The sequence below is a fragment of the Trichosurus vulpecula genome, chromosome 7 (assembly GCF_011100635.1).
Source record: "Trichosurus vulpecula isolate mTriVul1 chromosome 7, mTriVul1.pri, whole genome shotgun sequence".
Taxonomy (NCBI): Eukaryota; Metazoa; Chordata; class Mammalia; order Diprotodontia; family Phalangeridae; genus Trichosurus; species Trichosurus vulpecula.
In genome coordinates this window covers 32,855,040-33,108,537 of record NC_050579.1, presented here as the reverse complement: position 1 = coordinate 33,108,537, position 253,498 = coordinate 32,855,040, and the positions used below count along the sequence as shown (strand labels likewise).

The following is a 253,498-nucleotide window of genomic DNA, read 5'->3' as shown; positions in this document are numbered from 1 at the left end:
AAGATGGGGGCGGGGTGGGGAGGTTCTAAAAGATTCAAAATTGCTTGAATGGACAGATTCACAGAGTGAAGTCATGAACTGTTTGACATTAACTTGCAAAGAGATTTCCAGTGGAATATCACAGGAACCTGGGTTTGGTTCTGTGCCTTTAAAAATGTTTTTTTTTCATCGTTGACTTAGATAAAGGTATTTGCAGACTCTGAAGGTTTGGGATGTAACCAGGAGCAGTGTCATGGAGTGGAAATTGGACTGAATTTGGAGTCAGAGGACCTGGGTTCAAATCTCCCACTTACTACTTTGTGACCTTGGCCAATCCCCTTAACCTCTCTATACCTCAGTTTCCTCATCTGTAAAATGAGAGAGTTGGTCTAGATCAGGGCTTCTTAAACTTTTTGCTCTCTTGACCCCTTCAGTGCTTCTTAAACTGTGGGCCGAGACCAGTTTCGACCCACAGTTTAAGAAGCGCTGGTCTAGTTGACCACTAAGGTCTCTTGTAAGTCTAAATTTATAATGATGTTCTCTCTAATTTCCATGTGTCTCCATGTTTTAGGTTCTATTTACATACATGGCAGTTTTTTTTAAAGCAGTTGTCGATTTATTGTTTTTAAGTCAGTTTCTCAAATTAATTCAGCTACAGAGTACTTTGAGGCTTATATTTGAACCAACACATCCAGGCTCAGCTGAAGGGTGGGGGTGGGGCAAAAGGTAGAAGGGAAGAGGCTGTTGTGATGAAAGACCCTCTGGGATTAAGAGGGGGGGTTGGAAAATCTTGAGCAAAGGAGAGGATATTAATTCTATTTGTATGCATATGAATGGCTGCACATAATAAGCATTTTTGAATTATATATGATTTCATAGTAAATATTTCAGAAGAAAATATTGTTAGTACCACAATTTCCTTGTGGAACTATTATCCACATACATAGCTGGAGGTATCTGGGGCATGTGTACATTTTGTCTCCTCAGGCTTTTCTCAGCTTGTAGATAATTTCCCTGACCTGTTACTGTTGGAAAGCCAAATCCAACCCAATTATATCGCCCCACCCCAAATCCCCAAAAGCAGACAAAACCAGATTCGACCAGAATGAGGAAGAAGAAGGACATTACTTTGGAGAGGCTATAAGCTCTTTGAGGGTAGGGTCTGTTTCTTCACCATCGTCATCATTCTATACAACGTAACAATAACTAGTATTTATGTAGCATTTTAATGTTTACAAAATGTTATCTCATTTGATTCTCCCAACAACCCTTATAAGTAGGTGTATCATTATCCCCATTTTACAGATGAGAACTGTATGTCCTAGCACAATGCTTGACATGTAGTAGGTGCTTACAAAAATGCTTGTTTAAATGGTCATGGAAATGACAAATATTGGTAGCTTCATTTCCAAGCTTCTCTTTCTTTTTCACTATGTGTATGGAAATACTCATTTTACTGGGTGTTTGTTAAACTCAGATTTAAAAGAAATGGAAATAGAAACAACAAGAAACAGTACACTGTATAATTTATAATGGCCAAGCTTGATCCCAAAGAAGGAATGAGAAAATGTACCTCCCTTCCTCCCTCTCTCTTTGCAGACATGGGGGATTACAGGAGTGGAACATTGCACATGCTCTCATACTTCGTTGATTTCAAAGCTAATTTTGCAGAACTGCTTTTTTTCCTTAAATTTTATTGCAAGGGATGGCTCTCTGAGAAAGGAGGGATATATTCAGAAATGAATGCGATATTAAAACAAAAGAGATATTCAACACCAATTTTTAAAAATAAACACTTGAGTGAGATAATGATAAGATGATATCCAGCTTTAAGGAAGTAATTATCTGGGTGTATAACGTTGCACGTGATGTTAATTTTTCAATATATTGATAAGTTTTGCTAAATATTTGTAAAATGTTATAAGGAATAGGCTTTCTGGGAGGGGAAAAGGGGACTGATACAGGGAGAAATCTAGGTAATATATGAACAAAAGCTATTAATAAGAATCCATTTTGAAAAATCAAATGCTACAGGTCATGGGTGGGGGAGATCCCAGCTTCCCGGATCAGTGTCCTTTCTTCCCAGGTGGGGCTCTTTCTGCCCACCTTTACCTAAGCACACTTTCATACTTTTGGCCTCTCACCTGCCAAGGCAGGTGAGGGTGGGAGGTTCTGGGTGTGTGGTCCCCAGCTGCCTTTCCTTGTTTCCAGTCCAGGTCTTACCCTGGAATACAGCCCTTGGAATTTCCTTGCTATAAGCCTGCCCCGGAGGCCTTTTTGTTGGTGGAGCAGTAAGCACAGGATCTCAGAGTTGGGAAGGATCTCAGGGCCCATAAGGAAATAAGTCCCTCTTCTAGCAGAAAAGTAACCATCCCTAGTCTTCACTCGAGCACCTCCATTCCTAAGCCCATTTCATTTTTAGATAGTTCTGATTGTTGGCAAATGTTTCCTTCTATCAAATCTAGATTCGCCTCTTGGAAATTTCCAGCCTTGCTCCTGGTTCTTCTGCAAGGCCAAGCAGAAAAAGCGGAATCCATTTTTCATGTGACAACCCTTTCCATAAGTGTAATCTACCTTATACAGAGCATGTGCAGGTATACCCTGTTGGATTCTGGCCATTTATTACTCATTGGTGAAGGGTATAGATTATAGGGTCCCCCGACTGATTGACAATGCAACAGGTGTGCAAAATCAAGCAGGATCAAAGAGGGAAGCACCTGGTTCCATTTGGCTCCGGAGGACAGACCTGGGAACAAAATTAGGCGTCTTAATAACGAGGGGCCGTCCCAAGTGGAATGAGCTGCTCGGGACCGTTACTAGCCTTCGAGCAACGGCTGGATCCCTCATTTAAGGGATATGTTTGGGAGAAGGGATTTTTGTTCCAGGATGGATTGGACCGGAAGGCCTCTGGGGTCTCTTCCAACTCTGAGCTTGGATGAAGGCAGCGCTTCTACCCCAGGAAGGTATCCGCCCAGGAAGGTATCCCTTAATAAAGATGAGAAAAATGAGCCTGGCCCGGGGTTGGAGCCCTCGCCAGCCTCTCGTGGCCTCCGGGTCTCTGCGGAGCTGGGGATATCGGGCGTATCCCGGCCTCCAGGTGAAGCAGGTCAGGAGAGGCTTGACTGAGGAGGACGCTGTTACCAGCTGCTGCCGCCAGAGGGCACTCGGAGAGCGCTCAAGGCGGTCAGTGCGGCTGGGCTCGCCGCACGTCCAGGTGAGCTCAGGGAAGGCGGGGAAGTCCTACTTGGCCTCTTCCCCTCCCAGCCCAGGCGTGTTCCCTATGCGGATCGCACCGGACGCGGTGGGGTGTGGGAGAGAGGCGAAGCCGGGGAGCAGGAGTGGAGCCGGGGTCGGGGGTTGGGGGCCTGTTAAGGACGGTGTGTGGGTTCGCGGGGTCAAGGGTGCCTTAGAGTTGGAGCGCAGCCCTCGAGCGCTTTCCGGACCGAGCCGTGGACGCTGCGGGAATCCGGGTGCAGGAGCCGAACTTCCTGGCCCCGTCCCACTCTGCTCAGCCCAGCCCGCAGCGGTCATGGAGGCTCCCCAGAACCGGCCGCTCCCCGGAGGGGCAGGGGTTCTGCAGGGCTGCCCTCGGAAGGAGCTCAGCGGGCTTACTAGCCGCTCCTGGATAGGGCTAGGGGGACGGGGAGAGGGTGGTGGTCCGGAGAGGGCGGGGCCCGCAGACACCCGGGGCTGGGGCCGAGCCCCTTGGACAGCTGCGGACACCAGGCGGCGCTGCCTGCGCGAGTGACCGAGTGCGCGCGTGGGAGTGTGTGTCCGTGCCCGTCACTAAGGCTGTGGATACACTGTGTCCTTTCCAAGCGATATTTAGTAACCGTCTGCCTTGGTGTAGGGTTGCAGGAGGAAGAGGTGCCCCGCCCAGGCCTCCCACCCCCCCCCCCCAACCCGTGACACCTGGGAAGCTTACTAGAATGGGTGACGCTGGGCAGGTCCCTTCCACCTTCGAGCCTCAGTTTCCTTCTCTGCAAAATGATAAATCACCTTCCCACTACGAGTCTGTTTCGTTCTCTATAAAATGTAGGCTTTGCCTCTCTGGATCACCAGGTGGTACGTTTAGAACTGGACTGGGCAGGGGCCAGCTGGTCCAACCCCCTCATTTTATAGAGGAGGAACCTGAGGCTCGGAGACGGGCAGGGGCTTAATCCGGGGCCCTTACAGCAGGTGCCCGGGAGAGAACTATAGTGGGAGCCGAGCACTGGAGAGGGGGAAATGGGCGCTTGCTTAATTCCCTTGAGCACAAGGGATCTGGCTGGTGAGCCGGGTTTCCATCAAGGCCTTGACCGTGGAGCTCAGCTTTTCCTGCCGCAGAGGCAGGTACAATCAAAGGCCTTGGGAGACCGACACCCACGTGGACTCAGACCCTCGGGAGGTGTCGGGCACCCTCTTTGTAGCTGCCGTAGGGCCCTGTTGGCTAACACCGGGGCACCGGCGGGCTCCTGCTGGGCCAGCAGGCGGAAGCAGGGAGTGAGTCACTCGGTGGTGCTCGAGTTAGCTCTTCCCGAGGACCTGGGGATTGTTCTGGAGTGAGCTGGGGGTGAGGTGGGGTGGTGGTGGTGACTAACTGCACTTCTCTCTTCTCTCCTCCATCTCTGTCTCTCCTCTGCCTTTCTCCCGTTTCTTTGTCTCTTCTCTGTCTCTTGTGCCTGTCTCTTCTTTCTTTGTCTCTCTCAGTGTCTCTCTCCTCTGTCTTTCTTCATCTCTATCTCCTGTGTCTATCTCTATCTCTTGTTTCTGTATCTGTCTCTCTCCTGTTTCTTTGTCTCTCCTCTCTGTCTCTTCTGTCTGTCTCCTCTTTCTTTCTCTCTGTGTCTTTGTCTCTCTGTTACTCTGTCTCTTGTGTCTGTGTCCATATCTCTATCTCTCTCTCCTCTATCTCCTTTCTTTGTCTCTGTCTCTATCTCTTGTGTCTGTATCTCTGCCTCAGTCTTTCTTGTATCTGTGTCTCTCTTTTCTGTCTCTGCCTCTGCCTCTAATAGGAATGGTAGGTCTAGAACCCAAGGAAAGATTACCATTAGCTCTAAGCTAACGGTAATTTCAATGCAGTCAGCTCTCAGAAAATTTCACACCCATCATTTCATCTGCATCATGACCCTGTGAGAAAGGCAGGGTGGGTATTAGAACCATACAGTTATCAAGTCCCTTCCTTCCCCTCCCCCCATTTTTTTTTTTAACAAAGGAGAAAACTGAAGCCTAGAAAGGTTCGTAGTAGCTTAGATTTAGAGCTGGAAGTCATCCCATGTGACCTTACGCTAGTCTGCCTAACCTCTTGGCTCTTTCTGTTCTTCATATCTAGCCCACTTCATATCTCCCACTTCTGGGCCTTTGCCCTGGCTGTCCCTCATGCCTGGAATGCCCTTCCTCTCCGTGTCTGTCTCCCACAATCCCTGGTTTCTTTCCAGGCTCATCTCAAACGCCATCTGTGCATAAGACCTTTTCTGATCCCCCCACCTACTAGTACCCCCACCCCCATTACTTTGTATATATTTGTATATAATGATACGTGTCCATGTTATTTCCCCTAGCTACACCGTAACCTCTCGAGGACAGGGTCTGTTTTTACTTTTAAGTCTTTATATCTCTAACATGGAAATACAGTGTCTGACACATGGTAAGGAGTTAGTAATTGTTTGTTGATTAATTAGCTTTAGTTTCCTTCTCTGTAAAATGAGCAGTTGGGCTAGGTGGCCTCTGGGGTCCCTCTGAGCTTGGGATCTCTAAAGCAAGACACCTTCCCCCACATTGTTTTGCAGAGTGGGGAACTGAGGCCCAGAGTCCAGACATGACTTGACCAAAGTCACACAAGTGGCAGAGTTGGCTTTGAACTCGGAACCACTGGCTACAATTATAGCATTTCACTGAAATCTGCTCCCTATCCCAGTTTACAGACAGAGAAACTAAGGCACACAGGCAGAGTGAGAATTTGGGTCTTCAGACTTCCATTATCTGATTCTCAAAGGATCTGTTTTTCAAATTTATGCCCTCTTCTTCCACCGCTTTCTCTTCTCTTCTGAGTTCCTCCTTTTTAGATTTTCAGACATTCAAGTCTCCCTTATCTTGATCCTCCAGAGAGGAATAAAACAAACAAGCAGAACTACCTGGAGCCTGCTGCCTTTGCTTGCAACTGACCAATCTCCTTCCTTTCATTGTTTTGATTTCTTTCTCTGCTGCCTCTGTTTCCTCCCCACTCACCCTGTCACATTCTCACTTCTGCTAGAACTTCCTCCCTTGGAGTCACCAGGGACCACATCTTCTGTCCTGTAATCAGTTAGCTTCCTTCAAGGCCCAGCCGAATGCCAAGGCCCCATCGTTCCCTTCCTGCCCCCTCATCACCTTGCTAGTTAGCGCTTGAAACTAATTGGTATAACTTTGCATTTATTTATCTGGGCACTTTTGTCTTTGTAGCCTTGGGCCTGGCACAAGGACCTGCCCATACTAGGCCTTAAAAATGTTCATTTAATGGAATTGCATTGATTTAAAATTAAGAAGTCAGAGAACCTGGTTTCAAATCCTGCCTGTGATGCTTACTCTTGGTGTAAGTTACTGCACTATGCTGGCCTTCAGTATCCTCATATGGAAAACAGGTTGGGACTAGATGACCTCTCTAAATGGAGGATCCTCCGAATCTTGGCCCTTTCTGCCACATTTGGCGGTGTTGACTGCATTGCCGCGCTTTTCTTTTCTTTGGTCATGTTGAACATTTCTGAATCTGTTTCTCTCTGTCTCTTCCTCTCTCTCTGTCTCTTCCTCTCTCTCTCTCTCTCTCTCTCTCTCTCTCTCTCTCTCTCCCTCCCTCTCCCTCCCTCCCCTCTCCCCCATCTCTCTCTATCTCTCTGTCTCTGTCTCTCTTTCTCTCTTTCTCTCTTTCTCTGTCTCTCTGTGTCCCTCTGTCTCTTTGTCTCTTTCTCTCTGTGTCTCTGTCTCTCTCTCTTCATCTCTGTTTCTCTCTGACTCTCTGTGTCCCTCTGTCTCTGTCTGTCTCTCTCAACTTATACATAAGCCAAATTCTGATGTTATCAAAGGAAAACCTTGGGTGGGGGACTGAGTCAAAGAGATTTCATTGAGAAGCCTACAAAATTGGATTTAGTTTGCATAAACACAGAACTTTGGTTTGAGGCCACTTGTTATATACAGAGGTTACATACCCAACTGAAGACCCAAGAGAGCAAGTAATTAGTCTAAGGTCACACAGGTAGAAAATAATAGATATTTGAAGCCATATCTTCTGACTTTAGATGTAGATTTTTCTAGTTCGAAGGAAGAGAAATTGTCAGGGATGGTTTAGCTGGAAGCAGGAGGATAGATAGGATGAGACCTCAAGGTCTCTTTGATACTAAAACTCAATATTTGACCTTCAACCTAATAGGTGGTTTCTATTCTTTAAAACACACACACACACACACACACACATAAAACACATTTTATTGACATTTTTACTCTGCCTAAATTTCCCTCTGTGTCCTTCTCCTCTTCATTCCCAGAGATCCATCTCATAGAATAAATAATTTTTAAAAGAAAAAAAAGAGGAAAAAAAGAAAAAAAGCAAAAACAATACATCAAGAAAATTTGACAACATATGCAGTGTCCCATTCCCATGGCCTGCTCCCCACCACAAACTCTGCAAAAATGGGGATAGCTTTTTTCTCTTCTCTCCCCTTTGGGGCCAAGCTTATTTTTTGTAATTTTGCAACATTTATTTTCAATTGTTTGTATTGGTTATTCTTTCCATCTACCTGGATGTGGCTGCTAAACGCATCTGCTTGCTTCTCTCAGCATCAGTTCGTGGAAGTCTTTCAGTGCTTCTCTGCCTTCATCATCCTCATTTTTTCTTACAGCACAATAATATTCCATTGTGCACATGTGCTGTACACAAGGCCTATTCTCTTAATTACACGGTGTGTTTCCTTTATTTAAAAAATCTTTAAAATGGTTTTCTGCAGGAAAAGGAAAGCTTGGTTACCCTGCCAAACTAAGTTTCTAGAGGAGATGCCCTTCTCCCTTTTCCACAGGTCACCTTCAATATGAAAATGAGGCCCTGCTGCAGAATATTGTTGTCATGGCAACTGGGAGTTGGAGTAGGCTTCTACCCAGGGGTACATGGAGTGGGGGGGCCTTCCCATCCCTCTGGCTTTCTCTCCTATTACAGTGACATTTTAAAACAGAGCTTTTCAGGCAGCGATTTCTGCATTTAGGTGGGAATGTCAGAGCTCATGTTCACTTGACTAAACCTTCGATCACACTGTGAGTGATGGCCTGCCCTCCACCCCTAGCATTGAAGCTGTAGCCAGTGGGTGATGAAGCGATAGCCCCAACCCCCAAGAGAAACCAGGGAAAGTCACCAAAGAGGAAGGTGGGTTCTTAAGGCAAGCTGAAGCCTTTGGGGGGCAAGGATGAAGACTGTGGGCTAAACCTGGTGTGTTTGGGAGCCATGAACAGCTCCCAGCTTAACTTAACAGTGCTAGAGGAGCCTCCTTCCTCTTCTAATGCAGTCACTGTGACAGCCCAGGAGGGACTGGATGGGCCTGAGGGAGCCTTCAACTGTCTTCCCCATGGATGCTGAGCCCAGACTGTGTTGGGGCTAGGACCATCAGGCTTTTGAGCTGAAAGAAGCCTTAGGAATTATCTAATCTTTTTGTTTTACAGAAGGGGAAACTGAGGCCTGGAACAGAGAAGTGAGTTTGTAAATTGTTGTTTAATCATATCCGACTCTCCATGACCCCTTTGAGACTTCCTTGGTAGACTCCAGCTCATTTTACAGATGAGAAAACTGAGGCAAATAGGGTGAAGTGACTTGCCCAGGGTCACATAGTAAGTAAGTGTCTGAGGCTGGATTTGAACTTGGATCTTTCTGACTCCAGGCCTGGCACTCTATCCACCGGACTACCTAGCTGCCCCTGACTTTCTAGATAGTAAGGGTCAAAATTGGGATTTGAACTCAGGTCTTCAGACTCCAAATCCAGGTGTGTGTGTGTGTGTGTGTGTGTGTGTGTGTGTGTGTGTGTGTGTGTGAGCGCGCGTGTGTGCGTATGTGAGATCTACCTTTCCTATGTTACTCTCCATTTCTCCTCCTCTGGTGATGGGTATTATGGATATTATGGGGTTTAAAACCATAGGATTATAGATTGAGATTAATGGAACTTCAGATTCCAGGGGTTCTTAACCTAGGTTCTGTAAACTTAGTTTTTTGAAAAAATATTTTGAAAACTGCATTTCAATATAATTGGTTTCCTTTATAACCCTATGCATTTTATTTTATGCATTTAAAAATGTGATTCTGAGAAAACATCCAAAGATGCCTCTCACCAGACTGACCAAAGGATCCCCCCAGTCAAATCCAGCTAGGTGGCTCAGTGGATAGAGCACCCATCTTGGAGTCTGGAAGGCCGAAGTTCAAATCCAGCCTCAAACAGCTTACTAGCCGTGGGACCCTGGGCAAGTCATTTTACTTTTTTGTCTGCCTCAGTTTTCCATCTGCAAAATGATGTAGCACCTAGGTTGTGGATCAAGTGAGTTAATATGTGGTAAAGGGCTTTGTAAATCTGAAAGCATTACATAAATACTTCCTTTTATATAACTTATAAGCATTACATAAATTATTTGGAAAGGTTAAATTAATGAGGTGAGGTTTTTAATTTGTTTTTTGTTTTACTCTTTGAAAGATTGAGCCGCATTTTCTGCTTTTGAGAACATACACTGTATTTTGGTAGGAGGGAGAGGGGCAGCCACCTACTTGCTTCTGCTTGCAGTAACTCCTCCTCCCCACAAACTAGGCATCTCTGGGGGTAGGGTGATCAAGGGTTCTTAATTTTGCTGGCCTCCTGCAGAAATGAGCATATATTCTGGCTTCTGTACCAGTTCCATGGGAGGTTTCCCGGTCCCAACAAGTCAGGGGTCCCCTGCTACACAGAAACAAGTAACAGGAATCTCATCCTTCGAGGAAGAGCTAATTCCATTCTTGGCTCCTTGATCCCTGTCATTCCCCCCTGTATGTGTGGGGGTAGGGGAGATGGGGTGAACAGGAAACAGATATTGCAGGAAAGGCTTCCTGGGGGTGGGTCCCTGGTCCTCGTCCAAGGGCAAGGGGAATGATTGAAGAAGGGAGCCCATATTTACAAGGTGGACTTCGAATCATTGCAGTTCCTTCTCTGGCTCTCCAAGTCAGGCCCTCTGGCCCTTGTGCTGGCCTGATGGCATAGCTAGTGCCAATGTGGGGGCCCCCAACACAGACCTTGCCTGTTCCATGGTTCAGACCCTCTTGCTAAGTTGAGACTTCTGCTGACACGTGGATGGGGTGACAGTAGAGTAGCACTGAATGAAAGGCAAGTCACCAACATTTCATACCCCATTATGAGCATCTAAAAATACCATCAAGCCTTACATAACTCCATAATTGTATACTTGAATCCTTATATAAAGGCATTTAATGTAAGTCAGATGGAGCAAAGAGATCTGGGCTTCCACTGTGACCAACATGTGAATTATCAGAAAGCTAACAGATAACTTTGGTCCCAGTGGAGGTAGTTTGAGCCCATCAGCCATGCCCAACCCTGCTTTTTCCAAGTTGGGGACTGGAAAGAGCCCTGGATATGGAATGAGAGGACCTGGGTTCAAATCCTGCCTCTGCTACTTACTACTTGTTAGACTTCAAGCAAATCATCTTACTTCTCTGTCCCTCAGTTTCCCTATCTTGTAAAATGAGGGGGTTGATGCTGTGCTCTACGAGCAAAGCAGAATTGAAGTAGCTCAAAAGAAATGCAAGATGTGCAAATTTAGAGAATCCACCCCAGATGGTCACATGGACTCTTTGTGCCCAATCTGTGATAGAGCATTCCACGCTCTATTGGTCTGATCAGCCACAGTTGAACGCACTGTAACTTGACTCTAGCATGGGGATGTCGTTTTGGTCCTCTTCCAAAGGACAACAACCAACCAACCATGAGCCTATAATTTGAATATAAAAGAATATGTACACCTTTGTATAGTCAGCAGTGATAATGCCTAATATGAAATTTGCATATCAAACAGTATTGATAATTCATTTCCATGTCTGCTTTAACACACAATTTGAATAAGAAAGTGTTAATTCCTAATTTGCACATAAAACATCTCCTCTGAAGTGAATATTTGTACATCAAGCACTTTCTATAACTGCCACAAAGCCATATTGATGGCTAATACAAAGCAATATTGGTACTTAATTTGCATATGTGTAGATACAGCTACAGGGCAGTTATGGGGCAGTGAGGTGGGGTGTGCTGGGCCTGGAGTTTGGAAGACTCTTCTTCATGAATTCAAATCTAGCCTCAGATTTACTCAGATTTATAAACTAGATTTCCTAGCTGTGTGACCTTGGGCAAGTCACCCAGCCCTGCTTGCCTCAGTTTTCTCATCTGTCAAATGAGCTGGGGAAGGAAATGGCAGACCACTCCAGCATCTACCAAGAAAAGCCTAAATGGGGTTAGGAAAAGTTGGATACAACAAAAATGTACGGCCCTATTAATGGCTCATTTGTTCCTATTTGGGCTGTCCCAGTCACTCAGTTGGATGGTTAACAGGGGTTTTTAAAACTTCCCTTAGATCTCACACTTAGGTGTTTTTTCCCTTGTTCAGTTTCCATCACAGTCTGTGCACTTACATATCTAACTCCTAGAAGCCTGGAATCTTAGGAAGCAAAGAGGCCACATAGCTTAATTGCCCACCCTTCGAGGTTGAGAGGCTAAATGATCTGGATACATTGAATTTCCGTGTGGAAACTGACAACCGTGGATTTAGAGAACCTAGAATGGTGTAATAACAATGTTGCTTGCAGCTGCTGTGGGGGTGTAAGACAAATAACACTAGCACACAGAAGGGCTGCTAGCACAGGCTCTTTGATCTGCTTTTCTAAAGGAAAGCAACTTTAAAGGGGTCAACAATCTTACTTTAATCAAGCATATATATATATATATATTATATATATATGTGTATATATTATGTGTGTGTGTGTATAATTCACTTAGTTCAGAGGAAGAGTCAGCACCCTGAACTTCAGAGCAAAATACAAACAGAAATTATATGAACAGAGCAAATAACAAATCAACAGATAGGGCTTCTGTCTGACCAAGAGCAATACATACATAGTTACCAGAGAGAGAAGCACCAACATCTGGGCTTTTCAAAGGGGAGGAGGCTTTCTTCTTAATGGCTACCCAAGGTCTCATCTGGCTGTATCACATGATCACTCTTCCCATGAGTGAACCCCAAAGCAAAATGCTAACCTCCGAGTATACATATATTATCTCTCTCTCTCTCTCTCTCTCTCTCTCTCTCTCTCTCTCTCTCTCTCTCTCTCTCTTTCTCTCTCTCTCTATCCTTCTTCAGAGTCAGAGGGCATCACAACACTTGTGACTCAGGCTCATGTGACTTAGGCTTCCATGTAACTTAAGCAGCTCACATGGGCCTATTAATGGATGGGAAGATCTTCAAATTAAGCAAAGATTTAATAATACAAATGGTGAGGGAGCTTAAATCTGATTATCATAGATAATCATAGAATAGGAGGCAGTATGGTACAATGGAAAGGATGTTGACCCTAGAGGAGGAGGAGGAATTGGGTTCAAATTCCACCATTGATGAATATCAACAGTGTGATCTTGGCCAAGTCAATTAACTTCCCCAAGCCTCAGTTTCCTCATTTGTAAAATGGGTCAGGACAAGAATACTTGTGAGGACTCAGTCAGATAACTTAGAAGGCCAAACACAAGATCAGTGAGAAGTCTTTTTTGGTCACCCTTAATTTAGTACCTTCCCCCTCTTGATTATTTCCTGTTTATCCCGTCTATATCTTGTTTGTACATAGTTGTTCAAATGTCGGAAGTGACCGAACAACAATAACCGGTTTCCCTGACTTGGAGATTCTATCCACTCTGCCAGATGTTCCCTCATGTCTTTACCTAATTTGTAATAAATCTATTTATGTTAAAGAAAAAAAATTTAAAAAATCAAATAAAAATGGCTCAAGAAGGGTAATCCCAGGCAGCCAATAACACAAACAGGATTTCTTCGGCCTGCCCCACAGCAGGTTTGCTTTCCTAATTACAGTTTGCATTGGCTGATATTTGCAGGAGCATACATCCCCTGAGTGTACACCAGCTGGGCAGCTGATCCCTCCCAGGACAGAGCTCCCTGCTCCCCCTGCTTCCTGTGATAAGGCCAAGCATACTTGGTTCAGGTGGGCTGCCTTGAAGAGATCGTATGTTCCTGTAGTTAGACACTAGAGGAAAACTGAGCTATATGGCTTTTAAAATCATTTCTTTTTTTTCTCAATTACATGTAAAAACAATTTTTAACATTTGTTTTCCAAAATTTTGAGTTCCACATTCTCTCCCTCTTCCCCTCCCCCTGCTTGAGAAGGATAACAATTGCTATAGATTATACAGTCATATAAAACATTTTTTCATATTAGCCATGTTGTAAAAGAAAACAGACAAAAACCCCCAAGAAAAATAAAGTAAAAATAGAAAGCTTTGATCTTCCTTCAGACTCTCTGGAGGTGAATAGCTAAAAGACGGTTTGGACGTGATCCTCCTGAAGAGGTCTGAGGGGCCTCCTAAAGCGTGGTGGCCCAAGGGATAGTGATGGGATGAGGGGCTGTGCTCTAAAGTAAAGATGAGCCCTGACCCCTTTTGGAATCCAAAGCCTTTCCCCGATGCCCTTCCAGATTTACTGCCTGTTATTGCTCTTCACAGCTCTATAGCCTAGCCCAAAGGGCTGTCTTACGGTTCACTCAAGGTATTCCATCTGCCATTTTGGTGCCTTTGAGCATGCTCTCCCCCATACCGGGAATGCATTCCTTCCTCACTTGCAGCTTCTTTCCAAGACTCAGCGCAAGGCGTCAACAGTGGCCTGCCCTTGAACTACCTGATCATTTTCCTTTGATTTGAAAGGCAGTATGGCCCAATGGCCAGAGAGCTAGCCTCAAAGCTAGACAGTCTTGGGCTCAAGTCCTACACCTCTCAGAGCTCTAGGCAATTCTCTAAATGGGTGGGGAGGAGTTGGGGGAGGTTCTCTGTGGTACTTGTATTTAAAAGTATTTTGGTAACTTTGTTTCAATGTAACTGGTTTCCTTTGTAATCCTATGTATTTTATTCTACGCATTTAAAAACATTTCTCTGAGAAGGAGTTCATAGGTTTCACTGAACTGCCAAAGGGGTCTAGGACACCAAAATGGTTAAGAAGCCCTGCCTTAAGGCTATGCATCTCAGAAAAAGTGCTGACCTGTGGAGGCAGAGAGAGCTTCCTCATCAAGAATTTCCAATTAGCAGCAGCAGCAGCAACACTGCTTTACAAATATCTTGCATTATTTTTAATACCACCCTTGGAGATAGGTGCTATATGTAAAACAGCTATATTGCCGTTTTACAGATGAGGAAACTGAGGCAGACATCTTGCCTAGGGTCACACAGCTAGTCTGAGGCTCAGTTTGAAAGAAGTCTTCTTGACTTCAGACCTATGACTCTTATTGACCACACCACCTAGTTGCCTAGTACATAGTAGGTGCTTAATAAATGTTTGTTTATTGATTGATACTGTACAGGGAAATTCAGGTTCAGATATGGGTTGGACTAGATGGCTTCTGAGGATCTTTATGATCTAGATTCTGTGATCAGAAAACTTCAAAATTCTTTTCTAGCTGTAACTAATTAAGCAATTATTAAGTGCCTGCTCCTTGTACTATGTGCCATATGTTGTGGGCACAAAGAGGAAAATGAGATAGTCCCTGCCTTCAAGGAGGTCCATACACACATATAGATATACACATAGATGTTTATAAGTGCATATGTATACATATATACATGTATAATACATCTACATATTTATAATCACATGTGTATACGCGTATATGTATGTATATGTGTATGTGGAGGTGTGTGTAGATATGTATATGGATATATGCATGTCTAGGTATATATACAAATGCACATGTATGTATATGTATATGGAACAGTATATTGGTATAAGGATATACATATGTACATGTGTATGTGTATGTGCATATATGTGTGCAGATGTATGTGTATGTGTGCATATGGATATACCCATGTGTGCATATACATATAGTATGTGTACATGAAAGTATGTGGATATGTATGTCTATATGAATATATGTATGTATATACACATACATATGTATATACATGCATGCATGTATATGGAGGTGTATGTATGTATGTGTATATACATACATACGAAAAATGCAAACACACACCCACACACCAACAGTGGGGTATAATATAGTGTGTGAGAAGCAGTAAGTAGACCAGTACAACAGCTGAATCATAGAGTAAATGGAGGCAAGGGTTTTATACCAATGCTGGAAAGGTAAGAAGAGGCCAGAGCAAATGCCAGACAGAGGGATTTATATTGGATCCTAGAGGTGATAGGGAGTCAGTGGCCTTTATTGAGCAGGAGACTTGGTTAGACGTAGACTTTAGGAAATTCATGCAGCTAGTAAATGTCTGAGGTGGGATTCCAAACCAGGCCTTATTGACTCCAGATCCAACCCTCTATCCACTATCTGAGCAGTTGTGATGCCAATCAGTGATTAAAGATCTTTCCCACCCATTCAATAGGCCTCAGGTGGGGCTAGTTAAGGGAGGCTTGATTAGGGGCAGGCAGGCCCACATTCTTTACTTAATAAGTGCTAAGCCCCAGGCCTACACTCTTTAGCTGATTGGGTGTAAAGCCCTCAGACCCTGAGAACTGCGGGGACAGAGAACACAGGCAAGCAGACAGTTGGGATTGGTGAGTGTTGGTGGGAAGGTTACAGGATAACTTGGTTCTTTGCTGTCATACTGTGTTATAATTTCCTTGTTACATTGAGGTGGATTTACTGGCTTTGGATTACAACTGTTGCTATGTTGGGTTGGAGTTATTGGTCTTGGGGTTTGATCCTCCGGTGTCTAAATAAATGTCATACTTCCTCTGCCTTCTACCTAGATAATCTCTTATACTTTGCAATGCTGAACTATAGAGGGATATTCATGGTCATTGTCGAAATCATGAACCTTGCCTTACTGATACAGCAGTTCTCAAACTCTTTGGTCTTACATTCTTAAAAAATTATTTAGGACCCTTTTATACTCTTATAAATTATTGAGGACAAAGGAGCTATTGATTATGTGGGTTATATCTATTGATACTTATATTAGAAATTAAAACTGATCAATTTAAAAAATATTAATTTTAAAATAATAAACCTTTCATGTTAACATAAATAATGTTTTTATGAAAAAACTATATTTTCCAAAACAAAAACATTTGATGAGAGCAGTAGTATTGTTTTTAATCTTTTTGCAAATCTCTTTAATATTAAACTTAATAAAAGGCAGCTGATTCTCCTGTCACCTTCTACATTCAGTCTGTTGTAATATGCTGTTTTGATTGAAGTATATGAAGAAAATCTGGCCTTGCACAGCAGATAAGTAATTGAAAAAGGGAGGAGTGTTTTAATGAGTAAATAATGTCTTAGTATTATCATGAAAATAGTTTTGACCCTGCAAATCCCCTTGAAAGGATGTCAGGGACCCCCAGGGATACTGGGCCACACTGAGAACTCCTGAACTTTAGGTAGGAAGCAAAGTAGAGATTTGAACACAACTTTCTTTTCCTTCCTCCCCCTCTCTCCCTCTTCCCCTCTCCCCCTCTCCCCTTCTCCCCTTCTTCTTTCTTTTTTGGATGTAGCTTTCAGAAGGTGCTGTGTGTTTGTGAGGTAAGAGATGTAAGTAGGAGTTCTTGGTCTTCTTTTTCTGGGGCTTGTACATATCCCAGGACCAAACACTTGAGTGATAAGGAGGGATGAGAATTGAGGTTGCTTCTGTCAGATCCTTCTACTTGCCCAAGCTGTTTCAAAGCAACAAATCAGAGATTTGAATTTATTACTGTCAAGGGAATCCCCAAACAGTGGCTTCTCTCAGTTGTGTATATGTGGATTGCCACCGAGTTTATGAAATATTTCAGGGTTTTCTCCACCTCCACTCTCATCTTCCAATTTTACTAGTTAAATTTTTTTTCTTCTTTTTCTTGATTTTTTTTTTACATCATCTTCCTTGCTGACTACATTCCCAGCCCCTGCCCAGTGGGCCATATAATGTAATAAATATTAAAAATGAAAGACGAAAACAATTCAGCAAAACATCCTGTACGTTAACTGTTTTTGACAATGTGTGCAATATTCCATAGCCGGATGGAACATGGGCCGTAGCGCCATGGGAGGGTATATTTTTCTCAACTCTTCTCTGAGCCAAGCTTGGTCATTCTATTTCTACAGCATTCAATTTCATCTTCCTCCCTTTCTGCTAACATTGTTGTAGCATTGGGTATATCGTTCTCCTGGTTTTGTTTCTCTTACTTCCAAACAATTCATACATGTCTTCCCGTGCCTTGTGGAATTCTTCAGAGCCTTCATACAGTAAAATTCCATTGCATCCACGTCCCACAACTTGGTCAGCCATGCCCCAATTGATGGGCACCTGTTCTGTTTCCAGTTCTTTCCTATCTCCAGAAGTGCTTCTAGAGGAATATTTTGGTGTCTGCAAGTTCCAAGTTTCAAAACAATTTCCCCTTGGTTCCCAGTTGGCAGTTAGTCCACAGCCTTGGGAACTGGCTATTGAATTGAGCAGGTGAAATCTAAGAGGGAGTTTATCCTCTTTTCCTGGCATTAATTCCCTGGTACCAGGTTTATCTCTCTTTCTTGGTGGTGTCAAGTAGGGAGGGATTAGGTGAGAAGGTTGTTTGGAGTGATGATCAGAAAAACAAGGGATTGGGGCTGAAATTGTTAACATCCATTCCTTGGAGGGCTTTCACTTATTACTGCTTAGCATCCAAATTCTTCTGGTATAAGTGGTGCCTCATTAAAAAGTTTGTTAAAAGCGTGTGCAGCTGGGCTAGCAGCAGTAGCATGGAATTAATTCTTTACTCTCTTCTGGGTTTCTTTTTTAATGTCATAGCATCATAGGGATTAATGATGCAAAATGACCCAATTTAAGTCGGGCTTGGGATTGTCACCCGGCTTGTCTTGGTTAATGTTAATGTCAGGGCTTGGGAGAGTGTATTTGATCAAGGGGAGGACGCCATCCTCAGAGTTCTCCAGGAAAAGGTCATGGATGAATTTGAAATCATCTCCATGTAAAAATGGTAAAAAGCCCAGGTCAGCTCTGTCTTTGCACAGACTCTGGATTGCCTCTACACGCCATTATTTTTGCTTATGTTTCTGCTGCAGCTTTCTCTGATGGCCTTCCCCCTACCATTTATCCAGTTGAGCTTACGCTGATTGGGACTGGCTGTTTCATAGGAGTTTTCATGGAGATGCACGGGGGTGGGACCCACTCAGACACAAAAACCCATTTCAGCCATTTCCAAAGCCATTAGGGCCATTAGTTCTGACCGAAGCTAAGCAGACGCAAATGATTTCCCTAGTGGGAATAAGTTCTACTCCTTTCCATGTTCATAGGAAAGCGTTCGTGGGGAGGAGGACTTTGGCTTGCTTTGGTTGGCCCCAGTGTGGGGAGCTAGCTGGGTTGGGTGGAAGCTGCAAAGATGCAAATTTGTTGTTTTTAGTCATGTACAACTCTCTGTGACCCCATTTGGGGTTTTCTCAGCAAAGATACTGGAGTGGTTTGCCCTTTCCTTCTCCTGCTCATTTGACAGATGCGGAAACTGAGACAAACAGGGCTAAGTCACTTGCCTAGTGCCATACAGCTAGTAAGCATCTGAGGCTGGATTGGAACTCATGAAGATGAGTCTTGCCGATTCCCAGCCCAGTGCTCTAGCCACTGCACCGCCTAGCTGCCCCTTCTAATAATTAGATCTATTCAAAAGTGGAATGAGGAACTTCAGGCAGGACCAAATTCCTTCTAATCAGAGTGCTTTCACGCAAAAAAAGTAGATGAGCACTTGTCTGCAAAGGAAACAAGGTGGGTTTTCAGAGGCTGGTTGGATGCCCTGGCCTCAGAGAGCCTTTCTAGCTTAGAGATTGTGTGTGTTTTCTGGGCTACATGTCTCCTGACTCCCATCTAGTGAATTTTATGTATTCTGCTCATCTCAAGAAGAAAGCCAAGTTTGCTTTAAAAAAAAAAAAAGCTAAGTTGGGGGAAAGAGAAAGGTTTAAAGAAAGGAAAAGAGGTGGAGTAGATGGGACGATGATAACCAAGAGCAGAGAGAGAAGGTAGAGCTGTTCTATGCCTACTCTGTTTCTGTTTTCTCTGTCAAAGAGAATGGCCTTTGTACTGGAAAGGACAGAATAAAGGGGGCCAAGAGGGAACTGATAAAAGAGTACCTAATTACCCTTGATGGATGAATGAATGAAAAAGCATTCATTAAGCACTTATTGTATACCATATTATATATGTATATATTCTATATCACTGGCCCTGACTCTGAGTTAAGGTCATCTGGTCCAGAGGGACTATGCCTTCTGCTGCTGAAAGTACTGCCAGGTGTGATTGTGAAGCCATCAATGATATTTGAGTGATCCTAGAGACTGAGAGAGACACCAAAGTCCTAAAGAAGGGCAAATGTCTCAATTTGCAAAAAAAGGGAAGAGAGGAGTCTGCAAACTATAGGCTGGTGAACTTGACTTTGATTCATGGAGGAATTCTAGAATATATTATTGAAGCGATGGTGAGTGAACACCCACAAAGGGGAGCAAGACTCACAAAGAACCAACCTGGTTTCATGCCCAGCTGACTTTATTTCCTATTTTGACACTTATTAAACTAACAGATTAGGGAAAGCTATAGATAGAGTTAACCTGGATTCTAGCAAAGACTTTGATAAAGTTAAGTCATGCTGTTCTTTCTGAAATGATGAAGAGATGTAGGCTAGATGATAGTTGGATTGGATTCATAATTGGTTGATTGGCCGGACCCATGGAGTGATCATTAGTGATTACTGCCCTCCAGTCAATCCTTCACTTGGCTGGCAAATCGATCTTACTAAACATCAGGTCTGACCACGTCACCCCTGTTGGAGAATTCTCTGGACCAAGAAGATTGGGACCTGATGGGAGAAGTATATCCATCCCTAGGGGGCTGATGTCTGTGGGTCAAAGATAGGAGGCCAAGCTGAAAGCAAAGTAATTCACTAGCTGAATAGTAGCTTTGGTTTCCTAGAATAGGGTAGAGATTTGGTTTTTATAAACTGTTCAAGCCTGCTTAGGGTACATAACCAATTAGTATCATTCTGCAGCAACTTAGTTAAGCATTTCACAGACGAAGAGGGATAGAGAAAAAGGAGGATCAGCCAAGGGAGAAAGGGGGGTATTTTTGGAATGCAAGTGGCAGGATTTATTATTGGGGTAAGAAAACTTTCCCTGTTCGTGAGCAGGAGACGAGGGATGTGACCAAATACCTTTACGATTAAAAAGAAGTCCTTTTAGACTAAACTGCAGGTCTCTTATCCAAAGACAAAAAGTAGTAGTTATAACAGTGGATGAGACCATCCACTTTAACACGTCTTTGTGTAGTTTATTTTTTTTTCCTTCAATAAGGGTTAGGGACTTTCTACTATTAGGTCACCAGGTATTTGCGGATTAGTCCATCAAGAAGTTACAACAACAACAACAAAATAATTGTGGTTCCTATCCCCCCCCCATATACAACCATTCACATTTTCATTAACTCCAGTGACTCTTTATTAGCATGAGGATCAAATATAAAATCCTCTGTTTTGCTTTTAAAGCCCTTCAGAACCTGACCCATTCCTACCTTTCCAGTCTTCTCATACCTTGCTCCTTTCCACATATGCCTTGATCCAGTGGCACTGACTTTCTTGCTCTTCCTCTGACATGACACCCCCTCTCCCAACTCCAGGTATTTTTGTTGGCTCTCCCCACCCATGCCTTCAACTCTCCCCCACTTCAGGTCTGCCTCCTGGCTTTCTTAGCTTTTTTTGAGTCTCACCTAATATCCTGTCTTCTATAGGAAGCTTTTCCTATCCTCCTTAATTCTAGAGCCTTTCCCCCCCTGCGATTACCATCCCCCTCCCCATTTATCTTGTTTATATCTTGTTTGTACATAGTGTTTGTTTGTTGTCTCCCCCAGTGAACCATGAGCTTTTTGAGAGCAGGGACTGTCTTTTGCCTTTCTTTGTATCCCCAGTGCTTAGCATGGTACCTGGAGTATAGAAAGTGTTTAATCGTCATGGTTTAGTCTTTGTGACCCTATGGACCACAAGTCCATGGGGTTTTCTTGGCAAGGATATTAGAGTGGTTTGCCATTTCCTTCTCCGGTGGATTAAGAGTTAAGTGACTTGCCCAGGGTCACACAGCTAGTCTGAGGTCAGATTTGAATTCAGGTCTTCCTGACTCCAGGCCCAGAGCTCTGTCCACTTAGCCACCTAGTTGCCTCCTCCTCGATAAATACTTTTTGACTGTCTAATGAGTCATTGTCATTTGGGAAAGTCTTTATTGGAATGGCCTAGGAATCCGTGCTTGGCCCTTTACTGTTTATATTTTTAAAAAGCCAGGAACTTGGATAAAGGCATAGAGGGCATGTGTACCAAATCAGCAGATGACATTAACCTGGGGGGAATAGCTCACACACCAGATCTTGACGGCTAGAACCCTGGACCAAATCTAATTGGACGAAATGAATAGGGATAAATGTAAAGTCTCATCTTGGATTAAAAAAAATTGACGTCATCAGTCTGGGGACTGAATGTGGAAAGGCTTTGTGAAAACCAAGCCAAAATGGTTAATGTGATCTTGGGCTGTCTTGAGAGATGGGGCTTCTGGAAATAAAGGTCAGAGATCCATTTGTTCTCTGCCCTGGTCAGCCCACACCTGGCACACGCTGTTAGGGTCCAGGCCCCATGGAGGGCTCTGTTGAGTTGGAGCACAGCCAGGGTGGAGAAGGGCCTCAAGTTCATGCCATATGGGGATTGGTGGAAGGAACGGGGCATGGTCAGCCTAGAGAAGCTTGCTAGCTGTCTGCCAATATTTGAAGGGCTGTCACATGGAAGAGGGATGGGACTTTTTTTTTTTTTTTGGTATGGTCCCTGGGTTAGAATTTACATATTTCTTATTTATTTGTTTGGGGGTAGGATTGGGAGAAATGAGCAAAAGTTTCAAAGAGGAATATTTAGGCTTGATGTCAGGAGAAACTTCCTGTTCCAAAGAATAGTGGGCTGCTTGGGACAGGGAGGCAGGGAGAGAATGAGTATTTATGGAGTGCCTACTATGTGCCAAGCTCTTTACAAATGTTATCTTTCCTAAGCCCTCTTGATTCTAGTATCGTCTCTCTGTTAATTATTTCCGATTTATATTGTATATATCTTGATTTGTATATATTTGTTTGCATGTTTTCTCCTCCATTAGATTGTAAGCATCTTGAGGGCGGGAACTGCCTTTTGCCTCTTTTTGTATCCCTACTGTGCTTAGCACAGTGCCCGGCATGTAATAGATGCTTAATAAAAAAAAATGTTTATCAACCAGTTGATTCTCATTTGATCCTCCCAACAACCCTGGGAGGTGGGGGTTATTATTATCCTCATTTTACAGTTGAGGAACCTGAGGCAGAGGTTAAGCCATTTGCTGAGAGTCGCATAGCTAGTGAGTATCTGAGGCTAGATTTGAACTCGGGTCTTCCTGATTCTAGGCTCAGAACTCTATTCACTGCCTGGAGAGGTAATGGATTCCCTCTCCTTGGGGATCTTCCTTCAAGCCAAGAGGCTGGATGACCACTTGTGGATATGTTGTAGAATAATGGCATCACACTCAAGTAGAAATGGCAGACCTCTAAGCCTGTGAGTTGCACTTTGACTTAGAAAATCACAAATGACTGTTATCTATGTTTTATTGTATTTTCATTTATTTCATTAAATTACATTTTAATCTGGAGATATAGAAAATCACAAATGACCATTGTCTATGTCTTATTGCAATTTTATTTATTTTGTTAAATATTTCCCAATTACATATTAATCTGGAGATATGGAAATCAATAACACTTCCTTCAAGATTTCCTAATTCCCTTCTTGTTAGTGCCCCCCCTTGCTATATATTTATTTTATTTATGTTGTGTATTTATGGATCTGGGAAGATGTTGTATGCTCTGGTAGAAACATGTAAACTAGAGGGTAGAGATGGTTTCATTTTGTCTTTGTATCTCTAGTACCTAGCACAGTATAGTCTAGCACATAGTAGGTGATTTAAAATGCTAATTGATTGAATGAATGAACTACAAAAGCCTTATTGACAGAACTGTACAACAAACTGACCATTGTCACATTACACCAGGAGTTCCTAACCTGGGCCTGGGACCCTGAAGGCTGTCATGGATAGATTTGAATGGGTCTATTAACTTGGATGGGAAAAATATTACATTGTAATATAATTAGTTTCCATTGTAATCTCATGCATTTTATCTCATTTAAAAACATGATTTGGAGAAGGGATCCATTGACTTCCCAGACTGCCCAAGGGTGCTGACTAAGACACAGACTAAAAGGCTAAGCTTGATGGGATCACAGTATGCCAGGGTTGGAAGAGACCTGAGAGGTCATAGGAGCCAAGAGCAAGCCCTAGAAGGACCTCAGAGGCCTCTTGTCCAACCCCTTCATTTCACAGTGTTGGAAACTGACTAACCCAAGGTCACATAGTGAGTTAGAATCCTCTTTGGGAATGCTGGCCGTGATTAATGCAGCTCAGTAGGAAACTCAGGGTGAAGAAAAAGAGGTTTTAGGGTTTTTTGTTGGTGTTCTTTTAAAAAAATAATACTTTATTTTTTCTAATTACATGAAAAAACAATTTTTAATATTTACTTTTTGGTTTTTTTAATTTTTAATGTAAATAGTATTTTATTTTTCCAATTACATGTAAATATAGCTTTCAACATTACTTTTTTTAAATAAAATTTTGAGTTCCAAATTCTTCTCCCTTCCTCCCTTCCCTCCTCCCTCCCCAAGATAGCCAGCAATCTGTTATAGGTTATATGTGTGCAATCACGCAAAACATATTTACATGTCAGTCATTAACATTGATTTTTAAAAAATCTTTAGTTGCAAATTCTCTCCCTCTCCCCTCCCTGATGCATTAAGCAATTTGATATGTTATACATGTGCAATCATGGAAAACATATTTCCACATTAGTCATGTTGTGAAAGAAAACACAGACAAAGAAAAAAAAGCCAAGAAAAAAATGAAGAAAGTGGAAAAAAAGTACTTTTTGATCGTCATTCAGATTCCATCAATTCTTTCTCTGGAGGTGGATAACATTTTTCATCATGAGTACTTTGTAATTGTCTTGGATCATTGTATTGCTGAGAATAGATAAGTCATTCCCAGTTGATTATCACCCAATATAGCTGTTAATGTGTACCTGTGTTCTTGGTTCTGCTTACTTCACTTTGCATCAGTTTACATGAGTCTTTCCAGGTTTTTCTGAAATCATCCTTCTCATCAGAGAAAAAGATGAATCAAGTGTTGACTGTCTTTACAAAATTAAATTTGGTCAGCCAATTCCCTTCTTGAGAACTGAGTGAATGAGATAATCAAAGGGAACGGCTAAAATCCCACTATAGATGGGCCTCACCCTTTCTAAGCAGACCTGTCGAGGCAATGTGATTCAGTGGAGATGACTGGATTTAGAAACAGAGGACCTGAGTTCAAATCCTGGCCTTGCTGTTTACCACTATCTTGTGTGACCTTAAGGATAACTGCTCCCCAACTTCAGGCCTCAGTTTGCCCATCTATAAAATGAGGGAGTTGGCCTGCATGACCTTTAAACTTGATTATTGATTCTAGCCTTATATCCATTTATAAAACGGTTTAATCCCAGGGTAATGATTTCTATTGCAAAAGAATCCTTCACATAACTAGAAAATTCAATAAAAGATTCCCTTGCCCTAGGAAACATCCTTCTGTGCATTTGAAAAATCTAGCTCTGGTTCAGTGTTATAGCTGGGAGGCTCCTTGGAGACCATCTAAAACAGGAGCTCTTAACCTGGGGTCCATGGAAAGATTTCAGGGCATCTGTGAATTTAGATGGAAAAAATATGACATCTTGATTTTCAGCAACCTCTAACTGAAATTTCACATTCCCTTTAATGGTCTTAAAAGTGTATTCTGAGAAGAGGTCCATAGGCTTCCCCAGACTGCCTAAAGAGTACAGGACCCAGAAAAGGGTAAGACTGAACTGGGATCTTAGCATTTCAGAACTGGAAGAGATTGTCTTAACATCCCTCTTTTTATAGAAGAGTTAACTTGGCTTGATGACTGGGTGTCTCCAGGGCACCCAGATAGTGGAAGAGATGGGGCTAGAACCCATGTTTCTCTGCCCCTAATCCATGATTGGCTTTGTAGAGAAAAAAAATTCCCATTTATACCAATATTTTTTTAGGAACACATTTGTCATGCGAGATGAGGTCATGGCAGGCAGGCAGGCATCTTCCTAGACTTTCTAGACCAGAAGGATGTAGTTCATGGTTAGGCTGTCCTGAGACAGGGTGGCTTAGTGGTTAGAGAGCCAGCCTTTTGGTCTTTCCCTCCTGTCTCTGACACTTAATAGCCATGTGGCTCTGGGAATGCCTCTCAATACCCTAGGCAACCCTCAGAGACTACAGGTTGCAGAGAAGATGCCAGTCAGCACTGGTAGAAGGAATTTCCTGACCTGGGAGTTCCTACAGCCATGAAATCCTGGGTCCAGTCCATCTTATTTTGATATTTTTGGAGATCTGGGATCCTCCCAGGATACAGGCCCCACCCACTCTTACTTGCCCATCACACCTGTGCTCTCTTGTGAATACACTGCAGGGATTCCATTCAATATGATCAGGGCTTTCCTCTCATACTGTTGACTTGGTGTGGATGCCAGTACCATGGACAGAGCCCCAACTCTGGAGTCAGTGGATCAATTAATGAATCAATAAACATTATTAAGAGCCTACTATGTGCCAGGCACTGTGCTTAGCACTAGGGATATGACAAGAGGCAAAAAAAAAAAAAAATACAGTCCCTGCCTTCAAGGACTTTACAATATAATGGGAGAGGCAACATGCAAATAGATATATGCAAAACAAGTTGCCTACAGGAGAAAGAGGAAATAATCTACAGAGGGAAGTCATTGGAATTGAGAGGAGTTGGAGAAGCGTCCTATGGAAGGTGGGGTCTTAGTTGGAACTTAAAGAAAGCCAGGGAGGTCAGTAGTTGGAACAGAGCTGAGAGATGGGGGGGTCTTGTTTATGGAACAGCTGGGAGGCCAGTGTCACTGGAAGCTTACATGGAGGAGGGTAAGGTATAAGAAGACTGGAAAGGTGGGAGCAGGCTGGGTTACGAAGGGCTTTGAATGCCAGAGCATTTGGTAATTGATCCCACTGGCTATAATAGGGAGCCACTGGATTTGAGCAAATAATGAGGTGACGTGGTTAGATCTGCTCTTTAGGAAAATCACTTTGACAGCTGATAGATTGGAGTGGAGAAAGAGACTGGACACAGGCTGACCCCCCAGCAGCTATCACAATAGTCCAGACATGAGGTGATGAGGGCCTGCACCAGGGCAGTGTCAGAGGAGAGAAGGGGGTGTATTTGAGAGATGCTGCAAAGCTTCAAATCCTCTTTCTGATGCTAAGTTCCTGTGTGACCTCAGGTGAATTGTGCCTTGTTCTGGGGCCTCAATTTTTCCGTCTGTAAAATGGGAAGGCTTGGACTCGTGGGGCCTCTGAGGTCCTTTCCAGCTCTAGATCTAGGAGCCTATGAACTCTTTGTTTTCCCTGGGTGACTGGCCTCTTTTTTTCCCTGTCCAATGACATCCTTCTGGCTGTTTTGCCTGCACAGGTCTTTATTTTAGGTAGAATGAAGCTTGCTCACAGTCACCTTGTAGCTAGCTCTCCATTGCCCTTCAAGTGACCTCCAGCTCCAGTTCTACAGAGACTAAGGCATTCCATGACTTACAGCCAGACAGAGCCACTGGAATATTTTTTGTGGGTCTTAAAAATTAGTCACCCCCTCGACAAAGATCAAGAATCAGTGTTTGTTCGAGCAGATTCCAGACCCCGAGCAACCATATGACCAGTAGTGTTTCTCTCTCTTTTCACTATTTTTTGAAAATACATTTTTATTGACATATATATATGTTTTAATGTATGTATACACATGTGTGGAGAGAGTAAGTGAGAAAGAGGAAGAGAAAGAAGAGAGAGAGCCAGAGGAGAGACAGACAGACAGGCATGTGGCATAGTAGACAGAGAATAGGCCTCAAAACCAGGACAGGCTTAAGTTCTCCTTCTAATACCGACTGGATGTGTGATTCAGGGCAAAGCACTTAACCTCTCAGTTTTCTGGGCAGCTCTCTAAGACTACCAGTTGAAGGGAAGGGGCTAACTTACTATAGTAGAGGGACTTTCTTTGCCTGGGAGTTCCCAGTACCAAGGAAATCACAGGACCAATACTCATTGGTTTTTGCACTTCCTATGTTTTTTCAATGTTCCCTCTCTTTCCCATGCCCCTCCTATCTCTTATTACAAAGAATTAAAAAGAAGAGAAAAGTTCAACAAAACCAATCCACATATCAAAAAAGATTTGATAAAATAGACAGTATTCTCTATCCATAGTTCCTTGCCTCTGTAAGGAAGCTGGGATTGTATCTTCTCATAGCTCTTCTTTGGGGTCTCGATCAATGGAGAGAATTTCGTAACATTCAATTTTTGATTGTTGTATTCTTAATGTCATTTCCATTTCTATTGTCATGGCTACTGTGGGTATTATTCCCCTGAGTGTGCCTACTTTACTTTGCATCAGTCCATAGAAATCTTCCTTTGCTTCTCTATATCCATCAGATTCATTATTTCTTACAGCCTAGTCATATTCCCTCAAGGGGCCACACTTGAGGACCTAAAGTGTCACATGTGGCCTCCAGGCCCCAGGTTCCCCACCCTGATCTAGATCTGACACTTCCTACCTCCATGACCTCTGAAGTTATCTGTACTAAGTGGGCTCTACATTTCTGCTCTGATGATAACAACTAGCATTTGGAGGTTTAAAAGTGCTTCACATACACATGCCCCTTCACCTTGACCATAACCCTATGAGGTAGCAGCCTATTCCCACAGTGCCCAGCCCAGTGTTTTATACACAGTAGGCCACCTAATAAACACTTATTAATTGGTTCACAGGAAGCATGCACACACACACTCCTCTTTCATGCTATGGCACTTACTGATCAGTTGAGCTGTTGGGGGTGGCTGACCAATGGGTCCCCCCAGTTTGAACTGATGGGCGCCCTTTTGGATTTGGAGGTTGACACTGAAGAGGGCTTAGAGGTATGTCTGTGGGCCAGCAGAATATTGCTGCCTTCTCTGATTGGATCTTAGGTTCATCCCTCGTCCAATATATTTTCCTTTTTGCCTTTGCTGCTGGGATACCTCAAGGTGGATGCAAATCCCATCATAGTTCAGCCACACCCCTCATAAAGTCAGCCCAGGCAAGGCTGTTTTGCAATAATGATGCTCATGCCTTACAATCGGCCTCCTCCGCAGCCTCTTAGCACTGTGCTGCCTGGGTCTACTGCTCCTTGCATTTACAGGGGAGTGGATTCCCTGCCTGTCAGGACCCATGACAGGCTGGGGCTAGGAGAGCAGTTCTCTGGGCTGGACAGATGTCCTCTCATTTGGGGGAACGGGAGGGGTTACAGGCAAGTAGTGTCCACACAGGTGAGGAACACAGTGGTCCAAGCAAGCGGAGATTAGGCTCCAGAAATGGGCTAGATGCCACATCAGTGTCTGAGTCTGGAGACTCGTCTGAGGGGCTTAGCAAGAGGCAGACCCAGGGCTGATCACTGCAGGGGTTCAATCCCCAGGGGAGCCACCTGCTGTTGAGTCTACGAGCTCTCTCAGTTGGCTAGAATCAGCTCTTCTATGAGCACTGGGGAGCCCCCCACCCCGCCCATACTAGTGTTTGGTTCCTGTCCAGTCATTCCTCCCCTCCAGCATCCTCAGAATTGATCTCAGCTGAAGGACTCTTGCTTCACTGCCAGTCACTCCAGCCCGCCCTCGCTCTCCATGGCAACAGCTGACTCCTAAGTGGTGAGGGACAGCTGGAGACCAGCCTCACCCTGCCCATCCCCCTGCTCCAGCTCTGCTCAGAACCAGGCCTCCTGACGTCCTCCGGCCTCCCAGCTGCAAGGCATTAAGTCAGCATCCCTTCTGGCTACCGGAAGGCAAGGGTCAGATCAATCTTCTTAATGTCAACGCTGTGTCCCATTTTTCTGGACAGCCGTGAGCCAGGGAACCTCTTCTACTGTGAGACAGAAGCAAACAAACAAACCAATAATTTGGAAGGGGAGATAAACAGGGGACCCACCTATCCTCAGACCTGGTAACTAGAGGGAGCCTTGGGGGGGGGGTTGGCGGGGTAGCATGTTCCATTCTCTCCATGGAGGGGAATGAAGGCAGTTCTAAGCATTGATTGGTGAACCTCTTGCTCCTTGGATCCTGTGGAGGCAAAAGTCACTCAAGGAATTGTCCAGTTGGTGATTTGTACACACTCAGAGAGCAAGTCTGGCTTCCATAGGGCTGGGCTTCAAATTCACGTGCGCCCAGGCAGCCTTTCAGTCTGAGAAACAAAATGCAGGCTGTCCAGCTTGGCCCCTCACCTATGTAAAAGCAGAAGGACCTTGCCCTAAGACTGATTCAGGATTTCACTGTCATTCTCTTTAACCAGATAAATGATTCGCATGACCTAAGCGGGGCAGAGCCAGTACCAGGCCCCAGAACAGGGAAAGGGTAGAGACACAGCATTGTGCGGTGGGAAGAGCATTGAGTTCGGGGTCAGAGGACCCAGGTTCACATCTCGCCTCTGTCCCTTATTACCTGTGTGACCTTGGGCACTTAAATTTCCCTGGGCTTGTTTCCCCATTTGTTTAATGAAGGAATTGGTTTCCATGATCTCTGATGTGTCTTTCAGATCTGTATCTATGATCCTATGAGCTCAAGAGAAATGAAATGAGATGTGTTTTCTTGTCTTCCTAGAGTCAGCTCATCAAAGGGGTGGGGGAGGGGCTCACCTGGGTGCTGGGGGCTTTGCTCATCAGGGCAGCCCCAGACCATTGAAGGCCCCCTCTTTCCACTGTGCCACACGGGCACCCCCTTCAAGGTGTGACTGAGCCAGGACCAGCTCTGGGTATAGCGTTCCTGGGTAACCCACCATTGTAGCCTCCTTCGGTTTCTTCAACAGATCCCACGCCTGCCACCTGTGTTTACCCATTTCACTTCAATGAATGTTTTCCTTGTTGGGGAAAATCTCATTGAAAGGGAGCCGGTGTTGGCCCCTTGTTTTCACCTGCCATGAATAGAAAGCTCTGAGTGAGAAGGGGGGTGGACCTCATGGGCTCCGCTGCTTTTGGCGGGGGTGTTAGGGAGAGGGAGGGGTGCGGAGTTGGGGAGGTTGGGACTGGGAGGAGGGGCTGGCAAGGTGTTTGTGGGAAGATGCATCTTGAGGCCAGGTGTATGGGAGGAAGAGCCCTGGCTTTGGAGTCAACGAGCCTGGGTTCAAATGCTGCCTCTATCATCTAGGTGACGTGGAGCAAATTACTTCATTTTTCTGGGTCTGACTTTCCTCATGTGGAAACTGAGGGGGTTGGATCAGATGGCGTCCGAAGGCCCTTCCTGTTCTAGATTCATGACCCTGTTTATTTTCTTAAAATAAAGAGGGAGGGGCTGAAAAGGGGAAAAGGAGAGAGATGACCTTGATGTGATGAATCCGAAAGTTGGCCCTGACTGGATGGGACTTCCACTTAGAGAAGGGGCTGTATCTCAGTCACAGAAAGAACTCCAGAGTCAGAGTCCTGAGTTTGAATCCTGGCTCCATGATTTATCTATTTCCTCTATTCAAAGTTTTATTTCCCTCCTGTTTCATTTTCATCCCAGCGCAGTATCCAGCCAGTAGTAAGCTCCTAAGAAGTGCTTGTTGATTGGTTGGTAAAAAGAGAAAGTGAATCAGACAGCTTTAAGGTCTCTTTAAGGTCATCCATTCTGCCCTTCTGGGATGCTAAGATAACACTCCCCATCAGCTAGAGCTAATTCTCAAAACGTACCGGTACGTTGCCAAGAGCCATCCAGACCTTTTAGCCTGTTATCTTCCATTACCACCAGTATGGGGCACCACCATGTGTCTGCTAGATGGCTCAGTCTGATGAGTGAGGGTTAGCTGTGGTTGAGGAATAGGTCTTTCCTCTCAACGAGGAACTGGTTGGCTGGAATAGGGAGCTAAATCCATGACCTTAACCTATTTGGTGCCGTGCTCTCTCCCAAACCTGCCAGCCCCAACATGGCCCCGAGACATCTGATTGTCTGTTGAGCATATGCTGATGCCACTTGTCTACTTTTTTTGGGGGGAGGCATATGGAGGCAATCAGGGTTAAGTGACTTGCCAAGGGTCACACAGCTAGTGAGTGTCTGAAGTTGGATTTGAACTCAGGTCCTCCTGACTCCAGACCTGGTACTATGGTGCCACCTAGCTGCCCCTCACCAGTCTACTCTGAATTCTTGTGCTATTAATTTCTCCTACCTACATTGCTTCAATCTTGTATTGTTTACTGTTTCTTGGGTGCTAGCCTTGTCTTCTTTTTATTCTCCAGGCAAGAGGACCTCTTTGCTCTTCCCCAAACTCATCTCTCTTCTCCATGCCTTTGCACAGGCAGTGTCCCCGTGCCTGGAATGTACTCCATCCTTAGTTCTGCCTTTTAGACCCTTGAACTTCCTTAAGGCTGAGCTCTTCTTTAGAACCTTTTCTGACATCCCAGTTGGTTGTTACTGACTTCTCTCTTCCAATGACCTCATAACTGACTTGTCTATTTACTGTTTATACCCTGGCACTAAATAGGTACTTAATCAATTCAAGTCTATGGGTTGTTGTATTCCCCTTAGTAGAACAGAAGCACCTTAAAGGCAGGGACTCTCGTTTCTTTTGTTTTTATCTCCCCAGTACATAGCACAGAGCTTCCTTTGCCCATAGTAGGTGCTTAATAAATACTCACTGGATGGAGTGGGATTGATTCCAGGCTCTTTTGGGATAGACATCAGATTTTCCTGCCTCAGATACTATCTTTGTGACCCTGGGCTTAACCTCTCTGTGCCTCAGTTTCCTCATCTGTAAAACAAGGGAGTCATGCTCAGCTTCTCAGGTTCTTCCAGCCAGGAGTGTGTTGGTAAATATTTAATAACTGACTCTCTGAAAAAAATAGATTTTCTGCATCAAATTGCTTACCATTTAAGAGGATGGGGGAAGGGAGGGAGAGGAGAAGAAAGGAGAGGAGAGGGAGAAAAAGTAGAACTCAAAATTTTATTTAAAAAAGAATGTTAAAAATTATCTATACATGTAATTGGAAAAAATAAAATGCTATTTTAAAAATTAAAAGTGTTTTATTAAAAAAGAAAAATAGGTTTGTGTGATACACCTTTAAGTTTAATCTGCATTATTAACATTTTCTCCAACACTTTCTTTTTAAAAATTATTTTTAATTTTTAAACATTCAAAAGCATTTTGAGTTCCATATTCTCACTCCTTCCCCCACCCATTGAGATCTTCATTATTTAAGTCTAGGCAATCACCCAAAACAATAAATGGAACCCTGATTTGTAGCTTCCGTTGTTTTTGAGGAGGAAATTCTCACACTGAAAATTTAGCAATTATTTCTCAGTTCGAGCTGACTCCAGCACATCCCTGTTTCCGGCTCTAGCCTGTGCGCCCAGGATCCGATTATATTGGTACATCCCCTTAGTGCTTAGATCAGTGCTGACCACATACTCTGGATACAGTAAGTGCTTGTTTGATTGAGTACATGAGAAATCTTGGAGGGAAATGTCCCGTTGCTAACGGGCAAGATGGACAAGGGAAGAAAGACCAGGGCCCTGCAGGGCCTTCCTAGACAGCTCACAGCATCCCTAGAGAATATTGATTCATTCATCTGTGTGTTGAAAAACCTTCATTGTGCTCTTTGAGGGAGAGAGAAGGCAATTGAGCCCATTTGTCCATCCTCTGTACTTTCCTCATGGACTGGAGTAATTGATCCATTGGTAAATTTGGTCTAGTGGAGGAGTACGAGACTTGGAGTGGACTTCCAAGCTTTATGTCAAACAGTGGGGTCTCCTGGCAACCAGAAAAGAGCCAAGTTGAGAGAGAGGATGCACGTCGGAAAAACAAAACAGAAAAAAGTTCCTAAGGGGAACCTTTTAAAATTTGATATGCCAATCACATGTGGCAGAAGTTCATGGTTTCATGTACAATATTCTTTTTTGATCTTCTTTATCTGTTGAAAGGTTTATTTTTGTTGTTGAGTTTATTACTTAAAAAAAAGAGAGACCCAGGGTCCAGAACTGGGGTGGTGATAGCTATAAGGTACTTAGCCCTGGTCAACCACATCTAAGGAGTTGTGCTGGTGTAAAGAGGGTGCCCCCAGTTCAGAGGGTATGTTTGTTCTTCTATTATTGATATATCTTCTCATTAAATATTCCTTTGTAAAAGCAAATTGATATTAATTACTTATCTAGTATATGGAGGAGATATCAATTAGCAAATGATATTGGGGCAGTAATCACTGGTGGTTGATATTGGGGAGAAGTCAGATCAAGTCAACAAGCATTTGTTAAGTGTTTACTGTGTTCCAGGCATTGTGTTAAGGCTGGGAATATAAATACAGATGAAAAAAGGTCAGTCCCTGCTCTCAAGGAACTTACATTCTAATGGGGGAAGACAACATATAAGAGGGAATTGAAAAGAGCCAGCTTGATTGTTAAATTGTCAGTGTTGGCAAGGCTATAAACTAGGGCTTGATTTATTGTTTTGTTATTGTCTAGATTTAAGAAAGTGATGGAGAAATGTTAATCATGAAGGTTAAATTTTGAAGTATGCTGTGGGTTCATCCTCTCCTCCCTTCCCCAAGCCAGTTGTTAAACATTGACCAGCACACCCTTGGAGGAATGTATCCTTGTAGGAGCATGGTGGCCAAGTCTAGAGAATCAAGGATGGTGGGTCTGGGCCATCCTTCAAAATGAAAGTAATGGAAGGAACCCACCAGTGAGAGAAGGGGGCCACAGGAGCAGAAGGAGAAAGAAGCTTAAGTATGGCAAGGAAGCTTAAGGCAGCAAAAAATCTGGGGAATACAAGGCATTTGAGCTGATAAAGCACCATAACCCCATAGATTTACCACTAGAAACCTGAAAGGGAGATATGTAGCTGCCCCCTGGGGAACCTGACTTGCCAGTGCCAGTGGTAGTTGGGCTAAAGGCCTGGGAGTTTTTATTGTTCATCCTTTGTTTTCAAAGAGGACCAAGGATATCAGGGGTGAAGTCTTGACTTGTGCATGAATTAGATTCAAGTGAGGCAGAGTTGTGCAAAGTCATCAGTTGCACACTCTCTGCAGTCATTGAAGTTCAATGGCAGGACAAAAGTCAGGATGACTGTCTGGATAACCTCAATGTCTGACCAAGCTCTAAGCACTCCACAGTGCCTGCTTTGGCTACTTTCATGGCCACTGGAACAAATTGCTCTTGCCCGCCCATTCTTGGGGGAGTGGGATCTTTACATGCTTTGGGTAGACATCCCCCTAACTACTGTTTGGTTACTGTCAACCTGGTTTAGCCCCTTCTGCTGAGATGGTTTTACCAGGCTGTGGCTTCTTCTCATGCTCCAGCTTCTTGGAGCTTCAGGTGAGAATATATGACCATAGTTAGTTCTGGGCAGCACACCTTACAAAGGATGTCAATAAGCTAAGAGGCTAGGCTGGAGAGCTGGTGTCAGAGTCAGAAAGAGCTGAGTGAAGTCCAACCTCTGACACAGAGAGGCTGTGTGACCTTGGGTAAGCCACTTCATCTCTCATTTCTCAGGCAGCTCTCTAAGTTGCCCATCTGCATTGGTAGAGGGGATTTCTTTGCAGGGAGCTCTCTACAAAATCACGCGTCTAGTAAAAGCAGATGGATAAGCTAGAAAGAGTCTAGAAGAGAACATCAAGAATGGCGAACGGCTTCATGTGAGTACCATTTGGAAGAAGTTGGATTGTCCTCTCATAGGTGAAGGGCTGCCCTGTGGGAGGAAAAGGGATTGGATTTGTTCTCCTTGGGTCCAAGGGGCAGAACAAGGGATAAAATGGGGGCAACAGGGGACGGTCCAGAGTGGCAGCTTTCAGCTTGATGGCAGGCACTTTTTAACCCTTAGAGCTGTTCCCAAGGAAGGTGGCCTGCCTCAGGAGATATGGGGCCTCCTCAGAGGCTAGAAGGCAAATTTGTTTGAATTCCTTGGGGACAGGGACCTTTGTTTCCTTCTGTTTTGCTTATGTCTTTGTAACCTCCATGCTTAGCACACAGTAGACTTTTAATAAATACTCATTGAATTGACTTCGGTCCTTTCTGATGCTGAACTTCAATGATTCAGGAGACCTAGGTTTGAATCCCAGTTCTTACATTCATTAGACTATCTGACCTTGAGCTAGTTACTTGGGCTCAGAGATCGATAACTGGGGGATCCAGGAAGCCACCTGGACATTTGACAATTGAGGAAACCAAGGCCCAGGCTGTGACTTACCCAAGGTCATACCGGTAGTAATTGGGGAGCCAGGTCCCCTGACTCCAGAGACAGTGCCCTCTCCACTGTTTCACACTTAACCTTTTTAAAGCCTCAGTTTTCTTATCTGTCAAATGGAGATAATCATTCTGGCATTATCTGCTTCCCGAGGAAAGTATTTTACAAACCCTAAGGGCTGTGGGAATATGATATGTTATCTTTGCTCATTCTTCACAGCTTTGTATCTGATGGGGTTCTGCTAGGAACTGCCAAAACTTTCTGATCTCCTTTTGTTCTTACATACGATTTGGTTGAATTCTATGGGCATTGGTAAAATGACTGATTTTTGCAACTGAATGAATGAAATGAATGAAAAAGCATTTTTCTAGGGCTTATGTGCCCAGCACTGTGCTAGGTACTGGGAGTACAAATAAAAAAAGTGAGACAGCCTCTCCTTTCGAGGACCCACACTCTAATACCAGGAGACAACACATAAAAGAAAGCAATTGAATAAAAGCATTAGGGGCGTAAGCTCGTCTTTTGCAAGAAGCCTTCCTCAAGCCCTCCTCATTCCAGTGCTTTCTCTCTGTGAATTATTTCCTATTGATCCTGTACATACTTTGTGTGTTGTCTCCTTATGATCCTGTAAGCTCCTTAAGGGCAGAGATTATCTGTTGCCTCTTTTTGTATCCTGAGCACAGTGCATGGCACATTAGATGCTTAATAATGTTTGTTGATTGATTCGTTGCTTCTGCCCCAGTAGCAGAAGGGACATAGCAGTGGGGATGCTATGTTCTTCATCCAGTCTTCCCATGGTTTTGATTTCTTTGCTAGGTCTCTACATTTTGTGGGCTTTTTATTGCATGTAGTTTGGAATTGATTGTTTTTGCTTTTGTCGGTATTCCCTTATTGTTCCACGGCCCCAGAAGGTTATGGATGTCCTAAAGATGAAAAAGCAAGCGCTGGAATTGTAGGTACCCTACCACAGAGGACAGAGAGATGGCTTTGCAGTCTGAGAACCCTGGTTCAAATCCTCTCTGCCACGCTAGCTGTATGACTTTGGCCAGGTCACTCCCAGCCTCAGTTTCTCGCTTTGTAAAATGAGGCAGCTTCTGAGGTCCCTTCCTAGTTCTGTGACTTCCCTCTAGACCCCGCCCCGCCCAGCAGCAATTGGGGGAGAGTCACCTGCCAGGTCCCACTGGCCCGACACATTTTCATGATTCCTGGGAGGAACTTGGGCTGGCAGGGCGGCCAGTGATTGGTGAGAAGCCAGGTGATGTCACGGGGGCGGGGCAGACGTGGAGATGGGCTAGTTCCCTGCTCTCTTTGGCCCGCGTCCCACCCCCCAGGAGAAGCCTTGCCCTGGCCCTCGCCCCTGCGACCCCCCCGGGGCTGCCCCTGCGCCCTGTCTCCCCGTGCCCTAAGGCCTCCGGGCTGCAGCGGTCCTCGAGCATGCACCTGGGAGCGAGCTGCCCTTCAGCTCCCCGGAGAGAAATCCAGGCCTTTGTTTGGCTCCAGCTGCCCAGTTCCCTGCTGCCTGCCACATGTTTACTCAAGGGCTGAGTAATTGAAATTGTCTAGAGCACCTCGTGTTGCCCCTGACGACACAATCAGGAGAAAGGGTTCCGGCTGCGGGAGGCAGGGGAGGGCTCTGCGGCCCCGCTCCCACATCCTCCCAGGGCCCCTCCACAGGTAGATGCTTGCCCCTCCCCTGGATACCTGGTAGGTATAGCCAAGTCTCTGTCTCCCCCGGGGCCGCCTTCCTCGTGCCTGGTTTGGGGAAGGGGGGCGGGAGTGGGTGTCAGCAATAACTCACAATCGAACAGGTGCTTTTCCAGAGAATTATTTTTTCCTTCCCAGAAGAGGGTGGCCTTGGGTGTCCATTTGTGCCTGCCAGGGGAGGAGAGCGAGCTGCTGGCTGAGAGTTTATTTAGAGACTGTTTTTTCCTGGTTCTCCAGGCTCCTAGTCTGGCTCCAGGCACCGACGGGGGAAACGTGCAGGAGGAGCTGGGAGTGAGTTCTGACTTTTCCATCGAATTTGCGTAGGGAGATGATGGTCACTTTGGCGGCCCCGGGAGAGACTGGCAGCCACCTGTCGCTAGTTACTGATTTGGGGCAGGGGAGGGGGATCAGGAGAAGGGCTGGGCCAGCCAGTCGTGCCTCGGGGGGGGGGGGGGGAAGCAACAGGCAGCCACCACCGACCAAAATGTGAGATTCCTTCATCTCTGGGGAAATGAGAGGGGAGGAAATCCTATCCAAGCGGCCAGTTGCTACAGCCCCTGCAGATGGCCACTTCCTCCCCAACCAGCAAACCTAGCATCATGGCCAGCCCACGGGTCTGTCTGGCCAGCTCCCAGCCAGCTCGCCTGAGGATCTGGGGCTGCCAGGTGCAAGGCACAGGCACATTGAGTTAGCTGGAGAGCTAAGGGTGGGCCCGATGCCCAGCTTCTGGAATGGTAGCGGGTAGTTGGAGTCGGACTGAGGGAACAAGTGGAAAGAGAGCTGCTTTGGGAGTCAGAGGACCTTGATTTGAATCCCAGTCCTGCCATTTACTAGGTGTGTGTGACCTTGGCCAAGTCATTTTACTTTATCCCTCTGGGTCTCAGTTTCCTCATCTGTAAAGTGTGTGTGTGTGTGTGTGTGTGTGTTGGATTAGATGGTCTTGAACTTCTTTTTCGCTCTAAGGCTTTGATTTAAGAGTGGAAGTAGTATCTGGGTCTTGAATTCTAGGAAGGTCAGCCGGGGAGCATTCAGAAGAAGGTGACTAAGATTTTAAAAGGTCTAGAGATGATGTCATATTGAATTGACTGAAGGAAGTGGGATGTTAAATCTGCGGAAGAGAAGACTCAGAGGGACATAACTGCAAGTGTCTGCAGGGCTGTTCTGTAGGAGAGAGATGAGCTTTGTTCTGCTTGGCCCCAGAGGGCAGAGCAGGGAGCATTGGGTGGAAGGTGTACCAGGGTAATTCAGGCTCCTGATGTCCCTAAGGAGAGTTGGCTCCCTCTGGAGGTAGTGGGGCTTCTCCCTTACTGGCCCTCTTCTTCAGCCTGAGGCTGGATGACTGCTAGGGAGGTGGAGCTGGAAGGGACCTTAATGGTCATTATTTCCAACTTCCTTGTTTTATAGATGAGGGAACTGAGGCACAGAATGGTTAAGTGACTTGCCTTGGGTCACATAGCTGGTGTCTAGGGCAGAGTCTGAACTTTCTGTTTCCAAGTACAGCAGTCTATCCTTTATGCTTATACGATTTAACTTCCAATAACATTGTAAAGTTGCATATTGTAGAGGTGTTAATTTGTCACGATGGCCGCTGAGATCCTCCCAGCTCTGACATTCTGTGATCTTTTCGGGTCCCTCGAAGGGAAAGAATGTTAGAAGGTGCCTTTAGTCCTGTGGACCAAGCACTTGCCTGTTGGTTTGAGAGTAGGGTTGGCATCGGGGACTGGACAATACAGCCCTGGTCTAAATCCATGCCAACTACCCAATAACTTGGCTCCTGGCGATGCCCCCCAGTCGATCCTTAGGTATCCTTAGTTACAATCGCCTGGGCTGATACACTTATGTAGAGGAAATGCTCTGGGTGGAGCAGATTCGAGAAAGGAAGCCCTCTTTGTGTCTGAAAGCACAGTGTTCTCTTTAGGAGAAGGAAATAGGGAGATGAGATTCTTTCTCTCTGGGGTTTGGCCCCAGTATAAATCTGCTCTGGCTGCATCTGATAAATGGACCTTGGCAATTAATTCAGCAAGAACTGCCAAGCTCTTACAATTTAACGCTCCCCTCCCATTTCCCTCCTCCTCTTCCTTGTCCTCCTTCCCCCATATATTCAGAGTGTGGGCTAGGGAAAAGAGTGCTGGAGGAGGTTCTGGCCCCAGTTTTCTTGACCAAACAAGTTTAAGACTGCATTAAGATTTTGAGGTTACACCTGTTTTTTCCAAGTGCTGACTAGCATAAGGCACAACATTGGGTACTTTGGAGCCCTAAAGTTCTGGATCCAGATCTAGAAGGAAACTTAGGCATCATCTCATCCTGTTCCTTCATTTTACAGAGGAGGAAACTGAGGCATTAGGGAAGTCAGGTGACTTGCCCAAGGCCACACAGGTAGTGGGTGGGATTTGGACCCAGGACTTCTTACTCCAAAGCAGGGATGTGTCATGGACCCCTTTGGCAATCTGGTGAAGCCTATGGATCTCTCCTCAGAAGATAATACACAAATTACATTTAAATACACAATATTTGTAGGATTACAAAGGAAGCCAATTGTATTGAAACAAAGGTGTCAATTTTTTTTCCTATCCAAGTTCATGGATCCCCTGACATCCCAGGTAAAGAGCCCCTGCTCTTTCTACTGGCCCATACATCCTCCCACAAAAGACAAAATAAAAATGATCTCTTCCATCAAAGAACTTATTTTCTGCTGGGAGAATATGACATATCTACAAATGCAAGTGTGTGTGTGATTTCCTCAGTGTAGGCAACTCCAGGAATGAAAGGCCCCTCTACTGATTCAGGGTGGTCACTTATATGTAGGTTACATACAGTCTAAGAGTGTTGCTTGTGGGCATTGAGAGGTTAAGTGTCCTGGCCAGGGTCCCAGAGAGGCTCCACCTGCACCCAGGTCCTTCTGACTTCCTGACTCACTATCTACTGGGGGTCACATCAGCCTATTTCCAAATGTTTACTAAGTTGAGTCTCATTGACTCTGTCCCAGGCCACGAAATGAGTTACTGAATACTGTTGACAGTAGTTGGCATTCATATGGCAGTCATAGGTTAGCAAGGGCTTTCCATGTATTGTTGGATTTTGTTGTCACCAGGCGATTTCCTGTGCAAGTGTTTGTGGACCGTCTGTAGCAATGTACTGGTAAATGTTTAACAACTTGACTTGGGTGGGGGGCAGAGCAGGGAGCATTGGGTGGAAGGTGTACTAGGGTAATGCATAAACTTTTAAGTTTAATCTGCATTAATAACGGTTTTTCCCATCACCTTCTTAAGTCTAGACAACCAAAAACCAGTAAGTCAAGCCATGATTTGTATGTAACACTTGTCAGTTTCTAAGGTACAAATGCTTACACTGAAAATTTAACAACTGTCTCTAGTGGGCCCATTTGAGCTCGCTCCAGGACAGGTGTGGCTGTATTGGAGTGCTTTCCCCCACCCAAATGAGCATGGCCATTTACTGTTTTTGTCTGGGGGGTGGGGGATGGATAGGACTGGAGAGAACCATTTTTGACGATGGTCTTTCTCCAGGGTGCATTTTAAGTCTTGCTCTTCTCCATGGGCATAAGTTTATCAGAGGTTGCTAGAGGTGGAGGACAATAATCTAGTTCAGCCTCTGCATTTTACAGAAGGGGAGACTGAGGCTTAGAGTGTCTTGCCTAGAATTGCACGACTGATGGGTGGGAGAGCTGGGATTTGAATTCAGGTCATCAGACTCCATATATAGTGCTTCATTGAGTCACCCTCAAGGAAGGAGGAAAAGAAAGAGGGGCAACAGAGAAGAGTGAGGGAAATGGTGCTGTGGGTGTCTCAGTAGGGGGTGGTTCAGGACAGAAGGAGCACGGAAGGCCCAGGTTCAAATGTGACCTCAGGCACAGCTTTTACAACCACCACCAGCACTTATTAATCACCTGCAGCATACTGTGTACTACATTAGACATTTTTTTTGAGGAAGTACTTTTTATTTCCCTAAAGCAAGAATTCTTAATCAGCCAACCAGTAAGCACTTATTAAGCACCTACTTTGTGCCAGGCACCGTTCTAAATGCGGAGTCTGTGGAAGGATCAGTAGATAGATTTCAAGGGGATCCTTGAACTTGGATAGGGAAAAAAATTACATCTTTATTTTCACTAACCTCCAACAGAAACTTAGCATTTCCTTCAATTATTTAAAACATGATTCTGAGAAAGGATCTATGGGCTTTACCAGACCCTGCCAGAGGGATCTGGGACACAGAGAAAGGGGAAGACCTGTTGCCTTGGCATCTCCCCCAGGGCTCAAAGCATATGGGAGAGGATTCCTTCTATACCATCTCTTTGGGCAGAGTTGGCAGGGAAAGACAGTGGGAAGTATTTGACCCAAGTAGGTGTTAGGAGACTAGTGCTCTTGTGGCACCCTTTCTTTGGACATGGGTGAAAAGCACTTTCAGATTTGAGGGTTGTGTTTTGGTTGTCAAAGATGACAAGGCTCAGCCCAAAGGAATGAATCCCAAAGGGTGGAATTTCAGACGTTAGTGTGGAGAGAGATTTTTCTTTTTTTCTTTTCAATGTGCTGGGCCCTTTTTGGTGTCCCTCAGATGAAACCAAGAAGCAGTTAGCTCCCTGTTGGACCTATGCCCTACCACAAGGTCTTGGTGAACACTTAACTAAACAGTGATTCCTTTCCAGCTCTATCCCTCCCAGCACATCTGTTGCCGGTCACCTGACAACCCTCCAGTGTGACTTTGTCAACTGTAGCCGAGGCCAAGCAGCATTTATGAGCACTCCCATGGAGAACGTCGAGGGGGAGGGGAAGGTTTGTTTGTTAGACAGAAGGCACTGTTTATTTCCTTTGGTATTAAGAAAAACCTCCATCACCTGCCTGTAACCGGGCAAGTAGAAAGAAATGAATGTATTTACATAATATTTATTACTGTTGCTCCGAAACCTTTGACTGGCAGGAAAAGGAGACCCACAATTCTCCTGTCAGTGTCCTCAACCTGCTGCCCTGCCTCGAGATGGTGGAGAGCCGAGGGAAGAATGTATCTCATTTTACAGTTAGGGAAACTGAGGCCCAGAGAGGTTCATTCACTCAATCAACCACTACGCATTTATTAAGCATCTAGTACGTGTCAGGCACTGTGCTAGGCACCAGGGTTACAGAGACAAAAATGAAGAGTCTCTGCCCTCAGGGAACTTTTATGCTTATGGGGAGACAACATGTACATGTATGTGTGTGTGTGTTTACATATGTTAAATATTTTAAACATGTACATGTAGATATTTTATATAAATACATATATGTAGGATACATATACAATAGATACAAAGTAACCTGAGAGAAGGATATATATAAAATATGTGTATATATATATATAAAACATGTACACACACATACATATACATATATGTGTATATATGTGTATATATGTGTATATATATATATATATATATATATATATATATATATATATATATATATATATATATATATATATATAAAACATGTACACACACATACAAAATAAATACAAGGTAACCTGAGAGAGAGGAATAGGTGGTGGTTGGAGGGATTGGGTAAAGGCCACCTGCAGAAAAGCGATCATTGAGCTGAATTTGGAAGGAAAACAGGGATTTTAAGAGGTGAAGGTATGGAGAGATAGTGTTCCAGGAGTGGGGTACAGTGAGTGCAAAAGCACAGAGATGGGAGATGAAGAGCAGCAAGGAGGCTGGTATGTCCTGACCATGGAGTTCTTGGAGAAGGTAATAAGATGACTGGAGTGCCATGCAGCTTCTTAACAGCAGAACTGTGGTTACTGAGGGTCCAAAGAGACAGATGAACTTAAGACTATTTAGTTTAAATGCATTCTCATAGGACTATCAATTTGTGTTTAAGTCCTTATTTTTATTTTCCATTTGGAGGTTGAGTGACTTGTCCAGAATCGCACAGCTAGTATAACTTGATCGACCGAGTTGTTGGTCTAATGTGGTTGTGAACTTGGTGACTTTTGAGGTCAACTCCCTTTCAAGTCCTATTCCATTGAATGAGGGGAAGGGTGTCAGTCTTTGCCAATTGTAAAGGCATTCTTAATGATGAGGGTCCTTAATCTTCCCTCATGTTTTATAGAATCTCTGCGTGGATTCAAAAAACCTGATGACTGCCTTGAAGGAGGAGGGCAGAGAAGGGGGGATAGAGAGAGAGGAAGAGAGTAGGAGTAGGAGAGAGACAGAGAGAGTATGTGGGAAACACAGACAGGGACAGAGAAATGGAGAGAGAGAGCACTTACTATGTGCCAGGCATTAGGCTAAGAATGGGGGCATCTATCAGCAAACAAGACAATCCTTGGCCTCAAGGGCCTTACATTCTAATGATGGAAGATGACACAGAAAGGGGAATGCTACCTGCAAACATGGTGTGAAGTGATGAGAAGGCAGAGGAGAAGCGGACCTATGGATATCTTTTAGTGTAGTCACACTGTGTCTAGGACTAGATTCTAAGAACGATGAGGGCAGGAACTGTTTGCTTCTGATGGCTCTGCGTCCTGGGTGCCTTGCATTTAATAGCTGCTTAAGGGAATGTTTGTAGAAAGTGATTGAAGAAGGGAAGAGGGAAAGGAGAGAGAGTATAAAACCTTATCTATCATGCTTTGCATTACAAAGTGTCATGTGTCTGTAATCCCATTTCATCCTCATGACAACTCTTTTCAGTAGACAGCCAGAGCCACAGTTAGGAACTGAACTTAGAGCAAATGCCCTTGAAGAGATCAAGGGACAGTCTTCTGTGGTCAGAGAGGGAGTGATCAGGACCCCAGAGTCCAGCCTCACACCTCAGTGGTCTGGAGGACAATCCCAGACCTCCTATGGAAGAAAGCTGAGTGGGGTGGGGAGATAAAGAGGCAACCAGCCAAAGGTGTTGGCCCTGCACGTTGTAGACTGAGCTCAGGGAGAGGCAAATTACTATATTTAATGATTATAATATACTAGCTAACATTTACGTAATGCTTTAATATTTGCAAAATGATACACATATTATCTTATTTGGTACAAAAATTCCTTTCTGCTCTCATCACCCCAATTGTGGTCCATGAAAATCATTCCTAGGATGAAGACCCAAGGGAGCTTTGTTCACCTTCCCTGTCCCCCTCCTGTTACTGCCTTAAATTGAATAGTAATAGATAACTTTAAAAAGAAGCAATCTATACAGAATAGAAATGTATGATTTCACATACAAACCTTTTTCTATTCTTCGCATGCGAAAACGTTCATGTTTGCTGGTGTGAGTCAAGTTTATATTTAAAAAGAAAGAAAATTGAGGCCGACTGGGAAGTTAGTGCTTTTCCCTACATATATTGCCTTAGGTGCTTTCAAGTTGTTTCAAATAGGTTTGCTTCATCAGGAGACTGTAAGCACCTTGAAGGCAGGGACAGCCTTGTCTTTTGCATCCCCTGACCTGTTAGATGCACAGCAGGTATTCATTAAATCCAAATTGCTTGCTGTGTTGGTGGCTCTTCTCCTCCTCCTTTGCCCCTCCAATTTTCTTCCCCTTCAGTTTCTCTCCTTCCCCTTCCCTTCCCTCCTCCCCCTCTCTCCCATCTTATCTCCCCTCTCCTCCTTTCTTCCCCTCCTTGTCTCCCACATCCCCCTCCCCTCCTCTCCTCCCTGTCTCCTATCTCCTCCCCCTCTCCTTCCTTCTCCCCTCTATTCTTCTACTCTTCCCACAAGATGTGACAGAGGATGTGCTCCCTTCTTTGAGTGGGCCTTTCTGAAAGCCCCAGGCCTGAGCTGGCAGCCCTGTTTGTATCTTTCTGTAATTTGCTTATCCTGTGCATCCTTCTCAGTATCCCACCACCTGCCAAAAAGGCTTCAGTCTTCCCCAACACACAAGGACCCCCTCCCCGCCCCACCCCCCCCCACTCTTCCCTGCTCACTGCTGTGCCGTGTCCTTGGCTGGCTCTGAAGCCTATTAGCAATTCAAATGGACCCAGAGCTGTTGCTGGCTGATTCCTCCCTGGGACACCTGGATGGAATTCAGATGTGGTTTCCCTCCTCTCTCTCTCTCTCAAACACACACACATACACATCCCTCCACCTCCCAACCAGCTGGGAAATCCCTGCTTGTTAGGAAGCCAAAGTGTCTGCCATACAGATCAGGTGAGTGTGTGGGTGTGTGTGGGGATGGGAAGAGGAGGGGGGAGATCCAGAGAGAAGATGGCAGCTGGTGCTGGGGCTCTGTATTTAACCTTGGAATCATATTAGAGGAGCGGGCTGCCGTCTGTTTGTGTTTCCACTAATGTGTGAGGACAGCTGGCCTACAGATAGAAGGGAAATCAGCTGCTGGGGGGCTTGATCAGCTAACTCTGCCTAAGTGGACAGCTGGGGCCAGGCTTATACCTGGGTAAAGGCCCCTCCCCGCCTTCTGTGAGGGATGAGAGAATGGACTGGGGTGGGGCCTGAGAAGAAGAATTTCTGCCCTGATAATTCTTGTAAAAAAGTTTTATTGATGCTTTAAAAAAAACCAAACCAAACATTGCTGTCTCTTGCTAATAACCTTCCTCAGCCTGCCAGCAGAACTCTCCCTAGCAACCAAGACTTCTAGTGAAACAAAGCGAATGGATACATTGACCAGATCTGACAGTGTATGCCTCATTCTGCACCCATAGTCTCTCAGCTCTCTCCTAGAGGAAGGACACAGAGTCACGATCATTTATCCTCTCTAATCACTATTTGTCATCGCATTGATTTGAATTCTGTGTTGTTTTCCCTTAGGTTACCATAATCACTGTGTATCTGATCTCTAGGTTCTTCTTCCTTCTCTCTGTATCAGTTCCTGCAAATCTTCCTGTTTCCCTCTGTTTTCTGCGATCATTGTCCCAGAACAGAAAGATTCCATTCCATTCACACACTCTACTTTACTCAGTTGTATCAGTGGGAGTGCCCCCTTCCCCTGCCCCTTTGATTACAGGTCTTTGCTTTTTCAAAGTGTTTCTCTAAAAATTTAGGAGCATGGGATCTTTCTCTCTGTATTTGCCCTTCTTGAGGAAGATGCTGAGTAATTGTGTCTCTCACTGGTCAAAAGGGCATAGATGATTAAGTCATTTTTCTAATCTGCCAGTTAAACAACAAGCATTTATTAAGTGCCTACTTTATACCAGGACCATATGAGGTGTTGGGGAGAGCTCCATATTGTTTTTCCATATGTCCAGTGCCATCCAACTCATGGTCCCCAGTTGTAGATGGCTGACATTTCGTATTTTTATTAATGCTCAAATGGGCTCCCAATACTCTAGTCTGTCTGTAAGTTTGTCTATGTAGGCTCTCCCTCCAATGATACATGTTGTAACCCAACCTACCCATCCTGTTTGACTCTTGTCCGTATCACCAGGTTAATCTTTCACAAGCCTGCAAGTGCTGGGCCTTCCTCCTTCTCTTCACTCCTCTGACCTGATATTTCCTCACCTATAAAATAATAATAGTAAATCTCATTGTATGGCACTTTGAGGTTTGCAGAGGGTTTCTGCAAAGCAACTGTGAGATAAATAGTGCTGGTATTATCCTAATTTTAGAGATGAGGAATTAGAACTTTGAGAAGTTAAATGCTTTAGATAGAGAAAGCATTTACTACGTACTCTATATGGTGCTAGGTCTGGGGATACAAAAGACAAGCAGAAAGAAAGACAGTTTCTGCCCTCAGGGAGCCTCACATCTAATGGGGAAAGAGTGAAGGAAAGGGAGCTGAAAAGGGAGGTGAGGAGGCACCCGAGGTGGTGGAGAAGTCCTCTGGGGAATCCTGGACTGAGCCTGGCTTGGAGTGGGTGTGACTGGTCTTAATGCTTCTTCTAATGGGTCGCCTAGGAGCACACAGCCACTTGAATATTTGAGGAAGGGATTGAACCTAATTCTTGCTCCATGCTCTTTCTCCTGAGATGAGGAGGTTGGATTAGACTTTTTTTAAATCAATTACATAATTATAGGGTGAGCTGAGGAGGAAAGGATGTGACTATAGAAAAAGAAAGACCTGGGGTATTAGTGGACTCAGGCTCAAAAAGATCAAACCAAGGATTCCAGCTGTGGAAGCCACAAGAGCTTATTCAACCCTAAGCTAGTATTGTGTACCAATATCACGTCTAGAGAAGAGAGCTCACGATGATGTTCTGGTCGGACCACCTTTGGAGTGTTGTATCACATTGTAGGCACTTCATTTTAGGAGGGACTTTGACAACGTGGAACAAATCCGTCTGCCTAAAGTGTGGGTTTGACTCTGTCACTTCTCTGCTTAAGAATTTTCAATGGCTTCCTATTGCCTTTAGGATAAAATACAAATCGGACATTTAAAACCCTTCACAGTGTGACTCTAACCGATCTCTTCGGATTTATTCCACATTTGTTGCCCTCATTCACTCTCCATTCTAGCCAGACTAGTCTACTTGCTGCTCCCCAAATTCAGCATTACATCTCCTTTTTAAGGTACTTTCTCCTCATCTCTTCTAGAAATCTTAGCGTCCTTTAAGGTTCAACCTCGATACTTCTTCTTCCGGGAAGCCTTTCCCGATTCCACTAGGCATTAGTATTCTCTTTCTCCTCAAATGACATATTTGTTTTTCTGTCTAAATTTTGGTCCGTTCCTCCCTCTAGAATCTAAAGTCCATGAGGGTAGCAACTGTTTTTCCTTTTGTTTTTGTGACTTTATTATGTAGACTATCACCTTGTTTTGAACTGAATTCACTTCATTGGAGCTGACTTTCACAGAAGGGTGACCAGAATGGAGAGGGAATTGGAAAGGAGGACCCATTGGGGGAACTTGGGATGTTTGTTTTGGAAGAGAGAGGACTTAGCTGGGGCCATGTTTACTGTCTTCAGATATGTGAATTAGCATGTTCACAAAGGATTCAACAGGTGTGAAGATGGGAGTGTGTATCAGGAGGACCGAGTTTATAATCTCAAAGAGGATCATAAACATGTCTGAAAGGTTCGGAACCGCCGGATATAAGAAACTCTCAAAGTAGAAGGCAGAAGAATCAAAACATTTATTTAGGCTCCACAGTAACCAACCCATGAACCAGAAGCCCCATTTTGATATGTTGATCAAAATCTTCCAGGCCCAATAAGTACGCCTTGCAAGAGTAACCAGGAGGCTACAGAGAAGCATGATTGCGTAAAGCAAAATCATGCTTCCCCCTCGATGGTAATAAGATTACCCACTGGCCTGAAGTCTTTGTTCAGCTTCCTCCCGTAGATCAGCTCTGCTACTGGCAGCTCCTGCCTCAGCTGTGTCTGTGTCTGTAACTGAAGCTGCAACTGAAACTGACGATGTAACGGTCGCTGTAACTGACGTAACTGTCGCTGGCTCCAACCGGAAAAGGAAAGAGAGGAATCTTCAAGCTGTCCTCTCCCCTCTTATAGGGTTTTTGACATCATCAAGCTCCGCCCAAATGACCAGGGCCGATTGGTTCCTGAGTTGGCCCCTCCCCCTAGCATAGACATTAACACCTCCCCTCAGCCAGCCCCATGACTCATCACACAGGAAGTTCTGGTCCTGCCCCGGAAGAGCAAGCCCCAGCGTCCAGGGAAGCTCAATGAGGTAAGCTGAGTCATTCAAAGAAAACAAAGGCCATTCTGGTTACAGAGTGGTGGCAGGAGGTGGAAGTTTTAGGGAGGCATATTTCAGTTCAAAATAGGGAAACACTCCCTAGCAGGGGGATAGTTAGTGAGTCCTCTATCACTGGACATGTGAAGTGGAGTCTGGTAAAGGACATTATAGGTGCAATTCATGATGGGGATGAGGATTGGACTCATTTCCATCTCAAAGGCTTCGCATCATTTCTTTGTCCAGTTTTCCCCTCTTTGCCAGATGGAGAAAAAAGTCCTGCCCCCAATCAGGGTATGCTCTGAAGCTTGACAGGCTATTTTTTGGGTACCGGACTCTGATTTCATCAGTGAAGAAAGCCACTTACACTCTTGGTGCCAGGCATGTAGTATTCACTTAATAAATGCTTGTTGACTGATTGGTTAGAGATTGTCGGCTTCCCTCTGTTGCACGTTTTGCAGAAAATCAGAGCTGCACTGTGAGTATGGCTGGTTTGGAGTTTTGAATTTGCTCTATTGAAGTCAGTCAGTCAATCAACAAGCATTTGTTAAACACCTACTATGTGCCAGGCACTTTGCTAAGCACTGAGGATACAAAGAAAGGCAAAAACCCCCAAACAACGACACCCCCCAAAAACAAAAAAAAAACAATCCAGGAGCTCACAATGGAGGAGGCAACATGCACACAATCATGTGTGTACAAACAAGCTAAAGATGGATAAATTGGAGATAATCAATACGGGGAAGGTACTTAGCATTAAGTTTGGGAAAGGCTTCCTGTAAAAAGTGGGATTTTAGCTGAGGTTTGAAGGAAGCCAGGGAAGCCAAGAGATGGAAATGAAGAGGGAGACCATTCCAGGCGTGGAGGACAGCCAGGGAGAATGCAGAGTTGGGAGATAGAATGTCTTCTTCGATTTTTAAAAAAAAAATTATTTTATTTTTAATTTGTAGAATAAAATAAGCATTTCCATAAATAGTGTGATGAAAATAATAATCGCACACAAAACTACAAATGCATTGGGTACACCTTGCTGTTCCTTTAATAAGGAGTGTCTTGTTTGAGGAACAGTGAGGGAGGCCAGTGACACTGGATTCCTTAGTGTGTGTGTGTGTGTGTGTCTGTGTGTGTGTGTCGGGGGTAGTGGTGGGTGGGTAAGGTGTAAGAAGACTGGAAAGTTTCTCAGGAATAACTGGGATCAGAGTCAGCCTAGATGTGGTGACATTATAGCTGGAAGTTGGTTTCCTGTGTAGATAATACCCACATGGGATACCAACCTACTCTTTGGGTTAGTGCTTGAAGTGACTGGGTAAGGGAAGAAAGGAGTGTGGCATGAGGCTGGGTTCATTTGGAAGTTCTGCTCCTGGGTTCCAAATAATAGCTGTGTAACCCTGGACAAATGAGCTAAACTCTCCCAGCCTCAGGTTCCTCATCTGTAAAACGAGGGGGTTATATTCACTGACCTCCAAGATCCCTTCTAGTACCAATGACCAGACCAAGGTCAAGTTTTAAGAAGCTGAGCCTGGTGGTGGGCTCATCTCTTCTCTCTCTCCCCCAGCTCAAGTACTTGGACCAGGAAGGGCTTCTATGTGGCGCCTCAGGCTTTTTGGATGCTGGCAGACCATCAGGGTTTCCCAGCTGCTGTTTCCATTCCCCTGATGGAAGGGGGAGGAATAGAGGATATTGTGATTTCGCCTTATCTCCCTGTTCTCATCATGTTTTCCTTGTCTTAGTAACTGAGCGGATGCTGGTTCCCGTTGCCAGGGGCTCCCTAGGACAGCAGTGTTGACTGTGCAGTCTGAGGATTTATAGTCTGGGTCTGCCTTGGACGATGGGGCAGCCTGAGAACCCAGGGTAGATTGAATCTGAGTCTCATGGGGCAGAGGGGTAAGTTCTCTGAGGGTGGGGGTGAATATCTTTGGTTGTTTCTGTGTTTTGCCCCCTGCATTCTTCCTTCCAACCCTGTACCTCCTCTCAGACTTTGACAAATAAACAGGACTTTACCCACTGTGGTCTCCTATGTAATCCAGCCTGGTAGAGTGAGATGATCCAAAACCTCTCAGCCAGAATGTCAGCATGTATGACTTTGGGCAAGTCTGTCTAGGTCTCAGTCTTCTTGTAAAATGAGAGATGGGGAAGTGGGCTGGGGTTGGGTCAGGGATGGGGGTGGGGGCGGATGTTGGACTAAATGATTTCTGAAATCTCTTCTAGCTTTAAATATATAATCCTGTAATCTGAGATAAGGATGGCTAGGTGTCGCCATAGTGCACAGAGCACCAGGCCTGTAGTCAGGAAAACTCATCTTCCTGAGTTCAAATCTGGCCTCAGACACTTCCTAGCTGTGTGACCCTGGGCAAGTCACTTAACCCTATTGGCCTCAGTTTCCTCATCTGTAAAAATGAGTTGGAGAAGGAAATGGCAAAACCACTTCAGTATCTTAGCCAAGAAAGCCCCAAATGGGGTCACAAAGAGTTGGGCACGACTGAAATAACTCAACAATGGTCTACGATCAATGACCTTAGGTCCAGGTGTCCTTGCTCCCCTGGCTGCATTCTCATAAAATTATACATTCATTGATTTAGAGCTGGCAGTGTCCTTAGTTTTCATCTAGGCCCTCTTCCTCATGTGGAGGCAGCTAAGGGGAGGTGAGCAGGAGCTCGAGTCAGAAAGACCTGAATTCACACGCAGCCTCAGACATTCCCTAGCTCCCCGGGCAAGTCACTGACCCCCTCTTAGGTTCAGGTTCCTCTCTTTCCAAAAGGAGATAATAAGGACGCTTCCCTGACAGGGTTGTTGCCACAGTTACTGAGTTATCGTGTAGATAAAATGAGATGTTTGTAAAAGTGCACCCTATCAATGCTAGCTGTTATTGTTAAGTCAAGTCAGCAAACATTTGCTAAGTACCTACTATGTGCCAGGTGCTGCTAAGCTCTGGGGATTTAAAGAAAGGCAAAAGGTAGTCCCTATCCTCAAGGATTGTATATTTTAATAGAGAGAGACCAACATGCAAACAACTGTGTCCAGACAAGACCCAGCCAGGACTGAGGGGTGGCCTTGGAGGGAAAGCACTGAGATGAAGGACTGGAGAAGGCTTCTCACAGGAGGTTAGGCCTTAGAGGGGAAGCCAGGAAGTAGAGATGAGGAGAGAGGATTCTGGGTATGAGGGACAGCCAGTGACAATGGTCCCAGATGGGGAGATGGAGTCTTGCGTGAGGAACAGCAAAGAGGTTGGTGTCACCAATGCGTATATCAGTCATAAGGAGACTGGAGAGGTAGGAAGGGGGCAGGTTATAAAGAGCTTTAAAAGCCAAATAGAGATTTCATACTTGATCCTGGAGGTAATTGAGAGCTATGGGGGTGACGTGGTCTGGCTTTGTGCTTTAGCATGATCAGCTTGACTGCTGAGTGGGGGATGGTCTGGGTGGTGATGATAATGAGAACTCATGAAGGAGACTAAGGCCTGGAGAGGCCAGTGACTTGCCCAAGGTCATAGGGTCATAGGTATAGAGCTGGGAGAGACCTTAGAGACCCTTAAACCCAGCTCTAAATCTATAATGCTAAAGTTGGTAATAAAGCATTTCTACCTTGCCCTTCCCCCCAATCCTTCAAGGTTTTAAAATACTTTTATTTTGCTTTTTTAAAAAAATGAGTTTATTTATTTTTAGTTTTCTGCATTCACTTCCATAAGTTTTCAGTTTTCTCCCCCTCCCTCCTCAAGACAGCATGCAATCCAATATAGGCGCTACATATACATTACCATTAAACATATTTTCACATTAGTCATGTTGTATAGAAGAATTAGAATGAATAGGAGGAACCACGAGAAAGAAGAACATAAAACAAAACAAGAAAATATTGTGCTTTGCTCTGCATTCAGACTCCATGGTTCTTTCTCTGGATGTGGATAGCATTTTCCATCATGAGTCTTTTGGAATTACCTTAGGTCCTTGGCATTGCTGAGAAGGGCTGAGGCTATCAGCCAGTCATCGCACACTGTGGCCGTTACTGTAATACTTTTTTTTTTCACTCTGGGTTTGCACCGGTAGTTTTTGGGGAGTATAATCGTAAAGGTGGAAGGAGGCGGTAGAGGTCACCCAGGACAGCCCCCTTATTTTACAGTTGAGAAAACCAAGGCCTAGGTAAGCTGAAGGACTTGACTGAGCTCTATACAACAAGTAAGTGCTAGAGCTGGAATTTGAATCCAGGTCCTCCAATGCCCAATCCACCATCTTCTCTTCCTCCTGACCTTTGACCCTTCTGTTATGGGCCATCTGCTGCTCTCTCTCAGGAGAGAGTGAGTCAGAGAACTGAACTTGCTTCTGGTCAGTCACTCTGGGAAGAGGTTTGGGTTGGAGAGGAGAGGAGTGAGAAGTGTTGGTTAAATCAGCAGTTTGGGGATAATCTGAGGGTTTCATCTGCCTATTAATCATCTGCCTGGATGCAGGGACAGTTTTCCCGAGTATGTCATTTAATAGCTATGGCCCTGGAGGCTCAGGGTAAGGCATCCGCTGGAGACGGCTGCTGAGAAAACCTGGGGATTGGACTCTGGTTTGCATGTGGTCACTGCCCCAGCCCAGCCATCTTCCCACGGAGCCATTAGCTTTCATGTACATTCAGCCCTTAAAAAACCCATGTGGTTGTCATTTCATGTTCCGAGTTTCCACTCAGGGGCCCTCCTGTGTCCTACTGCTCTCCCTGCATTAAATCAGTGCCTGCTGTCTCTGATGAAAATGACACAGCCAGCCCACAGTCAGAGGTGCTCTGGGCTTGTTTTTTCTCCCAAGAGTAGAAAGTACTTTACCTGATGTTCAAGGCCCCTCCATCGTCTTTCTTCCCAGATTTGTCTCATGTTTCTCCCCTTATCTCCCAGCTGAAGTGGACCACTCATTCTTCCCCATTATTGTCCTCCTCAGTGCTATCTTTGTACCTTTATTCAGGCCATGCCCCAGTACTGGGAATGGACAGACTTCCACCTTCCCCCTCCTCTCTCTTTCTCCAAAGGCCGTGGTCAGGTAGCACTTTTTCTCTGAAGCCTTCTTTCTCCCCAGCTCCCTCTAAACCTTCCTCTGTAAAAGTGATCTCTTCTTCCTTGAGTTTAGATTTGCATCTCCTATGTTGTTGTTCTCGGTTCTTTCTTATTTTCATTGTTTGGAAATGGGAAAGTCCAATGGTCATGGGTTTACATTCTCCTGGGAGGGATAAAGTTGCCTATTTATTTCTTCAGATCAGTCTTTATCTTATTTCTTCTTTGTATCCCCATAGTAATCAAAATGGGTGCTTGATAAGTATTTGTTGAATTGATTTGAAGAGAGAGACGCACTGGTGGTGCTCTGCATGTTTGGGACCAATAAATAACCCACTGGCTGGGGTCAGGGGCGAGATCTCTGGCCAGGTGACTAACACTTTACTCAGTGAGAAGATAACTGGTCAACTCAATCCAATAAGCATTTACTGGGGAGCTGGTGGATAGAGTGCCAGGCCTGGAATCCGGAAGATTCATCTTTGTGAGTCCAACTCTAGCCTCAGTTACTAGCTGTGTGACCCTGGGAAAGTCACTTAACCTTGTTGGCCTCAGTTTCCTCATCTGTAAAATAAGCTGGAGAAGGAAACGGCAAACCTCTTCAGTATCTTTGCCAGGAAAACCCCCAAATGGGGTCATGAAGAGTCAGACATGACTGAAAGTACCTGAACAACAACAACTAAGGCCACATAGCTAGTATGTGTCAGAGGTAGGGTTGGAACCCAGGTCTTCAGACTGCAAAGCCCATGACCCCTGTATCAAACTGTGTCTCAAATCAAATAGCTTAGTTTAACAAAAAAGGCTCACAAAATCAGTGGGGATAAGACTCATCCCATCTTCTATGACTTCCCCCCCCCCCCCCCGCCACCCGATCTGCTTTGCCCAACATCTCAGCCCACTGGTGGAATAGGTCACCTGTGAAATCGACTTTATAATCATTCAAGAAAGTAAAGTGAAGGTCAAAAGACAAGAGAGAACAGCACTGATGAGGAGAAATCACTAACCCCTTTTCCTTTCTTAGTCCCCAGTGGGCAGTGAGAGTAGGTATATGCCTTTATGCATGTGAACAGAATGGGATAAGCTGGGCATCCTCTGGTGGGCGGCGGACAGCAATGCCCATTCATGGCTCACGGATCTCTGGGAGGACAGAATGCTTTGTTGTTGTTTGCTTACGCTGGATCTGAAACTGCTTTAAAGGTCTAAAGTTTCAGAAGGAAAACTAAGGTGGGTGTTGTATTGGCATTATTAATATTAAACCTATGCCAAGGTGGTCACTGTATTGGGTCTTTTTGCTGAATTGTTTTATTATAAAAGAAGGTTCAGTTGGAGGGGGGATGGTGTTTCCTCTCCCCCAGTAGATTGTGATGTAAAATAGAAGGATCAATAAAACATTAAAGGAAAGGCCTGTTAAAGACCTTAGCTTGAAAAGGCCAAGATCCCCATTGCATCCTGGGCCATCTCTAGTCCTCTTGATCCATATCTGACCGCTGCACCCAGATGGCTCCAGAGGAGGGAGTGAGGCTGGTGACTTTGCATAGCCCTTCCTTACTTAAATCCAGTTCACTTGCATGTCATGGCATCACTTCCCTGATGTCATGGTCTTCTTCGAGAACGAAGGACAAACAGCAGCAGTAACAAAGGAAGGAAAGAAAGAAAGCAGAGAGGCGGGGGGAGGGAGGGAGGAAAGGAAATAAAGAAACCAATGACAGCCTTGAGAGAGCAACTTCAATAAAGTGGCAAGGGTGTGAACTCCTAAGCCAATTGTTAATTTTTCAGCAAGCTGGTTGTTAAATATTTACCAGCACACTCCTAAGAGGTAGAGTTCAAAAAATGATCCAAAAGGGTTTAGGGGTGAGTGGGAGGGGGAGACAAGTAAAGATGGTTCTTTGAGAGTGAATTTTACCCATGAAAGGAAGGAGAGATATAAAACAATAGCTTGAGGGATCAAGGGAAGGCTTTATAAGTGTAGTGCTTCCTCCCAGTCCAGTTCTCCAACTCTTCCTTGCATTGGCAGGTTGTGTTCTCAGAAGGTTATTGATTAGTGAAAGTGCTTTTCTCCCTTCATTGAACCCTCATGAAGTTCCCTTAGGTGTAGCTCTCTGCCAAGCTGCCTGCATTTGTAGGGTCTATAGATACTATTTCTCTCTCTCATAAGGGGCCATGGTCCCCAAAGCTGCTGCCGGTCTTGTCTGACTGTTTTATGCATCTGTCTTCAGGTGCTTCCTCTGTCATCATCTCCTGCTATGGACACCACTGTTAGATTGTGTAACATATCAAAGTCCACAAGGTCATAATCTTGTCAATGGTGGAGGAATAGAGTAGAGAGAAGCTCCTCCTCTCAGCCTTCTGGGCAATTCCTTTTCAGGGTCCTTCACCACTCAGCTGACTGGCTCAGAAAAAGTTTTCTGTTTTTAATCAATGTATGTCTGAGTCTGCCAATTGCAAGATATTTCTTTTGTGATGTCATCTGTCTTTATTCAATGATCAAAGCACTTTGTGGATGAAATAAATTGAAATGACTAAAGAATTGTTCACATTTAGTTTATACTTTTGACTGAATGATTTAATGGAGCTGTCTGAGCCTTCTGTGATTACATTAATTACTTGAGAATAGGGAGACCAGAACATTTTTGTAGGTAGTGGGAGAAGGAACCAGCAGATAGGGAGAGATTGAGGATGAGAGACAGAGAGAATGATTAATGGGACAGTCTCCTGAAGGAGATGGGAAGAAAGCCTGGGGATTGGCCTTGGCAAGGAGGGGGACCTCTCTCTTCCTTAGAGACTGGAGCAAAGGAGGACAGGACAGGATGAGAGTAAAGGAGAGAGATAAAGGAACTCATGATGGATGGCCTTGATTTTCTCAGTAAAATAGGAAGCCAAGACATCTGTTGAGAGAAGGAATGGACTGGAGTGCTCCAGGGAGAGAGGAGAAGATTTGGAAGAGCTGTGATGTGGCAGCTGCTCAGTCAAAGATGAACCCAAAGGTTGTTCTGAAGCATTAAGGGGCCTGATTAAATTTGTGGTGGCCTCAGTCAGTGTTTGCCAGTTTTATCCAGCAGCTCAGGTGTAGGAGCTGGAAAGGTGGATGATGGTGGGGTGCCAAAGGCTTGAGGCCATGGTGAGAAGAAAGAAGGGCCAGAGTGGTGTGATGGACTGAGAGGACATGGAGGCTTAGAGGCACCTGGTGAGGGTGGAGAATGGGTTCAAGAAGCGTGGAAGAGATAAAACAAGTGGAAGGACGAGAGGTTGGCACCAGAGAGAACTTAGAAGTTCAGTGTCTTGGAGATGGACCGTGTGTGTGTGTGTGTGTGTGTGTGTGTGTGTGTGTGATCATTTCTAAAGAACATAGACTGGAGGGGGAGGTGAGAGGAGTGCAGGCTGGTATAGGATCATAGATCGAGAGCTGAAGAAGCCTCAGAAGTCATCTGGTCCAAACCCTCATCTTACAGATGAGAAAACAGGCCCAGCGGTGGGCAAAGGTCAAACAACAGCGTCAATGTTGGCATCTATCTGAACTCTGACTCTGGAATCAGTGCCCTTGTGGGGAGTGTAGATGGCAGCTCTGCGGAGACACTTTATGCCGTGCCTTACTGCCTGAGGATGGGAGTGGTCTTTTCTGGGATCATAGGGCTTCTTTAGAGATGGTCTAGTCCTGAAGTGTTCAACTCCAGGCTGCCTCTGGCAAAACTCCAAAAGTGTTATCAGAACCAGATTAAAGTGTAATTGGGAAATATTTAACAAAATAAATAAAAATACAATGCAACACAGATAATGTAATTAAGTGGTTTTCTAAGTCATTGTGCAGCTGCAGGGATCTGTTGCTATTTGAGTTTTGGCGAAGTGATAAGCATCAGAGGGATTTGGGTTCAAATCCTAGAATCTTGTAATGAAAACTAGAAGGATCCATAGGGTCATCTGGGCCAAACTCTCATTTCACAGATGAGGAACCTGTCATATTGGTAATAAATGGCGAGCTGAGATTTGAACTCGGATCCCAGGACTCCAAATTCAGCCTTCTTTTCCCACTGCCTTTCTCTTGATAATAATGGGGAAGTCAGGGAGTCTGAAGGAGAACAGCTATGGGAGATAAGGCTGGAAAGGTCAGTTGGGCCCACATTGTGGCGGCAGCAAGGAGAGTCCTCCAGTCTTAGCAGTGAAATGGCCAGACCGTAGGCAGCAGGAGGAGCAGATGAAGCTGAGGATGTGCAAAGTCGGAGCCTCCGGCAGCTTCTGAATGGGACAGGTGGCTGTATTTTGTCAGCCAGAACATTTGGCAAAGACAGGCAAAGTTCCTGGCATCCCCTGCAGTGGCTGCTCCTGGCCTTCCCTTCTCTCTCCCCACCCCACCTCTCCACCATCTGTCCAGGGGCTGTTCCTAGTTTCCCGAGAACAGCTGTAACTTTTCTAAAGTCAGGCTCATCAAAGCAGACTTGGGTGCTCCCTGGAATCCGAGGTCAGCTCTCTGGGGCCATTCTGGGGCCTGGCTTCAGCCTAACTGGAGGGGCTCAGTATCCTCAAACCTCCCCCTGACCAGACCAGTCCACATCTGTCTGACTTTCCATTGTGGGGTTTTCCTGCTCCTCTTCTTCCAAATGTCGCACAATGACACAGTTGCCTTCCCATTCCTCTCCCCCTTCCCTCAGGCCTTCTCCATTTGTTTCTTCTCTTCATTGTGGAAATGTCAGGAGAGTAGTGGGTGTATTGCCAAAAATCATCTTCTTTGGGGCCCAGTCCTTTCCCTTCTGGTGATTGCCTTGGTGACTCATCTTTGCCAAGTAGCATTTGGAGTTATCAGAGACTAAATTAGCTTTTTTGAATTGGTTTAGCACCTTGACTCTGCCATTTAAACAACCTCTTTAGGTCTCAGTTTCCTTAACTGTAAAATGAAAGGGGTGGACTAGATGACTTTCAGGTCCTTGACCTGAGTTCAGATCCTGATTCTTCTTCTTCTTCCTATTCCTCCTCCTCCTCCTCTTCCTCTTCCTCCTCCTCCTCCTCCTCCTCTTCCTCTTCCTTCTCTTCTTCCTCTTCCTTCTCTTCCTCCTCTTCTTCCTCTTCCTTCTCTTCCTCCTCTTCTTCCACCTCTTCTTCCTCCTCCTCTTCTTCCCTCTCCTCCTCGGGCAACTCACTTTCTTCATCTGTAAATAGTGGACCTAGAGTAGATGATGCCCAAGATCCCTTCCAGCACCAGCTCTGTGATGGGATCAGTGTGTGGGGATGGGGGCACAGTTATGTTTTGGTTTTTGTTCTCAGGGATAAAGGGGCACAAGGGTCACTCACATGGTGATCTCAGAGGCCCAGCTACTATGAGATGTGAGGATCTGAGGAGTGAGGCTCCCACCAGAAGGAATTCAGGTAGGAGGCGTGGGCTCAGTCCCCAGTTCTGCCCCAAGGACTGCAAGATCCTAGGTGGATGAGATATTTTATCCTTTGGGTTCTTAGTTTCCTTTTCTTTAGAATGAGGAGTCTGATTCCTCTCCCCTCTCAGCAGAGAGAGGTAGGAGACTGAGAGGGAAGAGTGTTGCATACATTGTCAAATGAGGTCATCGTATCAGCTAATTTTACTGAACAATTTTCTTTGTCACAAGGGAAGGTTCAATTCCAGCACGGGAGGGGGTGCCATTCATTGGCATCACATGGGCACACATCCCAAAATGACATCAATATAAGAATAGAAGTATCAATAAAACTTATTTTGAAAAATAAATAAGGATAAAGTGAGCTATTTGGCCTAGATAGCATTTGAGGGAGGTGGTGTGGTACAAGCAAGGAATGTGGAATCAGAGGATCTGAGTTCGAATCTCTGCTCTTGACTGATCTTCATCCCAGCTTCTTCAAAGAGATGACATCTGTCCATTTCCCGTCTGAATTCCGTGATCTTGGGATTCTACTGTCTCAGCGCTCAGCTCCAGGGATACAAACATAAAATAAAACTGTTCCTGCCCTCACGGAGTTTACAGTCTTTTATGGTGAAGCAACTTGTATATAGGAAGTTAAATATAAAATATATTCTAAGTAATATGGAAGGAGAAAGATGGTAAAACAGGATTTTTTAACCTTTTTATACTCTGGACCCCTTTGGCAGACAATCCGGTGAAACCTGTAGACCTCTTCTCAGAATAATGTTTTAAAATGAATAAAATAAAATACATAGGATTACAAAGGAACCCAGTTCTATTGAAATGCAGTTATTAAAACATTAAAAAACCGAGTTTACCAATTGTAGGCTAAGAACTTTTGCTTTGCTGGTATTCAGCAGCATCCAAGGGGGAGCAGAGAGGGAAAATGGTGGGTAATCCAAGGTCAGAATTTACAAAAGAATGAGTGGAGATGGGCCAAGGGACCAAGAGATTCCAGCATGGAGGACAGCATGGAGATGAGCTGATTAACTACAGCTAGGTCTCATCATTGCGAATAATGAATCCTTTGAAGAGGTCACTTGTATTTAGAATTCACACTATTGGAGATTATAATTATAAAAACATGGTCACTGGTTTTGGTCCAGTGGAAATAGTGTGGATTTTAATAATAGGACCACTTTGGGAGATTCCTTATGGGCATTCATTGGGACCTCACTGTAGAAGTCAAGATTATCAGTGGAGGAAAGTGAGCCCAGAATAGGGTAGTGGACTGGGAAAACAGGGGTAGAGGTGGAGTGACCCCAAGGTTGGCATGAGGGCAGAATCCAAGAGTCTCAGAACTTCAGAGATAGAAGAGACTTTGTTGGTCATTTAGTCTAACCCATACTTGAAAGGAATTGATGTGCCTGTCTGAAGACCTCCAAGGATGGGGAGCTCACCCCCTTATTCATAGCCCATTCTACTTGCAAACGGCTCTAATTGTTAAGCAGACTTTCCCGACATCAGGCCTAACTCTGTTTCTTGGTAACTTCTACTCATGGCTCCTGTGCCAAGCAGAACATGACTAATCCCTTCTCTACATGACAGCCTTCAGATACTTGAACAGAGTAATCATATCTCCCCTGGGTTTTCTCTAGGCTAAACATCTCCAGCTCCTTCAAATGATCTCCTATAATATAGACTCAAGGTCTTTAACCATCATGGTGGCCCTCCTCTGGATACTCTCCATCTTCTCAATGCCCTTCTTTAGTCTGGCGTCCAGTTCAGAGCACCAATTTGTCTGACCAGGGCAGAGCATGTTCTTGGCTGCTTTACCTTTGAATGAAGCCCAAGGTCACCTTAGCTTTTTGGCTGCCATATGCAGATATTTTTTCAGACAAATTACTATCTAACCAAGTCTCTTCCAATCTTGCACTTGAGAATCTGACTTTTTGAACCCCAGTGTAAGACTTTACATTTATCTCTATGCATTTCATCTTATTATATTCAACTCAGTGTTCTAGCCTGGGAAAATCTTTTTGCATTCTGACTCTGTCACCCAGTGTTAGCTCTCCCTCCCAGCCATTGTGTCATCTGCAATTTGCTAAGCACACCAGAGATGTCTTTATCTAAGCTCGCTGGTAAAAAATGAAAAGCATCCCAGAACTGAGCACAGATCCCTGAGGATGTTCCACTGGAGGACACCTGTCAAGTTGACATTGAACTATTGATGACTCTTCTTTTGAGTCCTATCCTTCAACCAGTTGTGAAAGGATCAGAGCATAACATTATGTAGCCCGCATCTCCTCTTTCTTTTCCACAATACTTTATCAAATGCTTTGTGAAAGGGAGGCTTACTGTTTCTATAGAGTTCCCTTCTACTACCAATCACAACATAAGCCAATGTTCTTGATGAAGCCGTGATGATGTATTGGGATCAGTGCTCCCTTTTTCTAATGGTTCATCAGCCATCTCTTTAATGGTTCATTCTAGAATTTCCCCAGGAACTGAAGTCAGCTCACTGGCCTACAAATTACACACTGTTCTCTTCCCCTCCCTCCTCTTTTTAGAATGTCTTCATTTCTATTTTTTGAATTTAATTTTCAGTTCCAAATTCTCTCCCTCCCACCCATTGAGAAGGCAAGAAAAGCAAAATCCATTAGAAATATGCAGTAGTGCAAAAGAAATTCCTCACCTGGGGAGAGGGGAAAACCCTGTAGCAATGGTGCTGCAAATCCTCTCCTTGTTCAGAGCTCCTGGGTCCTTCAGAGTTGTTTTCGTCTCTGTAATTGTGGTTGTGGCATAAATCGCCCTCCTGATTTTGCTTACTTTGTTCTGTAGCTGTTTTTATAATAGACACTTTATGATATGTTTTATACAGGTTTATTGACCACTCAGTGCGGGCACTTTGGGGGGGTATGGCCCCTTCCAGCCCAACTCAACTTTGTAAGTACCTCCAACAAGTACCCAAAGACACCCCACTGCTACTTCCTCCCTTGCCTTTATCCTTAAATAGCCCCTTTCCCCTTCTGAGCACGCCTAATTAACTTTGAAAAATGTGTTTTATTGATTTGTGTTTATGTCAGCTTCATTTCTAAATGTACGTTTCCTTCTGCCTAGAGAACTAACCCCTATAAGAGAGAATTAAAAAAAGAAAGAGGGGGAAAAACTGCTCAGCAAAAACAACCAATTCATCAGCCTTATATGGCGGTGTGCTCAACATTCCACATCCCTAGTTCCTTGCTTCTGCAAAGAAGGGAGATTCATTCTCTCAACTCTCCTCTGAGATTAAGCTTGGCCATTAATCATAGCTAGACAGCATTCAATTTGGTGTTTTGTTCTTTCTTACATTGCTGCATTTATTATAAGTTGTTTTCCTGCTTTCAGTGACTTTCTTCACCCTGGATCAGTTCGTATGTTTTTCAGACTTCTCTGAATTCTTACTCATCCTTTCTCATGACATGGTAATAATGTTTTATGTTAATGTGAGACAATTTGTTTAGTCATTGCTTAATCAGTAGACATCTACTTATTTTTCAGTTGTTTGCTACCACAAAATGCTTCTAGAAATATTTGGTAATTATGAGACCTTTTCTTCTATCTTTGACCTTCTTGGTATACATTTGGGATCTGTGAGTCAGACATATGGACATTTTAGTCACTTTTTAAGCATAATACCAAATAATTTTCCAGAGTGTTTGAACCACTTCACAGCTCCACCAACAGGGTATTGTTGTTCCTGACTTGCCACAGCCTCTCCAACATTGGCTACTCCCATCTTTTGTCATTTTTGACAATTTTAAGAGGAGGAGGTGACAGTGTAGAGTTGTTTTGATTTCAGTTGATCGATCAATAAACATTTATTGAGTGTCTACTATGTGTCAGGTATATAGTGGTATTAATTGTTGGATATGCATGTAATTAATTGGATTTCCCCAGTATGCGTCTCCTTCTCTCCCTCTCATCCTCTCTCCCTCTGTCTTTCTCTCTATCTCTCTCTCTCCCCTTTCTTCCCTCTCTCTAAGAGTCCAGACCCTCTTTGCAGCATTTGTTCAGTTGGCTCCCCTCCCTTCTCTCTTCTCCCCTATGCCCCAGACAGCATTTAGTCAGATCCAGTTGTCTGTACTGTGACTGTAAAGGTTAATTCCTCTGCCAAAGAGTGGTTTCCAGCCTGTCTGTCTCTGTGATCCTTCAGCTTATGTTTTTCCTGCAAAACAGAAAGTTCTCTGACAATTAAGATTTGTTTCTTATCCAGTTCTTTTATTCGATCCGTTTAGAATCCCTTTGTGACACACAGCTGTAAGGTCTTAATCCTATCTTGATAAAAAAAAAATCCCAATGACCAATGCATCCTCATTTCCAAACTCAACTTTAGTAATTTAATAATTTAAATATTGTGATAATAACTGAATATAGAACCTTAAGGTTTGCGAAGTGAATTACCAACATTATTCCCATTTGATCCGTGCAGCAATCCTGTGAGGTAGGCATTATGAGAGGTATTAACCCCATTTTTCAGAGGAAGTAATCTGTCAACTAGCACATCTTGTTTCATCTCTGCATCTCCAGTCTCCAGCACATAATTAGTGCTTAATAGATGTTCATTGATTCAGTCAACAAACATTTATTAAGCACCTTGCTATATTGCAGGCACTAGAGACACCAAGATTAAAAATTAGACAGTCTCTCCCCTCAAGGAGTTTACATTCTCAGGGAAACTGTAACATGTTTACAGATAAGTAAGAAGAGGATATATGCAAAATGAATACACTGTTATTGTGACGGGGGGAGCAGGAGTCAGGAAAGGCCGCTGGGAGGAGGTACCAGTCTTGTATATGGATTAACCTTCTCTAACTTCAAAATAAATGTAGCTTTCCATGGAACAAATGCTTTGCAAGAAAATGTTAATTGAAATGTGTTATTGGAGGCTCTCTCTTAATTAGATGGCTAAATGTTTTTCTGACCTCAGTCAACTTTAACATGCATGTCACCCAAACTGACAATCACTGGATGAGCAATATGGTCTGAATGCCCACAACTGGTAGGTGAGTTTCCTCTTTTAGAAAGCACTTTCCCTCAAGACACCGTACAAGAAGCTCGCCCCATAGCCATTGAGGCAGGGCACAGCCAAAACGTGCGTATATCGCTCCATATGCCCCAAGTGGATGATTACCCATGGACAGATGCAAGTTTTAATTTAATGACAGGATGTATTTGTGGAATGGCAGTTGCAGGCTTTTGCTCAAGCACGGGCTGGGAGATTTATAAATCACTGGAAAGGATAATCTCCATCCAAAGTTAGTCGACAAGCATTTACTGTGTACCAGGAGGCTAAGATAGATTAAGTGACTTGCCCATGGTCATACAGCTAATAATTATCAGAGGTGAGATTTGAACCCAGGTCTCTCCTAATTCCAAGTCTGGAATTATTATTATTATATGAACCCATGAAGGTCTATTATTTACAGCTTTTAAAAAATCACATTTAAGCTGTCAGCACCAGCACTAACCTGGCTCTTTGTCCCCATTTGAACTCCCTTCTGTGTATTTTAAAGTGGTTTTTTATTGACACTCTTTTCTATTTTTCATTGCTGTCTCTACCCACCCACTGCTTCCCTCCTACCCCAATAAAACCCTCCCTTGTAATAAGTCAAGCAAGACAAATTCCCACCTTGGCCATCTGGCAGGCTTTCCCTTACATTCGGGTTGCCTCGTGCCAAATGGAAGGGCTTCATGCCCTGGGAGGCTGAGGTCCTAATCCTGTTCTAACTGACCCTGCCACTAATGACAGGTGACCTCCGGGAAGGGGGTGCCCTTAACTTCTTTGTTTGCACCCTGTCCCTCTGCCCTCACCCTGCGCTAATGGTGGGAGTTAAGGAGATAAGCTCACCGGTTATGTGAGGCCCGGGATCAACAGGATTCTGGCCAGAGGTCCATTTGTGTATGCAGAATGGGTCAGAGGAAGAATGAATGGGAGAACTGATGTTCACATTGGGGTTTCCTTGCTGCTCCTCCTGTCCTTCAGGCATCTTAGGAAGTGGCCAAGATGGAGAAAAAAGGCTTTGTCAGTCAAGTCAAGAAGTATTTAGGAAGCGCTCTCTATGTTCACAGGCACTAGGTTAGAGAACAGTTTGCTGGCAACTTGCTGCTGAGATGTGGCTGACCGAATGGGGTGCGTCCTGTGGCACACCAGGCATTTGGCGTCCGCCTCATGATAGAGATGAAGGTTGGGCAATTTGAACTGCACTCTCTCCCTCCTCTCCCACATCATGCCCATCCGTTGCCCACGCAGTCTGGGCTTAATTGTTTTTCCAGATTATGACTTTCTCTCTGCTGATGGATTTTCATCTCAGGGTTTCTGGGCCCTGAGGAACAGCCCATGGCCTGCCCATTGTTGATGATAAATAGGTCCCCTCTTGGAAGTAATAGATGGGAGGGAAAGGGGAGAATATATGATGTTCCCCTGTATGCCACGGAATGCCTAGCCCCAAAAACAGAGGGGAGAGATAGCTCTTGTCTGTGGGCACGTCTGTGTCTGGATCCGCCACCCAGACTCTGCTTAACTCTTACTACCACAGAATGAGTGACCCATATGACTGGAAACTGAGGCTCTTTTTTTCCTTTGCATTATGAGGGAAGCCTGGTCCAGACCTCAGGCTAGGACCTCTGTTGCTTATAGAGTTAACAGCAGCTGCCTCCCTTGGGAGAAACATTTGATCTGGTTCCATGACAGTTTGCTTTATCATCGGCTTTTCCAGGAATAGATTACACGAGTATCCTTCTCTTTCCCTGTCTTCCACCCCCACCCCCACTTAACTTCCTCCCAGTGGGTCCTAGGCTGTAAACATCAGGTCTGAGCTAGCAGGGCAAGTAGGTGTCAGATCAGGGCCAGACAGGCAGTGAGTATGAACACATATGATCTCCCCCTCTCCAGCTTTCTCTTGGCACGTATCTGAACTTTCCTCTTGCCTTGTATCATATTTACATGGGTATTTTCTCCTGGCTTCTCTGCTAACATATGTTGACGTGCTGATATATCCCCAGGCCCTTAGCATAGTGCCAGGCACATCGTGATACATTAATTGATTAATAAATCAGTCCACAAACATTTATTGGGTCCCTACTGTGTGGTTCGAATGGGGGATACAAAAGCAAGGAATGAAACCATCCCTTGGTAAATGGTCCTTGAATTGCGGCTGAAGCTCCAGAGGTTAGCGTTGCAATGGGTTTTGTTCCTGAGGAGGCCAATTAGCTTCTCTGACTCATGGCCCTCTCTGATCATCCTGAAAGCGTGCCCCACTGGGGCAGCTAGGTGGCGCGGTGAGTAGAGCACTGGCCCTGGAGTCAGAAGGACCTGAGTTCAAATCTGGCCTCAGACACTTGACATACTTACTAGCTGTGTGACCTTGGGCAAGTCACTTAACCCCAATTGCCCTGCCTTCCCCCCTACAAAAAAAATTTTTAAAAAGTATGTGCCACTGGCCCCAGAGGGGTCATAAATTTAGAGCTGAGAGGGACTTTAGACATTTAGGCCCTGCCTCCTCATTTTACAGATGTGGATACTGGGCCATAAGGGTTAAGTGACTTGCTCAAGGTCACATGGGTGGTGAGTGACAGAGCCAGGATAGGAACCTAGTGCCTTGACTCTAAATCTCTTGCTTTGCCCTCAAGCCACGCTTCGTTCCACCAAAGAGCATACTCCCTGGCTTGGCTGCAACAAACATACGTTGTTTTACCTGAGTACTACAAATATAAGAGTAATTTACAATTCCCACTGACTGGAGACATACAATAACTCTACCCTCTTTTTAATGCCTAGGCATGTTCCCCACCCCTGGAGGTGACTTCCAAAAGTAATGTCTGATCAGTGAGAACTCAACTCAAACACACAAAACTAGTCTCTTCTAAACATCATTTCCCTTCCCCACAAAACCCAACCTCAAGTTTTCCTTCGTTCGTTTGTTCCTTCCTTCCTTCTTTCTTCCTTTCTTTCTTTCCTTCCTTCCTTCTTTCTTCCTTCTTCCCTTCCTCTTTCTTTCTTTTCCTTCCTTCTTCCCTTCCTTTCTCTTTCCCTCCCTCCCTCCCTTCCTCCCTCTCTCCTTTCCTTCCTTCGTTCCTTCCTTTCTTCCTTCCGTGGCACCCCAAGGCAGCTTTCCACTTTAGGACAGCTCTAATTATTTGAAAGCTTTTCTGTCATCTGCCATTACAGCCTGTCCCATTTTCCCTGGCTCTGCCCTCTGGACACAAGCAGAACAGTTCTAATGCTGTTACTACATGGCTACTACATGGTATCCAAATATTGGAAGATTGGTGTCCCTCCTCTTGCCTCTTTCCAGAGGTAAGGGCCCACAGATGTGGAACATTGGCTGTAACATCAGATTTTTTTTTCAATATGTTGATTTGGTTTTGCTGAATTTTTTCTCTTATTCCTCTTTTTAAAAAAATTGTCATAAGGAATGGCTTTCTTGAGGGAGAGTGGGAGGTATATAGGGGGAAATGTACATGATGCAAAAGCAAAAGATACCGTACATATATATATATATATATATACATATATATATATGTATACACATGTATATATATGAATATGAAATAGATGTGTTTCCCCCATAAGCCTTTTCTCCTCGGAGTTAAATGTCCCCATTCCCTTCAGCTGATTTGATTATGGTACAGTTTTGAAGTCCTTCCCCATCCTCCTCACCCTTACTTGGGACACTCTCCTTTATCAGTGTTCTTCATGATATGTGGTATCCAGAAGTCTTCAGAGTGTTCTAGATGCCTCTGATCAGGGCAAAGTGTACCAGGATTACCATAGCTCTCATTCTGGATACCTTGTATCTCTTTTAAAAGTTTTTTTATTTGATAACTTTTTATGAATTTCTTTTGTTTTTATATGAACTACATTTCCAAATGTGTCTCTCCACCCTTCCCCTCCTAGAGAGCCATCCCTTGTAATACAGAATTTTAAAAAAAGCCTCTCAGAAAAGCTAATATATATGTACATATATATGTATATATATATAATATTTCTTACTTTATTATGTTCCACACAGGGGGTGGGGAAATCGTGGCCTCAAGGCCACATGTGGCCCTCTAGGCCCTCAAGTGCAGCTCTTTGATTGAATCTTGGAGGACCTAGAGGGTTCCTCATCCTTGATCCACACCCTTTGTCTCCTGCCTCTACTAAGATGGGGGAAAGGTGTCTCCTTGTATCTCTTCTTTGAAGTCAAGCTTGGCCGTTGTAATTTAAATAATAGTGCAATTTCAAAGCTTTCCCTTTTGATTGTCTTTACTGTTTACTTTTAGCCACTGTGCGTATTGATCTACTGGTTCTTCCTTCATGTTGCATCAGTTCATATAAGTCTTCCCATGCTTGTCTGTATCCTTTATGCTCATCATTTCTAACAGCACAGTCATATTCCCTTGTATTCACCCACCATAGCATGGTGTTTCCCAATTGATGGACATCTGTTTTGTTTACTGTTCTTTGCTATAATGAAAAGTGCCTCACTTACTAACCATTGTATTGGGTCAGTACCAACCATTCCTAGAATCTTTTTCCTCATTTGCAAAGTGAGCTGTACTGCTCTTGGTCTCAATATTAGAGTGTAAGCTCCTTGTAACCAGGGGCATTGTTACATCCTTTGTATTTGTGTCTCTGGCAGCTAGCACAGTGCCTGGCTCATACTAGGTATTTCATAATGACTTTTTCACTCATTCATTCTTAGAATGTTAGCTCCTTGAGGGTAGGGACCATATCATTTTGGCCTCTGTGACCCTAGTGCCTAGCAGTTGTAACCACTTAATTAATGCTTATTGCTGGATTGAGTTGCAGTGTGAAGCGATTGAGTTGTAGCCCATCCCCAGCCCTGGGGCAGAGAATTGGCAAAGTTCAGGAGCCAGCTTTCATCTTTCTAGGGTGGTGGATGATCAGAAGTGTCAATCTTGGCAGGAAGGATAGCTGGTCCTCAGAGCAGATAGTGGAGAACTATCAGAATCAGAACCAGGCTGTATTTGTATTTGATGCTCAAGCCAAAATGGCATCCTGGTCACTTCAACAATTCTAGTATGGGGAGCCGGTAAGTGATTCTGTCCCCTTGAGGAGCAAGAGCCCATGATGCCTCCTTTTGACTGATCAGGTAAAAGAAAACTGAAGACAGGCCACTCTCCTCCCTTTCAAATCTCACCTCAGACAATAGCTGTCTGACCTTGCTTAAGTCACATAACCTCCGTGTACCTCAGTTTTCTCATCTGTAAAATGAGGGGGTTGGACTTGATGGCCTTTAAGCTTCCTTCTAGTAGCTTAGATTAGAATGATATTTGTAAAGCTCTTAGTACATAGTACTAGTACTTAATACACAGTACATAGTACAAACAGCCTGGCACATAGTAAGTGCTTAATAAATGCTCATTCTCTTCCCTTGCCTTTGAGTCACAGTGTCTATTTTTCCCCACCTCCCAGTTTTTAGCAGCTGACTGTGTGCTTTACCGTAGTGCTTAGCTTCTGCTCATATGCTTCCTGGCCTGAGTCAGACCTCCACCCCTTTGCTCAGGGCCATTAGAAAGTAAAATTTCAGCATCCCCCTTGGAAAGGAGGGAGACAACATGACGCAGGCTTTGGAGGCACTGTCCACTTATTACCTGTGTGACTCTGGGCAAGTCAGTGAACAAATAAGGAGGTTGGATTAGATGAATTCTTTAGGCTCTGAACCTCTGTGACTGTTCTGTAGACCTTCCCACTTCCCTTTGGCATTCTAGAAACCTCTTCCCCCAAAACTAGTACAGTCATCCCTTCCACATTGCAACTTTCCCCATTGAGGTTTCAATATATTGTGGGTCAGTATAAGAAATTAAATGGGAATTTTGGGGTAATTTTATGGAAGCTGCAGAAAAAGTTTAGACACTCCGAAATGCATAAAATATATGTATAATAATATATAATGTCAACATATTTCATCTTTTATTACCATAATAATTCAGACTTTTCTGGTACAAAGGGAGGGCCAACAACTTTTATGTGGGTTTTCCACATTTTTGCTCCTAACCCCTTGATGTGGAAGGGATAACTGTACGTCTTCTCCCTTGGGAAACTGATGAATTCCCAACAAGCCGAGCTAATGGCGACTTGATACAATCAACACTGGGCTCTAACTCTTTCTAGCTGTGGAACCATAAGCATGACCCTTAACCTATCTGAGCCTCATTTTACTGTAAAGTGAGAGTAAGGAGACCTGTGGTACCCACCTCGCTGGGCTGTTGTGAGGCCCAGACGAGAGAATGTCAATAAAGTGCTTTGTATAAATGTCAGCTATCGTTAGCATTCTCTGTCTCCCCTCATGGAATCCTTGGTCAATAAATGGTTGTTAAATGAATGAATAGATGGGGTGAGGAATAAATTAATTTCATGAAGCAAATGAGATAATGATATATAGTGCTTCATAAATGCTAATGTGTTATGTAAATGTCAGCTATTTAAAATATTTATATTTTTTATTTTATTTTAATAATTTATCTTTAAATTTTTATTTATTTGTAGTTGTCAAGTATTTCCTTTTTAAAAAAAGATCCTAAAGAAAGGACTGTTTAAAACAAAGGAATGAATCTGTAATGGTAGAGTTCTGGGTATCAGCGAGGGGAGATATCAGGGGACATGGGGCATTTCCAGTATCCTTCAAGCCATGTCACATGGGCAGCTGCTTATCACACACACAGGTGGCCTTATCAGAACTGGAAGTGTCCAGATGTCCAATGCCTCCAGCACGCTGTTCCTCACTTCTGGTTATTGGCTCACTCACAACCTATTCAGTGACCTTGTCTCTTGCTCTCTCCCCCCCCCCCCATCCTCCATTCTCTTTCAGATGTGACAACCAGCTCCTTTCTCAGTCCCCTCAAACCATGGCTGACACCATCTTTGGCAGTGGGAAGGACCAGTGGGTATGCCCCAATGATCGACAGCTTGCCCTCCGAGCCAAGTGAGTGCCCCCAGTTTTTGCTTTCCTGGTTTTCCTGGCTTTTCCCTTCTCCTCCTGACACTCCTTTGTCAGGATCTCTGCCACCCTGATCCCTTCCTCAGTGAGATGGCAATGATAATAATAATTTTGGGTCCCTACTCAGAGGTGTGCTTGAGCCAGATCAAAATGCCTCTTTGGGGAGAGTTGATTGTTAAATTTCCATTGTGAACATTTACATCTCAGAAATAAGCCAATGCTACAAAGTCAGGGCTTGATTTATTGTTTTGTGATTGTCTAGGCTTAAGAAAGTGACAGAGAAAATGTTAGCAACACAGTTTAAACTTAAAAGTGTGTTCTGTGTTTAAAGCTGGTTGTTAAACATTAACTAGCACACCCCTGCCCATACCTATGATTTTATTGGTGTTGGGAGCTCTGTCTATAATATAAATCAGCACCTGCTCTGAGATTTATCATCTTAGGAAGGTGCCTGAGATATAGAGAAGTTAAGAGACTTGCCCAGGCCCATAGGCAAGCCAAGAGGCTTGTCCCATAGCCATCATATGTTGGAAGTGGGACTGGAGCCCAAGAGGTTAGGGGTCATAGTAGGTCGAATCCTGAACTTTGAGTTAGAACTGAGCTGAAATCTTTCCCTGACACTTACTAGCTGTGAAACTCTGGGCCAGTCACTAATTTCAGCCTTAGTTTCCTCCTTTGTAAAAATGGTGCCTGCCTGACATGGTTATTGTGAAGATAATATGTCTAGATTATTTTGCAAGTATTAAGCTTGGGTTGGTTTTCAGTTTTGTCTGACCCTTCATGACCACATTTGAGGTTTTCTTGGCAAAGATGCTGAAGTGGTTTGCCATTTGCTTCTTGAGTTCATTTTACAGATGAGGAAACTGAGGCAAACAGGGTTAAGTAACTTGCTCAGGGTCACGCAGCTAGGAAGTGTCTGGGGCTGGATTTGAACTCAGGAAGGTGAGTCTTCCTGATTATAGGCCTGGTGCTCAGTGCACTATGATGCCCCTAGCTGCCATAAATGTATTAAAGTGGTATATAAATGTTAGCTATTATTTCTGACTCAGAGGTCAATGCCCTGTGTCACGGCAGACTTTCTAATAATAACCAATTTTACCAAGTTTTAAGGCTTACGAACTACATACATTATTTTATTTGAGACTCATAATGATATGAGGTAGAGATAGGTACCTTTTGACACGTGAGGAAACTGAGGCTTTGACTTGTAAACAGCTACGTGGCTGGTACGTTTCAGAGGCAGTATTTGGACCCAGGTCTGCCTGATTCCACATTCAGCACTCTCACCCGCTGGGGACCTAGACCAAAACAAAAACAACCAAGTGTGCCACGGGGTTCTAAAACAGAGAGAGAACACAGGGAATTCTTAATTAGACACTGTCCCCATGCCAGGGCCAGGCAGCAGGGGACCGGGGCAGGGGTTGGGGGAGGGGGGCACGGAGCAGAATCATCAGTTGTCAGGAGCAGAAGTCATAGCAAGTGGAGAGAGGAAAGAGAGGCAGCATTTGGGCACATCTCTGCCACCGATTCAGCACGTTGGCCACCCAGCACCCCCCTAGGATTGCTTCCTCAATGAAATCCCTTTGGCTTCCACCCCCAAGCCCTGCCCCCTGCAGGACTGCAGAGGAGGATGGAGTCCTGGGTGAGCCTGGGCTGGCTCAGTTCCTCTCCTCTCTGCTCTGCTCTCTCTTCCCATTGTTTTGTTCTCTCCCTTTTCTCTCTTTGTTCTCTCCTTTTCCTTGCCTCCTTTGTCTTTTTCTCTTCTCCCCCCCCCATTCTCTCTCTCTCTTTTCTCTTTCCTCCTTCCTCCTTCCCTCTAACCTCTCTTTTGTATTAGTTTCTCTCTCTCTCCCCTCTCCTTCTTCATTTGCTCTTTCCTCCTATCCTTCTCCTCTCTCTTCCCTTCCCCCTTTCTTCTCCCCCCTTTCTCCACTCCCTCCTCTCTCGCTTCCTTTTTACTGCACCCCAAGGACTAGTTCTATCTGACTTGTAGCTGAAACAGATATGGCTCATCTCCCCTGTCCCAATGTGAGCGCCTTGGGAGGAGCATTTAGCTTTGCATTCGTTCTTTCATTTGTTCATTCTCCCTTTTCCTTCCCCCTTCTCTCTTGCCCCTTCCCCCCTCTCTCCCTCCCTCCCTTCCTCTCTCTGTCTCTGTCTCTCTCTGTCTCCCTCTCCCTACCCCCCTCTCTCTCCCCTCTCTCTCTCTCCCTCCTCTCTCTTCCCCTCTGTTTAGATGGAGAGCTGGTGAAAGATCAGCCCCTCTGCTTTGGGAGAAGTAACCTTGGCCTTCTCTCCTAATCTCAAGCTGAGCTCTCAGAAGCTGGAGCAGCTCCCTCCCTCCTTCCTTCCCTCCCTCCCTCCCTCTCTCTCTCTCTCTCTCTCTCTGTCTCTGTCTCTCTTCTCTCTCTCACTCTCTCCCCCCCCCTCTCTCTCCCTACCCTCCTCTCTCTTCCCTGTCTCCCTCCCTCCCTCCTCTCTCTTCCTCTCTTTAGAGGGAGAGCTGGTGAAAGATCAGCCCCTTTGCTCTGGGAGAAGTAACCTTGGCCTTCTCTCCTAATCTTGAGCTGAGCTCTCAGAAGCTGGAGCAGCTCCCTCTCTGTCTCTGTCTCTCTCTGTCTCTCTCTCCATCTGTCTCTCTGTCTCTCTCTCCGTCTCTCTCTCTCTCCCCGTCTCTCTCTCTCCATCTCCCTCTCTCTCTCTCTCTGTCCCTCTCCCCCCCTCTCTCCCTCTTTCTCTACCCTCCTCTCTCTCCCCTCTCTTCCTCCCTCCCTCTTCCTCTCTGTTTAGATGGAGAGCTGGTGAAAGATCAGCCCCTTTGCTCTGGGAGAAGTTTCCTTGGCCTTCTCTCCTAATGTCAAGCTGAGCTTTCAGAAGCTGGGGCAGCTCCCTCTCTCCTCTCCCCTTCTCTCCGCCCCCACCTCCATTCTCACTCTCTGCAGCAGTGAAGAAAAGCCGGTCACACCTTTTAGAGCTGCAAATGTCTTTTCATCTTTCTCTCCTGGGGCTGGATGCCTGGTAGGGATGGAAAGTGGTCTCAGGCCACTAGCGCCTGGCACTTCTATGCCCTCCTCCTCCCTTCACAATATACCTACTCCAGCCAGCCCCCCCCCCCAGCCCTGTTCACCTCTGACCCCCAGCACAGCACTTATGGCCTCAGTTTACCTTGTCCAGGGACATAGATTCAAGGATCCCTCAGTTCTGTTCAGTTCAGTATCTATTTATGGAACCTTCCCTCTTGGCCAGGCACTGTGCTAGGGCTGGGGGTACACAGACAAAAATGAGACAGCCCCTCCCCTGACAGTGCTTATGTTCTACATGGTTGGGTTGGTTGGCTAAATTCCTTTTAATTCAACAAGCATTTGTTAAGTGCCTGCTATGTGCTAGGCCATGGGGCTGCCAAGACAGAAGAAAGACAGTCCTAGCCCTCCAAGGTTGGAGGTAACAGAGAGGATTGTTTGTATTTAACCCTGCCCTGTGCACAAGGCACAGTGCTCAGCCCTGGGGATGCCAAGAGAATAGGGAAACGATGTCTGCCCTCAAGTAGGGCAAGAGGGAACTATTGTAGAGGTCATCTAGTGCAACCCCATCCTTTTCCAGATGAGGGCACTGAGGCCCAGAGAGGTCTAATTGTTTGCCCGAGGCCACACAGAAAGCATGGGCACAGGCAGTACATTTCATCCAGGTGTATACCTAAGGCAGGGGTGGGGAACCTGTGGCCTCGAGGCCATATGTGGCCCCCTAGGTCCTCAAGTGCATCCCTCTGACTGAATCCAAAGAAATTTGTTCTGTGAAGTTTGGATTCAGGCAGAGTGATGCACTTCAGGACCTAAAGGGCCGCATGTAGCCCTGAGGCCGCAGGTTCCCCACCCTTGACCTAAGGAATTGCATTTTTTAAAAAGGTGAACATTTATCGACTACTCAATCAGAAAAGATGTTCTTATTCATCAAATTTAAGAAATGACTACTTGAACATAAGCCTAATATAGCAGTCCATACTTTAAAACTAAAAGAATATATCTTGTAGTTAAATGAAAATGTGAAAGCGTTTTTCTGGGGAGGGGAGCATTTGGCACCAAGGGTATAAAGGGAAATATTTAATTGGCATTATTAACGTTTTATCCTTTACTTTCTTAAGACCAGACAGCCAACGAAAGAATAAGTCAAGCCCAGATTTGTGTTGCTTGCCAGTTTCAGAAGTGTAAATGGTCACATTGAAAATTTAGCAATCTGTTCTTGAACATATCCCAGCTTGGCACACCCTTTCCATATACCTGGAACATGTAGGTGGATGGGGTATTCGGGAGGGCCAGCACCTCTGGTGTGAAGACTGCTGAGCCCTTTTCAGGGCTGCTCATCCCCCTTTGGTGTCCACCTGCCAGCCAGCTCTAACCTGTGGCTCCAAGGAGCTGTAGCAGGGGCCACGCCTCTGTTTTGGCAGAGGAGCTAAACCAGATTGAGGGTAACCCAAGGGCCTCAAAGCCGTTGGGGAGTTGGGGAGATATCTACCCCAAACATATGGAGACTTCCTTTGGCAGAATGGGTGGATGAGGACAATTTATCCTGAGGGTCATTGGAGCTTGGTCAGGCATCAAAGACGACAGGGTCATCCCCTGGACCATCTCCAGCCATGTTGACTTTTGTCCTGCCCCTGGAAGAGGGATCTAGGCTGACAACTCTGCACAACTCTGCCTCCCTTAAATCCAATTCATGGTGATGTCATCAGTCCTCTTTGAAAACAAAAGACAAACAACAACAACCTGTAACAGACAGATAGTGGCAGAGGCTAGAATTTGCACCTAGATCCTCTGACTTGTCATGTGTGTGCTTCAGGCACACTCAGATGGAGCAGCGGTTAGCTTGACTTGGAGTCAAGAAGACCTGCGCCATGTGACCCTGAGCCACTTATTCCGTCTTAGCCTCACTTTTCTCATCTGTGAAATGGGGATAGTAATAATAGTACCTCTCCCACAGGATTTTAAATTTAATTGAGAATCAAATTTAATTTTTAATTTATTTATATAAATTTATATAAATTAATTTAAATTTTAATTAGAGGATCAAATGAGTTAACCTATGTAAAGCCTTCACAAACCTTAAAGGATACTATGCTCTCATGCCCTGATCATTGTGTTTGGTCTCATAATTAGAGTCAGGATAAAGAAATCAACTGATCAACAAGTATTTATTAGATGCCTACTGTATGCCAGGCCCTGGGAATGCAATTCAGTCAGTAAGCATTTACCCAGAGACTGACACGAAACAGGCCCTGCCTTCAAGGAACTTACATTCTGTTGGAGGAATCGATGTGCATGCGTGTGTGCGTGTGTGTTTGTGTGTATGTATCTGCACACACACATATAAACATATGTACATGTATATTATAGATATATGGAATTGATGTATGTGTATATATTATATGGATATATACACATGCACACATATATTGTGTATATATATGTGTGTACATACATATATAATGTGTACATATACATATGTACACATACATATAGATTATAGATATATGGAATCGATGCATGTATGTGTATATATTATATATGTATATAGACACATCACACATATATATGCGTGTGCACATACATATATAATGTGTACATATACATATGTACACATACATATAGATTATAGATATATGGAATCGATGCATGTATGTGTATATATTATATATGTTTATAGACACATGCACGCATATATATGCGTACATATACATATACGTATATACACACATATGTAAAATATATAGATGCAAGGTGATGGAGGGCACCGCCAGCTGGGGGATCAGATAGGCCCTCCCATAGGAGGTGGCACTTGAGATTTAAGGGAAGGTAGGAATTCTCAGAGGTAGAGATGAGGAGAGAGGCTACCCCAGGCATGAGGGACAGCTCAGAGATGGCAGATTGAGTGTTTTCTGCAGTAGCAAAGGAGCCAGTTTGCACTATAGAGCGCATGAAAGCGAAATAATGTGTAATGGGGGGCCAGGCAGAGGAGTTTCTGCTAACGCACCAGTGAGCCAGGGGCATTCATTGCGCAGTGGAGGGCCGTGGTTAGGTCTGTGCTGTAGGAGAATCCCTGTGTGCAGGTTGGATGGGAGAGGAGAGACGAGAGACGAGAGGCGGGAGGCAGGGAGGCCAGTAAGGAAGGAGGCTATTGCAGTAGTCTAGGTAAGAGGTGATGAAGGCCAGAACTAGTGAGGAGAGAGAAGAGGACTAATGCCAAGAGATGTTGTAGAAGGAGAAACAAGATCCAGCAATGGGTTGGCTCTGTGGCATGGGGGAAAGTGAGGACCCATAGCCACCACCCTCGGTCTGTCTCTGTCACCTCTCACCTGTGCTATCTTAATGTCCTCCCAGCCGGCCTCCCTACTTCCAGCCTCTCTGCTTCTCCAAATCGTCATGCCCACAGCTAAAACAACCTTCTGGGAGCACGGTTCTGTCCATGTGACTTAAGGAACTCTGGTGGCTCGCTGTTACTTCTGGGTTAAAATGATCCTTTTGTTTGCTATGTATAAAGCCCTTCAAAATCTGATTCTGTACTGTGTTTCCAGACTGGTTATACGTTATTCTGCATCATATGTTTCAGGAAAAGTAGCCTAGTTACTGATCTCTCATCTCCCAGCCTTTTCACAGACACTCCCCCATACCTGGAATGTTCTCCCTCCTTGCCTCTGCCTCTTGAGCCCCCTAGGCTCCTTCTTCAACTCAAGTACCACCTCTTACATAAGGCTTTTCCTGATTCCTCCTCGCCTTCTCCCCCCTCTCCAGTTATAAGTGCTACCGTAGGCAAAATTCTTTTGTGTTTATTTTGTTTCTATATTGTATTTGTGTCTATTTTGTATATTTGTGTTTATTTTGTATCTGTATTGTATGTTGTATCTATATTGTATTTGTCTATGTACATGTTGTCCCCTACCTTAACCCTTCCACTTATAAGCCCCAAGCAAGAACTGCTTCCCTTTTGTCTTGTATCCCCACTGCCTAGCATACCACCTGGCACAGAGCAGACAAGTAGAATGTACCTGGGACAGCTTTTCCTTAAACAAATAAATAAATAATAAACTTAAATCAAAGCTGGCTGAATTGAATTGGAACGATGCCTCTCTCAGGCCGGGGCTGCCCAGATTGTTTCTATGACAGCATTGAGAAGAACCTCGATGCTGACCTACCACCGACTTGCAATCCCTTGTTAGGACATCCTGAAATCTACCCTCCCCCCCTTCCTCCCTACTCCTCTGCCTCTAGCTCTGCTTGGCCCTTTAGGTTTGCAAAGTGCTCTGTACATTTGGAGCTCACTTTATCCTCACTGACTTTTTTGTTATAAAGAAGTGTTTGCATATTATACATATTTATAATCCTCTCACTCACCTTCCAGACAGATGGAAAGAAAACCACCAAGTCTCATCTTCCTTTTCCATAAGCATGAGCTCCCTTCCGTTTGCCTCTTTCCCCTTCTCCTGTTTCTGCAGCTCTTTTCCCTCTGAACCTCTAGAGACCTCCCCTTGAGGTGTCTGGGTTCTTAGCCGATTTGTATTGTAAGGTCTCACTTTTGTTAATGTTAAAGGTAGCTTCGAACTTGCCTGAGGTCGCATAGCAAGCTGTTGGTATGGCCCATGCTAGAATTCACCTGATGTTTTAATGGAAAAGAGCCAGATTTGGCTTTGATCCTTGCCTTGGTGATTCACTTCAACTCTCTGGGTCTTGGTTTCCTCATCACTAAAACAGGAGCCGGGACTAGATGCCCTATAATCACACTAGAAGTAGGGTTCTGGGGGCTGCTTTTTAGGAAGGACTTTGATTAGCTAGAGAGCAATCAGAGGAAGGCAGTCAGGATGGCGAATGGCCCAGAGGTCTCTTTAAGTATCTGAACGGTGTCATTGGGTTTCAATTTGGTCTGCATGGCTTTAGAGGGAAGCATTAGGATCAGGGTGTGGAAGTATAGAATATAGGCAAGTATAGAATTGATGTCAGGAAAAAAAAACTTCCTAACCATTAATTAGAGCTTTTGAAAGTGTAATAGGCTGCCTTGGGAGGCAGTAAGATCCTTGTCACTGAAAGTTTTCAAGCAGATGAATGGCTCCCTGTTGGAGGTTCTTATTCAGGTGCAGTGACCCCAGTTGTAGATGACCTTTGAGGCCCCTTCTAACTGAGATTCCTTGATTCTTTGATTTATTGGGGGTACTGGAAGGATTTGGAGGAAAAGAACCCGAGTCTGAATCTTGTCTCTGCTCTAAAGTATCTGTGTGACCTTGGGTAAATAATTTTATCTCCCTAGGCTCTTTGGAGTAGATCACAGGATCGTCCCAGATTCAGCACAGGGAGGGATTTTCGTGTTCCTTGAGTCCCAGACCCTCATTTTACACAGGATGACAAGGAGACCCAGAGAGCTTACATGACAGCTAGTGTCTGAGGCAGGATTCATACCTGGGTCTTTGACTCAGAGTCTCGACTCTATATTACACCGTCTCTCTTCAATGATCCCTAAGGTTCCCTCACACCCTGTGGGTTAGTTATGCTCCCAGGACCTCTCAGTTCCTGGTCCTCTTTCCCCTCCCCCATTGCTACGTTCTGTTGCTAGAAGTTGCCTTGACAAACATCTCAATCTAACCCTTGTTTGTTCTGAAGCCGGGGAACAGCCATGTAGGGAGCCATAGAAAGGTGGATCCAAGATGGCAGGCATTATGGTCCTTTCTCCTTTGTCCTCCCCAGACTGCAGAGTGGATGGTCAGTGCATACGTACCAGACAGACAAACAGAGGAAGAGTCAGAGTCTCAGTGCTGCTGAAGTGGAGGCCATCTTGGAGGTGATCCAGAGGGCTGAGAAGCTGGACATTCTGGAGCAGCAGAGAATTGGGTAAAAGCAGTGGGCATCTGGGCTGGGGTTGGGGCTGAGGGTGGGTCTCCTAGCTGGGGTATGAAGGGGATTGATCTAGATTGAGAGCCAGTGGACCTGAGCTTTGACACTGTCTAGTCCTGGTACTTTGAGGAAGGCCTTTACCTCTCCAGCTTGGGTGGCATAGTGGTTGGAGCATTAGTGTTGGCGTCTGGAAGAGTCAGCCAGATCAAATACTGCTTCAAACACTTTCCTGGCTGTGAGATCCAGGACAAGTCACTTACTGCCTGGACTCTTAATAGCCTATGCATTGTTCTGCCTGCCACAAGTCTCTCCCCATTCCAGTCCTTCACTCAGTTGTTGTCCCAAAGTGCAGCTCTTGACCATGTTACTTTCCTACCCAATAAACTCCAGGGGCCCCATTGCCTCTGGGATCAAATAGAACATACTCTGTTGGGTGTTCAAAGCCATTCGTAACCTGCTCCCTCCCCTACCTTTCCAGTCTTTTTATACCTTAGATCCCCTTCCCCCGACATAGTCTGCAGTCCAGTGACGCTGGCTTTATTGCTGTTCCCTGATCAAGACCCTCCATCTCCCAACTCTGGGGATTTTCATTGTTTATCTCTATGTCTGGAATGCCCCAAGAGTTAAGACTTGAGCCCAGGTCCTCCAGGCTTTGAGGCTTGCTCATTTGCCACTCTGCTAGGCTGCCCCTCACCTGAAAGGAATGAATGGCAAATGGTGGAATTTTAGAGAGGAAGTAGAGTAACTTTAGGGGAGAAGCAGGGGCCTTCTTGGTTCTCCTTAGTTTTCCAGGGTAACCAGGCTTCCAGGTAAAGACCATTTTGGTCTCACTGCCTATCTCTTCCCCTCCACTCAATTCTTCCTCAGTGCTGTCACTGGGGCTGCCTTTCTGGGGGACCCTCCCTTTGAAGGCAAATTTGGGCCACAAGCCCAGAGTGCAGGGACCTGTGTTTTTTTGGCAGTGGGGAAGTGGTGTGGTCGGTGAACTTCTGCAGAGATCCCATCCCTCCTGTTTCTTTAACCCCTCTTTGTGCTGCAGGAAGCTGGTCGAGCGGCTGGAGAACATGAGGAAGAACGTGATGGGGAATGGTCTCTCCCAGTGCTTCCTGTGTGGGGAGCCCCTGGGCCTCCTGGGCAGCTCCTCGGTCTTCTGCCAGGACTGTAAGAAGGTATGGCTTCCTGGGCTTATCTCCTTGGTCTGTGAGACACATATTCCATGTTGACTGCTGGTGCATGCAAGATGGCAAGCATCCTCTCCCACCTCCCCAGACCCTCATTGCCCTCTGTGGAGAAAGGGCTGGCTCCTGTGGGCTGTATCCTGGATAGATCTGATTATAGAAACAGGCAGCTTGGCAACCTGGTAGATAGAGTAGCTCATGGAGTTGGGAAGACCTGAATTCAAATCCTGTCCCAGATGCTTATTAGGTGTGAGACTTTGGGCAAGCCACTGAACCTTTCCAACTCTCAGTTTCCTCATCTGTAAATAGAGAGATGATAGCAGCACCTATCTCCCTGGGTGGTGAGAATCTAATTAAATAATATGTTCGAAAGCACTTTACAGCCTTTGAGTCACTATATAAATGTTAGCTGTTATATTGATGTTTTCTCTCCCATTAGAATATAAGCTCCTTGAGGGCAGGAACAATTCCACCTTTGTCTTTATAGCTCTAGTGCTTCGGTACAGTGTTGTGCACATAGTAGGTGCTTAAAAATACTTGGTTATTGTTTGACGTATTTGGTTATGAGGGTGACTGGAGGACCCCTGACAGTTATCGACGTTCCCTTGGTTGGTCCTTACCTTCTAGGTAAGGCCTGGGGATTAGCCTGTCATGAGTGGATCAGTTCTAGAGGGTTTTGGGCTGTGTCACTGTGATTCTCCCATGGTGTTCTTTGACCACAGCAGTGCCTGCCCCAACAGGAGTACCATGGAATGCCCATGCTCCTGTTTCTGGGACAGAGTGATGGCTCTCTGGCTGTAGTGATCTAGAACATTAGAAAGATTGAGAAGTCAACGTGGCTGAAGAGGAGAGCCCATATGCCAGTGGACTAGTTCATTGGCAGTGTGGAGTGCTGTACAGGTGTTTGGGGTCTTCATGGGAGAAGGAAGCTATCCTGGAAATAAAACGCTCAGTCCCTATCCCAAGGGGGTTTATAGCCCAGTTGGGAAGCTGGAATATATACTCCACACAAACATGTGCACAAACTATAAGAGAGTGAGTTAACAAGCATTTATTAAGTGCTTACTGTGTGCCAGGCACTGTGCCAAGCACTGGGGATGCAAAGAAAGGCAAACCTCCCCAAAACAAATACAGCCACAAACACTGTTCTCAACATTCTAATGGAGAAGACAATATGTAAATATCCCAGGCAGGAGTTTCTAACCTCCAGGAAGCCTTCCCTGATTGATCCCACCCTGGCCACTCTTTCCTTCTATGCTCCCTCTACATCAATGGTGCTTTATTGGCATCATAATCATTGCATCTCATTTGTGCTTGGTTCAGTAAGTTCTAAACAGCTCCTTCCATCTTGATCCTTGCCATGCTCTCTAATACACACCTTCAATGACCTGCGTGCAGTATAGGTACATATTAGAGCGGGGGTCCCTTCTGGGAACCCCACACTCCATCTCTCTTCTGCCATGCCTGTCCCCTGTGTCTGGAATGCTCTGCCCCTTAACCGCTGCTTCTCAGTTTCCCTGGTTTGCTTCAAGATCCAGCTCAAATTCCACCTTCTACAAGGTGCTCCTTCTGGATTCCACTGGCTGCTAATTCCTCTGGCTGTTGTCTTCCCTTTTCAGTTTTCCTTCATCTGTTCTGTATAAAACTCATATGTACCCAAGGCACAGATTCTTAACCTTTTTGTGTGTGATGGACACCATCTGCCCCCTTGGAAGTCTTGTTTTTAAAATGCATAAAGTTAAAGTATTACAAAAGAAATGAGATATCTGTAAAGCACTTAACAGTGTCTGGAACATAATAAACGCTGTATATGTATTAACTATTATTATTGTTATGGTTAATATTATTACGTAAAAGAAGACTTGGGTTCAAGTGTGGCCTCAGACACATCCTGGCTGTATGACCCTGGATAAGTCACTTAACTCCTCACCACTCTAGACAACTCTCTGAGACTGTAAGTTGTGGAGAAGGTGTTAATTTGCACTGTTAGAAGGAGTTTCTACAAAATTTATACAATATTAATGAAAAACAGGGGTATCTATGTGGCACAGTGGATAGAGCACTGGCCTTGGAATCTGGAGGACCTGAGTTCGAATCTGACCTCAGACACTTGACATATAATAGCTGTGTGAGCCTGGGCAAGTCACTTAACCCTGATTGCCTCACCGAAAAGAAAAGAAAAGAAAAAGAATAACAGAGCTTGTTCCTCTATGGCAGCTCTAGAAAGATGAACAGCTCCTCATTAGAAAGAAGGAAGATTTATTGGAGCACATGATAAGCGAGTGAAAAATCTCTGGAAATGTTTTTGGAACAAACAGGCCTCACTTGAAATAACAATAAGGCCACCTATAAGGTATCTGCCCCTAGAATTGCTGAATGGAAGGTGAAATGCTTTCTACCTGGACAGAATCTATGAGACTCTGAGGTCCCAGAGCGGAGTCAAAAGACCTTCCATGGGCGACAGCCGCAGGAGCTCCGCTAACAATATGGCTTCCCCCAGATAGCTGAGTCAGGTGGGTTTGTTTATAGAAATGGAAGGGTTTATGAGAATGATTCAGGATCAGGTCATGGCCACCAGAGATTACAGCACTGTTGTCCCTAAAGAGCATGTCTGTTATCAACTTGATAAAATGGTGTGGATGTTCTTTAATAGCAGGTTGCAAAAATTGGACATTGAGTCTTTTAGCATGCTTTCCTTCCAAGAAAGACCCACTTAAGCGGCTAGTCATACAACAGAAACTCGCTGTCCTTTATAAACTAACATGACAAATGCCTGACAAATACAAACATGAGTTTATCAGCATGCTAACCTTATCAGCATTACCCGACAAACACAAGATGACAAATACAAACCTCCCAAACATCCTTGACGATTCTGTGAATAAGCCATTCTGGAAGTGAAGCATAGACAGACCTGCTGCCCACAACCACCCTGACCTTGTTCCATAAAAATGCTTTACAAATATCATCGCGTTTGATCCTCATAATAACCTAGGGAGGTAGATGTTATTATTATTTCTGTTTTCCAGATGGGGAAATTGAGGCAAACAGAGGTGAAGTCACTTAGCCACCTGCCTTAGTTTCTTCATCTGTAAAATGGGGATAATACTAGCACCTATCTCCCAGGGTGGTTGTGAGGATGAAATGTTTGTAAAAACCTTTGCTCAAATATAAAATTATCTATAAAATAATAATCATTTCTAACCCCAGGGTTGTTTTGAGGATGAAAGGAAATATTTGCAAAGCACTTTAGAAACCTTCAAATTCTTCATCAGTGCTACCGATAATATTTTTGAAAAGATGGGAAGAGTGAACTGATGACAAAAAGGAGGAAATCGTAGCTGAGGACCAATGGTTGAGCGGAGCAAAGGGCTCAGGAGTGCTTAAACTTAGGCTGTTTCGAGAACTTTCTCTCACGTAGTTGTACAGTCTTGACCATAGGAGCAGAGAATCCCAAGGAGGAGAGAATCCTATTTCTTTCCCCATTCCTACTGTGCTCCCTTGGTGGGGAGGGGAGAAAAGGGGAAGAAAGCATGTTTCTCGTCTTCCTTTCCCTTTTCTTTGATTAATTTGAGTGGTTTTTTGTTGTTGTTGTCAGAGAGGGGTCTTTCATTCTGAGATCTGCAGTGAGAGGCGGGTGGGTGTGGGTCCTCGGCAGGTGAGGAGGGGTAGATGTGGCTGCCCCCTTGAGGAGGATGGCCGAGGCAACTGCATCGTCTGCATGGAAGGAGTTCCAACTCAGATGCTGTGGGGATGAGGTCTGTGGGATGTAAGTGCTCACATTTTCTTTTTTTGCTAAGTTTATTTATTTTTAGTTTTCAATCATAAGTTTTAAATTTTCTCCCCCTCCTTCCCCTGCCACCTCCCCAAGATGGCATGCAATTTAATATAGGCTCTACATATACATTCCTATTAAACATATTTTCTCATTAGTTATCTTGTATAGAAGAATTAAAATGAATGGGAGGAACCATGAGAAAGAAAAAACAAAACAAAAAGAGAGAGCAAACAGTGTGCTTTGATCTGCATTCAGACACCATATTTCTTTCTCTAGATGTGGATGGAATTTTCCATCATGAGTCTTTCGGAATTGCTTTAGGCCCTTGCATTGCTGAGAAGGGCTAAGTCTATCAAAGTCAGTCATCGCACACTGTGTAGGTGCCCGCGTTTGCACTCAGGTTCCCCAAACCCTCTGTACCTACCTGCCCTGTGGTATACCAATGCCCATTGCACCTCTGTTTCAGACAGTTCCATTCAGACTGCCCACAGAGGGGACATGGAGCAGGGAGAGAGGGGCTTCTCCAGAGGGCAGAGGGGAATGAAGGACCTGTGTAGTTCCTGTGATTCTGGTACTTGTAAAGGAAGAGGGGTGGAGTCCTCAGAGGACAAAGTTGTGGGCTGGATCCCCAGCATCTCGCACTGAGTCTGCAAATAAAATTTAATGTCCCTAAGGTCTAGGACTGTGGCTTCCTTTTTTGTTTGTCAGTCAGCAAATACTTATTAAGCACCTACTACACACCAGGCACTTTGCTAAGTGCTGGGGATACAAAAAAAAAGGCAAAAGACAGTCCTTCCCCTTGCAGAGCTCACAACCTAATGGGAGAGACAACAAGCAAATAAATATGTACAAACAAGATATTTTTAGGATAAATAGGAAATAATTACGAAGGCACTAGAATTAAGACAAGTTGGGAAAGGCTTCCTGTAGGAGATGGGATGTTAGTTGGGACTTAAAGGAAGCCAGGGAAGCTGGTAAATGACAGGGACTCAACAATTGCTTGTTACATGAATGAATGAATGAACGTATGCATGAATGAATGAAAGCAGCAAGGCTTTATGGAACCTCTCTGTGCGTAGAGAGCTTGGCGCTAGGTGTTTTTTGAGTTGAGCTAATGGCGAGAGTTCATAGTGGATCATTTTACTCAGAACTTATTTTTAGGGGGGAATAGAGAGGAGGAAGGGCAGCCAGACCTGATTTGGTTGGTACAGAGAATTCCTCGTTAGGAGATGCCATCCCCCACTGCAGATCAGCACCATCCCTATGTCTTCTAGTATAAGAGAGTTGCCTAGCTCACTGAGAAGTGACTTGCCTGGCATCACACAGACTATGTGCCCTGGGCAGGACTGGAACTCGGGTCTCTCTGACTCGGAGGCCACCTCCCTTTCCACTCCACCAAAGGCCTTTATGGTTGTTCAAGTATGACACATAGTAGTGGCAGCTGGGGCAGCTAAAGCAGCCAGATGCAGCCAAAGACCTGAGTTCAAATGCTGCCTTAGCCATTTACTAGCTGTATGACCCTGGGGAAGTCACTTCTTTCCACCTCAGATCTCACCTCTGTAAAATCAGGGATTGTATTCAGTAGTCTCTTGAGGCCCTTGCAGTTCTAAATCGATGCTCCTAAGGTATCATGGTGGGTATAGGCCCTTCTTTCTTCAAAATTTTCCCCCAACTCTCCCTGGACCCTTAAGGAATGTACCAAAGGGACATTAGCATGTGTGAGAAGGAGGCAGAGTGGTGATCCACTAGGGGGAGCTTGGGAAGCACAGATGTGTGGCATGGTGTCCAGGGGAGGGGGTGGTATTAACCAGAGCTCCAATGCAAGGCCTTGGTTGGAGGGAGAAGACTGTTCTCAGCCATCATTAGTTCACAAGTCTTCAATGGAATCAGCCTCACCTTTCAGCCATGCTCAAAGCCCACTCTGTATGAGCCCTTTGGTGCCTGGTCTGTGTGGGCCTCGTTATTTCTGGACTGCAGCAGAGAGGGAGGGGATAGGCTGGTTAATTGGGTAGCCTCGGTGTGCTAATTGTTCAGGAGTTGAATCAGCCAGCTTTCATCCTGATTTGGAGCCCAGATTGGTGGGAGATCTGATGGCTGAGCCACTTGCCTGGGGTTGACTCATGGCATAGAGAGAGAATTGGATTCCCTCAAAAGGAATGCATTCCATTCTGTGGTCCCGTCTGTCTGGGAGGATGCTGTGCTTAAGTGATTCCAGATGCATGGAGGGCTAGTGGAGAAGCGCAGAGCATCTGGGAGGAGAGGTGATGGTTTTTCTGGGGGCCGCAGCTTGCTCTCCAAGTCCACAGGATTTTGGGACACGGTCTGTCTATAACTTTGCCCTGAAAGAGGAGCTATCACTCATGAAGACTCCCCAAAGGCCTGCCCACAGGGGACTTTCCCTGACACGCCCCCGGGCCACATGCCCAGCTCCCCATCCAGTGTCTAACCTGCTTCCTGAAGGTCATTAGAGAGGCAGCCTGTTGTAGTCGATTGAGACTCCTGGTCAGAGGGATATGGGTTCAGATTTTGATTCTGATACTTATTAGCTGTGTCCCTGGTCAAGTTATCAAACCTCTCTGAGATGACTTTTCCAGGCTTAAGATAGAGAGAGACATCTCTCCCCTTCAGGTAGTATGCATTTTCATTTCCCTAGCACTGGGCCTGGCACATGCTCACAGTAGATGCTTAATGCTTGCTGTTGTTCAGTCATTTCAGTCCTGCCTAACTCTTCATGACTCCATTTGAGATTTTCTTGGCAAAGATACAGGAGTGGTCTGCCATTTCCTTCTCCATCTCATTTTACAGGTGAGGAAACTGATGCAAACAGGGTTAAGTGACTTGTCCAGGGTCACACAGCTAGCTAGTATGTGTCTGAGTCTGGATTTGAACTCAGATCATCAATGCTTGTTCATTGATTGTAAAATGTAGATAATAAAAACTGTAGATGGTTGTGGAACTGGGAAGAGCTAATATGTGCAAATCCCTTTGCAAATCCTCAGAAATTTCAGCAGATTTATTATAACAGAGGCAATGTGCTATAGGAGGTAGCAACTGACTGTGGAATCTGGGAGACCAGGGTTCAAGTCCAGCCTTGGATACTTACTGGCTAAGTGACCTTGGACAAGTGACTCTGCCTCTGTTTCCCCATGTGTAAAATAAGAAGGTTGTCCTCTAAGGTCCCTTTGAGCTTTGAATCTGTGATCCTGTGATCCAGAGAAGTGTGGGAACTTCTCCCTGGTCCAGCAGATCCCTTAGTTTCTAAGTCTAAAGGGTGAGTTTTACATTTGCATGGCTTGACAGACTTCCCTTGCCATACTGAAATCCCAAGCCTGGACCATTCTTATTAACTTGGTCATCCATCTCCCCTTTCCGCCAGAGGAAATTTGTGTTGACGGGAGATGCCGAGGCATAGGGAGCCCAGCCTGGCAACCGGCCTTCAGTGGGCTGTGTAACTTTGAGCCAAAGCCTAGAATTTCTCTTTCGTCCCAGGGCCATGACCGGGTCTGGTCTAGGTTAGAGGGGACCCCCCCCCACCCCGCAGAGGGAAGGGTAAAGGCTGGGCAGAAAGGCTGTCACTGTTGAGCCTCCGGTGCTGGAAGATTTTTGTCTGGTCTGGATAGAGGGGCTAAATTTAAGGTCTGCACCTGTGAGCTCGTAGTGTAGGAACCCTTCTGGGTGAGGAAGCTCCCTCCATTGATACAGGTCTGTACTTTGTCTGCAGTTTATAGTCTCAGAGAGTTGCCTGGACCCAGAGAGGTTAAAAAATAATATTAGCAAGGATTACAAAGCACTTTACATATATGATCTCAATTGATCCTTGCAACTCTGGGAGGTAGGTACTGGTATCCCTGTTTTACAAATGGGGAAACTGAGGCTGAATTGGAGGTTAAGTGACTTGCCCAGGTCCTACAACTAGTATGTATCTGAGACCAGATTTGAACCCAGGTCTTCCTGATCTTCAGTCCTGTGCTCTATCCACTACACCACATAGCTTCCAATCCAGCCCAAGTTGAGTGACTTATTCAAGTTCACACAACCAGTTCACACAATCAGAGGCAGGGAGGGCTTTCTTCTTTCTGTTATCCCTGGCATGGAGGTCAATTCTCTCTCCTTTATGGTAGATAGAGAGACAAGAATTCTATCAGCTTTTGAGATCCAGAACATTTCAGGAGTGCTTTGTGTGATGGAGACCAGACAGTGCTTTGCAAACTGTCTTCCTAGAAGCCCTGGGCATCCTGCTCCACTTTTCTTCCCAGAAGACTTTTCTCTAGGAGTATACAGAGCTCATTATAGATCTCAGATAAGAACTGTTTTTCCAATAACAGCACCAGGGCCTGGCCTCAGGCAAAATTAAACCAAGTGGTTTATTGGGGGGATTGGAAGCAGACAGAGCAGGGGCCTGGACCTGGGCCTGGGCCAGGACCAGGACCAAAAAGCTTCTTTCTATCCTCCTGAGTCCCCCTCCCCCAACTTTCAGATTCCTTTTCCCTATCCAGCAGCTCCCAGAGGACTTAATATCTTCCCTGAATTGTCAAAGGGCTGCATTTGAGGACTTAGAGGGCCACAGGTTCCCCACCCCTGTGACCTAGAGTATCTGGCCTTTAAAAGAAGGTGATTTATATCACAAAGACATAGTAGTGGTAGAATTTGGGGGATGTTGGGAGATAGTCCCAGAATCCCACATCGCAGGCCGTCAGCAGTGCCAAGCACCTGGGGCATAGATACAGGGAACAATCTGCTCTTTCATGAAGGGCACTTTCCCTATGCTGGGATCATTGAGTTAGGAGTGTAATGGATCTCAGGGGTCATCAGCTCCAACCCCCTCCCCTCTCATTTTATTCAGTCGTTCAGTAATTTTTCAGTCATGTCTGACTCTTCATGGCCCCCTCTGGGATTTTCTTGGCAGAGATCCTGGAGTGGTTTGCCATTTCCTTCTCCAGCTCATTTGACAGATAAGGAAACCGAGGCAAACAAGATTAAATGACTTGTCCAGAGTCATACAGCTAATAAGTGTCTGAGGCTAGATTTGAGTTTAGGTCTTCCCAACTCCCAAGCCTGACGTGGAAGGTGACTAATAAATGTTTGTTGAACTTGACTTGAATGAGGGGAGAAAAACAGCATCGGCCTAAAGGAACTTGCCCTCCTTCGACAACTTTCAGTACCCACTCCAAAAATAGAATGAGGCAGGTTTTTTTTTTCTATCTTGATTTAGTGGCTGGTGGCTGCAGGAGCACTCAGGTCCTCCCTTGACCCGGCTCGCTAATCCCTTGCTGCTCAGTGAGATAAAAGCAGCAGGGTCCTGGGCTAATAACTCTTTATCTGAGCCGTGCCTGAATCTGCTCCCTTCCTGGGCCTAATTCGTATGTGCCCAGTGCCCTGATTTGTTCTTTATTATGAAGCAGATTTTATTTCCTAAATTCTCGGAAAAAAAAAAAACAAAACACCGTTAGTCATCTGCTTTGCGGGGCCCTGTCTGGTGGTGGCTGTGGGAGCCGTTTTTCTCGGCTGAGTACAATACAATATCGGGTGGCTTCCTTGGGCATCCTGCATCCTTCCCTTTGGGGTGCCTGCTGCCATGAACATTGGTGGGGAAGGCAGCTTTTCATAAAGCAGCCTCTCAGTCTCCTGCACCTTTGTATCATCTTCCTCCAGATGAGGGAAGCAGAGGATGCACCCTTAATGAAGAGGCTCCATGGAGGCCCACAGCTTTGGGCTTTCTAGAAATCCAGCCTTATCAAGCAATCTGCCCATCAACTAACCAAAAAGCATTTATCAAAAAAGCCTACTATGTGCTAGTTACTGGGAATATAAATGTAGGTGAGACATATCATGGGTGAGGGATTGGGAACGAGTAGATTTTTAAAAACCCAACATTTTCTAAGCACTTACTGTATACCATACACTGTACTTAGAACTGGAGAGACACAAAGGGGGATGGTCTTGCCTTCAAAGAACTTACATTTTAATAGAGGAAATACCAAGATAAGGGAGTAGCAGCTAGGGTGGGAAATCCCAGTGATCGTGGAACCCTTAATATAAAGTCAACTCTCAAGTGTCTGCACTGAAAGTGGTGCCAGGTCAGATGGAAATTGTAATAGCTGATATTTATATAGCACATTTATATAGGGTAGCTGGGTGGCACCATGGATAGAGCACCTGGCCTGGTGAAAGGAACACCTGAATTCAAATGTGCACTCTGACACTTACTAGCTGGGTGACCCCAGGCAAGTCACTTCACCCTGTTTGCCTCAGTTTCTGAATCTGTAAAATGAGATGGAGAAGGAAATGGCAAACCACTCCAGTATCTTTGCCAAGAAAACCCCAAATCAGGACACGAAGAGTCAGACCTGATTGAACAAAAACAACAAGATGTAGCATGTAATAGATTCTTATAAATATTTTTAAAACATTAGAGGCAATGTGGTGAAGTGTATAGAGAGCAGGCCTCAGGGTGAAGAAGGCTTGGTTTCAGATGCTTCTTCTGACCCATGCCTACTGACTGTTTGACCTGGGCCAAGTCATTTACCTCTGAGGGTGCTAGGGCCCTGTTTGTGACTTCATAGATAAAGGGAATTTCCTCATCTGAGAGACTCCTATACCAATAAAATCCCACTTCTAGGCCTTATCCTTTTGACAGATTGGGGAAATTGAAAGGAATTCAACCTCCAGTTGAGATGGCACCATATAGTTTTTTTTCATTTTAAAGCTTTTACAAAGGGACATTTTCTCTGAAATATAGGAAGAGCAAAAATACATACATCCCACCTCCCCCCAAGCCTGGAGACCCACTCTTCCCTCTGCCACCTTGGTCCTCAGGGATGGTGGACTTAAACTTAGCCCACCACCCCACCAAGTTTGTTTCCAAATGAGGCATGGCTCAGTGGCGGAGGACACTTAAGAGGATCATGGAAGTGTTTTCACCCAGAACATTTTGGTTTCTCATTTGAAGGGTGAGGGAGGGACTTCCAGTTGACTCTAGGTTCCTAATACCTATGGGGGAAACTCAACGTTTTGTGTTAGCTCAGATGGACCAGGCCTTGCCTCCCGGATGGAAAGGTAGCTTTTATTTTACTTTTTTAAAAATTGTTTTTGGGTTAGGAAAGGCCTTTTTGCTAGCACCAAGACAGGTGACAACTGATGAGAATTTTGTAAAATGATATTTGTTAAGTAACTTAACACTATGTATTTGGAAGTTTGGAAGAATGTAAATTTCTGTATTTGTGAAATGGTTCTGATATATGTTTTCCTAATATTCCTTAGGGCAAGGTAGTGGGGAAAGCATTCAGAAAGAGCAATGGTGACTCCCCAAAAGTCACTAGAGAGCTAACCAGAGTTTGGGGCTATGGACTTTGCCAAAAGCACTCCGGTTGATTTTCTAGGGACAGCAAACGTTTAGGTGGGGAGAGAGGAAAGAGAGAATTTGAATGGTAATCTATCCCACTCCAATTGATCACAGAAGGTCCAGACATCTTGACTGAATAAATCAATCAGAAGTAAACTAGTTTCAAATGAGTCTCTAATCAATTTGAAAGGCTCATGTGGGACTTGGAGTTATTGGCTAAAGATAGATGAAGCTGCATAGGAAATATCTTATGGTTGATTAAAGAAGATTAGGCTACGTATGAAAGCATCAAGCTAGTTTGGAGCCAGTCAGTTCAGTGAGGGAAGACTAAATTTGGGAGCTAAGGATTCCATTTCCCTGAGAGAGAATTGCTCTTAAGGAAGGAGAGTCAGTCTCTCTCTCTCTCTCTCTCTCTCTCTCTCTCTCTCTCTCTCTCTCTCTCTCCTTCTCCCTCCCTCCCTCTCTTCCCCTCTTCCCACTTTCTTCCCCCTCTCTCCTCCTCCTCCCTTCCTCTCTCTCTCCCTCTCTCCCCCTTCCTCTTTCCCCCCTCCCCCTACTCTCTGTTGACAGTGTTTTGCTGGAGAGATTGGACTATTAAGAGGCAACCCATGCAGCTGAGAGTAGAAACATGCTGAGCGTTAACATTAGGTGTCCTGGGAAAGGACATCAGGGTATTCAGAGATATAATTAACAAGGTTATGACCTTGTGAACTTTGAAAAGTCAGAAGACCTACAAGTCCAGTCTGAGTCAATAGCAATGTCTGCCATAGCCAATTACAGTGACTGACGGCAATGTCTACACCGGGAGTTAAGAAACACCCAAGGATAAACTAGACAAGTTCAAGACTCTATAAGGGAACTGAGCCTCTGAGCCCAGTGGGGTGTTACACCTAAGAAGAGCTTCAGGAGAAATACACAACAGGAGAAAAAGACTTCTAGTAACTAGGAACCCCTTTACTACATGGTTTACCATACATTTGCTTTACTGCCATTTTACTACCCTTCCCAAACATTGTATATATGAGGGAAGAATGTACCCCCAGTTTGGGAGATTGTTTCTATAAGAACTCTCCTCGTTTAGCAAATACCTTTCCTAAAAAGTGATTTAAAACATGTTTTACCCACCCATCATCAGCCAGACTTACTTTGTAAATACCTTTGCTAAAAGGATATTTACAAAGTAAGTCTGGCTGATGATCAATGGGGAAAACACACTGGTAGGGGCTCAGGAATGATAGTACTAGAAATCAGAACCCTGAAGTAGTAGTAATAATTCTTCTCTGACCTGTCATTACTAATGGGAATTGGAGAAGTAGCCCCCAAAGGGTTGCTATAATATAGGGCCTCATTCTGGGATAATTTGGGGACCCTTCACATTTGTGAGGAGCTACCAGAGAGATTCTCTATCTGGGCCTCTTCTTGTGCTAGATGTGCTAAAATAAGATTTCTGGGGTTTTTAATTGTTTCCCTCCCTCTTTCTTGTTTCAGTCTGCAATTGGACAGTTCATTGCTTCCTTTAAAAGTCAGACCATTTCCTCTGAGATGACCTTTGCTGGTTTGAATGCTTAAACACTAATACCCGTCATATTACTGAATCCTTTACAAGTATGGAGGCATATATTAGACGTATGAATTTTGTATCCCTAAAATACCGATGCCAGCAGTTTGCCTAGAGCGCACTACGATCACTGTGATAGCTGGCAAACATTGAATGCTTTTTCCTTTTTGCTTTTAAGCAGACCTGGATGGCTTACCTTACTGTGATATGAGCTCAGACAGCACGTCTGAAATCTTTACAGAGGAATATTGGGCTATCCGAATAGATATACCTGCTGGCCTAGAAATCCTAAGTGACCAATGCCCAGGTGCTTAATCCCTTTTGGGAAACCCTCTTTCCTGTAAGTTCCATTTTTATATGGCCTCCTCCTGCCCCATATCTGTTTCAGAATAGGAAAAAGTAGAAGACTTGGAATTAGGAAGACCCGCATTGGAACCCTGTCTCAGGAACTCACTGGCACGTCATTGAAATTCCTGGTATTTCCTCATCTATATACGCTGATGATATAATAATGATAGTAATACCTGCCTCACAGAATTGTTTTGAGGTTCAAATGAGATAATGTATACAAAGTGCTATGTAAATGCTAGCTGTTATTATCATTCGAGTCTCGGTTTAGTCATAGTTGGTGACCCTGGGCAAGTCACTTAACCTCTCCCAGCCACCTCAGTTTCTTCATCTGTAAAAAGGAGATAATCATAGTAGGGTCATTCTGAGGATCAAATGAGATAGTTACAAAGCTATATAAACTTTAGCAATTATAATCCTACGTGTTTGGGAGGAAGCAGAGATATAGATAGAGAGACAGAGAGATCTCTCTAGAAGGAAGCTAAGGCTCATAGGCTTGCCTAGAGTCACATAGGGAATTAGTAAGAAAGCTGGGACTAGAATCAGCAAAGGAGACTCAGGAGAAAGTGATGTTCTAAAGGGACAGAGAGGAGAGAGCATCCAGGAGGAGGAGAAGGTGGTCAGCAATGTCAGATGTACCTCAAAATCAGAACGTTGTGTCACGTGAACCGGGCACCACCAAAGGTGCTTCCTAAAGACCCCCTGGTCTTCCTCCCTCTGGGCAAGCTTCCAGACCAGCCATGAGCCCTTCTGCCTTGGTGGCTATTTTTCTCTGCAGGGTCAGCCCAGGGCATCGATGACAAAGGCCCGGCAGCAGGAAGCATCATTGGCAAATCTGTTTAGCTGATGTTCCCAGGCCCGTCATTTTGTGCCGTCTCTTGTATGCCGTGTTGTGGTAAATAACAGATAATAACATTCTCGGTCCTCTCCTGCCACACATTGTGGAACATATGGCTCCCCACTCTTCCTGGCAGGGCCTCCGGTGCCCAGCAAGCTGCTGTACTCTCAAGTCCTGGTGTTTCTGTGTCTTTCTTCAGTATCACCTTAAAAAAATCCCCCTCCCCCCAGGCTGCTGTCAGCATGCCTCCTTTCAGATTTCAGGCATGGTGGTGACATTGGTTGGGAATGTGGCCTTGAGCACTGACCCTGGAGTCAGAGGACCTGGCTCCAAAAACCTCCTTGTGTGAGCCTGAGCCAACCCATTCCCCTCCACGAGACTGTACAGTGAAGGGTGCTGTACGAGATGCCTCTGAGGTCCCTTCCAGCTTGAAACCTGGTATCTGCTGATCCCTCATCCCATTTGGAAAATAATCCATGGAAAGATCACCAGCCCTATAGTCAGAGACCAGAGATTCAAATCCCACCTGTCATTTGCTGGCTGTGGGACCTCTCTGAGCCTCACTGTCCTTATCTGTACAATGGGCTAGATGGCTTCAGAGGGCCTTTCCAGCTCCAAATCTGTGGGCCTGTGGTCTCTAATCCTATGAACCTGCCCTTCTGAATGGGGAGGATGGAGGGAGAGAAGGCCCATTTACCTCTGCCTCATCTAAACCTTACCTTCCTTCAAAGCAAAGCCCCCGGGTCCTCTCCTGTGCAAGGCATTTTTCCATTTCTTCCTTCTCTGATGTTAGTTCTTCCTCTCCTTCTCTTCCACCAAAGTCTTGGTGTAGTTTTAAGCTTTAACACCTTAGGGAATCTGGGAAGCCGGGAGGCGGGGATGGAGGGAAATTCTGCTGGTAGAGGGGATGACCACTCCTCCTCTGCCTCCTGGCTTCCCTTGCTTCAGTCTGATCTCACCTAGAACCATAGCTTCTTTATAAAGTCCCACCTTCTGCAAGAAGTCTTTCTTGACCCCCCCTCCTTAACGTTATGCCTTCTCTCTGCTTATTACTTCCATTTTATCCTGACTGTATCTTATTTGTATATAGCTGTTTGCTTGCTGTCTCCTCTCATTAGAATGGAAGTTCCCTGAGGGCAGGACCCCTATTTTTGCCTTCTTTTGTATCCCCAGAGCTTAGCGTAGTGCCTGGCACATAGTAATCATTTTATAAATGCTTGCTGACTGTTGACACGTTGACCATCGGATGAATTGTTCAAAGTGACCTGGTTATTTTTCCTTTGGACTGATGGGAAGAGAACTTCATTGGCAGTGAAGGGACCTGTCACTTGCAGCTTTGGGGGGGGGGGCAGGGAAGTGGGGGCAACCCTGAATGGCCCCGGAGCTGTACCTGCAGCTCAGGAGAGAGAATCTAGATTGGATAACTGCCAGACCTCCACAGAGAAGGTTGATGGGAGGTCATGGCTCCTGCCAAGGCTTAATGAGAGCAGAGAATGCTAATGGGGCCCAGGAGGACCAGAGATGGAGGGAGGGCGTGAGCCGGCTTTGTTTAACATTCTTCTCTACTTTCCTTCTGTTCTGGTGTTAAGTGAGTAGCTCAGGATGAAGATGTGTTAGCTGTGGTAAGACTAGCCTCCAGAGCCAGGCATTAGGACAACATCTCTGAACTAAATCTCTGGCTGTGGAGATGGGCAGCACTGAGCCCTCTCTCTCTCTCTCTCTCTCTCTCTCTCTCTCTCTCTCTCTCTCTCTCTCTCTCTCTTTCTCTCTCTCTCTCTCCCCCATTCTTTCTCATAGTCCTTAGAATGTCTATCAGACCACAGGCCATAGCAGCACCCAGAGATAACCAGCTGCTGAATCAGAGTGTTTGACACCTCTGGTCTAGACTTAGAAAGTTACAGAGAAAAATGTTAATAGTGCAGGTTGAGTGTAAATATGCATCGTGCAGTGAGCTGCTTGTTAAACATTTACCTGTGAGCTGCTTGTTAAACATCTATCAGCACATCCTTCCCTTTCTGGTCCCTTCTAGCTCTATCTTCATTACTCTATGATCTGGGGCTGGGTTTCTTAGATTAGGCATTGTGGCAAATGCCAGTCTGTGAAGTAACTTTGTTATCTTAGACATATCACTTAATTTTTTTTAATTGAAGAGAAGATGTTGACTCAAAAGCAACAAAACCAAAACCCATTAGCTTTCCCTCCCAGCTTTATGTCATCTACACATTTGATGAGCATCTAATCTACTCCTTTATCTAAGTCATTAATAAAAATGTTCAACACACAGTTTCTCTGGAGATCCATTCTATTGTTGTTTTGTTGTTTTAATTAAGAAAAAAATCTGTCATGTTGCCATTTAACTGTTCAAAAAACTACCTTCTGAGTCTGGCCGTCTGACTAGTTCAGAATCTGTCTCATTGGGTTTTCATTTAGCACACATCTCACCATTCTCTCCACAAGAAGCAATCGAGATCTTAATATCAAAAGCTTTGCTCAAATCTAGACAAGCTGTATCCCCAACATGAGCTTCACCTACTAGTTTAGAAGTCCTATCAAAAGGGAAAATGAGGTTAGTCTGACATGACCTGTGCTTGATGAAGCCATGATGATTCTTAGTTATTGCTGCTTCCGTTTCTAGAAGTTCTCCAACCATATCTTTAATAATTTGTTGTAGAATTTTCTCTGTCTCTGTCTGCCTCTCAAATTGGGACAATTTCTTCTTATTTGATATTGTGGCATCTCTCTAGGGGCATGCTAGTAAACATTTAACAATTGGCTCTCTGGTGGTGGTAGGTTTGTATACAGGACACATTTTCAAGTTTAATCTGTTTCATTAACATTTCCTCCATTCTCTTAAGTGTAGACAATCAACAAAACAAAAAATTTCCATGATGTGAATGCTCCCTCTGAAAATTGTACAATTAATTCTCCAGAGCCAGTCTGAGCTGGCACCAGGACACTTCTGCACCTCTTCCATTTCCCATGATCCTTCAGATATCACTGACATGACTTAGTAACTACATCCTTTTAGTACCTGAGGATGATGATGATGATGATGACGACGACGACGACTAGTATTTATTTATATGGCACCTACTGTGTGCCAGGCATTGTGCTAAGTGTTTTACAATTATTGTCTCATTTGATCTTCACAACAACCCTAGGAGGTAGGTTTATGTAGTTCACCTGGGTCAGATGACTTGAATTCACCAAGGGCAACAAAGTGATTTCTTCCTATCTCCTTACTTACCTTGCAACTGGGTGCAAAATGCAGTATTTATTGAGCGCCTAGCATTAATAGAATGTAAGCTTCTTGAGGACAGGCTCTCTCTCTCTCATTTTCACCCTCTCCCTTCCTTCTTTCCTTCCTTGCCCTTCCTTCCATCTTCCTTCCTTGCCCTTCCTTCCTTTCCCTTCATTCCTTCCTTCCTCCCTTCCTTTTTTACTTGCCTAGTCATTCTCCTGCCTCAGAAGAGCCTGGCTGAGCGTTAGGAACTGACCAGAGCTGAATGATGAATGAGGTGGTGGTGTCTCTATTGATCGAGTGCCTGGGAGACATGCCCCTCCAAACACACTAGTTATAGCTCATCTTCTTCAGGAATCCCCCCCCCCCTCCCCCCCGTCCATTACCCTTGGCCAGCCAAATCACTCAAGTTTTTTTTCAGCACTTCTGCACATTTGGAATTGAGACCACTTTTTACCCCTGGCTTTGTACATGTCTGAAAAAGTACATCTAATCATTTTCATGCCTGTGTGCCCTGTCTCCCCAATTAGATTTTGTGCCTGGAGATGCAAAACTCAGCAAAGCCTCAGACATCGTAGCTGTTCAATAAACATTTGTTAAATCCGATTAACACTCTTCTAGATAAAAGCGATCTCTCTCTCTCCCTAATTTGTCTGAACATCTTGGCACCTAAAGCATTCTGCCTGTGACCCCATTATTTGTGTACTTATATCTTATCTCACTCCCCTTCCACCCACATTAAAGTGTAACCTCCTTGAGAGCAGGGTCCATGTCTAATTTTAGCTTTGTATCTGGAGAACCCAGCACATAAAATAGGTGGTTAATAAGTGGCTGGCACACAATAGGCATTTTAAAAAAATTTGCTTCCTGAATAAGCATTCATTCAATCATTGGACAAGTATTTATTAAAAGCCCACCATGTGCCAGGCACTGTGGTGGGTGCCGAGGATTCAGAGACAAAAATGGAGTGTTCCCTGCCTCAAGTAGCTTATATTCTGCTTGAGGTGAGAAATGTATCTGGTGGAAGAAGAGGACTTTGGTCTGGGGCTAGACAGCGATAGAACTCGAGTAGAGCAGATTATCATGTCCCTTCCTGTAGCCATGGCAGTATTGATTGGTTTATTATGCCCTGAGCAAGAGGTGGAAAATGGAGGGGGGTCATGCTGTGGCACCCTAGGGGCATCTTTAGCTCTCATTTGCAGGTTATTTCCCCCCACCCCCGCCAGATATACCTTCCTCCGGTTCAAGACACACACTACTAAAGCTATAGCTTGGGAGCCCCCACTCAGGTGTTTTGTCTTTAACTCTTAGCCAGAAGATACAATTAGTTCAAAGCAAAGACATTTAATGACAGCATAGTTTTAAAAATTACATTAGAACATCCTCCACCCTCCTTATAAACTTAAGGATAACTTTCCCACAAACATATACACTCCCATTAGATAGTGAGCCCAAGTATCCTGGTAGATGGTTTGGACCAACCCATTGGTCCTGGTCCAGGATCAGCTAAATAGAGGATTGAAATGAGGATTGACTCAGTTGTCAAACCAGGTCACTTTTGCCCTGAGCGAATCTCAAAGTCGAGCGGACTAACTCCCTCTTCTCACCGCTCTCCCTACTCTCCCAGGTCCAGGATGGTCTCTGATCCTAGTGGGGAGAGTCAGGCAGCAGTAGGGCACATGCCAAGATGCCCAGGTTGGCCAGACCCTGCTGTTTTGATCCCTTCATTCATTGAATTTGAATAAATGAGAGAATGGAATTGCCTTGCTATCCTCAACCCTTGCTTGTTATCCCCAGGTAGATTATCAGTCTCGTTGTTTATCTTGTTAAATGTTCCTTTCTGTTTCTTGTTGACATTAGCACATGATCTGACCTCTTTGTTGATTCCAACATCTCCTTTTATTCTCCCAGATAGCCTATATCCCCGCAGGATCTAGAAGGGTAGACATTTTTGTTTTTAAAGCAAAGAGCTTCATTCCTTTCCCAGGCTACTCCAGATGGATGTCAGCCAGGAATATTGCCTTGCCTAAGCAAGTGTTAGGCCCTAGTCTGAGAGGTGATACTATTGGTTGGCAGAAGGGGAGGACAAGCAAAGTGGAGAACTTTCCATCTCTCTTAAGTCAATGTAGCTTCATCCTTTAAAAAAAATTTGAAGTTGATGGATCATGCAAAAGTCATTGGAACTAGAAGAGACTTTTGAGAAAAAGTCCAGTCCCCTCCTTTTATTTTAATTTTCTTAAATAATGAAAATCCATCCATTTTCCTTCCACTTCTCCCACCTCCCTCCCATTGAAGAAGAAAGAAAAACAAGACCCTTATAACAAATGTGTGTAGACAAGCAAAAAAAATTGGCTGTGTCTTCAAAAAATATATCTTATTCTCCTTGGTTCATCAGAGAAGTGATGAGGCTCATAGACATGATGAGATGACAGAGAACTGTCAGGAGGTGGGTAGCCTGTTTCATCATTATTCCTCTGGAATTGTGGCTAGTCATTGTGATAATCAGAATTCCTAAGCCTGTCAAAGTGGTCTTTACAATATTATTGTTGTCATATAAATTATTCTCCTGGTTCTGCTCACTTTATGTTACATCAGTTCATATAAATCTTCCTATATTTCTCTGAAACCATCTTTATTTCTTATAGTACAACAGTATTCCCTAATACTTATAAGCCATAACTTGTTCAGCCATTCCCTAGTTGACAGTTTCCAATTCTTTGCCATGACAAAAAGAACTGCTATAAATATTTTCGTACATATGTATCCTTTTCTTCTTTCTTTGATGCCTTTGTGGTTTGGGATCAGATGAGATAGTATCTGTGAAGCTCTTAGCACAGCGCCTGTCTCTATATAAATGCTAGTATAGTTGCGGTAGTGGTGTCTCTGGGTCAGAGGGCATGCACAGTTTAACTTTTGGAGTGTAGTTCCAAAATGCTTTCCAGAATGACCAGACTAGTTTTCAGCTCCATCAATAGTATATGAGTGTACCTGTTTGCCCACAGCCCCTCCAGCATTAGCCATTTTTCCTTTTTTTTTTTTTGGTCAGCTTTGCCAATCCCTTATTTTACAAAGAAGACCCAGAGACGGAAGTGACTTAATAAAAGTCATGTAGTTAGTAACAGAGTCTGAATTCAAACCCAAGCCTTCTGACTCCAAATCCAGTACTCTTTTCACTATGCCACACTGCCTTCAAAAGGCTACGAATTCCCATAACATCAGGCATTCACTTTTTAGTGTAAAACTGCCTTCCAAAGCCAGATAGAAATAATTTTTATTGCACTATAGATGATAGGTTTAGAATCGAAGACGTTGAAAGACCCCAAGTTCTAGCCCCCTTCGTTTGTAAATGAGGAAACTGAGGCCCAGGGAGGAGTGGCTTACCCAAAGGCACACAGCCAGAAAATGGCCCAACAGAGATTTAAACACAGATTCTTTACCTCCAAAAACAGCTAGGTGGCGCCATAGTGCATGGAGTGCCAGGCCTGGAGTGAGGAAGACTCATCTTCCTGAGTTCAAATCTGGCCTCAGACACTTACTAGCTGTGTGACCCAGGGCAAGTCACTTCACCCTGTTTGCCTCAGTTTTCTCACCTATAAAATGAGCTAGAGAAGGAAATGGCAAACCACTAAAGTATCTTTGCCAAGAAAACCCCATATGGGGATTAGAGAGGCAGACCTGACCGAAAACGACCGAACAACCGTTTACCTCCAAATCTAGGAATATCTTCCTCTGCGCTTTGTGCTCCTCTCCCTTGATGTACCTAACTGAGAACTGCCCGCCCCCTGATATGGCGGTGGCATCTGAGTGCTGATTGTGTGAAGGCTAAGAAAAGGGGTTCTGGGACCCAAGCAGAAAATCTTGGGTGTTCCCTTTAAATGGCGAAGCCACTTAAGCTGGAGAGTGCGCAGGGCAAGGGGATGCTTAGCATGCAGCTCGTTCTCCATGCCTGGGATCCGCCTGGGCAGGAGGGGCTGCTGAAGGGAGCAGCTTGGTCCCTGGGGAGTCCGCCTACTGCTCTGCTGAACTGGGGGAAGAGGAGAAATCTTGTTCTTGATAACATTTCCAGCCGATCAATAAACCCCAGAACAGAGCAGCCGTGATGGGGGCAGGAGGCAGGACTCTCCGTTTCCCCAGGAGGAGATCTGGCTGGGAGAATGGGCAGGAGATTCTCACCCCGCTCCTTGCCCTCCCACATGGCCTGGAATTTTCCTCAAATCTTCTGTTTTTTAACCTTGATCACAGAACAGTAGAGAGGGGCCTGACCTCCCCTCTCTGAGACTGAGCTCCCTTCTGTTTGAGTGGTTTAGTATTTGAAGGTATTTGAAGACATGGACACTGTGTACTGGGAGCTTCAGACATGTGGAGCCCTGACCTCTGTCCCCCAAGAGCTTGTTTTGTGTGCTAATGAATGGGGGTGGGGGGAGGGTTAGTCTTGATTCCTTTTCCTTTGTGTTTCAAAAAGTAACATTTTTTTCCTTGGAAACTGAAAGAATCAGGGAGGAGGGAGGGAGGAAGGGAAAAAGGAAGGAAGGAGGGAAGGAAGGAAGGAGGGAAGGAAGGGAGGGAGGGAGGAAGAAGGGAAGGGAAAAGGAGAAAGAAAGGGAGGGAGGAAGACTAAGGAATTTCTAGGACGTTATCCCCTCCTATAATCAGTCTATTTGAGGGGTCATTGGATTTAGAGCTGGGAGTGACCCCAGAGGCCATGACCAACTCCTTTATATTCCAGAAGGAGGAAGGTAGGACCTAAAGAGGGTAAAGGACTTGTCCAAGATCAAACGTAGGAAGTGGTAGAGGCAGGATTTGAACCCAAGTCCTTGGACTCCAAATCCAGGGTCTCTCCCCAATAGAAGCCCTGGAAGCCCCAGGGTCATAGTTCTTGGACTAGCCTGGATCCTTCAGAACTGTGTTCAGTTCTGGGTGACACATTTTAGGAAGGATGTATGAGGTGGTGAACATCCAGAATCCAGCTAGTTCAACCCTCTCATTTTACAAAAGAGGAAACCAAGTCAGTCAGAGATTAAGTGAATTACCCAGTCTCACACAAGTGTCATTGGCTAGATTTGAAACCAGGTCTTCTTGACTCCCAGCCCCATGTGGTCTTCCCCACCCCAAGTTTCTTTTGCAGAGGAGTTATCATGTACCTGCTTCAGCACCCTGGCCAGAGCTCTCCAGACTTAGATGGTGAACGCTCAGTGGGTAAATGGATACAACATGAAAATCCTTCCAGGCCAGGTCCAGGTGCCCTACACATTCTCCAGCCCTGTGGTTTCTTTTTATTTTCAGTATACCTCGCTAGTTGCAGTTTGGGAGCTGGAGAAGGCTGACCTTGACTTCCCAGGGGGCTTCTGTCCTGCCTCAGCCACATACGGATGAAATGGGTGCCAGACCAGCTTTCTGCCCTTTGACTTCCCGGGTTAACGGGCCCCTTCATTCCAGTCTGATCACTGCAGGGCCTGATTCTAACCCCTGTCCCCAACTCCTTCGTGTGCATATCTTTTAAACACAGTTTACGTATTGAACTTTCTTGATTGGAACCTGGAGTAAAGCCTAAAGCTATAAGGGGAAAAAATCACTATTTTTTTTTATTGATCTGAGATTTAATAGAGAGCGGTACTTAGGTATTATATGAGCTGTAGCAAATGATCCTTTAGTTGGCCAGCGCTTCGCTTCTCTCGGATAGCCGCCCACTGACACTCTGGAAGAAGAAAGTGGACGCCAGGGAGGAGTAGCTGGTCTCTGAGGAGGTGGGGGATGTCATCTTGGCTCTTCTTGTCCCTACCGCCTGCCTTAGTTGGTTGGCAAACATTTAAGTGTCTTTTATATGCCAGGCACTGTGACAGCCAGAGAAAGCACTGGACCTCAAGGCAGGAAGATCCGAGTTCAAATCTGTCCTCAGACACTAATTAGTTTAGTGGCCCTGGGGAAGTCACTTAACCTCCATCTGCCTCAGTGTCCTGATCTCTAAAATGGGGATTATCATAATTCCTACTTCCCAGGGTAATTGTGAGTCAGGATCAAGTGAATTAATATTTGTGAAGCCCTTTACAAACCTTGAAGTACTTAAAGCTCTTGTTATAATTACTAGTGTTACCAGTGGGGGAGAGCACCATGAAAATAGCTATGTGTCTATGGAGTGGAGGGGAGAGAGACTCTTAGAACTTCAGAAGCCTACTCTCATTTTACAGACGAGAACACTGAGGCCTGTGAATTCATAGGTATGGACATTCCCTTCAAAGATGCAGATCGCCACCCCTGTTGTGACTTAGCAGGTTGTCCTTGAAAGTTTTCATGACTGAATAATTTGTCTTCTGGTGGCCCATCTACTGATGAGTCTTCCTGAGCTCCTATAGACTGGCACCTGGATGACAGACAGACAGACAGAAGCACATACATCACTGGGCCCATGCGCTAAGACAGGATTTGGATACTAGACTGTGTTGTTGGAACTGGGTCCTCTGGGTCATAAGGAGTCGTGGATGGTTTGTGAATGGGGGAGTGATAAAGCTTGCGATGGTGTGGAGGATTTAGTCTGTGCTCTAAGCAGCTCCTGAAATCCTGACGTTTCTGCTCACCACCGGAAGCCTTCAGCAAGTCAGCCTTCCTGCGCTTCACCTTCTTCATTTAGAAAATGAAGGTGTTGGACTCAGTGTCCTCTAAAATCCCTTCAAGGAAGGAAGGAAGGGAGGAAGGAGAGGAGAAAGGAGGGAGGGAGGAAGGAGGGGAGAAAGGAAGGAAGGAGGGAGGGAGGAAGGAGGGGAGGAAGGAGGGAGGGAGGAAGGAGGGGAGAAAGGAAGAAAGGAGGGAGGGAGGAAGGAGTGAGGGAGAAAGGATGGAAGGAGGGAGGGAGGAAGGAGGGAGGGAGGAAGGAGGGGAGAAAGGATGGAAGGAGGGAGGGAGGAAGGAGGGGAGGAAGGAACGAAGGGAGGAGGGGAGGGAGGAAGGGAGGGAGGAGGGGAGGAAGGATGGAAGGAAGAAAAGAGGGAGGGCGGAAGGGAGGGGAGGAAGGAAGGAAGGGAGGAGGGGAGGAAGGAGGAAAGGGTGGGAAGAAGGAGGGGAGGAAGGAAGGAGGGAGGGAGGAAGGATGGAAGGAAGGAAAGAGGGAGGGAGGAAGGAGGGGAGGAAGGATGGAAGGAAGGAAAGAGAGAGGGAGGAAGGAGGGGAGGAAGGATGGAAGGAAGGAAAGAGGGAGGGAGGAAGGAGAGGAGGAAGGATGGAAGGAAGGAAAGAGGAATGGAGGAAGGAGGGAGGGAGGGAGGAAGGAAGGGAGGAGGGGAGGAAGGAGGGGAGGGAGGATGGAAGGAAGGAAAGAGGGAGGGAGGAAGGACGGGAGGAAGGATGGAAGGAAGGAAAGAGGGAGGGAGGAAGGAAGGAAGGAGGGAGGGAGGAAGGAAAGGAGGAGGGGAGGAAGGAGGGGAGGGAGGAAGGACACAAACATTTATTAAGCATACTCACTGTATGCTGGTCAGTGGGCTAAATGCTTTACAAATATTTCATTCGATCCCCACATGCTTTTATTATCCTCATTTTATAGTTAAGGAAACTGAGGCAGTCAGAGGTTAAGTGACTTGCCCAGGGTCATACAGCTAGTAAGCATCTGAAGCTGGATTTGAACTCAGGTCTTTCTGACTGAATCCAGTGTTCCACCTAGCTGCCTCTAAATCTGTGAACCTCCACATATTCCAGAAACTTTTGTCTCTGTAGTTTAGTGCGTTAAAAAAAAAAGTCATGAAAACGGTACTGAAGTAAGAGTAAGGAGACCCAGGGTCTAGTTCCCGTTCACCCACTGACTTGCTGTGCAGCCTTGATCAAGTCACTTCCCCTCTACAGGCCTCAGTTTCCCTAGATGTAAAATGAGATCAGACTAGTCTCTTCCATCCCAGACATTCTTCTTTTCTTGGATCATCTTCTGTGGTTACAACAACAAAGAGAAGAGAATAGAGGGAGGAGAGAGACAGACTTATTACCTTGGGGTGGGGCTTTGGGATTCTGTTCTCATACTGCCTCTGGAAGGAGGAGGGAGAGCAGAGGGTCAGCTGGGCAGGCTGTACTGTCTGATTCCCAGCCTGCATTGGTGGGACTTGGTGGGGATGGGGAACTGGCTCACAGGGTCAGGCACCACTGATGCGGACTTCTCTCTTCTGTGGCATCGTACGCAGCTACAGAAACACTGCAGAAGAGATGGGTCCGGCTCCCTGCCCCCAGCATGGGCTCAGTGCTTTGTTCTTAGAACAGAATCAGATACTAAATTCTTAGAACAAATCAGATACTAAACAGATAATAACAGCTACTGGAACCAGTTTTATCCAGAAGAAAAGCGTGGCCTCTGCATTTGGTCTATCAGGAATGGGGGAAACTGCGGCCTTGAGGCCACATGTGACCCTCTAGGTCCTCGGGTGCGGCCCTTTGACTGAATCCAAATTTCACAGAACAAATCCCCTTAATAAAAGGATTTGTTCTGTAAAACTTGGACTCAGTCAAAAGGCCACACCCGAGGACCTAGAGGGCCACATGCAGCCTCGAGGCCACAGGTTCCTCACCCCTGGATTCATCCCAACTGATATACTCAGCCATAGATGAGATGAGATCTTATCAGTCTCTTGCTAGGCTCCTTCTCCTGTCTCCACTTCCTTGCCAATACCTGCTCTTCCCATGAAAGAGGATCAGATGCTCCCAGTGGGCAGGGGTACATATATCTGCAGCCCTAGAGAGGAGGTCGGGAGTAGGGTAGGGGAAGCTATGCTGAGTGTACAGCTCTAGGAAGGAAAACATATAGGGTAGCTGAGAGAACATTGGATGTAGATTTGGGAGGCCCAAGTTTGAATTCTGCCCCCTGGATTTATGTGGTCATGGATATGCCTCCATTTTCCCATATGCAGAATGGGGCTAGTCATACCCTCCAGGGATGTTGTAAAGCTCAAAGGAAGGAAGGTACAAGAAGCGCTTTGCAGGTGTTTAAGAGTTCTTAGCCTCAGCTGTTGTTATTAGTAATAAGTGAATTTTTTGAGATTTGGGGGGTTGTTTTGTTGGTTTATTTGTTTGCCTGTTTATTCATTTATTTATTTTTGGTCTGAACTTAAGATTTCATCCATGTAAGGCTGTCCCAGGGAGAAAATTTTCTCTACCAATATTGTATTAGAGTGTCACCTGGGGCACTGATGGGTTAAGTCACTTGCCCAGGGTCCCACAGCCAAGATGGGTCAGAGGGAGGGCTAGATCCCAAGACCTTTAGACTTTAGGGCAGGCTTGTGGTCCATTTCCCAGGCTTCTTCTTAATTATCAATCTAACAGACTGTAGTAGACAAACAGCGGGAACACTTCAGCTGCACTGCATTGACTTTAATGTACGCATTTTCTTGTGTTATGGCTGCCTTCTCAGGCAGAAGGAAAAGGCAGTTTGTGGTTCTCCACACACACCTTTGTGGAGCATCCTCTGCGCCCCTCTTGGCCAACACCTTGCCCCAGGTCCCTGTGTTCATGAGACAGTGTCTAATCCCAAGCCCTGCACCCCACCCCAACACTGAGTAACTGGGCTCTGCCTTCCCTCCCGAAGTCCCCAGAACCTGGAGGCTGCAGTCAGGCCCTCCCTTCTGCTCTTGGAATCTGGGTCGGTGCCATTTCACTCTTGGGGGCAGCTCCAAGTGCCTGTCACCCGCTCACAGGTTAAGTGACTGATTCACGTGGCCCCGGGGAACCAGGATCGCAGTAACAAATGGTTTCCTCTCTTCCCTTGGATCCAGCAGCTCAGTGCACTGCAGACCAATGAACCTGTAGGATGTTCCCTAGGGCATGGGGTGGGAGTGGGGGGCTTTTTTCTCTCTCTCTTTCTTTTTTTTTTGGTAAAAAATCAGCATGAAATTAAACCACTTTACTGAATGGGAAAGGAGCCTAGTAGACATCGCAAGCTAACTGTACCTCCTACTCCCAGCCTGATCATGGTTCATACTCAGGCTAGGGTTACCAAGTAAGCCCTAGCCTGAGAGGCAGAAGTCCTGGGTTCAAATCTCAGCTTCCCCACATGTTCTATACATGGAACCTTAGCCTTTCTGTAAAATGGGCATTATAATACTTGTCCTGCCTAAGGAGGGGCATCAAGTAGGGAGAGAGAGAGAGCCCTGGATTTGGATCTAGGCTCTGTTACCTTTGTAGCAGAGTGAAAAAGGCAAGTCCCTGGTTTTGACGAGTTACTTTGCTGGAGGCAAAGCCTTGGAGTGGAAAGAGTGCTTCTGCTCTTTGTGCGTGCGTGCGTGCGTGCGTGCGTGCGTGCGTGTGTGTGTGTGTGTGTGTGTGTGTGTGTGGAGTCGGAGGACCTGGGTTCAAATCCCAGCCCTGCCACTTAGTACTTGTGTGACCTTGGCCAATGGGTTTTGACTCTCTGGGCCTCTGTTTTATCATCTGTAAAATGGGGAGTTGCGGGGGGGGAGGGAGGGAAGAAAATCTGGAACTCAAAATTATGTAGAACCGAGTGTTGTAAACTAAAAATTAAAAAAAAAAATAAATTTTAAAAATTAAAAAAAGATGGGGAGGGGTGTCAGACTGGACGACTTTGGGCCCTTAAAATCCTTTGCAGTCTGGCTCCAGAGCACCTTTCCAGGCTTATTATATATCAAACTTCTTCACAAACTCTACTTTCCAGCCAAACTGATCTGTTTACTGTTGTCTGTACATGACATTCCATCTCCCTCCTCCAGGCCTTTGCATAGCCTGACCCCTGTGCCTGGAAAGCACTCCTTCCTCCTCTCTGCCTCTTAGAACCCCTAGCTTTCTTGAAAACCCAACTCAAGTACCTTTGCTATGCCAGGATTTCCCTCGTGCCCCTCCCCCCATCTGCTAGAGCCCTCCCCCTCATTTGTTATTTCCTTTGTAAATATTTTTGTATTTATTTACGCGTGTATGTGCTGTTTCTCCGGATAGAATGTAAACTCCCTGAGGGCAGGGGCTGTTTCATTTCTGAGTTGCCAGTGCCCAGTATAGGGCTTGACGCATCACCATCCTTTGGGCCCACAATTTCACTGGGGTGGGGAATGCCCAGGAAGGAAATTCCCTCTACCAGTACAGATCACCACTTTTTCTATGACTTTTAGAGTCCAGAAAGTTACCTGAGAAGGCACTGAGAGGTTGCAGACTTGAGCACTAGAAGGCGACATAGGGTCAGTGCAACCCCCTCATTTTATGGATGAGGAAGGGGAGTGACTTGCCCAGGGTCACCTAGGCAGGAAGTATCAGAGGTAAGATTTGAACTTATGTTCTTCGACTCTAGAATCAGTGCTCTTCCACTGCACCCCATTGGTCAAAGTCGCATAGTCAGTATGTGTCAGAGACAGGATTTGAACTCAGGTCTTCCTGACTCCAAGGCTACCTCTTTACCATAATGCCTGATACATAGTCTGCCCTTAATAAATACTTATTCATTGATTAAATGGTTTCCCACTCTGTCAAAAGAAGTTGATTAGACCAGAGCAGAATTATCAAATAAGACTCAAGTGGCCAAACCAAGATAAAATATAATTGGAAAATATTTAACGAAATAAATGAATAAAAATATAATACAACATAGTATTAATTTGTGGTTTTCTAAGTCAATATGAGGCCCACAGAGATCCATTTCTATTTGACTTTGACACCCCTAGCCTAGATGATCTCTTGAGGTGCCTTCTGGCTCTATATCTCATGGTTCTGGGGTTGAGATCATTGATCTGAAAATCCTTCAGTATTCAGAGACCTGTACAGCTCTACAGAATGATGGTGATCCTTGTTGGCATTATATGGTGGTATTATCATTAATAAGCAAACCAAAAATCTCCCACCCCTACCCCACAGGTTACAAAAGCAATTCTCTGATAAGAATGGGAGCCCAGAAAGTATTTACATTTCCACTATCTCCTCTCCCCCCCCCCCCACTTTCCCTCTTCTCTCTCTCTCTCTCTCTCTCTCTCTCTCTCTCTCTCTCTCTCTCTCTCCCTCTCTCCCTCTCTCCTTCTCTCCTTCTCTCCCCCATCTCCCCCTATCCCCCCCTCTCCTCCCTCTCCTCCCTCTGCTCCCTCTCTCTCTCCCTCTCTCCCTCTCCCTCCCTCCCTCCCTCTCTCTCTCCCTTTCTCTCTCTCTCTCTCTCTCTCTCTCTCTCCCTCCCTCCCTCCCTCCCTCCCTCTCTCTCTCCCTCTTCCTCCCTTCCCTCCCTCTCTCCCTCGTAGAAAGTCTGCACCAAATGTGGGATTGAGACATCCAGCAGTCAGAAGCGGACTCTGTGGTTGTGTAAGATTTGCAGTGAGCAGAGAGAGGTAGAGTATCCTGGGGGCTCTGAGGGGCAGGGGATGCCACCCTTTGCTCCTAGGCAGGGTTATATCTCTGGGAGCCCTGACTAGGTGAAGGGTGGGGTGGGTGGGATAGGGGCTGGGCTTTCCCTCAAGTATTTGACCAGGGATGGGTTGGGGGTGGGTGGGAGGATCTGCATTATTTGAGCATTTCTAAATCAGGGAGGGGAGCAGTGGGAGCCTAGGCCACTGGCATTTCTTCCCAGCAACCTTGCTCCCTGGGCACTGCTCACCACCTGGAGTGCCTTCTACCTCTAGCACAGCTGCCCATCCTTCAGTAAAAGATGCTTTCTTTATGGAAGGAGTGGGTCCATGTCATGAGGAGCAGTTGTTGAAATGGAATGGGGGATGTTTAACCTTGAGGGGTTGGTGGAGGAGTGGGGTGGGACATGAGAGCTGGCTTTAGGTATTTGAAAGGTGGGCCCAACCCCAGAGAGCAGAACCAGAAGTGGTGGTGGTGGGAGGGGGAAGGGTTTGTAGAGAGGTCAATTTAGGCTTGATATGGGGGGTGGGGGAAGATTTCCTGCCAGAGAGAGCTGTCCCAAATGGATTGGGCTGCGTCAGCAGGTGGTTGGTCCAGTATATTCTTGGAGATTATCGAGCAGACACTAGATGACCACTCGGGTATGTTAGAGTGGGGATTTCTTTTGTGTACGGGTTGGACTCAGTGGCCACAGAGGTCCCTCCTAAGTGTCCAAATCTGTGATTCTGTTTATTGACTTAAGGAGCAGAGAAATGGGATGGACAGAGGCAGCCATGACCTCAGGCCCAGTGAATGGCTCAGAGAAATTGTTCCTAGGGATGTGCCACATTGACTGAACCCTGATGTGGACCCTCTCCCTAGGTACAGAAGCATTATGTCCCAGGGAGTGGACACATGAGGCCCAGACACACATACTCAGAGCACCTCAGGGACACACATGCCTCAACTTCCCTGAAGGTGTCTCCAGAAGAAGAACAATCAAGAAAATATGTAACTGTACCCAGAGACATGCCCAAGGGCCCCTGAGGAGGCCTGGCTCCTCTCTGGCCAGCCATGCCTCCAAGCCTCACTTGGCTTCTCTCATTCTGTCAGGTGCAATTTTCTGCAGCCTGCAGACTATGGTGGCTGGTTTTTACAAGAATACACCAGCTGTGGGTGTGTTTCTACTTCTGGCTGCTTCAGCTGGTCTTGGAGAAGCTGCTAGCAGATGCCACCCTTCAGGACAGTTTCCCACAAACCATGTTCACCCCCTGCTGTTCTTTTCCTCATGTTTAGTTTGCTTCTCTGTAAAGTGGGGACAGTAGCAGCATTTACCTCCCAGGGTTGTTGTGAGGGTTCAATGAGATCGTCTTGGTAAAGCAAGCTGGAAACCGCAAAACTCTATGTGAATTCTAGCTGTTCTTATTGCTTTCTCTGTGCCCCACTATGGTTTCCTCCATTCTCCTGCCCCCATAACTCATAGGCAGGTGGCATGAGGGCTGAAACAACTAGCCTGAGGCCCCTAGGGTCGTGTTCTGGGCTCTTCAGAGCAGCAGGGTGGTGCAGTGGAGAGCGCTGAGCTTGGAGTCAGGAAAGCTTCATTTCAAATCAGGCCCAGACACTTGCTAGCTGTGTGACTCTGGCCAAGTCCCTTCACCTCAGTAAACAATGCCTTGGTTCCTTCAGCTATAAAAAAGGGGGATGATAATAGCACCCACATCCTGGGATTGTTGTGAGGATCAAATGAGAGAATATTTGTGAAGCACTCGGCATAGTGCCTGGCACATAGTAGGTGCTTAATAAATGCTTAGTTTTTTTCTTCCTTTCTTTTCTCTCTCTTTCTTTTTTTCCTTTATCCCCTCCCTTTGCTCCCTTCTTTCCTTCCCTTTCTCCTTCCTTCCTCCCTCTCTCCCTCCCTGTCTTTACTTTCTTTCTCCCTCTCTTCCTCCCTCCCTCTTTCTCTTCCTTCCTTCTTCCCTCCCTCCCTCTCTCCCTCCCTCTCCTCCCTTTCTCCCTCCTCCCCTCTCTCCCTTTATTTCTTCCTTCCTTTTTCCTCCCTCCCTTCCTTCTTCCCTCTCTTCATCCTTCTCTCCCTCCCTCTCTTTGTTCCCTTTCTCCATCCCTTTTCCTTCCTTCCTCCCTCCCTTCCCCCCTGCCTTCCCCTCTCTCTCCCTCCTTCTCTGCTTTCTTTCTCCCTCCCTCCCTCCCTTCCTTCCTCTCTCCCTCACCACCTCCCTTTCTTCCTACACCACTTAAGCCACTTGGTAGACTCCTGCACCCCAGGGGACCTGGCCTGTTGGGAAGTACAAAGTTGCCACATCCTCTTCATGGCTCTAGCTGAGAGAATAACATTAATGATGCAATTATGTGACACTTTAGAGTTTCAGAGCCCGCCCCCACACATTTTCCCTTTTTCCCCTAAACAGTCATTAGGGCAGTGCTATAAAGAGTCTGGGGGGGGGGATTTGTCCTTAGGTTCTCAGTGTCTGGTTGTTTGACTTATTATTGCTTGATTGGACTTGGTGATCTCTAAGCCCTTTTAACTCTGGTTCCTGTGAGTTAATAAACCAAACTCAGAGTTGAGTCACACAGTGAACCAGTGGTCAGAACCCAAGCCTCTCTATTTTCCCTAAAATAAAATGGCTGATATCACTTTCATTTTCCAATATACTCTCTTCTCCTCCCCAGCCCCACCCCTATTCAGAGACAAACTTGCAAAATCTCATGGCCCCGATTTGCCGATTTCCCCGAATCCACCAGCCTCATTCTGACTGCCTGTTCCCTTTAGATATCCTGACTCTGCAGCCAACCTTGGAAAAGTCTGTAAGAAAGAAAAAACATGAGAAAACGAGGGAGGAAAAGTCAGTTGGGCAAAACCAACCAAGACATGGATGAAATTTGTGGGTGTGTGCAATGTTCTCATGGTGTCCTGCTTTTGCCAATGAGAAAGGCAGGACTCTTTTTCAGCTCTTCTTCAGGACCAGGCTTGGTCGTCATCATTGGATGGCATTGGTTTTTGTTTACTTGTTTTAGATCCCAGCTTTTTTCACCTTGATTTTCTAGCCAAGTATTCTTTCCGCACTGCCATGTAACACCATATAAGGAAAAGCATCTAATAGAACTATCCACAAATGGAATAGGCTCCCTGGACAGGTGATGAGTTCACTGTTGCTGAAAGGATCCAAGCAGAAGCTGGATGACAATAAATAACAATGACCACCATTTGTATAGCACTCTTGAAGGTTCGATAAGCACTTTCACACAGGTGATGCTCACAAGAACCCCGGGAAGTAGGTGGTGTTATTTTTCTCCATTTTACAACTGAGGAAACTGAGGCATGGAGTGGTTAATGACTTGTGCAGAGTCAGACATCTAATATCTGAGTCAGGATTTGAATTCAAGTCTTGAGTCCAAATTCTGTATGACCTGGCTGCTAAGTGTACGACCACTTATCAGAGATATGGTAGGATGGACCTTTAGCCCATTAATGGTGGCACTAGATGGCCTCTGAGGTTCTTCCTGACCCTTCAGATTCTGGTGATTTTGTGACACCCTGCAAAATATAAAGAAAATAAATTATATTGCAATACAATTTTCAAAATATCTTTAAAAGCAAATTCACAGACTCTGGATTAAGAGCCCCTGTTCTAGGATAAAATATAAAACCCATAATCTGGCATTTAAAGCTCTTTCCAATGTGGCTTTCTCCTTCCATTCTATGTTCCAAGCACACTGGCATACTGTTCCTTGTAACTTTTCCATTTCCTGCCTCCTCGTCTTTGCCTTGGCTGTGCCCTATGCCTGGCTTGCACTAACTACCTCCTCCTCCTCATGATTCAGAATCTATGCCTCCACCTCCTAGAGGAACCTTTCCAGCCCCTCCCCTAGACAAATGTAACTTCTCTGGGCCTCAGTTTCCTTCCTCTATAAAAATTAAAGAATTGAACTAAATGACTTCTGAGGCACCTTTAGCTCTAGCCTTGAGGCTCTACATATATGACCTTATGATCCTGCAGTTCCTAGTGTGCACGTGATTCCATTTTGTTGTTGCTGTCCATTCATTCAGTCGTGTCCAACTCTTTGTCCGGATTCAGAGTAAGCATTTGCTGGATGATCTTTGGCCAGTGAGCCCTGCTGTCTGGGGGGGCTGAGGCTGGTGGGATGCCTCAGCTCTGCACTTCTGAGCCACTGGGAACGGAAGCTTCCACTTAAGGAAGGGTGAGCTGGCCCAGGTGGGAAAGTTCCATGCTGATCAGAGTGGGGCCTGCCCACCAATAGGCTGCGTACTTCCTGCCCGGGCAAGATAGGAAGACCCACTCTCTATTTATTTTTTATAAGACCCAGTCTTTAATGATAAATGGTGCCTCTCTATGATCAACCAGATTATTAAAAGCCATATTAAAAAGAGACTGGGTTAAAAAGAAAATAGAAAAAGAATAAAGCAATAAAAACTAAAACAAATTCAAATAAATAAATGCCCTTTGGTGAACAGATTGACCCATTGTGCAGTCTTATTAAATTCCAGGGAATCTGGGCATTTTTTTTTAACTTTTACATCTCTAGTGCTTAACTCACTGCCTTCCTCCCCGAGTAGGTGTTAAACAAAAGCCCTTGGGATTAAATTGAAATTCTTTCACTGTAGCTTTGCTTTCTCGGGTTCTCAAAGGTTTTTGCACTTCTGGAGTCCCCTTTTAAAATGCAAATGACTGGGAGAAGGATGGAAGCTTGAGCTGTTCTCCACTAACGCCTTAGTGAGATTGGTTAACTGTAGGCAGAGCGCTAGAACTGAGGATAGAGGATGCTAGGAGAGGGGCCTGAAAAGATGATTAGGACAGGCTGCCCTGCCTGCAGCCACCTGCCATGCTGTGCCCCACAGTCCATGCCATCCTTGGTGATTTAATGTAACCTATAGAATTTCATAACAATAATAATGAACATCTCTATCGTGCTGCCTGCTATGTGCCCGGCTCTGTGCTAAGCACTTTACAAATATCATCTCGTTTGATCTCTAGGAGGTGGGTGCCATTTTGTTGTGGTGGTGGTTAATGTTGTTGAGTTATTTTCAATCATGTCCAATCCTTCGAGACCCCATTTGGGGTTTTCTTGGCAAAGATACTAGAGTGGTTTGCCATTTCCTTCTCCGGCTCATTTTACAGATGAGGAAACTGAGGCAACCAGGGTTAAGTGACTTGCCTAGAATCACACAGCTAATAAGACCAGATTTGAGCCCAGGAAGAGGAATCTCCCTGACTCCAGGCCTGACACTCTTGCCACCTAGCTGCCATTATTATCCACATTTTACAGTCGAAAAAATGCAGCCAACAGAGGTCAAATGATTTGTCCGAGATCTCATAGCTAGTAAGTATCAGAGGCTAGATTTGAACTCAGGTCTTCCTGACTCCAGGTCCCATCTAGCTGCCCCCATATAATGTAAGAATATAAGTTTCTTATGGGCAGTGACTGTTAGAGATTCCCTCTATGTATGCCTGTTTTTGTGATTTATACTCTTAGAGAGCTGCCAGGGGCAGTGAGAGGTTTAGTGACTTGCCCAGGGTCACACAGTCAGTGTATGTTAGAGGTGAGGCTTGAACGCACACATTCCTGACTTAAGGCCCAATCTCTATGCTACATTAGGTTTGGACTTTGGACCTTGCATATAGTAGGCACTTAATAAATGCTTTTTTGGTTGGATTGTATTGAGTGGCTGTCTACCCATGCTGAGAAAGAACATGCCTGTTCCTTACTCAGCAGGAATACCCATCTCCCATGGTGTGCTAATGCCTGGGGGAAAAAATCCAGAAAGAAAAAAGCCAAGGGAGATTTAAAAGAAATTTTTGTAAATGCCAAGAACCCATTGGTTTGTGTCTTACCAGTGGTTTGTCCTGTGGCCTGGCTAATCTGGATTTGTAGAGGCCAGAATGAGTTTGCTTGCTAAGCTGGGCAGAGACAATGTCCCTTTTGTGCACGGGCGTTCCACTCTACTAAGCCCAACATATTGTGTGAGTCTGCCGCACATGCCTCAGTGGTGTTATGGTTGGATACGTGTTTGTGTGTATTGAAGCCAATCTATTCCTCTTGTCTACTTTCTTTTCCGTGACAGGGTAATTGGGGTTTTTTTTTAATTGCTTTTTAAAAAAATCTCATGAAAAAGTGGAGATAACTCAACAGAAGAGAACATTTTAAAATGTCAGATTCTAAGGCTACATGTGGCTGTTTCTGTGATAAAAAATTCGGAGCTGTGACCCCCAGCAACAGCCAAGTCCTTAGTGGAAGAACTCAAATTTCTGATGAAAACCCTTATGATTCGTCTGCCAAGGCCTCTGATCTCCCTTTCCTCGTGGCTCTTCAGTTCTGTCATCTCATGGAGTAATTATAAGCATTCCCCACTACCCTCCCCCCAAGCAAATGGATCTCTTGCTGCTGGAAGTCCCCAGGGTGGCCAGGTTGGTACTTGATTCATTCTTTAGGAACAGCATGAGTGAGACCCAGGCAAGCCCCCCACACCCCACTCCATCTGGGAGCTTACATTGGTGAGCTTAGGAAAGATCTGTAACTCTGAAGGAAGTGGCCCTGGGCTTGAATCCTGCCTTTGGTGCTTATTCCCTGAGCGACTTTGGGTAAGTCACTCAACTGCCTTAGCCTCAGTGTGCTCATCTGTCAGATGGGTGGGGTAGGACTAGATCACCTCTGAGATTCCTTCTGGCTTCAGGGCTAGGGTCTTATGAGCCTAATGAGGAAAGTCATTATTTAGGAGAGTCACATGTACCACAGACCAGGCCTGGGGCAAGTGGCAAGTGACCACACCAGGGGACATACCATTGAGTACAAGATGGTGACAGAGATCCAGGGGGTACTAGTGCAGGACCTCTGTTGGAGAGGCAACCATGCTTTTTAGTTTTACTAATGATTCTTGCCTTTTAAGAGTATAGTAGAAGCTAGCCTAGGAGGCAGGAAGACCCAGGTTCAAGTCTTGCCTCTGATACAAACTGACTGTGTGAACCTGGGCAATTCTCAGTGCCCCAGGGAGTTCCAAGACTAGAAATTGCAGAGAAGGTGCCAACCTGCACTGGTATGGGGAGATTCTTCTTTGAGAGCTCCTTAGACTAGTGAAATTACATATCTATTCTCATCCCTAACACATTCTTGCTAATTACTGTTGGTTTGGTTTGGTTTGGTTTTTGCTACTGAAGGACTATGAGCTATTAGGACTCTCAAATTCAGTACCCTGAGACAAAGGGCCAGTTGCCCTGCCCTAGTTACAGCTTGTTTATTCATGCAGTTTTCTCCCCACCTTTCTCCATTCATGTTTTTTAGAGGAAGAATTATGAGAACACGTGAGAAATGGTCTACTACCAGTCTCAACAACTTTCATCTGTCTCTGAGGCCTTAATCTCCATTAACTAAAAAATAAAACAAGTTAAGTTGCAAAGGCAATGAATGATTGAAAAAGCATTTATTCAGGGCTTACTCTAGAGCAGGCACTGGGCTAAGTGCCGAGGATATGAACCCAAGTAAGTAAGACAGTCCTAGCCCTCACTTACACTCTAATAGAGAAAGACAACATATAAAGAGGAGCAAGAAGTGAAGAGGGAAGGTACGAGCTCATTGGCATGGGTTGGAGGTGTCCATGGCTGGGAAGTGCACCGTGGGTTGAGAAGGGCTGGATTGGAAGAGAAGGTGGGAATGGATTGGAGATAGCCATGAAGGTTATGCAGCAAATAATGGCCAAGGAAATGGAAATCTAGAATTTTCCAGAATTTATTTCTTTCGCCAATTTTTTGAGTTCCTGACAAGTGCTGCTCAAAGCCAAAGACTGCTGTGATTGAGGCATCCTGATGGGTGGGGGGCAAAAGATTTGTGATGAAGGCTGAAGGAAGATTTGCAAGTAATTGAAAAGTGTAACAGAAAATGTATAGTTAGACTTTCCTTTCCCTTCTAAGCTTAGGCTAGGGGTTTGGGGCTTTCGTTATTTAAGATTAAGGGAGGAAGGACCAGGCAGTTGTTACAGAATCAGCTCACTCACTCCTGGTCTCTCTTCTTTTCTCATCTGCTATGTGCCAGGCACTGTGCTGGGTGCTAGGGGTACAGAGAAAGACAATCCCTGTCCTCAAGTTGCTCACAGTTTAATGGGGAGACAGCTTGCAAACAACTATGTACAACCAAGATATAGACGGGATAAATTGGAGCTGAGCACAGAGGGAAAACATTAGAGTTAAGAATCAGGAATGGCTCCCTATAGAAGGTAGGATTTTGTCTGGGTCTTGAAGGAAGCCTGGAAAGCTAAGAGGTAGAGATGAGCTAAAGAGGGAGAGCATTCCAGACAGCCAATGACATTGCCCAGAGTCAGAGATGGAGCGTCATGTGTAAGGATCAGCAAGCAGGTCAGGGTAGCTGGATGGCAGAGTTGAAGGTACATTGTGAAATTTACTAGCTCTGGGCCCCCAGTCCAGGGAAAGTAGGAGGAGTTTATATGTGTATGAGGAAAGATAGTAGGGAGGACCATCAGGAAGAGGTAAAGGTGTGAGTGCTGGCCAGCTCCTATCCTAGCAGGCTTCCTATAACTCCTCAAATGGAGTTCTTTCTTTGCCCCAGAAGGGACAAAACCAAGGACCTTTCCGAAGGGGCCAGAGGCACAAAATGGCAAACAACAGTATTTAAAAGAGTCCTCAAATTCTTGTTCTTCAGATCATTAGCCCCTTCTTTTTTAAGCTTGGAATCTTATATTTTCTTAAAGTGGTCCAGGCCAATGTGTGAGGATGATGCTTCCAACCTATCTTCAGGATTTGTTCTGTGAAGTTTGCATTCAGTCAAAGGGCTGCACTTGAGGACCTAGAGGGCCGCATGTGGCCTCGAGGCCGCAGGTTCCCCACCCTGCCCTAGTCAGTCCCACCTCTACTGAGCTAATGTAGCAGGGGGAATGTGCTACACATGCAAAGCCCTTCTCCATTGAGTGGGTGAAGGCTTTGGGATCAGCTCCTTTACTTTCTTACCTGTATGGCCATTGAAAAGTAGTGACTATTTCATCTTTGTTTTTGTATCTCCCATACCCAACAGAGGACCTGGTGTGTATACTGTAGGCACTTAAGAAGTGCTTGCTGATTCATTACTTGAGAAATCTGTGCTCTAGATGGTGGCTGAATGGTTGTAGTGCATAGAATGAACTGAACTTGGAATCAGGAAGACCCGAGTTCCAATCCTTCCTCAAATGCTCATTAGCTATACGACCCTGGACAAGTCACCTAACCTTTCTCAACCTCAGTTTCCTAATCTGTAAAATGGGACTCCTCATAGCACTTAACTTACAGAGTCATTGTAGGGTCAAATGAGAGAGTAGTAATAAGAAGAAGAATTAGCATTTTTATAGTACTTTAATGTTTGCAAAGAACTTCCACATTTTGCAAACCTTAAAGGAATGTAAAATGCCAGATGTTATTTAAAAAAATTATCCCATGGTATTATTCATGATCCTATGATTGATGGAAGTGATTGGAGTAATGGGATGGGATTAGTTCTGGAAGATTCCACAGAGAAGCTGAATCTGGGATGAGATTTCAAAGGCGTTTGGGTTTTTTTCCTCTCTGAAGGTGATTGGCCCCACAGGCCAGTCGGGGACGTGGCTAGATGGTTATTCGTAAGACAAAGACCCCAGCGTTTTTGATGATGTTGATGAAGCTCAACATGAGTCACTGGTGGGACTTGGCAGCTGAAAAGGCCGTGTAAGTTGAGGCCTCATTGACAGACTCACAGGACTTAAGAGGCGATTCTCCCTGGGGCAGACCACATCTGGAACAGTTGGGTCTGAGCCTGGGGGGGGGGGCACATCTGTGACAAATTAGAGCATAGCCAGAGGAGGGTCTTAACCAAGGATGCTGAAGAACTTAGAAAGCAATTCCTTGTGGGTAGGGATTGTTTCATTCTGTGTTAATATCTCCAGCGCCTGGCACATGATAACATGCTTAATGTGTATTGAGTGAGACAGGCTGACTTGACTCAGAAGCCAAGTTATGTGATGGAAGGTTCTGGAGGGGGGGACATTGAATCGGGGAAGATTTGGATGGGACAGGATGACCATTTTTGAGTATCTGAAGGGCTATGAAGAAAGATGTGCTTCCAGAGTGCAAAATTAGGGCTAATGGATAGAAATTAGAGAGAGGAAGACTTGCTCATTGGAAGAGTTGCCCAAAGCAAAATGTAAGCCTTGTAATGTAAGGAGTGCCTCATCAAAGGAGATATGCCTCAGCAAGGAGCTGGACTAGATGGCTTCTGAGGCACTTCAGCCCCCTTACAAACCATTGAGCTAACCAGCCTCCGACTCAACCCCACTCCTCAAGCTGAATATAAATGCATGCAAGGTATGTAGTTATACCTTAGTAGGGAGTAGGGAGCATTTGGAACAGAGTGGGACACACTTATTCCTAGTGGCATTAAGCCTGATATGTTGTTTTGAAGGAGGGAAGGTCCTCACTTTTATGGAGAGGCTAGGAAGGATATTTCAGGTGGAGAAGATGGCACAGATGAAGAGTTAGAGATGAGACCCCCAGCTAGAAGAGACAGAATGATATGACCAACATTTATTTAATGCCTCCCATGTGCAAAGCATGGTTTTCTGAGTTTTCTCATCTGTCAGATGAGAGAGTTAGACTAGATGGCCTTTGAGGTCTCTTCTAGATCTGTGATCAGATGAGTTTGAATCCCAGTTCTGGCACCTGTGTGACTTTGGACAAAGTAACCTTCCTGAGAGTCAGTTTGCTCATCTCTTGCATTAGACTGGATGACTTCTATTTAACCTATCAGTCAATAAGCTTTGTACTGTGCTAGGTAGTGGCATTGCTGGGTCAAAGTGTATGCACAGTTTTTAAAAATTTATTTTTTATTAATTTTTTTTTTAGTTTTCAACATTCACTTCCATAAGTTTTAAATTTTCTCTCCTTCCCTCCCCCTTCCCTCCCCAAGATGGCCTGCAATCTGATATGGACTCTACATATACATTCCTATTAAACATGTTTTCACATTAGTCATGTTTCGTAGAAGGATTATAATGAATGGGAGAAACCATGAGAAAGAAAAGCAAAACAAAAGAAAATAAAAAACAAAACAGTGTGATTTACTCTGCATTCCAAATCCATAGTTCTTTCTCTGGATGTGGATGGCATTTTCCATTATAAGTCATTTGAAATTGTTTTAGGTCCTTGCATTGCTGAGAAGGGCTAAGTCTATCAAAATCAGTCATCACACATTGTGGCTGTTACTGCATACAGTGTTGTCCTGGTTCTGCTCACTTCACTCAGCATCAGTTCACATAAGTCTTTCCAGGGTTTTTGGAAGTCTTTCTGTTCCCCATTTCTTATAGCACAATAGTATTCCATTACATTCATATACCACAACTTGTTCAGCCATCCCCCAATTGATGGGCATCCCCTCAATTTCCAGTTCTTGGCCATCACAAAGAGAGCTGCTATAAATATTTTTGTACACGTGGGTCCTTTTCCCATGTATGCACAGTTTTATAGCCCTTTGGACATTTGGACATTCCTCTAACTGGGGAACCCTGTACCTCCCCCATAACTGTGGGATATTCTTTTGGTACCAAAGGAAGAGGTCGAGGATCTTGACTAATTATAAGCTGTAGTTTAATCAATCATTATAAATACTTACAAAATGGGCAATCTTTAGTCTGAGGTGGCAGCCAGACAGTTCAGTGGATCCCTGCAAAAGAACCCCCCCAAATCCCCCTGATAATTGTATAAAACAGACAAAGGAGGAGCTAGAGAGTACATCACTACTGGTTGGTGGATGTTTTTGGTTTTCTGCTTAGTGATGAGGTTGGGCATTAAGCCAATGTTATGCCTGAACATGTACCGGTCACAAATGGATCACAAAATTCTTGTTATGGCTTTCGTAGGTCATAGTATCTTAAGTTATGACTCAGTGTCTAAGTTATGATTCATTATCTAAGTTGTGATTTTTAACAGGTCACCATGTCCAGACTTCCGCCTTTCACAGAGTTTAAGTTTTTATGGCTTTTCACTTATTACTGTATTTTATGGCTTTTCCCCAATTGGCACTCCACAGACATAGTTCTAAATTGTTCTCCAGAATGGTTGGATCACTTCACAACTCTACCAACAGCTCGTTAATGGACCTATTTTCCCTCATCCCATTCAGCATTTGTTATTTCTGAGAGGTGTGAGGTTGTACCTCATAGTTGTTTTAATTTGCATTTATCCAATTAATAGTGATTTAGAGTATTTTTTCATACGATTATTGATATCTTTTATTTCTTCTGAAAACTGCCTGTTCATATCTCCTGACAATTTATCAATTGAGGAATGGCTTCTATATTTACAAATTTGATTTGGTTCTCTATATATTTGAGAAATGAAGCCTTTATCAGATAAACTTCATTATCTATGATACCTTTTATCAAGAGTAGTTTTCCTGATTATCTCTTTTAATTAAGTCTATTTTTGCTTTTGCTTTGTTTGAGGTCATGATTGCTATCCCTGCCTTTTTTTACTTCAGCTGAAGCGTATTAGATCCTACGCTGGCCCCTTATTTTAACTCTTTGGGTATCTTTCTGTTTTAAGCATGTGTCTTGTAAATAATATGTGGTTGGCTTCTGATTTCTAATCCATTCTGCTGTCTGTTTCCATTTTATGGGTGAGCTTATCCCCTTCACATCTGTAATTATGATTACTGTGTATTTCCCTCCATCCCATTTTCTTATGTATATTCTTCTCTCACTCTCTTTTTATCCTGTTCCTTGAAAGTCTATTTTGCTTCTAACCACTGCCTCCCTTATTCTACCCTCCCTTTTAACATCCTTGCTACCTTTCTCCTATCTCCTTCCCTTCCAATTTCCCTATTAGGTAAGAGATATCTATGCACAACTGAGTGTGTGTGTATACATACATACATATACACAACCATCTATATGCACACACATACATACAGACATATATACATATATATTCTTCCTTCTTTGAACCAATTCTGATGAAAATGAGGTTCAAGCATTGCCTACCCCCTCTTGTAAAAATTCTTCCTTGTATGCCTATTTTATGTGAGACTATTTTCCTTCTTTTTCCCAGTGCTTTCTTCTTTCTCTCCTCTTCATTTTTTGGGGTGATCACTCCAACGTAATCAACTCACACTCATGCACCCTGTCTATGTAAACTCTTTTTAATGGTCCTAATAATGATAAAGTCCTTAGGGGTTACATAATCATCTTTCCATATAGGAATGTACACAGTTTAACCTTATTGAATCCTTTGTGATTACTCTTTTCATGTTTACCTTTTATGCTTCTTTTGTTTGAATATCAGATGTTCTATTCAGCTCTGGTCTTTTCATCAGGAATGCTTGAAAGTCCTCTATTTCATTAAATATCCATTTTCCTCCCAAAGGATTATACTCAGTTTTGCTGGATAGCTTATTCTTGGTTGTAATCCTAGGTGTTTTGCCTTCTGTCTGCTCGTTTAATGTAGAAGTGGATAAATCTTATGTGATCTTAACTGTGACTCCACAGTATCTGAGTTGTTTCTTTCTGGCTGCTTGCGATATTTTCTCATTGAGCTCTGGAATTTGGCTATAATGTTCATGGGAGCTTTTGTTTTGGGATCTCTTTCAGGGTGATCAGTGGATTCTTTCAATTTCTATTTTACCCTCTGGATCTAAGATATCAGGGCAGTTTTCCTTTATAATTTCTTGAAATATGATGTCTAGGTTCTTTTTTTTATCATGGCTTTCAGGTAGTCCAGTAATTCTTAAATTATCTCCCCTTGATCTATTTTCCAGGTCAGTTTTTTTTTTCTGATGAGCTATTTAATTTTCTTTTCTTTTTTCATTCTTTTGACTTTGTTTTATTGTTTCTTCATGTCTTATGGAGTCATTAGCTTCCACTTGCCCAATCCTAATTATTAAGGAATGATTTTTATGAGTGAACTTTTGTACTTCCTTTTCCCATTTGGCTTAGTCTGTTTTGAAGGAGTTCTTTCCTTCAATGAATTTTTGTGCCTTTTAAAAAATATTAGGCTAATTCTGTTTTTGAAGTATTGTTTTCTTCAGTATCTTTTGTCATTTTTTCAAACCAAGCTGTTAATTCTTTTTTTCATTATTTTCTTGCACTTTTTTTACACTTTTTCTCAGTTTTCCCTCTACCGTGCTTATCTCTGTAAGTCTTACAGGAATTCTTGTTGGACTTGTATTTACTTAGCATTTTTCTTTGAGGCTTTGATTGTAGCTATTTTCACATTGTGGTCTTCTTCTGAGTTTGTGTCTTGGTCTTCCCTGCTACTGTAGTAGCTTTTAATGGTGAAGATCTTGTTGTTGTTGTTTGCTCATTTTTCTAGACTATTTCTTCACTTGAAACTTTATGTTCAAGTTGTGCTCTGCTCACCTGGGCATGGAAGGGCACTGTCCCAAGCATCTCACTTTTTTGTGCTATTCTTTTCAGAGCTAGTTCTGTGAGTCTGCAAGTTTTTGGTGCTTCCAAAGTGATGTGATGCAGGGAGAGGTGTGGGCACTGTTCTCCTGGTCTATGCTCTGGTCTTTATCTTTATCCCCTCCAACTGCAAGGACTAGTGCTTCTCTCTGCCCTGGAACTGCTTATGGGTAATAGAGTTGTCAACCCATGCCAGCCTCATTCAGTGCTAGCAGAGGGTCCCCTGTAATTTTTTTCTGACAAGTTGTTGGGTCTCCTTACTATCTCTGGGCTGAAAGCTCCTGAAGCTGCCACTGCTTCCCCACTTTCTGTATGAGCTCCAGACAACCTTCTACCCTATATCACAGACCTCTCCTGCAGACCTCCTAAGTTTTCATAGACTGGAAAAATTGTCTCACCTTGACCTTTTGTTGGCTCTGCCACTCCAAAATGTGATTTGAGGCATTATTTTAAAGTTGTTTGGAGGGGAATGTTGAGAGAGTTCAGCTGGGTGGCTGCCTCTAATCCACCATTTTGGCTCTGCTCCCAGTCTGTGGACTTAAATTTTTTTTGATAACTATATTTCAAAATAATTCATTGAAATCCTATTGTCTTATTTTATATATTTAAAAATATTATTCTGAGGAGTCCATCAGCTTCACTAGACTGCCAAAAATGTCTGGGACATGATAAAAGGTGACACAGTCCTGATCTATAGGCAACAGGGAGGCACAGAAGTTTCTTGAGTAGGAGATGGATGTGGTTAGGTCTGAACATTAAAAATATCACATTGGCAGCTCTGTGGAAGACAGATTAGACAGGGGAGAAATAGGAGGCTAGGAGGCCAATTAGGAGGCCCAGTTGGGAGACCAATGAATCCAGGGGTCAGGTGATCAATGATCCCAATTAACGCCATTATTGTTAATGTTCTGCATAGTTTTGGAACTCACAAAGCTTGTGGATTGGCTGAAAGAGGTTTTTGCAGAGCAGAAAAGTATCCCATCTCCTTCCAAAAGCCCTCTTTCTAGTGGGCTTCAACCTTTCCCTGATGATTTCCCTGAAGTTGTATTCTCATGGCCTGGGTCTAGGGCCTGGAAGTTTCCTTTGGGGGAGGTGAATCTGATTTATCCAGCGACCAGAGCTGTAGAGCTTCCTTTGTTATTTATGGAAGCCTTGTGGTCAATTCCCCCAGGGCTGAGGAGCCAGGGAGGAACCTGGGGATAGCTGCTGTCCTTGGTGCTGACCCCTCATCTTCATAGCTTATAGTTCAGACTGTTGGGTACTCCTGCCCAGAAGCTTCCTCAGCCTGGTCCTCAGAGGTTTCCCTGCCTCTCTCAGCAGTCAGAAAATGGAAAGTAGATTTTTTTTAAAAAAAAGGAAAGGAAAAAGCCAGCCATCAGGAGGCCCTATTTGCCGTTCCAGATAAGCTCCCCAGCACACTCCCATTGCCCCTGCCTTTTAGGGTATCCTCTGTTCACTATGACAGCAGCTGCCATCTATTGTCCAGCTCCTCCTCTGTCCTGGTCCTACAGTCACCTTGCTGCTTGGTTAGGTTTTTTTCCTTTTCTTTCTTTTTTTTTGCTGCAAATAGATTTGCAAAAATGGAAGGGGAGGGGAATGTGGAGGGCCCTCCTGGGAGTGGGTGGCTGACACTTGGGCAGGGCGGCATTGGCGTCTTCTCTCTGCCATCTGCTGTTCTCCTGGGGCTTCTGTCACCCTGTCCCCTGGAGACCCGGACAGCCACACTTCCTCTGTGTGTTCATCGCCTCCCACGCCTCAACAGCTCTGCCAAACAGGCGCACATGCGAAGTGCTGCGTTTTGGTCTCCCGAGGGTGGCAAGAAAGTTACTGGAGCCAATTCCTGTCCCTCCCTACAGGGAAGCAACAGTGTATAGTCCTAATGCAGTGGGAAGAGTGCTATATCTGGAGTCAGAGGAACTCTGGCTCTGTTACAGGCTAGACGACCTTGGGCAAGTCACTCAACCACTCTGAGTCTCAGTTTCCCCATCTGCAAAATGAGACATTTGGTCTAAATATCCTATGAGGTCCCTTCCAGCTCTAAATCTATTATCCTATAAATTTATGGCCTGTGTGACTTTGCACAAGTCCCCTCACCTCCAGGGCCTCAGTTTTCCCATCTGTAAAATGAAAGGGATGGACTATATGGTCCATAAAGTCCCTCCCAGCTCTAAGTCTGTGAGTCAGGTATCCCTTATCACTAAAGACTGCATTTGGAAGATAACTAGGCCAGGTTTGGCACACTGTCTTCCAATGGGATGGAGTTTCTGTAAGAAGTTAACTGGTCCATGGTGGGATTTGAACCTGTGACCACAGGCTCTTTAGCTCTACTCCAACCATCCATAACAAATGATAACTCAAATGATAGACATGTTGGCACCAACTGCAACCATAGAAAGATGCACACATGGGTGCAGAGACATCCCCAAAGCGATTGGATCTATGTGGGGAGTTTTGAGAAAAAAATGAAACAGGAGCTTGGTTTCTCCTTGTGAAGCCAGCAGGCCTGAATTTGAACCCTTGCCTGTTGCTTTCAGGTATTTCCCACTTGCTTACCTTTCCTCATGAGGGAACCAAACAAGCTGGTAAATTCTCTTAGCTGAAGTTGCTCTTACTGTGTGTGCTGGCGATCCAGAAATACAATGGTGGGAGGGGGGTAGTGAATCAATTTTTCCACTTTAAGCAATCGGTATGATGCCTACCTGAAACACTCAGTTGCAGCCAGCTCCATGCTTGTCTCTGCATACAGAGACCCTTCATAGCTGTCCCCTTCAGTTTGCCCTGAAAAAGTCCCTTGTGCATCACACGCACATGCACACTCACTCCTCCTTTCCTCATAACGCTAGGGAGCCATAAGTAGATAGATGTTGGAGTAATGTGCTTAAATTTGCAGTTAGGTCTTTGTGAGTATTTGTTAGATGTCAGAAAAGGGTTTCACGTACATAGACCCAAACCCATCACCTCTGCCAAGCTGTCTAAAAGATGATAACCATAGGAACACAGGTCCACGATGTCATGAATATGGAGCAGGAAGGGAACTCCAGGGTCATTTAACCCAACTCTCTCCTTTTACAGATCAGGAAACTGAGGTCCAGATAAGTGAAATGTCTTGCTTGAAGTCTCATAAATAGGAAGTGACAAGGAGGGGGTGGGGTTTGAACTCAACTCCTCTGCCTCTCCTAAATCCTAAGAATCCTAAATTCTTTCTGCTATGCCACTGGTATCTCTGATGATTCTCAAGAACGGTGTGGGTGGCTCTCCATTTCTCCTTTACTTTATTACATAGTACTCATCACTAAACAGTTATCTTTGTAGTCGGATCTACCATAAAATTGCATGTAGAATTCACATTTGTGTGGGAGACACTGTGCCCAAGGAGAACCTTCAAAGCTATATTTGGTTCTACTGAGTCAAATGCTTTTTCAAGCAGTTATTGATACATTTTATTTTGACACAGGAGATACTTCCCAGCAAACACTGAAAGATGCCTCCAGAAAAGGCAAATGGTTAACTCTGCCTGATGGTGTGATTTTGATTATTAACACAAGTTGCTTGTCACTTTCCACTGCTGTAACTTACTAGTTGTTAACAGAAAGGACATATGTGAGGATTTAACTTTTATAGCATGGCACCAGCATTGCTCATGCTATCAAATGCCTTCAAAAACCAACAATCAATAAACACAGGATATATTCTGTCTGCCTCTCAGTCAGTTGTGTGACAGTAATGGAGGCTGTTGTAGAAAATTGCCTGTTGAAGAAACTTACCTGTTTCCTGCTCATGTTTCCATTCAAAGTACCCCCAATGTTTGGACAAACTGGTCTTGGAAAGATTTTTCTAGAGATAAGGAAGCAGAGATGTGGGTCAATAGTTGCTCATATCCTCTTGGTTACTTTTTGGAGTAAAAGTAAAATAAAACAAAACAAAAAAACCCCATGATCTTTTTCTTTCTTTTGGAAACTTTCCATAAATATTGATTTTCCTTCTTCCCCCAAAGAAATAAAAGACAGAAACAAAAGTCCTATTTATATTGAATATTCACAGCAAACAGTTTTTGAAGTAGCAAAGAAATAGTGATTATTAGTTGGGGAATAGCGAACCAAACTATGACACATGAATGTAATGGAATACTCCTGGGCATAGTGGAGAAAATGGTGGACCTGGAAGTTAGGAAGGCCTAAATTCAAATGTTGCCTCTATGGATTTTGAAATATTCTTCACAGAAGACACTCTATCTCCTGTTGTTTCTTGATGTTTCATGGAGTCAATTTCTATTTGCCCAATTCTGATTGTTAAGGAATTATTTTCTTCAGTGAGATTTTGTAACTCTTTTTCCATTTAGCCTATTTGGCTTTTTAAGTTCTTTTCTTCTGTGAATTTCTGTGCTTCTTTTACTATTAGACCAAATCTGTTTCTAAGGTGTTGTTTTCCTCAATTTTTTTGCCTTTTACCAAGCTATTAATTCTTTTTTCATAATTTTCTTCCACCACTCTCATTTCTTTTCTCAATTTTTCCTCCACTGTTCTAACCTATTTCTTTTAGTCCTACAGCGATTCTTATTGGGCATTTTGAGGCTTTGGTTGTAGCTTTTTTAAATTGTTGTCTTCTGAGTCTTTCTGCCACTGTAGTAGCTTTTTTTTGTGAAGTTCTTTTTGTTTGTCATTTCCCCAGACTATTTCTTCACTTGGAACTTTATGTTCAAGCTGGGCTCTGCTCACCTTCGGGTGGGGAGGCACTGTCTCAAGCTTTATGCTTTTTGTGCTGTTCTTTTCAGAGCTAGTTCTGGGGGAGGGGTCTGAAAGTTTTTGGTACTTCCAAGGTGGTGTGATGTGGGAAGAGGTGTGGTCACTGCTCTCCTGGTCTGTGCTCTGGTCTTTATCCAGGAAGGGCCCCTGCTCCACTGTAGCTTCAAGGACTACTTCTCCTTTTGGCCCGGGAACCAGGTCCCCTGCTCTCTTGTAACCACAATTGCTAGTGCTACTCTCTGGCTTGGAACTGCAACCAGTGCCCCTGGTTCCTTGTGAACGACCACAAGCACTCCTCTCCACCTGGGAACTGTGGCCCAGAACCTTTCCTGCTGACTTTCTAAGTTGTCTTAAGCTGGAAAAATGTCTTAACCAAACTTTTGTTGGCTCTGCTACTCCAAAATTTGATTTGAGGTGTTATTAGAAAGTTCATTTGGAGGAGATTGTTGGGAGAGTTTGACTGAGTTACTGCCACTAATCTGCTGTCTAGGCTCCATCCTTTCCAGCTTGGCACTTGGTAATCCAGACACCATATTCTGACTGAAGCTTTTTGGATACACCCACCCTCCCTCCTAAACTACTTTTTATTTAACTACTTTGGATATATTTACATTTATTCACTTTATAATTATGCAACATATTTACATGTGTATTCATCACTTCCTTTAGAATGTAAGTTCCTCGGAGTAGATATTCTTTCGCAGAATTTGCATCCCTAGCACCTAGAAAATCTGGCACATAGTAGCCTCTTAGTAAATGCTTATTGATTGATCAAAAGGAGGGAAGAATATCCTGACAGCTCTTCTTTGGGGTGGTTTGATCATCACAATTGCATAGCATTTAGTTTCAGTGTGTTGTTGTGTTTACGTTGTTGTCATCCTGGTTTGTTCTTTTTCCCTAGTTCTGCTTACTTTGCTTTGCATCAGTTCATGTAAGTCTTCCAACACCTCCCTGTATTCTTCATGTTGCTAATATCTGATAGAACAATAATATTCAATCATGTTCGTACACTGTGATTTATTTAGCCATGGATAAATCGTAGATCCAAACCTAGAACGGATTCAGAGACCATCTAGCCCAACTCCCTGATCTGACAGATGAGGAAACTAAGATTAAATGACTTGCTCAGATCACACAGGGGTTAAATGCCAAAGGTGGATCTGAACCTAGGTTCTGTTATTTCTAAGCCTGTGCTCTCACCACTACACCATGCTGATGGGTATCTATTTTATGTCCAAGTCTTTACTTCTACAAAGCATATGCCTAACTATGGGTTCTCTGGGTCAATGGAAATGGACATTTTAGTCACTTTTTAGTATAATTCTCTACTTGAGTCATTTCAATCATATTTGACTCTTTGTCTCGCCTAAATCCAGTTCACACAAAAGTCAAGACATCACCCCAAGATGTCATTGGTTCTCTTCAAAAACAAAGAATGAACAACAAAATAACAGATAATTCCCTATTGCTTTCCAGAATGATTAAACAAATTCCCAACTCATCTTTTCACAGCCCCTCCACCATCAAGTCTCACCTTTCACCATCTTTGCCAGTTTGCTGGGTCTCACATGAAACCTCCAGATTATTTCCATTTGTATTTCTCTTATTACTAGTTAACGGGTACTCTTTCATATGGTTGCTAATAATTTGTGATTCTTTTGAGAACTGTTTACTCATCATCTCCTTTGGCCACTCATCCATTTCAGAGTGGTTCTTGGTTATTTCTTTATGTTAGTCCTACATATCTTGGACATAAGGCCCTTGTTAGACATATAAGATGGAAAGTACCAGCCCCCCAAAGGATAGACAGCTTCCCTTCTCATCCTGGCCGCACTGAGTTTAGTCATTGGAAAGTTTTTGCATTCCTTGTCATCAACATTATCACCAATCCAAAGTTGCAAAGGACCTTAAAAACCATCTCAGTCTAATTCACCTTATTTTACAAATGGGGAAACTGATACTTAGTGACATGAAGTGACCTTTCCCTATAGACAGTCTGTGGCTAAGCCAGGATTGGAAACAAAATCCTCTGTCTCCAACTCCAATTCTCTTTTCATCACATCACAATGCTTGCTTTCACCCCTCCATGCCTCAATTTCCTGGGGAAAGAATATTTGCTCTAACCACTTTATAAGGCTGTTTCAAGAAAAACCTTGTCATTAGAGAAATGTGAGGAACTTCCTTGAAGAGGTGAGTCCCTATACCACCTTTGCCATGTCCTAACCTTCCCCCCTCCATGTCAGGTCTGCATGTGGGGCTTGTGCAAGACCCATAACATAGGAGCCTTTTCCTGGAATCCTTTTTAGACGCTGCAGGCTCTGTCTGTGAGCAGAGAACCCTTTGCAGGTAATTGTGCCAAAGCCTCTATCCATGAGAGAGCATCTGGCCAGGGGGTTAATGGAAGCTGAAACATTTCTTCTGGTTTCTAAACTAATCTAGCCAAGGTGTTTAAAATATCTGTCAGGAAAACGGATGGCACCCTGAGGGCATATTTTCTCTGCAGCTTCCTTTCTGTTTTTTCCTTTTGCTTCTGTGATGCTGCTAGGTTCCTGCCTTCTCAAAACTACCTGCTGGCACAAAAACTCACTTGAAATGAAGAGAGAGCTTTGTGCCTTTCTTCCAGGCTTGACAAGGAATGAGCAAACCTCTTGTTCTGCTGGCCCAAACCGCCCTGGCCTTGTCAGCTCTATGAGGGTGGTAGGGAGTGCGTGGAGGAGGGAGGAAAAGTCCAAAGAATGAAATCCTGCATAGACAAGTGCAGAATATCCTCAAAAATTATAGCACTTGGGGCACCCTCCCCCCTTTCTCACATGTGGGCCCTCCTAGATAGCTACTTCAGGTTCAAGTTACTCTATGTTCTGCAGTCACTCAAATCTTAGCTTATGAGCCCCCACTGGTGTGTTTTAGAAGATAGCATGCTTGTTGTTAAGTGTGAAATTGATACAAAATTAGGGATAGCTAATGGAATAGCACTTTATACATTATAAAACAATTTTACATGTGTCATCTAAAATTTATAGCAGTCCTATTAGGTAGGTAGAAAAAGCATTATTAACCCCACTTTATAGATGAGGAAATAAGACAGTCAGAGGGGTTGTGACTTGCTCAGGTTCATAGAGCTAGGAGATTTTAATTGTCATTGTCTTTTTTCCCTGGTAGTATCATTCAGTATTGCATTATCAGAATTTAGTTTTTTAGTGTCCCCTTACCCCCACATTTGTCTTGAGTAATATTTCCTTTTAGAACCTTAGATAATGCCTGTCATTTCTCTCAGTGTGTGCAGAATCATCTGCCCAGTATATATCTCCTTGATTACTGCAAACTCCAAGATGACATGATTACTTTCCCCCAAGGTTCTCATCACGTTTCTCTTTTTTTTGTTTGTTTGTTTTTGTTGTTTGACCAGTCAGTTTCTCTTTGTTGGTTAGAATTAAGTCCACAATAACAATTTGCTTCATCACTCTTTATCTATTGAAAGCTGAAATATCAGCTGTGAGACTCTGGAAAAGTCACTTTTAAAAAGTGCCTCAGTTTCCCCAATTGTAAAATGGGGATAATAATAGCACCTACACTTCCAAGTTGCTATGAGGATCAAATGACATAGTATTTATACTTAGCACGTTGCCTGACACATGATAGGTGCTTAATAAATGCTCGTTTCCCCTCCCTTTTAAAATGTTTGTTGGATTAGGTAGAGTTAATTAAGAGCTTATCAGATGCTCTTCTTTAGTGAAATGACACTTACAAGAATCTAGATAATTGATGTCCACCATTGCTTTGTGCTAGTTTTGTAAACAGTGTCAGGAAAGCATCATCTACATCCTCTGTCTGATCAGGTGACCTATAGAATACCCTCACAATGACATTTCTTCTGTTTAAAAAGCAACAAATATCCCAGTTCTGACACTTAAACTAGCCTTGTGACTAGGGCCAAGTCACTTAATTTCCCTCTGCCTCACTTGCTTCACTTTTAAAATGGGAAGATAAATACTTTTCATTGATCACCTCACAGGATTGTCATCAGGAAAGTGCTTTGTAAAATTTAGAGTGTTATATAGATGTGAGCTGTTATTTTCACATGACTTTTTCTTCTTTGATAATTGCTCAAATGATATGCAAAGTACTGTCACTTTCAAAATTATGGATTTCGTGTAGTGATATAGCTTCTTGGCATTTATTTCTTCCTTGCCACCTCTTCTTTCAGATGTTTCTTTTGAATAATGATTACCCGCTATTAGTGAATTTCAGTCATCATCCTTCCAAACAGTGAAACCTCATGCCTGGCCTGCTGTGATAACCTGCTAGTTGGTCTCTCTGCCTCAAGTCTATCCCGACTCCAGTCCATCCTCCATTCAACTGTCAAATTAATCTACCTAAAGCACGGATCTGACATGACTTATCGCCACCCCTCACTCAATAAGCTCCAGTGCCTCCCTGTCACCCCACGAACCAGTGCTAAAACCCTGTTTTGTGTTGCAAGTTCTTTACAGCCTGTTTCCCTTCTACCTCTCCAGTCTTCTCACACCTCTGTAACTGAGTGACACTTGGCTTCCTCATTTTTACACAAGAAACTCCATCTCCCAATTCCAGACATTTTTACTGGCTGGCCCTCATGCCTGGAATTCTCTCCCTCCTCACCGTTGCCTCTTGGTTTCCCCAACATTCTTCAAGTCCCATATAAAACCCCAACTTCTACAAAAAGCATTTCTCAAGCCCCCTTAATGCTAGTGCCTTCCCTCTGTTGATGATTTCCAATTTAAGTCTATATATAGATACCATTTGTACATTGTTGTTTGTGTGTTGTCTCTTCCATTAGATTGTAAGCTCCTTGAGGGGAAGGAATGTCTTTTGCCTTTTTATGGGATACCCCCAGTGCATGACACAGTGCCTGACTCATAATAAGTACTTGATAAATGTTGATTTATTGACAGATACCTATGAAGTTGTATTTAGTTCATTGTATTAAAATCCCAAGTTTATTGTGTTACCAATATGCTATACATTGGTATATAGATATTCTTCCCAGCTATTTGCCCCTTGTAATTTCTTGCATCCTCCTCCACTATTTTCCTTCTTATGCCCTCCCAATCGTGCCCTATTTATTCCTCCTTCCTCCTGTATTTTTGCTTTATAGCTTTCTTGATTAAAGAACCAAGTCTCTAGCCAAACACATTCCATTTTACTCCATCATTCTAATGTCTAAAGTCAGGGACCAGGAAAAAGAAATCTCATTCTTGGACACCATCTAGCCCACTCTTTTCTTCTCATATCCTCTTCCAAGTTCCTAAACAAAGTGGGCAAGAGAAATGAAACCATGCTACCTGTGTGCATCCACATGTAACTTCCAGTTTTTCCCCAGGACATCAGATTACTAATTAGACTTTCTGTTGTATAGCTATGATAGCTATACAACACAGTGACTTGTACAGAGCTAGCTCTTTGTCAATATTCATGAGATTCGTGAAGGTCTGAGGATACTGGCTTCAACTTACACTTGGACAGATCATTCTAATGAGCAACGTTGTCTGTCCGTTGGAATAGACTGCTTCAGGAAATAGTGAGTGCTTTGTCTCCCAAAGTATTATAATAGAGGCTAGAAGACAATCTGTCAAGCATGTTGTAATGAGGAGTAAGACATTGGAAGAGAGGCAGGATGGGATGACCAGTAAGGTCTCTCCAGACTCTGATTCAGTGTTTGAAAGTTATGTAACCCAAGGTTACTACCTGAGTGACAACCCTGGAGAAGTCCCTTAGTCTCCCTGGGACTCAGTCTTCTCATCTGTAAAGTGAAGGGGTTGGATTAGATGGCCTCTGAGGTCTTTCTAGGTCTAGGATCCTTTGTGTGACCTTGTATAAGTTCCCTTCTGGAGGCCTCAGTTTCCTCATCTGTAGAATGAAGGGATTGGCCTAGATTCCTCTGAGGTCTCTTTTGCCCCATAAGTGTGATTCCCTGATACTCCAGGACTTTACATATAGGCATCTAGGAGGCATGATGGACAGGGCATGGGACTTTGAGTCAGGAAGACCTCAACTGAAATTCTATCTCAGATACTTACTAGCTGTGTGACCATGGGCAGGTCACTTCACCTCTATCACCTTTGGTTTCCCCATCTGGAAAATGGGCATAATAATACCTCTTACCTACCAGGGTTGTTGTAAGGATCAAATGAAATGATATTTGTGAAGCACTTTGCAAACCTTAAAGCACAATGTAAATATTAGCTATCGTTATTATTGTTCATGGATAATACAAATTCAGGCTCCCTGAGAAGACATCGCGTTATTCAGGGGCTTTTCCATTAAAACTGTTTCCTTCCCTCTGTATTTACTACACAACAGTGGGCATCTTGTTTTTGTTTTTGTGCAACTGGAATTTAGGGTGGCTATTTAGAAAAAGTGAAATTTCTGGCTGCTTTTTGAAGTTATGTCAATCTGGGGCTCATTAGCCCATTTGGTTGGGAACTGGTCCTTTTGAGACCAATAATATATATTTGATGCCCTCGTGGGGTGGTCAGTTAGCTTTGCTTTGTGCCATGTCATAAACCTCTTAGTTTTGCCCTCTCTCCCTGGTATATAGTAGTCATCAATAAATGCTTATTGACGGAATGTTAGTTGGATGGGGGGTGGGATGGTGAACTAAATGACAATCATATAGAGTAAGCACTTTATTTGCCTGATTTCATTTGAGCTTCACCTAAGCCCTGTGAGATAGGGCCTTATGGGTATTAATATCCCAATTTTATAGATAACAAAACTAAAGTTCATATTAAAATATTATCTGTGGTCACATGGCTAATAAATGTTAAAGGTAAGATTTGAATCCAGTTCTCCTTGGCTACAACTCTAGCTCTCTAGCCATTTGAGCAGACTGTCCTAGATGTCTTCTAAGTTCCTTCCTTAGTTTAAATCCTATGATCTTGTACATATAAGTGACTAAGCCAGTATTTGAACTCAGATTCTTAGATTTCTATCTAATCTAACAAACATTTTAAAGGGGAGGGGGAACAAGCATTTATTAAGCACCTACTATTTGCCAAGCACAAATATTATTTTGCTTGATCCTCATAACACCCATGGGATGTAGGTGCTATTATTATCCCCATTTTACAGTTGGAGAAACTGAGGCAGACAGAGATTAAGCAACTTGTCCAGAGTCACACAGCCAGTAAGTATCTGAGGCAGAATTCGAACTCTTGTCTTCCTGACTCTGTCTGTTGTGCCACCTAGTGTCCTATTGTGTTTGTCACTGAGGTTACAAAGAAAAGTCAAAATCAACCTCTGTCTTCAAGGAGTTTTCATTTCCTGATTCCAAATCCAGCTTCCTCAAACAAGTAGCAGTAGAATAGACTCGTTGTTAGCCACTTGTCCATATATGTAAGGGGCACTTGTTGCTGTCCACATATATGCAATAAAGTCAAAGTTGTCGCTAGGCAGGAAGAGGACAATGACTCTACCCCCTGGGGTTAGTGGGACAGGTGACTTTCTCACCTCCTACTGATTCTTATGGAAGAAGGAGTTTTGACATTGAAAAATGGTGGGAGTGGGAATGAGGGGATGGTGTGGGGCATTGGACTTAGAACTTAAGAACTCTTGGAATTTTGTTGGAAGGACAAACTCTAAAATGGACTTCAACCACATGTATTTTAGCAATTGAGAATTAAACAAGGAACTACGAGGAATTTCTAACCCTAAGTCAGAGTGATGCCTCTAGGAGAGTCTTTGTCTTTGGTGACCAGGGAGGTAGAAGTAAAAAGACAGATTTAAGCCTGAAGGCACATTAACTCTAGTGGCTCCATCTCTATATTCCAATAGACTCAATCTGGGGTGAGGAATCTCCTTCTGTATAGGAGCTATCCATTTCTGCTAAGGCTTGGAGAAATAGGCAGACTCTCTTATTAGGAGAAAGACACTGAAGGTGATTGTTTTTCCTCCTATTCAAATGACTGGATGTGTTGGGACTTTTCCCTTTTAAAAGGGGGGGGGAACCCTCTAGGCTTTAAGCTAAAAGACCAGTGGCCAAGGCTAATCAACCCCCCACTCCTCCCTGGCCCAGGACTTTAGCTAGAAGTTGAAATCAGACTGAAACTCAATAGCTTCACGTTCAACTAAACTGGGCCTGGCAGTGGGCAGCAGTGACCACAGAAACATCAGAATAATAGCCAAACCAAAATTCCCAACAGAGACTGAGCATCTGATGGAAACTATTCATCTAGTAGATACTATACGCCATGCGAGACTAGTGGAGAACCGGCCCAGTGGAAGCAGTGTGATTACATTAAAAGAAGACTCTGGTGGCCTGGCACCATGGAAATGTGAGCTGCCCCTCCATGGATGTGCTTTGACTACCCAGGTTCTCTATATGGGTGTCTGCCCACATATCTGTCTTGGCCAAATATATTTCCTTTACGTATCTTCCAAGCATGTTATTTACATGTTCCCAATTTCCCAGATGGTATATGTTTTTGTAGGATAGTGTATGTATTTGCCCTAGCTTTATTGAAGGAAAATTTTATCAGTACTTTTCTTACCATGTTTTTTCCCCTACTAAATCCCTTTACTTTGAAATAATCATCACCTCTGACTGACTAGAAAAAGTAAACACATTGATAGGGGCTCATAAGTTATGAGTTTGACTGGATGCAGACCCACAGAACATTTCAACTTGGGCTAGCTTTGTCTAAGGACCCACTGTGAGAAATTGAGACTGCCCCTTGGTGTATTAGGAAACAAAAGTAAGTCATAGCATGTACTCAGGTCACAAGAATGTCATCTCCAGGCACGAAGGATAAATAGCTATTAACATAGAAGGCACCAAAAAGTTGTCTCCCTCTTTCCGAAGCCTAGCCTTACCCCTCTGTCACCCCCAGCTGATTATCCAGCCAGCGGTCCTTCCCCTTTCCCTTCAACAAGATCGCTACAATTACAACCTTCTCCGAGCCACTGCATTTAAGGAAATGCCAATAATTAGCGATGGTTATCACAGTAATTAAAACTCCTAGGGAACAACTTGGCCAATATCCATCTGGATCAGTCAGAGCCAAGTTGGTCCGTGAGCTGAAGCCTTAATGAAAACTTGCCTGCCTCTGGGAAGCAGGAAGCTAAAAAGGATATGAAGAGAAATTTTATACCTCTTGCCCCTTCCCCAAAGCTCTGTCCAGCTCTGGTCTGTCTTTTTCTCATTAAATGCCATTTTCAAGGCTGGCTGCTTTGCCTGCCTTATCACAATACAGCACACATGAGAAGGAGATTATGGATTTTGCAAAAATGTGCAAGGGGTTGGTGGTATTTTTTCCCCTCAAGAAATATGAACATTTTTGAAACCCTGGTTGCCAGGCGGGATGGCACTGTTGGGAGGAGCAGAATGGGGATTAATTCCCACCAAGGGCTTTTCCTGCCAAAATTTGCTGCTGTCACAGCCAGGTGTTTATTTTGGGCATCGGGCTAAGCATCTCAGGGTAGACACACCTGTTTATGTTGCATAGTGCCTAGCGGAAACCAGCCGGGGATTTCAGGTTGGAGAGACAGAGAATAGAAACATTTGTTATCATGGGGCTGACACGGGAGAGACCCACACAAGCCGCATTCAACTCCAGGGGCTTCAGAGACTAGTCTAGCTAGAACATGCCCCTGTGCCTCCCCCCAGCCTTGATCTACCATGTAGAAAGCACTTTCCAAAATACTGGATTTGAATCTATATGGGTGCATCAGGTGGATTTTGAAATATAGCCTGTCTGTCCTGGCTTCACTGGGAAGTGGAGAAGGATCATTGGCTCCTATACTCCTCAAAAGACCCCATCCCCCACAGTCCACAGGTTTGGCATAGGTAGGAGAGACAGCTACCCACACTGGATGACCCAAGAGAGGCACTACGGTGGCCTTGAAGAGTCATTGGAATCACACTGACAGATGGGATGGCAGAGAAGGGCGTTGTCTTCCGAAGGCTGCCATTAAGGTCTGCCCTCCCATTATAAGGACTCAGCAGAGTAACTAGGCACACCTTGGGCTGCAGGGAAATGAGCTTCAAGATAGATAGTCCCTGCATCTCAAATGGTTCCTCAGGCTTTCTCTTGTTCAGAGCCATAACTAGGATGGGATAACCAGGGCTTTGTCCAGGGGTACAGCAATTTAGAAAAATGATGATAGCATCTGTACTTCTTCAGTACACAGAGCCAACTGAGCTTAGTGCCTACTTAGTAGGAACAGGCAGTTAAAATTAGAAATGCCCAGATGTTTTTCCCTCAGTCCCTTCCCCGCAATGGCTACATCTCAGGTGAGCTCCTCCCCATTCTCATTCTGTCCTGTTCCCTTTCCCAGTAATGTTCCCACAGTGTTCTACTCATGGGAGCCAGTATCTATCTATCCATCTATCTGTTTAGCCATCCATCCATCTACCTACCTACCTATCCATCTATCTATCATATAACTATTCATCTATTATACATTCATCCATCCATCCATCTATCCATCCATCCATCCATCTCTGTATCTCCTTATTACATGCAGGGCAGTACTGTATCCCAGGGTCTTCCTTCCAGGAGTCTCCAAGGTCAATCCACACATACACACATCAGTTACTCACACTGATGGTGTACTTACACTTATGGTGCTATGCTTTTCTAAGATAGTCAATCAACAGCCATTTATTAAGCCCCCACTACATGCCAAATACTGTGCTAGGTTCTGGTGATACCCTGACAAAAGTGAGACTGTCCTCTTTAAGGAGTTAACTTTTTTTGGAGGAAGCACCACGCATGCATACAAAATATCTGCAAGGCAAACACAGGGTAATTTGGCATGTGTGGGGAGGCATTGACAACTGGGAAAATCAGGAAAGACCTCATGGAGGAGGCAGCCTTTGAACTGAGTTTTGAAGGAGCTGGAGATTTTGAGCAGCAGAAGCAGAGGAAGAGTGCATTCAGTGCTCTACACCCTGTGAATGAGGCAAGAGATGGAGCATATTGTGTGAGGGATAGGGAGAAAGCCAATCTGGCTGGACAATAGAGTGTATGAAGAGGGAAAAATGTGGAAGAAGTATAAAAAAGTAGACCATGCCTCAATTGTGAAAGGGAACCCTAGAGCTCATTGAGCAGAGGAAGGAGGGGATCAGACCTGTGCTTCGGGATGCCACATTAGCAGCTTGGTGGGGGATGGTGGCCAAGAGACTGAAGGCTAAGGGCCCATTGAAGAGGTTAACACAGTTGTCCCCTTGAGAGGTGATGAGTGCTGTAGCTAAGTTGGTGGCCCTAGTACTGGAGAGGAGAAGACATGCAAATGACTTAATAGGATTTATTAGGATCTTATGACCATCGATTTGGAGCTGAAAGTAACCTTTAGAGCCCAACCTCCCCAGTTTACAGATGAAGAATGTTGGGTCCAGAGAAGTGAATCAAGTTGGCCCAAAGTCACATATGTGATAAGGGCCTGGTAGGGCTGGCATTTGAACTCATGTCATCTAACTCTAAATAGGGCACTGATCTGACATCATCATGTTGGTCTGATAGAGGCCTTTTCACTAGGAATCACTAGGACATGGAATTAGAACTGGACTATCACAATAGCCTTCTAGCTGGCTTCCCATCTTCAAGTCTGCATCCAGTCCAACCTTCACTAAACCCCCATGATTTGTGGGAAGCTTAGGTCTTATTATATTGCCCCAGGCTCCTACTCATTGAGCTCTAATGACTTCCTGTTACTTTCAAGAACAAATAGAAAGTCATCTATTTAACATTTAAAGCTCTTCATGAGCCACCTTTCCATCCTTCTTCCACTTTCCTCTCCTCCATGAACTCTAACAGTCCAGCAGTGCTGGCCTGCCTGTCCCTTCCTCTGATACAACATGTCATCGCCATCATTGAGTCTTTGTATGTGCCTCCCCTCCATTCCTAGAGTGCCTAACCTCTGCCTTAGAGTTTCCCTGACTTCCTCAAGACCCAGCTGAAATCCCACCTTCCACAGGAGATCTTTTCTAGTGTCCCCAGCTGCCCATTTCTTCCCCTCTTAGGTTACATCTTCCTTCTGCTCTGTAGGTATCTTATATGTACATAGCTATTGACATGTTTTCTCTCTGATTAGAATAGAAGCTCCTTGAGGGCAGGAATTGTTTGTGCCCTTTCTTGGTGCCCCTAGTGCCTAACACATGAGTGATTGATTGCCTCTGCAGCTTACCCTTATGGTTTGTTCCTCCCACTGACTCTTCTCCGTTGGTCCACACCCATCTCCGGCAGGATGCCTCCTTTTCTTCTCTTTTGTTTCCCCCTCTATGATAGTTCAGTTTATCAGTTCATTTAATTAAAATAATGCAAACAAGGCAACATTTCCTATTTTGGGAAGGAAAGGGATGTTTCCTGTTTGGGAATGGAGGAATAGAACAAAGCCAACCCCCATCTTCTCTGGTCTCTCCATCCATCATCCACTGCCCTTCGTCCCTTAGAAGGAGATTGCCGGGGTCAAAACTCATTCCAGCAAATGCCCAGCTGGGGCTTGGGACTGTCAGCCAATCAACAAATATTGACTGAGCACCCATTGTTCGTTGACTCACCCCCATCGAGGTGCCTCATAAGCTCCACAACTTGGCACAGAAGGAAGGAATTGGTTTTATTACTGGCTGGGGAGATGAGGCATAGACACATATATCAACATTGTAGAATCGATGTGGCAAGCCCTAGGAGTTCAGAGCAGGGAGAGCTAACTGGGGCATGCGGTGGGCCCAGAAATAACCTCCTAGGGACCCTGGGACTTAGCTGGGCTTTAATGGAAGAGTAGGAGCAAAGGTAGGTTGGAGGGAGGGTACGAGGATGTGGGTCTCCTTTCTTTCCTCCTTCTGATTGTGGGAGAATTGTAGAGGAGAGGAGCTCAACTCTGCCCCTCCTACTATCCCTGGATCCGGGATTGGCTGCTTACTTTACCCTGGGTCTTTTTCATTAGACTGGAAACTCCTCAGGAGCAAGGAATAAATAAAGACCTTCTCTTTCTCTGTGTTCTCCTCCCCTCTCTTCTCTACACATTCCCCTTTTTATTCTAGCACAGTGCAGTCCACAGTATTGTACGGCTAACAGACTATGGACTTGTTAAGAATTCTTTGCTGAGCCAATTTCATTCATTTATTCATTCATTTGTTTGTTTGTTCGTGGGGCCAGTCCTATCAAGTGCTACTAAATGGGAACTGTTGTTATTAAGAGAGTCTGAATTTCTAGAAAAGGAAAGTCCCTTTATCAGTGCAGGTCAGCACTTTCTCTGTGCCTCATAGACAGTTGCCTGGATCACTGAGAGATGAAATGAAAGGTGAAGCCAGGATGGGTCATGGATGGGTCTTCCTGGCTTTAAGGTCAGCTCTCTAATCACTAGGCCATACTACCTTTTTTCATTATTTATAAACTCATTAATGTCTACTAATGTCAATCTCTTTTTATAGTGTGCCACTCCTTCTAGAGGAAGTATGGCCTGAGCTGGCCTCAGAACCAGGAAGAACTGGGTTCAAGTCCTACCTTGACACCTCCCAGGGCAAATCACTTAACCTTTCAGTGTTTTAGACTGGAGGTGTCAAACTTGCGGTCTCCAACACTCCAAAGAGCAGCTCAAGCCGGATGAAAATGTAATTGGGAAATAATTAACAAAATCAATAAAAATGCAATACAACACACATAATGTCAATATGTAGTTTTCTAAGTCAGTTGATACCTGCAGGGAACCTTATATATTGGTTAGTGGCCCTGTTTCTATTTGAGTTTGACAATACCCACTAAGACTGTAAATTGCAGAGAAGATGCCAGCCTGCTGGGAGAGGGACTTTCCTCATTCTGGACTTCTCTATAGGAATGAAATCACAAGTCTAGATGACCTTCTTCTCCCCCCTCCCCCTCACCTTCCTTCTCTTCTTCCCCTTCCCCCTCCTCCTCCCCCCCCCTCCTCCTCATATACATATACAATACACACAGCTCATCTGCCAGTAAGATGCCCAAGGGAGGAGCCAGGTGACCCTGTGACCTGGCTGTTGTATGTAGGGCATAGTTCACCTGAGCCACTTAAATCTCTAGGAGAGTTTAAATATCTTTTAAAGAAAAGAACCAGCCACACGCTGAGTTGGGGGGAAGACAGGGAGGGTTCTGGCTGATATTTCTCTCAGGAGGCCACCCAAACTCAATTAAAACCACTTAGAAAATCACAAGCTTCATGGTCAGAAAACAAAGGTGGGCAGGCCCCATCTTCCACCTGTTCCGCTGCTGTCTGAGCCTTGGCAGATCCTTGGGCCTGCTCTTTTGGAACAGGGCCTTTGGCCTTTGGGTAACTGGCTTCTGAACAGACCTCACTGGGTACTCCAGATGGCGGCCTGGGCTTGTCCAGGCTGGTTTCTGGCCAGATCCTTTCCCTGTGCCCTCTTTCTCCTTCTTCCTTATTCAGAGCTTCATCCCACTGCGGGAACGTCGCTGCAGAGCTCTAGTGCATTAGTAGGCATTGAAAGCCCATGGCCCTGATCTCATTTGCTCTCTTGCGTTCTAATTGGCGGTTAGGGCTGCAATTTTGGCCACCTAATGTTTTGGGTCCTTTCAAGGGTGCTTTCTAAATTGATTTTTCTCAGCCAGTTCTTCAAGATGAGTTTCCAAATAGCACGATTCAGCCACACTGTGAAAGCACTCACCAAGCTGTCATTCCCTCTCTAGACATACCAATCACAGGCAGATCTCAAATGAACGATAGAGTTGGAGTGGGTAACTAGGTGGCTCAGTGGCTAGAATGCCAGGCCTGGATTCAGGAAGACCTGCGTTCAAATCCTGCCTCAGACACTTCCTAGATGTGTGACCCTGGACAAGTCACTTAACCCTGTTTGCCTCAGTTTCCTCATCTGTCAAATGAACTGGAGAATGAAACGACAAACCAGTCCAGTATCTTTGTCAAGAAAACCCCAAACAGGGTCTCAAACAGTTGGACCTTACTGAAACAACTGAACAACAACAAAAGAGAGTAGTAGGAGAGGAGAGTAGTAGGTCTGGGGTGTTGTCCTGGGTCAGGATGGGGATATAGATGGCACCCAAGGGCAGTGAGAACACAAGTCTGGGCATATAGAGGAGAGCCTGCCTTTACTGAGAGTAGGAAGCCAAGGGACCAGAATCCTTGGATGCTGCCTCTGTACTCTGGCCTTCTGGGAATTTGTCTGACTTACTTGAGGACAAGGTCATCCCATTCTGCTCTGAAAGCAAATTTATGTTGAGGAGGAGGAGGAGAAGGAGAAGGAGGAGAAGTAGAAGGAGGTGTGGAGGAGGATAGTTTGGCCAGCAAAGTAAAAAAAAAGGGACGTGATTGTAGAAATATATATAAATCACAGTAATAGCCGATATTTTCTATTTGTATTTGTTTGGGGGGGGCGGGGAACTGAACCTGTGATTTCATTGTATAGGCAGTTCTGTAGAACACTGGCTAGTGCGCTGGGCCTAGAGTCAGAAAGAACCTGAGTTCAAATCCTTCCCCAGATACTTTACTAGCTACGTGAACCTAGACAAGTCACTTACCCTCCATTTGCCTCAGTTTCCTCATATGTAAAATGTGGGTGATAACAGTACCTACCTCCCAGGGATATCGCGAGGATTGAATGAGATGACATTTGTAAAGCACTTTGCAAACTTTAAATCACTTTATAAATGTCATTCAGTCATTTCCCTGTTGTGTCCAACTCTTTATGACCCCATTTGGTGTTCTCTTGGCAGAGATACTGGAGGGGTTCCTTCTCCTTTCCTTCTCCAGCTCATTTTACAGATGAGGAAACTGAGGCAAAGAGAGTGAAGTGACTTGTCCAAGATCACACAGCTAGTAAGCATCTGAGGTCAGAGTTGAACTCGGGTCTTCTCAGCTCCAGGCCTGGTGCTGTACCCACTGAGCCACCCACATGACTGCTGTATAAATGCTATTTTTATTATTATGGTGATAATGAGAGAGCCACTAATGAGGAAACTCCTTTCCCCAGTGCAGATCCACACAAGCTCTGTAACTTAGAATCAGAAAATGTAAAATCCTTGAATGAATTAATGAAGCACTTATTAAGCACTTGTGCAAAGCCCTGGGCTGAGTTCTGGGGAACACAAATAGAAATGTTAGATCCTCCCTGTTCTCAAGCCCATTCTAACCCTTGAGGGCAGGGCTTATTTTATTGCTGCCTGCCAAGCGAAATACCTGGTATCTAGTAAGTGCTTAAAAATTGAATGATCAATAAAGGACAAGAAGAAGGAGGAGAAGAGGAGAGAGATAACATGTCAGATGCGTGGAGAGGAGCCCTCTGAGCCTCCATCATGCCTGTGAGGTGACCCAGGCTGTGCCAGGGGAGCTGCTGGCTCTGGTAGACTCTGCCAACCTGGCAGGGCTTAGAAGATGCCCAAGGAAACAGACCGTGCCCGCCGTCTACAGACCAGCCTTGGGGCAGAGACTCATCTTCCCCTGCATCTGGCACGTATTTAGTCTCCTCACCTTCCTTAGTGCATCCATGGAGATGCAGAGGGACAGCGATCTGTATTAGAGGAGAGAGCACCTATTCCTATGGAATCACAGGTCCTTGGAGGATTCCATGCAATATGGTGGGTTCAGAGAAGCAGCCTGGCATCATGGCCAACCTTAGAGTTAGGAAGACCACCTCTCTGGGTCTGCCTCTGATTCATACTGGACCGGTCCCCCACCTAACCTCTCCCCATCCCAGGCAATTCTCTATCACTGTGAGTTATGTACAAGTGGCTAACCTACATTGATGGAGGGAGTTTCCACACCAGGGATTCCCTTCATTGATGAAATAACAGTATTCACTAGTGTCCGCATAGCATCATAAGATTGACAGAGCTCTTTACACACATTTTCTCATTTGATTCTCACAACATCCCTAGGAGGCAGGTGCTAGTCCCATTTTACAGATGAGGAACCTGAGGCAGACAGGGTCATATAGCTAGGATGTAGCTGGGAGAGGATTCAAACTCAGGTCTTCCCGATTCCAAGTCCAATGCTCTATTCCCTGGGCCACCCACATGCCACAGGTCTAAGCTAAAATGAAAACAGTGGGGCTTGTGGGAGAGAGGGGACCCCCTGGTATCACCCACTGCAGATGTGTCTTATCCCTAGGTCTGGAAGAGGTCCGGGGCATGGTTTTACAAAGCACTGCCAAAATACATTCTGCCACTGAAGGTACCGGGCCAAGCCAGCGAACCCCACTTCAGACTCCCCCCCATAGAGCCTCCCATGAGTGACCCAAGGAGCACCGGCACCAGTCGATCCTACACCTGGGCCCGAGGAAAAGGTAGGTTCCCCTCCCCCTCTAAAACCCTGCCTCTTCCCCCACTCCCTAGTCAACGTGCCAAAGTGCAATATAGAAAGATGGAAAGAGATTTAGAGGCCAAGGATCTGAGTTCTAATCCTCCTCTTTTAATTTCTAGCTATGTGGCCTTGAACAATCTCTTAACCTCTTGAGGAAACCTCAGTTTCCTTCTCTGTAAAATGACGTGGTTGGACTTGGGGCCTTCAAAGTCCCCTTCGGCTCCAAATAGATGATGCTCTATTTCCAAAGGTCCTTTCCAGGCCTGCGACCCCAGGATCCTATGACTGGGTTGGCCCCTCTCTGAGCAGAAAGGTGAAGCACCACCAGGGGGGAATACTGTATGCATTTGCAAACAGTCATGGTATTGGATGTTTTGTTTAACTTATTGTTATAAGGGAGAGTTCAAGAGAGGGTTGAGGGAATGGAAAAAATGGGAGGAAATTATATAGAAATAAAATAATATGATATGAATATATGCTTATTTATATGATTTATTTATATGATGTGAATGATAGTTTAAAAAATACTAAAAAATGAGGGTTAGTTGGACTCTCTGAGATTTCCTCTTGGCTTCTTCTGTCCTCCCTCCTGCTCCCCCCACCCCCAGGTCTCGATCCCTCCCTTTGCTGCCTGGTCATCTGGCATGGGGAGGCAGGCTCTAATTGCCAGCAGAAAACAGGCTAGAAGGATTGTCTGTGACAGGCAGAGAAGCCCGGCTGGGAGCCAGAGAAGGCAGCTTGGCTCCCATCACTCTAATAAGCATTGATCTGGGGAGTGGAGGTGGCGAGACCTCAGACAGCTGCCTGGGTTTCTGGAGAAATACAGCTTCCATCATTTGGGGATTTGGGGCTTTTTTCATGTTTTTCGTGAAATATAAAAAATGTGTCTCGTCAAAGAGACCCGCAGCTTTATTTTCTTTCTGCTCAATAACTCTGTCTGAGGGTTATGCCTAATTGAAGGGTCCCCTGCTGCTGACCAGTACACTGGTTTTTTGATGCTATCCCTCTCTGTGTCAGCTTATTAGTGATGCTTACTGGGACACCCTACCCCTGCGGCCTCCCTACACACCATTCATCTGTTGGATCATAAACTCAAATACAGAGAGCTGAAAGAGACCTCAGAAGCCATCTAGCCCAGCCTTCTTCATTTACAAATGAGGAAATTGAGTCCCAGCAAGGCAACATGATTTGCTTTAAGAGCTATTAATTGTCTTAGACTCAGAAATATTGGGTTCAAGTATGGATTTTGGTACTCTAGCCACGTAGCTTTTGGCAAGTCAGTTTTTTAAGCCTCATCTGTGAAGTGGATAGAATTATATTTGCATTGCTTCATGGGGTTTTTGTGAGATGCCAATGAGATGTCTGGAAAGTAATTTGTAAACTTTAAAAGGCTACGCTTAAATTTGTATTATTTGTATCAACCTCATTTTTATCACCATGTTTTGATGGAATTCACATACAAACAATTCTGGGGAAAGACCCTGTTATTGTTATGTATGCTTAATATTTGGCAGCCTGTTGTACGGGTGGATAAAATATAACTGTGTTTTATTACTTGAATAAAAGTACTGGGATGTTAGCTTCTCCTCTGTAGACTCAGTGAAAACATTTTTGGGATGAGTCAAGTAACATACAAAACAACAGAGAGGACCCGAACCTTGTCCTGTTTCCACAGGGTTGTATTTCCTTCTCTTGATCTCTATATTTTGAAAGCTTTTCATTTTGTGTAGTTGGGAGATTATGAGTGTTTGGTACAGTAATAACTATTAAAAATTTTGTTCTTAAATTTTTATAGATAAGTGTTATATACAAGCAATCGTGGGCAACAATTCTCTCTCTAAAGACACTTGTTGAATTTTCCAGGATAGTCTGAGGTTTTATGGGGAAGGAATATGCTATTTATTAGTTTATAGAGTAGTGAGCCTCCGGTGGTTGAGGTGTCCTAAAAGTCTTAGTGCTGCTTTAAACATTAATGCCTTCAGAAATATAACTACTACAAACTTATGAAAGTATCATTTGAAAATTTAAGTATTTAAATTTATTTTATCTAGTTTTATGAATTTTGAAAATAAATTTTCACTTCAACAAGATGGGGCACCTTGTCATTATGCACTGTGTGTGCAGAAGTTTCAGAATGCCATTCTTAGACTCATGGATGGTTGGTCACCTTGGTCGTTTCATCTACCTCCATTAGACTGATTCTTATAGAGGTCACATCAAAACCTCATCCTTTGGGTGAGCTGGAGGCCAGGATTACAGATGCAGCTGGGAGAGCAGCTGAGAAGCAGCTGATGGAAGTTTTTAGAAAGCTTGAAAATCACCTGGAGCAATATATAGTACAAGATAATAGTTATGTTTAATTTTAATAAGAAACATATCAACATTTTGAAATTTTAAATAATTAGCCTTTCATATTTTTGTAAGCTTGTAGAATTTATACTTCTGTTGTTAATTTTTTAATTTAAAAATTTTATTTTTAATTACAAATTGTCTCTCTCCCGCTAGACCCTCTCCCACCCATTGAGAAGGCAAACAATATAATACCCATTGTACGTATGATACACTTCTAAATTTATTAAAGCATAAATCTAGACTAAAATTTTTGGGACACCCTATAAAATTCCAGCCACCTCATTATGTCCCTCTAGGTATCTGGTAGATAATACGTTTTTGCATCCTGTGTGACATATTACATTCCACTGCATAATCTACCTTGATCAATAAATCCACACTTACTAAGGTTAATCTTTTTTTATGCTCTCTGGTGGCAGTGATCTGATCCTGGATTGCCATGATTAATGCCCTCATTTTTATAGACTAATATGCATGATTTGGTCACTTATGTTAGTGCTTCTTTGTTGCAATATTGTTGATTGAGTTTTACATGGTTGTCATCCATAGAGGGTCTTTTGATTCCAGTCTTGGACCTCAGCAACATCATAGGCTCCATACAGAGAGAAAACACTTTTTGGTTACATTCAACAGATCTGGTGATATATACCTATAGTTAAGTCTCTATTGTTTCTTAAGTAAGGTCTTTTCGATCCAAAAGCATTTCTGTGTCTTCTTAACCTGTTTTTCATGTCCTTTGAGAGCCTCTGTCAATCCATCTTTTTAGCGAGAAAATATTCAACTTTCTATAGCTTCCATGGGGTAATGAGCCTCGTTTTTCATTAACATTGTTTATTGGTTTTAGTGTGGATACCTTCTAGAGACCCATTGTCTTTTGTTTTACCAGGCCAAAAGTATACAGTAAGACTGGTATTGTGTAGGTGTTAATGATGCCAAATGTGTTTTCCCCATTAAACTTTGACTTCAGGATGCTAATCTGTCTCTTAACGCAGTCAGTTTCAGCTTCTCTTCGATAGCTTTCTACTTAGTCTGACTGACCTGGAAAAAACCAAGGAAAGTGTCATATATTGCCTTAATCCATTGGTTAATTTAACCTTCAGGTTCAAGCTCAAAGCCTTCAGTCTCTCTGGTCTTCCTTGAAACACTCTGATCGTCCAAATGACATTTTTATATCTTTGGAGAAGGTTTTTAGGAGAGGAAAGAGCTGTTTAATGTGCCTTCAGGGGAGCCTTAAAACTCAATACTATTCAAATATATTAAGTAATTAAGATGACATTTTGGTTGGATTCCCTCTTTGGTTTGAAAGCCTTTCTCAGTTCTATTTTGAGAATGATGATGGTGGATTTAGTGCTTGGCAGAAGCACAGTGTCTCTCCAAAAGATGGCACATTTTGTGTCAATTGTTCTTGACATGGTATTGGCAGCTGGTTTTAAATAGCTGATAATTTTCCACATGGATATCAGACCTTCCAAGGGAGCCATAGCTAAATTTTTCATGCCCAGGAGAAACAGTAGAAAAAGCATTCTAAAAATAAACTCAATTTGGGGGTAAGGGAGACTGAGATCCTAGGACACGCATGGAGGCCACTCTACAAAGGCTGGGGGATACTCACCTGGGATATTGCAATTCAAGTAATTACCCTTGTGAACTGGGTGCTTACATTTAGTTGTTTGTCTCAACCTGTAAGTATTTCTGTGTCACGTATTTAATTTTCTTTTGTTTACTCATATCTCCAGCCTCAGTTTCTGTATTGGAACATCTTACTCAGGCCAGCCTCTAGTCCTTTGCCATTCTGAATGAGATGGCTGGGATTAGGACCCACCTTCTGCACCAATCCTGGCTTCTAGCTCAACTGGCTCCACTCAGGCTTTGGCCTGAGCCCTTCCTCTGTCTTCCTTGCACAGTCCTGGACTAGAAGTTGGTTCCATCTGTTAATAAGGTCTTGATAGGCCCCAAGTAGCTATTGTTGATTGTGCTGGTAGCGTGTTTCCTGCAAGACCCCAAGTGCTTTGCTGCTTGGCCACTACCCTGGCCATTTCCCTGCTGTGGCTCTGGCCAGGGCCTCTTTGGAACTGTACCTTCTGCCTCCCCTGGCTTGTTTCCTCTCAGAACCTCCCCAGGTTTCTGGCAGTCTTCTTGTGTAGACTTACACCAGATAGAGAAGCATATATCTATTGCTCTTTGGTTTTCTTTATTAATTGTTCCTTCTGATGAATTTTTGGGATTTTTCTGAAGCATTTATTAAAGTAAATTCCATATTAAAACCAAATTAGGTGCTTCTTTCAATGCTGCAACATTTTAAAGTAATAATGTATATTCCTCATATCAAATTTATACAAAAATAATAAAATCAGTAGCTAAGAAGTTCAGGTCAGTACTCCCCTATATGCTGTCATGGGGCTTTCCTTAAACCAGAATAAGTTAAGTTAAATTGTTTCTATCTTACTGAAGGAATCTAAAAATATTGTCTACACATTCTAAATGTTAGCACCTTCAACCAATCAGTCAACCATCAAGCATTTGAAAAATTCCTATTACGTACCAGGCATTGTGCTTGGTGCCAGGGAAGAGCTCCTGCCCTAAAGGAGCTTATATTTTAACAAAAGAGATAACATGTACATACACAGGCATATGCGACACACACATGCGTGCGCAAACACACACACACACACACACACAGAGCAAGGGTAGCCTTCTAGGGAAAGGGTGAAGCAGGTAGGGGGATTTGGAAAATACTCATGCAGAAGGGGATACTTAGGTTGAGGCTCGAAGGAGACCAGGGATTCTAAGAGGTGGAGGTGAGGAGAGCATTCCAGGCATGGAGGACGGTATTGCAAAGGCAGACAGACAGAGAGGGAGTGTTATAAATGAAGGCCCTCAAGTAAGCTGGCATGGCAGTATGTCATTGTGTGGAGGAAAGACTGGAAAGTGGGCTGGGGGCCTGGTCCCCCTGCTCTGCTTATGGCTTCCCTCAAGGCACTGAAATTCATTCCATTGAAGTGGAGGAAAGATTGGTTGTATTGACATATATAAATAATACTAAAACTGAGTAAGGTGTGCGAGTGGTAGAGGAAGAAATCAGGACAAAGTGCCCTAGAAAACTTTCAGGAGGGAGGGACCCTTTCAGCTGGGCTAACATAGCAGGTAATATCATGAAGGAGGGGCACATGAGCTGAACTAGGATGGAAAGGAAAGAGAAGGGAAGGAGAAAGAGAAAGGAAGGAAGAGAGGAAGGAGAGGAGGGAGGGAGTGAAGAAGGAAGGAAGAAAGGAAGGAAGGAAAGAAAGAAGGAATGAAAGAAGGGAAGGAGGGAGGAGCGACAGAAGGACTTACAAAGTACTTACTCTATGCCAGGCAGTTTGGAGCCATATTGGGAAGGTCCTTGGACACCAGGCTAATTAATTTGTATATTTTCCTAGAGTCAGAAGGTGGCCCTATGGGGTAATGACATTACCAAAGTTGGGGCAAGCCTCCTGTGGAGAACATCAGAACATATGACTTGTAGTGTGTAGGCAGAGGTGTGCTGATAAATGTTTAACAAACAGTTCTCTAGGGGGAAAAATACCAAAAACATGTGCCCTCAGCTCACTTTTAAGCTTAATTTGAATTACTAATATTTTCTCCATTAATTTCTTAAGTCTAGACAACCAATAAAATAGCCCTGATTTGACTGTTACCAATTTTGGCATTCACCAACCTCTGAGGTATAAATGCTCACACTGAAAATTTAACAATTAGCTAGCTGGTTGAGCTGCTTCCAGCATACCCCTGTTTATCCCCCTATCTCCCCCTCCCCAATCAGGGAAAGACTTGAAACCCTGAACCCCCAGCGCTGAGGCCTAGTCCCATGGGGATAAGCCATCTCACCCAGGCAAAGTATTATAAGATACTGGCCTCTCTTTCCTTTCAAGATGCTAAAAATCTGGACAGCTTCACCCTATGAGATCAGAGCCCTGAGCCCCCTGAAGCAGCTGCTGCTCAACTCTGCCCAGTTCTGGGCAGGTGCCAACTAGGGGGATGGGGGGAATGAAGGAATCACCTCGCCAGAGATGGACCAGAGAGGCACAGATGGAGACTCATCTGGCCTTTTAATTATGTATAAGAAGAGGCGGGTGTACAACAGATTCAGAATTAGTTCACCATCTATTAAGGAAGGTTTACATGGTGGGAAGAGCAGAGACAGGGGAAGTTTGCATCTTATTTCCTCCAAAGCAAAGGGTTTAAAATTGAACTCAAGGTCTTTGGAACTGGAAGAGGCACTGAGAGAGAGCAGAGTGAGGCCTTCTGTGCTTCTGTCCAAGAAAAGACTCCAAAGTTGCAGGAAGAGTGACATTTCTAATTTTTGTACCTGGGAAAAGTAAAATGAATGCGGCCTCCAAAGCTTTCAGGAGCTGAGGCAGGATCCTCATATACCAGAAGGACAGAAGCGGGGGGTATAAAGTAGATTATAACAGGTTGCAGCTTACTTAGAATGCAGTTGCTACAGAACAGGGCAATATGGAGAAAATAACTCTCTAGTAACTCCCTAATTTGACTCTGTTTTGTTAACCAGGTACTGAGCTTAGTTGCTTCTATGTTGCTGAAAGACTAAAGGTACTGTCAGTACCCTCTAAATTCTGCGTTAGTCATGCCCCTGGCTGGAGGGCTCTGAAAGGTCTGGGTTGGGGACCCCAGGCTGGGATAGTGGGAGACAGAAACAGAACCTTCCCTTCCACCTGAAATATTGCTCCCATTCCTCCATAGGCCACCATTTCTTATTTTTCATCTCCCTGATGTCCTGGCTCACAACTCACCTCTTCCAGGAAGCCTTCCCAGATTAAACCTGTTTGGTATAAAGCAGTAATAAGTATAGTATGAATACCAGCATTGTCACTGGAGTCAGAGGGCCTGGGTTCATGTACTGCCTCTGATACGACCTTGGTGAACTTAGGCAAATCACTTGTCCTTTCTGGGTCTCAGTTTCCCCATCTGTATAATGAAGAGAGTTCCCTTCCAGGTCTAGAACTATGATCCCTATACAATATTTTGTTAGCCCTATGTCTTGGAGAGCAGGAACTATTCATTTCTGTCTTTGTCTCCCCAGCACCCAACATTATGCCTGGTACACAGCAGGTACTTAATAAATATTTGTGATTGATTCATCAATTAATTAATGTTACTTCAACAGATATGTGCAGGGCACCCATCGTGGGCCCAGCCTTGTACTAGGGGCTGTGGGGGATATTGTGATATCTAAACCAAACATGGTCCCCTCAAGAAATTTAAAATCTCATGGGTGAGACAAAGGTAGGACCCGTGATTTTATCAGTATAGAGAGCGCTCAGTGAAGAACTCCCTCTACCAATGCAAGTTGGCACCTTCTCTACCACTTATAGTCTTAGAAAGTTGTACTGAGAAGTTAAAAAATATGTCCACAGTTACATAGCCAGTTACAAGTATGTGTCAGAGGCAGAATACAAATCACAAAATATTATATGGTTCAGATAATTAAGTGACGTAGGCAGCATTGTCCATTAGGTGTTCACTTGAGGGGGAAGGCACTGGGCTGGTGTGGTGGAAAAATGTGTCATAGAGAGATACTTGGTTGGGTGTTGCCTACCTCCAAGAATAAGAATGTGCTCAGCTCCCTGAAGGTAGGGACTATTTTATTTTTGTCTATATCCCCAGTACTTAGCACAGAGCCTGGCAAACAGTAGGTGCTTAATAAATGTTTCTTGATTGCTTGATTGATTCCAGCTCTGGTTTCAGCCACTGAGTTTTCAGATGAGAGAAACTAGGAAAGTGATGATACTTGAAAGCTATAAGGACACCTGAGATGGGAGGCAGTTTGTGTTCTAGAATTCTAAATAATTCTAACATATACATAATATATAATAATTCTAAATAATTGGAGCCTCTAGCCTTTTTGAGCTTGTTCTAGTTCACAGATATCACTCCTATCCATACCTGTATACAGTAAGTACTTAATAATTTCTTAATTATATCTTACTATTTCTTTAATAATAAATTCCTGTGGATTTGTTGGCCCAGTCATTGTTCTGTTAATAATGTACACCAGCTGGACAACCCAGTGATCTATAGAGCTGAAGAGGAATGGAGAGGGCATTCTGGATGGGAAAATCAGTATGAACAAAGGTGTGGAGGTGGGATTGACTGAGGAAAAGTTTGTAAATGCAAGCTGGTGGGTGAGAAGGATTTATGTCATTGAACAGCCAGTGATAAGACCATATTATGGAGGATCTAGCATGCTGGGCTAAGGAGGCAGCATGAGATGATAGATAGAACACTGATTCTGGAGTCAGAGGTGCTGCGTTCAAATCTCCCTCTGACGCTACCTGTATGACCTTAGACAAGTCACTACACTTTCATTAAGTGGGTCTCAGTTTACTCCTCTGTAAAATGAGGCCTTTGGATTAGCTTTTGGACTAGGGAAAGGACCTCTGAGGTCTTTTTTCAGTCTAGGTCTCTGAGCCTAGTTTAGCCTTTACTTTGTGGACAGTGAGGAGACATTGATGGCTTCAGGGTAGGGAGGGGACAAGATGAAAGTGACGCTTTATAGAAGGATGTGAGTGTGGTTGTGAGTGTCACAGGATGGAAAGGGAGAGACAGGAATCAAGGAGATTAGCTAGAAGGCTGTAATAGGAGTTAAGTGACTTGTCCAGAGCCATACAGCTAATGAGTGTCTGAGGCCAGATTTGAATTCAGGTCTTCCTGACTCCAGGCCCGGTGCTCTATCCACTGAGCTACCACATTCTTACCACATTCTACTGGGGGAGGCAACATGTGAATATCTGGGTACATGCAAGATGTATAGTGAGTAGATGGAAGGAAATCTGAAAGGGGAAAATATTAGCAACTAGGGAGGCCCAGGGAAGGTCTCCTACAGAAGGCAGGATTTCAGATAGGTCTTAAAGGAAGCCAGGGGAAAACCTCTCTGTGAATTCCTAAGAGCACTGACTGCCCCAGAGGTGATGAGGACCCGACTGGGAGTGGGAGCAGTCAGAATGAGGAGGATGGAATAGATCCTGGCCACATTTCAAGTGAAGAAGCCACAAGGCCTTGGTGATGGGGTGAGAGGGTCGAGGGAGGGGGAGGAGTCAGTGATGAGGCTGAGGCTTCACACGGCAGAGAGGAGGAGAGTGATGAGAGTTGGCAGAAAGAAGGAAGTCTTGAGGGGGAGGTACTTTGAGGGGTTGAATAAATTTGGTTTTAGTTAAATTTGAGGTGAAATCATGTCAGAGATAGCACTTAGAGATTTGGGTCTAGAGAGATGGAGGTGGGAGAGAGAGATACACAGAGAGACAGAGACAGAGAATATAAGAGAGAAAATATGAGAGAGAGAAAGAGAATATAAGAGAGAGGAGAGAGAGAGAGAGAGAGAGAGGAGAAAGAGGAGGAGCCTGGAGCTGAGGGCTCAGTCCCCTTCACTTTTTAGATGAGGAAGCTGACTTGGCCAGGGTCACAGAGATGACTCCAGTATCAGCGTTCTTCTCCACTCTACTGCGCCAGCATCTATAGGGAGGCAGTGCAGAACCATAAGTACGGACGTGGGTTTCGATCCTGGCTTTGACCCTTGGGCAGCTCACCTAATTTCTCTGGGCCTCAGTTTCCTCATCTGTAAAACTGAAGCTGAACCAGAAGGCTCTGAGGTCCCTGACACTTGAGGGGGCAGGGAGGGACAGAAGACAGTCGCCCCAGTCCATTTGGTTTCCACCAGGCATCCCCAGGAGGAGATGGAGAGGGACAGAAGAGCAGGTGGCTCCAGGGAAGGGCAGCTTGAGTAGAAGCATCCAGAAGATGGCTTCAGGGAGGAGCATTAGGCGCCCCGCCCCCATTCCCAGTCCCCGGCCCCGCCCAGTCACAGCTCTGACCTGCAGCATCCAGGAAGCCTGTGGCCTCTCAGTTGTGGGTAGATGCTGCTCTGAAGGAATGACCCAGCCTCACAAATGCAGCCCTCGAACAGGTGGCGATTCCCCAAGGAGAGTGGGAAGGGTGAGCATCGCCAGAATGGGCCTACTGTGCACGGGGCTGCCTGCACCCCATCCACGCCCAGCTGTGCTTCTTCCTGGAGCCTGCTGGCCGCTGCCTTATTCACTCTGGCAGCTAGGGGCTCTTCAGTCCAGGCCCTGCAGGCCCAGGCAGATACTGGACTTGAGATTTTCGAATTTAGAATCCTGAGATTTAAGTCAGAATTCAAACCCAGGTCCTTGGCCTCACAATCCAGTGAAGCATCCATTATGCCTCCAGCTCCCACCTTAAAAAGCAGCATTGAGCTGGGAGGGATCTCAGTGGCCACCTAATCCACATCATACACCGAAGGAATCTCTCCTGTAATGTACTGATGAGTGATTATCTAGCCAGGAACCTGCCATTGTCCTCTACCCATGAAAATGACCCCCTGACCCACCATCTAATAGAGCATACGTGCTTCCAGATGTCATGGACCAGGGGTAGGGAACCTGCAGCCTCGAGGCCACATGTGAAGGGCTGCACTTGAGGACCTAGAGGGCTATGTGTGAAGGGCCACACTTAAGGACCTAGAGGGCCACATGTGAAGGGCCACACTTAAGGACCTAGAGGGCCACATGTGAAGGGCTGCACTTGAGGACCTAGAGGGCCACATGTGAAGGGCTACACTTGAGGGCCTGGAGGGCCACATGTGAAGGGCTACATTTGAGGGCCTGGAGGGCCACATGTGAAGGGCTGCACTTGAGGACCTAGAGGGCTATGTGTGAAGGGCCACACTTAAGGACCTAGAGGGCCACATGTGAAGGGCCACACTTAAGGACCTAGAGGGCCACATGTGAAGGGCCACACTTAAGGACCTAGAGGGCCACATGTGAAGGGCTGCACTTGAGGGCCTGGAGGGCCACATGTAGCCTTGAGGTTATAGGTTCCCCATTCCTGTGACATGGGCTATTATTTTTTTCTTCTAGAAGTCACTGATTGAAGTTGCCCACTCTCCCTCTGCCAGTTCTCCCTGATGTTGCTGATACCTTATTTCCAGACAGCTGGTGAGGGATCAGGGCAAAGCCTGCAGTCATGAAATAGGGGATGTGTGACCTTGGACAAGTCCCTTGATATCTCGGTGACGGCTTTCCTAATCTGTAAAACATGGGGGCTGGACTGGGTGACCGAAGACTAGAGGCCTCTTCCAACTCTCAAGATAGAATCCTACGGAGTTAGGAACCAAGCAGTCATAAGAGTCAGAGAAAGCGCTATTGAGGATAGTTGTTATCCACCAAGAAATTCCCATGCATTTTCTCATCCAAACTGCACGACAACCCTGGTAGGCAGGTATGGTAATCATTATTCTGTCCATGTTACAAATGAGGAAGTGAGGTGACTTGCCCAGGGTCACCCAGCTAAGGTGAGATTTGAACCCAGGGCTGTCTGATCCCAAGTTCAGCATTCTTCCCACTACTCCATGCTGCCAGCCCTGGAGGCTTGCCTTGAGAGCAGCTCCACATCTGAGAGTTCTCCAGGCTGAGAGTTCTGGGACTGAATCTTTTCAAGAAAGAAGAGATTCTGTAGGACCCTGTGGAAGAAAGAGATTCCCTGGAATAATGATGAGTATTTTTATATAAGGCTTTAAGGTTTGCAAAGCACTTTATAGACATTATTTCATTTGATCTTCACGATTCTGAGAGGCAGGTACTATCATCTCCATTTTATAGATGAAGAAACTGAGGCAGAGAGAGGTCAGCCAATTTCCCAAGGGCCACACAGCTAGTAAGTGTCTGAGGCAGAATTTGAGCTCGCCTTCCTGCCTTCCAAGGCTCTATCTACTGCACCATCTAGCTACAAGCTACACCTAAGCTACATTTGTAGAATTTTCCTGAAACAAATTCTAGGTGGAAACAAGCCAAAAAAAGGGGATATCACCTTCTTGGAAAAGCCCCTGGAGTTGGGTCCAGCCTGTGTGAGCCCAGAGACTTGGGTTACCCTGGGGCTCAGGTTGTAAGAACACATCCTTCTATTAAGGGGATTTGTTCTGTGAAGTTTGAATTCACTAGAAGGGCTGCTGCACTTAAGGACCTAGAGGGCCCCATGTGTCCTCAAGGCCACAGGTGGCCCACCCCCGGTAGGCTCACTCTTTTCTTCCCTGGGAAGCTGTTGTCCCAATGGAACCCGCAGATAATGTTGCATCATCTCATTTCAGTTCAACAACAACCTGCCATTAAAGTGTGCCAGGCACACCCACTGTGTGCTAGTAAATGCTGAGGCCACCAGACCCCACTTTGTGAAAGTCAAGTTAGAAGTAGTTCCCATCCCTTCCTCCCCCCTCCCCATGCTAGGCTGGATGTGTGCTATGCTGTTATTAGTCCTTAACCTAGGAGGGAAAAGAGATTATTGGTCTTAGTCCTTGTGTGCTTTCCAGCCTGGCTTCGTGGGGAAATGCCAAGCCATCTAGGCAAGGGGAACGTGATGGCCACCCAGGATGGCCATATCTTTTCTTGTCTCCCTGGTGGGTGGCTACTGTAGCTTTGTGGAAGAAATCAGACAAGGTAAGAATTTGTCCACTGAACTGTGCAGTTGCTTTTCTGTGAAATATAAATTATCTTTAAGCAAGGACCGTCTCAGACAATCCCTCCATGGGCATCATGCTAGACTCCACTGTGGGCTGTCCTTCCCAGGCTCCTACTCTCTGCCACCTCCACAATGTGGCGTTTGTAGGGAGCTGAGCCAGGCCTGTACATACAGCACATTCTAAAGCTAAAAAGGAGTAAGTGTGAGGGCCTTCTGTGACCCTATTCTTTCTTCTATGGAAACAGCATGGTGCAGGGGCAAATGCACCGACTCTGGAGTCAGCAAATATGGGTTCAAGTCTTATCTCTGTAACCTTGGGCACCTAACCTCTGCTAGGCCTCGTTTCCTCCCCTATAAAATGAAGAGGTTGGGTTTGATGGCCTCTGAGTCCTCCCAGCTCTAGCTCTAGGATCTTCAGTATTTGGGTGGAATGGCAATATAGCAGAAAGCATGCTGGACTTGTAAATGGTAAAGCAGCATACACGGTTGGTCTGAGCCATCGCTGATACTACTACTACTACTACTGCCCTTCTTATAGGAAATGGATGTTAATGAGGTATCAGGAGAGCATTAGACTGTCCGCCATATTTATTGAGCCTTTACTGTGCCTCTTAGTAGAATATGTAAACTCTCTAACTACAGGGACTGCCTTATTTTTGTCTCTCTATGCCCAGAACTCTATATAGCACAGGGTACATAGTAGACACTTAATATATATTTGTCTAATTGAAATTGAAATCAATCAATTCATCAATAAGCATTTATCTAGTAAGTACCTACTATGCGCCAGGCGCCAGGTTTGGCTCCGGGGATACAGAAACAAAAATAAAATTGTGCCTGCCTTCAAGGGGTCTACATCCTATCAAGGGAAATGTGTCCAGAGACAAGTAGATTCACAACAGAGACAAAATAAATACAATTTCAGAGTGGAAAGGCACTCGCCGCTAGAGAAATGAGGGTCTCATGTAGGAGGTGGTGCCTGAGCTGAGCTCTAGAGAAAGGATGGGGATTGTTTCCTTTTTGTTTTTGTATTGTTAGCAGCTAAGTGGTACAGTTCCCTCCCTCCCTTCTCCCTCCTTTCCTTTCTTCCTTCCCTCTCTTCCTTCCTTCCTTCTTTCTTCCCTCCTTCCCTACCTTTCTTCCTCCCTCCCTCTCTCCCTCCCTTTCTGTTTCAACAATCTGGCTAGCAGCTATTGTGGGGGTGAAAGACCAACACAAGCCCAAGAACAAGCATGCTACCAGCACACTGCAAAAGCCCAGGTTCTTTTGATCTGCTTTACTAAGGAAATCAACATTAAGGGGTTGACAAGCTTACTTTAATTCAGCATACAAATATCGTTCACTTAGTTCAGGGGAAAAAGCCAGCACCCTGAACTTCGGAATAAATACAAATACAAAGATACATTAGAAACAGACCAAATTACAATTCATAGTTACCAAGAAAACCAAGTCTGGACATCCGGGCAAGCTGGAGGGCTCTTAACTACAGCTGCTCGGAGTCTCCACATCAGTGTGCCACCAAGAGTGAGAGCCCTCAGCAAATGGCTCTGTCTTCTCTTCTTATACCATTTCAGATGTCATCAAACTTCATCTGAATGACCAGAACTTAGGCTACTATGATTAGCTCTGGAGTTAGCACCTCCCCTTAGGACACTGGGAGCTTCACACCCACATAGGCTTAGCGCCTAATTGGGGTTTGGGCCTGGGGCTTAGCACCAGCTTAGCACCACCAAAGACACTTAATCATTTTAAAACAGTAAGAAAGTCCCAACTTAATATTCCTTCATTCCTCCCTCCCTCTTTCCCTTTCTTCCTTCCTCCCTCCCTCTTTCCCTTTCTTCCTCTCTCTCTCTTTTTTCCTTCCTTCCTCCTTCTCTCTTTCCCTTCCTTCCTCCTTCCCTTCCTCCCTTCTTCCCTCCTTCCCTTTCTTCCTCTCTCCCTCCCTTTCTTCCTCTCTCCCTTTCTTCCTCTCTCCCTTTCTTCCTTTCTCCCTCCCTTTCTTCCCTCCCTTCCTTCCTCCCTCTCTCACTTCCTCCCTTTTTCCCTTTCTTCCTTCCCTGAACCTAATACAGCACTTAATAAATGCTTATTAAGTGATTGATTAGTCAAGCTACAGATTCTGCAAGGTGGAGGTGGGGAGAGAACACATTCCAGGGAGGTAGGAGATAGAATGTCGTGTCTGAGGGAAAGCGAAATAATTTCTCTAAGTCTATAAAGTCAGGTAAAATTAATCTGTGAGGTAAAAGAACTCCATAAAGGTAAGCTGTAACAAGATTTGTGAAGGCCTCTTTAATCCCTGAAGCTATAAAAATGCCCTTTCTAAGGTCCCTTTGAGTACTAATATTCCATGATTCTACGTTTGACTCTTCTAATGGTGGGTTTTCGTTTTCCTAGAAGGGTGTGGAGCGGGAGCTGAAAGGCTGGTGAGCAGAATCAGTTCCTCCCTCTTGGCCAGCTCCCCCATATGGGCAGCATCACTCCCTGCCAGCTTCTTCCAGGCGCAGCTTTGTCTTTAGTCTGCACCCTCAGCTCTGTTGCTTGGGGGGATGAGCATGGTTTCAGACCCTTTCCTCACCTCTCTGGGCTCTCTCCTGGCTTTCCTCCTAGCTGTCTGACAGCTCCTTCTTGGTCTCCTTTGCTTTATCTTCATCCAGGTCATGCCCACTAACTGCTCACTGTGGGAGTCCTCCTCTGGGCCCTGTCTTTGGCCCTTTTCTCTACTTCCTCTGTGTTTTTTTATTTGATGATCTCATCAGCTCCCCTGCTTTCAATGATTTCAATGATCATCTCTATGCAGACAACTCTCAGATCTACTTGTCCAGGCCTAATCTCTCTCCCGAACTCCATTCTTGTATCTCTAACTGTGGATTAGACATCTCACACTGGATGTCCCAAACTGAACACATTATCTTTTCCCCTAAAACCTTTCCTTCTTCCTAACTTCCCTCTTACTGTAGGGGACCACCAGCTTCCCATTCACCCAGGCTCACAACCTGGCTGGCATTCTTAGCTTCTCACCCCACAGAGCCAATCAGCTGTCTTGTCATTTCTACCATTGTGCCATCTCTCATAGAGGCGTCCTTCTCCCCTCTGACACTACAACACCCCACCCAGGTCAGGCCCTCATCACTCCCAACCTGGGCTATTTCAGTAGCCTGCTGGGGGAGGGGGGTTCTCTGCCTCAAGTCTCTTCCCAGTCCAATCCTTCCTCTGCTCAGCTGTCAAATTCATCTTCCTAAAGCCCAGGTCTCTCTGTCTCTCTCTCTCTGTCTCTCTGTCTCTCTCTCTCTCTCTCTCTCTCTCTCTCTCTCTCTCTCTCTCTCTCTCTGTCTCTCTCTGTCTCTCTCTCTCTTTCTCGCTTGCTCTCACTCGCTCTCTCTCTTCCCCTCCCTCCCCGTCTCCGTCAGTCTCTAATACACACACGCACGTCCCTTCATCACTTGTCCCCTTTCTGCCTTTCTAGTCGGTCTTTTTTCCCCTCATTCCCCTTCATGTACTCTGACCCAGTCACACTGTCCTCCTCAGTGTTCCTCAGACACCACACCCCATCTCCTGACTTGGAGCATTTTCCCTGGCTGCCCCTCATGCCCTGAACACTCATCCTCCCTCCTCATCTCTACTTCCCAGCTTCCCTGGCCTCCTTCAGTTCTCAGCTAAACCCCCACCTTCTGCAAGAAGCCTTTCCAAGTCCTCCTTAATCTTCGTGCCCTCCCTCTGAGATGACCCCCAATTTACCCTGTGCTTATCTTCTCCCTATGGAGTTGTCTGCGTGTTGGCTCCCCATTAGGCTGTGAGCTTCTTGAGAGCAAGAGATGTTTTGCCTTTCATTTTATCCCCAGTGCTTAGCACAGAGCCTAGCCCATAGTAGACACTTCACAAATGCTAGTTGACTGACTCATTGACCTGCTACAGGAGGACCAGAGGGAAACCAGAGGTGGCCAAGGCAACCACCTCACAGAAAGATCTTTTCTAGTCTCTTTACCACCATGTGGGCTGCTTGAAGCCCACCTGTGTCAAGGCTGTAGTCTAGACTCACTTAGACTTTCTCTCCTTTTGGAAAGTTACAAATATGGATCAATAAAATATTTTTTCTGTCTAGCTCCAGATCTCCATGCTGGGACTGTTCCCAGCAGTTAGGAAACTATCTTTCCTTGGGCACCTCACCACCCCTGCATTGAACCCCCAAGGCACACACAAATCACTCAGAGAAACCAGTTTCTTTTAGAACCAAAGCAGAAAGTAAACAAATTCTTAGAGACCAAAAATTGGGAGATGACTTCTTGTTTCTTTTGGAGAACAAGAAAGTGGAGAAAGTAGGAAAGAATGGAAGAAGAGGGACCACCCAGCCTCTGAACTGATGTCACAGAGTCCCCTTTTCCTCACTTCCTGGGCTGATATCTCTGTCTTGAGGGTCAGAGCATGGTGGCAATTTTTGTCCTGACCCACAGGCATCCATCTCCAGGGTCTGCTTTACTCCTTGGCTGAGGAGACACTGCATATGATTTTATGAAGAAGGTAAACATGAAGTAGCAAATGCTATGTGTCGGATGAACGGGAGAGACTGTCCGTTTCCTGTTGTCTACCAAACCCCACCAGTGCCCTTCCAGGAATGAGAATGGCCTCAGAAGGCCCTGCTGACTTTTATTGGCTCTCCAGAGTCTGGGTGCACAGACTCTAGCCTTGGCTGTTCTCACCAGTTATAAACCTATGAGCAGTTTGGCAGTTCAGTGCCAAGTGCCATGATGTACCCAAGTGAAACCTGTTTTGCTGATTTCCTCTCCCAAAGGGGAGGATTCCCAGTAGAGCGTGAGAATTCATACACAGGGGAAAATACCCCTAGCAGCATTGCCCTGCCACCTCCTTGTAGCAAATTCCCCACCTGATTCCTAATGGTCTACTCGTTATTAGCCATAATGGGTCTACAGGGTCCTAAGGGGATCATCGCCAGCAATGTTGATTCTAACCCCCAGGAAAGGGCTTCCTCCACTATCAACCACCACAAAAATCTGAGCTGCCTATTTTTTTTTTTTTAAATTATGGACTTGTGATTTCTTCAGTGTGGGGAGTTCCTGGGGGGAAAACTCCCTCTACCAATACAGATTGGTAACTCCTTTGGTAGCCATGAAATGCCATGAAAACTAGAGGAAGGCAGCCTAGCACATTGGGTGGAGAAATTATAGGCCTTGAATGAGAGTGGCAGAGGATGGGAAAGTGTGAATGGGTTGTGATCTGCCTTGCTGCAAAGGAGTATCACATGGATGAATGAATACAAGTATACCAAAGTATTCTTGTTAATAAGTATGTCAGCTACATCTAACCTTGGTGAGGATGCAGCCCCCGGCTCTATGGTCACACTGACTCCTTCCTTGACTCCATAATTCAGCCACATTACCTTCCCCCACAATGCTAACACCTCCTCTTTCAAAGGAGCCTTTTAAGAATTAGAGGTCTGCAACAGTGGAATGAGCTGCCTGGTGCCTCAGGAGTGGTAAGCTCCCTAAAGTATCAGGGAGAGGCTAATGGACAATGATGATTTCTAAGGGCCCTTCCAAATTTAGGCTGTTGTAATGGGAAATAACTAAAGTCCAAAGCCTAGCTCTGTGACTCATTGCCTTTTTGACCTGAGATGAGTCATCTCCCCCCCGCCCCGCCCCACCATGTGCCTCAATTTCCTTCTCTGTGAGATAAAGCAGACCAGACAAACTCTAAGGTTCCTTCCAGTCCTGACATCCTGTTACGTTATCATAGTATGAGGGAGATTTTATTGTAAGTTGGGTTGGGCTGATCAAGGCAGATGAGACTTAATCACCCAATCAGGAAGTATTTATTAAGCACCTACTCTGTGCCAGACAATGCTGGCACAAATATAATGAATGAAGCAATTCCTTCTCCTTTCTCCCATTTAGCTAAAGATAATCAGGGTCTCAGAAGCTGCCATCTTTCCTGTCCCTCAGCAGTAAGGAACGAGCAGCAGTAAAGCATTCACACTGTTGCCTGCCCCTTCACCCCTCAACCCCCTTGTAATCATGGCACACACCTTGGCAAGAGAACCAGTCAGAACTCTTCAAGAATCCTCCCACTGGCCTCTGCCTCTTTAGCAGCTTGTGCCAACCAGTGCTGTTAATAATTATCGTCTCTGCTGAGGCAGTTATTCTGTCAACTGTGTTTGCTGTTTCCCTGCTTCTTAATGCAAAATGCTATTTTAATCCATCTATCCATTCATTCTTTTTTTCCATCTTTAAAAAAATTATTGAAGGTTTTGAGTTCCAAATTCTACCCCTCCCTCCCCTCCCCCCTCCCTGAGATGGTAAGCAATCAGATATAGGTTATACATGTACAATTATGTAAAACATTTCCATATTAGTCGTTTTGTACAAGAAGACTTGAATAAAAGAAAAAATGAAAGAAAGTGAAAATAGCATTCTTCAGTCTGTATTCAGTCAATATCAGTTCTTTCTCTAGAGGTAGATAATATGCGTCATCATTAGTCCTTTGAGATCATCTTGGATCATTGTATTGCTGAGAATAACTAAGTCATTCACAGTTCTTCATTGAACAATATTGCTGTTGCTGTGTACAATGTTTTCCTGGTTCTGTTCACTTCACTTTGCATCAGTTCATATAGATCTTGACATGTTTCCTGAAACCAGCTCCTTTGTCATTTCTTATAGCATGGTGATATTCCATCACAATCATATACCACAGCCTATTTAGCCATTCCCCAATTGATGGGCATCCTTTCGATTTCCAATTCTTAACCACCACTAAAAGAGCTGCTATGAGTATGTTTGTACAAAAAGATCCTTTTCCCTTTTTTGGATGTCTTTGGGATATAGACTTATCAGTGGTATTGCTGGATCAAAGAGTATGCACAGTTTTATAGCCCTTTGGGCATAGTTCCAAATTGCTCTTCAGAATGGTTGGATAGGTTCCCTACTCCACCAATAGTGCATTAGTGTCCCAGTTTTCCCATATCCCCTACAACATCCAGCATTTTTCTTTTTTGTCATTTTAGCCACTCTGATAGGTATGAGGCATTTCTCTAATCAATTTAGAGCACTTTTCCATATGACTCTAGATAACTTTGATTTCTTTGAAAACTGCCTATTCATATCCATTGACCATTTATCAATTGGGGAATGACTTGTATTTTTATAAATTTGACTCAATTCTCTATATATTTGAGAAATGAGGCCTTTATCAGAGATACTTGTAAAATTTCCCCCCCAGTTTTCTGCTTTCCTTATAATTTTGGTTGCATTGGTTTTGTTTGTACAAAAATTGTATATGATCAAAATTATCTATTTTACTTTTCGTAATACTTTCTGTATCTTCTTTGGTCCTAAATTCTTCCCTTATCCATAAATTTGACAGATAAACTATTCCATGCTCTCTTAATTTGCTTATGGTATCACCGTTTATGTGTAAATCATGTACCTATTTTGAAAATCTTAGCTTGGTATACAGTGTGAGATTTTGGTGTATATCTAGTTTCTGCAATAATGTTTTCCAGTTTTTCCAGTAGTTTTTATTAAAAAATGAATTTTTGTTCTAAAAGCTTGGATCTTTGGGTTTATTATATACTAGGTTATTATGGTCATTTACAATAATGTAATTTGTACCTAATCCATTCCACTCTATTTCTTAGCCAGTATCATATTGTTTTGATAATTACTTCTTTATAATACAGTTTGAGATCTGTTATGCCTCAGGCACCTTCTTTCACATTTTTTTTATTGATTCCCTTGATATCCTTGAGCTTTTGTTCTTCCAGATGAATTTTATTATTTTTCTAGCTCTGTTAAATAATTTTTGATAGTTTGATTGGCACGACAACTGAATAAATAGATTAATTTAGGTAGAATTGTCATTTTTATTATATTGCCTTGGCCTACCCATAAGCAATTAATATTTTTCCAATTGTTTATGTCTGACATTTGTGTGAAAAAGTATATTATAGTTGTGTTCATATAGTTACTTGGTTTGTTTTGGCAAGTAGATTGCCATGTATTTTATATTGTCTATAGTTATTTTAAATGGAATTTCTCTTTCTATCTCTTGCTGCTGGACTTTGTTGGTAATATATAGAAATGCTGATGATTTATATGGGTTTATTTTGTATCCTGCAACTTTGCTAAAGTTGTTAATAAGTTCAGGTAGTTTTTCAGTTGGTTCTCTAGGATTTTCTAAGTATAACATCATGTCATCTGCAAAGAGTAGTAGTTTTGTTTGTTGCCTACTCTAATTTTTAATTTTTTTCCTTTTATTGCTATCGCTAACATTTTGAGTACAGTATTAAATAATAGAGGTAATAATGGGCATCCTTGCCTCACCCCAATTGTTTTGGGAAGACTCCTAGCTTCTCCCCATTACAAATAATGCTTGCCGATGGTTTTAGATAAACATTACTTATCATTTTAAGGTAAGCTCTTTTTATTCCTATGTTCTCTAGTGTTTTTAATAGGAATGGGTGCTGTATTTTGTCAAAGGCTTTTTCTGCATCTGTTGAGATAATCATATGATTTCTGTTGATTTTGTTACTGATATGGTCAATTATGCTGATAGTTTTCCAGCCCTGCATTCCTTGTATAAATCCCACCTGGTCAGAGTGTGCGATCCTTGTGATATATTTCTGTAATCTCTTTGCTAGTATTTTATTTGAAAATTTTGCATCAATATTCATTAGAAAACATTGGTCTGGAATTTTCTTTCTCTGTTTTAGCTCTTCCTGGTTTGGGTATCATCACCATGTTTTGTGTTGTGAAAGGAATTTGGTAGAACTGCTTCTTCACCTATTTTTCCAAATAGTTTATATGATATTGGGATTAATTGTTCTTTAAATGTTTGGTAGAATTCACTTGTTCCTCCTGTAACTGTGAATCCATCTGGTCTTGGGGATTTTTTAAAGAAGTTCATTGCTGGCTTGTTCAATTTCTTTTTCTAAAATTGAGTTATTTAAGCATTTTATTTTTTCTTCTGTTAATCTGGGTAATTTATAGTTTTGTATATATTCATTCATTTCATTTAGATTGTCAAATATATTGGCACATAATTGGGCAAAATAGCTCCTAACAATTGTCTTAATTTCCTCTTCATTGGTGGTGAGTCCACCTTTTTCATTTTTGATACTAGTAATCTTTCCTTTGATTTTCAGGATTTCCAATATGTTGTTTAATTGGGGATTTTTAATTTGTTGTTTTTCTAGTTTTTTTTAACTTCATGGCCAATTCATTGATCTGCTTTTTCTCTGTTTTATTGATGTAAGTGATTAGAGATATAAATTTTCCCCCCAGTACCATTTTTGCTGCATCCCATAAATTTTGGTATGTTGTCTCATTGTCACTTTCTTTGATGAAATTAATGTTAGTTTCTATGATTCGTTCTTTGACCTACTTGTTTTTTAAGATTAGATTATTACATTTCAATTACTTTTAATCTCTCTATTGTCCATTATTGAATGTAATTTTTATTGCAGTATGATCTGAAAAGGATGCATTTACTATTTCTGCTTTTCTGTATTTGGTTGTGAGGTTTTTATGTCCTAATACATGGTCAGTTTTTGTGTAGGTGTCATGTACTGCCATTCAGTTTTCTTCAGAGATCCATTGTATCTAACTTTTCCAGAATTTTATTCATCTCCTTAACTTCTTTCTTGTTTATTTTTGGTTAGATTTATCTAGGGGAGGGGAAAGTATAGTTTATTACCTGTTACCTATTACTACCTATTTTCTCCTGTAACTCATTCAAATTCTCCTTCAAAAATTTAGATGCTATACCTTTAGATACATATATGTTTTATATTGATATGACTTCATTGTCTATGGTACCTTTCAGCAAGATATTCTTCTTTTAATTCAATCTATTTTTTGCTTTTGCTTTGTCTAAAATCATTATTGCTACCCCTGTTTTTTTGCTTCAGTTGAAGCATAATGGATTCTGCTCTAGCCTCTTACGTTTATCCTGTGTATATCTCTTTGCTTCAAAAATGTTTCTTGTAAACAACATATTGTAGGATTCTGGTTTTGAATCCATTCTGCTATCCACTTCATTTTATGGGTGAGCTCATCCCCTTCACATTTATTGTTATGATAACTAACTGTGTATTCCCTCCATGCTACTTTTTCCTTGTTTATTCCTCCCTCTCTCTCTCTCTTACCCCCCACCCTTTCTCTTCTCACAAGTGTTTTACTTTTCATCACCACCTTTCCCAATATACCCTCCCTTTTATCAATCCCCCTTCTCCCTTTTGTTATCCCTCTCCCTTTTTATTTCCTTATAGGGTAAGATGGATTTCTATATCCAACTGAGTGTGTATGTTATTCCCTTTTTGAGCCAATTTTGATGAAAGCAATGTTTAAGCTTTGCCTGCTACTCCCCTCCCCAATTTGCCCACCATTGTAATAGCTCTTTCATTCTTCTTTTATGTGGGATAGTTTACCTCATTTACTCTCCTCCCACCCTTCTTCTTCCAGTACAATTTTCTTTCTTATTGAGGGTGTCATCCCAATGAAGTCACCTTATATCCTCACCCTCTGTTTACATATGCTCCTTCTTGCTTTTATAGTAATAAAGTTGTTAAGAGTTATAAATATTATCTTACCATATAGAAATATAAGCAGTTAGATTTCTTCTTATTGAATTTCTTGTTTTCTCTTTCTTGTTTCTTTTTTTACCTATGTTTCCCTTGAGTCTTGTATTTGTAGGTCAAATTTTGTATTCAGCCCTGGTATTTTAATTAGAAAGGCTTGAAAGTCCTCTATTTTGTTAAATATTCATTTTCCCCCTGAAGGATTATATTTGGTTTTGCTGGGTAGATGACTCTTGGTTGTAATCCTAATTCCTTTGCCTGCTGGTATATCATATTCCAAGCCTGCTAGTTCTTTAATGTGGAAGCAGCCAAATTCTATGTAATCCTGACTGTAGCTCCATGATAGTTGAATTGTATCTTTTTGGCTGCTTGCAGTACTTTCTCCTTGATCTGTGAGCTCTGGAATTTGGCTATGATGTTCCTGGGAATTTTTATTTTGGGATCTCTTTCTGGTGGTGATTGGTGGATTCTTTCAATTTCTATTTAGCCCTCTGGTTCTAATATATCAGGGCAGTTTTCTTTGATAATTTCTTGAAAGATATTGTCCAGGCTTCTCTTTACCATAGTTTTCAGGTAGTTCCAATAAGCCTTATATTATCTTTCAGAATCTACTTTCTAGGTCAGTTGTTTTCCAGTGAGAAATTTCACATTTTATTCTATTTTTTTCACTTTTTTGATTTTGTTTTATCATATCTTGATGTCTTATAGAGTCATTAGTTTCTACTTGTTCAATTCTAATTTTTAAGCAGTTGTTTTTTTCAGTGAGGTTTTGTACTTCCTTTTTCATTTGTCCAATTCTATTTTTAGAGTTATTTTCCTTGGTAAATTTTTGTATACCTTTTCCTGTGTTATTGATTCTTTTTTCATGATTCTCTTTCATTATTCTCATTTCCCCCCACCCCATTTTTCTTCTACTTCTCTATTTTGCTTTTTAAAATCCTTTTTAAGCTCTTCCAGGAATTCTTTTTGGCCTGAGTTCAAATTGAGTTTTTCTTCGAGGTTTCACATGTAGCCATTTTGACCCTATTGTCCTCTTCTAAGTTTATGCCTTGATCCTCCCTATCACCATAGTAACTTTCTATAGTCAGGCTTTTTTTGTTTTTTGCTCATTTTCTTTTTGTGACTTTGTGTTTTTATGTGAGAGTTGGGCTCTCTGGTCCTCCACTGTCCCAAGCTTTTTGTGCTAGGTTGCCATGGAAACAGAGTCTCTTTCCTGGTAGACCTCAGGGGCAGGGTCTTACTGTTGGCAGTCCTGGGGCTGGGTTTCACTACTGGTCAGCAGTGGGATCAAGGCATCCCTGGTGGCTTGTGCTGGGGGGTGGGGTCACTGCGGTGAGGCCTTGCTGTGCTGTGCAGACTGCTCACATGCCTAGGGGGCTGCTGACTTGCAGAAGGGCAAGGCCCCACTGGTGGATTGCCCCAGGCTTCAAGCCTCGCTTCAGGCCTCCTGCTGTGAGACTGGCTGCTGCTTCTGTTCCTGGACTTTGCTCGCCTCCCACTCTAGTGAGACAGACCTTTCTTCCAGTGCTGGTAAGCTGCTTCCATGTTCCTAGATCAATTCAGAGGTGGTTTTCTAGTTGTTTGGAGGGGAATTTGGGAGGGCTTCAGGAGGTTCCTTCCTTACTCCACCATCTTGGTGCTAGAAGTATCCAATCCATTCATTCTTAATGAGCCACTATTGTGGATCGTAAAATCTGTTGTTTTGAATTAGGATTGCTCACTGCCCAGAGCCAGCTGGAGCCCTGTTGATTCCATGGGTTCTTTTTAATTCTGTAGAAAATAGCATTTAAGAAATTTCTCTACCCTCCTGATCTCCCTCCTCCTCTTCTTCCTCCTCTTCCCCCCATCCCATGTAAGCAGAGAGGCTGCCACCATGTTTGCATCACCTCTCATCTGTGGATCATTGTGGCTTTCAGTGAGGCTGGAGATGCATGTCTTGCTAGCAAAGGCATGAGGGCTGACCAGAAAAACAGAGAGAAGAAAGAATGATGCATCTATTTCAGTGGGCAGTGTGCCACCTAGTCCATATAGTCTTGACATCTCCTGCTGGAAGGGGGTCTTCTGGCCCAAAGCCAGTTTTTATGATTCTGTGGCCTACTGTTGTTATTGTTGAGTTGTTTCAGTCATGCCTGCTTCTCCATGACCTCATTTGGGATTTTCTTGGCAGAGGTACTAGCGTAGCTTGCCATTTCCTTCTCCAGCTTATTTGACAGATGAGGAAACTGAGGCAAACAGGATTAAGTGACTTGCCAAAGGTCACCCAGCTAGTAAGTGTCTAGATTTGAACATAGGTCCTCCTGGCTCCAGGGCTGGCACTCTATCCATTGTACCACCTAGCTGCACTGTGGCCTATTGGTAGTAAGGCAATACTGCACTCAGTCCCTGGAGAAGACTGGAAGAAAAGGCAACTTTCAATCCTTAGAGTAGGATGGGGGAAATAGGACTTAGAACCCAAAGTAGGAGGGAGTAGAAAGAAGAACTGCTCAGGGAGAGGTTTAGCAGAGTCTTAGTTGCTGGAGCAGCTTGATTTATTTGGGAACATTGTCTCACAGATAAAGTTATTGTCCTCCTAACCTTTCTATTTAACACCTCTTCTATTCCTTCCTGGACCCAAATCTTGGGTATCCTTCCCACAAAGCTCCACTCTTAGTCTTTGTCCTAAGCCTACCTAAGGTGTTATTGGCCAATAAGGAAGGACTCTGCTATTCACATTCTTTCTATTTTTTAAATTTTTATTGACATCTTTTGTTTTTACATCACCTTCATTTTTAAATATATCTCTCCCTACCTCCCTTGGTATTTGCATTTTAAAAGAGGATTTCTGGAGACCCCAAATCCTTCAAAAACAAAAGAATGGATTTCTCATGGTAGCATTGATTGTCTGTGCTGATGGAGAGGCAGTGTGGATTTATTTCCTGGTGGAAACAGAAAGTAAGTTCAGTGGAACACAAGAACTGGTGCCATCTCCTTCCCCTGAGTGGTCTTTGTGGGGTGAGGACATTTACGTGGAGGTGTAGTGTGTGAGCTGGTGGCTACTACCTCCTCTTCCCCACCCTAGCATGTACCAGACAGATGGACCAATGTACAGACAGATGGATGGATAGATGGATGGATGGATAGACAGATGAATGGATGGATAGATGGAAGGATAGATGAATGAATGGACGGACGGATGAATGAATGGATGGATGGATGGATGAATGGATAGAGGGATGGATGGAAGGAGAGATGATGGATGAATAGAACAATGATGAGAACTGTAAGATCAAAGTCCATCCACAACCTGCTTTGCATAGATTTGTATTAAGCTCCTAACACTTAAAACTGCATTAAGACTTTGGAGACATCTGCATCTACTTACATATGTACTTGTCTCCCCCATTAGAATGTAAGCTCCTTGAGGGCAAGGACTATTTTATTCTTTATACATGTATCCTCCGCACCTAGAACAGCGCTTGGTACACGGAAGGTGCTTAATAAGTGCTTATTCATTGATCAACTGATATAGCATATTTAAACTGTGGACATAGCTTTTTGCTTCTTCTCCTTCCTGAAGGGGGGTGCCTGAGGAGCCTTTAGGACCACGACAGGTTAGTCATTCATAAGACCAGCTCCATTCTGGAGTCTCACACCACCTCTCCACACTTTGTGTCCCCTGTCCTGGCATTTGACCCATTAGAAACACAATTATTGTGACATTGACATCTTTAAATGTCAATAATAATAGTAGTAGTAAGAAAAGTAACAGCAGTAACTGACAGTTATTCCAGACCATGCCACTTACATCTGGCCATCATCTCTACCTGGCCTCCTTTCCTCCCCTCCCACCCCCCAAAACCCGGGACTCTACCCTTAAGACTGTCCTGGGCTCTGATAGGAGAGCTTTTGCCTTATCTTGCCCAGATCCAGGCCTCCACCTCACTTTCCAGACACCAGTTCCAAACCATGACACCACAACACAGCCAGTCCTCTTCCATTAGGCTCCTTTATGGCTTATCTTCTTCCATTCAAATATAAGCTCCTTGAGGACAGGGACTGTCTTGTTTGCTTGTATTCATATCCTCAATGCTTAGCACTTGGTAAGCACTTAATAAATATTTACTCTATCTATCCATCCATCTATTCATCTGTCCATCCATCTGTCCCTCTATCCTTCCATCTACATATATTGGTACATCTGTCTATTCGTCTGTTCCTCTGTCTGTTCATCCATCCGCCCATCCATCCCTCTTTCTATTTATCTGTGTGACCTTTAACAAATCACTTAATCCCCCTGGGCTTCAGTTTTCCCATCTGCAAAATTAGATGATTGGACTAGAATGCTCTCCAAGGTCCCTCCAAGGTCCCTCCCTGCTCTGAATCCTGTGATCCTATGATCTCATTTCCAAAGTGTCTTACATCCATAATCTCATTTGAAGCAGGCTGGAAGCTCCCCCAGGATGGGAATGGTATCTTCTGTTTCTGTTAGGACTCCCTCCCTACTGCATCTTACTGTGGTCTGCTCATTCAGTAAATAGATGTTGGCTTTCAAATTCCAGCTAACACAATCACCTCCTCTGCATAATACGATTCATTGTGGTTTCTATTACTTCCGTTCCTAATTTTTTCTCCATGCACCTGTAGCTCCTGGGAACTATAATTAAATTAATTAAAACCCTTCTGATCCCAAATGCCCAATGATCACCCAAGATACCCGATTATCACCCTTGTCTTTGAAAAGGTCTGAGACAGAAAGACAGAAAGTTTAGCTAAGAGGGAGAAGAGAAGCTGTACTTAGTCTGATGGCTTGTAGGTATCTGACAGGGGATGCTATTGGTCCTAAGGGAGAGCCAGAGGGCCAGAAGACGAAGTGAGTCTCCATGGCTCCTCCTAAGTCAAGTGCACACAGTATGACTTCATCGGGTCATGGGTACTTGAAGGGACCAGAGAGATTCTCTAGCCCACCCCCACTTTACAGAAGGGGAAACAGAGAACCGTGGGAGTTAAAGGACTAGCGGACCTGGGATTTGAACCCAGGTTCTCTGACTCCAACGCAGGCCTCTTTTTACTATTTGGTTTGAATTCCCAGGATGCCTGGCATGTGTGTCCATATTCAAATACAAAACACAAATTCAAATACAAACCACAAATTCCAAAAAAAATTGGATTATTATGATGATTATTTTAATTATCTCCTGTTTCTGGATTCGATTATGCGCTCTTTACTATTAGGAGTTTACCAGGAGTCTGAACATGTGACTGGAAACATCACAAAAAATTTAATAGAAAATCTCTTAGCATTTTCTGGGACTTGGGGCTGGTCCTGTGATTAAGGTACTGGCCTCAATACTGCCTGGGGCAGGCAGCTGGATTAAGGGACCTCAGGGTTCATCGCTATAGTTCTATGAATATTTTATCTCTGAAAAAAGTCATCTTCTTAGCGTAGAATAAAGTTGCAAGTTCTCTTTGCACCAGATGATATGGGAAAACTCAGAAGCAGATTGAATCCAAGGTCACCTTGGCTGCACAGTGTCACTGTGAGGCCCTGCAGTGAGTTCCCATTTTGTGGCACTCGCCCAGAGCAGAGCACCATGGGGTACAGAGGACATGCAGCTGCCCTTTTTGCCATGTCCCCAGCAGTGGGGCTAAGCCTCTGGCCACCTGACCCAGGAGTCTAGAGATGGACTTTGGAGTTCCATCGTCTGCCTTCTGGCCTTTCTGCAAGTTCTGGGAAGAGCTTCTTTTGCTATCTTCTTCTGCTCCCCTCTTTCGTGGGCTCCTGGCAGCCTTGCTTGGCTTGGTGCATGGATGGGGTATGTTGTGACATACCATCCCCCGCTTTCAAAGACTCAGTGAGAACAAAAGCTTCCATTGTGCCAAGTGACAGCACTTGCATGGAAAGACTTGACAGAGCCCCGAGCCTTAGATGCCCACCTCCAACATCAACCAGACGTTTAATCGCCATCTCTTGGGAGACTGACTTAGGGGAATGAGGGAGTGATTTCAAAATGGTGATTGATTCATCTTTTTGAAAAGAAAAAGAAAATTGGGTTGGGAATCATGTGCTGGCATGTGTTGGTGGGCTTCTTCTGCCTTGGGGGAGTCCAGGAGGCTGTGTGGTGCAGTGGAAAGAGTCCTGGATTTAGTCAGAAGACTTGGTTTCAAATCCTGACCTTTGTGACCTTGGCCCAGTCACTTCCTACTCTGGACCTCAGCTTCCTCAAGCAAATTAAACTAAATGACCTTGATGGTCCATTTTATCTCTAAGTCCTATGAATCTGACTTTGAATCCCACGTGGACTAATCCTTATTAGACTCACGACCTTGGGAAAGTGACCTCCCCCACTCCAGGCTTGTTTTCTCAACAATAAATTGAAGGGGCTGGACTAGGTGGTCTTGAAGTTCCCTTCTATCTCAAAATCTATGATGCCACAAATCTGATTTAGAATCCTAATTCTTCTTCATCCTAGGCTTGTGACCTTGGCCAAGTCACTTCTCTCTAGGCCTCAATTTCCTCATCTGTGAAGTGACGGGGCTGGGCTAGACGACCTGGAGGGTCCTTTCCAGCTCTAGAGCTCTAGTTCTATGTGCACGGAGCTCAGGTCTCCTGATCCCTCGGCCAGTCCAGGCGTTGAACGCTGTACACAGTCACTGACTCAGCGAGGGTGGCTGGAAGATGGGCTCCCTTCCCTCGGGGAGTGTTTGGTGTGATCAGGAGAGAGAAGCCCCTCTCCCCCCACAGAGAACTAGAGTGTGTGTAACAACTGGCAAGTGCTAAACGTGCTTCTTATGCCCAGTTCTAGGGATGCACCTGTGAGTGGATTTGACCCGAGACATCCCCCCTCTCACCCCAGCCTCCTTGTAACCCATGATGTAGAGGATCAGCCTGCAGTCGATGGCTAGGAACAGAGAAAACTGAATAAAGCTTCTTAGGCAGCTAGAAGATGCAGTGGATAGAGCGTTGGACAGCATTCAGGGAGATAGGAGTTCAAATCCTGAACTAGCCTGGTGATTTTGAACAAGTCACTTGACCTCAATCTGCCTCAGTTTTCTCATCTGTAAAATGAAGTTAATAATAGTCCCTACCACCCATAGTTGTGGGAAAGATCAAATGGCATGATATTTGTAAAGTGCTTTTCAAACCTTAAACCGCTGGTTTTATTATTATTACTTAGGGATTGTCCCCCTACCTTCTTTTTACCTTTAGGATTCTTATTCATCCTCAAACTTATTTTCTCAACATACTTTATACATCTATAGTTTATATATTTATATATAGCATATTATATCATAAATATATTTATAATATGATAACATGTTATAGCATATGTATCATATATAGTATGGCATATAATACAGTAGCAAATCATAAATATAAAATTTTATAATCACATAAATGCATTGATAATACAATATGCTGTTATATCATAAATATATTTATAATATAATATGCTATTATGCAGAGTGCTCCTAAAGTCTGGACACATAGGCTAAAATGCATATTTTCAAGAAATGAAATGAATGAAATTTTCAACAACATTTTATTTAATTGGAATATTAACAAATAACATCTTCAAAATGATTGCCATCATTTGCGATGCAAAGGTTGATGCGCTTTGCAAGATTCACGTGAACTCGATGCAATAACTCCACATCGCCATCAGTTTTAGCACATTCACTCTTTATGTGTGCAATCAAGTGTGTTGCACCTGTGATTTTCATTGAGTCCACCTTCTCCTTTAGCATACCCCAGAAAAAGAGGTCGTTGAACAACACAGTCTTTGGTGAAATGGTTCATGAGGTGTTAATGAGATTTCCAATGTGTCCAGACTTTAGGGACACCCTGTATAATAAATATATATTCATATTTTGAACATAATATACACCAAACACAAAGTACACTCACATATATATTGTAGAAGGGGGGGAAGATGATGAAACCTTAAACTGCAGCTGTCTTTTCTGTACAGCTGGTTTTTCTTTTGATAGTACCAATAAGTTTGACCTGTCACTTTCAAAGCTGGCTGGCCTGTCTGGGCTCCTTTCTCACCCTCTGCTCATCCTTTAAAACCCAACTCAGATGCCGTCTTTGCCTGCTCCAGGCAACCGGCCGTTATACCCACTTTATCTTGGATTACCTCCCATCTTGAATGTCATATGGCCCTTTGTTCTGTGTTGCTCTGATATACTTAGGGAATGTTGTGGATTATCATTCTCTGGGTTTCTGCCTTATCTGTCTACTAGATTTGAAGCTCAATGAGGGCAGAGATTACATGGTATTTTGACTTCATATCTCCTTTAGTCCCTAATATAGAGTTCTGCATATAGTAGGCATTTAATGTTTGTGGAGGGAGTGGAGGGAAGAAAGGAAGGAAGGTGAGCAGGAAAGAAGGAAGGAAGGAAAAAGGAAGGAAAGAAGGAAGGAAGGAAAAAAGGAAGGCAGGCAGGAAAGCAGGAGGGAAGGAAAGAAGGGAGAAAGGGAGGGAGGGGGAGGATATTATTTTGGAAAGAATACTAACTGAAGTCAGAGGATCTGAGTTCAAATCTCTCTAATACAACCTATAGATCTTTGCGCAAATCACATAACCTCCTGGGGCCTCACTTTTCTCATCTCTAAAATGAAAGGGTTTGACTGGATGCCATCTGAGGTCCTTTCCAGCTGGAGATCTGTGAGCCCATAAATCACAGTGATCCTAAAAGCTCATCTGTAAAATGGGCCTCAGTTACCTCATCTGTAAAATGGAAGTGTGAGGGGTGGGGTGGGGTCCAACACACAGCTGAGGTCTCCTCCAGCTCCATATGCTGCAGAAGAGACAAGGAAGGCAGGCAGACAGGCAGGATGGCTCAAGGCCTTTACCTTGCCACCTTCCCTCTCTTCTACAAAAGTGCCAGATGGAATATGTACACTTTATGCAAATTAAAATGAATTTTGAGAAATCCCTGGCCCCTTTGAGAATTTTGGTCCCCTGGGGGTGTCGCAGAACCTAGGTTGAGATTTGCTGCTCTGGAGGCAGGAGGGAGCTGGAGGGAAGAAGATGATGACTGCCACCATCTTAATTAACATATCAAAGGTGTCTTTGGCAGCAGCTCCTCAGACACTTTCCCTTTTCCCTGGTTCATACCAGCAAATGTTCATATTCCTGTTTGTGATGTGACTGGTGCCAGACCACAGCCCCTCTTGGGGGCCTTCATCAGATGCCAGTTCAGTGAAGGTGGTGGCCGTGGCCCAGAATATTGACGTGCCAGTATCAGCCCTCAGAGGCCTTGGAGAAGGATTCCCTGGCACTGGCCTGGTTGGGGGAGTTCAGCCAAGTCTCTGTTCCTCCGGGTTCTAAAGCCCGTCAGCCCATGTCCTTCCACCTTGGCCAGGGCCTTGGGTTAATCTGGGCTTTTGGCAGGAGGGTATCTTCTATTCCTAGCTTAGCTAGTAGCTAGCATTAGCATAACTAAGGTCAAATGTTCAGGGCCTGACAAGACCTCCTTAATTTTGCTCTTCTCTTCGGCTACAGACTGCGCCTCTGACATTTTGGATTATACCATCATTGGGCTCGTAGATTTAGAGCTAGAAAGGACCTAAGAAATCATGGAATCCAACCTCCTCATTTTATAGATGAAGAAATGGAGGCCAGGGAGGTGGAATGATGTGTCCATTGTCACACAGATAGTATCTGACACAGAATTTGAACCCAGATTTTCCTTCCTCCCTATCCACTATACCATGTTGCCCCGGGGAAGAGACTTGCCCATGATCACACAGGTGTTATAAATAGGAGAGCCAAGATTTGAACCCAGAACCTCTAACTCTAAATCTAACGCTGGCTTTAGTCATAGGATAGACGTTTAATTTAGAAGTGTCAATTTTTTAAAATTCACTTTTTCTACAAAGACTAAAAAGGTCACAGATGCTAGGACTCAATGGCAAGGAACCCACGGATTTAATATAAGTCATTTTGCTCAAATCTTTCCAAATGCCTGAGTATTCCCTCATGGTGGGGTGTGGGTGTGGCAGGGTCCTTATTCCTAAGTAGTCATCAGATATGTGCTGCTGGGAATGTCAGGGCCATTTGACATTAGCTAGGGGAAAAGGACTGCCTACCTGAAGGAGGAGAGCAGGGGCTTAGGAAATGTCAGTGATGAGGAGAAAAGGTATAATAATAGCGAGTTTGGTGAGCTTAAGAGGGATGTCTAGTTACCTGTTTTCAGCAAACGTATCAAGCCTCATATTAGGCAACTGAAAAATAGGGAAGTAGAGAGAAAAAAGAAGTATATAAAGCACAAGTCCTGGCCTGGAAGAGCTTACAAATGAGTTAAAAAACAAAGAAATCAACAAGACACAAATCTGATGTGGAGGAGAGAGCACTGAACTTGGAGCTAGGAAATGAGAAAGGCAGGGAGAAATATAAGAGAGAAGGAAAAAAAAAGAAAAGAAAAGAAAAAAGGGAGGGAAGAGAAAGGTAGAGTACAATGACCAAAGTGCTGATAGTGAAGTCAGAGCACCAGCAATACTACGATCCAGGACAATCCCAAAGGACTAATGATGACGCGTACTATCTGCCTCCAGAGAAAGAACCGATATTGATTGAATACAGACCGAAGCAGGCTATTTTTCACTTTCTTTCTTTCATTTTTTTCTTTGACTTGAGTGTTTTTATACAAAGTGACTAATATGGAACCTATAGCTGATTGCTTACTATCCCAGGGAGGGAGAAGGGGAGAGAAGAAGGGAGGGATAGAATTTTAAATAAAAATGTTTTCTAAAAACTTTTTCTAAATAAGAGCCAGAGCTCCTGGTTTCAAAACCTGACGGATGCTTACCACCTATGTGACCCTTGTACAAATCACTTAACCTCCCTTCCCCCTGTAAAATGAAGGGGAAGCCTCTGGGGTCCCTTCAAGATCTACAACTATTATCCTATGAATCCTTACTAGCTGTATGACTTTGGGTAAGTCTCTGAACCTCTCCAGGCATCAGTTTCCTCACCTGCAAAATGGGTGTAATGATATGTATACTGTCTCTTGCAAGGACAGAATAAAAGTTAAAGCTCTACTTCTTAATTAAAGATATTTAAAGGCAATAGAAAGCAGTTTGGTACAGTTGATAGAGTCAGAAAGATGTGGATTCTAAATCGTATCTCTGACCACATCAGTTACTCTCTCCACGCCCCCAGAGAACGCTCTTAGACTGTAAATTGCAGAGCAGGTTCCCATCTTCAGTGTTAGACAGGATTCCCCTCGCCTGAAGTTCCCTGTGCCACATCTGGTCCTGCCCCCTTGCCCACTCCCCCAACACATCAGTAAAGTCAGAGTGCTGAAGGAGAGATGCCAGTTACAGGAGAATCCAAGAGTGGTGGGGCTCCTCAGGGAAAACCTCCTGGCCAGGGTGAGCATGAATTGAGTGAGAGGGGTCAGAAATAGAATGGGAGAGGTTAAGGTTTCTTGAAACTTTCCATGAGGCTTGGGAAAAATCATCACTAGGCAGATTTTCTTTAAGAAATGAAACAAACAAATCCCTTCCCCTCCCTCCTCCAACAAACTAATTTTCCTCTGCTCTTCGAGGTAATTGCTATCCACTAGAAATGCTTGCCCGATGTCTTCAGCATGAGAGCTAATTGACAAGCCCCACCCCAGGGATGGAGACAACAACCTCCTGTACTCTGAGGCCTAATTGCCTGCTGCTCCCTCCTCCGCTGTCCCTGGTCCTTTTATTCCTCCCCCTCATCTTGTTATGTGGCTGTGGCTCGGGGCTTGCCCAGCCATCCATTCCCGAGGAGTAGCAGGGACTCATTATCTGCAGCATCTGGACTAGGTGCACATCTGGGCACAACTGTCCCCTCTTATTAAGACAAGTGAAAATGACAGCCCCTTCCCCATTGAGTGGAGTGTCCAGGCAGCCAGGCTGGGACTTGAGGAGTCTGCACTTCTGAGTCCACATGGCCATGGAACCTAAGAGTGGCTGTGGGCAAAGAGGCGGGTGCCAGAGGACAGCCTGGGTCAGGTGGTCCACCTTTCCGAAGTCTCTCAGTAATAGAAAGGATGACATGGCCCTCTCATTTTAAAAAATCCTTATTTTTTTAAATTAACAAGCATTTGTTTTCTTTCCCTCCCATCCATCCAAGCACTAACTGAAAGAAAAAAATGGAAAATAAAATATGCATAGTCAAAAACAAATCCCCACTTTGGCCATGTCCAAAAATGTGCGTCTCGTTCTTGATCTGAAATCAGTTACCTCCCTGTCAGGAGGTGGGTAATGGGCTTCATCATCAGTCCTCTAGAATTAGTGACCCTCTGTTTTACAGATGAGGACACCGAGGCTGAGAGAAGTTAAACAGGTAGTAAGTGATGGAGCCAGGATTTGAATCTGGGTCCTGCGGCTTCGAATCGCTATACTGCACTGTCTAACTGTGTGGTTCTGTCATGTGACTCCCCATGTTGTTTCAGCTTCTTCTGGTGATGTAGGTTAGGTAGATAAATCAAGGCCCTGGTGTAGAATCCTAGGGTTAGGACTCCAAGGAACCCTAGAGGCTCTCAAGTCCACTTCCTGCCTCCATTTTACAGGTGCACAGACTAAAGGCAGAATAAGCAACTTGCCTGTAGTCCCCCAGCCAGAATCCTGCCTCCAGTGCCTGCATCCTCCCCGCTGTGTCCTGCTTCCTAAAGTCATAGTCTGGCTCCCAAGCAAACCTCTAGAGATAGCACTGCTGACCCCATTCCATTTGTTGTCCCTTGCCTGGGGACCTCCTGGCTATCACGGGGTCACTTCTGGCCTCTGCTAGCTCGGGCAGTAGTGTGGATATCCTGATGTCATGCAGTAGGCATGGAGTGTGTGGCATTCAAGGCTATTTGAAGGGAGACAATGTTCTATGATCTATATTTCTCAGGTTGAGGGGAGAGAAGGGGCAAGACAGCCCCATTATGCCAGCCAAGGACAACTCCGGGGACCAGGCCACACTACAGGGGGTCAAGGGGCTCAGGTTGCTGTGGTTTCAGAATCTCCCTCCCCAACTGGGAAAGGGCACACTGTCTACCCCCAGCCTCAACCGTCTCTGAACGTATGTCCCCTGCCTTCTTGAGAGAAGGACCCCCCTCACCCCCAGCCATGAGAAAAGGACCCAAGATGGAGGGAGGAAGCCCAGAGGAGAGATCCATGGGCCAGCAGAATCATAAGAGACATCCCCTGCCTAAAGGATATGGTGCACTTCCCATAAAAGCAAAGAGACAGCTTGGTGTGGACAAAGGTTTCTTTTATTTTATTCCTGCTATAAAGGCTCAGTGATCATCTCCAAGGGAGAAATAAGAGGGAGAGGACATAGCAATGATATGACATTAACCCCCTGCCCCCTTCCCAGGCTGAGAGCCCCTCCCCCAAGCCAACCTGGCATCTCTTTCTCCTGGAGCCGGCCTGCACTCCTCCCCCAACCCCCTCCACTTCCCCTCCCTCCCAGCAAAGGGCATTCCCACCTCCCACCCCAGACTCTCCCAATATCTATGGAAGTCTTGTACCACCTGTTTATTATTTGGGAAGTAAGTGAACGATTTCTGAAGCTGGGGATTATGCCTTTATCAATTTCCCTGGTGCAGTAGAAAGTGATCTGGTTTGGGGGTTCAAATCCCTCAACACTCATGGGACATTAGGCAAACCATTTCACTTCCCTGGGCCTCAGTTTCCCCATCTGTAAAATGAGGGGGTTGAACTAGACAGCCTCTGAGGTCCCTTCCAGTTCTAGACCTGAGAGTCTATGATTCCTCCCCCAACTGAAAGATTTGAGATTTGAACTCCCATTGAAAGATGAGTGAGATTGACTTAGGTGGAAGAGGAGAAAAGGAAAAGGCATTTATTAAGCACCTACTACATGCCTAGCACATGCTAAGTGCCTTACCTACATTATCTCCTAGGAGAGGTGAAAGGTCTTGGCACAGGCAGGAATGTACATGATGTTTGGAGAACAATGGGCGGTCCAGGTGGTTTGAAGGAAGGGGTGTAAACTAGAATAGGAAGACAGACCAGAGACATATATAGAAGCCAGATTGTAGGGGGAACCTTGGATATACTGTTAAGGAATCCATGAACTTAGACCATCAAGCAAATAGGTAGTAGGGAGCTATTGAGGGGTTTTGAGTAGAGGAGCACCCAGGTCAAAGCAGTGTTGTCAATGAGGGGGGTTGGACTAGCTGACTCCTAACTAGTCCTTGTGATTCTGAATCAGTAATCCTAGCTGTGTGAAGCCGGTCAGGTCACTTCACTCCTCTGGGATTCAGTTTCCTTGTCTGTAAAATGAGGGAGTTGGACTGGTTGGGTCCCTTCCAGTTCCAGAGCTTATGAACCTCTTAAGGGCTCTTAAGGGGCAGGGCAGAGCCTTGGCAGGTCTGCATTTCATAGCTTCCTCCTCAGACTCTCCTCCCACCCCACCCCCCTGCCTGGCCAGGACTTGCTGAAATTGCCTCCTCCCAGCCTCCCACCATGGGGTTTTGAGAGGAGCCACCAGCCAGCCTAGGGAAGACGCCTTCCAGGCTGAGCAGGCATGGAAGCAGCAACAGGCTGGACTGAGCCAGCTGTGTTTCTCAGGGAGGTCCCTGTGGCACCCAGCCTGCAGCAGCCTCCTCCTTGTTGGTGGGTAAACAGAGATGGCCTCAGCTGACCCAGCCAGACTTTGGCAAGCTGCTCAGTCTGTCTTTCAAACACTGACAGCGCTGTCCAGGAAGCTTGGGCCATGGACTATTGTCACTGTGCTTTTCTCCCTGTGGCAGTGGCTGTTTCCCAGTGGGCTATCAGCAGGGAAGATGTATTGTGACCTTGTGGCCAAAGGGGCTTTGCTAAAAGCCTCCCTCTCTGGTTCTGGGGTCTTACCAGCTCCCCTCCTTGGTCTCCTCACTCTCCAGAGAATATAGGCCATCCACATGTTGCAGCAGTCATGTAATGTCAGAACCGTAATTGACTTTGAACGTTATGGATTCTATTACCAACCTTCTATATAGAGGGAAACTGAATTTCAAGGGAAGGGAAATGACTTGGCCAAGGCCAAGCAGGGAACTAGTAGCCTAGTAGGAACTGGACTCCCATGGAGAGGAAAAGTGAGAAAGAGACATTTCTCATCCTCAGGCAGTTCAGCCCCCAAAGGTCAGAGCCCAGGATAGGCAAAGGGTCACTTTCAACTTGGAAAGGTCTGAAATTTTTTTAGGATAGGCACTTCCTCCTGTGACCAGAAGACTATTTAATCCCCTAGTGGCCAATGATCTGGTGACAAGTGTCTGAATTTAACTGGCCTGGACCTCAAAAGACAGACACACAGTCCCCCACCAGGTCTGGGTTCAAAGCCTTTGTTCTTGGACGGGACTTGTCAAAGGTTATGTTCTATCAGCATATCCTTGAGGAGCCCAGGGTCTCCTCCCCACTGTGAGTCTACATTGGAATAGGGCTTTGAGAAAAGGACCCTTCCAAGAAAACTAAAACCAGAACCTACCATTCCTGAAGTCCTCTGCCATTCAGGCTAACTTGAATCCTGAACTTGGAATCAGGAAGTTGGACTTGGCTTCAAATCCCACCTTAGATACTAACTGGCATTGTGATCCTAGCCAAATCATTTCACCTCTCTGAGCCTCAGTTTCCACATCTATAAAATGGGTGTGATAAAATCTAGAGCACTTACCTCAGTAGGTGGTTGTGAGGATCAATTAAGAATGCATTTGGAAATAAATAACTGACATAAATATCAGTTATTGTTATTAGTCATTTTTATTTTCTTTCTTGTCCTCTTATGTTCAAAAGCAGATCAGATAGAAACAGTCCTGGGACAAATTACCACCCTACTATTGCTTTTCTATAGGTCCAATGTTCAGCAAACTATAGCACAGGTGGAGGAAATGATTGCTTTTTTATAATTAAATAAAAGCACTGTGAGCTTATTTCAATCAATCACCTGATAAACATTTATTAAGCACCTACTATGTATCAGGCACTGTGCTACTGGGGATACAAAAAGAGGCAAAAGACAGACCCTGCCCTCAAGGAGGCTTATAATCTAATGGGGGAGACAATGTGCAAACAAATATGTACAAAGCAAATTATGTACAAGATAAATAGGAAATAATTGGGAGAGAAGGCACTGGAAATAAGAGGGGTTGGGAAGGACTCCCAAGGCTTTATTTTCTGTAGAATCATGGAAAGCAACTTTGGGAAAAGTTCAGGAGTAGACAGGATGATGGGGATGATATGCATCTGTTCCCATGTGGTTTTGATCTCTTCCAATCAATAGGACTCTATGTTTTGAGAGCTTCTCATTACACGTAGTTTGGAGGTTGCATCTATGTTGACTTCCATTAAAAGCATCGTCCTTAAGTTACTTAACACAGATCAATGTTATGTCTGAACCACTGTAAGCAATGATTTCATTTCTGATAATGCTTCTATTCCAAGAGTCCATTTGTTAAATTTTCAAGAGTATTTGGGAATTTGCATTTCTATTCTGGGAATTTATCATCTCCTAGTTTATAAGGAATAGCAAATTCCTAGTGTATAATTCTGATCATGTCTTTCTTTTTAAGTATCTGGTAGGTATTAAGTCTTCTCAGCCTGAGGTGATAGGTTGCATGATTTCTGCTGTTTCCTTACAAAACCTGCATTAAAAATAGTTATATTAATTGTTATTATTAGCTAAGAAGTACAGGCCTCAAGAGCCCAGTCCCAGCCACATTCCATTTTCTCTGCCTCCCTCTTAACAAGTCCTTCTTCTAACCTCCCTTTTGAGACACTCATTCCCAGTCCCCACCTACTTTCTCCTCTTGTCCTTGACTCAGACTGACTTGACTATGTGCTCCCCTCCCCCACCATTGCTTTCAAATGTGGGGTTTCTCCAGTTATCCAGTCTTCTGATTGGCTGCCAAAGAGCCAGTCCTGGTCAGCTCATCAGACTGCACTTCTCAGTCAGAACCTACCTCTGTCTTCTCTATAGCATCAGCTCCGCAAAGGTAGCCAGTAAGGAGATGGAGAGCAGGCTAGAGACTTCTTGGAGTCAAAATTGAGATAACTTGCCTTCCTTCAGACTCCAGTAGCATGTTTTGTAATAGGGATGATCTAGAACATAAATAGAACCAAGAATGGTCCTGAAGACAGGAAGGAGTATCAGATCATATCTTAGGGAGAGTCAGCCAAGCATTGGATTTATCTACAGAGCTAGAACCTGGACCAGAAACTTGAGGAAGGAAGTAAAGGCAGCAAGTGACCTAGTACAAAGGACAATAAAAAATCATACACATCCAAGAGCCATCATGAGCAATGCTGGGGACCCAAATGAGCACCATAAAGCAGATAGGGAATCCTAGGACCTTCCTCATGGGAAAGATGCCCATAGGGGAGAGAGAGTGAGACCCTGAGAGAGCAAAGGGAAAGCATACCACCTGGTAGCTCCTATTTTAACCAATTAGTCTTGTTAACCAGGTGGGGTAAGTTCAGTTGTTTCTACCTGCTGAGAGGACAGGTGTTAAACTTGACACCTGAGTCAAAGTACTGGCCATCCCATCCTAGTTACATCTCTGGTTCACAAATAAGTCATATTTTTTTCCTGGCTCTGGTTTGTGCAAAACCTGAATATGGCTTATACTAATGCTCTTAGTGAGAGAATAACAGTAGAAGTGACTATAACAACTCACATTTCTACATCACTGAGAGATATTGCATGAGATATTCAGTAACCTGAGAGGCTATGGGGTATGGTAGAAAGAGTGTTGGAGAGACTTGGGTTCAAATCCTCACTCTGTTTCATTTTCCTTGTCTATAAAACGAGATGTTTGAACTAGATAGTTTCTGAGATCCTATGTTATATACAAACTCCCTGGGCCTCAGTTTCCTCATGTGTGAAATGAGGAGTTGAAGTACCGTCTGCCTCTAAATCTGAGATCCTAAGTCACTTTAACCTCCCTATTTCTTCTGTAAAATGAAAGATTTGAACTAGCTAATCTCTGAGGTCCCTTCCAGGTCACTATCTATGATCCTGAGGTATATACAACCTCCATGGGCCTTGGTTTCCCCATGTGTAAAATGAGAGTTCAGACTAGATAGGCTCTGAGGTCCATTCTAGATCTACATTTATGATCCTATCACTATGGGCTCATTTTGTGTAATTAAGTTTTGGTGTATTCTACCACTAGATAGGTCACTGGGGTTGGAGTCAGCGAGACCTGAGTTTGAATCCTGTCAGCAGTCACTTACTATCTCTATGACCCTGAGCAGGTCACTTAAACTCTCCCAACCTCGGTCATCTGTAAAATGGGGTTCATAATAGCCCCCACCTCCTAGGATTGTTGTGTGCATCGAATGAAATGGCACAGGTATAGTAAACCTGAAGGTGCCGTATCAATGCTATTTATTATCATCATTATTGTTTTCCTTTCTAAGTAATCTCATTTTAGAGGCACAGCCTCTTGTCCCAGACAGCCCATATACTCACCATTATAGAATTACTTTTCATGAATATACCTATTTTTAATGCAGGGCAGCTAGGTCACGCTTCAGTAGACAGAGCATCAGGCCTGGAGTCAGGAAGACTCATCTTCCTGAGTTCAAATCCAGCTTCAGACACTTACTAGCTGTGTGACCCTGGGCAAGTCACTTAACTCTGCCTCAATTTCCTCATCTGGAGAAAGAAATGGCAAACTGCTCCAGTATCTTTGCCCAGAAAACCCCGAATGAGGTCCTGAAAAGTCAGACACGAATGAAACAACTCAACAGCAGTAACAGTTTTTAATGCTGGAAAACTCTGCTTCCCATGATGGGGTGGAGGTATTGATTTAGGGTTCTGTAAGGCTGAATGGGTTCTGGGGAACAGATCAAAAGCACCAGTGAGTGGACAGGCATCGATGCACTGGAGCTGTCCCAGCCCTGTCCCGAGCCACCAAGTCAACGTTATGGGTGATGAAGCAGAGCCTGTCTTAGGGCCAAGGAGTTTTGAATTAGGAGTCAGGCACCCTGAGTTCTAGTCTGGGCTTGGATCATTCAGCAGCTATATGACCTTGGACAAGTCTCTTCATTTCTCTGGGCCCTGCTCAGACCCTCTCTGTAGTGCTATGCCTGTCTCTAGGTTCCATGTTTCAGGAAAGGTATTGAAAGGCCAGAGCATGTCTAACTTCTTTGGGCCTCATTTTACTCTTCTGGAAAATGAGAATATTGGATTAAATGACCCCCTTGATATAAATAGGGAAGTTGGGATACAGGATAGATCTAGATAGATCTAGAAACATGTAAGAGTCCAGTCAATAAGCATTTACCAAGTACCTACTATATGCCAGGCACTGTATATAATAGTAACCTTAAATTCATGCTGAGTTAGGGGAGGGTCATAGGGTTAGACCCGGAAGGGACCTTACAAGCAATTGAGCCAATCCCCTCATTTTACATATGAGGATAACAAGGCCCAAAGAATCCTTTGCCAAGCACTCTGTGAGGCAGGATTTGAACTGGAGTCTTCTTGACTGTAAATCCAGCACTCCCCCGTGCCACCTAGTGGTGGTTCTTTCCTAGAGTTGCCTTCTCTACCAACAGACCTGCCTCTTCCTTCTCCCCTGACTCAGCCTCTAAGCCATCCATCCCTGCAGCATCTGTGAGCTCAGTTGGACCACTAGAGACAAGGGATTGCTGGCAGGAAATCCAGTGGCTGTGTGTTTGGGGAACCAAGGAGAAAGCTAGAAATAACTCAGAAGGTCAGCGATCCTCTAACCTGGCTGCATTCAGGCTCCTACTGTGTGAGCTGTATGTGATGGTCGTGATGATGGTGATGGTGCTGAAGGGGACAGCTCCCTAGCAGGACATTGCCTACAATGCCAGTATCTACTCTTAACCTCTTCTTCTCCCCCTTGAGATGGGCAGGGGCTAATTAGGAAACATCGCTGAGTCCCTGAGGCTTTGCTTTTCTTTCTATTGCATTTTTTCTGTTTTATTTTTCAGCCTGTGAAATTTTCCACCATCTGCTTTGCTTCGGCGGCATGTTTGCTGAAAATATCTCAGCACCTCCCTAATTCCCATAATTTCGGGGGGGGGGGTGGGTTGGAAACACTGAGACATAGTGTCAACATGTTAACTGCTTCTGGAGCGCTTGAGCTCTTGTCCCTGGACTGGGCTGGCCACCTCAAGTTCAGGCAGAGCCTGGAAATGGTCTTTCCTCTGCTTTCTAGCTGCAGCTCAGGCCCAAAGAGTCTTCAGAATTGTCAAGGGTGCTTCACTGTGATGGATGAGAATCTGGGCTTAAAGGAGAATCAGAAGATGGTTAAAAGCTTGAGGAGCCCTTTGAGATCAACTAGTCCAACCTTCTTATATTTTTTTGCATTTTTTAAAGTTTTAATAGATGCCCTGGTTTCAGATGCCATTTCATTTCTGAGTTTCCCCTCCCTTGGCTAGCAAGCCTTCCCTTGCCACAAAGATGGGATTAAAACACAATTCAGCAAAGCCAGCCAAGGCTGAGGGTATGTGTGACACCTTGTACCTGCTGTCGCTTACCTCTCCACCAGAAGGAGAAGGAGCCTTTGGAGAGACCTTCCTCACAAGTATCTCCTTCTAGTCTCTCCCCTCCCCAATCCTTCCTTCACACAGCTGTCCAACCAATGCTCCTAAAACAGATGTGACCATGTCAGGCCCTTACTTATGGATCTGGACCTCAGAGGTGACCTTCATTCACCCATTTTACAACCAAGGAAACTGAGGCCCAGGGAAATAACATAATTTGCCCAAGGCCATTTGGAGTAATCATCATGGGTAGGATTTGGACTGACTCCAGAACCAAAGTTCCTTCCACTGCCTGATCATCATGCAGCTTTCAGTTTCCTAACCCCTTCTTTTTATAGTAAATGGAACTAAGATCCAGGGAGGGAAAGTACTTTGCCCAGGATCACACAGTACATGAAAGGCAGGGCTAGAACCAGACCCCAGGTTTCCTGATGCCCACACTAGGCCACTTACCCTTGCACTGCACTGGGTCTTCGCTTTACTTATCCAGGGTTAGTATTACTCCTGCAAGAGAGGCAGCTGGGTAAAGACTGATGGCAGGACTTGGAAATCCACAACCTGAGTTCTGATCCTGACTCTCTTACTTCCTAGCTATGTGACCTTGGGCAAATCTTTTCTTTTTTCTGGGTCTCAGTTTCCCTTTCTTTAAGGTGAAGGACGGTGACCTCTTAAGAGATCTAGACCTCTGAACCCCTTCTAGCTCTCAATCTGTGATATCTAAGTCCCTTCAAGTTCCAAATCCAGTGATTGTATTCTAGCCCTGTTGCCCCTGTTCTTTGTTTGAGGCAGTCAGGAGCGACATTCTTTTTAAAAAATTTTTTTTCTCTCCCTCTGAGTACTAAGACTCAGAGTTTCCATGGTGACAGTCAAGCTGATAATCCATTTAAGAGCAAACCAGGCACACAGAACTGGCCTGTCCCCAAAAAAGGGACTGTTGCTGCTTGGCCCGGGAGCTGTTTTCCTAGCCAACACCAGGAGAAAGCCCAGGCAGGAGGAAGTATGGGGTAGCGGTTAGTGCTGGGGGTTACAAACTAGTTCTGAATCCTGGGCTTCTGTTTTCAGCAGGCAGCCAGCCAGCATTGTCTGGAGTAGCACTGTTACTTCCCCCAAGTTGGTGGAGAAGATCCCCAGAGTTTCAGGCCCTTGGGCAGAGTTCTGAAGGGGGTGTGACCACCATATCTCTTCTGCCCCTGCTCACTATCTCCTCCTACCACACTCCTACCTACCATGCACTCACAGCTGGGCCATAGGGCAGGTCCATTTGGGTGACATAGGCTCCATCACAAAGCTATGGTGCCATAAGGGTGTCAAAGTACTTTTAATCAGTCAATAAGCATCAATTATGTACCTTCTATATGCATGACACAGTGCTTGGCACTGGAGGTCCAGTCAACCAACAAGCATTTATTGAGCACCATCTATCGCACCCGAGTACTATTGGACTAGAAGCCTGTAAAGACAAAAATGAAATAGCCCCTCCCCTCAAGGATCTTACATTCTATGAGGGAAATAATCTGTACACGAAGAAGCAGATACAAAATAGAAAAATGTAAGGTGGTTTGTGAGGAGGGCACTAGTGGCAGCAGGATCAGAAAGAGCTTCCCTGGGGGGGGGGGTGTTATTATCACCCCCATTTTACAAATGAAGAAACTGAGACCCAGGGAAGGGAAAGGACTTACTCAGTGTCACACAACTAAAATCACAGAACCAGAGTGTTGGAGTCAAAAGTGATGTTCGAGACCATCTAGTTCACCCTCATTTTACAGATTAGGAAATAGAGGCTCAGGAATGGTGATTTGTAGAGCTAGGGTCATGGCATTATAGGTTTAGAATTAAAAGGGGAGTCCAACTTCATCTTACAGGTGAGGAAGCTGAGGGTGAAGGAGTTCAAGTGACTTGCCCAGGGCCACACAGCAAGGAGGAATCTGAAGTGGGATTCAAACCCAGGTCTTCTTGACCAGGTCTCCCAGCCCGGTGGTGTCAAACTCAAATAGAAATGGGGAGGGAGGGCACTAAACCATATCTAAGGATCCCTGCCAGAGGCATATTGACTTAGAAAACCACACATTAACATTATTTATGTTCTATTGTATTTTTATTTTGTTAACTATTTCCCAATTGCATTTTAATTTAGTTCAGGCTTCACTATCCATTAACCCAAGCTGCCTCTTATTTGGAAGACTGTAGGGACGATTCCTTTCCTTTTTCAATCTGAAAAATAAGTGTGGATTCCATCCAAGATCTCATTGCTCTGTAATCTCAGTCTGATCCTTTGGGGAATGTGTTGGGGCGGAGAGAGGGGAGAGGGAGAGGGGGAGAGAGGGAGGTGAGGGGCAGAGAGAGAAGAAGGAGGAGGAAGAGAGAGAGAAGGAAGAGGAGGAGGAAGAGAGAGAGAGAGAGAGAGAGAGGGAGAGAAAGAGAGACTATGAATATCATTTGCTGAGGATGGAAGAGCAGAGGCCAAAAGATTTATGAGCCTAAAAGCTTTGTTAATAGACCTAGAAGATTTATGAGCTGGACTGCAAAGGGAGGGAGGAACAACAGCGGCAGTAGACTGGCAGATGAGGCCAGCTTGGGTTTCATGGGGACATTTCTGGAATATGGGCTCCCCCAGCCCCCTCTCTGAAGGAAGCCAGGAGTATTTGGGGAACTGTGTGTGTGTTGGGCTTCCATCCAGGAACTCCCATCCCTCTGGCAGATCATAAGCGTCTTTTTCCCCTGCTGACACTGATGCTTCAGCGCTGGGCATAGATACTGCGAACTTTTCTTTTCTTTCTCTTTCTTCTTTCAGTTTGTTTCTTTAGCAGAATTTATTAGAGTAGATTAGAAATGGGATTTGGGGGCCCTTGCTGCAAAGCCCTCTAAGCTCCAGCCTGATCCCAGCTTGAAATCCCTGACACAATGAGAGAAGATGCAGCCGAGGGGGGCTGATGGGAAAGCAAGAACATTTTCTGACAGCTGGTACCCTCCTCTCTGAAACCTTTGTGAGTGAAATGACCCCTGGAGGCAAAGGCACCTGCACGGTCCAGGGTCTTTAATGGACGCCGACTGGCTCCCTTCCACCCTGCTCTCTGCCTTTTGTAAAAACAAAACAAAAAAAACCACAGAAAGAAGTAATCTTTTCTCATTATGACTTGCACCCCAAACCAAAAGGGATCAGTACTTTCTATGTAAATATAACTATGGTTCCATGATTCTGGCCTCCTTAACCATACCTTTCACATCATATATTTTTATTTTTTTCAAACTTGGGATTTCATCCGTGTGTGGGAACTCTCTATTTGGGAAATTCAGATATGCGATTTGTCTGAAACAATAGAATGAGAGAGTTATTTGAGAGCAATGAGGTGAAGTAGATGGTGAAGTAGATAGAGTCCTGAGGAAGTTCTGACTTCAGATCCAGCCTCAGACACTTACTAGCTGTGAGACCCTGGACAAGTCACTTAACTTCTGTTCACCTCAGTTCCCTCCCCTATAAAATGGGGATAATCATAGCACCTATCTGTCAGGGTTGTTATGGGGATCAAATGAGATCATTTTTGTAACTGTGCCAAATGCTGGGGATACAAGGAGAGGCACAGGACAGTCCCTGCCCTCCAGGAGCTCACCTTGCCCTTTAGTTCTGAAACCAAGTTATGCCTAAGGCTTCCCAGCTAGAAAGTGGCCTTCCTTGGCCTCCATGGGCCTTTCTGCTGCAGCTACACATGCCTCTGAGTGTCCCTACCTTCTTGGATCCCCAGCCTCAACAGTGAAAGCCTCGCCTACCCCAGCCCCTAGAGCAGAGATAACTGCATGAATGGACATCCTCTCCACACGTGAGTTGGTTTTTTCCTTTGGGGAAGTTTCTGTAGAGTTTCCCTGAAGAGCTGTGTGGGCCTAACTGCGTTAGGCAGTGTGGCAAGGTGGTTTGGTTTATCAGATAGCAAGGTGCCCAACCCAATGACTGCTTGGCTGGGGCTATCTTGGTGGCTCCATCTCAGGCACCCTGTCAAAAACCCAAGCAGCAGCAAGTGTCATTCTAGTTACGGTCGGAGCCGTTGCTGTGCTTCCCCCTGCTCTAACCTGGGAGTCAGGAGACATGAGTTCTCAAGCTCCCCCCACCAAATATTCTAGGGGCAGGACATTTCTCTCCTGTGTGCTTGTGCCTCAGTTCCCTCATCTGTAAATTGAAGATAAGAACAATACCAACCTCACAGAGGTTCAAATAACAGGATATCTATAAAGCTGTTTGCAAAGTTTAAAACATTATTTAAAGGTGGAGTCAGGACTGGACATATGGTTTCACTGATGGAGGGAGGTCCCAGGTGGGGAAGCTCCCTCTACCAAGGAAGGTCAACACTTCCTCTGTGATCGAAAGAGTTACTTGGAGCCACTGAGATGTTAAGTGACTTGCCCAGGGTCACACAGCCAAATGTGTCAAAGATGACACTTGAACCCAGGTCTTCATGGCTCCAAGACCAGTTTTCTGTCTCAATTACTGACTCAGACTCATATGTGTATATGTGTCCATTGCATGTGTATGTATGTGTGTATACGTATACATATATGTGTATATATAAATATGTAGATATACATATATAATGTATATGCACACACATGTATACATGCATATACATCTACAACTATATGTCATTATAAATATTATTACTTTGGATTGGATCTGATTTTTTTGTGTCTGCAGAGAGCTCCCAAGTGAGGAAATCCCCTCCACCAAAGCAGGTTGGCACCCTCTCTGCATCCTCTCTCTTAGAGAGTCACCAAAGGGACAGAGAGGTTAAAAGACTTGCCCAGAGTCACCCAGACAGTAGGTGTCAAAGGTGGAACTTGAATCCAGATTTTCCTGTGTCTGAGACCAGCTCTCCCCACTGTGCCACACTGTCTCATATTTGGGAAAACAATGTGAAGTAAATTGGGGGAAGGGAGGTTGAAACCATTATGCGTCAGAGGTAGGAAGAGAGCCTAGATCTTCCTTTCTTGAAAACCAGCTCTCAATCTCCCACATTCTGCTTCCTCTTATTTTTTTTTTGTGAAATGTTGTGTCTGCCTAAGTCCCAGGGCAGTTGTAAGGATCAGATGAGATCCTGTATGTGAAATGGCCTTGAAAAATGGAAAACCCTCGTAAAATGAGATGGTCAGACTAAATAATTCCTAAGGTTCCTATTTGCTTTAAAGAAATGGGTGATTCACTCGTTCTCTTAAGTAAAAGAAATAAGAATTATTATGAAAATGCGAAAGTTTCCCTCCAAGCCTCCTCTTAGTAGTGAACACAGACTCTCAGAGGCACCAGCAGGCTATTATATACTGTGTTATGTACAGGCTATTCCATTATGAGCCAGGGTCTGTTGTCTGGGGACCAGACCAGATAAATCTAGAGAAACTCATCACCAGGTTGCCCACAGGGTAAGGATTTTTTTTTACCATGGTACTCTTGAAGACCATCTACTGAACCACAGAGGAGTAGAAGCCTGCTCTGGTAAAAAAAAAAGTACCTATCCTGATGAAATCACAGATCCTTGGACTGCTGAAGTATTACTTTTATAAAGAGCCATAACTAGGGTGGGGCAATCAGAGCTTTTCCCCACGGTATAGAAATGTAGAGGGTGGAACTATCCTTGGATTCCTTCAGTAGATCAAAACAACTGATCCTAGGACTCAGTTAGCAAGAATAATTAAAGTAGGAAGCTGCCAGATGGCATCCTTCCTCTCCTCTCTGCAGCAGCTTCACCCCTAATTGAGCTCCTTCCAACCCCCACCCCACCTTATTTCTTCTCCTCTTCATGGCGATCCCCCTTTGTCCTGTGGTCTCTCCCATGATCTCTGTCTCCTCACAGTAGCGAATTGTATCCCAACACCCCCTTGCTAGAGTGCCCATTTTAAAAAGTTGACTTGGGATGTGTTTCATGTTGCCTTGGGAATATTTCATGCCACTTGCTCCAGGTGCCCAAACTAATAGTTAAAATTTTTACAGCAGGGTTTGATACCTGTAATGAGGACCTAGAGTTTCTCTAAGATGCCTCCTGTATCCTCAAAGAAAGATTTAACTGTGTCCACGTTTGTTTTGTCTCAATAGAATGTGAGCTCCATGAGGGCAGGGAGTGATTCATTTGTGCCTTTGTGTCACCAGAGCCTTGCACAATGCCTGATGCATAGTAGGTACTTTTAATAATAGGCTGAATGTGTGAATGCATGGATAATTGGAATCAAGTGAAGGTGCCAAATAGTTTTTGTAATTATTGCTTTCTAATATGTCTTAAAATCTAATTGAGTGAGTCATAGGTTCATAAAATTAAAACTGGCAGGGTGCTAGAGATGGTCCTTTTTCGAGCGTATTTGGACTAGATGACCTCAGAGAGCCTTCCAGCTGTGAATATGTGATTCTCTCTGACAATGCAGGTAGAATGAATGAGAGGGCAACCCTGGTGTGGGTTGGAGTGAGGGGTGATGGGAAGCTGTCATTCATCAAAATTACTGAGAGACTGCTTCCTAATTAGCCAAAACCCTGGGCCTCTGGTAGAATGAGTCTTATCCACAAAATAATCAAAAATGAAGGGTGCAAAATGACAACAAACATGGCCCCCCCAAAAGAGAGACAAGACAATTCCTCCTCCTCCTTGGCAGAGGCAGAGGTCTATGGGTGAAGAACATTACATACCTTATCAGTTGTTTTTTCCTTATGCTTTGATTTTACTGGGTTTTCCTATTCTTTTTCTTTCCAAAGAGTCTTTGTTATATGAGATGGCTTTCTACAAATAATGAAAGTTATCAATCAAAATATGTATTTTAAATGCGGGGTTACAAAGTGAGACTTTGGGGGAGTGGAACAGAGTATGGACTCATTCTTTCTCCCCCCTCTCCTAGACACCTGGGCCAAACAAAAGGCTGGATCTCTTCACTGGACCGCGGTTTCTTCATGTAGACAGTAGCAATAGAACATAAGCTCCCTGAGGCCAGAGATTGTTCATTGTCATCTCTCAGCACCCACTGCACTGGTGGGTGGACTTAGGAGGTGTTTAATAAGTGCTTACTTGATTGATTTTTGTCTGTGCCTGGTATATAGCAGGTGCTTAATACATGGGCATTGCTCGATTGATTAGCCCCTGCCCTGTTCTGTCTATTTCTTAGGGTGTCTTGAGATTAAAGGAGACGGTGTCATTTAAACACTTCGTAACCTGTAAGCCTTTTACAAATATCCAGTGGTATCATTGAGTTGGGGAGACAGGCTTGACAGCCAGGAAAGTAGCTAAGGAATCATGTTAGCAGGATGTGATAGAGTGTCACAATGACTGGCATCCACCAATGCTTCTAACCAGGACTGCTCCCACAGGGTCCCTAGAGACACAGCCTTAACAACCTCTCTCCCTCCCTCCCCCATCCCAGCCTATTATCCCTTTGACACTGAGGATGTTTTTCCTTCAGTCCGATCATAATCTCTCCCGCCTCTAATTGGAGCCGATCTTTGCCTCTTGCTCAGTGCCCTAGGGATGTCAAGAGCAACTAGTTACCCTTCCCCCATGCAGAATCCCTTCCTTCTTTGATGTGCAGCCAGTAAGGAAGCTGGTCCACTGGCCTGGTGTGAGCCCACTGGGCGCAAGGATAAACATTCTCAGTCTATGTTTGTCTCTTCCAGTGGTTTCTAGTGACAGCGACAGTGACTCCACCTTGAGTTCTTCCAGCCTGGAAGATGCTGGAGCCAAGAGCTCAAAAGGTAGCAAATGCCGAACAGAATCAGGTAAGGAGGTGGGTGGCCCTGCAGAGAGGCTGAGCTTTGAGAAGACTTGGGGCTAGAAGGGGCAGGTCTAAGCTGTCCAGGGAAGACTGAGGCAGAGTTTCTCTGAACATAGCTCTCTGGGGTGCACTTAAGTAGATATTCAAGCATCATTAACTGAATCTAAGAAGAGAAAGTTCGGAGTGGTAGGGGCTGATTTGTAGAATCAGACCTGGAAGAGACCCCAGAGGCCATCCAATCCAATTTGAACTGTTCCAGACCAGTGATTCTTTCTGCAGTATCCCAGGCAAGTGATCAGCCTGTGCTTGAAGACTTTCAGTGATGGTGAACTCACTCCTCTGAGAGAACACTGTGTTTGGAGTCAGAGGACCTGGGGCAGCCCCTTCCTTCCCAGGGGACTCAACCAAGGGCATTCACTTAAAGGGCTACATCTTCTTCATGGCTTCAGCTGAGATAACCACATTAAAGGTGCATTTCTCTTGGCACTTTGGAGTTTCAAAAAATGTACACGTTTCTTCATTTGCTCATTATAACCCTTCTACAGGGAGGGAGAGCAAGTATAAGGGGGATTAGACTGGCCCCTAGTTCTAGAGCTAGAATGAATCAAAGAGGCCTTCTGGGCTACCCCCTTCATTTTACAGAGAAGGAAACTGAGGCCAGACATATAAAGGGACTTTGCATCATGGGATCATAGATTCAGACTGGAAAGGACCTGAAAGACCTTTTGGTCCAACCCATCTCATTTTTACAGAGTTTGAAAACTGAGGCTCATAAAGGAGAAGTGACTTGCTCAGGTATTCCATATGCTCCTGGCCCACCCTTGCCCTAGTCTCCACACACTTCTCTGTCTGTCTTCCTAAGCTGCCCTGGGCTAGAAAAATGACTCACTGTGACTTTTTCTTGGCTTTCCCAATCACAATTCAGTCTGGTGAGTTTTCTAAGCTGTTGTGGAGGTATATTAGGTGGGCTAGGTAAAAGTGCTTCATCTTAATCTGCCATCTTGAGTCTGTCCCTCCAAAAACAGGATCTGAACTAGATGGCATCTGGGGTCCCTTCCAGCTCTAGATGTATGATCCTATGAGCCAGGAGTAAGTGCTACCTTGGTGCAGTCATATTTCTCATTTTGAGTTCATTAGGTAGACCCACCTAGGGGATATCTATCTGAGTCTTAAAGGAGCCCAGTGTCATGGTAGATGGGGAAGATGGGTCTGTCTTCCTCCACCATATTCCTCCAGGGAGGGCAGATACCATTGGGGTAATACAAAAGCTTCATCAGGACCTTTATGGGTCAAAACTCAAGAGGTGGAAGGGCCCCTGGCTCAATTCTCCTCTGAGGTTTAGGACTGGGAAGAATTGCGCTACTCCCCAAGAGGTTTCCTGCACTCCCTCCTGGAGCTGGTAACCTTCTTAGATTAACTTATCTTGTACATACATCTCCATGGGCCAGTTGACTCCCCAGTTAGAGTGTAAGCTCCATGAAGGCAAGGTCTATTTTTGCTGTTTCTTTGTATCCCTGGTACTTAGCACAATTCCTGGCACATAGTGAGTATTTAATAAATGCTTGTTGACTCACTGAACTAGCAAGACCCTGTTGGCAGGTCCCGGGAAGGGAGTAGAAGAGGAAGTTAAAATCTGAAGGGGCAGGTGCCCCAAATACCCTAGTCCACTGTCTGATCTCTTCTAGGTGGCAGCAGTGACCCTTCCAGAGCAGCCCAAGGCCAGGCTCTGCCTCCTAGCCAGCCCTCCGAGAGTGGGACCAGCCTTGGCAGTGAGGCTGGGGGAGTCCAAAGTGGCCCAGAGAGTGGCCCGGGAGATGGCTCCGACAGCGACAGTCACAAGGCTCCCAGTAAGTGGAAAACTCTTTTCTCCCCTTTGAAGCATCTCCCTGACCCTGCTCAGGGTCCTCACCTCCCGTTCTCTCTTTGCCTAAAAAGGACCTTCTCAATAGCTGATCTTTCTTCAGTATCCACTGCTTACCAACAGAGCATCTCCCATCATCCCCGAAGTCCGCATTGGTCCAGCCTGGAATGAATGGGGAGAGAACAGGGCACTTGGCTAATTGGGCTTTTGAAACCCTTCACAACCTGGCCCCAATGTATCTTTCCAGCCTTGGTATATGTTATCTCCTTCCCACGTCCTGCAGCCAAAATGGCCTTCTCTCTGTTCTCCATGCTCAACATGCCACCTGCTGTGTCCCCATGCCTAGAATGCACTCTGCCTCCCAGAATCCCTCTATGCCTTCCAGGCGTGGCTCAGGCATCACCATCTACTTGAAGCCTTTCCTGATCCCCTCCAACTGTCAGTGCCCTCCCTCCCAAACTACCTCTATTTAGCCACCTTGGATTTATTTGTATTTTTTTATCTTCATACAGGGTGTCCCAACAGCCTTAGTGCTGGTTTAAGCTACTAAAAGCTTAAATCAGGGGTGGGGAACCTGCAGCCGACCTCGAGGCCATGTGTGGCCTTCTAGGTCCTTGGGTGCAGCCTCTTGACAGAGTCCAAGTTTTAAAGAACAAATCCTTTAATTACGGGATTTGTTCTGTGAGGTTTGGATTCATTCAAAGGGCCGTACTTGAGGACCTAGAGGGCCACATGTGGCCTCAAGGCCGGCCACAGATTCCCCACCCCTGGGCCTTAAATCATCACTAAGACTGTTGGGACACCTTGTGTTTATTCCTTATATATTTTTGTTGTTGTCGAGTTGTTTCAGTCATGTCTGACTCTTCATGACCCCATTTGGGGTTTTCTTGGCAAAGATACTGGAGTGGTTTGTCCTTCCCTTCTCCAGTTCATTTGACAGATGAGGAAACTAAGGCAAACAGGGTTAAGTGACTTGCCCAGGGTCACACAACCAGTAAGTGTCTGAGACTGGATTCAAACCCATGAAGATGAGCCTTCCTGGTTCCAAGCCCAGTGAGCTATCCACTGGGCCATCTGTCTCTAAGTTCTTTGAGAGTAGGGATGATTTCATTCCTTGTATCTGTAACCCCAGTCTCTAGTACAGTGGATCATAGTAGGTGCTTAATAAATGCTTGTTGATTGATTTGACTCATCTGATCATAGGTTGAAAGTAGGAATCACCTTACTTAGGAGTCATCAAATTCAAACCTTTCATTTTACATGGAATGGAAAAAGCATTTATCCAACACTGACTGTGCCAGGTTCTGTGCTAAATGCTAAGGATAAAAAAAAAAAGAGTCATTCCTCTCAAAGAGCTCATATTCTAATTGGGAGAAATGACAAGTAAAGAAAGAATCTTGCTTACGTTTAGTTCACGGGCTGTAATCAATCACAGAAAGTCCAGACATCTGCTTAAATCAGACAGTCAATCAAAAGTAAACTAGGTGTGAATAAATCCTTAACAAATTTGAAAGAATGGGGTGGGGGGTCCATTGGATAAAGACAGATGATGCCACAAGGAAATATCTTGTGATTCGTCAAAAAAAAAGTGGATCCATCTAAAAATAGTAAGCTTGGCTAGTGGGGAGAACTCTTCTAAGTCCCTGAGATCCTACTGACCATGCTGTGGGAGGGATTGGACTAGTAGGAGACAGTACATCCAGCTGGAAGTAGAGAGAAACATTCCAGCTGAGTATCCAGAGACAGGATCAACCAGGTTAGAACCTTGTGAACATCAAAAGGTTGGAGTATTTGGAGGTCCCAGCCACCAGAGCTGGGAGCTGATGATACGTTCTGCGCTGAGAGCTGAAAGGCACAGAAAACAAATGAGATCATCCAAGGAAAGGCAGTTTTGAAGAAAGAGTGACCTTCAGGGAAGAGATAATTTGGAGGTGTGGGCTTTGCAAGGATTTACAAATCCTTGGGGACCAGCAGGTAGTCAAGGGAAACTTCCTGAGGACCCTACTGGGGGAAGAAAAGGACTCCCAGTGACTAAGCTCTGAGCTACCCTTTGCCACTGATGACTCTGGGATAGTATTCTAAGTTTGAGCTCACTCTCTACAGTAATGGGTAAGGGAAAGTACACCCCCCTATTTGGGGGGGATTATTTTGGTGGCAATACTTCCTTAATAAATATTCTTTTAAAGCCAATTAAGTATTCATTGATGGCTACTCATTAAGAATAGTGCATTATATCATATATAATTATATATAATAAATGATATGATACATACTTATAAATCAACAAATGTGATAAAACAATAATTAATAATTATTGACAGCTGATCAATAATCACAAACATGTTGGTTATAATGAACATGTTGATTACTGTTGATTAACTATTAATAATAAATGTTGCTAATTATTGATATATGCTTTACATAGTGCTTTAAGGATGGCAACATGCTAAGCTGGCTTGTTTGATCCTCCCCCAAAATAATCATAACCAGCATTTATATGGCGCTTACTGTGTGCGAGGCACTGTGCTGAGCACTTTACAATTGTCTCATTTGCTTCTCAAGATGAAAGGTAAACACTGTTTTTATTCCCATTAAACATAAGGAGCTCACGAGCTACAGTGCTAAGGGACCTTAGGAGCCGTCAGGTTTAACCATTTCCTTTTATGTGGAATGTAAAAAGCATTTATCAAGCACCTACTGTATGCACCCCAGCACTCCCCTCAGGGTTTCCCCTAGAATTCTGAGGGAACAGTAGTCACTGACCACTAAGGACCCAGCTGGCCGGTGCTGGGCGGAGATGGTTACCTCTAGGGGCAGGGTCCCTCATCCTCTGAGATCAGAGGAGGAAGAAGAGCATGGCAGTGGAGGGGCCTCATATCTTCTCAGGACTGTAGGAGACAGGCCCTCAGGCAAGCTTCCCAGAAGGCCAATTCCTTGGTCGAGCACTGGGTCTGGAGTTGGGAAGAGCTGAGTATCAATCCAGGCTCAGACACTTTACTGGCTTTGTGACCCTGGGCAAGTCAACTTCTGCTTGCCTCAGTTTCTTCAAATGCAAAACGAGAACATTAAAGCACCTGCCTCGACAATTGTTGTGAGGCTGAAATGAGATAACATGTGGAGAGCACTTGGCGCATGGTTCTATCTAAACGCTTATTTTCTTTCCTCACTTTGTATTAAGCTCCTACTATATTCCAGGCACTGTGCTAAGAGCCTGGGGGATACAAAGAAAATCAAAAGACTGCCCTTACTCCCAGTGCTTAGAACAGTGTCTTGCACATAAGTGCTTAATTAATGTTTGAAACTGATCATAGGATCATAAATTTAGAAAGTATCTGAGAATTCATCTAGTCCAACCCTTTGATTACTGATGGAGAAACTGAGGCTTAGAGAGGTTACTTGGGAGGGATATGACATGTACAACTGGAGGGATCAGGAAAGGATTCACATAAGAAGTAGAGGTGAAAAGGCAGTGAACCCCAGGAATGGGGTATAGTCAGAGCAAAGGCCAGGAGATGGGAAATGGGGTACAGAATTCAAGGGAACAGCAAGAAGGTCAGAGGTCACAATAGCATAGATTTAGACTAGAAGGTATCGTGGTGGCTGTGTCTAACCAACCCCCTCATTTTACAAGTGAGGAAACAGAGGCCCAGAGAGGTTAGGTGACTTTCCCCAGGCCACACAGGTAGCAGTAGTAGGCCTGGGTGGGATTTGGCTTGGACAGAACCAGGTTTCCCTAAGTCCTAACCTAGAGCTTGGGCTCCCTCGCACTGAAGCATCCCAAAAGTTGGCCACCTTGACTGGCAAGGGAGGATATTATTAACTGGGTGACTTCCCAGGCTCCTGTCATCTTTGATGCCAAAGATCTGAAAACTCAAGGGGAGCTCCTGTTTCCTTGGGGTTTCCCAAGGGATCTTTTGTCCCTGCAGGTAAACTTGCAAAGCAGGAGTAGCCCTGGAGGTTTGACAGCAGAGAGAGCGTTCTCTCAGAAACACTTCCATCTGATGCTCAGATTTTTCTCTTTTCTCATTGAAGGCTAAAAAGAAAAAAAAATCTTTCTGTCTTCAGAAAACCAAGGAGCTCTTTGTGGGTTTGGCTTAGTAGAACTCTTCCTGAACTCTAACAGGTTCATTTATGCAGCAGGAGCCTGGCGTGGGGGACAGTTACTTCTAGGAGCAATTCTGTTCCCAGAACAGAATTGGCATGTGGGATTCAGCCAGACCTGCCTCAGGGCAGTCAATGTCATAGGGTCAGAGACCGTAGAGTCTAAAGCCAGAACGCACCTCAAAGGCCATGTAGGCTAGTCCTGTAGACTGGCAGGTTTCTAGGGCTAGAAGCCATCAAGTCCAGCCCCCTGCATATTACAGATGAGGAAACTGAGGCCCATTGATGTGCAAGTAAGTGAAATCCAGAGCAGGATTAGAACCCAAGTCTTCCTGACTTCAAATCTGGCACTCATGCTGCCATCCCATGCTGCACCCTAGCCCAACAACAATTTCTGCCCTACTGGTCCAGCTTCTGCTAGGGGGCAGGGGTTGAGGTTTATGTTGATCTTTGGTCTTTTTTACTCCTGACCTTTTCTTGTCCTTTTTCTTGTTCCCAAAGGCAAGAGGCATACCTGGATGAGTCCTCGGTGCTGATGCAGGCAAAGGAAGCCATCTTGGCTTTGTCAGGGACCCCCACAGACCGGACTTTTCTGTTGCATGCACAAGCATACACACACACACACACACACACACACACACACACACACACACACTCTGTTCTCAGCCCTTTGGGACCTGTGAACTTTCTGTTTACCAAGCTGCCTTGAGGATTTGTTCCACGCTGGAACAGGATCAGCCTTTTCTACAGCCCTCACAGACCCTGGCCATCCTCTGTATGACAGTAATGGGACAGTCCTATACCTACTTCGAATAGCTACCACCCACTCCCAAAGAAACTGAGCTGATTCTGAGGATGGACAGCTTGAAGAGGAAAGTGGGACCAGCTCCCCTCGGCTCTTTTCCTCTTTCCCTGCTGGCCAGTAGGAACCGGACTACCCTTTGGCTGTCCTGATGTTGGTGAGGAGTCTTCTGGGGTAGGCCTAGGGGGTTAATAGGAATGGGGGAAGCTAGACTGTAGCTAGACTGCTGCCTTCACTATCCTGTCTCCATCCCACCTGGGAAGGGAGCTCTGCCTGAAGATTCAGTCTGTCTCTTCATATACTTGTTATTCAGTTCCCCTCCATCCCTGAACGAGGCCTCGAAATCTCTGCCCAGAATGAAGGGGCTCTCAAGCCAACTCATTGAGGGGAAAGTTCCACCCACTGATTTTGGAGGTGGACCAAGGGCAACACCTGCCTCTTTAGGGTAAGGAAAATGCATCTCAGTGCTAGTGATGAAGTCGATGAACTTGGTCCCAAGAATGAAGAGGGGGTCCAGGTGAGACCGGAGAGACCGGAGAGTCACCAGCTTTTCCCTTTAGTAAGGGAAAAGGGCTAGAGGCTCCTCCCCACCCCCACTCTCTGGGCTGCCAGAGAGAGCTCTCTTTGAAACTCCCTCCCCTCCCTTGGTCAGGTTGATTAAAATTCCTCAGCTCCCCTTTCCTGCATCGAGTTTCCTGATTAGTCTCACTCTAGCCAGAGTCAAAGACAACCACTGGGTGTCTGGCAGTGCTCAGGAATGAATAGCAGAGATTTCTCCTCCTCAACAGCCAGCCTTGGGCTTATTCTCTTGCCAAGACACGTGGGTCCCAGAAGCCATCAGTTCATTTTCTTCAGAAGATTCAGCTTGGCATGGAAAACTCCAGATTCACAGGGGCTGGCAAACTCTTTTGGAAAAATCCACCCCAATGAGATGCCTTTGGGTGGGTGGTTTGGATTTTTTTCCCTTTGTTTGAATTAATGTCAGCACATTGTCTGTTTCCTCTTGTCCTCCTCTGAGTACTGGGTTCAAGGACTGCCACCCCACCTATAGGCTGGCTTTGAAGGTCCTGAGCTTTCCTCCTCTTGTTGGAACAATGGATCTGGGGACAACCTGCAGTTTCACTGTGATGAGGTATCTTTCAGGAAGAAAACAATAAAAAACTAGAATTTGCATCAAGCCACTTGGTGTCTTTCTAGAAGGAGGAAGTTCATTTCCCTGAGTTGTAAGACAGATGAGTCTGCTGCTGCCTGGTGCCCAGTGCTTCTATCAGGGGTTCTTAACCTTTTCTGCATCCTGGACCCCTTGGGCAGACAGTCCGGTGAAGCCTGTGGACCCTTCCTCAGAATCATGTTCTTAAATTCATAAGATGGGATTGTGGGTGAAGCCATTGGATTGTAGTTATCTTTAAATATCTTTAAAATATATCTTTAAAATATCTTTAAAAACAAGATCACAGGTTAAGTACCCCTGGTTTAAATGCCTGCCCACCCCTGCTTATAGATCACAGCATTCCAGCTTTTGAGTTCAAAGAAACCTGAGGAGCTTCTCATTACTGAAGCCCAGAAAGGCTGGATAAATTGGCCAAAGTCACCCAGACTAAGAGCCAGGATTCAAGCTCAGATCCTCTGAGTACAGACTCAGCTCGTTGGAACTGGCCAGCATTCACATTCCATTGGTGTAGGCATAGAATCACAGACTTAGAGCTGGAAGGGAACATTAGGGACCATTGAGTCCAGCTCCCTCGTTGGATAGATGAGCAAACAGGCCCAGAGAGACAGGGGATGGCCCAGGTTCACTCACCTAGTAAATGGCTGAGTCAAGATTGAACCCAGGAATTGCTGACTAAATCCAGCACTCTATCCATGACACCACCTAGTAGGGTACAGTAATGAGCACGCTGCATTCTGCTCCCAGCTCGGGCAATCACCCGTCTTGTGAGTTTGAACAAGTCTCAGCTTACTGGACCTTAGCCTTCTCAATAAGGGCAGCTAGATGGCTCAGTGGATAGAGTATCAGGCCTAAAGTCAGGAAGACTCATCTCCCTGAGTTCAAACCTGGCCTCAGACACTTATCAGTATGACCCCGGGCAAGTCACTTAACCCTGTTTACCTCAGTTTCCTCATCTGTCAAATGAAGAAGGAAATGACAAACCACTCTAGTATCTTTGCCAAGAAAACCCCAGATGGGGTCTTGAAGAGTCAGACAGGACTGAATCACCTGAATAACAGTGAACCGTGTGTCAGGTATTGTACTAGGTGCTGGGAATACAAGTACAAACAACAAGAAAGATAGTCCCTGTCCCTCAACGAGCTTAAAATCTAATGGGGGAGGGGGATGAGACAAAAGGGAGCTGAAAAGGGGGAGGGGTAAGTATGAGGGAGGAAGGGAAGATACTCTAACATGAGGGCACATGGTGTTAAAGTCCAAAAACTCAGAGCCAGGAGGGGAATGAAGGTTGAGCAGCCTAGGACCCCCCAAAAATGGATACCCCACGAACGAACTCACCAGTGGGAAGAAGGGGGCTGGCATAGCAGAGGGATGTTCCAGGACAAAAAAGTCCCCAGCTGATGAGGGAAACTTCAGTGTGAGGCCACAGCTGAGGCATGATTGCAAAATCTAGAAAGTTAGCAGAGAGAGGAGCAGGGTGAGTAGTCAGAATTAGTCCACAGGCGAATAAGGTCAAGCGTGGGATTTCAGTCAAGCCCTCAGGACTGGACAGTCTCTTTGACGCTGAATGTTCTCCAGTTTGGGCTTACAGGTCTTCTCCTGTGAAAAGGTTCCAAGAAGATCTTGACAGGATGGTTTCAATCTGATAAGATGATTTTTAATAGAGATAAATGGAAGGTCCTACATTTGGAGTTGCAAAATCCACTGGCTAAGCACAAGATTGGGGAGATAATAACTCCATTGAAAGAGATAAGGATGAGATAATTCCATCCCCCTGTGAATAGTCTGCAGAACACAGAACACAAAAGAATAAGATGATGGCAGAACTGCAGGCTCTTCTGGGACTGTTTCTACCTGAGCTCCGAAGATGAGTAGAATGAGATGATTCAGAGCATCAGTCAGAATGACTGGTGCTTCGAGCTTTGAGTTTGCGAAACGCTTGGCAGACAGGATCTTACTGGGTGAGGAGATGCAGCTAATAACAATTTGGGAGTGGGGGGAAAGCCTTGGGGGTGGTATAGGGGATAGGGTGAAATCTCAACATGAGGCAACAATGTAACATCCTCCGTCCCACTCTTAAACAAACAATTAACATGACTTTAAACTGTATTGAGAGGGGCAGAACACCGAGGGACAAGGGAAATGATGATCCTGCTGTGTTCTACCTTGGACAGCTCCCAGGTGGCCTTAGGGATTGGCTACCTTCTTTTAGGAAGGACTTTGATACACAGGAGCACAGACAGAGGAGTGCTGCGATCAGGATGGTGAAGGCACTGGGACTATGCCCTGTGAGCATGAGTTAAAGGAACTGGGAATGTTTAGTCTGGAGAAGAAAAGACTCGGAATAGGCTGAGAGGGCATTGGAAGTGATTGTTAAATTTTCAGTGTGGGCATTTACATATCAGAAATCTGGCAAATGCTGTGACTCAGGATTTGATTTATTATTTTGCTATTTATTACTTGGTCTTCCCCCCCAAAATTATCATTTAGCCACCTCTCATCACCCAGTGAGATGTCTGCCAAGCATTTCACAAACCTTCAAGTTTCAAAGCACTAGTTATTCTGACATGCTCTGTATCATCTCATTCTCATCTAGATTTAAGACAGTGATGGAGAAAAAAAGTTACTAACAGATTAAATTGGAAAGTGTGTCAGGATGCTACTCAAATTAGCATGGCCCCTGCACAAGGATGACTTGAGAGGCAAATTTTTTTGATTTTGAAAATTTTTTAAAAATTGATTTAATATATTAAATAAAATTTTATTGAAAATTTTAAATATCTTTTTTTAAAGCATCAAGGTACATTTTTAAAAACAGAGAGCCAGTTGTTAAACATTTTACCAGTATGCCTCTGCTTAACAAAAACATGATAGCTGTTTTCAAGTATTTTGGGGACTGTCATATGAAAGAAGGACTTGATTTGCTCTGCTTAATGCTGGAGAGCAGAAGCAGGACTGATGAGTAGAAATAGTGTTGGAGAGAACCAGGGTTCAAATCCCGGCTTGGCCACATTACCTGTGAGCCCATGAGTAAGTCTCTCAGAATCTCCAGGCTCCATTTTCCTCTTCTGTAAAATGAAGGGGATTGTGGGATCCTGGTTCTAAAGCTAGAAAGGACTTTAAAAGTCCAAACCCCTGTTTTGGCAGAGAAGGAAACATGCCCAGGGAGGTTGTAACTTGCTCACAAGTCACCATCCTAGTAAGAGAACTAGGATTTGACATCAGATTCCTCAGCTGTTAGATCTAGAGCTGAAAGGGACCTCAGACTGCCCCCCTATTGTGTATAAGGAACTGACCAAATGGATGAAGTGGCCTGCTCCCGGTCACATAGTGTTAGCAACAACACTCCTCTCCAATGCCAGTGCTCTTTCCATTACACCACAATGTCTCTAGCTTGGCCTCTAAAGCCCTCTCTAGCTCTGTCTAGCATCTCAGATCCAAGTTACAGGGATACAGCTATTGACTCAACCTTAGGACTCAGCACTAGCAGTTGAGTCTGTCTGGTGCGAGAAGGGGCTCCCTCTAAAGGTAATGAGTCCCCTGCCACTGGCAACATTCAATAAAGACCGGAGAGTCACCTGTTGGAAGGCTCTAGGTGGAATTCTTGCTCTGGTATGAAGTGCCTTTCCAAGCCCAAGCCTCTGTGATTATACTGAACTCATTGCCAAGCTCGGACTCCTACCCTCCCCCCGCCAATTACCTTCTCTTTTTTCCAAAGCATTTATGACCAATACATTCCTTGCCAATGTGGTCCTTTATCACAGTCTCCACCAATGAAAGCTGTTGGTATTTTCCCCCCACTTACAAAACAAATCCACACATCCTGGGTCTTACTTTGAATTTCAAGGTCCCCAGGCTTGTCAGTTATCTGTGATTTAGCTTTTGACTCCTTCCATTAATTGCCTTCTAGCCTTTCCTTAAGGTCAAGTTGCTTCAGGGCTGAGCAGAATAGGCCTGCTTATTTAAAGGAGGCTGTCAAGGCCTAACAGACTATGGCTCCCTCTTTCTCCTCCTCCTTCTTTTCCTCCCACTTGGCATTGTCTGTCTTCAACAAAACAGAGACCTTGTGGGTTGTGCAAAGCTGGAGGGAGCTGTGTTTGAGGCTGAGGCCTTGCGTGATTGAAGACATCTCACTAGGAGTCTGAGAAATGTGGGCATGGCAGCATTGGTGCACTGCCCGTGGTGGGGAGACTGAGGCTGATGGATTAAGAGTTCTGGGCTGCAGCAGAGCTAAAACTGAGTAGGGGTAAAGCCCCTCAGGCATCCACACTGAGTCTGGAACCAGTATGGTGAACCCCTGGGAGTAGGAAGGGGAATGGGAGGGGGCGGTAAGCTGCCTAAGGATGCCTATGTTTGCTTTGATATTGGGTCTCCCTATCTTGCACAGGCTGGAAGGGCAGAGTGGGTCAACACTAATCAGGACTGAGGTCAGCTCCTGAGTGGCCCCTGCACTTCCAACCTGTGCAAGACAGGGAGACCAGATCTCAAAGCAACAACAGTGTCAGATGTCCTGTGTCCACCTGGTGGAGGGACCGGACTGTGTACTTGTTCCCTTCCTCTCCTCACCCCTCCTTCCCATCCTCCCTCCAGATGCATCCCTCCCACAAACACTTCTGTTCCCATCAAGGCACCACTGTCCTCCTGATGGTCCATGTTCGTAACCTTGAAGTTGACCTTGACTCTTCCATTTTCCTCACCTTGTTTCCAGTCAGTCCTTACAGGTTTTGTACAGAAAGCTTTAGGCTTGGATTTGTCTCTACTAGTGGCGTGACCTTGGGAAGGTCATTTGATTTTTTTCTGGGTCTCCATTTTCTTATCTGCAAAATAGGGATAATAAAATTTTCACCAGTGTCTCACAAGGTTATGGTGGGGAAAGCATTTCGAAAATCTTAAAGCACTTAGCGCAACCTGAGTAATTGTCATCATCATCTTCCCTGCTCAGCTACCCCACCAATTCTTGCTTGGACACTCGGTGGTTTCCTTGCCTTCCAGTTTCCCCCAATCTCCAATTCATCCTTCATGCAGCTGCCAAAATAACTTCCCAAGGGCACAGATCCCACAGCACAACCACACTGAATAACAACCTTCAGAGCTTCTCTCTTGCCTCTAGGACAAAATAGAAACATTTCAGCCTGGTATTTAAGTCCCTCCAGAGTCTGGCCTCTGCCTGCCTGTCCTGCCTTATTTCATATCACTCCCCCAAACACTAGGAGTAACCTCTGGTAGAGGAGCAAGGGCTGGCCTCAAAGCTGGGAAGACAGGGTTCGAGTCTCACATCTGACACAGACTGGCTGTGCAACCCTGACTAAGTCACCTAATCTCTCTGTGCTTTATAGAACCCTTTAAGACTATCGTTTGCAGAGGAGGATCTGCACTGGTAGAAAGATTTTCCTCATCTGAGAGTTCCCTCTATCAAGGAATTACAGGGACTAGACCCTATGGCTATCTCCCAAACACACTTCAAGGGTCTCCCAAGCCAGACTAGCAGCCATTGCCCCTAACCCTACATTCTATCTCCTGCCTCCTTCCTTTCTTGTAAACTGAGACCATGTGTCTTAAAAAGCCTTTCCTCCTCATAGCCACCACTGGGAGCCCTTCACTTCCTTCCAGGTTCAGCTCAGGGGTCATTTCCTCTCATTCCCCCAATGACTATCTTTCTTTCTGTCTTCCTTCCTTCCTTTCTTCTTTCTTTTCTTTCTTCTTTCCTTCCTTTCTTCCTTCTTTTCTTTTTTCTTCCTTCCTTCCTGTGTTGGTAAGCAAAATTGGCTTCTTAGCACTTAGTTCAACAAGTGCCCTTGAAGAGTCTGGCTTTTGTTTGCTTTGAGTAATTCAGTGTATTTCATTGAGTCTTACTAAGTGCTAAGCCCCAGGCCCAAACCCCCTATTAGGTGTAAAACCTATGTGGGTGTGGATTGGCAACTAAGGTGGGGCCCAAGGCAGGGCTAACTCCAAGGAGGGCCTAGTTTACATGTCTGGGACAGCAGAGGCTCTTAGACCACGTGGGTTTAAGTCACCTCTTTGTGACAATTTTAGGTCACGTGGGTGAGTCTCGTGTGTGTGTGTGTGTGTGTGTGTGTGTGTGTGTGTGTGTGTGTGTGACACTCACCCTCTTTCTTGGAGCTCTCACCCACAGCCATGGTGGTGCATGACTCTGGGCCAGCCCTTGTTCCGAGCTTCAGGGCTGAACCTAGATATTGGTAACTATGAATCTGTATTTGGTCTGTCTGTTGATGTTTGTAATTTGTTTGTAATTTGCTCTGAAGTTCAGAGCTCTTTTCCCCTGAACTAAGTGAATGATATTTGTATGCTGAATTAAGAGTAAGCTCGTTAAACCCTTCATGTAGCTTTCCTTATTAAAGCAGATCAAAAGAACCTGTGCTTCTGCAGCGTGCTGGTAGCATTCTTGTTGTTGGGCTTTCATCCCCACAACAACTGCTAGCTGGATTGTTAAAACACTTCCTTTCTTCCTTTTCTTTTTTCCTTCCTTCCTTCTTTTCTTTCTTTATTCCTTTTTTCCTTCCTTCCTTTCTTTTTCTTTCTTCCTTCCTTCCTTCCTTCTTTCCTTCCTTTTTTCCTTCCTTCCCCATCCCTTCTTTCCTTCCTTCTTCCCTCCCTCCCCCATTCTCTCTCTCTCTCTTGTTCACTCTCTCCTCCCCTCCTTGTGTTTACTTATTGGTTTGCATGTTGAATCCTCTCCCCTGTCATAGTAGTCTAGATTTAAAACTGTAAGGGACCTTCAAAAACATCCAGTCTAAACCCTTCATTTTACAGTAGAGGAAACTGAGGCCCAGAGAGGTAAAGTGACATGTCCAAGATGGAATTTAATCCCGAGTTGCAGAGCCATTGAACTGACATTGAGAGCTGGGAGGAGCCTCAGCAGTCACCTTTCTATCCAATTCCGCCTTTTTATAGTTGAGGAAATTGAGGTTCATTGATGTGAAGGTAGCAGGAGGCAGGGCCGGTCCTTGAAGTCTGACCCCAAATCCACCATTCTTTCCACTGCATTCCATTGCCTCTGTTAAACAGCAAAGGCTGATGAGTAAGAACCACATCATTCTGGGATTTCACTGAGGTAGGCATTCCCTCCAACAGTGCAAGTTGCAACCCATTCATACCTTTCTATCCTCCTGTCCACACCCTCCACATCCTCCATAGGATGGTCCACCTAACATGATGAGGACCTTCCTTTAAATCTTTTGGGAGGGGCAGCTAGGTGGTACAGTGAATAGAGCACCGGCCCAGGAGTCAGGAGGACCTGAGTTCAAATCTGGCATCAGACACTTGACACTTACTAGCTGTGAGACCTTGGGCAAGTCACTTAACCCTGACTGCCTTGTCTCCTCCCTCCAAAAAAAAATCTCATGGGAATGTGAGAGACTTGGGAATATGGGAGACTGTGGGAATACGGAGACCATAGGAATGTGGTCTACAGAAGATCTGATCCTTGCTTCTAGAGGACAAGCCAGTCCTGTGTCACTTTTACTTCTCTACAAGCCTGGCATTGTGTCTGCCAACTAGGGGAGCTTCGTAGGTGCTTGTTGGTTGACCTTTTGATTTAAAACACAGAAGGAATTGGGATGATTTTTTTGATAAAGAGAACTCCCAGATTGGAAAACTCCCTCTATCAATACCAACAGCACCTTCTTTGCAAGTTAGTTTTAGAGAGTTGCATGAAACATTGAGGATCTAAGGGACTTGCCCAGAGTCAAATCACACCTACTATGTATCAGAGGTGGGGCTTGATCTCAGGCCTTCCTGGCTCTGAGCCTGGTTCTCTATCTCTTCTGCTATCTTTCTCCCCAGCCCCACTTTGTAGCCCCAGCACTGAAAACAGGATTTTGCACATAGATGGTGCCTAATAAATGCTTGCTGAATTCAATTGGATAAGGACAATTAGATTGGTTGATCAGTGGCTCCCGAGTGCCTTTGGATAAAATTAAAACTTAGAAGCCATCTCTTTGTAAACATAAACCCAGCAAACACCTTTTTTTTTACTAAGTGATGGCATTTTATTTTTCCAATTACATGTAAAGACAATAGTAACACTTGTTTTTATAAAATTTTGAGTTCCAAGTTTTCTCCCTCCCTCTCTTTCTTCCCCCCTCCCTAAAATGGTAAGCAATTTGTATATGTGCAGTTATATATGTGCAATCCTGTAAAACCTATTTCCATATGTTGTGAAAGAAAACAGAGTTCAGCAAAACTTTTTAAGAGACTTAGTAAGTGGTTGTTGGAAACAACCCATGCTTTGCACACAGTAGGTGCTTAATAAGTGGAATTTAATTTGGGATCTGAAGCCATTGCTCCTTCTCTGGGAAGTGTGAACTGTATATTATCAAAGTATAGTCTGAACTTTGGGGGAAGGAAGCCTGCTCATGCATCAGCCCACCACCCCCTTCCACATCCATATTTCAACACTCCAACAATTGTCTTTATCTTCCCACGAGCTCAGTCTTGCAGCTCCTCTCCCGTTTTTAATCAGGCTGCTGTCAGTCTGGCTCTTCCCCCATCCCTGTCCTCTCCCTGCCTCCTAGTGTAGCTCATTGCTGGGAATGATGAAGGAGAGGGAGATGGAGCCTTTGGAAGGACCCTCCCCTGAGGAGGTGTGTGGTGGATAAGACATTGGACACGGAGTCCAAAGATGTGTTTAAATCCCAATCTGCTACTTTGACTGTGTGACCTTGGACAAGTCATTTCATCAGATCTTAGATCTAGAAATGGAAGAGGACTCATTTTTACAGATAAGAAAACTGAGGACCAGACGATGTGTCAAAGGTGTTACAAGTAGTAAAAACATAGGTGAGATTTGAGCCCAGGTCCTCCAACACCAAATTCAGTGCTTCCCCCGCTTCTGGACTTCACTTTCCTCATCTGGAAAATGAGCGGTTGGACTAGGTCATCTCTACGGTACCTGACATCTCTACATCCTTTAATCTTGTGATTTAGGATTGACAATTAAAGGACTTCTTCCATCCCATGCCCAGCACATGGCCAGTCTATGACAACATGGTAGAGACCACTGAACTTGGGGTCAGGAAAGACCCAGATTTAGATTCTGTCTTTGACACTTGCTACAGGACCACAGCAAGGCACTTAGCTGCTCTCAGCCTCAGTTTCCTCATCTGTAAAATGAGGAAATAATACCAATAACACAGAATATAATATAATATAATGAATGTAAAGGCAGACCTTGAGGCAGCTGATGGTGCAGCGCATAGAGCCCTGGACCTGGAGACAGGACCTTCTCAGTTCAAATTCCACCACAGACATTTCCTAGCTGTGTGATCCTAGGTAAATCATTTATTTCTCTCAATATCAGTTTCCTCGTCTGTAAAGTAGGGGTAATTACAGCACCTGCCTCCTATGGCAGTTGTAAGGGCCAAACGAATCAATATTTGTACAGAGCTTTGCTAACCTTAAAGCATTATATAACTTAGCTATTATTATTATCATACGAATGTAAGCTATTATTAGGGATAGAGCCTGGACCAGGGATTTCATTGATATAGGAAATTCCCAGCTAAGGAATCTCCCCTTGCCAGTGCAGGCTGGCACCTTCTCTGCAATTGATGTCTTAGAGAATTGCCTAGACTGAGCACTGAGAAACAGAGTGGTTTGCCCAGGGTCACACAGTATATTTCAGAGGCAGGATTTGAACCCAGGTCTTTCTGGTTTTCTTAGGTCTGCTCTCTATCCACTAGGCCATGCAGTGGCCTCTTGTGGGAGAGAGGGGTGGGGGAGAGGGGGAGGGAGAGGGAGGGAAGGAGGAAGGGAAGGAAAAAGAAGAGGAGGAGGGGGGGGAGTACGGAGAGGGGGAGGAGGGGGGAGGAAGGGGGGAGGGGGAGAGATGAAAGCTGGCTAAGGGAAGTGATTCTTTCTCCCATTCACTTATCAGAAAGCAGAGCATGGAGAAAGCTTTGTGCTGGGAGTCAGGAGGTCAGACTTCTTGTCCCCAGAGGGGGACAGGTGCTCTGTCTCAGTTTGCTCATCCATGAAATGGGACTCAACCCAACAACCAACAAACATTTATTATGCACCTACTGTGTGCCAGGCACTGTGCTGAGCCCTTCACAAGTGTCTCATTTGATCCTCCCAGCACCTCAGCAGGTGGGATCGTCATCCCCATCTTACAGTTCAGGAAATTGATGCAGGTGTATAGTAGGTGATATTATTATCCCCACTTCACAGATGAGGACAGTGAGTCACACAGAGGTGAAGTGACTTGCCCAGGGTCACACAGCTAGTAGGTGTCCAAGGCCAGATCTGAGTTCAGGTCTTCCTAAGTCCAAGCTCCAGCTCAATCCACTGTGCTGTTGAGGGTTGTCATATAACAAATGAGATAAAGAACTGAATATGCTTTTGGAAAGTGCTATAAAAATGTTAGGGGCGGCTAGGTGGCGCAGTGGATAGAGCACAGGGCCTGGAGTTAGGAAGACTCATCTTCCTGAGACTGGCTCCGGCCTCAGACACTTAGCAGCTGGGTGACCCTGAGCAAGTCACTTCACCCTGTTTGCCTCAGTTTTTTCATCTGTAAAATGAGCTGGAGAAGGGAATGGCAAACCACTCCAGTATCTTTGCCAAGAAAATGCCCAATGGGGTCATGAAGAGTCGGGCGTGACTGAAACAGCTGAATACCAAATAAAAATGTTAGGGATTTTTTTTTTTACTAGCAAGTACAAAACATAATAAGACGGAGTTTGCAAGAGCCAAGTTGTCTCCTCGGGGATCAGCCAAGTATTTAAAAGTATTTTCTCTGGTTCATTGGATCACAAATGCAGAGATGGACATGCCAGGGCATGGAGTCCAATTCCTCCATTTTACAGCTGAGCAAACTGGAGACTCAGAGGAGAGAGGGGACTTGTCCAAGGTCACGCAGAATGTAAATGGCAGACCCAGAATTCAAACCCAGGTCCCCTGACTCCAGAAATGCTTTTTTTCCATTCTTTTTCCTTTTTTTATAATAAGGGTTGGACCTCTGGATAAAGGAGGGGAACATATTAAGAAATAAAAGTGATATAAAGACAAAAATTCAATAAAAATTTAGAATACTTTTGGGTTTTCTCAATGTATTGATCAGTCACACTGACTTTTTTCATCTCAAAAAAAAAGACTATTTGTCATATGGTATGGCTTTCAGAGAGGGGCAAGGGGATGGATACCTGGGATACCATAGTGATGTAACAAATAGAATTTTTTAATTTAATTTTTTTAATTTTTCAAACTAAAATTATAATTTAAGTAAATAAAAATAAATATAATTTTAAATTAAAATTAATTTAAAATTTTTTAAATTTAAAATAACAAGGTAAACTTGGCCCGAAGCATGATCTACAGGAAGAGTGAAAGATGGGACTTGGCAGGGGACTATTATCATAACATTGCATTGCGGAGGATGATACTCCTTCCTCAACTGAGAGGTCCCGTTTATCGTGTTGTTTCCCCCGGAACAGGCCATCTCCATTCTCTCACCCAGCCCAAGGGATGTATATGTGAAATAGTTGCCTGAGAGTGAGGGCCTATGGCCCATGTGGAGGAAATTGAGATAGCGAATCTCCCAGCTCTGGAGTCAGGGGTTGAATTTAAATTCTGACTCTGTGACCCAAGTAACCTTGAGCAAACCACTTAACTTCCCTGGCCTCGGTTTCGTCATCTGTAAAATGGGGAAGTTGGACCAGATGACTTCTGAGGTTCCTTCCAGCTCCAGATCTGGGACCCCATGATCCTATAAGCCATTTATCCTCCCTGAGCCTGCTTCCTCATCTGTAAAATGAATGTTAGACTCAATGACCTCTGAGGCCCCTTTCAGCTCCAGATCCCTTCCAGAGTCTGAGAACTGAGCAAAGCTCATATCTGTGATCTTGACTACCAACTATTCAATCCAAGAAGGTTAAGAGCAGTAAGAGGCTGAGGAAATGTTTAGGTATTTAGGAACAAAAAAATAAAAAGCCATCAGCAGTGTCCAGAGCACCCACAAAGAGCTGGTCTAGCCTGGAGCTGGCAGAAGCAGATTGCTTCTCACCTTCTCTCCGGTGAGAAAAGCATGGGAGGGGAGTGAATCTACCAGCAGAAGGTGTGCAGATGGGAGGTCTATTGGCAGCTGTTGGGAAAGCTATGCCTCTCCAGAGTAGGGGTGCCAGAGGAAGGAGGACTGGCTGCTGGCCACTGGCCACAGAAACCAGCTGCTCTCCAAGGTACTGCTGCTAGGATCCAGATGGGGAGCCTGAGTCTTATCAAAGCTCATCTGAGCTATGGAGTGTATCAGCCAAATATCTACTGGGAGGCATCATGGTAGAGTGGAAAAGAACATTGGCTCTGGAATCAAAGGACCTGCATTCAAATCCCAAGTTACTACTTAGGTTACTACCTTGGGCAACAAGGGAGGCAACAAATATTTATTAAGCACTGTGCCAGGCACTAGGTAAGTCACTTAAGGTACCTGTAAAATGAGAGAGGGGTCAGGTCTAGATGGCTTCTAATATCCCCTACAAATTTGTGATTCTTTTGAGTATCCACTCTGTACTAGGCATGGTGGGGGGAAGGGGGATACGACAGACATGAAACAAAACACATGGTTATAAGACCATAGATGTGGAGCTAGAAGGGATATCAAAGGCCTCTTGGCCCAGGCCCACCCACCCCCACCTCATTTACATGTAACAAGAGCATGGAACGCTTGCATTTGTCTTCAGTTGACCACCTGTGAGCTTTGAAGCTGCTTCCAGCCATCTGGTGACCCATTGCTAGAGGATTGCCATTTCAGAGTGATTTGGCCAACCCTGATGAGTCCCTTGGTCTTTTCTGGTGCCTTGACAACAGCTGGGAAATAGGATGCTTCTGGCTCAGTCTCTTAGCTTTGACTCTCCTGTGTAGAAAGTGGTAGGATCTCTCTGGTGGGACTGTTCTATGCAAGGGTATAGGAGCTGGAGAAATGGGCAGCTTTTTCTCTTGAGTGGCCTCAACTAGGCAAGCTTATTCAGGACCCTTGTCTGAATGGCCACCATGGGTGAACAAATAGTTCCAAGAGAGATGTGTCCTGAAGAGCCTAAGCCGGTTGGACCTACCTAAATGTGGCAGGGGAGGAACCCAAGAGCCATGGGGGCTGACATCAGGGAAAGCTTCTACGTTGGGGAAGATGGCCTTTGACAAGAGGATTGACCCAACCCTGGCCAAGTTTACTGGCAAAACCATACCAGAAGTGGTTTCAGAACAGTACAGAACTAACAGTCCTGAAAAAAAACCATGTTTTGAAGAGGCTTAAATATTAGTTTTTCAACCAGTTATACTGTAATTGTACATTCAGACACTGAATTCTTTTCTAATCCTTGTGTTTTGCCCCCCAACCCCTCCCCTCTTAACTTCCCTATGTCTATAGAGGGTACCACCATCCTCCCAGTTTCTCCAGCTCACAATCTAGGGGTCATCCTTGCCTCCTCCCTCTCTCTCACCCCCTAATCCAATCCCATTAGTTATCAAGACCTGTCAATTCTTTCAGCTTCTCTCAGATGCGCCCCCTTCTTTCCTCTGACACTGCCACCACTCTGGTGCCAGCAATCATCACCTTTAGCCTGGACGACTGCAAGAGCCTGCTGGTATGTCTCCCAGCCTCAAATCTCTCCCCACTCCAAGCCATTCCTTACTCATTTGTCAAAGTGATCCTTCTAAAGCATGTCTGACTCCATTCAATAATCTCCAGTGGCTCCCTATTATCTGCAGGATCCAATATAAAATCCTCTCTTTGGCTCATACCCTGGCCCCTTCCTATCCTTCCAGTATTATTACACATTACTGCCCAGTGATATGAGCCTCTTTGCTCTTCTGGGAACAATACATTCACTCCATCTTCTTCTAACTCAGGGCATTTTCCCTGACCATCCCCCATCCCTGGAATGCTCTTCCTCCTCCTCCTTACCTCCTGGCTTCCTTCAAGCCACAACTCAAATCTCACCTTCTACAGGAAGCCTTTCCCTATCCCTCTTAATGCTAGTGCCTCCCCTCAGAGATCACATCCCATCTACACTGTATATACTTTATTTATACATGGTTGTTTGCATGCTGTCTCCCCCAGGAGACTTCAATTCCTTAGAGGCAAGGACTGCTTTGGTCTTTCCTTTTAGACTCAGCACTTAGCCCAGTGACTGGCACATAGTAGGCTCTTAATAAATGCTTCTTGGCTTAATATATGATGTGGTTCTTTTTCTGCTTAGTCTTCCTTTTTATGAGGAGGAATAAATTAGCTGTCTTATGCCAATTCATGCAGTATATTGAGCAGAGAATTCCTAGACTTGTGAGCCATAATTAATATCATACCCAGAATGCTGGAGTCAGGGTATATAAGCAAGTATGAGAAAAAGGAGTCTGATCTGCCTAATTAGAAGGCAGGCTCCTCAATGGTCTTGTTTCTGTCTCCTTCCACCCCAGCACCCAGTCTGTATTACACACAGTCATATTAATGTGCATTTCTCTAGAGAGATGAAGCTTATAAATCACTTCTTCCCAACCACCTCATAATGGAAGGAGGAGAGAGATCATTTTCCCCATTTTACAGATGACAAAATTGAGGCTTAGAAAGGGGACAGTGACTTGCCCGGTCACAAAAAGTAGTATCATAGCCAGGAATTGAACCCACATCTTTTCTGACTCCCAAGTCTGGGGCTCTTTCCACAATTTCACTCTGCCTTCTGAGGAAGGGCTCAGAAGTGTAACACCAACCAACTCCCCAGGGACCAGCCAGCCCCACCCTGAGCTCCTATGTGTGTAAAAGGGGTAGGGACTGGGGCTGGGCAGAATTCACCCTTCATAAATCTAGAGCTGGAAAGGCCCTATTTTACAGATGAAGAAATGGAAGCTCAAGGAGATTGAATGACTTGCTGAGGGTCATCCAGATGATATCTAGGTTCTCTGACTTCAGAGGGGGTGCTCTTTCTATTGTGCCACACTGCCTTCTCCTGGACACCACTCCCTTTCCTAGCCGTTGGTGACTCAGAGAGGGGGAGGGGGACTAGTGGTGTTAAGTATAGATTCCGGTACCCTGAGCTAGGTTTCAGCAAAGCGTCTCCCTCCTGTGCCTTATTCACAGGAATCCCCAAGCTGTATATAAGGCATCCCTCAGAGATATTGTGGGTTCAGTTCCAGATGACTGCTATAAAGCAAATATCACAATAAATGAGTCAGAGGAATTTTTTGGTTGCTCAGTGCATATAAAAGTTATGTTTATGCTATACCGTGGAGTGTATGGGGTGTTCAGGAGGACTAGCACCTCTGGTGTGAAAGCTCACTAAGCCTTTTCAGGGCTGCTCATCCCCCTTTGGTGTCTGCCTCTCACTCAGCTCCCACTTGTGACTCCAAGAAGCTGTAGCCTGTGCAGCAGCCACACTCTGGTAAACCACCTTGGCAGATGAGCTAAACCAGGCTTAGGTTAAGCAACAGGCCTCAAACACCCCTCGGTGAGTTAGGGGAATGTCTACCCCAATCACGTGAAGCCTCCCCCTGGCAGAATGGGCAGATGAGAACAATTTGGTCCAATGGCCATAAAGGAGGCTGAAGAAGGTGCTATGGAGGTAGAGCTTGGTCAGACATGGAAGATGCCAAAGTTCTCCACTGCATCCTGGGCCATTGCCAGGCTTCTTGACTTTTGTCCTGCCACTGGATTTTGATGATTCTGGAAGAGGGAGTGAGGCTAATGACTTTGCACAACTCTGCTTTGCTTCCATCCAATTCACACACAAATCAAGAGATCACCCTGTGATGTCACTGGCTCTCTTCCAAAATGAAGGACAAACCGCAACACTATCCTGTAGTCTATTAAGTGCAATAGTATTATGTCTAAAAACCCAACATACATATCTTAATTAAAAATATTTTATTGTTATAAATGGTAACCATCATCTGAGCCTTCAGTGAGTTGGAATCTTTAGCTGGTGGAGGACCTTGCCTCCCTGTTGATGGCTGCTGACTGATCAAGGTGGTGGCTGCTGAAGGTTGGGGTGGCTGTGGCAATTTCTTAAAACAAGACAACAAAGAAGTTTGTTGCATTGATTGGTTCTTCCTTTCACTTGAATGCTTAGAGTCCATCGTAGGGCTGTTAACTGGTCTGATTTCAATATTGTTGTGTCTCAGGGAATAGGGAGGCCCAAGATGGGGGAGACAGACAGGAAGTGCTGGTGAGTGGAGTAGTCAGAACACCCACCAACATTTATCAATTAATTCCACTTTCTTAAATGGGTGTGGCCATGAGGTGCCCCAAAGCGATTACAATGGTAACATCGAAGATCACCGATCACAGATCACATCCAGATACATACATATCATATGTATGTGATACATATACAGATACGACAATAATGAAAATAATAAAATATGGTGAGAATCAGCAAAATGTGACAGAGATGCGATGTGAGCACATGCTGTTGGAGAAATAGGCCAACAGACTCACTCAGTGCAGGGTTGCCACAAACCTTCAATTTGTAAAAAAAAACAAAACCAGTATCGATGAAGTGAGGTATGTCTGTACTCAGTAATCATGGCAGCACAAAAAGTGTAAGATAACTTACAAAAACATAATTTGGGAGTGGAGAGGAAGAATACTTTGGGGAGAGACCTTGAACCTCAGGACTCCAAGACGTATGGGAAGAGTTTTGTGTAGAGTGGGGACCAAGAGGAAGAGCACAACCTGGTAGTCTCCTGTTTTAACCAAGGATTCTTGCTAACTAGGGACCAAGATCAGTTGTTCCCATGCTCCTGAAGGAATGCTGTCAGTCCCCTCTAAATCTCAGCATCCTAGAACAAAGCACCAGTTGACACACCCTAGTTATAGTTCTGCCCTCAGAGGGTCTTTGAACCTTTGTATATGCTGCTTGGAAAGTCGGGTCATCGGGTCATTGGATCATAGATTCAAAGCCAGGGAAGCCTTAGAAACCAACTAATCATAAGATCACCAATCTAGCCATCTAGTCCACCCCACTTTGACAGATGGCAAAAGATCACACGGGTACTAAATGACAACGGTGGGAGACTCAGCCAAGTCCTCTGACTTCAAATTCAAAGCCCTTTCTACATACCACACTATAGTCCTTCGGTAGCATCAAAATAACTCAGCATCTAATTAGCAGGAATAATTAGTTAAAACAGGAAACAACCATATGGCATACACTTCCTCCCTGAGGCAGCTGTACCTCAACTCGGCTCCTCCCTAGGCCACCACCACCCTGCTCCCCACACTCCCACAACCTCCCCCATCACAGTATCCTGTGGCCTCCAGCACTGGCAAGTCTCTTGCCCAGATGGAGGGTCATTTCAAGCTGCTTGCCCAGGTGTCAACATTGCTAGGGCGGCCCTGCAGAGGTGTGCAAGATTAAGTAGAGGGGAGAGCCCAGAGTCAGAGAACCCAGCCACAAGGCTACTATGGTGATCTAAATATCAGGGGATGAGCGTCCTTGTGGGGAAAGGGAGGAAAGAGAGGCAAGGGAGGTGGCAGGTTGTGATGGGCGAAGAGATACAGTATCGTTCTCAAATAAGACCATGACATCAGGGAGGTGATGCCATGACATGCAAATGATTTGGATTTAATCTCCTTCAACAGGACAGAAAGGAGTCAAAGATGACCCAAGTGTTTGAGCCTGTGTGACATTGAGAGTTCAGGCCCCCCCCCCTCACCTCTGCAATTCTTCTCTAAGCACCCAGTGTCTTGGGGGCCCAAATGTGAGGGAGAGTCTTCCTTTTCTAATTGTATCCCTGGCCATCAGCACAGTGCTTTACACCTAGTAAGCACTTAATAAATGTTCCATTCATTCATTTCTTCTCTTTTTTGGTAATTTTTTTTAATTTTACCAGAACACAAATACAGAATAAAGAAAAGAAACAAAAACATATAGGAAATTTAAATATTGAAACTTAAATGCAAAGTAAGAAAGAAAAAAAACCATGTCATGTGCATAGCAGAACATAAGAGAGGATTCAAAATATGTAACAATCAATTTTCATTTCAAGAAAGCCTATATGATAAATAATACACCTTGTTTTGAGAATTGTCCGTCTTTTCTTTGCTTCCTTGTGTTTTCTTTTGTTCTCTGCTGTGCACCTTTTAACTTTGTTCTTTTTTTTCTTTTTTTCCCTCCCTCCACCCCCCAGAAGGCTGCAATATAGTTTAGATATGTTTCTTGATATATACATACACATACAGATATGTACATACACTTATACATATATACATGCATATAAAGACATATACTTTCCCCCACATACTCTACTCCTGATCTCTGTTTTTATGTTCGTACATATCTATTGTTTCCTATCCCTCCTGCCTCCTCTACCTTACTTCTACCCACTACATTGCCCTCCTATTACTTGCCTACATCCCTCCTCCACCAACCACCCTGCCCTCCTATTACATGCCTTCCCCCCTCTAAGCATCCCTCCCCTATCCTCCCATCCCCATTGATCTAAACACCCTTTATCTATTCCCTCATTCTCCCCTCTAAAAATCCCTCCCTGTCCTAGTCCTTCCCTTCATTTATTCTTGCTCATCCCTGTTCCAAATAACCCAGAGCCCTTCCTCACCTCTCACTGGCTGGGGATGTTTGGAGATGGAATCTGCCTGTGGGGCAGCTGATCTGGAGAACTTTTAGCCTCATCTGGCTCTCTCACCCTTTATTTTTTTTCCCTCCAATATTTCCTAACTTTTAAAAGGCACCCACGTGCCTCCCCTTTATTCACATACCCTGGAGCTTCTTTGTGGTCCAAACCAGCACAGGAGACACTGATGGTGATTACGGGAGAGTGAAAGCATTTGGGTAAGTGGTCAACTATTTCCAGGGCTGAATTCCCTGGAACTCAGAGATACAGTGAAGCTGCAGATTTCTGCTGATTTCATTGGATGCCCTGGAAGCTTGCCCAGTGACCTTTGTTTTCCACAGGAAATGATTTCCCCCCCACTTTGGAAGGGAACAATCTCTGAAAATTACTTTAACCTAGAGATCACACTGCTGGGCATATACTCCAAGGATGTCAAAGAAAGGCCCCATGTCCACCGAAACTCTTACAGCAGCACTTTTTACAGTGGCAAAGAATTGAAGACAAGATTGATGCTGGGAAATTAGGGGATGGCTAAACAAATTGTGGTACATGGATGTAGTGGAGTATGACTGCAGTGTAAGAAACTATGAATATGAAGAACTCAGAGATACACAGGAAGATTTCTATCAACAGATGCAGAATAAAGAAAGAAGAACCAGGAAAACAACATAGGCAATGACTAGGACAATGTGAGTGGAAAGATGTTTCCACAATCCGGCTAGCAGCTGCTGTGGGAGTGAAAGACCAACACAACCCCAACAAGAACGCTACCAGCACACTGCAAAAGCACAGGTTCTTTTGATCTGCTTAACTAAGGAAAGCTACGTGAAGGGGTTGACAAGCTTACTTTTAATTCAGCATACAAATATCATTCACTTAGTTCAGGGGAAAAAACCAGCACCCTGAACTTCAGAACAAAATGCAAACAAAGTACAAACATCAACAGACAGACCTTGTCTGATTCAAATCCCAATACATAGTTACCAGAGTTTAACAAAGTCCCAGTATCCAGGTTCCAAGTTGGAGGGCTCCTTAGCTACAGCTGCCCGGAGTCTCTGCACCATCACGAGTAAGAGCCCTGTGCAAATGGCTCTGTCCTCTCTTCTTATAGGGCTTCAGATGTCATCAAACTTCATCTGAATGACCAGAACTTAGGCTGCTATGATTGGCCCTCCCCTTAGGACCCTGGGAGGTTCCACATAGGTTAGGTTAACACCTAATAGGGGTTAGAGCCTGGGGCTTAGCACTTAGTAAGGTTCAGTGAAATACACTGAATTACTCAAAGGAAACAAAAGCCAAACTCTTCAAGGGCACTTGTTGAACTAAGTGCTAAGGAGCCCATTTTGCTTACCAACACAAAAGAACAACAAAATTGAAAACTCTGAAACTGAATGACCAAGCTTGACTTGGAAAAAGTCAACAAGCATTTATTAAACACCTACTGTGGGACTGGCACTGTACTAAGCACCAGAAGAATTGTGAAAATACGAGTCCCTCCCTTCTTTGCAGAGATGAGGGACTATGGGTGTAGAAAGTGGCATATATTGTCAAATTAAATTGATGTGTGGGTTAGTTTTGCTGAACTACCTTTTTCTCCTCTTTTTTATTCTTTGTTACAGGGGATGGCTCTCTGGGGAGATAAGAGGAGAGGAATATATTTGGAAATGAAGTTGATGCAGAAATAAAATATGAAAATAAATTTGTTTTAAATTAAAAAATAACTTCAGCCTGGAAGAAACTGACAGCATATTCAAGTCACTAGAGTCATTTGGATTAATGAGGCTTCCCATGTTCATCCAGCTAAGTGGCATCTTGTTGGCCCTTTGGGGAAGGGTCTGTCTCAGGGAAAGAACATCCTGACTGCTGATGATCTCTTGGGTGTAGGCTGAGATGAGCCAAGCTCAGCTCTGATGCCTCCAGCTTTTAACGGACCAAGTAACCCAATTGGAAGGCAAAGGCAGGCTCAGAGAAGATGATTCCCAAGGGTTTGAGCCTCAGTCATGGGAGAATAGTAATGCTGCTAACAGGGGCGGAGTTGAGGGGAAAGGTGGAATTCAAAAAAAAAACCCAGCAAAGATTCAGAAAACTTTAAAGTCATGCTGCCACCACTGGACTGAATATGGTGACCCAAAGTGAGACAGTTTCCCCTCAAAAGGGGAAGAGCCCTAAAGGACCTTTCTTTGGGGGAGATGGTCCGGGGACTTAGATCCTTGCTTCTGCTATGTGTCCTATCCCCACCTGAGTTAGTGGAGGCCATGGACTGATGACGTTGTTATATCAGTGCAAAGGCTGTTGCCTTAAAAAAAAAAGTGAACTTTTGGAGCAACAAATTGAGTCCAACAAACAATCAGCTCCCTGAAACACTCTGCATTCCAATTCCTGGTCCAGCACTGACCAGAAGCCTCAATCTCTACTCTAGCAACTAGCTGATTAATTTCAGTGATGTGCTGATAAATGTTTAATAACTGGCTCTCCAAAAAGTACAATATAATTTTAAATTTAATCTACATAATTTTAAGTTTACTCTACGTTTTCTCCATCATTTTCCTAAGTCTAGACAACAACAAAATAATAAATCAAGCCCTGATTTGTAGCTTTGTCAATTGCCAAGGTGTAAATTCTCCCCTGAAAATTTAACAATCAGTTCTCTGTGAAAATTTAACAATCAGCTCCAGCACTTGATCACCTTTTGATTTAGACTCTCCTCCCTCTACCTCATAGTTCCCTAATCCAGGTAGGTGTTCTCCTAATAACTCCCACCTACTGACTTTGCCTCACCATAATACCCTCTTTTGTCCCTCACACCAAAGCACAGAGTCCACAAATAGTTACATAGGCAGGTTTTGAACTTAGGACTTAGGAACACAGAGGTAGAGCTAGGTGGGACCCTGGACCCCATCTAGCCCAAGCCTCCTTATTTTGCAGAGAGAGAAACTGAGGCCAAGGAAGTGAGATGACTTCCCCAAGGTCACCCAGGGACTGAGGATAAGTGGAAAGATTTGAACCTAAGCCCTCTGCCTGCAATCAGCACATTTTCTAATGTATCATGTTGCCTTCTCCTGGCTCCAAGGCCAGTAGTCCATCCACATCACCATACTGTCTCTAGTAATTCATAACCTTTTCTTCCCAGAACCCCAAATTCCTGGGGGAGAACCTACTTCACTGACAGTTTCCCAAAGTGAGAGCTAATTGTTATTTATTGTCCCCATGTCTGCAATGCCTTCCTTTCCCATCCCCCCTTCTTTGCAGCCTTACCTCCTTTCAAGGCTTAGCTCAGGTACCAACCACCTTCTACTCAAAGCCTTTCTCGTTCTTAAAATACAAAATCGTCATCATTGCATTTAGGGCTCTCCTTAATCCAACTCCTACCTGTCTTTCCAGGGTTATATTAGTTTATCTGACAAAGGTCTGGAGGTTGCAGTGGGCTACAAATTTTTGTGTGCCCAAGTAGCCAATGAAACTTGGGCCATATTAAGAAGGACATGGCTTCTAGAAAGAAGAGCTGATGTTGGTCTCACTGTCCTCAGTCCTTGTCAGGCCACATCCGGGGGATTGGTATCAGCTCTGGGCACCGCAGTGGAAGAAGCTGGCCAGGGAAGGCCAACAAGAATGACAAAAGGCCCGGAGTCCATGAAGAATGAGAACCTGCTGAAGGACCTGGGATGTGTAGCCTAAAGGAGGGAAGACTCAGAGCTGCATTTAAAAGACTGTCCTGTACAGGTGAGATTAGAGTGGCTGTCTTTGGTCCTTGGCAAATGCCAGGAGGTAAATCTGGGCTTGATATTAGGAAAGACATTCTAACAAACAGGCCTGCCCAAAAGTGGGACTTCTTGTCTTGGTGCTGACTGGTTTCACCCTCACTGGAGGCTTCCAGACAAAGTCTGGATAATCACTGCCTGAGCCTAGGTCTCCTCAGCTGTAAAATGAGGGTGGTTGTTTTTTTGTTCAGCCATTCACTCTTCATGACCCCATTTTGGGTCTTCTTGGCAGAGATACTGGAGCCGTTTTCCATTTCCTTCTCCAGTTCGTTTTACAGATGAGAAAATTGAGGCAAACAAGGTTAAGTGACTTGCCTAGGGTCATACAGCCAGTATCTGAAATCACATTTGAGGGAGGTTGGTCTAAATGATGATCTCCAGGGTCCCTTTGAGCTCTACAGCTATGATCCATGATCTCACGGTCACATATTGAAGGTGGGCATCTTTTTGGGGTATGAGTTAGACTAAGCAACTTTTAAGGTTCCTTCCAGCCTTGAAATTCTGTGTCTCTGTGGTTCTTTGAATTTATTTGAGTTGAATTGAATTGAGTTGAGTGAGGTGGTAAGATAGGGAGGGAGGGAGGAAATAGGGAGAGGGAGGGGGAGAGAGGGGGGAGAGAAGAAGGGAGGGGGGAGAGAGGAAGAGAGGAAGAGAGAGAGAGAACAAGTAATGGGTCAAGGCTCTGGATGCTTTGTCCCCTGGCCTGACCCCCTGAAGACATCATTACACCATTGGGACAAGATATCAGAATGACATATAACTTCCTCCAACAACTGGTCCCCTAAAGACTGAGACTGTTTTATAAAAAAATACATTCTGCTTCTTTGATTTTCTTCTGTATTATGCTATTCTTTGAGTCCGCCTTTAGCTAGCAATTTTTCTCCCCAGAGCGGGGTTCTCAGATAGAAATCTGAAAACAAAATCCACAGGAGAAGCCAATACCAGAGCTAAGGCCCAGCTGCTAAGTAACCAACCTTTTGGTGTCTCAATTACAGCTTGATTTCAGTACCAGGCAGGCGTTTGGCAAGCCTGGCAGGGAGCCAGGCAGACGGGCACAAGGCCAGCTGAGCAAGGGTGGCAGAAGCCGAGCTGGTCACCCCTGTGCCACCACAGCCCAATTCTGGGAGGGGTCCAGGGATAGGCAGAAATAGATTAGATCTCTACCCTCCGTATGCAGGAAAACAGCCCAAGCTCACAGATTAGCCCACTAATGGGGAGGCAGGAACTGCAGGGGCGTGTATGCCCAGCACCTACCTATGAGGAGGGAGGCGGCTAATGGTGTTTGGATCAGAGCAGCTCCCTGCCAGGCCTCAGGGGAGATGCAGGCTCAGGGATGAGCCAAGGGGGTGGGGAGAGAGACCCCAAAGAAGTCAGACTTTTGACAGAGCAAGGAAAAAAGACCCATGGTTTGGGAATTGGGAGAGCTGAGTTTCTAATCCTGGTAGCTTCACTCCTTTAGACCTATGAAATGGGGGCTGGAGGGTGATAGGGGCAATGGTGGGGGGGGGGGTGGAGATGATCGATAAGATCATTTTGTCTCTAAATTTTCTGATCTCCCTCCCACCTTTCCAGTCTTCTTACACCTTGCTCTTCGATCCAGGGACACCGGCCTCTTGGCTGACCCACAAACAGGACCTTCCATCTCTCAGCTCTGGGTATTTTCTCTGGCTGTCCCCCATGCCTGGAATGTTTGCCCCATCCTCCCTGACTACTGACCTCCCACAGAAATCCCACCTTCCATAGGAAGCCTTCCCCAACCCCTCTTAATTCCAGTGCCTTCCCTCTATTAATCATTTCCTATTTATCCTCTATAGCTTGCTTTGTATACACTTGTTTGCTTGTTGTCTCTCCCATTAGATTGTAAGCTCCTTGAGGGCAAGGACCGTCTTTTGCCTTTTTTTGTATCCCCAGTGCTTAGCATAGTGCCTGGCACATTGTAGCTGCTTAATAAATGTTTAATGATTAATCACCTATGATCTGGTGTGTGTCAGTGAACTGGCTAGCTTTTGGGGTCCTGAATCCCTTTAGTGATAGTCTGGTGAAGTCCATGGACCCCTTCTCAGAAAAGTGTTTTAAATGCTTAAAATAAAATAATATGATTACAAAGGAAAATGATTCCATTAAAATGCAGCTTTCACAATATTTTAAATTTTTTTAAAAATTTATTTTTTCTCAATTAGATGTAAAAACAATTTTAAATATGTCATGATATGTTAAAAAAAAGTACAGATCCCCAGTTGAAGAGCCCCTGGATTGAGAGCCAGAAAATCCTTTGTGAGGGGAAGGTTGATTAGTTCTTCAACATCAAAGTTTGGATCTATCATAGGACCTATCATAGACAATCAACAAGGCTTCATGGAGTGCCATATACCTTGAGTATATTCAGCACCTGCTAGAGGCCCCAGAAGATAATAAGACAACAGGAGAGCCCAAGGGTGCACTTGGTAGGCATTCCACGTGACTCCACCTCCCACAGGATGTCAGACAGTAATTTTTTAATTTGTAATTTTAAATTTAATTAGCCAGCAAGGCAGTGCATCACATAATTTTCTCACCAGAAGGTGCTACACTGAGACCACCAGACTAGAGGTCTCAGCAAGGACTCTCTGATACCTGTGCAGCAGATCCTCCTCTTCTCCAACTGAGCCATGGAACTTGTTAAGAAACCGCCACTGACCAGGTTCTGATTCCAGCCCAGGGGTTTATACTAAAATATTGCTCAGAATCATAAAATAGCTTCAGAGTTTCCATCCCAGGCAGCTTTAAAGTCATCCTTTGTGCCTCACCCCACACATTCAAGGAGTTGCCAAGTCTTAGCCATTCTACCTACTCAACACCTCCACTCACCCTGCTACCACTCTTTTTCAGGCCCTCATAACCAACCTGCATTAGTAGCAGGGATTTCCTCACCTGGGAGTTCTTTATACCAATGAATCCAGAGAGCTAGTCCCAATCGCTGTCCCCAGAGCCTAGCGTACTGCCTGGCACATCACAGGCACTTAACAAATGCTTGTTGATTGATTTTTATTATAAGATCATAGATTTCGAGCTATAAGTAACCTCAGGGGTCACCTAGTCACAAACACTCCACTTTTCAGATGAGAAAACCCGGGTGTAAAGTAGCTTGTCCTAGGCCATGCAGCTAATAAGTAAATCTTCCTCCCAATCTTATCAGCAGGGCATGCCACAATGCAAAACCACGATTCTCTAATGCCTTTCACCAGGAACCTCAATGCTAGCACCAACCCAGCCTGGAAACACCTGCAGGAGAAGCCTTGGGGAGCTTTTCAGGACTACCTAGAAATCAGCCCCTAAGCATAAGTGGGGAGTATTAATACTGGTGGATTAAGATCCTCTGAGGCCATTAATTTAAGTCAAAATACTCCCGAGGCAAGTTTAATTCGTTGCATTGATGTTCAATACTAGGTTTATAATTAATCACTTTTTAAAAAATCTGCTGGGGTTTTAGGCCCAGGCCATACTTTCCAAGAAACAATCTTGAATTGGGTATGAACTGGTGCTGCCCTTTGACTTTGACAAAGTATGGATTGATTCGCTGCTGCTTGTACTAATTTTGGCCTAAAAATTACCACCAAGAAAACCCAGGTGCTCCACCAGGCTGCACTACACCACCCATACATGGAATCATCAGTTACAGCAAATAGAGAAGTTTGGAATGCTGTGGATAAGTTCACTTACCTTGGCAGTATACCTTCTAAGGATGTCCACGTAGATGATGAGGTTGGCACACACATTGCCAGAGCTATCTCAGTGTTTGGGAGGCTCCAAAGGAAAGTGTGGGACAGAAGAGGCTTTAGACTGACTACCAAACTGAAGGTCTATGGAGCTGTCTGTGGTGCTGACCTCATTGTTGTATGCCACTATAGCTTTTGGCCACACTTCTCAGGGGATGGTGTGGCTTGGTATTCACCTATTTATGGGTAAAATAATCAAAGAGAAGTTTGGTGTGAAAGAAGGTGATAAGGACACCGTGGGAAGACATGGCCAGACAACGGCACACATGGCAAAGACTTGGCTGGGGCAGGAAAGGGGGGTTCACAAACCAACAAGTCAACAAGCATTTATTGGGTACTTAGGAGATGCCAAGCACTACGCCAAGGACTGGCAGCATGAAGAGTTGAAGCATTTAGTGGGCCAAAATGAGACTCAAAGAGTGTCAGCTGTGTAACATGGCATCCAGAAAATCGAACCTCAGCTGAGGCTGCTTTAATAAAATCATAGTGCTCTGACAGAGGAAAGAAACAGCCTTGGGATCCCTCCACCCGAGGATTAGATTCAGCCTCCTCTTTTTTTCCTACATTGTCTTTGGGAACTGTTAGAGCCAAAAACAAACAAAAAACCTCCCTGGGGGTCCAAGCTTCTGGTGGCCAACCCCGCTAGTGGGGTCCTTGAATGACAGACACACAGAACATCTGTTCTCAAAACTGGTCCATCTCAGGTAGGACCTGCCAGAGCTTGTACTCTCTTAACATAGCCTTTGAAAATCCAAAGTCCTCCACTCTGTGATAAGGTAACAGAGCAGGCCTTAATTTAATAGACATTTAATAAGTACCTGCTGTCATAAGAAAGGAGAAGAGAAAGAAAGAAAAAGGAAGGAGGGAAGGAAGGGAAGGGAAAGAAGAAAGAAAGAAAGAAAGAAAGAAAGAAAGAAAGAAAGAAAGAAAGAAAGAAAGAAAGAAAGAAAGAAAGAAAGAAAGAAAGGAAAGAAGGAAGGAAGGGAGGGAGGGAGGGGAGGGAAGGAAAATACTAAATGAAGGAAGGGAAGAGAAGGAAAGAAAGAAAGAAAGAAAGAAAGAAAGAAAGAAAGAAAGAAAGAAAGAAAGAAAGAAAGAAAGAAGGGAGGGAGGGAAGGAGGGAAGGAAGGAAGGAAGACAATCATCCCCTTCCTCAAGAAGCTTATGTTCTTAATAGTAGAAGAGACACTATACAATCTACTTATTACTAAACTGAGCTGCCTTGCATGTTTTTCAACTATCACAACACTTTTAAAACAGAAAATTAACTTCCTGATCTTGTTTTGAATATTTTAATTTACATTTTAAAACTGAAATTTCCAAATAAGCCATTACTACTGTTCTATGGTTATTTTCAGAACATAATGAGGACTCCCCCTCACATGCTCTATGTTCCAACCAAATGGTCCCACTTGCTGTTAAGCCCATACACAGCCCTCCACACTCCATCCATTTGCCCTTGTACAAGCTGTCTTTGATACCCGGGATATTGCCCTTCCTGAGCTCTGCCCCTTAGAATCCTCAGGATCACCTCCTACATGAGCTGAGGCAATCCTGGTGGCCTCTCCCCAGTAATTAGTGCTCACCCTGCCTCCCTGAAATGATTTTGTATTTGCTTTGTATATTGTTTGTATTTACTAGTGTAGGGGGAGACATCCCTCAGAGTAAGCTCAGAGATGCCATTCCTAGTTCTAGGTGGAAGCTTTGGAGGATATGCTCCTGGGCATGCATGACCCAGGGCTAAAGGGCTCAATCTTTGAGATGACAAAGAGCCTCCTTATTGGCCACAGAACCAGAAGAGTGGATGACTCCATGAATATGCAAACAGGAGGGGTCTGCCCCTTCAGCTCTCTCTTCCTTTCTTTCTTTGAATTGAAACAGGACTGTAGAGCTGCCTCCATAGAGCTGGATGATGGGGGCATGGGGGTGGTTGGTCCTGGTCCCCACCCTGGCCTCCCAGCAGCCATCTGTCTGAAACCCATGTCCTTAACTTGGATTAGCCTGATCCTGGGTTTGGGCAGCTTCTTTTATGTCTATTATTTCCAATCATAGGCAAATGTGGACCTGTTCCAAGATGGTCAATGACTTGCCCAGGGTCACATAGCCTGAAGAAATTTCAAGGTGAATCTTTTTGGCACACTGCCTCTTCTTGTTAAACTCTTTGTGCGTGTGTGTGTGTGTGTGTGTGTGTGTGTGTGTGTGTACATACACACACACATACACACACACATATCTATAAAAGATAGATGCCCACTGAGGCCCCCAGCTCTAAGATTCTGTGAACTAGAAGGGCTCTTAAAGGTGAACTAATCTATTATAATCATCAAATTATAAATACATATGATATATAATATAAAAATATATTATGTATAATATATCTATAAAGATATATAGATATCCTTTCAAAAAGGCAGCATGGCTTACTGAATAGAAAACTATTCATTTGGAAGGAATTCAAGTGCTCGGGGCTCTTTTAGGATAAAGATTATGGTCAATTGTCTCTATGGACAGCTTTCCTAGGCACAAGTATACTGAGCATATAAACATTTAAGTGCCTACTAAGTGCCAAGAAGCTAAAAGTAAAAGACCAAAAAAAAAACCCAAAAACCAAAAACAAAAAATGAAACAATCCCTGCCCTCAAGAAGCTCATGTTCCACTGGAGGACAAAAACCAGGCTTGTCTCCCTGGGTCTCAGTTTCTTCACTTGCAAAATCAGGAGGCTGAACTGGTTGGCCCCTGAGGGCCACCTAGCTCTAGAGCTAAAATCCTTTGTAAGTAAGTAAGTAAATTCCAAGTAAAATACCACTAGATTCCAGAAGGAGAGTGCTGATACCTGGGAGAATCGGTAAAGGTCTTATACAGGAGATGACACCTGGACTATGCTTGGAAGAGAACTAGGGATTCTACCAGATAGGGACAAGGAGGAAGTACATTCCAGGCAAGGGGGAAGACACATTGTACAAAGATCTGGAGGTGGGGGATTGACTATCATGTACAGAGAACAGCTCCCATGTTAGTCTGATTGGAACAGAGTGTGAGAAGGGGAGTAATTTGAAATAAGACTAAAAATAAGGAAGTGGGAGTGTGAACCTGTGAGCCTCTCACTTTTGTGTGTCTTAATCTTTTGTGATTTAGATAATTGTATGCTGGTAAATGTTTAACAACCAGCTCTCCAGAATGAAAAAACCATCCACAGGATACATTTTTAAAAATTTAATCTTCGCATTAACATTTTCTCCACAACCTTCTTAAGTCCAGACACTCAACAAAAAATAAATCAAGCCTTGATTTGTAGCATTTGTCAAGTACATCAACACTGTTGCTAGCATCTGCTGTGGAAGTGAAAGACCAACAACAAGAGCACACAGAAGGGCTGCTAGCACAGATTCTTTGAACTGCTTTTCTAAGGATAGCAACTTTAAGGGGTTTACAATCTTACTTTAATTAAACACACACATATCATTCACTTAGTTCAGGGGAAAAAGTCAGCACCCTGAGCTTTCAGAGAAAATACAAACAGGAATTACAAACAGAGAGAATAGCAAAAACCAACAGACAGGCTTCCATCTGTCTGACCAAATCATAATACATAGTTACCAGAGAAAGAAGCACCAATATCTGGGTTTTCAAAGCTGGGGTAGGGGGCCTCTTAATGGCTACCCAGAGTCTCATCTGAGCAAACCACATGACCACTCTTTATGAGTGAAACCCCCTAAAACAAAACACCAACTTCAGATCATGTATACACTTCTCAGGGCCCTGGGGCTTAGTACCTACTTAGCAAAAGGGTGTGGGGCATGGGGCCTGTGGCTTTCTTGTTTCTTAAACAGGTTATCAAAGACTCTTGATTCAGTCAAAGACTCCCCATTGAAACAAAGGCAAGACTCATTAAATGCACTTGATTACCTCAATGCTGAGAAGCATTCCAGAACAAAAAACAACAAAAAGTCCACTTTGCTTGCCATTACATTTGAAAGACAAGACTCATCAAAGGTACTTGACTGCCTTAGTATTGAGAAGCACTCCTAAAGAAAAAATGAAGGCAAAAAGTCCCACCCTGCTTGGCAACACATCAAGGTACAAAATGCTCAGATCAAACATTTAACAATCAGCTCCCAAGCCTATAAAGCTAGCTCACCATGGGTTTAGGTGTATTTGTACTCTAATGTTCACTGACTTGATTCATTCAATTACTGTTTGCCGGAATAATGACATTTCTGGGACATTTCAGTAATGTATGGGGACAGCTAGGACAGAGTATTTGAAATCACCACTGTTACCTCAACCCAAGTCTCCTTGCTCCAAATCTGGAGCTCTCACACTAATTCAGGTTTTCTACCTTTGGCTGAAAATACAACTTGCCTAATTTGGTGTGGAAGAAAGGGCTGAGGATCTGGATTTGAGTCCTGATGCTGCCTCTAAGATGCTGTATGACCTTGGATAAGTCCCTTCCCTGCTCTTTTCTCTAATTTCCTTCTTTATAAAATGATGATGATGCTAGACTAGCTCAGCTCTCAGACCCCTTCCAGTTCACTGAACCTTAGAGCTGTCAGGTATGTACTGTTGGGCATCTAGTCTAACCTCCATTGCCACCCAGCCAGCAAGTGGCCATCCAATATCTCTGGAGCCCACTCTGGGGCAACTCAGACTGCTAAGAAGCTGTTGTGATGTTGAACTTAAAGGTGTTTTTTGCACTTTGCACCTGTTACTGCTAGTTCTGCCCCCTGGAACCAGATGGGAAGATCCTAATCCCTCTTCCATATGATGGAAGGAAGGAAGGAAGGAGGGAGGGAAAGAAGAAAAGAAGAAATTAAGGGAGAAAGAGAAGGAGGAAGAAAAGAGGGAAGGAAGGAAAGAGGGGGTAAGGAAGAAAAGAAGAAAGGAAGGGGGCAGAGCCAAGATGGCAGCTGGAAAGCAGGGACTCACTTAAGCTCTCCCCCAAATCCCTCCAAACACCTATAAGAATGGCTCTGAACAAATTCTAGAGCTGCAGAACCCACAAAATAGGAGAGGAAAGCAGGTCTCCAGCCCAAGATGACCTGGATGGTCACTGGGAACAGTCTATCGCACTGTGCTGGGAGCGGAGCACAGCCCAGCATGGGCCTAGCCAGGGCAGACTGGACCAGGAGTCGGCCAGAGCGGGCCTTAGGGCCATGAATCACTGAGCTGTGGCAGTTACCCAGTTGCCGGACTTCTCAACCAACAAACGCCAAAGACCACGGAGCAGGTTAGTGGAAAAACTGCTGTATCAGGGTGAGAATGGTCCGGCCCTATCCCTGGGGGTGGTGGAGGTGCCATGGGCAGGGGTGGTGATGGCAGCAGCAGCTTCCAGAGCTACAGCGCCAGCTGCTTCTAGAGTCCCTGGCCCACACAGTGGGAGGTATCAAGCGGCAGATCAGAGTGGGAGTGCAGGGAATGCTTTGCTGGTACAGAGGCAGGGTTCTCTTGCTTTGCCCTGCTTGGATCTGGGTTGCAATCCCAGTTAGCTATTCTTGGGGTAGGAGGAGCATTGCTATAGCAGAGCTTGCAGTGACAGTGGAGTAGCAGTAGCTCTGAAAACAGCAGCACAGCCCCTAAAGCTTGGGACAAAGTACTCTCTACTCTACAAGCAGTCATACCCTGACAAAAAGCTCAAAAGTCAAGTAGTTGTCTGGGAACATGACCAGGCAGTGCAAAAGGACTCAGACTCAAACTACAGAATCTTTTTTTGGTAACAAAGAAGATCAAAACATACAGCCAGAAGAAGTCAACAAAGTCATAGAGCCTACATCAAAAGCCTCCAAGAAAAATATGAATTGGTCTCAGGCCATGGAAGAGCTCAAAAAGGATTTGGAAAAGCAAGTAAGAGAAGTAGAGGAAAACTGGGAAAAGAAATGAGAGTGATGCAAGAAAATCATGAAAAACAAGTCAATGACTTGCTAAAGGAGACCCAAAAAAATACTGAAGAAAATAACACCTTAAAAACTAGACTAATCCAAATGGCAAAAGAGCTCCAAAAAGCCAATAAGGAGAAGAATGCCTTAAAAGGCAGAATTAGCCAAATGGAAAAGGAGGTCCAAAAGACCGCTGAAGAAAATGCCACCTTAAAAATTAGATTGGAGCAAATGGAGGCTAGTGACCTTATGAGAAATCAAGATATTATTAAACAGAACCAAAGGAAAGAAAAAATGGAAGACAATGTGAAATATCTCACTGGAAAAAACCACTGACCTGGAGAATTGATCCAAGAGAGATAATTTTAAAATTATTGGACTACCTGAAAGCCATGATCAAAAAAAGGGCCTAGACATCATCTTTTAAGAAATTATCAAGGAAAACTGCCCTGATATTCTAGAGCCAGGGGGTAAAATAGAAATTGAAAGAATCCACCAATCGCCTCTTGAAAAAGATCCCCAAAAGAAAACTCCTAGGAATATTGTCACCAAATTCCAGATTCCCAGGTCAAGGAGAAAATACTGCAAGCAGCCAGAGAGAAACAATTTGATTATTGTGGAAACACAATCAGGATAACACAAGATCTAGCAGCTTCTACATTAAGGGACCAAAGGGCTTGGAATATGATATTCTGGAGGTCAAAGGAGCTGGGATTAAAACCAAGAATCACCTACCCAGCAAAAATGAGTATAATGCTCCAAGGAAAAATATGGATTTTCAATAAAATAGAGGACTTTCAAGCTTTCTCAATGAAAAGACCAGAGCTGAATAGAAAGTTTGACTTTCAAATACAAGAATCAAGAGAAGTATGAAAAGGTAAACAAGAAAGAGAAGTTGTAAGGGACTTACTAAAGTTGAACTGTTTTGTTTACATTCCTACATGGAAAGATGTTGTTTGTAATTCATGAGACCTTTCCCAGTATTAGGGTAGTTGAAGGTATTATACATATATATAGACAGAGGACACGGGGTGAGTTCAATATGAAGGGATGATATCAAAAAGATAAAATAAAATTAAAGGGTGAGAGAAGAATATATTGAGAGAGGAAGAAAGGGAGAGATAGAATGGAGTAAATTATCTCACATAAAAGTGGCAAGAAAAAGCAGTTCTGTAGGAAGGAAGAGGGGGCAGGTGAGGAGAAATGAGTGAATCTTGCTGTCATTGAATTTGACTTGAGAATGGAATAACATACACACTCAATTGGGTATCTTACCCCACAGGAAAGTGGGAAGGGGATAAGAAAGGGGGGGTGATAGAAGGGAGGGCAAATAGGGGGAGGAGGTAATCAAAAGCAAACACTTTTGAAAAGAGACAGGGTCAAGGGATAAAATTGAATAAAGGGGGACAGGATAGGATGGAGGGAAATGTAGTCTTTCACAGCATGATTATTGTGGAAGTGTTTTGCATATTGATACATGTGTGGCCTATGTTGAATTGCTTGCCCTCTTAGGGAGGATGGGTGGGAAGGGAAGAAGGGAGAGAACTTGGAACTCAAAATTCTAAAAACGGATGCTCAAAAAAAGTTGTTTTTACATGCAACTGGGAAATAAGATATAAAGGCAATGGGGTATAGAAATCTATCATGCCCTACAAGAAAGTAAAGGGAAAGGGGATTGGGGGGGAGTGGGGTGACAGAAGGGAGGGCTGACTGGGGAATGGGGCAATCAGGATATATGCCATCTTGGAGTGGGGGGAGGGTAGAAATGGGGAGAAAATTTGTAACTCAAAATCTTGTGGAAATCAATGTTGTAAACTAAAAATATTAAATAATAAAGTATGAAAAAATAAATAAGGAAAAAGAAGAAAGGAAGAGGAAGAGAGGGAGGGAAGAAGGAAGGAAGGGAGGAAAGGAGGGAGGAAGGATGGAAAGGAGGAAGAAAAGATGGAAGGAAGAAGGAAGGAAGGTAGGGAGAGAGGAAAGAAGGAAGAAAGGAAGGAAAGGAGGAAGAAAGGAAGGAGGGAGGGAGGGAAGGAAGGAAAGAAAGAGGGAAGGAAGAAAAGAAGAAAGGAAAAAGAGAGGGAGGGAAGGAAGAAAAGAGGAAAGGAAGGAGTGAGAGAAGAAAGGAAGAAAAGAAGGAAGGGAAAGAAGAAAAGAAGAAAGGAAGGAGGGAGGGGAAAAGGAAGAAAAGAAGGGAGGGAGGGAAGAAGGAAGGAAGAAAGGATATTCCTGGAAGGTAGGTGCTATTATTGGGTCCATTTTTATAGTTGAGGAAACTAAGGCAGACAGAGTATTTTGCCCAGGGTCTGGATTTGAATTCAGATGTTCTTGTCTCCAGGCCCAGTGCTCTAACCATTGCACCACCAGCTGCCTGAGATACTTTTAAAAAAAACAGCTGTCCTATTCCTTCCTCCCTCTAGTCTTCTCCCTTTTTTTCATCCTCAATCCCTTTGATTACTCCTCATGGGACAGGTCCAGCAGCTCTAACATTCTATGTTCTGTGTGCTCCTGCTCCTGCTCCTGCTCCTGACCTGGACTAAGTAGGATGAGCACACTGACTCTGGAGTCAGGAGAACCAGGTTCAAATCTCACCCCTGACACTTGCTACCTAAGTGACTTTGAGACCATGTCTCAACCTCCCCGGTAGAGAGGGTAAATCTGGGCTATAGCCCAGACCTGGGGTATAGGGGAGCAAGATATCAGTGGGGGTGGGGGGAAGCAGGCTGAGTGTGAAGGAGGAAGGGGGAAGCCAAGAGCGAGGAGGAGGTCAGACTCCCTGGGCTTCCCAGTTTGGCCTGGTGCCTTCCCTGGATAGGCCAAATAGATTAAAATTCCAGCCACACTGTCCATAACCTACTTACCATCTAAATCGGCATGAGCTCCTGGGTGTTCTGGGGCCTGAGGCCCCATTGGATTCCTGAGCCAGCATTAAGCCAGTCTCTGAATGTGGGAGCTTAGCCTCAGCGCAGTGGGGTAAACCTGTCAGGGGGCAGGGCTGGAGGGGGTGGGCAAAACTTTCTAGCCAAATGTGAGCCAGAATACCCTCCCTGCTGGGCAAGACAGGTCAGTAAAACTGTGCTCAGACACTCTTTTCTTGCTGGGAGTCAGGACCCTCAGGTGGCCCCTCTCTCTCCCCCTGGCATTCTTCCCCCACCTTGCTGCCCTGCCCAGTCAGCACCCTGCGCTCTGTCCCACCTCCTCTGCCTCCACCCCAACAGAATTTATTCACCCTAGAACTGAGTCTCAGAGTTGCCATCCAGTTCTAAATATAGGGTCCTATGAGCCGTCCCTGAGGGCCTTGCTCACCACTTCTCCAGGTGGGAGCCAGCTAATCCTTGCTGCTGACGTTACCCGTCCAAGCTCCCCTCCCACACACACACACTCAGCCCCTCCCTGCAGTCTTTAGTGCCTTACAGTGGGAGCAGAAGGACCAGGGTTACACTTTTGTCTTTGCCTCTAATCACCTATGCATCCTTGATCAAGTTCCTTCCCCTCCATGGGCCTCAGTTTCCTCCCTCGTAAAATGTTGGAATATATAGTCTCTAAGATCCCTTTGAAATAACATTCTCCTCTCTCTTCCCAAGTAACATAGGTAACTTTTTTTTACATAGCTGCATCTTTGAAAAACTCACAGCATCACTGTCCCTGGAACCCCCAATTCTCAAAGGCCATCTAGTTCATCCCTCTCTGAACAAGTATCCCCCCACAATATCCTGACTAGTGACCCCCAAGGTGGGGAACTCACTACCCGCCAAAGCAGCCCATTCTACGTTGGACAGCTCCCAGCGTGCAGGGAAGTTTCAAGCCTCCTGGAGACAACCAGGAAAGACAGGGGAGGGGGCCCTGGCCTGGCAGAAGGAACGTTAATAAAGGATTTACTGCTTCCAGACTCTTCCTCAGCAACCTATGCAATATAAGAAGCCCGTATGATGTGAGGGAGTTGGCGTGCTGTGTTGGGAAGAGCTTGGCATCTGGAATCAGAAGACCAAGGTTCAAATGCCGAGCAGCTCTGCTGTTGATCTCCTTGGTGAACTTGGACAAATCATAACCTCAGTTTCCTTAAATTAGATGAGCTGTGAGGGTTCAGCTTCCAGCTCCAGATCTAGGGTCCCAAGTCACTTCTCTTCCCAGAGACCCAGTTTCCCTCTCTGTAAAATGAGGGGCTTGGGTTTTATGGCCTCTGATCTGGGATCCTATGAATCTGTGTGATGTTGGCAAAGTCCCTTAAGCTTGCTGGACCAGTTTCCTGATCTGTAAAATGGGCTTCTGAGAGCCCCTCCAGCTCCAGATGGAGTATCTTTTCTACAGCCTTGTTGTTCTTCAGGTTACCCTCCTCAACCTCTTCAATGTCCTCAGCATCTGGGTGACAGATGTGCTCTCTACCAGTCAGCTAACAAGCATTTATTGTGGCCTTCCATGAATGCTAGAACTGCGCTGAGGGGTAGGGATACAAAGAGGGCAAAAGCACAGTCCCTGCCTGCCTTCAAGTGGCTTACAGTCCCAGGTGGGAGACAACATGTAAAATAACTAGGTAGATTCAGAGTAGATGGGAGGTATTCTCAGAGATTACCTGAGGAAGGGGGAAGAAACAGAAATCAATCGAGAAGCATTTATTAAGTATTATGTGCCGGGGGCAGCTAGGTGGCACAATGGATAGAGTACCTGGCCTGGAGTCAGGAAGACCTGAGTTCAAGTCTGGTCTCAGACACTCACTAGCTGTGTGACCCTGGGCAAGTCACTTAACCCTGTTTGCCTCAGTTTCCTCATCTGTAAAATGAGCTGGAGAAAGAAATGGCAAACCACTCCAGGATCTTGGCCAAGAAAACCCCAAATGCGGTCACAAAGAGTTGGCCACAACTGAACAATAAGAACATCAATGCATCAGGCACTCTGCTAAAGTCTCAGGATACAAAGAAGGGCAAATGCACTGTCTCTGCCCTCAAGGGGCTTCCAGTCTAATGGGAGATTAAAAGTGTGAGTAACCCTGAGCATAGGAGGGAGGTAGAGAGTAGATGGGCTGTCATTTCAGAGGGAAGGGTACTAGCAGGGGGGTTGGGGGAAGAATATCACCTCCTGAAGAAGGTCAGATCTGACCTAGAGCCTTGAAGGAAGCCAAGGAAATGTAAAAAGCAGAGGCAAGGGAGAAAGAGAACATTCCTGACCTGGGGGATCCTAGGGGACATCCATCCCTAGGGACATCCCATCCATCCCTTACCATCATCCCTCAATATTCCTCCTTCCCTCCTCCCTCCTGCCAGCCTGCCCTCCATCCAGAGGCCCAATCTTAAGGGGCCTGGCTCTCTGTTAGAAAGCAGCTGACAATTAAGTCTGACTCAGGTGTTAGCAGAGAATGGCTTAAGGGCTTAAGGCAGCAGTCAGCAAGCACTGACACAGGTACCACAGGAGGCTTACAGACCAATTCTCTTTGGCATTTGTGCAAGCTGCTATCTCCCTGCCCCAGGATTCTTACCTCTCCAGAAAAGCCAAGAGTAAGCCTTAGGCAGGCACTCCTTCTCATAGGGGGGGTCTTCATCGGCCTCTGGGTTTGAGGCCTGGGCTGCTGCATAACTCAGTACCTGTGTACATGACCTGGGCAAGGCACAGGTCCTCTCTGAGTCTCATCTGTAAAATGGATTGTTGTATACTATGGGAAAATGAGCTTTGCGAATGTGGGCTGTTATCTCCCTGTCCCTCTTTCTTCCTTTCCTGGAAGACAGCATGATACAATGGAAAGGTTTGGAGATATACAGTCATAGGACTTGGATTCAAATCCTGCTCACTACCTATGTGACCATGGGCAAGACCTTTAACCAATCTGGGCCTCTGTTTCCTCATCTGTAAAAAAACAAGGGAGTTTAGTTAACCAGCTCTAGACCTAAGATCCTAGATCCATCCCCTCTAGTCAGGATGAAAACAGTAAGAATGAAGTCAGAATACCTGAATTTTGAAACAATCTAACTTCTCCCAAGAAGAATACATGGCTATGTCTATATCTATATCTATATCTATATACATATATGTACACATACATACATATATATATATTTGGAGGGGAGCTGTGAGATCATTTTCCTAGAGAACTCCAGATGAGGAATTTTCTCTACCAAGTCAGCTGAACTCTGCAACTAAAAAGCTTTAGAAAGTTACCTGGGACCCTGAGGAAGCAAATGACCTTCCCAAGGTCACAGAGCTGTGACTCATCAGAGGGGAGACTCAGACCCAAGAATCTCTTACTCCAAAGCCACTTCATCTACTACTCCACAATGCTGCCTTTCAGGGGCATATACAAGATAGGGGGGTCTTAGAAGATGAAAAAAGCTTCCAAGCTTCAAAGAAATAAATTTCTAAGGGTAGAAATTTTTATTTTTAGGGACACACTATCAGGCCACTTCCTAGATTGGAAATAAATTCCAATTAGGCTGTAAACTCCTGGAGAGTGGAGACACTGTCTTATTCATCTTTGTATTGAGAGCTAGAGTGCAGTCCCTCATACAGAGGAAAAGCTCAGGAAATATTTGTGGAAGGAATGAGTAGTGGCGATATCTGAGAGGCTGCAGAGACCTTCAGAGCAACCTTCCACATCCTGAATGAGCCTAAACACTTGAAAGTGGATTCCTTTCAGTGGCTACAGGTAAGTGGGAGTGCTTATGATGGAAGGAGCTGCCTCAGGTACTCAACTGTTGAGCTTAGTCAGTCAACAAGTACTCATTAAGCACTCATAGACTGAGAGGGGTCCTAGGATTGTAGATGGAGCAACAACCTTGGACCAGGGCACTCTAGAGGGTCAATCCCAACTTGGTGGTGGGGGAGTTTGGCTTGAAAGATGCCTACCAAGGAGTGAACAGCCCAGGCAGAGGAATATGAGCCAAGTAGGGCATCTGAAATTGTAACTAGATAGGAAAGCTTGTCTGACCTTGGGGCCTATCATTTCTGAATTTGTCTGTTTTGTTGTACTTGAGTATTTGGTGATAAGCCACACATCTTCATGGCCTGGGCTGTCATCATTCTCTATTAGCAAGAAAAGCAAAAAGCCTGGGCTGATGGGGGAGATACAGAAAAGTGGGGGCAGGGGGGGGGGGAGATGAGGGAGGGGAGAGAGAGAGAGAGAGAGAGAGAGAGAGAGAGAGAGAGAGAGACAGAGAGAGAGAGAGAGAGAGAGAGAGAGAGACAGAGAGAGACAGAGAAAGAGAATGGCCTCCAAAGGTCAGTCTTTGAATCATGCTCAAATATTCCCCCACCTGGTTTCAGTTCAAATGACCAAGGAGAACCTTGGAGAGTCAGTCTCTAGCCATGAGTGACTCCTGGGTGATATTGGGTAGCTCTCATCAGGTCTGTTCTCCTTCTTGGGCTCAGGTTCATCACCTGTAAGATGAGGGGCCTGGGCTGGATGACCCTTTAAAGTCCCTTCAGTTTCCAACTCCAATGAATGAAACCAAAGGCAAATGCTTTGGGATGAATGCCCTGGCAAGCAACTGGGGTCAACCAGGCCTAAAGACTTAGATTTAGACCTCAGAGGCTATCTAGTCCCACCCGCTCATTGTACTGGTGAGGAAACAGACCTGGGCATGTTAATTAACCTCTCAAGGTCACACAGAGGGCAGAGCCAGGAATGAACATTAGGCCCTCTAACTCCAGAGGCAAATTCCTTTAAAGAGCCCCTTTTCCCTCTCAGACCCCAAACTGTCCTAGAAAAGGCCCAGACAGAACATCAGAGCTGAGAGAAACTCTAGAATTCTGTTAATCCCACTCCTCACTTTACAGATAGGGAAACTGAGGCCCAGAGAGGCCAAGGAACTTGCCCAAAGGACCCAAAATGACTCTTGGCAAATCCCAGGTCTCTAAATTTCCAGTGTTGCAGATAAAAGCAGCAGGCATGAGCAAATCCATCCCATGTTTAGCTTCCACATTTGACATTTGAGGGGAGAGAGAGGGGGAGTCTGTACCTTGAGGTGACTCACGGGGCTGACTCAGCCCTGAAGGAGTCTGGCTCCCCAGCATCACCCAGTTTGCATCGACTTCCTGGTAGGAGGAAATGAGGAGGTTAATTACTTTGGCAAAGAGGTTTGTAATTTAATCTGCACAAATGTGGCATGTCAGGCCTTTAATTACCCTTTTATTGTTTGCTAAACAAGGTGGGAATTCTAGAGCTGAATCTTTAATTCTCTGTGCTGTACAATTCCCCAATAATGTGCTGAGCCCCTCCTAACCAGTGTAGATGGTGCCTGATGGGGGAGGGGGCATAGCCTGACCTCGAGGAGGTTATAATCCAATAAGGGCGATTAAACAGACAGTATTAAGCCGCCATTCCATAGACTTCAAGGTTCACAAAAGTGCTTTGCAGCACCACCCTCACTGCTGAGGAACTGAAGCTCAGAAAGGTGGGATAGCCTCCTCAGGGTCATTCACATCAACATTTTTTATTTGAAGTCTAAGATCACAGATGTGGAGCAGGAAGGGCGCTCCAAAGCCATAGAGTCCAACCTGTTCATTTTACAGGTAAGGAAAATGAGTAAGCATCAGAAGTGGGATTCGAACCTCTGAGACATAACCAGCCATTACTCATTACCGTTAGAGATCCTGGGTTAGAATCCCAGCTTGGCCACTTACTACCGGAGTAACCTTCAGCATATCACTCAAGTCTCTGCGCTTCAGTTTCCTCCTATGAAAAGAATGATAAGGAAGATCCTGGACTTGATGACCTCTGTAGGTCCCTTAAAGCTCTAGATTTCTGATCTTATGATTGAATCTGTGATTCAGGTTTCCAGAATTCCATAAGTATGGGTTCTCCCTTCATTCAAGCAGGTTGCAACCTCTCTGTAACTTAGAGGATCTCCAAGAGCTGGGAAGAAAGAAAGAAAGAGAGAGAGAGAGAGAGAGAGAGAGAGAGAGAGAGAGAGAGAGAGGGAGAGAGAGAGAGAGAGAAAGAGAGAGAGAATGAAAGAAAGAAAGAAAGAAGGAAGGAAGGAAGGAAAGAAAGGAAGAAAGAAAGAGAAAGGGAGGAAGGAAGGAAGGAAGGATGGATGGATGGATGGATGGATGGATGGATGGATGGAAGGAAGAAAAGGTTATCTTCCTGGGGCCAACCTTGTGAGGAGCTTTTGGCCACACACTTTGTCACTGAAGAGCCCAAGAGGAACCCAGGTTTCCAGTCTCCCAGTCTCATCTCTTTCCATAATAGCATACATTTGCTTTTAAGTCTCTGCAACCTGCCCTCTCCTTTAGATCCCCAGTCAGACCTTCCTTAGGCTAGTGAAAGCAAGGTTCTGACTAACCCATCCCCAGCTGCCCACAGAATCCAATCCAAATCAGTTCAACCAGTGTTTTTTTCATAATGACTGAGATCAAGAAAAGACTCCTTCCAGATGCTCTTGCCACAAAAGCAAAGGGAAAGACTGTCCCTGCCTGCCAAAGGTCTATATCTTGCTGGAAAGACACAAAGAGAATTATATGGATAGTTATTAGAGGAGGAAGAGAATACATCAACCAGGAAAGGCTGCCTGTAGGAAGTAGCCAATGAGCTGAGCCTAAAGGAAAGCCGAGATTTCTTCTACTGGAGGAGAGAGGGAAAGGAAGCAGACAAAGGCACAGAGTCTGGAGAGATAGAGTACCCAGCTTGGGAAACATTGAATAAGCCAACTGAGCTGGATTCATGTATAAGAAGCCTGGAAAGGGAAGGTGGAGGCAGATTGTGAAGGCTTGTAGGTGCCCAGCTAGGGAAAATCGGTAAGTTCTCTCTGTTAGTTCTCTTGCCAGAAGAGGGGCAGGGTATATGTTCCTTATTCTCCACCTATTACAAATCACCTTTTCAGAGAGCAGATTCCGGAACCACCTGCTGGATGTTTTCCAGACTCTGGACTCTGCCTTTGGACAAGCCATCCCTTCAATCCCTCTGACTGTACTTGGAGTCAGGAAGACTTTGGTTCAAATCCTGTCTCAGACAATTTAATTTAACCTCTCTGTACCTCACCTTCCTGATCTGTCAAATAAAGGGGCTATACCCAGTTGCCTTCAAAGACCCCTTCTATCTCCAAATCTATGATCTCGTTTTTAGGAAGTCTCTTCTTTCATTTTTATATTGTTACAAGAGATGCCTCACTGGGTCAGGAAAGAGGAAGAATGTGTGGGAGAAAGAAGGTGATACAAAAACAAAAGCTATCAATGAAGGTGCTCGTTGTTTGTTTTTAAATAAAAGAAGTGGAATAGCAGAAAGAAAGCTGATTTTTGGAGGTGGGGAGTTCAAATCCTGACTCTTCCAGGTCTAAGGTCTGTGGTCTTGGGAGAGTCCCTTTGCACCTCTAAGCCTCAGTTTCTTTGTTTATAAAATGAATTAGATTCTCTCTAAGATCCCTGCCATTTAGATAATAAAGATAAATATGAAACTTTAAAGTCTGCCAAGCTTAGAGAGATGGTTTCATTTGTCCCTCAAGCCAACCCTGGGAACTAACACTACGAGGATTATTATTTCCACTTTTCCAAATTCTTACAGCATGTTTCTCTGACAAAGGCCTCATTTTTCAAATTTATAGAGGACACCACCAAATTTATGAGAATATGAGTCATTCCCCAATTGATAAATGGTCAAAGGATATGAACAGACAGTTTTCAGAAGAAGAAATTAAAGCTATCTATAGTCATGTGAAAAAATGCTCTAAATCTATTGATTAGAAAAATTAAATTAAAACAACTCAAATTGGCTAATATAACAAAATGGGGAAATGATCAATGTTAGAGAAGATGTGGGAAATTTGGAACGCCAGTGCATTGTTGGTGGAGTTGTGAACTGATTCAACCATTCTGGAGAACAATTTGGAACTATGCCCAAAGGATCATCAAACTGTGCATACTCTTTCATCCAGCAAAACCACTACTAGGTGTGTATGCCAAAGATATTTTTAAACAGGTAAAGGACCTATATTTGCAAAAATATTTATAGCAGCTCTTTTTGTGGTGACAAAGAATTGGAAATTGAGGGGATGCCCATCAATTGGAGAATGTCTGAACAAGTTGTGGTATGTGATTGGAATGGAGTATTACTGTGCTATAAGAAATGACAAGCAGGATGATTTCAGGAAAGCCTGGAAAGACTTACATGAACTGATGCAAAGTGAAGTGAGCAGAACCAGGAGAACTTTGTACACAGTAATAGCAACATTGTGTGATGATTAACTATGATAGACTTAGCTCGTCTCAGCAATACAATGATCCAAGACAATTCTGAGGGACTTCAGATGAAAAATGCTATCCACCTCCAGAGAAAGAACTGATAGAGTCTGAATACAGATTGAAGCATGATTTTTTAAAATTTTCTTTATTTCTCTTGAGTTTCGTTTTTTGGGGGGGAGGGTCTGTTTTTTTTTTTTACAACATGGCTAATACAGAAACATATTTTCGAATGACTGTGCATGTATAACCTACATCAAATTGCTGGTCTTTCAAGGACGGGGAGGTAAAGGAGAAAAGGAGAGAATTCAAAATCAAATTGCAAGTCAAATTTTTAAAAAACAAATGTTAAAAAGTATTTTAATGTAATTGGAAAAAATAAAATATACAATTATTTTAAAAGGGGAAAATGAAAAAAATTCCCATTTTTCACAAGGAAAATTGCTTTTCAGAGATTTTACATGGCTTACCCAAGGTCATCCAAATCCATAACTGTAGAGGCAGAATTTTGACCCATTTTCTGACTCACAGGCCAGGACCCTCTCCTCTCCACCCCTCTGCCTACTCTGCTGACCAGGTAAGTCCATCTGCTTCCCTAGGATAATAATGTATGTATTCATCCTTCATCCTCATTTCTCTCTATTCCTACCTAATCTAATCCTACCACATTCTCATATGTTTGCTCACTCCCAAGGTTTCTTATTTACCTTTTTCTTGACTACTAATTCTCTTGACCACAGCCTTTCTACTAAGTTTTTCCCACCTCCCTATGTAAGCCAAGGTAAGTGAACAAAAATGTGAACTGCATGCTACAGGGTATTCCTAAAGTCTGGACACATAGGCAAAAACGCATACTTTCAAGAAATGAAATGAATGAAATTGGAATTATTAACAAATCACATCTTCAATATGATCCCCATCATTTGTGATGCAAAGATTGATGCGCTTTGCAAGATTCATGTGAACCCGATGCAATGACCCCACGTTGCCGTCAGTTTTAACACATTCACTCTTTATGCGTTCTGTCAAGTGTGTTGCATCTGTGATTTTCATTTTCATCAAGTGCACCTTCTCCTTTAGCATACCCTGGAAAAAGAAGTCACTGAACAACACAGAGTCTTCGGCGAAACAGTTAATGAGATGTTAATGAGATTTCCTATGTGTCCAGATTTTAGGGACACCCTGTATATATATGTGTGTGTGTGTGTGTGTGTGTGTGTGTATACATACATACAAATGTATATAATTACATCTATATAGATATATATAATGATGGGGCAATTGATGCACTAGGACCAACTATGAAGGGGAGAGGGTTACCCTTTGTATGGTATCCTGCTACCTCCTATAAACAGACCGAGTCTGCATGATTTTCCTGGGTCTGGTCTCTTTTAATGCTTTTTTAAATCACCAAATCATTTTAGATCAAGTGAGATAACAGATGTAAAGCTCATGGCAAGCCTTAAGGTGTTATGTAAATGCTACCTATTACTGCTGTTGTAATTATTAAATGCTCGGTAGAACTCTGTCCCAACACTTCTGGCTTATATGTTCTATTTGCATATTCTGGAAGCTCAAGCCAAGGTGTGTGAGGATGGGGGTCCAAGTTTCAGCTCCCATCCATTCCAAGCCTTCTTCATTTGATCCCAATACTCCCACTTCCTAGTCTCTTGGCACCATATTTCTGGAACAGCTCCCTTGCCTACAAGCTGAAGGCAAAACATGCTTTCTGAGTGCATTTTCCCCCATTCTTGAGGTATTTACCAAGACCTAGAATCATCACGTGAATGTCAAAGTTAGAAGTGACCTCCAAGGCCATCTATTGCAACCTCTCATTCTATATAAAAGAGGAAATGGAGGCCCAGAGGTTAAGTGATTTTCCTGGGCTTACAGAGATAGCAGCAAAAGAGCAAGGATTTTACCCTGGTTCTCTGATTCCAAATCCAGTGTTCTTTCCACCACACTATGGGATTTGATGCTATTAAGGATCTTAGATAAATCTCTCTCTCTCTCTCTCTCTCTCTCTCTCTCTCTCTCTCTCTCTCTCTCTCTCCCCCCCCCCACCCCCTGTCTCTCTCCCTCTCTGTCTCTCTCTGTCTCTGTCTGTCTTTCTCTGTCTCTGCTTCTCTCTCTCTCTCTCCCTCTCTCTCTCTCTCTCTGTCTCTCCCTGTATTTGTCCTCTCTCTCCCTCTCTCTCCCTCTCTCCCTCTCTCTCCCTCTCTCTCCGTCTCTCTTCCTCTCTCTCTCTCTCTGTCTCTCTTCCTCTCTCTCTCCTCTCTCTCTCTCTCAGCTAGTGAGTGTCTGAGGCTGAATTTGAACCCAGATCATCTGGATTTCTTATTCATTGGGTCACCTCAACTGTATAAGACTCTCCCTCAACAGTAGCCCCAACCAGTAGCCTCATCCAGGTTTCCCTTAAACACCTTGAGTGAGGAGTAATCTGTTCCCTCCCCAAATAGCCTGGTCTACTGTTGGACAGCTCTAATTGTTGAGAAGCTTTCTCTTACCTCAAAGCTTTCTGTCCTTTAGTCTTGTTTCTCCCCTCTGGAGCCAAGCAAAGCAAGACTAGCCAGCAGTCCTTCCATAGGAGAGCCCTTCAGATTCCCACCATGTCCCCGGAGGCTTTGCTTCTCCAAGATAAACATCTCCAGTTCCTTCAATCAGCCCTTGTCTGAATGGTGTCTAAGCTCCTCGACATCCTGGCTGCCCTTCTTCTGAACTCGCTCCAACTTGTCAATGTGCTTCCTTTAGAGGTACCAGTAAATAAAAAGATGCAAATTAAAACCACTCTGAAGTGCCATCTCACACACATTAAATTGGCAATAATAAATAGAAACAAGGAAAAAGCCCTTGTTGGCAAGACTGTGGGGAAACATGCAATCCTCATTCGCACGCACTACTGGTGTGGGATCCTGATGGAGCACAATCTGGCAGAATCCAACTAGACCTATAAAACAGGTCTTACCCTTCACCTCTGTGATCCCATTACTGGGAATGCAGCCCAAGGAAATGTTGAAAAGGAAAAAACAACTCTTTGCACAAAGCTGTGTAGAGCTCTCCTATATGATGAGAGAAAGGATAGAATCCATCCAATTTCCCAGTGGCAGGGGGGACAGCCAAATGGATGTGTCCTGACAATGCAATGGAGACCATGGTGCCATGAATAAGGGCAAACAGAAACTATAGAAGGGGAGAAATCTATAGAAAATATTGCACAGCTAAAAAAGAAAATGTAGGCAGTATGTACATATGTTTAAATATATTTATATACACATGGATAGTTATATATAGATTTATAGATACTCTATGTGTGTTTCCCTCCTCTGTGCATTTGCTTATTTGCCTGGGTTGCCTTTCCCACTCTTCTCCAAACAGTGAATCTTTACCCATCCTGTGAAGTCCAACTCAAATGTTACCTCCTCCTTCTCCTAGAAAGCCTTCTTATGTCAGGGATGGCTTTCTGGGAAGGGAGAGGAGAAGGGATATGGGGGAAAATTTAGATGATATAAAAGCAAAAGATACTAATAAAATTATTTTTTAAAAAAACAAGGAAACTTCAGAACACTCAAACCTCTAATTCCCTTCCCTTTCCCCTCAGAGGGAACAAAGATATAAGGCAACATTGATGTCTGTGTATGCTTATTGTCAAGCAACATCCACCCCACCCCCCAAACAGGTGGTTTGCCTGTCTTACATAAGCATGTGTCATTTTGAATTTGCATTACCACATCCCCCCGTACACACACACACACACA

The 253,498-nt window shown here is 44.5% G+C and overlaps 1 protein-coding gene across 4 annotated transcripts; it reads left to right on the top strand.

Annotated features, from left to right (window-relative positions):
• The first annotated feature begins 37,058 nt into the window (after window positions 1–37,058).
• Window positions 37,059–206,631, top strand: RPH3AL (rabphilin 3A like (without C2 domains)). Of its 4 annotated transcripts, none has more exons than XM_036769263.1 (9): window positions 37,059–37,243; window positions 71,013–71,126; window positions 79,865–80,008; window positions 81,051–81,180; window positions 110,483–110,569; window positions 146,841–147,015; window positions 198,597–198,674; window positions 200,380–200,541; window positions 205,158–206,631. In XM_036769263.1, exons 2-9 carry the CDS (start codon window positions 71,050–71,052, stop codon window positions 205,190–205,192), a joined length of 888 nt encoding a protein of 295 aa, XP_036625158.1. In that variant the 5' UTR covers window positions 37,059–37,243; window positions 71,013–71,049; the 3' UTR covers window positions 205,193–206,631. The 4 variants fall into 4 exon arrangements, with proteins under 4 accessions (XP_036625158.1, XP_036625156.1, XP_036625159.1 ...); XM_036769261.1 differs by having other exon boundaries at window positions 198,597–198,698; XM_036769262.1 differs by lacking the exon at window positions 37,059–37,243 and adding an exon at window positions 59,104–59,170 and having other exon boundaries at window positions 198,597–198,698.
• Window positions 206,632–253,498: the final 46,867 nt, after the last annotated feature.

Coding starts and splice junctions, on each gene's coding strand:
- RPH3AL (XM_036769261.1), top strand. CDS start 71,050: ATGGCTGACACCATCTTTGGCAGTGGGAAGGACCAGTGGGTATGCCCC. Junction 71,127..79,864: donor CAGCTTGCCCTCCGAGCCAA/GTGAGTGCCCCC, acceptor TGTCCTCCCCAG/ACTGCAGAGTGGATGGTCAG. Junction 198,699..200,379: donor CAAATGCCGAACAGAATCAG/GTAAGGAGGTGG, acceptor GATCTCTTCTAG/GTGGCAGCAGTGACCCTTCC.